At 44.7% G+C, this 288,358-nt stretch overlaps 3 protein-coding genes and 2 long non-coding RNA genes across 10 annotated transcripts; 3 read left to right on the top strand and 2 right to left on the bottom strand.

The window, feature by feature from the left end:
- Positions 1–43,883: 43,883 nt before the first annotated feature.
- Positions 43,884–83,817, top strand: GSPT1 (G1 to S phase transition 1). 6 transcript variants are annotated; one of them, XM_073647694.1, is made up of 15 exons: positions 43,884–43,957; positions 68,436–68,483; positions 69,096–69,137; positions 69,296–69,520; positions 69,642–69,675; positions 69,900–69,977; positions 70,075–70,255; positions 70,563–70,717; positions 72,086–72,226; positions 77,196–77,289; positions 77,718–77,798; positions 78,489–78,665; positions 78,756–78,845; positions 78,948–79,116; positions 81,618–83,817. In XM_073647694.1, the coding sequence occupies exons 3-15, from the start codon at positions 69,116–69,118 to the stop codon at positions 81,668–81,670; spliced, it is 1,500 nt and encodes a 499-aa protein (XP_073503795.1). In that variant the 5' UTR covers positions 43,884–43,957; positions 68,436–68,483; positions 69,096–69,115; the 3' UTR covers positions 81,671–83,817. The 6 variants fall into 6 exon arrangements, with proteins under 6 accessions (XP_073503795.1, XP_073503793.1, XP_073503794.1 ...); XM_073647692.1 differs by having other exon boundaries at positions 43,888–43,957; positions 69,293–69,520; XM_073647693.1 differs by lacking the exon at positions 43,884–43,957 and adding an exon at positions 52,693–52,840.
- A 3,875-nt stretch (positions 83,818–87,692) lies between these two features.
- On the top strand, positions 87,693–100,064 carry RSL1D1 (ribosomal L1 domain containing 1). The gene is made up of 9 exons (XM_073645728.1): positions 87,693–87,880; positions 92,134–92,273; positions 94,868–95,006; positions 95,472–95,620; positions 97,012–97,113; positions 97,196–97,289; positions 97,543–97,647; positions 98,277–98,459; positions 99,655–100,064. Exons 1-9 carry the CDS (start codon positions 87,842–87,844, stop codon positions 99,997–99,999), a joined length of 1,296 nt encoding a protein of 431 aa, XP_073501829.1. The 5' UTR covers positions 87,693–87,841; the 3' UTR covers positions 100,000–100,064.
- A 7,541-nt stretch (positions 100,065–107,605) lies between these two features.
- On the bottom strand, positions 107,606–162,343 carry LOC141162040 (uromodulin-like). Its single transcript, XM_073647687.1, has 17 exons — positions 162,175–162,343; positions 160,144–160,182; positions 158,698–158,859; positions 156,347–156,585; positions 154,156–154,278; positions 144,809–144,986; positions 135,744–135,881; positions 131,860–131,874; positions 129,003–129,788; positions 128,814–128,918; positions 124,808–125,016; positions 122,855–123,012; positions 118,971–119,216; positions 117,201–117,363; positions 115,599–115,680; positions 110,741–110,770; positions 107,606–107,893 (listed from the first exon to the last, which is right to left on the bottom strand). The coding sequence occupies exons 1-17, from the start codon at positions 162,236–162,238 to the stop codon at positions 107,826–107,828; spliced, it is 2,805 nt and encodes a 934-aa protein (XP_073503788.1). The 5' UTR covers positions 162,239–162,343; the 3' UTR covers positions 107,606–107,825.
- Positions 158,187–189,580, top strand: LOC141162041 (uncharacterized). Its single transcript, XR_012250734.1, has 3 exons — positions 158,187–158,269; positions 176,477–176,568; positions 189,115–189,580. It is a non-coding gene; the product is annotated as an uncharacterized lncRNA (long non-coding RNA).
- A 15,391-nt stretch (positions 189,581–204,971) lies between these two features.
- Positions 204,972–244,431, bottom strand: LOC141160928 (uncharacterized). The gene is made up of 3 exons (XR_012250577.1): positions 244,295–244,431; positions 219,890–219,974; positions 204,972–205,468 (listed from the first exon to the last, which is right to left on the bottom strand). It is a non-coding gene; the product is annotated as an uncharacterized lncRNA (long non-coding RNA).
- Between the last annotated feature and the right edge of the window lie 43,927 nt (positions 244,432–288,358).

The raw sequence follows: 288,358 nt of genomic DNA, 5'->3' as shown, positions 1-288,358 counted from the left end.
AGATGTACAAAAAAAGTAGTTTTTGACATGCTCACTTTGTGAGTTACACAGTTGCAGTTAAATTTCTGGATGCCGGGGAATTTCCTTTTAAATTTAGAAAACAAACAAACAATTATTTCCCCCCTTTACAAAAAGGATTGCACAAGAAATACAATAACACAGTACAGTTGCTTGTGACAAGCAAGCACATAGTCTGACACTGATTTCAGATTATTTATTCCTCTGGCTTGCTGCATTCCCTGTCTCAGCTTTTATACAGACTGTTATAATCCCTCCTCATTGGCTGCGTTATATCATTTGATGTGTTGCCTTATGGTGATGACTTTGCAAAGTCCAGATATATCACATCTGCCGCATGACCAACATCCAGATTTGGAATTATCTCCTCATAGAAACCCGACATGTTGGTTAGACACGACTTGTAGTTCATAAAACCATGCTGGCTGTCAGTTATTAAATTGTTCCCTGCAATATACTTTTGAAGGTCATCTCTTATAATGCCTACAAAAAATTTGCACAAAACCTTACCCTTCTTCAATATTGGTTCCACATCAGCCCATCTGCAATCTCGTGGCACTGATATTGATAGAAGAGAGTCTAAAAAGGTAAAATACAGCGTTCTATCAATTACCGAGCTCAACTCCCTTAGAATCCATGGATGAATATTATCTGATCTAAGATAGTGATATTGAATGGTGAATCTTGATTGCCATGCTGTTGAATGATACCTAGCACAGGCAGTTCATTGGTGAACACAGCTGAAAAGTACATGTTTAATATCTCAGCCTTTCCTTCATCCTCTGCCATTATATATTCCCATAGTCGTCTTTTAACCCCTTCATGACCTTTTCCGTACATTTACATCAAAGGTCTTGTCTCTGCCTTTGATGCGGGCTCAAACGCCAAGCTCACATCTTTCCCCACACATGATGACTAATTTAATCAGCCATCATGTGCCTTCAACAGCTGCGGTTCACTGACAGCAGGATTTAACACGCACCAGCCAGAAGTGCATCATTCATCTCACTCATCGGCACCCCCGTCAAGTGATCTCGGGGCATTCATATGAGAGTGTGATTTCTGCTATACGTACAATAGCAGTGCTGAAGAATTGCTATGTACAGCACAAGCGATCGCAGCTTAAAGTCCCCTAAGACCACTATTTATTACAGTAAAAAGTGAGAAAAAAAAAAGTTTATAAAAATATGAAAAAAATAAAAAAAACACAAAAGTTGAGATCACTCCCCTTTTGCACCATTAAAAATAAAATTTAAAAAAACATACACATATTTGGTATCACTGTTCGTAAAAATACAATCAAAATATAAACTAAAATAATTCAATCTCTAAATTGTGTAATGAGAATAAAATCAAAATGCCAGAATTTTCGAGCCGCCAAAACATTGCAATAAAATGGAATTAGAGGCAATTAAAACATTGTGTATACCCCAAAATGGTATCAATAAAAACGTCAGTTCATGGAGCAAAAAATAAGCCCTCAACCAGCCCCAGATCCCCAAAAAATTAAAATGTTACTGATCTCAGAAAATATCGACAGAACCAACATTTTTTTTTTCTTACAAATTTCCGAATTTGTTTTCACCACTTAAAAAAAAAAAAACTATACATGTTTGGTATCTGCGTACTCATACTGACCCGGAGAGTCATATTGCCATGTCACATTTACAATGTGGTGAACATGGTAAATAAAAAAAACAGCAAGCAATTGTGGAATTGCACTTTTTTTGACATGTCACCGCAATTGGTTTTTTGTTCCCCGCTTTCCACTACACTATTTGGTAAAATCAATGGTGTCATTCAAAAGTACAACTTGTCCTACAAAAAACAAGCCCTCATGCTGCTGCTATGGGGACAGAAACATAAAAAAGTTATGGCTCTTCGAATAAGGGGAGGAAAAAACAAAAGCCCAAAAAAATGGAAAATTGCAAGGTCATGAAGGGGTTGACGGGCAAATAGCATAATTTTTTTTTGCGTTAATATACTTGGAAAACTTTCTTTGGATTGCTTGATTTCATTTTTACATTTCCCGTGGAGATCTTTATAGTCCTGGAAGGCTATTTCTGACCACTGAGCCTTCAAAATTCTGTTTGCTCCTTCGACAGGTGATCGACAACCTGTTTACACTGCACAATTTTCAGGTAAAAATCTTTCCTTGGAGTTCTCTTTCCCGATAATCCTACAGTGTAAATACACCTTTGGTCAATTGAATTCAGCTTTTCAAAAGTTTTAGGTTTTTATATTTTCCCTTTGTAATGTTCTCCTTGTTGAATATTACTTTGAAACCATATTATGGTATTATGGTCACTGCTGCCTGAGTGCTCATGGACCTGCAGTCCTGAAATTATACCTTGTCTGTTTGACAGGACCAGATCCAAGTGCTGATTATAGAGCAGTTCGAGAAGCGAGTATAGTTTATTTTTTTCCCTTCTTAGGGTTACTAAAGAGGAGAGGACCTTTCAACAAATTTTACATATTAAATTGGACACACAATGTAATCGTGGCTGCAGAGTGTAATATATATATTTTTGTGTTGCGGAGATATTATCAATCAAAGTATTTGTCAAGTAATGCGTTAACTTTGGTTAAGTCCAAGTGGGTGTTATCAGATAGCTTTCATTTGGGGCAAGAACTTCTTCTCCCTTTATAAATTGCTATCTGATAACTAACAAATATACTTTGATTGATAATATCTCTGTAACGGAGAGACTAAATTAAAATTAAAAAAAAAAAAAAAAATTAAATTCTGCTCTGCAGCTACTATTACATCATGTGTCCAATTCAAGTGGAAAAGTTTGGTGAAAGGTCCTTTTTAATAAGAGGTTCTCCAGTAGTTAATAACCTCTTCAATTAGCTTTCTATGCCTGGGTGTCTAAAATAGAGAAAATAAACCTAAACGGTCATGTATTAGCTGGAAGTGCAAAACATAACAAACCTACAAAAAATACTTCCATGCGAGAACTTGTTTAAATAGTAAATCTTTATTTATATACATAGAAGATAAAAACAAATAAAAAGGATATACTGCAGAATGAAAACAGCCGGTATACAAAACCTACGTGTGTCACATGCATAGAATAACTCCAGATTTTATAACGTATAAATATGTTCACTTGTATGCAGAGAGACATATCTACACACACATGCCCACTAGAAAAATACAAGTAAATATAAATAAGCCACTATAAGTAAAACATCAATAGAGAAAGACCATGTATATTGATGGAAGTTAGAACTCCGTTATGCAGGGAAAACGTCACTTGAAAACATTGCCTAGGCATTTAACTTAATAAAAAATGCAAGTGCATATATCAGTAAACTCTAAGGCAACCATAAGTACTCCTTAATAAGACAGATAAATATATATACATGTGAGAAGGTCCACACCATAGTTACCAGACATAGCCCTCTAATGTACGTTTTGCGTGTCTTGCTTCCTCAGAAAGGGCGTATAAACTAGTTGTGGATCAGGTGGATTATATCCAGACTGCGCATACCAGTCAAGCAGCTGTGTGTTTCCCATCCCATTCAGCGCTATCACGGGATAATCAGCCAATATGGCGTCCAGGTCACGTGAAAACACGCCCACTCTCACCGTGAGGGAACACGGTACCCAGAGAATGGGCAGTGCCAGCACGCAACCAGGAGGACAAAATATCCCAAATGCCAGAGTTGTGTGGAAAAAGGGCCCAGCAGACCGGGTGTAGCAAGCAGGCTAGATAAATATTCAGCCGAAGGGACGCGTTCCCATGGCTACACCCGGATCATGTGACGCCGCGCCCAGCTGACCGGAAGTGGTCATTGGTGGAGGCACTTATTTAAGTATACGGCCAAACAGGGACATGACTGCACCCAAGTGGTGTAATAATGGGAGCTTTGATGCAGATCACTCCATCACCAAGAAAGAACCCATATACCTAGAACTGGATATAAATAGGCGATTTAAAGTATGTATAGGGGTACATATATGATCTTTTACCCAAGATAACCATAGAGACCAAAGAGACCTTAGTCACCCAATAGGACACATATACAGCAGAATAAGATGAAGATCAACATTAAATATTTATACATAATTAGATCAAACATACAAAAACAGAATCCATCAATTAATCATATCCCAGACAAATGTGACCAAACCCATCATTAGTCATATCCAAAAGCAATTAAATGGCAATATCATTAAAAGTCTTTATAATAAAGGCATGACTTAAGTGCAATGGAAAAGCTTTATCTATGAAAAAATAATATAAAAAATAAAATTGATAGTGGCCACTCCCAAAAAAGTTTTTGAAATAAAATACAAAAGTGTGCGTAGTGAACAAAGAAAAAATACATATAGAGGAACAAAGTAATATAAATAGAGCCTATATAGGACATATTAAATAAATCTATATACTGTATATGTATATCATGATTGATAAATACCATAAGATCTAATTGTAGATTGTAAATAATTATATTGGACATAACAGTCATCCATACATTTGTCCCTACAGCACACAAACACATATATACCAAATTACTTTTTTCTTTTACAGATCAAAGAGGCGAAACCAGAAAAAGGATGTGAATAAACCAAGGTAAGACCCCGTACTATTCAGGGATAAGTGAGAATAATCGTGAAGTGTAAACCAAAACAATATGTGAAATGTGCAACAAAAAGGTGAAAGGTGACACATAAAAGGAATCATTAAAATAATTTTTTTTTTTTTAATTTAAATTTTTTTTTCGATTTAATAAAAACATTATTTTTTACGTGAACAATATACTTTATTAAGAACATATACGTTATTTTTTATGTGATCAATATACTGCATTAAAGTGTTAGCCATAATATATGACCAAGAGCCTCACGTGCAGGAAAATATATGTATACTTCATTTATCATTTAAAAAAAATATATATATAATATATAAAGAGTTGCATGGGTAATATACATGCAACTGCAACAAAATTGTGCAACAGTGCAGAAAGTGACGAGTGATAATACTTTACCAGTCAAGAACCACAGGTACACAGAGAAATCCTATGATATATAATAATAAAGACAAAAGAACAAAAAAATAATAAAGAACATAATATCTGGAGACATGACTCTATATCTCTCTCTCAACAAACAAACTATGCAAAAAAGCCTATTCTTGGTTCCATATCCATGTCCATGTTGTTGTTCCTCCCGGTCAAGATCATTCATCCTCATCCAAGGCTGCAATACCCAGACCGACTGGAAAATGTGGGAAAAATAAATTAAAAAAACGTAAAACCTAACCCACTAAAAAATATATACATATCTATAAGAAAGGGGCAAAGCTTAGAATCTCATTGCGACCATCAGGACGCAATTTCTTCATTCGCCAATGTAGCATCGGCATCTCTGCATCTTGCGAGGCAGAGACGCCGTCCCCCTTACCGCCGCGCTCCTGCTCCGGAATCTTCCGGCCTCTCTGCTGCTGCTGGTGCACGCAAATTCTCGGGCACTGTGCTTAGGGCGCGCGCGCCTCCCCCCCTCTTAAAGGTGCCGCGCACGCCGTCCTAAAAAGTCCCCGGCCAATGGCCGGAGGACTTTCCCTATTTAAAGCACCTCCTCCAATATGGAGGTGCCCGTGCAAGGTTGTTGCTCTGTTACTCTTACTTTGCTTCAGCCCTCAGGTCCTCTGCAAGTCAGTCCTGTCTGCAGTCTGTTCTTCAGTCCAGTCTGCCAGTCTGACTACTTTCCAGCCCGCTTGCCTGGAAGCACCTGCCAGTCACCAGCCCGACAGTCTGCCTACAGCTCAGTCCGCCAGTCTGTCTATGGGCTCTGCCCGCCTGCTTACCTGGAAGCACCTGCCTGTTACCTGCCGTGCCCACTAGCCTGCTTGCCTGGAAGCACCTGCCTGTTACCTGTTGTGCCTGCCAGCTTGCCTACCTGGAGCTCCTGTCCGGCTACCAGCCGAATCAGCCTGCCTGCCTACCTGGACCACCCATCAGCCTGCCTGCCGTGCTCTTCCGTTGTACCGGTCTGCTCCTGCCTTCAGACCCGTGGGAGTCACCTGCTCTCATACAAGGTCGATCCCAGAGTGGCACCTGGTCCCTCTGCTCGGTCCCTCCCTTGTTCATGGAGTTGACTGAGCCACCGTGCGACCTTGGTCAGGCCGAGTAGATACTTAGTCACGCTCCTCTGGTCCCTCCTTGCACCGCAGCACAGAGGTTCCACCACCCGGATCCGTAACAGTTTGCACGGGCCATGGAACCCGGTGGCCCCCAGGCTCCTTTGCTCTCTGACCTGTACCAGGAGGTCTCACGTCAGAGGTCCCAACAGGAGACTATTTTGTACTACCTGCGGATTGTCAACTTCTGCCCACACGCTGTCCACCCGTCTGTATCCGTCTCCAGCTGAGCGGCACCCGCTCCGGCGGCACCTCAACCTACTGGTGCTATGGCACCCGGTCCTGGACCCCGGCTCTCTGCGCCCCCACGATGGATCACGAGAAGGTTTCTGCCGTCTTAAAATGGCCCCGGCCAAAGACCTTGAAGGCGATTCAGCGATTCCTGGGCTTCGCAAATTATTACCGCCTCTTCATCCCTCATTTCTCCTCCCGGACTGCACCCATCTCTGCGCTCACCCGTAAGGGAGCAAATCCCAAGGAGTGGACTTCCAGAACGGAGGCCTTTGTCTCCCTAAAACAAACCTTCTCCTCCGCCCCTGTGCTGCACCATCCGGATTGCAACAAGCAGTTCTTCCTGGAGGTTGATGCTTCCTCCTCCGGAGCCGGAGCGGTGCTCACCCAGAAATCCCCGTCCGGAAGAATGGTAACCTGCGGCTTCTTCTCTAAGCTCTTCTCCTCATCCGAGCACAACTACTCCATAGGACATCGTGAGTAGCTGGCCATCAAATTGGCGCTGGAGGAGTGGCGCTACCTGCTGGAAGGGGCTCTGCACCCGGTAGTCATCTACACAGACCATAAAAACCTGGCCTATTTACAAAATGCCCAGAGACTCAATCCACGTCAGGCCCGGTGTAGCATCGACGTCTCTGCCTCCTGCCCGGCAGAGACGCCGTCCCCCTTACCGCCGCGGTCCTGCCCCGGCGTCTTCTGGCCTCCCTGCAGCAGCTACACGCAGTTTCCCTGGCCCTGTGCTTAGGGCAAGCTCGCGCTCCCGCCCTCTTAAAGGGGCCACGCGCGCCATCCTAAGAAGTCCCCGGCCAATGGCCGGAGGACTTCCCCTATAAAAGGCACCTCCTCCAATATGGAGGTGCCCGTGCAAGGTTGTTGCTCTGTATGCTAAACTCTGCTTCAGCCCCCAGGTCCCGCTGCCTGTCTGACTACCAGTCTAGTCCGTCTGACTATCAGTCCAGTCGGCCAGCCTGATTACCAGTCCAGCCCGACAGTCTGCTTACAGCCCAGTCTGCTAGTCTGTCTATGGGCTTGGCCAGTCCGCTTATCCAGAGCCTCCACCTGCTACCTGTCTCAGCCTGCCAAGGACACTCTCCAGCCCGACGGTCTGCCTCCGGTCAAACCCGCCAGTCTGTCTATGGGCTAGGCTAGCCTACCTACTTGGAGAACTTGCCTGTTACCTGGAGGCTCCTGCCTGCACCTGCCATGTATACCTGACAGCCTACCTAGAGGCTCCTGCCTGCACCTGCCATGTATACCTGACAGCCTACCTAGAGGCTCCTTCCTGTCACTTGCCGTGACCACCTGACAGCCTACCTAGAGGCTCCTGCCAGTCACTTGCCGTGACCACCTGACAGCCTACCTAGAGGCTCCTGCCTGTCACTTGCCGTGACCACCAGACAGCCTACCTAGAGGCTCCTGCTAGTTACCTACCGTGCCTGCCAGCCTGTCTGCCCGGATCTCCCGTCAGCCTGCCTGCCATGCTCATCTGCTGTACCGGTCATTATCTGCCTTCTGACCCGTGGGAGTCACCTGCTCTCATACAAGGTCGGTCCCCAGAGTAGCACCTGGTCCCTCTGCTCGGTCCTTCCCTGGTCATGGAGTCGATTGAGCCGCCGTACGGCCTTGGTCGGTCCGAGTTGATACCTAGTTACACCCCTCTGGTCCCTCCTTGTACCGCAGCACAGAGGTTCCACCACCCGGATCCGTAACACTTTGTACAAACACCTGTTTGAGCTAAGCATTTCATCTATATAGCTTCCCATGCGCAGGTGTCTGAACAATTGGACCCCGATCCTGTTCTGCCCCCATCTATATTGAGGTCGAAGGACACAAGGTGAGGTTTTAATGCTAGATTCGGACCGTCCCGATTGGGTCACCTTGTCGTGGTCTGATGGTCTTTAAGTTTTTTTCTGATCAAAATAGTGTTAACTAAGTACCCTATGTTATCTACATGTACTTTTACTATTCACTTACTACAGGGTATATGTTAATTTTGTTTTTATCTTAGGTTTTGGATGATATCAAGTTAGTAGCATCGACCTTCTCTATACCGTACTATTTATGAAATGAGTTGTTTAAAAATAAAATAGCATTATGAAGTTTCCGCATACAAGGTTTTCCTACCGTTAAAAATTATCTTATCACAATAAAGTTGTTTTCGTCCAGATAAATATCATCTGTGTCCTCATGCTTGGAAAGAATGTGACTATGTCACTGACAGATTATCTAAATGAATAGTTATATTAATGCAGCGTGACAGGCTTTCATATTCTGCCAGCGTCTGTACAGATAGTAAAATAGATTAGTCTAAATGTTTCATCTGATCCAATTACAAGATTCACAGCGTGATACAAATGATAAACACATTAATGGACACTTTTTACTTGATTTACTTACGCCTCTTTTTATGCAGGTATAAATCATTTATCCAAACAGTTAGCATCCTCAGGAGAGATTGGGCTTGTAAAAGTAAGAAAATAGAATTAAGGAGAGTAAGGCCATGTTCACATCACGTTTTTGTTTACGTTTATGGTATATGAATAAGATCTCGATGTGATGTATGCACTAAAAGGAGACTGATGGAAACCAACCTCTCACGATATATGCAAGATATATACGGACTCCACAGATGTATACAAACTACACGAAAAAGTAAAGAGAAGATCAAATCTATTATAGCCCCATTAGTCTGTGAACCATTGGCCTTTTGATACGTAAAGAATAGCTATCGTTTTAATTTTTATTCCATTAATCAGTAGTACACATGAAAAGAAGTCACTTTGTAACATATCTTAATCAGAGAAATCTGCTTGTTTCTCCTCCTGGGATTCATCTTAGATTCTCAATTCATGGGTACATTTTGTATTCAGGGAAAACAGATTTCCCCATTACTAAGAAAGGAGATGAGAGTTGGTGCTTATAAGATTCTATGGAAAGGGGAAGGAAGATGAGGAGGAGGGAGGAGCTAGACAATGACAAGCTCTATATAACATTATAAGCACCAACTGTCATCTTCTATCTCAAATCTGTATTCACTGAAGACAGATTTTACCCATGAATTGAGAATTTTGAGAATGGATGATCAGTCCAGGTGTTATGCTCACCAGGAGAGGTGGATCCTCTAACCCTCATGTCTGTTTGGGCGCACAGACCCCTTGCGTTCATTCACCATGCAGGAAGGCAAGTGGGATGCGAGGACTTGACACACTCAGGAATCTCAGGAGCAGTAGGACAGATGAAGTGCAACCCAGCTGGTATGTAAGCAAGTTAAAACACAGTATGCACAGAAAGTGGAGCACACCAAACATAGAAGTCTAGAGTGTCAATCTCAAGACACAGGTATATGACTTAATTGGCCTTAAAGAGGCCTAGAGAGTTGATGCAATAGAATCATAGAATGTTAGAGTTGGAAGAGACCTCCTGGGTCATCGTTTCACTAAACCATCTTAGCCTCTGTTTGAAGACTTCCATTGAAGGAGAACTGACCACCTCTCATGGCAGCTTGTTCAACTCATTGATCACCCTCACTGTCAAAAAGTTTTTTCTAATATCTAATCTGTATCTTCACCCATTCAGTTTCTTCCCATTGCTGAGTGTGAGAAGACCTGTGCCGGGCAACATGCAAAACCCAACGAGGAGCACAACAGAGGGCAGCGGACCCAGGGTAAGGAAACAGAGTCCAGGATACCTGGGCCAGGTGTGTAACACCAGGACACTGCTGATCTAGCGGCATGTGGCCAGCACTAAGTATGGTGCACTGTGACCAGGGCCGCCATTAGGGCATTACTGCCCTTACTAGTGTATGGGGCCCGGTGAACTGAAGCAAAAAGGGGGGGCCCGAACACGCCGGCAGCCTGGGGCCCCCTCTCTTTGCTTCCCTCATTGGGCCCCAGAGGCAACAGTTCAGGGCCGCCACAGCGCCGCAAGCCAGGTGCATAACAGCACTGTATAGTTAAATCACCTAAGGTGATTTAAAGATACAGCTATAGTGTTGTTAATGCACTCGGTGGCAGGAATTGGGAGATGTACCTTTAAGCCGCACCCGGGCCCGGGAGCATCATGGTCCTGTCGTAGCATGCTCATGTGACACCCGCGTGACGCCCATCTTGAATCCTGAGCAGCATTGGAGACAGGCATAAATGGAGGCTGCGGCAGCAGCGGGCAGGCAGACTGAGGTGAGCAGTGTGAGGAAGATGTAGGTGGGCTGGCCATGTGGGGAGGTTGGTGGACAATGTGAGGAAGCGACGTGTGGGGTGGTTGTGGAGGCTGCTAGACAGTGTGGGGAGGCTGCTTGACAGTGTGGGAGGCTGCTGAGGAGGGGAGGTTGCTGGACAGTGTGGGGAGGTTGCTGAGGGGAGGCTGCTCGGCAGTGTGGGAAAGCTGCTGGACAGTGTGGGGAGGATACTGGACAGTGTGGGGAGGCAGCTGAGGTGGGGAGGCTGCTGGACATTGTGGGGAGGCTGCTGAGGGCAGGCTGAGGAAGGAAGGCTGCTGGACAGTGTGAGGAGGCTGCTGAGGGGAGGCTCCTGGACATTGAGGAGAGGCTGCTGAGGGCAGGCTGAGGAGGGGAGGCTGCTGGACAGTGTGGGGAGGCTGTGGGACAGTGTGGGGAGGCCGCTGGACAGTGTGGGGAGGCTGCTGGGGGCAGGCTGCTGGACAGTGTGGGGACGCTGAGGAGGGGAGGCTGTTGAAGGCAGGCTGCTGGACAGTGTGGGGAGGCTGCTGAGGGCAGGCTGCTGGACAGTGTGGGGAGGCTGAGGAGGGGAGGCTGTTGAGGGCAGGCTGCTGGACAGTGTGGGGAGGCTGCTGAGAGCAGGCTGCTGGACAGTGTGGGGAGGCTGAGGAGGGGAGGCTTCTGAGTGCAGGCTGCTGAACAGTGTGGAGAGGCTGCTGAGAGGAGGCTGCTGGACAGTGTGGTGAGGTTGCTGAGTAGAGGCTGCTGGACAGTGTGGGAAAGCTGCTAACGGTAGGCTGAGGAGGGGAGGCTGATGGACAGTGTGATGAGGCTGCTGAGAGGAGGCTTTTGGACAGTATTTGTTCCTTGTATGTGGTATTATTCGGTCACTATGTGGTGGTAATATGTGGTCCAGCCATGGTGTGATGGTATTTCACTCTTGTATGTGATATTATTGGTCATTTTAAAAAATGGATGTGACACATTCCCTTAAAGAGACAAAAATAAAAATATACTTAAAGAGTATTGGGTATTATAAGAAATGTTTAATAGGTTTGAGAAGAGTAGGGCTCAGCCAGAAGAGTCTCCTTGTCCTGGTGGCGGCTTAAAAAATCTTTTGGTCAAAACAAAAGGTGCTGGCTATGTGTGTGATATGGTGTTCATTGGGAACTGTTAGGCCACATTCACACATTCAGTATTTTGTCAGTATTTTAGCTCAGTATCTGTAAGCCAAAACCAGGAGTGGGTGATAAATACAGAAGTGGTGACATGTTTCTATTATACTTTTCCTCTGATTGTTCCACTTCCACGGCCTTAATATGTGATTGGTGAGGACGTGGTGCAGAAGTGGAGTTTTTCCAAGAGTGGGTGGTGGGACTGTGGAAGGTTCGATGAGTGGGGGGGAGCTTGGGTAGAGCCTGGGCGGGGTCTCAAGGGGGCCAAAATTTTTGCCAGTATGGGGCCCTGAAATCCCTGGTGGCAGCCCTGACTGTGACATGCAATTTGTATGTTGATGTGTGTGGCTTGGCACTACATTATAGATTCCAAAAGCTTTTGCTGTTTGAGGTGCTGTTATTGTCACTTTTTTACTCTCAAGATTGCATTGTTAATGGTTTCATCCCTATTAATGCTTTATAAATATATACGGGAGATGGCTAATACTTTATTTACTTGGAGAGTTGTTCGGCAGTCAGGTTTCTGACTCCCTCCTAAGCAGATAGCCAAAAAAGTAGTATTACATGGAGATCAATCAGACTAATGGTCATCCAAGCATGTAATACATAGACAGCTTGGGTCTACCAGATAGACTACTCGTGGAAATTAAAGGTACATTTAAGCACAGAAAGAGAATTGTAAGGAACACCGTAACCAAGAATATAGATGTGGATAGCGTAGATAAGTGATTAGACTAAGAATGCTCGCTTACATTAGATGTATGCTAAGCCGAACGTGCATGTGTATGAGGGAGTCTGGGGGATAGATGATAGACAGAGTCATAGAGCAAGAGGAGAAAGAAGAACTATAGAAGAGCTGTAGAAATAAGGCTGAATTCAGAAGTCTACGAATCACGGTTTAAGTGCAGACCTCGATTTCCTATGGCTGTTAACTTTAGGTCAGAAAACCTGCGGCTGGTCCATAAATCATGGTCCGTATTTGCATCGTTATAAGTTGCTCTCTATATTCATCTCAAGGCCACATTCACAGGTCCGTGTGACACGTCCTAGTGCTTTCCTTTGTATTCTCAGACAGCGCCTGGTCCATGAGACTCAGACCATGTCCTATTCTCATCCCTTAAAATTTATGGAGATTCGTGAGAAATGGATGAATCTAGCAAGACAGATTTTGTACTTCAGAATTCCATCCAAGTTACATCTGTTTTTAATTGATACATTGTTAAGAATTAATTAATAACAAACATTCAGTCTGACTACTTCAGTAAAATAAAACAGATGTGAATTTTTTTTAAAAAAATAGGATGCAACTAGTATGACACCTGAGGAAAAAAATGGTCCATTTCTCTTGGGTGGTAGCACTCACATGGATGTGTGGCTATAGCCTAAATAGTAGAACAATCATAAAAAGATCAGGGTGGTAAATAAAAGTGCAGCAAAGATTTTGTTCATCTTCTGACACTGATACATTTTAGGCTTTTTTATTTTTATACGTGATTTCTGGTTAAAAAAAACATATGTGGACATAATGCAACAATTATGTTCGTGACAACAATTAACCGAATTTTAGAAAGTTGTGCAACTTTTCTGTAACTGACCAGACATTTTTCAAGCAACATAAATCCGATACTGTAAAAAAGAGGAACTGCAACTATAGCTTGTTTCTTTATATAGACTCAGATGTCCTATTTCTTACATCTCACCTCAATATACCTAATACTCAAACTGCACAAATCATACATTTTTATACAGTGTAATGTAGTATAAGTCCTTTAGACGATTTCTGTAAAGGCTTCAGTTGTAGGTATTGTGCTATTAATCTATTCTTGCTTGATTAAAGCACTGCTCTCTATTCGGTGGCCTTATGTAGTCTAATGTCCATCGCCTAAAATTCTTTAAACTGTATCTTAATATTCAAATGTCAAAGATTTATGATATTTTCCCACCAGATTGCTTCCAGTACTGGACTTTAAAATGTTATTCTCCACTTGTCCTTTGAGCAACTCACAGCTTTTCTGCCTCTTTCATTTCCTAGTTTCTGACAGGGCTGGCACTCCTCCTTGCATGACAGTTATGTGAGAAGCAGTATTAGTAGAACTATAAAGCTCAGCACAAGTCCTCTAGTAAAGCATTCAGATATCAGTGGTTTGTTCTGAGTCTACACTATCACTTTATATAGATATAGTGATAAGAATGCATTTGAACAAGCATACAGCTCTGAACAGTGAGAGCCGTTATTAGGAGACTTGCTCTGCAATCTGCGGATGGTGGGGGCTGGTGATTTAGTAAGACTTATAACAGCAGCTTGTCAAGAGTTAAGAGGGAGGGGGAGGGACGTGAAGCAGTTAACTGTTGTATATAAATCAATGGTCGGGAAAGAGGTAGCTGGTATGTTAGGAGTTAACCCTTCTCCTGGAATGTAACTACTGCATACACTCAGCCAGGGTGTGGGCAAGTGCTAGTGTCATGGCTTGGTTTCAGAATTTGATTCGGTGATCTTTTGCTGTGTGGTAGATTTCCCTCTCTGCTGGGCTTCTGTCCTTTTCGTTTTTGTCCAAATGCTGTTGGTTTCTTTTGTCTTAGTTTTCCTTTCTTGGTTGTCTTTTCTCCATGTGTTTTCCATTTTCCCTTTTGGCTCTGTGCTATCACATTTTGGGATGGTCTTTATAGGTTCAACTTTCACTTACCTCACTTGCTGGCTATACTTCCATATAGATTGGTGTTTGGAGTTCCAGCTCCTCAGCTAGGGGTTTATCTTGTCTGGAAAGCCCCAGTTGTTTTTCCTGCTGCAATTCTGTGAGCTTTCCTCCCCAGCACCTTTCCCTTCTTTTCCACGTTTGGGGGTCTAGGAGGTTTCACTTATTCTCTTTATTTTTTGGCTCTCCTTATATATACCTGTCTATCCTTTGTGAACGTGTTTAGTTTCTTACACGCTGCACGCTTTCCTCTACCTTTGTTGGATTTGTTGGATTTCTAGTTCCTCAAGAGGTACGAGAAACCCCTCCACAGCCTTTTAGGGAGCCAGACCCAAGGCGGTGTTTCTAGTCGTGCAGCTAGGGCCTTTGCTAGTCTGTACAGGGACCAGTTGGGTACAGGTGCGGATTCTCTCTTTGGTAGTTCTTTCAAGTGTGACTACGATCATAACATTATAGCCAGCCCATTTACTGTGTGCTGGGATGTCAGCATGGAGTAAGTTAGCGTCTTGGCTGCACAACTACAGGCGTTTTCCTTTGAGGTTGCGGACATCAAGTATTAGCAGCACAGACCTTTTGCTGCCACAAATGACTCAGGCCATCAGAGCGTCACAGTGGAGCCCAAGGTAAAATTGCCGGATTGCTTTGACGGGGGCAGAAGTAAGTTTTCTATCTTTTCTGCCTTGTGTAAGTTATATTTTCTCATATCTTAGGTATCGTCTGGGTCCATGAGTCAGCAAGTAGGCATTGTTTTGTCTTTACTTCGTGGAGATTCACAGGCTTGGGCATTTACTTTGCTTGAAGATTCCCCGGCGTTGTCTTCTGTTGAGGCATTTTTCTCGGCTCTTGGCCTCATTTATGACGACCCTGACAAAGTCATGGTGGCTGAAACCAAGATCTGTCTATTGGTTCAATGAAGTCATAGAGCTGACGACTACTGCTCTGAGTTTAGACACTGGGCAGTAAAGCCTCCTGGAATGACCCCACTCTTTGGAGTCAGTTCTGCCAGGGACTTTTGGAACAAATTAAAAACATGATGACTTACAGTTCCTGTCCACAGTCCCTAAAAGAAGCTATGGCACTCGCTGTTCATTTACACAGATGCCTGAGAGATAAATACACATTTAAAGGTGTTTCAGTGGCATCTTCCCGGTTACTTGAAACTGGTGAACCTATGCAAATTAGTGCTTGCAGAAATCCCAGAGACTGCAAAGACCTTGGAGAATCAGCTCTTTTTTGTTTATATCATGGTCGTTCTGGTCATGTAATAGTTTAATGTTTCAATACTGAATTTCTAAAGAAAAAACAGTAGGAGACTCTAAAGTGTAAAGATTCAGGTTCCAAGAGTTTGAGATTGTCTCTTGTACAGTATGGTAAAGCGACTTGCTCGGCTGGGTGTGGGGATAGAAAAGGAACACTGTTTCTTTAAATTTCAGGTTGATTTATGTAGCGTCGGCGTCTCTGCCTCCTGCCGGGCAGAGACGTCATTCCCCTCACCGCCGCGGTCCCGATCCGGCGTCCTCCAGCTCCCCTGCTCCTGCCGCTGCTGTTGCGCGCAGCTTCCCGGGCACTGTGCTTAGGGCGCGCTCCCTCCCTCTTAAAGGGGCTGCGTGCACCGTCCTAAAGAGTCCCCGGCCAATGGCCGGAGGACCACTCCTATATAAAGCACCTCTTCCAAAATGGAGGTGCCTGTGCAAGATTGTTGTTTGTGTGCTAACACTCTCCTCAGCCCTCAGGTTCCAGTGCCCGCCAGCCTGTCTATCAGCCGTGCCCGCCAGCCTGTCTGTCAGCCGTGCCGGCCAACCTGTGTCAGCCGTGCCCGCCTGCCTGTCTACCTGGATTACCTGTCAGGCCACCTGCCGTGTCCACCTGCTTGCCCACCCGGAGCACCCGTCTGGCTACCTGCCGTGCCCACTTGCTTGCCAACCTGGATCACCTGTCAGGCTACCTGCCGTGCTCTCCCACTGTACCTGTCAGCTTCAGCCATCTGACCCGTGGGAGTCGCCTGCTCTCACACAAGGTCGGTCCCAGAGTGGCACCTGGTCCACCTTCCCGGTCCCTCCTTGGTTCACGGAGTGGACTAAGCTTCCATGCCAGGGTCGGTCCGAGTATGCACTTAGTTACGCCCATCTGGTCCCTTCTTGCATCCCAGCACAGAGGTTCCACCACCCGGATCCGTAACAATTTATTAAACGTCATAAATCAACCTGGAGTCCATAAAGTAAACACGGCTCATTTGACATAACGGCAAAACAAAATACAAAGATGCAACACAGTCCATATCTCGGCCAAGTTCTGGCCATTCAGGGTTAGGCACACACGGTTCAGCACAATACGTGCAAGCTCCTCTCTGGAGCAGGTTTCCCCAGACACTGAACACACCTGAGTGTAAAGGCTGGCTATTTAAAGCCCAGGCCACTCACATGAGTGGAGATATGGTGGATGGTTTCCCGCCCTGCACTTAGCCATCCATGTAAAAACATGCCCTTGTAAACCTGGCTCATTAACCCTCTCTGCACTTAATATGCAGGAGCAGCTTCCATGTTTCACATCACTGAGGCTAACAGCCTCAGTGAAACATATCTCCCCACTGAGACTCTGCCAGTGACTTTGTCACAACAGGCTTACGTTTTTTTTCTTACAGGGATCCCTGGAAACTAACTCAGGTTTTATTTTTCCACCTGCATTTGTGAATTCAGGTTGAATCTAATTGATCATGATTTCACTGTGAACTGTGGTTATGATATCTCTACTCTCGGCCTTCCCATTTAAGTTTCTGCTATTGACAATTCTCCTTTTTCACAAAGTCATGATCCTTTGAAGGTTGACAATGTATGTATGAAGGAAGGAGTGTTACACACTGAGTCCATTTCATTCATGGTTTTTCCTTCTCTACCTGAAAAGTTAGTATTGGGCCTACCATGGTTAATTAAGTACAAACCTGTTATCAATTGGGAGACTCAAGAGATTAGGTCTTGAAGTGACTCTTATTTTTCTGGATGTCTGTCGAGATCCTTGGCTTCTGCAAAGTCTCACCTTCCAGAATTCATTCAGGACTTCGGTGAGGTTGAGTGTGATGTTCTGCCACCGCATAGGTCATATGATTGTGCTATCGACTCCATAACAGGAGCTAAAATGCCTAAATCTAATTTTTTTACCTTTCTCTTCCAGATAAAGAGGCCATGAAAGAATATATTCAAAAGAGTCTGGCTAAGGGTCACAAACGGCCATTTATGTCTCCAGTTGCTGTGGGATTTTTTTTTGTTAAAAAAAAGATGGAGGGTTGCGTTGGATTTTAGAGAGATTAATAAGATCAAGATTCGCAATCCCTATCCTTTACCCCTCATACCTAACCTGTTTAACCAATTGTTTGGAGCTAAATGGCTTTACAAACTTGACTTGAGAGGGGCATATAACCTCATACGCGATCAGCAGTGTGTCAAATGGAAGACCGTTTTCAATACTAACAAGTGACACACCGCTGGAATCAGGGTCTTTGTCCATACAGCATGCTGCCATCAGATAACATAGCAAAAAACTGGTGACAGGCTCCTTTAAAGGGAATCTGTCAGTAGGATCAACCTCCTAAGCCTTCTATATGGGTATGTAGGTCATTGAAAGTTGAATAAAATTACTTTGATATCTGCAATCCAATGTCTCATGCCAGAGAAATTTATGTTTTCTTAATATGTAAATGAGCTGTTAGAATTTATGAGCTGGTCATAGATTTCTCTAATAGAATGACTAAGACCTAACGAGTCGAAACGCGTTGATCTGGAACGCCATGAAGGGTGCATGGTGTAACATCCCTGGCGGCGTGCTGGCATGGCTTACCACCTCCCACCATGCAAGACCGCCATCTTACCTATCAGTCTAGGCTGCACACTTTGCTCCAGTACCTGCTGTGTGCATGTCTCTTGTCTGATTGCTTACGGCGGCGCGGTTACTGCCTGATTCTTATAGTTACTGTGTGTGCACTCCTAATGCGTCCCCAGCTTATTGCTGTGAGTCACTGGATACTTAAACCCCCTCCACCCAGTAGGGGGTGCCTGAGCAACACTTTCTTTCAGTGTGTTCTGTGCAACTGAGTTGCCAGGTCCTGTCCTCTATCTTGTCTGTTCCGCCACCCTGAGGGCTGTATACCCAGGCCCGTTACCTGTATCTGTGACTTCTAGTCTGTTTCCTCCACCCTGGGGGCTGAGTTCCCAGGCTCGTTCCTGTATCTTGTTCCAGGTTCAGTTCCTGTCTGAACTGTTCCCTAGCCCGTTACCTGTTTGTCTCTATGTCCGTACCTTCCATTTTCCTGCAGTGTCTGAACCTGCACCTAACTCCAACTCGTTGTCTCTGTACTTCGGTTTATGAGTTTTGTGTCCACTCGCTACTTCATTGTAAGTACCTTGTGTGTATCTGGTTCTGCTTGTCCCGTTTCCCTGCCTCCGTATCTACCTCCTGTGTTCTAACTATCTTCCTGTATTTTCCAGTCTGTTCCATGTGAACAGAGCCCTGTCCTGTCTGCGTGCACCTTCTGCTCTGTTCTGCTTGTCCACCGCACCTGCGGTTTTGCTCTGCTCTGCTTGTCCACTGCATCTGCGGTTTTGCTCTGCTCTGCTTGTCCTACGCATCTGCGGTTTCGCTCTGCTCTGCTTGTTCACCGCACCTGCGGTTTTGCTCTGCTCTGCTTGTTTATCGCACCTGCGGTTTCGCTCTGCTCTGCTTGTTCACCGCACCTGCGGTTTCGCTCTGCTCTGCTTGTTCACCGCACCTGCGGTTTCGCTCTGCTCTGCTTGTTCACCGCACCTGCGGTTTCGCTCTGATCTGCTTGTTCACCACACCTGCGGTTTTTCTTCCTCTGCTTGTTCACCGCACCTGCGGTTTCGCTCCGCTCTGCTTGTCCACCCCACCTGCGGTTTCGCTCCGCTCTGCTTGTTCACCGCATCTGCGGTTTCGCTCTGCTCGGCTTGTTCACCGCATCTGCGGTTTTGCTCTGCTCTGCTTGTCCACCGCACCTGCGGTTTCACTCTGCTCTGCCCCGTTTGTCCTCAGCGCCTGCGGTTCTGCTCTGCTAGTCCACCGCACCTGCGGCTCTGTTCCTGTATCCCAGTCTGTACTGGTCCCTATCCAGCCTGCGTTCATACCTGCCAGTATCTGCCTGTCTGCATACCAACCGTGCCAGCCAGTACCCGCCTGTCTGCTTACCAGCTGTGCCTGCCAGTACCGGCCTGTCTGCATACCAGCCGTGCCTGCCAGTACCCACCTGTCTGCATACCAGCCATGCCTGCCAGTACCCACCTGTCTGCATACCAGCTGTACCTGCCTGTTCCTGCATTCCCCGGTGTGGGTCAACAGCTGTGACTGGGGTCTGACCTGGAGCAGCACCTGGTCCCTCTGCTCGGTTCCTCCCTGGTTCACGGAGTCGACTGAGCCGCCGTGCGACCTTGGTCGGACCGAGTTGATACTTAGTCACGCCCCTCCTGGCACTCCTCGGTTCATGGTCCAGTGGGATCACTAACCACGCTCACGCCAGTCAGTCCGGGCGTGAGCGTAACACATGGTAGTTGCTTTTGACTGTATCCACTGGATTATCTTTTAAATTTTACTCAATAAAGAGAAATTTATTTTTATTAACAATATCATCGCTGGATAAATCTTCTTTTCCTCTCTAAGAATCTACCTCTAGAGATAATTTTAAAGGAAAGGGGGCATTACCAGTGTGAAACATATAGATCAGGAGAGCAGACTATTAGTCATTACATGTCTCACACTGGTAACGCCTCCTTTCATTTATAATAAGCTCTGGAGGCAGATTCTCAGGGAGATCTGTGTCCGGCCCAGAGATCTTAGCAGCTCATTTACATATAATAAAAACATAAATTTCTCTGTAATAAGACATTAGATCGCATATATTAAGGCATCACTTTATTCAGCATCCTATGACCTACATGCCCATATAGATGGCTTAGGAGGGTAGATCCTACAGACAGATTCCCTTTAAATAAATTAAATCTTTTTTTGTTATTTTCTCCTCAGTGCTAAATATCAGAGTATCAAGTTGAGTACAAAAGGTCCCAGGATCATCATAATGTACATCAGGGTTATTTCATGTAACTTTCAATTTTCTGGAAGTGGCTCTAAGATTGAGTGCGACTGAATAGTTTTGGTGCACAGCGATTTCTAGAAGGATAATTCACTACCATTCCAAGCATGAATAGATTGCAGAAGGCAGAGCAGAACATTTTTAAGTTACCATACTGTAATTTCTGCTTTGCACAAATTTAACCTTTTCTTGATAGTTCCTTTAGAAAGTAGGAACAGATTTAGATAGAAAGGCTGACATCTAGTGGGGGAAGTGGAATTAAGGTTTGACAAAGAAAGTGTTTCTAGGTAAACACAGATGATATAACAGTACATAGGTATATAATAGGCTCTGACTTCTTAAAACATTTCTGAAACACAGATTCTATGATTTATTGCAAAGAAATCCACTCTATGGACAAAAGTACAAGTTCACGTTACACCCACACAAGCTTTTATGCCATCCCTTCCTAGATCCATAGGCATTAAATGAGTTTTAGCAATGGGTAATATTGAAAAGTGCTTGTAAAAACAAGAAGCTTTGCAATTTACTTCATGTTAAAAATCCTCTCAAGAACAGAAGGATTTTTTATTCTAAAGTGTACAGCTTATTGTCTAGGTCACCGGCCAAACTCCAATCCTTGAAAGGCCTGATAACTGGGCAAGAAGTGAGATCTATGCTTTACAGACTGCTTGCGCTGCTCTGAAGCTGACCGGATTGCTGGATTTGACCAGTCTCTGTCCCCTGCGCTTCTCCCAAGATTAATGTTGTGAAAACCTCTTTAACCCCTTTACCCCCGAAGGTTGTTTGCATGTTAATGACCAGGTCAATTTTTACAATTCTGACCAGTGTCAGTTTATGAAGTAATAACTGTGGAATGATTCAACGGATCCCATTGATTCTGAGATTGTTTTTTTCGTGACATATTGTACTTCATCATAGTGGTAAAATATATTTGATGTGACTGGTGTTTGAACCCTCAAGTGTTTCACAAAAGTTTATAACGTAGAGCTGTGAAAATAAAATAATCACTTTTTTTCCACAAAAATTATCTTTTAGCTCTAATTTTTTTATTTTCACAAGGGTAACAGGAGAAATTGGACCCCAAAAGTTTTTGTGCAATTCCTCCTGAGTACGCTGATACCCCATATGTGGGAGAAAACTACTGTCTGGGCGCACAGCAGGGCTCGGAAGAGAAGGAGTGATGTTTTGGAATGCAAACTTTGATGGAATTGTCTGCTGGCATCATGTCGCGTTTGCAGAGCCCCTGATGTGCCTAAACAGTGGAAATGCCCAACAAGTGTCCCCTTTTTGGAAACTAGACCTCCCAATGAATTTATCTAGATGTGTGGTGAGCACATTGGTGCTTCACAGAAAATTATAACGTTGACTTAATAAAAGAAAATCACATTCTTTCCACAAAAATGTTATTTTAGCCCAAAAAATATATTTTCACAAGGGTAAAAGGAGAAATTAGACCCCAAAATTTGTTGTGCAATTTCTTCTGAGCATGCAGATCCCCAATATGTGGTTGAAAGCTACTTTTGAGGCACAGTGCAAAGCTCAGAATAGAAGAAGCGCCATATTGGATGGAGTTCATATTTTGCTGGGCTGGTTTGAAGGTGCCATGTCCTATTGGCAGAGCCCCTAATGTGCCAAAACAGCAGAACCCCCCATAATAGACCCCATTTTACAAACTACACCTCTCAAAGAATTCATCTAGGGATGAAATGAGCATGTTGACACCACATGTGCCTCACAGAATTTTACACCATTGGGCTGTGAAGAAAGAATAATTACATTTTTCCACCAAAGTTTTGTTTTAGCCCCAGATTTTATATTTTCACACTGGGAAATGGGTAAAAATGGCACCAAAATTTGTCACAGTACAGTACTGCTTAGCCACACGGCGAGACTCAGGAGGGACAGAGTGCTATCTGCTTCCTGGAGCGCAGATTTTCCTAGAATAGTATGCAGACTCCATATACACAGCTCCTACGTAATTCAGATAAAACCCCCAAGGGATCCATTCACTATAGTGAGGCAGCAGAGTTAGGCCTCTTTCACATGTCAGTGTGTCCGGTACGTTTGGTGACAGTTTTTATTTGAGGTGACTGGCATTTATTTGTGAAAAAAATCAGTAATCTGGTGAAAATTTCAGATTTTCAAACTTTGAATTTTCATGCCCTTAAATCAGAGATATGTCACACAAAATAGTTAATAAATAACATTTCCCACATGTCTGCTTTACCTCAGCACAATTTTGGAAACATATTTTTTTTTGTTAGGTAGTTATAAGGGTTAAAAGTTGACCAGCGATTTCTCATTTTTCCAACAAAATTTACAAACACATTTTTTTTTGTGCAATTTCTCCTGAGTAAGCTGATACCCCGTATGTGGGGGAAAACCACTGTTGGGCACATGGCAGGGCTCGGAAGGGAAGTAGCGCCATTTGACTTTTTGAATGTAAAATTTGCTTGAATAATTAGCGGACGCGATGTCGCGTTCGGGGAGCCCCTGATGTAACTAAACAGTGACCCCCCACAAGTGACCCCATTTTGGAAATTAGACCCCTTAAGGAACTTATCTAGATATGTGGTGAGCACTTTGAATCCCCATGTGTTTCACAAAAGTTTATAACGTAGAGCCGTGAAAATAAAATAATCACTTTTTTTCCACAAAACTTATCTTTTAGCCCCAATTTTTTTATTTTCACAAGGGTAACAGGAGAAATTGGACCTCAAAAGTTATTGTGCAATTTCTCCTGAGTACGCTGATACCCCATATGTGGGAGAAAACTACTGTTTGGGCCACATCAGGACTCGGAAGGGAAGGAGTGACGTTTTGGAATGCAGACTGATGGAATGGTCTGCAGGTGTCATGTCGCGTTTGCAGAGCCCCTGATGTGCCTAAACAGTGGAAATGCCCAACAAGTGCCCCCTTTTTGGAAACTAGACCCCCCAATGAATTTATCTAGATGTGTGGTGAGCACATAGAACCCCCAGTTGCTTCACAGAAAATTATAACGTTGACTTAATAATAAAAAAATCTAATTTTTTCCACAAAAATGTTATTTTAACCACAAGGGTAACAGGAGAAATTAGGCCTCAAAATTTGTTGTGCAATTTCTGCTGACCTCGCAGATCCCCCATATGTGGTCAAAAACTACTTTTGAGGCACAGTGCAAAGCTCAGAAGGGAAGAAGCGCTATATTGGAGTTCATATTTTGCTGGGCTGGTTTGACGGTGCCATGTCCCATTGGCAGAGCCCCTAAGGTGCCAAAACAGCAGAACCCCCCATAAGAGACCCCATTTTACAAATTACACCTCTCAATGAATTAATCTAGGGGTGCAGTGAGCATGTTGACACCACATGTGCCTCACAGAATTTTACACCAATGGGCGGTGAAGAAAGAATAATTACATTTTTACCACCAAAGTTTTGTTTTAGCCCCAGATTTTATATTTTTGTGGAGGTTTCACCAATTTAAGAAACACTGGGTAACTGCTCTCCTCCAAATTAAATATGTCCGAGTGCATGCAAAGAAGCTAATTAGCCAAATTTGCTAATCTGGTTGAAAAACTTCACTCAGAGACGGAACCACGCAAAATGACATACTTTATTATGTAGACATGGGGTTATATAGTATTCTACTTCTAGGTGGGATTAGTAAAATTCATTGCTCCTTCTGATAACTTGGCACACTGCAATTTGCTCATCCATGTATCTCCTGGCCTCAGTAACGCCTTAGGAATTCTGATGGGAAGGGTGAAGTCGTCTCTCAGCGCCATCTTTGCCAACTCTACATGAATCTCTCTGTTATCAGCCATGCACATGCATACGTCATTCCCAGGAAATCATTTAGTTGTTCATGTCTACAATAAGAACAGAAACTGTTAGTTATATATTCATTAACTATTAACATAATCCATGTGCATATACACATTTGCATACATACATACACATAGATTATTTCATCATCTCTATATTAATACACACTGATTAGGTAATCTATTAAAAGAAACTAATTGATTTTCTATAATATATTTTACCTTGACAGAACCCCCTAAAATCAATTATTTGCTTTTAATATCCATATGCTAAAAATCAGCGGGGGAGAAGGAATTGACTCTATGTTAAGGCTATTCTGGAACCCTACGATGTGGCGGGCGCCCCGTCCCTTTTAGACGGACCCACCGACGTTTCCTAAATCTAACTCAAACGAAGACCTACAGGAAAGGGATGGAGACCCTAAAAGATCTAGTGACTGGGTAATCGAGGGCCACCCCTAACACAGAAATACGGATATTAACTTTACAAACCCATTTACTTTCGGTAATCTCTTTAGTACAACACCTTTGTTCTAAGGGGAACTGTTTGTTCATAGGCCTCTTCATTAGATTCTTCAGACAAGAAGCTGACAGGTACTGCTGCATCTACTGTTTTGGCAATTAACCTCTTGACACAGGGAATCACACAGATTAGCAATACACTAATTAGAATTATCACACTTAGTAAAATAATTCCCCCCTTGGATTAATCAACTCTTCCAATCTCTCATCCAAGAAAAATATTTATCCCAGGGATCAATCACACCTGAATTCCATTACAGTTCTTCACTTAAATCTGTCAATTTTTTGAGAGCCTTAGTAACTTTCCCCATGGGGCCGGTATTGTCTGGGATATAAGTACAACAATGCTCAAGTATCATTTTGCATACCCCTCCTTTTTCTGCAAGTAACATATCCAGAGCTATTCTGTTTTGGAAGGCCATGGTAGATGTGGGTGCTAGTTGGTCAGCTATCCCTTGTAAGGCATCTTTGGTGTAATTGACAAATCTTTGTTGGTTATAATATATGTAATTTATCCAATCTACGTTCTTGTTAACGGTTATTATGGGTATTATGGTATCAAATCTCGCCTTCACTTGGTCTCGGGTCTTGAATTCGTCTGGCACCCCCCTAGGCACTTCGAGAACATCAATATATACAGTACAGACCAAAAGTTTGGACACACCTTCTCATTTAAAGATTTTTCTGTATTTTCATGACTATGAAAATTGTACAGTACAGACCAAAAGTTTGGACACACCTTCTCATTTAAAGATTTTTCTGTATTTTCAGGACTTTGAAAATTGTACGTTCACACTGAAGGCATCAAAACTATGAATTAACACATGTGGAATTATATACTTAACAAAAAAAGTGTGAAACAACTGAAAATATGTTTTATATTATAGGTTCTTCAAAGTAGCCAACTTTTGCTTTGATGACTGCTTTGCACACTCTTGGCATTCTCTTGATGAGCTTCAAGAGGTAGTCACCGGAAATGGTTTTCACTTCACAGGTGTGCCCTGTCAGGTTTAATAAGTGGGATTTCTTGCCTAATAAATAGGGTTGGGACCATCAGTTGTGTTGTGCAGAAGTCAGGTGGATACACAGCTGATAGTCCTACTGAATAGACTGTTAGAATTTGTATTATGGCAAGAAAAAAGCAGCTAAGTAAAGAAAAACGAGTGGCCATCATTACTTTAAGAAATGAAGGTCAGTCAGTCCGAAAAATTGAGAAAACTTTGAAAGTGTCCCCAAGCGCAGTTGCAAAAACCATCAAGCGCTACAAAGAAACTGTCTCACATGAGGACCGCCCCAGGAAAGGAAGACCAAAAGTCACCTCTGCTTCTGAGGATAAGTTTATCCGAGTCACCAGCCTCAGAAATCGCAGCTTAACAGCAGCTCAGATTAGAGACCAGGTCAATGCCACACAGAGTTCTAGCAGCAGACACATGTCTACAACAACTGTTAAGAGGAGACTTTGTGCAGCAGGCCTTCATGGTAAAATAGCTGCTAGGAAACCACTGCTAAGGACAGGCAACAAGCAGAAGAGACTTGTTTGGGCTAAAGAACACAAGGAATGGACATTAGACCAGTGGAAATCTGTGCTTTGGTCTGATGAGTCCAAATTTGAGATCTTTGGTTCCAACCACGTGTCTTTGTGCGACGCAGAACAGGTAAACGGATGGACTCTACATGCCTGGTTCCCATCGTGAAGCATGGAGGAGGAAGTGTGATGGTGTGGGGGTGCTTTGCAGGTGACACTGTTGGGGATTTATTAAAAATTGAAGGCATACTGAACCAGCATGGCTACCACAGCATCTTGCAGCGGCATGCTATTCCATTCGGTTTGCGTTTAGTTGGACCATCATTTATTTTTCAACAGATCAATGACCCCAAACACACCTCCAGGCTGTGTAAGGGCTATTTGACCAAGGAGGAGAGTGATGGGGTGCTACGCCAGATGACCTGGCCTCCACAATCACCAGACCTGAACCCAATTGAGATGGTTTGGGGTGAGCTGGACCGCAGAGTGAAGGCAAAAGGGCCAACAAGTGCTAAGCATCTCTGGGAACTCCTTCAAGATTGTTGGAAGACCATTTCCGGTGACTACCTCTTGAAGCTCATCAAGAGAATGCCAAGAGTGTGCAAAGCAGTCATCAAAGCAAAAGGTGGCTACTTTGAAGAACCTAGAATATAAGACATATTTTCAGTTGTTTCACACTTTTTTGTTAAGTATATAATTCCATATGTGTTAATTCATAGTTTTGATGCCTTCAGTGTGAATGTACAATTTTCAAAGTCATGAAAATACAGAAAAATGTTTAAATGAGGTGTGTCCAAACTTTTGGTCTGTACTGTACGTTCACACTGAAGGCATCAAAACTATGAATTAACACATGTGGAATTATATACTTTACAAAAAAGTGTGAAACAACTGAAAATATGTCTTACATTCTAGGTTCTCCAAAGTAGCCACCTTTTGCTTTGATGACTGTTTTGCACACTCTTGGCATTCTCTTGATGAGTGGAGCTCCACTGGCTGTCTTGTAGCCCCTCAGGGCCCATATCAGGCCCAAGTTGTGGGCAATCCCGAATCCGTACCTCGAGTCCGTGTAGATATTGGCCACTCGACTCTCTGCGCACTTGCAGGCTTCGGTCAGAGCATACAGTTCGGCCTCTTGAGCTGACATATAAGATGGCAGTGGTCCAACAGGAAAAAACGTTGGTGGGGACACCACTGCATATCCGGTATGGTAAGTTCCATATTCATCTGCGTATCTGGACCCGTCAGAGTACAGTATCAGATCCGCTTCAGGCAGTGGCTGTTCAGAGACAGTAGGTAGGTGAGAGGTTTCTGCCTTCATGACCTCAAGGCAATCATGGTCACTCGAATCAGGGTATTCATGGTCTTCTGAGGTCCCCCCTAAGTCTTCAGAGCAGTCCCCCCTTGACAGAGGAAGCAGAGTGAAGGGGTTCAAGACAGTACATCGCCGAAGAGCTATATTTTCTGGTAAAAGGAGCTCACATTGGATTCTGACACAACGTTGCATAGATAGATGGTTGTGCTGGGTTTGTGCAAGGATAGCTTTCAAATAATGAGGGGCCAGTATAGTTGCAGGATGGCCAAGTACAACATCTGCTGTTCTGTGGAGGAGTTCTGTAGCTGCCAGCACTGCTTTGAGACATGTTGGAGCTGTTTGCGCCACTGGATCCAAGTTACTGGAATAATATCCGATGGGTCTCATGTGGCCTTCATGTTTTTGTGCCAGAACTCCCGATGCATGGCCACATGCTTCAGAGACAAATAGAAAGAATGGAAATTTATAGTTGGGAATCCCCAGTGCAGGGGCTGAAATGATGAGTTCTTTCAACTGGTCCATTGCATCCACAGCTTCTTGGTCAAACTGCATGTCAAGCTCAGAAGAGTGGACCCGATCATATAGAGGTTGCATGAGAACTGATGCGTTAGGGATCCACTGCCTGCAGTATGTGACCATTCCCAGGAAAGCTTGGAGTTGTTTGACAGTTCTCGGGTATGGGATGTCAGGGATAGCAGTTTTCCACTCTTCAGTGAGATGCTTGGTACCTTGGGATATGCAATGACCCAAAAACACAACTTTGGTACAACACCATTGTAGCTTTCGCAGAGTAACTTTGCATCCGATGGTGGCCAGAAATTGGAGCAAAGAATAGCTGAACCTGTGGCAAGTTTGGTCATCGGGACATCAGAAGAGTAGATCATCAACATATTGTATCAATGTGACTTCAGGGTTCTCACTCTTCCAGGGTTGGAGACAGGTAGTTAAGGCCAGTGTGAAGTGATGAGGAGAGTTCTGAGCTCCTTGAGGCATAACGGTCCAGGTGTACTGTACTCCTCTGTGTGTAAAAGCAAAAAGATACTGACAGTCTGGATGCAGAGGCACACTGAAGAAGGCGTTTGCCAAGTCGATTACTGTAAAATGCGTTGCCTCAGGGGGAATTTCACGGAGTAATGTATGTGGATTTGGCACCACTCGGGTCTCCAGGATTGTAACTGCATTCACAGCTCTCAGATCTTGCACCATCCTAAATTTATCCGGGTCTCCTCTTGCAGTTTTCTTCTTCACTGGAAACAATGGAGTATTAGCAGGAGAAACACAGGGAATTAATGCTCCTTTCTTGAGTAATTCTTGGATCTGGGCATCTAATGACGCTTCTTGGGCGGCTTTCAGTGGGTACTGTGTGAGTCTGGGAATCCGTGCACCTTCTTTCAGGAAAACTTGGACTGGCGGGACAGGCAGCCGGCCTATGTCATCAGGACTTTGAGACCAGAGTTCAGATGGTATGCAGTCAAGATAATGCTGTGATATGGCGGTTGTTGCAAATTGGATGTCACACAATGGGAGGGCATGTACCTTTCTTTGTTCCTCTAATGATAACGGAGTAGAGACATCTAGATGCATTTCATTCTCATCATATGATATCTGAGCATTTAACTTCTGCCCAACAAATTAAGTGGGCAGGTGTCTGAAACGAGCAATCTGGCCAGCAGCTTCTGTTCTTTCCCAATAGGCAATGGAAATGTTAGTCGGGATGAGTGTGGTTTTCCATCCACTCCCACACATGAAAGGAAATCATCAGAAATAAGCAATTCATAGGGTAAATCTCTTGAGCGGGTGCTGGAGCAGGCTCTGGAGCAGGCCTTGGTACAGCATTCAATTGTTTCTGTATAGCTTTAGCAATAAGGAGTACCTTCTGCGAGGACATATCCACGTATTCTGGCCTGGAGTCTGTAAGCTTCGCTGAGATTTCCTCTCTGAGTCCCCTAATAAATGAAGTGACTAGCAGATTCTGTTGGATCCTCTGTCCTTCATAGAACCCTTGATCCTTGAACAGAGTATAGATTCTGGTGTAAAATTTTTCGACATTCTCCCCTGATTCTTGAGTACAGTCCAATACACTGGTAGATGAGTCTGTGAGCCGGTCCTTGGCCCACTGCTGAAGTTGTTGACAAAAGGCTCCTCCTGATTGGTAAGTCTCCTTGTCTGTAACTTGGCTGTCATTCAGAGCTACTTGAATTATTGGCCAAAAGGCATCTCCCGCTTTAATGCTAGTGATTTCATGAAGATCTTTCCAAGTGGCTGAATAAGTTTGTTGAATTTGTCTGATTCTTCTATAGAACGCCATAGGGTGTCTGTCTGGGTCAGGTAGTTGACTAATCACTTGATTAACTTGTGAGGGTGTGAATGCCACATATCTATTATGGTGATCTGGCACTGGAGATTCTGACTGAGAAGATGTTGAGGGAGATACCGGCAACACAGCAACAGGAGTTGGGCTTGTTTGTCTAGGAAATAGTTCATTTGGGTTATCTTCTGAGGTCATCTGGCGGCTGAGTGAATCTGATCTAGCTGTGGCACTTTCCACAGCTCGGGTGAGAATTTGAGATTTATGGTAGTCATTGCTGATTATTCTTATCTCCTCCAATGTAGTTAGTCCTCTATACTCCCGTATAGCTTGGACTATTGCTTGGGCACAGGCTTGCATAGGAAATCTATACATTCCAGAATTTATAGCAGGAAGAGCAATAGAAGTAAGGTTCCTTGTTCCAGCATAGTTCAGAATATTGTTGATTGTAGCTCTATGCTGTGACACACACTGATCATGATGATCTTCATCATACACTGGACCTACTGCATGAATGATGAGCCTGCAAGGTAATCTCCCTGGTCTGGTGGCTACCAGGTCTGTTGCCTCGACCGGTCCTGAAAAATGTACAATGCTGTTACAGTCTTCCTGAATAGCATTACCTCCGGCTTGCACAATAGTCTTAGCCACTCCTCCCCTATGTTGTAATCTAGGGTTTGCTGCATTAACTATAGCATCCACCCGCTGTGTTACCAGATCCCCCAGACCTGCTGTTAGTACCGTTAATGACTTCCAAATCATTCTTTCTGTCCATGGTTTCCACACCTGTGGGTATTCTTCATCTGAAAGGGTGGCACGGGAATCCTCCCGATCTGGAGAGAATTCTGATATTGGTGTACGAAATGTCACACGAGCCGGTTTACCTTCTGGATCGCTTATAGGTGTGGACACTGATGGTGGTGGTGGCGGTGCTGCTGCCTCTTCATGCCACGGCTCCTCCGGTTCAATAGTATTTCTCCTTCGGTTAAGGGCCTGCCGGAACTCTGGACTATTACCGTATTTTTCGGACTATAAGACGCACTTTTTCCTCCAAAACTTTGGAGGAAAATGGGGGGTGCATCTTATAGTCCGAATGTTGGGGGGGTGTATATATATGTGGGGTGTGGGGGGAGCGGTATCGGTGGAGGAGCGGGGCACAGGAAGCAGCAGCCACCCGCTGCAGCCTACACTGTCCCCGCTGCTAAAGAAAATGAATATTCACTGCTCCCCACGCCCATGGGGCGTGGGGAGCACTGAATATTCATGCTACTTAATAGTAGCACACACGTGTAGCCGCGCTGCGGCTCCTGCTGCTGCCGGGATCGCCTGTGCCCGCTGTTAAAGGGCATGAATATTCACCCCTTTCCATGCCCATTGGCGTGGGGAGGAGGTGAATATTCATGCCCTTTAATAAGCGGGCACACGAGGTAGCCGGCAGCAGCAGGAACCGCAGCACGGCTACGCTGTGTGCCGGCTATGAAGGAGAGTGAAGTCACTGCTCCCCGCACACACAGTCCCGGAGTGGGGAGCAGTGACTTCCGGCAGCTGATCTCTCCTTGTGAGCCGCGCATGGCAGTGACACCATGCGCGGCTCACATGGAGAGATCAGTGTGGGCAGACAGGACGCAGCGCTGGAGGAGAGAAGAAAGGTGAGTAGGAGTGTTTATTTTTTTTATGTGCAGCATGTTGGGGATTAGGGGGACCATGCATACTAGGCTAAGGATGAGGGGGCCATACATACCAGGGTAAGGATGAGGGGTGCCATGCATACCAGAATAGGGATTAGGGGTGCCATGCATACCAGGATAGGGATTAGGGGTGCCATGCATACCAAGATAGGGATTAGGGGTGCCATCCATACCAAGATAGAGATTAGTGGTGCCATGCATACCAGGATAGGGATTAGGGGTGCCATGCATACCAGGATGGGGATTAGGCATGCCATGCATACCAGGATGGGGATTAGGGGTGAATGCATACCAGGACAGGGATGAGGGGTGCCATGCATACCAGGATGGGGATGAGGGGTGCCATGCATACCAGGATGGGGATTGCTGTGCCATGCATACCATGATGAGGATTGCTGTACCATGCATACCCGGATAGGGATTAGGGGTGCCATGCATACCAGGATAAGGATGAGGGGCCATGCATACCAGGACAGGGATGAGGGGTGCCATGCATACCAGGATAGGGATGAGGGGTGCCATGCATACCAGGACAGGGATGAGGGAGCCATGCATACCAGGATAAGGATGAGGGAGCCATGCATACCAGGATGGAGGGGTTCCATGCATACCAGGATGGGGATGGGGACCACGTATAAAAGGAAGGGGGGGGCATATATACCAGGATGGGGGATATTGGCAGAATTGGGGGACATTACCCCTATACCAGTGTCAGCAGAAGACCCCCTCCCCCTTAAAAGTGCATCATGAACACATTTTTGGCTTAAAATTTTTTTTTTATTTTCCTCCTCTAAAACCTATGTGCGTCTTATGGTCCGGTGCATCTTATAGTCCGAAAAATACGGTAAATAGAGTTTTGGCACTAGGCAAATGAGGATAGAGAGGGACATAGTCTTTTGGGACATAGGACGCACCATCCGGAGTGACAAAAGGACACACTGGTATAGTAGTAAATGTTGTGGTTGATGTTCCGGGTGTAGTGTGTATTGTGGCGTGCATTCCGGGTGCGCCAAGATGGCCGCCACCGGAAGGAAGCACGCTACAAGAAGGGTGTGTGCCACTGGGAAGGAGCACACCCACTGACATCTGGTCAGAGGCCGGAGGTGATGCAATGGGTGTAGCAACATGGCCGCTGCAGGAAGGGTTGGAACTTTGGGCGAGCATAGGTATAACGGATGAGGATGGGGCACTAGGAGTGGCTTGGGTAGTAGCGAGGGATGGGCCTCCTGGACAGGGCGCGTGACATGCAACACAATAATCTGCTGATAATGGATTCTGCTGGCCACAATTAGAACACACCCAACAATTCATTGCGCCGCCATTATAGGGCGGTGGCGGAGGCATCGCTCTAACATAGAAATAACCAGTTATGTTCCCTTTGTTATCCCTCTCCTCAATTTCCACAATCCCTTCTTTCAATAAACTCAGCGCAACCTTTTTCCACATGTATACACTTTGCAACAACCCATTATCTTCCAGTTGTCCCCTGTTTTCACAAATTGCTGCATTCAACATCTCGTACTGTAATCTACCCCCCAACACAACCCACACAATGACAATACTTTTTTAGTTTTCTCTACATATTTCCTTCCTTCTCTTCTAGCAACTATATCTTTGGGGTCCAGTCGCTCCTGATCGAGCGACCCCTGCGACACAAACAATGTCTTTAGTTTTTCCATGATTTTGGCTCCAGGTGTCCCATCCCCTTAGATCAGACCACGCAGCTGATTCACAAGTAGAATTGTAATAGGTCCCTATACTCCCTACCAAGCACTGAATTGATTCTTTTACGACTTAATGAAGCCCTGAACACCCTGCGCACCCGCGTCCTAGTGACGTCTTAATATATGGCTTAACGATGCAGTTGGCTCCCCGCGTATTCCACGTCTTAATAGAGGATTGGTTGACCCCGCGTGCCAGCGTCCTAATGGCGTCTTAATACACGACTTATCAGTAACTTCACTCTTCGCGTGTCCCACGACTTAATACACGACTTAATAGAGGATTGGTTGGCCCCCCGCGCCCTAATGGCGTCTTAATACACGACTTATCAGCAACAACGTCACTCCCTGCGTGCCTGCGTTATAAACAAAGACATTTTCCTAAATTCTCAAGTGTATACTTGTACGCTGCTGCGTACAAAGATCGTTGTAATGGGACGGAACACCTCAGAAACCACAGAACAGCAGTTAGCAAGGAGCAACTACACACCAGAGTTCTTGAAATCACACAGCGAGGACCCGCCCAGTCGCACGGGCTGTCCCTAAGGGCCAATGTAGACACCACAAACTCACCAGAGACCGCTCAAAATACGAATAAGCACTACGAATTCATTAAATCTGCATACTTACCGTATTCAGTGATGAGAGTTGATCAGGCTCTCGCTTTGAGCAGTCCCGGCTTGTCCGTAGGTGGTCCGGTGATGGGCACCCCAAGACCTAGAGTCCCCTCGAGTGTGATCCGAGTCACGGCACCATTTGTGGAGGTTTCACCAATTTAAGATACACCAGGTAACTGCTCTCCTCAAAATTAAAGATGTCAGAGTGCACGAAAAGAAGCTAATTAACCAAATTTGCTAATTTGGTTGAAAAACTTCACTCAGAGACTGAACCACGCAAAATGACATACTTTATTACGTAGACAAGGGGTTATATAGTTTTCTCCTTCTATGTGGGATTAGTAAAATTCATTGCTCCTTCTGATAACTTGGCACACTGCAATTTGCTCATCCATGTATCTCCTGGCCTCAGTAACGCCTTAGGAATTCTGGTGGGAGGGGTGAAGTCGTCTCTCAGCGCCATCTTTGCCAACTCGACATGAATCTCTCTGTTATCAGCCATGCACAAGCATACGTCATTCCCAGGAAATCATTTAGTTGTTCATGTCTACAATAAGAACAGAAACTGTTAGTTATATATTCATTAACTATTAACATAATCCATGTGCATATACACATCTGCATACATACATACACATAGATTATTTCATCATCTCTATATTAATTCACACTGATTAGGTAATCTATTAAAAGAATCTAATTGATTTTCTATAATATATACAGGGTGGTCCAAAAGTAGGTGGACAGAAAATAATATTTATTTTGATTTATGTATAAAATTATATTTACTAACACAAGCATAACATTGACAATTAAATTTTATTCTGAACAATAAGGGTATGTGCACACGATGCAGAAATGCTCAGGATTTTTTCCTGAGCGTTTCTGCATCTCTCTGGCAGGAAAAAACGCATGCGGATTGTACATGCGGTTTCCTGCCAGGGACATGCGGAAATGAAGCGGTCTTTCACTTTCATTTCCGCATGCGGGTTGACAAGCGCTTCCCAAGCGATTTTAGCATCACTTGGAAAGTGCTTGTCAACTTCACACTATATAAATCCATGCAGCCGGCATGGATTTATATAGTGTGTGATGTCAAAAAATAAAAAATAAATCTATACGTTACCATCTGATGGCCCCCGGTGTCCTGCTTCATCGGTCCCGGCTGCCGGCAGTGAAGACTGTAGGACCTTCCGACGTCAGCGTCACGTGACCCGTCACATGACTCTGACGTCAGCGAAGGTCCTTCATTCAACCGCGAAGTGCGCGGGAAGCCGGCAGGACGCAGCGCGGGCCGTCAGAAGGTGAGAATATATATATTTTTTATTTTATTCTTTTTTTTTTAATGGTACCTGGGTCTGGATGAGAGTCCTCTCATCCACACACGGGTACCATCCGCACATTAGACCGCATGAAAAGCGCATCAACATATACAGTGATGCGGATTCCATGCGGTCTAATGCAAGTCAATGGCGGCAAAAGAGCAGCGTTTCCGCAAAATTAATTGACATGCTGCGGATTTTTGACCGCAGCGTTTACGCTGCGGAAAAATCCGCATCATGGGCACAGCACATGCGGATTTCCATTGGGGAACATTGCTGCCCTTCTACCATGCGTTTTTCATGCGTTTCCGCGGTGTTTACGCAACTGCAAAAACGCCGCGGAAACGCATGAAAAACGCATCGTGTGAACTCAGCCTAATACAAAAGCCCTTAAATTTTATCAACGCAGGTGCTCAAACTATTTTCCATTACAAGTTGTACAGCTTTGAAGTCTGCCTCTTACGCTTCGACAAACTTTTTTGCACAAGTCTCTTTGGGTATTAATTTCTTGAAATGCATCTCTTATGTAATTTTTCAAATCACTGAGACTTTTTGGTTTTCGACTATAAACTTTGTCCTTGAGTACTCCCCAAAAGAAAAAATCCATTGGGGTCAAGTCTGGTGAACGTGAAGGCCAATCAAGTGGGCCTCTTCGGCCAATCCATTTATAAGGAAATGTTTCATCAAGATACTCGCGGACTACTCTTGAATAATGTGGAGGGGCCCCATCTTGTTGGAAATAAAGGTCACTTGAATTAGGCTGTTGCTGTAACTGGGGAACAACTTGATTCATTAGAATTTCGAGATACTTATCTCCTGTGACTGTTCCATAACCTTCATAGCCTTATTACACTTTCTGTCCACCTACTTTTGGACCACCCTGTATATTTTACCTTGACAATTTCACACTGGAAAATGTGTAAAAATGGCAGCATAATTTGTTACTGTATAGTACTGCTTAGCCACACGGCGAGACTCAGGTGGGACAGAGTGCTATCTGCCTCCTGGAGCGCAGAGTTTCCTAGAATAATATGCAGACTCCATATACACAGGTCCTACATCATTTAGATGAAACCCCCAAGGGATCCATTCACTATAGTGAGGCAGCAGAGTTAGGCCTCTTTCACACGTCAGTGTGTCCAGTACGTGTGGTGACAGTTTCCACACGTACCGGAGACACATACACACGCAGACTCATTGAAATGAATGGGTCTGTGCACATGTCAGTGTGTTTCCACGGACTGTGTATCCATGGGCAAAACACGTTGACATGTCTGTTTTTTGCGCTGCATGGGCCGCACAACGTCCCACACTGATGATACGCGGATGACATCCGTGTGTCATAAGTGTGACACATACAGGCACCTGGGAATCAGTGTACAGTTAGCGCTGTTCCCAAGAGCCGGGTGCTGAACGCTGCCCTCATCATGGTCCCCTGCTTGCGCTGCGATCAGTGTGAGCAAGGGACAATGATTAGAGTAGTATTCTGCTTCTGCTGTGTCCTGGTGTAAAAATAAGAATAAAATAAAAAAATCCTTATACTCACCTGTCCAAAGATGTCCTCCGCTGTAATCCACCTGACCGGTCACGAAGAGGAGTTGGGAACAATGGCTCTTTAGTGAACACGGTAAAAAAATAAAATAAAAAACGAAGCAAAAAACAATGCTTTATCATCATACCGCCAAACAAAAAATGAAATAACAAGCAATCAAAAAGACGAATATAAATAAAAATGGTACCGCTGAAAACGTCATCTTGTCCCGCAAAAAACAAGCCGCCATATAGCTCCATCAGCTGAAAAATAAAAAAGTTATAGCTCTAAGAATAAAGCGATGCAAAAAAATATTTTTTTCTATAAAATAGCTTTTATTGTGTAAAAGCGCCAAAACATAGAAAAACTATATAAATGTGGTACCGCTGTAAACGTACTGACCCAAAGAATAACGCTGCCTTATCAATTTTACCACACGCGGAAGAGCATAAAAAAAAAACCATAAAAAAATTCTGGAATTGCTGTTTTTTGTTTATTCTGCCTCCGAAAAGTCGGAATAGAAAGCGATCAAAAAATGTCAAGTGCCTGAAAATAGCACCAATAAAAACGTCAAGTCATCCCGCAAAAAAACAACGACTCTGTCGGCCAAAATCTGGAAAAATTATAACTCTCAAAATATGGCGATGCAAAAACTAGATTTTGCAAAAAAATGCGTCTTTTAGTGTGTGACAGCTGTCAATCATAAAAACCTGATATGATTCTGGTATCGCTGTAATCGCACCAACCAGAAGAATAAAGTTGTCTAATCTCTTATACCGCACGAGGAACGGCGTAAAAAATAAACGCTAAGGCTGGGGTTGGGGTTGTTTTAGGGTTAGGGTTGTGTTAGGGTTAGGGTTGGGCTAGGGTTAGGGTTGGGCTAGGGATTTTTTTCAAAAGTAAAAAAAAAAAGATGACGATATGGCGACTAGTGCTGAGAGCAAGTGCTCGCTAATTCAGTTTGCATCGGGTGCTCAGTAATGCACTGAGTATCGCGGGTGCTCAAGTGACATGCTCGAGTCTCTGCCCCATATGCTTCAAGGCCAAAAAAACCTCACGGGGATTGCCTGCCATGCACGAGTGATCCCCGCATGTTTTTTTTGGGGTGTCTAATAACCATGAAACACGCGAGCGGGGACTCGAGCATGTCACTCGAGCACCTGTGATACATGGTGCATACCTGTGTACCTGATGCAAACTCAAGTAGCGAGCACTTGCGCTCAAGACGAATGACAACTTATTCAATATGATGACCTAATGTTATCAAATTCTGTGTCGTACCTCTGGATTCAAAATGTTCACTATACCCCTTGATAAAATCCTTGAGGGGTGTTGTTTCCAAAATGGGGTCACTTGTGGGGGGTTTCCACTATTTAGGCACATCAGGGGCTCTCCAAACGCGACATGGCGTCCGCTCTCAATTCCAGCCAATTTTGCGTTCAAAAAGTCACACAATGCTCCTTCCCTTCTGAACTCTGCCGTGCGCCCAAACACTGTATTTTCCCCACATATGGGGTATTGGCGTACTCAGGAGAAATTGCACAACAGTTTTTGGGGTCCATTTTCTCCTCTTACTCTTGTGAAAATAAAAAAATTGGGGCTAAAACATTATTTTTGTGGAAAAAGTTTGATTTTTTTATTTTCACGGCTCCAGGTTATAAACTTCTGCAAAGCACTTGGGGGTTCAGGGTAATCACCACACATCTAGATAAGTTCCCTGAGGGGTCTACTTTCCAAAATGGTGTCACTTGTGGGGTTTTTCCACTATTTAGGCACATCAGGGGCACATCCGCTAATTATTCAAGCAAATTTTACATTCAAAAAGTCAAATGGTGCTCCTTCCCTTCCGAACCCTGCCGTGCGCCCAAACAGTGTTTTTCCCCCACATACGGGGTATCTGCTTACTCAGGAGAAATTGCACAACAAACTGCATGGTGCAATTTTTTCTGTTACCCTTATGAAAATGCAAAATTGGGGGCTGAAAAACATTTTTGTGGGAAAAATGTGAAAATTTTATTTTTACGGCTCAATATTCTAAATTTCTGTGAAGCACCTGGGGGTTCAAGGTGCTCACCACACATCTAGATAAGTTCCCTGAGGGGTCTAGTTTCCAAAATGGTGTCACTTGTGGGGGATTCCACTGTTTGGGCACATCAGGGGCTCTCCAAATGCAACATAGCATCCGCTAATTATTCAAGCAAATTTTACATTCAAAAGTCAAATGGCGCTCCTTCTCTTCTGAGCTCTGCCGTGCGCCCAAACAGTGGTTTTCCCCCACATATGGGGTATCTGCTTACTCAGGAGAAATTGCACAACAAACTTCATGGTGCAATTTCTCCTGTTGCCCTTATGAAAATGCAAAATTGGGGGCTGAAAAACATTTTTGTGGGAAAAATGTGAAAATTTTATTTTTACGGCTCAATGTTCTAAACTTCTGTGAAGCACCTGAGGGTTCAAGGTGCTCACCACACATCTAGATAAGTTCCCTGAAGGGTCTCATTTCCAAAATGGTGTCACTTGTGGGGGGTTTCCACTGTTTAGGCACATCAGGGGCTCTCCAAATGCAACATGACGTTCGCTAATTATTCAAGCAAATTTTACATTCAAAAAGTCAAATGGCGCTCCTTCTCTTCCGAGCTGTGCCGTGTGCCCAAACAGTGTTTTTTCCCCACGTATGGGGTATCTGCGTGCTCAGGAAATTGCACAACAAATTTTGGGGTCCATTTTTTCCTGTTACCCCTGCGAAAATAAAAAAAAAATGGGTCTAAAGTAACATTTTTGTGAAAAAAGTTAAATGTTAATTTTTTTCTTCCACATTCCAAAAATTCCTGTGAAGCACCTGAAGGGTTAATAAAGTTCTTGAATGTGGTTTTGAGCACCTTGAGGGGTGCAGTTTTTAGAATGGTGTAACTTTTGGGTATTTTCTGTCATAAAGACCCCTCAAAGTGACTTCAAATGTGATGTGGTCCCTAAAAAATGGTTTTGTAAATTTTGTTGGAGAAATGAGAAATCGCTGGTCATCTTTTAACCCTTATAGCTCCCTAATAAAAAAAAAGGGCATAAAAATTCAAATTTATAAAAATTGCAAAATTTTCAAAATTTTTGCCAAATTTCCGTTTTTTTCACAAATAAACGCAAGTGATATCAGAGAAATTTTACCACAATCATGAAGTACAATATGTCACGAAAAAACAATCTCAGGATCAGGGGGATCCGTTGAAGCGTTCCAGAGTAATTACCTCATAAAGTGACAGTGGTCAGAATTGTAAAAATTGGCCCGGTCATTAACGTGCAAACCACCCTCGGAGGTAAAGGGGTTAACTAGTGGGACCGTTTTATAGGTCAGGTCGTTCCAGACGCGGCAATACTAAATATGTGTACTTTTATTGCTTTTTTGTTTTGTTTTTCATAATAATATTTATTTATGGGTACAATATATGTATATATATTTTTTTATTATTTTTTAATTTTTAAAAAAATATTTTTAAAACTTTTTACTTTTTTACTTAGTCCCAATATGGGACTTTCACTTTCTGCAGGCTGATCGTAATTATAAGGTATAGCAGTGCAGGATCACTGCTATACCTTGTAACTTGTCAGCCCTGCACTGCGCATGATCAAACGAGCTAGCTAGTGCCTGGTGACCCGGATGTCTTCATGACGTCATCGGGTCACCATGCCAATGATCGGGACCCCACAATGACAAGGGGCTGGGTGCCGGGTGCCGCTCCTGGCACTGAGTGTGGGTTGTCAGCTGTCAGAATTAGCTGACACCCGGCGGCGATTGTGCTCGCTCTGCTTTGCCGTAATAATAAGTACATTTTCCATAAAGTCCAGGGCACAGGGACGTATTATTACGTAGCATGTCAGAAAGGGGTTAATATGAAGTGTGTACCCCTTTTGCAGGTGTAACAGCTTTTACTGTTTTGGGTATTTTTTCTGTGAGGTATAATAGTGTGCATGTGGGAGTTTTTGCTCATTTATCCAAAAGGGCATTTGTAAGGTCAGACGGTGATGTTATAGGAGAGGGCTGGGCTTAGAATCTCCATTCTAGTTCATCCCAAGGCCATGTTCACACGTTCAGTATTTGGTCAGTATTTTACATCAGTATTTGTAAACCAAAATCAGGAGAGGAACAATCAGGGGAAAAGTATAATAAAAATACGTCACCACTTCTGTATTTTTCACCCACTCCTGGTTTTGGGTTCTAAATACTGATGTAAAATATTGACCAAATACTGAACGTGTGAACGAGGCCTAAAAGTATTGGAAGGGGTTGAGGACAGTTCTCTGTGCAGCAGTCATGTTCTTCCCCACCCATGCCTTTATGGATCTTGCTTTGTGCACTGTGGTCAGTTATAGGTAACAGAAAAGAGCTTTCCCCAAACTGTTCCCACAGGCATACAATTGTAGAAAATGTTTTTGTATGCTGAAGCATTAGGCTGTGTGCCCACGATGCGTTTTTTAAGCATTTCCGCAGCGGCAAAAACGCTGCAGAAATGCTTAAAAAATGCAGTGCACATGCTGCGGAAATTCCCGCTGCGGGTTATCATTGCGGAAAAATGCGCAGCACTACCAATTATTTTGTGGAAGCGTGGCATTTTCGCCGCCATTGACTTTCATTGGAACGCATGGAATCCGCATCACTGGATCTGTACATGCGGAATCCAAACGTTTCAATGTGCGGATGGTACCCGGGTGTGGAGAGGAGGAGACTCTCCTAAGGACCCGGGTACCATAGAACCTGTAAAAAAAAAGAATAAAATAAAAAATAAATATTATATTTACCTTCTGATGGCCCCGGTCTCCTTGTCTTCGCTTGCCGGCAGAGCACAGTGGACTGAAGGACCTGCGCTGACGTCAGTCATGTGACAGCAGGTCCTTCAGTGTAGTGTACCGCGAGCTGCCGGCAAGCCAGGACAGAGCAAAGCAAGACTGCGGGGGCCATCGGAAGGTAAGTATATATTTATTTTTTTACATTCTCTCGGGTCACACTATATAAATCCATGCTGTTTGCATGGATTTATATAGTGTGACCAAGTTGACAAGCACTTTCCAAGTGATGCTAAAATTGCTTGGAAAGCGTTTGTCAAACCGCATGCGGAAATGAAAGTGAAGAACGCTTCACATCCGCATGTCCCTGGCAGGAAAAACGCATGTACAATCCGCATGTACAATCCGCATGTACAATCCGCATACGTTTTTTTCTGCCAGGGATATGCAGAAACGCTCAGGAAAAAATCCTGAGCATTTCTGCATCGTGGGCACATCGCCTTAAAGGGATTGTCCACTACTAGGACAACCCCTTCATAATCTGAATGTTTGCTCTGGTTAAAATAAAAATAGTTGTACTCACCTCTGGTGACGGTGCTGTTCCAGCGGTGACGGTGCTGTTCCAGCTGTGTTTGCGCTGTTCCAGCAGTGTCGGCACTCGCGTTCCTGGGGCTCATGTGAGGTTGTTACGTCACGTAAGCCCTGTGCCCAATCAGCGCTGGCGTCACTGTCCCCGCCTTCGGACATATAAGTAATCAAGGGAAAGTCAGAGCTGTGGCTGGCGCTCGGACTTCCATTAAAGGAGCATTGTCATTTCAGATTTCATGGCATATCCACATAATATGCTTTAAATATGTTTCTAGCAGGTCCCACCTTCTGTGTATATGTAAGAAAAGTCTGAGATTGCAATATCCCTTTAAGTGCATCAGCCACAATGACAGTCTTATACATTCTTTAATGAATTAATTCAATCTCATTAAAAGTTTAAAAATGTATGAAATGCTGATAATTGTACTTCAGTAACCATAGAAACATCAGCCTAAAAAATCTAAAAAAAACTAAGGCAACAAATCACGTGAAAACCAATATTTGTGTCATTCTCAAAACTTATGGTCACGACTGTATACAGCAGGGGTCTCAAACACGTGGCCCGCGGGCCGTATGTGGCCCTTTAGGCTGCTTCATGCGGCCCGCAGGCATCATAGACCCCGATCGCGGCCCGGTCCAGGAGCTGCCGGCAGCTGCGCTTCAGTTCAGTGTATTGCCGGTCTCTGCGCGGCAATACACTGAACTGAAGCGCAGCTGCCGGCAGCTCCTGGACCGGGCCGCGATCGGGGTCTATGGTGCCTGCGGGCCACAGGTGCATAAAGGACGCTGAGGGAATGGAGGACAGGTGAGAAGAATCTTTTTTTTTTCTCTTGTATGTGTAGAACCGCACAAAGGACAGTCCTCCAAGATGGGGACCAGGCTGGGGACAGTCCTAAAAGCTGGGGACAGTCCTAAAACATGGGGACCAGGCTGGGGACAGTCCTAAAACATGGGGACCAGGCTGGGGACAGTCCTAAAACATGGGGACAAGGCTGGGGACATTACTACAAGAGGGGGACCAGGATGGGGACATTCCTAGAAGATGGGGACATTACAACAAGATGGGGACCAGGATGGGGCATTACTACAAGATGAGGACATATCTACAATATGGGGACCGGTATGTGACATTATGACAATATGGGACCCAGGATGGAATATTACTACAAGATGGGGGACATTACAAGATGCAGACCAGGGTGGGGCACATTACTACAAGATTTTGGCAGAAAAACTTCAAAATAAAGTATGAAAAAATATTTTGCCACGAAACATGCTGCTTTATATCTAAACTAAAGTAAACAAAAAAAGTGCATGTTTTATTATCGCCACATCCATAATGACCCAAGCTACAAAAATAAAACAGCAAAAATGTTCAAAAGGTGTATAAAAAAAATGGTATCACTAAAAATGTCACTTTGTCCTGCAAAGAATGCGGCCCCCCAAATGAAATTTTTTTCCGTGTGCAGCCCATATACCCAGCCGAGTTTGAGACCCCTGGTATACAGCATCACATTCTGGAAAAAGGTTTGAGGGATTTTTATGGGGAGGATCTAAAAAGTATTAAACAGGCGTGGTAGGACATTCATCTTTGAAATTGCACACTTAACATTCCAATTGAATACACAAGTGAACCAGCGTGACAAGTCAAGACGGATCTTCTGCAGAAGTGTGCAGTTGTGCTTAAACAAGCTGGAAAGAATTGGGGTAAGACACCTAGATATTGTAATCAAGTGATGGACCTTTTAAAAGGGAAGTCCTGCACTTCTTGTCTCTTAAAAGCCTTTGATTTTGAAGCATTAATTTTAAAATTTGAGAGGGGAGCATCCACGAAATTCCTCCAAAAAGGGAGAAGACAGCCATTTATCTTAACGGCCATAGAGGGTCTCAAATGGAGCGCATTGATCCAGCCAAGAATGGTGGGGCTACACGCACAAGTTTCATGGATACATACCAAGCCAACTTGAGCTAAGGTTTTTCCACATCGATGGATAAAAACATAAGTAGAAGCTTAGACAAACGTACTTGGTAGATTGGATTAACTGCACAAGTTGTTTGGTCCCGAGTTTTGCGAGTTGGAATTAATGCAACTTGGTCCTCATGGATCAATTTGTCTAGTTAAGGTGGAAGTCTGGGAACCAATACTTTGGCAAATAATTTCATATCAATATTAAGGAGAGATAATGGGCGGTAGCTCCCACAGAATGATCTTTACCTTCTTTGGGTTATATTGAAATATGTGCCATTCATTTAGTCCACTCGAAAAGAATGGCCATTGGGAAATGAGTTCATGAAGGTAACAAAATGTGGAAGTATGGTATCTGCAAAGTTGGAAGGGGCCCAGAGGTTTGCCCAACTGAGTAGTCTTGATAGCTTGTCTTAACCCCAGGTTCTCGAGGACCTCCTTGGGCAGTGAGGGAAGGCCAGAATCAGTAAGGTATTGTCAGAGGACATCATGGTGTATAGAGTTGGAATCATACCCAGTGGACTGTTGTAAATTACAGAAATGGGAGTAAAACTCATTTAATACCTCTGATTTTTATCAGGAAGGAGATAGTATACCCCCAGATTGGGATGTCATTTCAGGAATTCAGGAGCGAGCTTGTGGCAATCTCAAAGCTCTGGCCAGAAATTGACTTGGTTTGTTTCTGTGTTCATAGAATTGCTGCCTACATTTTACCAGATTAAAAAAAAGGGGGTAACCAAAGGCGCTGCTGATTTATGAAGTGAAGAAAGGCAGAAATGGAAGAAGCAGATTATCTTTTCGCACTGGACCAGTGCCTTCCTCAGGCCATAGTCCTGTTGACAATCATCAGGAATTTATATACGCAATAAGACAGAAAAAGAAAATTACATCATAGGGTTGGATTAAAGATCATGAGGCCACAGAAAAATAAATAAATATAAAAAAAAACAACTTTAAGTTGGATTAGAACCCAGGCTTACAACCTTAGGAAGATCACGCTATTACTCACAGTGCCACTATGCCAGATCCTACAATTGTGCTTTGCTTATTGCTAATGAACGTAATAACAGTAAGACAAGTAGTGAAAGCAATCAATCCCTTTGTATGTATGTATTTAAAGAAACAAATTACATTTGTAAGATTTGGCTTAGTGGCACTACCTTCTTAAGGTAGTATCCTGGGTTCTAATCCAACCTAAGGTGTTTTAAAAATAATTATTCATTTTTCCGTAGCATCATGACTTTTGACCCATCCCTATGATGTTATTTCCTTTTCCTGTCATGTATATAAACTCCTGAGGAAGCCGTTAGGTCAGTGGTGAAACGTGTAGTTGGTTTTTTATCCTGATTCACCTGTTACTTCCATTTCTGCCAATCTTCATAAAGTAGCAGCGTCATTTATCGGAGAGCAGAGGGAAAAGGTAAGAATTGCCCCTTGATACATCCCAAAGTAGGCAAAGGCTATGTTAAAAGGGCTGTCATTTCAGTATTTATTTAACTGAAGCTGCTCTGGTGATCAATTAATTGATTTTTTTTTTATTTTTTTATTATCCCTGGTAATTAGCTGTTATCTTTGGGGAAATGTCAGGCACTAGCTCACTTTCCCAGGCAATATTACATGGCTCTCATTCAAATGAATAGGGAAGGATGTAACATAACTTTTGGCGTCTTCACACGAGAACATTGCTGGTCTTGATGTGTGTTTTTTGTTGGGGTTTTTTTTTTTTTTTCTTTTTTGGAAGCGGGTCTGCTCAAACCCCCCCCCCCCCCCCCCAAAAAAAAAAAAACCCACAAGACTGAAAAATTACTCAAGAACAGCATGACTCATGGTTGCCAACTTGACGTTTTATTTTTCTCGGGCAGCTTATCAAAAAAAATCAATATTTTTTACGGACACAATGGAAAACTATAAACAATCATTGTGATTATAAGTGATACATATCTACAGCCCAGAATTCTGATCTGTAAACATCAGCTGCATTCATTTTAAACTCTAAAATTATAATTGCAAAAAAAATGTTCTGTAAGTTTCTTCAGCTTCAAAAAAAATCATGGATGCCTTCAAATTTTATTTTTGTTTTATGCATAGGGTTAAAAAGTGTTTTTTTTTTTTTTTTTTTTTGTTTTTCTGGACAGCTGGCAACCCTGGCTTAACTCTTCCTAATTTTTATTGAAAAATGACTTAATGTTCAGTCTTTGCAGAGTTTTTATTTGGCTTCTGGTATCCAAAAACGCCAAGTGGCTATGTGCACACGATATCTTTTTAACCTCAGGCTAACCTGACGAGCTTTTCAAGTAGATGTTTCTGAAAATTCTGGAGCTTGTTTTCCTGAAGTGTCTTTTGATTTGTTTTTTGAGCATTTTTCCAACAGTTTTGGCCAACAGCGATTGAGGGTTTTTGTGAAGTTTTTTTTTTTTTTCACTTCACTCCATTGAATAACCTTTGAAGCCAGTAGCATTTTTTTAAAGCAAAAAACTATGGCAAAATGTCTGATCGCCATCCGGATGTCTTTTAATATTTTCCATTGACTTGTACTGTAAAGTGCAGAGCGTCTTCTGAAGAATAAGAATGAATGTCACTTTTTTTTTTTTTTAACCGGTTGGCGGTTTTAAAAGATGTTTAAAAGCATGAACATATACACAAGGGTATAAATTGAAAAAGGAAAAAAAAAGGTCTTCAGGCAGTTTTCGAGTCAAAATCCGCCTGGAAAAGGCGTCTTGTGCATATACCCGAATGTTCAAAAATAGAGACCAGACCATTCTTTAGGCCTTTTCAACCATGAGGCCGCTCCATACTTTACTATAGAAGTCCATGGGAAGGCTTCAAAGTTGCCACAAAGACGCCTGAACATATTTTGAGACTGTTTTGTGGCATTTTCTGACATTAGTGTTTTATTCACTGCTCAATGGACTTAAAAATGAGGAAATAGCCTACTTAAAAAAAATAAATAAAAAAACACTCCAGGAAAAATGTCAACAAAACGATTCAGTAAATGTTACGTGTATGTTCACATTGAGTTTTTGGGGCAGAAACTCTCCAAATCCGCTTTACAAACTCCGCTAAAAGACTCAGTGTTAGGCTGGAGTCACATGATCGTATAAAAAAATCACTCCGATTTTCAGCCCTGAGAGATGTCCGAGTGAAATTAGTTTTTTATTGTGTGTGTGTGTGTGTGTGTGTAATGAGTGCAAGCCGAGTATTTTTTATTTTTCTTCTCATGTATGCCATCTGTATGCAATGCGTTTTTAACATGATCTTTTCCATACTATGTGAAATTAAGCAATTTAGCCAAAAAATTAAAGCAAGCTTATATAAAGATATTGATATAAAAATGATTAGCTAGCTAAATAAATAGAATGATCTGACATTACAAAGCTGACATCAACTATTACCCCGATTGCCAACGCACCAGGGCAATCGGGAAGTGCCAGAAGCTGCGAGCTTGTATTTTTAGGCTGGGAAGGAGCCAATAACCAGGGAACTTCCCAGCCTGATAATACAAGCGCGCCGCTGTCTGCTTTACCTTGGCTGGTTATTAAAAATAGAGGGGACCCCACGTAATTTTTTTTTTTTTTTTAATGATTTATTTAATAAGGCTAAACATTCTTTAGTGCCACATGAAAGGCACTGAAAGATGCAAGTTTATTATATGTATGGGGCTTATGAAATATTGATCTATTTATTCTATTCATGTATTGTCACGGTTCTAGCTGTGAATTTACTGTACTCGGCTGATGACATGTCGGGTTTCCTTTGAGATGTGGGTGTAAAAATAGGACGGCACAAGCATGGTCCGTGTGCCGTGCGATTTTTATTTTTCTCACACCCATTGACTGGCATTGGCGAGTGCGATCCGATTCTCGGATACAGCTGTATTATAACATAAAAGTTACTGATCCGATTCTCATATCCACTCGCAGCATGCTGCGATTTTTTTTTTTTTTTTTTCCCCTGAGTCCGATTTAGAGCTGAGGAAAAACTCACAGATGAGCACCTCCTCATTTACTAACATTGATCAGAGAGCAATGTGATGTTTCCTCGCATTATACTCGTCCGGTTTATACGTTCGTGTGAGCGAGCCCTAAACCAAATAGACATTTCAAAACACTAACAATAGTGCAGGCCCAAAAAAAAGCCTGGAAAATACCAGAGTTTCTTGAAGAGGTTTCCGCATGAAAAACTAGTTTTTTGACTGCTTCTAAAAAGTTGTGTGCACATACTTTTGGAAGGGTGTGTTTTTTTTTTTTTTTTTTTCTTTCTATGTGGGTTTTGGAGAAGATTTGCTTCAAAATATACCTCCAAAAAACGCCATGTGAACATAATGCATAAGAATGTCACTTTTTTATGAAAGCACACAGCACCTAAAACTCATAGTGGGAACTTGGCCTAAGGCAACATACACACCTTCAGTGTTTGATCAGTTTTTTACCTCAGTATTTGTAAGCCAAAATCAGGAGTGGAACAATCAGAGGAAAAATATAATAGAAACACGTCACCACTTCTGTATTTGTCACCCACTCCTGGTTTTGACTTAGAAATACTGAGGTAAAAAATTTAAATACTTAAAGTGTGAACGTGGCCATGGAATCTGACCGAAAAAAACCACGGCAAAAAATAAATATAATTCACAGCAATGTAAAAACATCATGACGTGCACATGTTCAGTCCTCTAATTCCCTTAACCGTTTCAGGGTTTGGAAACTGAAGCGGTTAATAGAAGTAACATATTCATTCTTTGGGGGGCTTGGTCTGGAATCTGCCTGCTCTTCAGGCCATGTGCACACCTTCAGTATTTGAGTTTTTTACCTCAGTATTTGTGAGCTAAAACCAGGAGTGGGGGGAAAAATGCAGAAGTGGTGAGTGACGTGTTTCTATCAGGACTGTGGAGTCGGTAAGCCAAACTACCGTCTCCAAGTCCTCTATTTCCCTGACTTCCAACTCCTCAGCACGGCCTCACTACTGAGCGTGTACATAAAGTGCAGCACAGATTCATCTCACTGCCTCACTACTGAGCATGTACATAAAGTGCAGCACAGATTCATCTCACTACTGAGCGTGTACATAAAGTGCAGCACAGATTCATCTCACTACTGAGCATGTACATAAAGTGCAGCACAGATTCATCTCACTGCCTCACTACTGAGCATGTACATAAAGTGCAGCACAGATTCATCTCACTACTGAGCATGTACATAAAGTGCAGCACAGATTCATCTCACTGCCTCACTACTGAGCATGTACATAAAGTGCAGCACAGATTCATCTCACTGCCTCACTACTGAGCGTGTACATAAAGTGCAGCACAGATTCATCTCACTGCCTCACTACTGAGCATGTACATAAAGTGCAGCACAGATTCATCTCACTACTGAGCATGTACATAAAGTGCAGCACAGATTCATCTCACTACTGAGCATGTACATAAAGTGCAGCACAGATTCATCTCACTGCCTCACTACTGAGCATGTACATAAAGTGCAGCACAGATTCATCTCACTACTGAGCGTGTACATAAAGTGCAGCACAGATTCATCTCACTACTGAGCGTGTACATAAAGTGCAGCACAGATTCATCTCACTGACTCACTACTGAGCGTGTACATAAGTGCAGCACAGATTCATCTCACTACTGAGCGTGTACATAAAGTGCAGCACAGATTCATCTCACTACTGAGCATGTACATAAAGTGCAGCACAGATTCATCTCACTGCCTCACTACTGAGCATGTACATAAAGTGCAGCACAGATTCATCTCACTACTGAGCGTGTACATAAAGTGCAGCACAGATTCATCTAACTACTGAGCGTGTACATAAAGTGCAGCACAGATTCATCTCACTGACTCACTACTGAGCATGTACATAAAGTGCAGCACAGATTCATCTCACTACTGAGCGTGTACATAAAGTGCAGCACAGATTCATCTCACTACTGAGCGTGTACATAAAGTGCAGCACAGATTCATCTCACTGACTCACTACTGAGCGTGTACATAAGTGCAGCACAGATTCATCTCACTACTGAGCATGTACATAAAGTGCAGCACAGATTCATCTCCCTGACTCACTACTGAGCGTGTACATAAGTGCAGCACAGATTCATCTCACTGCCTCACTACTGAGCGTGTACATAAGTGCAGCACAGATTCATCTCACTGCCTCACTACTGAGCGTGTACATAAGTGCAGCACAGATTCATCTCACTGCCTCACTACTGAGCGTGTACATAAGTGCAGCACAGATTCATCTCACTGCCTCACTACTGAGCGTGTAAAGTGCAGCACAGATTCATTTCACTGCCTCACTACTGAGCGTGTACATAAAGTGCAGCACAGATTCATCTCACTACTGAGCGTGTACATAAAGTGCAGCACAGATTCATCTCACTACTGAGCATGTACATAAAGTGCAGCACAGATTCATCTCACTGACTCGCTACTGAGCGTGTACATAAGTGCAGCACAGATTCATCTCACTGCCTCACTACTGAGCGTGTACATAAGTGCAGCACAGATTCATCTCACTACTGAGCGTGTACATAAAGTGCAGCACAGATTCATCTCACTACTGAGCGTGTACATAAAGTGCAGCACAGATTCATCTCACTGACTCACTACTGAGCGTGTACATAAGTGCAGCACAGATTCATCTCACTACTGAGCGTGTACATAAAGTGCAGCACAGATTCATCTCACTACTGAGCATGTACATAAAGTGCAGCACAGATTCATCTCACTGCCTCACTACTGAGCGTGTACATAAGTGCAGCACAGATTCATCTCACTGCCTCACTACTGAGCGTGTACATAAGTGCAGCACAGATTCATCTCACTGCCTCACTACTGAGCGTGTACATAAGTGCAGCACAGATTCATCTCACTGCCTCACTACTGAGCGTGTAAAGTGCAGCACAGATTCATTTCACTGCCTCACTACTGAGCGTGTACATAAAGTGCAGCACAGATTCATCTCACTACTGAGCGTGTACATAAAGTGCAGCACAGATTCATCTCACTACTGAGCATGTACATAAAGTGCAGCACAGATTCATCTCACTGACTCGCTACTGAGCGTGTACATAAGTGCAGCACAGATTCATCTCACTGCCTCACTACTGAGCGTGTACATAAGTGCAGCACAGATTCATCTCACTGACTCACTACTGAGCGTGTACATAAGTGCAGCAGATTCATCTCACTGCCTCACTACTGAGCGTGTACATAAAGTGCAGCACAGATTCATCTCACTGCCTCACTACTGAGCATGTACATAAAGTGCAGCACAGATTCATCTCACTGCCTCACTACTGAGCATGTATATAAGTGCAGCACAGATTCATCTCACTGCCTCACTACTGAGCATGTACATAAAGTGCAGCACAGATTCATCTCACTGCCTCACTACTGAGCGTGTACATAAAGTGCAGCACAGATTCATCTCAACTAAAAGCCGAGATCCTTAGATCAGGAACAGAACAGACATTTATAGGACATTCTGCATTGTACTAGTGAACCCAATTTATTATATAGTTAAGGAGTCAGTCCATTTTATACCCACTCCACCAAAATGGACACAGACTCCATGACTCCGACTCCACAGCCCCGGTTCCTATTATACTTTGTTTGCTCCACTCCTGGTTTTTGGCTTACAAATACAGAGGTAAAACACTGACCAGATGCTCAATGTGTGTACGTGGTCTCATGGTTGAAAGAATAGAGGAAACAAAACCGTTAGCGTCTGAAATGGCCTTTGGCGTTGCGCGCATATGCACATATGAGTTTTTGCTCCAAAAAAACTTATCAAAAAAAATTTAGCGTAAACCAACCCAGAGTCTTTTTGCTCTGCTTTTGGAGTGGAAACTAGAAGTAAACTCCGAGGTCTTGATTCATCAAAGCGATTTTAGTCAGAATTTTGGCATAAATTTTATTTAAAAGTCTCAAAATGTTTGCAAAACTCACATTTGCGCAAAACTTGTGACATGTAGTATTTTTGCGCCAGTTGTGGTGTTATGCCAGAAATCTTACTCCAGTCTGAGGCGCGCTTCGCTCCTCATAAGCCCCCGATTCGTTAGGTGACAGCACATCTTCATGAATCGAGTGCGTCTGACTCCAACATGAGCCCCCATCCTGACCTGCAAGAAAATTGTCAACCATGATGACTCGGGGGCACGAGTTTTCAAATTTTTTTTTTAAGTTTTCAGTTACACAAACAAAAAAAAAATCTCAGTGTGCACATACTCTTAGGAGAAAAAAAAAGCACAAACTAAAATGAGCAGCAAAGTTGATTTTACATTGAGATGAAAGCCTTTCTCTGGGTATTTCGGAGCGGGGCACCGTAGTGAACCCACAGTGACACGCAGGGACATAGCTATTCAATGCTTGCGGTCACACTGTGAACTACATTTCCCGTCATACCATTGCGACTGCGTGTCCTAAAGCACGCACGCAGGTAGGTGGTGTTCCGCTTCCAAGAACGCTAGGCATTGTGGGACTCGTAGTTCGTGAGCGGCATGTAGGAGATAGAGCCATAGAGCAGCCCGAACTACAGCGGTGGCGCCTACTGCGTCGCGTTCCGTGCGCCGGCTTACGTCAGTGACGTCGCGGCAACACACGAGGAGCCGTTGAGTGAGTGCTGAGTCGGGTTATCACCGCCGCCGCCACCAGCGGATTCAGCCGGGTCTCCTCCTACCTCCTAGCCGCCGCCTGTGCACCCCCAGCGGGACGTTGGTAGAGCGCATCCCCCGGCCCGCTGTCTTTATACCGCCCCCTCGTCAGCACACACACCCGGAAATCATGGACCCCAGCGACTCGGCGCCGGATTCCTGGGAACAGGCGGACATTGACGGCCCAGAGGCCCAGCTCAACTCATCCCTGGCCCAGCTCAACGTCAACGCCAAGCCGTTCGTCCCCAACGTCCACGCCGCCGAGTTCGTGCCTTCCTTCCTACTGAAGAGCGGCAGCGCGACTGCAGACGGCCTGGAGGAGGGTAAGGACCGGGCAGGCGGCCTTGTGGGGCCCAGGCCTGGAGCTGCCCGCCGCCGCCCAGCGCTGCTGCTGCTGCTGCTGGAATACATGGACCATACCACTCACCCGCAGGGGGGACCTGCCCACTGATACAGTGCAGTGTGCTGTGGCCTGACCGGGGATTCCCCCTCCTAATAGTAATAGGCAGCAGGTTTGATCCTTCGCAGTCATCACCTAATGTAACATTGTATCATACTTATGTCGTCGCAGGGGTCCGAGGGGGATTTGCAGCATCATCATTACATGTTATGGGACTGCATTCATCCGAAAAAGGTCTTTATACATAGTCTTGGTGGGTGAGCTGATCTGATTCAGACGTCCAGTGCCTGGACCGCCCCAATTCGGTCGGAGATCTGCAAGGGGTCCACACACTGATGTCTGAATTAGATCCCCCATCATTCATATGCATGCTCTACTCGGCTGAGCATGCACATGCAGGAAGAGGGGAATAAGCCTTTTCTATACACTTCGGGCCACAGCTTAGAGTCAGGAGGCCCCCATACTCATTGGGGCCTGGCCAAAGCAATGGCTTCAGATGATATTAAAGGGGATTTTCTGTCTGATGTGGGTTTAAGAAAAAGAGAAAACATTGCAATCATGGATGTTTTTTGCAAGCAATAGAGGCATATTCACTCCCTGTTACTCCCGTGGGACCGGATCAGTTCTCCCCTCACCTGACTGTGTAGGCCTTAGGTGACAGCTGTCAGTAATTGGGATGGATGTTTCTGATTATGCTGAGAACAGGCAACTATGCCTCAGTGTGTTTTAAAGACATCCCTGTGGTTTGGAAAAGTTATTTTTTAAACATGTCGGAGAATCACATTAAAGGGACTGTCAGCACAGAATGACTGTTAAAACCAAGTACAGGCGCTCGGTGCACCATGGCAGTGCCAGTCATGTGTATATACACCTTCCCCTCTGCTTGTTTTCCCTCTATTTCCATCTCTCTCTTATTTGATCGCTCTGGCTGTCTAGGGCCAGAGAAGGGAGGACATGGATGGAAAGCAAGCAGGTGGAAGGTGTATATAAATGACTGGCTCTGGTATGATACAGCAAGCACCTGTACTTGGTGTTTTAACAGTCATTCTGTGCTGACAGTCCCTTTATTCTCATCTAGGGGCAACTTTATATTGTGACTTCTGCTGTACAAGAATATGCCTTACCGCAGTCTGAGATCACAAGTGTTCCCTGGTAATATTGAGCTAGATGACACAATAATACGATGTTGGAATGACTAGCCCTTGTGTTAAAAACCTATAATTTTTTTTTTTAACGGTAAAAAAACTCGCCTGCCATATTAAGGTGCTTTCACATGGTGTTTAGAGACACGCTCAGTGGTCCCGTCGGGGCATCTGTCCGAACCCCCTGCAAAACGAGATTCGGACATATGTGCCAATGGGATCATAATGGTGCCGACAGAGCAAGCGTGCTCTTGTGCATCGTTTTCGGGGGTGTACGCCTACAGGAGGCTGCCACCCAGACACACGCTACTCTGTCTGAGTGTGCCTGCAGTAGGCATACACCCCCGAAAATGATGTACATCAGAGTGCACGTTGGCTCTTCCGGAACCATTAGTCTATGGCTCTCGTCAGAGCATGTCCGTATCCCATTTTGCAGCGGTGTTTTGGACATATGCTCTTATGGGCGCGTGTTCCTAAACGCATTGTAAAAGCACGCTTACAGGATTATTCTTCCCTGGAAGCATTGCTGCTATAAGTGGGTACAGCGATGTATAGCGGCACAGTGTTACAGATGTGTAATGCTTTACAGGGTTAGTGCTGGAGGTTGTCGCCCCACACCAAGCCTGCAGATATATTTTGATAAAAGATGTTTTCCTATTGAATAGAACTGTAGCAAAAATTCCCACCATATGGAAGATCAATACACAAATGATGGGGCATTACACATCAAAGCACGCAGGCCAAACCTGAGAAATATGTTGGGGGCAGCAGACTAATATGAATGGCGATGCAGGAGTTGGCATGTATAGTGTCAATATTTATGGCATCACCAACTATGTGCGACGACCACTTATCTCCCTGTGCCTCTAAAGCCAAACCTTTGGCTGCATGTACACTGGCTGATTATTGTGACCGAGGTTCTTGGGAAGGATTATTTGCTGATCTTGTAAACAAAATACTCGTTCGTAGGGTGAGATGATTTTTAACCTTGCTCGTTTTGGCAGCTTGTCTTCCTATGTATACAGGACCTGTGCTTCCAAGAACTGAGATTACTGATTGTTCAACCGCACTTCCAATGTGCCCAAGTCTGTCCAAACAGGCTATGAAGCGACTGCAAATTGGCGGTTGTTTAATGGGCCCCTATCAGTCAGTGTAAGCGAACCTCTATACTTAAGAGTGATTTTTTTATTTATTTATTTTTTTTCTATTCAAGTGACACACACTAATAGAGGCCATTAAGAACTACTCCAGCAAGGCCAAGTGATAGCATATTGCTAGGATATGCTGTCATTTGGTACCTCTGTATCCAGTCTACACTAGTCCATACATGGCCAAACGGACTATCTTCAGCCGATCTAATGGTAATACTAAATATACAGCTGTGTATAGTCAGGACAGTGAGCTGTCAATCAGAACAGTTGGGGCTGGGTGAGGCTTAGAGCCAAGGAGGCAGAGATCTGGTAAGTGCTTTGACACTCCCAGAGCACTTAATCCTCATTTGCGTATGAGTTGGAACAGTGGTTTTTCAGGCTGGGAGCAGCGAATTGCATAAGCAAAGGCTATACAAATCGGTCTGAGCATGGACTAGCCATCGCCTTCCCGACACGAGCGTCAGTCTCTTAAAGATATAAGGCTGTGATGGTCAGCTCTGGAGATATGTGGCCAGTCTGTGCTCGGACGGATTTGCACAGACGTCTGAAGCGGCCTTTATGCTGTAGGCTTTAACTGCGCAAACCCTGTGCTGCTGCGGCTTTTCCACTGTTTCCTTGCACAATTTTAGAGTGCTGATTTTGCTGTAAAATATATAGACGTGACAAGCGACACGTGACTGTCATTGAAGTCTATGGCAAATGAGTCGCTGGCATCAGAAAATCCAACTCATTTGGAAACGTGCGACAGTCACAGGATGTCACCGATCGCAGTGCACAGGAAATGATTAATGCAATGTGACACTGATTTCAGTGTAGTGTGACAAATGATGCCATGTCTGATCAAGGTGTATCTGGCATCTTTCCTCCATAGGCTGTGGGTGGATTGTCTTGAAAGATTTCCCCTGCAAAAATTATTTTTTTTCGTGATTGATTAGGTCTTTTTTTTTTTTTTTTTTTTTTTTTTTTTTCATTTCCAGTATTTGGGCTCTTCTAAAAATTTGTCTTTTACAGTGTCAACAATGAGTTTTTTCTTAACTTAACCCCCCACCTCATAGCATCTTAGTGAGGTTGCTAAAATATGGGTAAGGTCGCTTCATACACTTGTATTGAGCCGAGGTTGCCCCCCAACTAGTGACGTGGCGTGGGCGTGGCTGGCTAGAGGGCATGGCCTCGCTCCATACAAGTGTATGGAACGAGGCCACGCCCACTGGCCAGGAGTACCCATAACTCATACATACCCTCCAGTTCCGGGTCAGAAACCGGCGAATCCCTGCAGCGCACACTGCGTGTGCTAGGGGGATTCACATCTGCAGTCACACATTCTTAAAATAGATAAAAACGCTGAAAGAATTTGCATGCTGCAGATTTGAAAACATGCCCAACAGCTCCAAAAATGCACCCAAAAAAAGAAAAAAAACGCTGCAAAAACGCCATGTGTGAACATGCCCTAAGAAAAGATTTGTGCCCTGGTAATTGGAACGATTCCATTCAGTGACTGAGCAAAAATCTTCAAAACCTTTTGGTCCAGCATTCAGGTCCCTGGTACCTGGCGGCTAGTTGGGAGGCCAGCAAATATCTTAGCTTCCGGTATCCCGAGCACGGCAATTGATTTGTCAGGGCTGGTGCGATGTCTTCTGTGTGACGTACGGATGATGTCATTCCCACCTTGGCTACTCAAAAGCCGCGCCGGGGAATCTGAAAGGTAAATTTGCTGGCCTCCCATCTAGCCGCCACAAATCAATCCGCTCATCGGTAAAAACTAGTAATTATATTCCAAAACTATAAAGGGAATGTGTACACAGAAAATTTCCAATAGTTGTGTAACTTCTTCTTTTTTTCTTTTTTTTTTTTTTCAATAGGAAATAAGTATATAGATGAGATGACTCGCTCATTCAAGTCTATGGGTGCGAGAAACCAATTAAATGCTACAGTATGGCATCTGATTTTTACGCGTTTAATTCTGTAACATGGGAAACTGTAAATCGTCATGTAAATGATTAATAGCTGCTGCTGTAAAAGACGTATTTTACACGGATGACAAGTGCGAAAAAATCCGTTCCACTTTTCTGGATGAAAATCAGAATAACTTTTTTTATACTGTCATGTGAACCTAGCCTAACAATGACTGATGGCGCAGGTTCCACCATTCACAATAGGTGAGGTTACAGCTCACCACTTCTCCCTCCCTTCACAATGATTTGTGCTCAGATTAGAGCAGGGGTCTCGAACTCTGTATATGGGCCGCACATAGAAAAAATGTGAATTTGAAGGGCTGCCGTATTCTTTGCAGGATGATATGAAATTTTTAAAGCTACCATATTGTTTTTTCTATATACCTTTTGGATCATTTTTTGAATATTTTTGGCTTTATTTTATTCTTTTAAATGGCATTGTAGTAATGTGCCTATCCTGGTCCCCATCTTGTAGTAATGGCGCATGCTGGCCCCTAACTTGTAGAACATTCAACTGAAAAGAATCGCTGACTTCAGTGGCCCTCAGGACCAGGCTTCAATCATTATGGGGGCTCTGGTGCCTGCGGGCCGCATTAAGCAAGCTCAGGGGCCGCATGCGGCCCTCGGGACGCATGTTTGAGACCCCTGGATTAGAGCATGCCTAGATAACTCCTCTATACAAGTAGGGTCTGTCAGTCTATTCTATTTCATGTGCACAACAAGTAGGAGTCAAATATTGGCCTTAGTGGCCAATGTTAAAATTGCAAGACTTTACACTTTGTATTATATACTTTTATTTTTTCATATCCCTTTCTCATTAAGTACTTTTAACATGAAAGACCTGATCTACACAATAGATCTTTTTCTGATAAGTCATTCCTTTAAAGAAGTTGTCCAGTACTTTATATTATTCCCCCAATGTATCCCCCTGGCGCCCCTAATCCTTTTTGTAATTACCTTACGTTGCTGATAGCGCCGCTCGCAGGCATTATCGGTGGCCTCTCACAGGCGTCACGTGACCCTGCGCTGACGTCACGACAAGTGAGGCGTGACTCAGCGCTGGGGTCCCCGCTGTGGTTGCCGGGTTGTGGACAAGGTTACCCCACCGCGTCACACCCAGCATCCACCGCACGCTTTCCCAATGAATGGGAAGAGGCAGAGCGTGCGGTGGATGCCGGGTGTGACACGGGGGGTGGGGGGGGGTAACCCCACCTACAGCCTGGCATCCACCGAGGAACGCGGAAGACAGAGACCCCCGGTTGCTGCCAGCACTTGTTGTGACATCAGCGAATGTCAGAGCCGGCTGCAGCCGGGGGTCATGTGATGCCTGTGAGCGGCCAGTGATAGCGCCACTCACAGGCAGTATCTGCAATGGAAGGTATTTACTAAAAGTCTTAAAGGCCCCTGGGGGATATATTGGGAGGGGGGGGGGGGTCTAAAGTAGTGGACTACCCCTTTAACGATCCCAACAAGCAAAGTATATTCACACTAAGTGGCTTTTTTTTTATCAGTGATCTCATGCACACACCTTGGTTTGTCATCAGTATTTTGCGCTCTGCATGTTTTTTGCACAATAGTCACTTCACTTCTTCATTTTTCATTAAAAGTAATGGGTGGTGAAAAAAATGCAGGTATCAGGTTTTGCAGCGTTTTTTCTGCCAAAACCTCATGAAGTTGAATAGGTAACTTCTTTTTTTTTTTTTTTTTTTTTTTATCACAACTTTATCAGCATGCATTAAGAGACAAATGGACAATGACAAAAATGCAGCGAACTAACGAACACCAAGTAACATTTGCTTTTTTGAGGCACAAACTTTACTGCCAAGAGATCAGGTTTTGCTGCAGAAAAAAAAATGCCTTGTGTGAACATAGCTTAAGTGTTCTTGTGGCTCTACTTCCTAATGACAGATTCCCCATCTCCTAGTGGTATGTGTGTAGTGATTATGCCCCGCTTGTCTGCAGAGGAGCAGTGACAGGCCCGTGCTGTCCTTGCTGCAGCTAATCTGCTGTCTTTCTGCTGACAGGACACTGCCTGCGGGAGTGATTACAATAAGGCAGGGTGGCGCTCAGTAAAGCTTGCCCAGATAACTAAACTTTCCTGATTGTAATCTGGCTCCTACACTTTTGGTGGATATACTGGAGTATTCTAGATTGTGAGCAAGTCCAGAATGCGACTCGTTTCTATATACCCTCCTGCCATCTATGAAACATCGGGAAAATGTGTCTTGTAAAATGCAGAAAATACAGCCGTTAAATCCCTTCAGGCCCATCTGATTTTATTAATCTTTGCTTTATCACCATTGTATTTCAAGAGCCATGCTACTATGACAAGTCCTGTGGAGCCTGCTTATTTATTTTTGGTACTAAAAACCAGGGCTGTGGAGTCGGTATAAAATGGACCAACTTTGACTCCTAAAATATATAATAAATTGGGTACAGTAGTTCAATGCAGTTTGTGGGGAATATTTTTTTTTATAAGAATTTGGGAAAGTTATGAAATGTCCTATTCCTGATTTAAGGGTCTAGACTTTTAGCTGAGATGAATCTGCGCTACAATAAATTTATCACTTAAACATGAGCCATGTATGAGGGAGTCGGAGGTTTGGCTTACCAACTCCACAGCCCTGATTGTCCCATGAATTAAGTACATTTTTAATAGATCTTGTAATAAGTTCCACAATTTATGTGTTACAATAAAATGTTTCTGTGCTGAGATAATCTTATAAATGTTCCCCTGCTGTGTACTGTGTAATGGCTGTGTCTGACCGTGCAGGAACATGGTCTGATCATACCACAGCTCCTGGGCAGGGGAAGAGGCAAAAGAGTATACAGACAGGACAGCATTGGATTGCAGCTGATTCTTTCTGTGAGGTAAAACTTTCTCTGCATTTTGAAAAAACATGTTTAACTTCACAGACAGCAGCATCTGCGATCCAATGCTGTAATGTCTGTATATTCTTTCCAGGACATCCCTCCTGACAGCACCACCAGGAGGTAGCCCTCCTTATCCTAGATAGGGACAGGAGCACATGAGAGGTTAAATAGCCCCTCCCACCACCAGTGTTTTTCCTGTCCTTATCAGGGACAGATGCATGAGAGGAGCTCTTTGTGCGTGAAGACTTAACATCCGACAGACTCGGTAGGATCGCAGGGGTTCGTGGTTTTTTTTCTCCTGTTGTAGGATCCGTGGCCGACAGCTCTCTGGTTAGAGGTCCCTCAGCCTTCCGAGTTGAGCCATGTGCTCCTGGTGCAGCTGCTTCCCTCTCTGGAGGGCTCTTGGCTTCCTGCAGCCTAAACCACCGTGCATGCGCCGGCAAGGAGGCTCTGCCTATGAAGGACCCAGCGTGCCTTCCAGGATGACACATTTCCGGCTCCAAAAGCTGAACTGCGACCTCGTGTCTGATGTGTGTTCCAGGGTGGAATGCGCTTCTGGTTCCGTGGGACAGACGCTGAAATCCACTGCCGGTGTACGTTTCAGCGTGGACTGCAATGAAAGCTGGGGCACTATTGGGTGGAGACAGCTCTAACTGGAAATGGTCTGCAGATGGATCAATCATGTTCTGTCCAATCAGATGATGGAAGCCAGGTGAGATTAACCTATTTATTTCAGATCCTGAGGCCGACCTTACCAGTGCAGCTTTTGCCTGCAATGGAGGGACAAAATCCTGGTGGTTCTGACATTCCTGCAGAACCGTCTCTTGGTCAAGTGAGTGAAGTCAGGGGGGAGAGATCACCTTCAGATACCTATATAGTAGTTCACTGTTTTTCATAGGACAAGGAGATCTTTTAACTACTTCAGCTGCAAAGAACAGGGTTAAGAGATGTGCCACATGTAGCATTAAATTGCTAGAAGCCTACAGAAAACCGCTATGTGCTGAGTGTATTTCCAAGATGATTAAGGAAGAGCGATCCTCCTTCATGGCTGATATGAGGACAATAATGAGGGGAGAAGTCCAAAACACTGTTTCTGGCCTTGTCTCGCCTCAATCTCCCCAGTCTACTCCTCATCATAAGAGACCGAGATGGTACATGGACTCAAGCTCAGAGGAAGAAGAGTTATAACATTCTGACCATGAACTAGATGAAGGCGAAAATGTTACCCCCATTATTACCTGAGGAAAATAAATATTATTTTTTATCAAGCTTTAAGAAGCATTATGAATCCATGTTGATGCAAGATGAGATGTTTGGGGGTTTTCCTAGTTAATAAGAACATCAAAGCAAGAATTCTCGAGGAATGGGAAGACGTGGAAAAAAAGGCTTGTTATCCCAAGTGATTTTAAAGCTCTCCTTCCCTTTGAACCTGATTATGCCAAGATAAGGGAGGAGGTCCCAAATATTGATATTCCTGTGGCCAGAGTAGCAGAAACCTCAATCCAGTTCGAAGATTTCTCGAGCCTCAAAGATCCTATTGATAGGAAATCGAATGGCCTGCTTAAGAGAGCCTGGGAAACCTCTTCAACCATTATCAGAGCCATCATAGCAGCCACCTCAGTAGCTAGATCAATACACTTATGGATAGATGAATTAGATAACCACTTAAGGAAGAAACTCCACTCGAAGAGAGGATATATCGGAATCTCTGCCCTTACTGAAAATGGCAACAGCCTTCATGGCAGATGCTTCAGTTCGCTGCAAGGAATGGCGCCCTTTCTAATGCCTTGCTTGCTATATGGCTCAAAACATGGTTGGAGGATAACTTATTCTTTGAATGGCTATGTTCTATTCCCTTTTCAGGTATTTGGCCCTGATTTAGATGATATCCTGGAGAAGGCATCTGACACTAAAAGAGGATTTCCAGAAGAGAAGCCAAAGAGATTCTCTTGCTTTCGTAGAACCCGTTCTCACCAGAGACGAGAATATAAAGGGAAGATGCGCAGATGGAGCTACCCGAAGGTGGTAGAGGACGAGGTTCCATATTTCATCATGGCACAGGTGTAGGGGGAGACTGTGTTTTTTCTCCAAAGCTTGGCAGGATGTATCTCAGAATCAGTCCATCCTTCAGACAGTATCTCAGGGTTATAAAATAGTTTACTCAGATTCCTTCAGAAAGATTCCAATTAACGCCTGCATAATCTCCAGTAGTCTATCAGAGACTTCTAGAAGATGTAAAAGATTTATTGAGCTCAGAAGTAGTGGTGCCTGTTCTGCAGTCAGTGGTATCAGGGCCACTATTCAAGTCTGTTCTCATTAAAGAAGCCCGGAGGCAACTTTCAGACCATTTTAAATCTAAAACCTTTAAATCATTGGATAATGTACAAAAGATTCAAGAAGACATCCGTAAAGTCAATAGTACCCTTAATATGGAAAAATACAGTGATGTGTACACTGGACCTGAAAAATGCCTACTACCATGTAGCCATTCATCCTTTTTGCAAGAGGTACCTGAGATTTGCAGTGAAAGAACTTGATGAGATCCAACACTTCCAGTTCCAGTGTCTTCCCTTTGGCCTGTCCCCCGCCCCTCGTGTTTTTACAAAGCTGGTCGCAGAAGGTATGGCCTTCCTAAGAAAGATGTTTTGATCATCCCGTGTCTGGATGACTTTCTCTTAGTAGCAGACTCTTCACAATAGCTAAAGGTACACCTAGCTACAACTATCTCTGTATTAGAGGGCCTGGGATGGATTATAAATTGGGAAAAAATTAGACTTCAGGCATGAGTAAAGGAAGATCTTTCTTGGGGTCCTTCTGGACTCGCGACAATGATCATCTTTTCTAATTTGAACCGTGCACCGCAGGTCAGTTAATGCTGCGTAAAAAAACAACCAAAAACACTAACAAACTGTGGGCATGAGATTTCTATAATCCCATCCACTTTGATGGAACTGTAAGATGCTGTGTTTTTAACGCAACGAAAATATCCAGCGTCAAAAACATAGTGGGCACACAGCCATAGAGAACAAAATGCTCAGTGGTCTAAAATCAGAGATACCAGATCCTTATCTTCTCTATTATATGTCCGGGGAGCTCCATACACTTAAGACAGTTGGTTGAAACCATTGATACTGAGGTGGCATTGGTCTGAGGTGGCTGTTTTCCTTAGTATAGAGTCGATCAGAATGTGCAACTTCAACCAAAAAGTATCATTTTAACCGACTGATGGCGCTATTTAATACTTGTCTCATGGTCACCCGTCCACGAATGTAGATTTCACAAAACATCCTAAGCGGGATTGTTGGCTCTTTGATCATTGATCATTTATGACCAATTTGAACGACTGACAATATGGATGTGAAGATTGATACGCCGATGCCATTTATATGTAGTTCAACCATCAAAATGTATAAAGTGTCTACTGCAACCTTTGGATCCGGGGCACACAACCTGAGGCAAAGGGGCCACAATTCATGTGCAATGCTCTTTTGTTTGGCCTCCATCCATATGGTGAGACATGCAGCTTTTTGGATAGGTCATTGTTATCAAACTCCATTAGCTATGAGACCTGCATCCCTCATCTCTACCGTTTTGGAGAAGATGAGCCCTTATTTTCCAGAAAGATGGATGTACTGGAAGCAGAACGTGCATCTATCAGACCTTTGTGACTTATAATTGCTATAAATGTTTCTGATGGTAATATTTTAAGTTTGATTTCAGCTTTCAGGGCTGTAACATTCTGAAAATCTTACCCTTGGACCAGAAAAGGTTGTGCCCTGAGATCTTACTCATTGGACCAATATAAGAAGTGCGGCTTCAACCTTTCTTATTTTTAAATTTCCCATGGAGTGGGCATATTGGAGCCTCACACCTTCCTAATTTATCTGTATGTACAGTTCAGCAGGATTTGTGTGTTTCATGGTAATCACAATAAAAGGGGAGACAACAGACAGAAGAGTCAGTAGACATGGGGTGAGTCTATACTGGCTGATGTGGGCCATTAAACAGTTGATCAACTACCCTTACTGATCAAAAGTAATTTAATAGCCTCTTTAGACAGGCCAACCGCACTTCTCTTGCGCACAAAACTATTAGTATGGTATTGGTCTGTGTGCATAGACTGTTCTTAAACTGGAAATGTGCTGCCGAGAATAAACAGGGCGATGTGCTGCTGAGTTTTTTTTTTTTCATAAAGCTAAACTACCTTCGCTGACCAGAGCTCTGTTTACACTGCCAGATTATTGGGAAACGAGCTTTCCTTGCAACAGTTGTTTATAATAATCTGCCAGGTATATGCAATTAGAGGCTGATTCGTCAATGCTGGTGACAGTTTACCCCAGTCTTGAAGAAAAGTCTGTTGTAGTAAGATTTGCCAAACTCCTAAAAGGAGTTTTTCCAGGACTACCATTTGACCTATGCTTTAGGATAGGTCATCTTTCTTAGATCAGTTGATGCTTGCTCCGGCTGGCTGTAGCCTGTGTACGGAGTGGAGCAGCCTCTCTGTAGTGTTCCCAGGTACAGCAGATCAGCCCGTGGGAATCTTTATGGGTATCTATAACCTTATCTGTCTGTATAGTATAAGGCTGTGTGCCCACAATGCGTTTTTTAAGCTTTTCCGCAGTGGCAAAAACACTGCAGAAACGCTTAAACGCATGGTAGAAGGTCTGCCATGTTCCCCAATGATAATCCGCATGTGCTGTGCACATGCTGCGGAAATTTCCGCTGCGGATTATCATTGCGGAAAAAAACGCAGCACTACCAATTATTTTGCAGAAGTGTTTTCGCCGCCATTGACTTGCATTGAATGGCACTGGATCTGTACATGCGAAATCCAAGCGTTTCAATGTGCGGATGGTACCTGGGTGTGGAGGACAGGAGACTCTCCTCCGGACTCTGGTACCATAGAACCTGTAAATATATATATTTACCTTCGATGGCCCGCTGTGGACTGAAGGACCTGCGCTGACTTCATTTAGTCATGTGACGGCAGGTCCTTCAGTGTAGTGTTACTGCGAGCTGCTGGCAAGCCAGGACGGAGCGAATAAAGACTCCAGGGGCCATCGGAAAGTAAGTATAGATTTATTTTTTACCATTCTTTAAGGTCACACTATATAAATAAATCCATGCCGTCTGATGCTAAAATCACTTGGAAAGTGCTTGACAACCCGCATGCGGAAATGCATGTGAAGAACACTTCACATCTTCATGTCCCTGGCAGGAAAAACGCATGTACAATCCGCATGTCTTTTCTGCCCTAGCCACTGATCTCCCGATGGTAGCCGCATGGAGGTCAGCAACGCCGCCGGTCGGGGTAGTTCTGCTGCGGGAGATGAGCTGCTAACGGTTGCCATCTTTTTCTGAAATTCTGCGTCGCTGACTGGCCGCGGCCGGACCAATCAGTGACGCAGGATTTCCTGGACAGACAGACGGGATAAGACAATTTTTTATATATAGATAGATTTTCTCCAGTAAGGCTATGTGCCCACGTTGCGGACCTGAAGCATATTTTTTACGCTTCTCCCTGGCGGGAAAATCGCATGCGGATATTACATGCGGTTTTCCCGCCAGGTAGAAGCGTTTGTGAGGCGTCTTTGCATGCATTTCCGCATGCGGGTTATCAAGCACTTCTCCAAGCATCACTTGGAAAAGTGCTTGACAACTTGTTCAGAATGGTAAAAAATAAAAAAATAAACTTTATACTCACCTTCTGATGCATTCTCTGCCCCGTCCGGAGTCTTGAGCGGCTCACGCTGTTGTGTGCAGGACCTGCGGTGACGTCATTGAGTCATGTGGTGGGTCACATGACTCAATGACGTGGCAGGTCCTTCAGACAACAGCGTGACGGAGGGAAAACATCAGAAGATAAGTATAAACTTTATTTTATTCTTTTTTTTACAGGTTCTTTGGTACCCAGGTCTGGATGAGAGTCTCCTCTCCTCCAGACTTGGGTACCATCCGCACATTGATTCCGCAGCGCTTCCGCAAAATTAATGAACATGCTGCGGATTTTTGACTGCAGCATATACGCTGCGGAAAAATCCGCAGCATGGGCATTGACATTGCGGAATGCCATTGGGGACCATGGGGTGCGGATCTACATGCGTTTTTCAAGCGTTTACGCTGCGGAAATTCCGCAGCATATACGCTTGAAAAACGCTACGTGGGCACACAGCCTAAGGCAGCTACCCAGGATCTCGACACTACTTGCAGTTTACTATTATATCTTCAGATAAATATTTTTGGAGGTGACAGATTCCCTATAAAGTGTTTACAAAAAAGCCAGACAAAAGTCTTGACATTCTTGGCAGTTTTTCTGTGATAGCCCCAGTCTGCCTTTTTTTTTTTTTTTTTATTTATATAATTAGTCCTATGTGAAGTTATTAGATCCTCTCCCCCCTGTTTTTTTTAAAAGGTTGTTTTAATCTTTTTTTTCTGTGCATAAAAACAGCCAGCTGTACTTTAACCGCTGCCTCTGGGCCTTGATGTGTCAGCAGCCAGTCACTAGGGTCAGTAGTCATGGGTGTGTGCTTAGTATGAAAACGTGAACGTCTGAGTATTTCCTACTTGCTATTAGTATTACTATTTTCTTAGGCTGTATCTCTTCTCTGTATAATTCTAATGACACACTTCATTCGTGTTGTCCCTTATGTACTACATATGTGACTTGTGTGGAATCACATTTAGATCAGAGCACTACTTTTAAAAAATAAATAACTAAAAATATCCATACAGAGAGAACCTTGAGAATTACTTTCTTTGCCATCACATGTAAGACGGGGTCATGTGCATTTCCCTGTGCCAAGGCTTTTTTTTTTTTTTTTTTTTTTGTCGACATTGAAGCAAAGGTTTTTTTTTTTGTTTTTGATTCTTCGGAAGTCTTGGCACAGGGAAATGCACATGACCCCGTCTTACATGTGATGGCAAAGAAAGTAATTCTCAAGGTTCTCTCTGTATGGAGGGAGCTGTGGCCATGTGAGGTCAGGTCATTGCCAGCTGTTTGTAAGGTGTTGAACTTTTCTAACATGGCAATCCTTTTAGAAATTTTTCAAGCCCATTGTATAAAGGTGCCCCTGTAATTTTTCATTTGATATCAATTTTTAAGATGTGGATGTATCTATATGCTATATGATGGATGTAAATGTATGGCATTGCATTACTGCTAACTAGACTATTTATAGGTTCTTAGCTCAAATTTTGATCAAACTGTGTGCCAATCTGCCACTTGTCCAGCTTTTTGTACTGACCCATGCTAACGATCCCCGTTTCTTAGGTCTACGCTATCAAAATTAACTCAGGCCAAGTAGAACTCCACTATATCTACACTAATTACTTGATATGAAAAATGTTCGCATACCTAGTCCAGCTCCTTAAAAAAATGATATGAACATGTAAATAATGAAGCTGCTGCTGCACTAGCATGAATGCAAATCAATACAAAATAACGTATGTATGTTCCATAGTTGTACTAACCTGCAGAAACGGGTAACAGGTCTACTGTACAAGGAATACTGTAAAAACCATCCCTCCCTCCAGCTATGTGCGCCACTGCTGCTTGTCTCCACACGCCAATGATCTAAAGGAGCTGCGTGACTTTGGTTCCCCTTAGAATACTGTATGTTACTAGTAAATGTTTGCACTGATCGGTAACTGGATTTGTAGTACTGGCCATAGGAATGTATTTGCCCTACAAAGAGGCTTCTTTTGCAAAGATATCAGTGGGGCATGTTGGCAAAGCTTAGCTTGGCACTAATTGCTATAACACTGCTACATCTCACTGTAATGTAAGTGAATGGGGGCGCATTGTGACCAATAAGATACTGTGACAAGCAAGTTGCAAACAATCAGACCAGATTGGATTTTTGCATGACTTGTCTCGTTCCCCTATTGACTTTCATTGCAACACAATGTAGAAGCGATCTTGGCTTCTCGACTTGTATGGCTACCAAAGTCTCTAGCCTCAGCCTTATATTGTCTCTCTAAATTGCGGTCACCTAACTTTTTTTTTTTTTTTTTTTTTTTTCTTCTTTTCCCCTACTAGATACAACAGATAATTCGGCGCAAGAAGAAAAGTCCCAGTCTTCAGAAGGTATTTGTCATAGTGAAAAATGTAGTCTTAGATTTTCTTTTTGTACCAGTCATGGTATTGCTTTGCTTTTGTAGTCCATTCGTACATATGTGTAAATTTTGTCCACTTCTCATTTGATGCACCGATTTGTTCGGAATAATCTTACGGCTACATTCAGAAAACATCCAAATCCAAAGACTATCATTAGAAATAAATGCCAACTAGAGTAGGCATCCCCCTCTCCCATTCCACTATATACATTCAGGGGCCCAGATTGTGAATAAAGAGGTGGCCGCAATTCTTTCATTTCACTTTGAGGGTTCAAAAAAAAAAAAAGCATGCATGCTCCCCATATAAGACACTGGAGATGGCTGTGGCCACTTCTCCATTCTCAGCAGACACAAGACAGGACCCTGTTCCTCAGACATTCAGGTCCCATACTTGGGATCAGCATCCACTGACATTTGTGCTGTATTCTGTGGATATACCATAAGTGTGAGCATTTTCCTTTAGGGATGGTATGGCTATGTGCACACTGTATGGTGGTTGTGTTTACGTACCCTAATTATTCACAACCTTGTGGCATTCTTGTAGAATTATTGTGCCGATTCACTTTTGTTTTTTAATATGCAGGTTCCAATGCTGTTGTGGGCATGGAGATTTCTGAGCCAGTTGGTAAGTGCCACTTATTACATGGTAGACAGCAGGTCTTTGTACTGTGGACTCATACAGACAGAGTACAGCTAAAGAGCAGCCATACCTGATCATATTGCAGCTATACTGGCAGTCATCATCCTTTACTTTAATCCTCTTCACTGGTGTCTTTATAGTAGAAAATGGAGAGACTGAGATGTCTCCTGAAGAGTCCTGGGACCACAAAGATGAGCCGAGCGAAGCAGAGCCAGGAGGCGGCTTCTCGGGAGATGGGGGCTCCTCTGAAGAAGTTACCCAAGAAATGATGGAGGAAGAAGAGGAAATTCCAAAACCTAAAACTGCTGTCGCACCACCTGATGCGCCCAAAAAAGAGCACGTTAATGTAGTGTTCATCGGACACGTAGGTATGTAGACTTAGCTTTAATAAAACCAATAAAATTATCTCCCGAGTCTGAGGAAACCTCATAATGAAACTTTACTAGTTATTGTAACATCTATAGTCATATATATATTTTTCTTATCTAGATGCTGGGAAATCAACGATTGGTGGGCAGATTATGTAAGTAAACTACTGAATGATGGAGTAAGAATACTGATTGGAAATTAATCTGTCAGGCATGGGTGTCCAGCTCAGACCGCAGCGTTCCACAAGCCGTGACAGATGCAAGTATTCAACTGTTGTTGGAAGTTGTAGTTCACCATCTGGCGACCCTGAGGTTACTGCTGCAGAGAGGCCTGGTTTGTCAGGTTTTACAGTCAATCATAGTTACTTTTATATTTTAGGTATTTAACTGGTATGGTGGACAAAAGAACACTTGAGAAATACGAAAGGGAAGCAAAAGAGAAGAACAGAGAAACCTGGTGAGTGGTGGCCGGATTACCGGTACAGTATACCAGTGTCTGCTTTGCACTTATTTGCTTAGTTTGAGCTGATTTAATATCTGCACTTTATATTCAGGTACCTCTCATGGGCTTTAGACACTAACCAGGAGGAACGAGACAAGGGTAAAACTGTAGAAGTCGGTCGTGCCTACTTTGAAACTGAGAAGAAACACTTCACCATCCTTGATGCCCCTGGCCACAAGAGCTTTGTGCCCAATATGATTGGGGGAGCCTCACAAGCAGATTTGGCTGTGCTGGTATGCTATATATTCTACTCTTTACACACAGGCACATGGCCCAAAATATCCTGGTGCTGTGTGGACTGAGGTCTGGTAAACATGCTTATCTTTAATTGTGACTCTGTCCCCTGTGTAGTTTAAACATAGTCAAGGCTCTCTCCATTCCCAAAACTTTGGAAATGTAATCTAGGACTATGTCCGGTCAGATCTCGTGTTCATTAAAATATTTTATTTTCTGTTTTGTGACAACCTTATGTAATTCTGTACTGAATAAATGGGACCTAACTTTTTTTTTGATATTCACTTATTTTTTTTTTATCCACAGGTAATCTCTGCTCGAAAAGGAGAATTTGAAACCGGATTCGAAAAAGGAGGACAGACGAGAGAGCATGCCATGTTGGCAAAAACGGCTGGCGTAAAGCATCTGATAGTTCTTATTAATAAAATGGATGATCCAACAGTAAACTGGAGCAATGACAGGTACATAAAACTATACCTAATGTAGATATTATTCAAAAAGAGATTTTAGTTTTTAATTTTTTTTTTTTGCCTCAAAATAACTGGGAACTGCTTTTTTTGGGCCCTGAGGACATTGGGTTTTTTTTTTTTTTAAATCCGTTTCAAAAGCCAAACCTGTTCTAATCCCTTCACTACCTATGACATATAGGTATATCATAAGTTGTGTCCCTCTCTTTGATGCAGGCTGCGGCAATGAGCCCGCATCTTTCCAGACACATGACAGCTGATCTGATCAGCTGACATGTGCCTCTAATAGCGGGTGAAATTGCGATCCACCCACGGCTGTTAACATGTTAAATGCCTGTGTCAATCTGACAGCAGCATTTAACCTTCGCAAACCAGATGTGCGTCACAAACTCCGCCCATTGGTGCCCCGTCACATGATCGTGGGGTGACAATGGGTTTGCATGACAATCGTGGATCTGATGAAGACTCCCATACTTATTTCAGATCTCCTATGAACGCTGGCGTTCGTAGGAGATGATGATTTCTGCTACCCATAGCCGGGCTGAAGCTCTGCATGTGTAGCACAGGCGATCAGATGATCGCAGCTTCAAGTCTCCTAAGACTGTCTCCAGTATACACTTTATGGTAAAATCATTGTGTTGTTCAAAAGTTCAACTCGTACCCCCCAAAAAAAGCCCTCACATTACCATATTGACGGAAAAATAAGAGCAAAAAACGAAAACTGAAAATCTCAAGGTCTTTAAGGGGTTAACTTTTCAGTCAATATAGCCGTCTGAGGAATTGTACTCTTTAAATTGTACCATTTGGGGTACGTGTGCTGTAAAACTTTTATCTGGCAGGAATGTATTAAAAAAAAAAAAATACACCAACATCTACACAACCCACTGAGCCAGGGGGTGACTGCTATTGAAACAAGCAAATTAGCTAGCCCCCATTAAACAGAACCCTGGTCGTGTGCTGATTGATCTTTTTTTTTACTTTAAGAATGTGCGAGAATGTGTTTTAAAGTTATAGGGGTGAAATAATCCACTTTCTATGGCTAACTTTACATGGTCAGCGTTGTGTGCCTTATTGATATATACTGTACAGTTCCACTCAGAGTTGAGTATCTAATGGGCGACACGAGCCCGTGACAGATGTTTACGTAAACAACACGGACGCTATTTTATGGGAACTTTTTTATTTCTCAATCTATCACTTCGTACGTTAACGTCATGGTATTGGCTTGTGCCGTATAACTATAACAAGAATAGCAGCACATTCTAGGGCAACGTAGAGGCTGATCCTATGTCTTTTGTATTAATGCTCTCATTGTTTCCTTATAAACTGCAGTTTTAAAACTTTTTTTTTTTTTCTTTACAGATATGAAGAATGTAAAGAGAAACTTGTACCCTTCCTGAAGAAAGTTGGTTTCAACCCTAAAAAAGATATTCACTTTATGCCATGTTCTGGTCTGACTGGTGCCAACTTGAAGGAACCAGTGGAGTCCTGCACATGGTACATGTAAGTGTTAAAACTAAAATATGTAGCCTGGATTGATGCACACATGCTCATCACAACCTCTGATGTGCACAGGGCTGTTGAACAGCAGGCACATCACTTTATGGGGTGCTATTGAACTTGCATATACCACCATTTCCATAAGGATGGTTTATTTTTATATGGTATAGGGTAGAACAGTCATATTCTAGCAAGATTTCTACGTGGTTTTTAACCCATTGCTGCTGTTTTTGTTTTTCTTGTTTTTTGGCTCTGTTTTAAAGTGTTCAAAGCTATCTATTCCACTGTTTTATGGCCCTGTGTTGTATATTGGTTTGTTTACCCTGCATAGCATTGCCTTCTCTGGCCTTGTGCTAATTGGCTAATTACTCAGTTTGGCCAACGGGTGCTGCAGGTTAGCAGACATTTCAATTCATATGTATTCAGCTCTGGCTTGGGATAGCACACGTGCTGGGTCATGAGTGCAAAAGACTAAGTGCAATAGCTTAAAGTGATTTCAATAGGCAGTTATACAATGGCAGTTGGGCAGGAGACAGGGTAAGGTGCATTAGATATTCATACAAACATGCTGCTTCTTGGTCAGTTGTATTTCATTATGCATTGGTCATAGCAATATGCTTCTTACTTGTTTTAACATCTGCTTACTCACAACTCGCCTGCCCTTTAACACATTCTGTGCACTCTCTCTATATCCACCCCTCCTTTCTCCCCTCTCCCATGTATAACTCTGAGGTTCTGCTGACATTTCTCCCCTACTCCAACCATCCACTACCTCCATACAGCACTCAAACGTTCATACAAATTATTGCACCACCTGCTTTCTCTTTTTTTCCTCCTTCTACTACTCGCAGGTGACATCTCCCCCAACCCTGAGCTTCCCTCCACTAGCATACACTACTCTCCTCCAACTGCATATAGAAACCCTGCTAATCTTATTAACATTCAGTGCATGCCCTCTTTTCCATTGTGCTCTCTGGAACGCAAAGTCTGTGTGTAACAAACTAACTTACATTCACGATTTTTTCCTTTCTAATTCCCTTAACCTTATGGCTATTACAGAAACTTGGATCCAGTATTCAGACACCACCACCACCGCAGCTGCTGCTCTCGTTTGGTGGGCTGAAATTTTCACATACCGCCAGACCCGAGAAATACAGAGTGGAGGTGTTGGTTTGCTCCTTTCACCACAATGTGCTTTCCACATCAACCACTCTCTTCAGATAGCTTTCCCTCCTCATTTAAACATGCCATAATAACCCCTTTACTTAAAAAGCCATCCCTGGACCAGAACTGCACTGCTAACTACAGACCGGTCTCTAATCTTCCTTTCATCTCTAAACTCCTGGAACGCTTGGTCCACTCCCGTCTAATCCGCTATCTCTCAGATAACTCTTCTCGACCCTCTACCATCTGGTTTCCACTGTTTACACTCCACTGAAACTGTCCTCACTAAAGTCTCTAATGATCTACTAACAGCTAAATCCAAAGGTCACTGCTCCCTGCTGATTCTCCTGGATTTCTCTGCCGCCTTTGACATAGTGGATCACCAGCTCCTCCTCATTATGCTCCGCTCTATCGGCCTCAAGGGAACTGTTCTCCTCCTACCTCTCTGACCGTTCCTTCACTGTATCTTTTGCCGGCTCCTCTTCCCCTCCTCATCCCCTTACTATCGGGGTTCCTCAGGGCTCAGTCCTAGGCCCCCTCCTCTTCTCTATATACACTGCCCCTATTGGACAAACAATCAGCAGATTTGGGTTCCAGTATCCTCTCTATGCTGATGTCAGGTGAAGAGGCGTATAGTTGGGTGTCATCACCCCTACCCTAATACAAAATACCAAGGATTGTTTGTCTGCTGTCTCTAACATCATGTCCTCCCTCGATCTTAAACTGAATCTCTCCAAAACTGAACAACTTGTGTTTCTCCCCTCTACTAACCCAACTCTACCTAACATTGAAATTACCTTGTAGGGTTCAACCATAACTCCCAAGCAGCACGCCTGCTGCCTTGGGGTCATATTCGACACTAACCTTTCCTTTACTCCCTATATCCGATCACTCACCGCTCTAGTCACCTGCATTTTAAAAAGATCTCCAGAATCCGATCTTTTTTCACCTTTGAAACTGCTAAAACTCTTACTGTCGCTTTTATTCACTCTCGTCTAGGCTACTGCAACTCTTTTCTGATCGGTCTCCCTCTTGCCAAACTTTCTCTTCTTCAATCCGTCCTGAATGCGGCTGCCAGAGTCGTATTTCTGTCCAGGCGTTTCACCGATGCCTCCATCTTGTGCCAGTCATTACACTGGTTGCCCATTCGCTACAGGGTCCAATATAAACTCATCGTTATCGCCCACAAAGCTCTCCACAGTTCTGCACCGCCTTATCTCTTCTCTGTCTATCGCCCTACACGTGCCCTCCGTTCTACAAATGACCCAAGACTAACATCCCCCATAATCCGAACCTCGCAGCTCCGTCTCCAAGACTTCTCTCGTGCTGCACCAGTTCTCTGGAATGCTCTACCCCAAGCGATCCGACTGATGCTTAGCCCCCACGTCTTCAAGCGCGCTTTAAAAAACCATCTCTTTAAACAAGCCTACCATCTCAACTACTCGGTGAACTAACTTTCCCCTGTCCCCTCCTTCTAAATATTATTCAGAATCTGCACCGTACTATTCATCTGTCTCCACACCCTCCATGCACACGATAACTGCTTTCGATACTTGATTATTGCACTTAAACATACTGGCTGATGACCGGATCATGCAACTTTATATGGAAATCCCTATTTATTATAATTGCCAGACCTGAAAGAACAAGCACTTTTCACCTATTGTCCCCGCCATTTCCTTGTAGATTGTAAGCTTGCGAGCAGGGACCTCACTCCTAATGTAACTGTTTAAACTGTCTCACCTTGTATTGAATTTGTCTGTACATGTCCCAGCTTAATTGTAAAGTGCTGCTGAATATGTTGGTGCTATATAAATAAAAATTATTACTATATGCAAGTACTGTGAAGTTGGCACACTGAGTGCATGTGGCTCATTACTCCAAGCTGTAGGAATTGGTATTGTTAGACTGTATGTAATAGAAAAAGTCAACTACAAACTTATCTACAGTCTTCCTCCTGCTATGAGAGCTTTTGTATTGTATAGCTCAAGGAGATTGACCACTAGAGCCAGTTGGAATTTGCACAGTATCTACTGAGTTAACTCCTGAGATACCAGTCAGCCCTCTACAGCCCATTGATTTCTATACTGCAGTTAGCTGCTCACGTCCTCCTCCCAGTCAGCTTCAAATCACAAGCCTTCAACCCCCACCTGTAACTTCTTCCAGGGCTGCTCTCCTGATCTCTGCTCTTTCCTACACTGTGTGCTTGTTCAAAGCCTATATTATTTTTATATGTAAATATAGTGCAAGCAGTGTAGATGTAAGAACAAGCACTGACTGACCTGAATGTGTCAGAGTAGCACACTAAAGCTCAGAAGAAGGATAAAACTATTGAACCAGAACTATCAATCAAAAAGGAGTCCTCGGCCCCCAGCAGCAATATTTTTTATTTTTATTGCGCCAACATATTCTGTAGCACTTAACATTTTAGAGGGGTTTTGTACAGACAATAAAAAACATTACAGAATAATGACATAAATTAACAGATGCCAGGAGGAGAGGGGGTCCTGCTCGCAAGCTTATTATCTGAGGAAATAGGGGAGACACGAAAGGTGGATAACAATTGCTTGTATTGTACGGTCAACCATCAGCCTAATAAAAAAGGGTAATCACTTAATGCTAAATGAACCAGTAAGTGAACAAGTACAGACACAGAGGTCTATTAGGGGGGTGTGTGAATAGATGATACGAGGGTCCTGATTTGGAATGAAATTTTGTATGGGAAAATCGGGGATAGTTAAGTCAGGTGATAGGCCAGTCTAAGGAAATGCGTTTTTAGGGCACACTTAAAACTGGGTATTAAGGATTAATTGAAGTGTCCTGGGTAGTCCATTCCAAACAATTGGTGCAGGATGCAAGAAGTCTTGGAGACTGGAATAAGAGGTTTGGATGATTGAGGATGTTAATCTTGGGTCATTAGCAGAACGGAGGGCATGGGTAGGTTGGTAAACTGAGACAAGGGAGGAGGTGTAAGGCAGTGCTGAAGCATGGAGTGCTTAGTGGGTGAGGGTGATGAGTTTATGAGGGAAATTAGAGCATCTGCGATTTCGGGGCATCCAGGGCCAACTACCCCAACCAGTAGCGCCCTTCTTTTGGTGGGCACCCAAAGAGAAGGTAGCTGCAAGCTTAGGAAGCTGTCCAAGTACAGCGAGGTATATAGCCAGGTGACCTGATTGTCCCAACCTGGGTTCTCCAAACATCTTCATGGGTACAGTGATGGGCAGTGGAGCAGATCTGTATTCCACCAGTTAATGCCATGATTCCTCGGCTGATGTCCTGTAGAGTCTTGCTTGGGAGGGGAGAGAGGTCCCTTTTTATACCCACAGCTGTCATTCAGGGCATTCTCCCACAGGATTGGGGAAAGGTGGGGGGAGGTAATACCTCATTGTTCAATTAACCTGCATATTTGTTCTCCAAGTTGTGTAGACTAGTAAACTGCATGGGCTGATACAATATGTAATCAGCAGGTATTCAACAAATTAACAATCATCAATAGTTCAATTAATCTGTTTTTGTTTTCCAAGGTCTGTAGACTAGCAAATCGCAGGGGGACTGATACAATACGTACTCAGCAGGTATTCCACAGATTAGCCAACAGCAAGAGTCAACGTACAGGCTCATATGAACAATGGCTCATGTCCTTTGACCTACTGAACAATATGTCTGGCATAATTAAGAATAAACTGTGTCGTCACAGATGGGTTACTACTTTATATCAGAATATGCTTTTAAGACATGTTCCCTGATAGGTCCACTTTATTTTAGTGATGCATGTGGTAATACAATATGTATTTTTTTTTTCTTTCAGAGGGTTACCGTTTATTCCATATCTTGATCAGTTGCCAAACTTCAACAGATCATATGATGGACCTGTCCGACTTCCGATTGTGGATAAATACAAGGTGACTCCAATTCTTAATTTTCACTATAATGGCCATTAGTAACTGGTCTCATGGTTTCTAGTGGATCAAATAGAACTTTTTGTCAACTCCTTTTATTTATTGTTCAAAAAATTTACAAATTTGGTATTGCCATAGCCATACTGACCTAGATAATCCTATTTCCAGGTGAACTTTACCGTAAAATGAGCATCGTAAAGAAAACTCCAAAAAAACTGGTGGATTTGCATTCGTTTCACCATTTTTGCACTGCTAGAAATTTTTACTTTTTTTTTTTTTTTCCCAGCACATTGGTAAAATATAACTTAAGCAGTTAAGTGGTGGTAACTGCTGGCTGATCACATAGACCATCAAGCACTTACACTTATTGTGGTCTTATTTGCTAGACCAGGAATAGTCTTATATATATATATATTTTTTTTTTTTACTAGGACATGGGGACAGTGGTTCTAGGAAAACTAGAATCCGGCTCAATATGCAAAGGACAACAGCTTGTCATGATGCCAAACAAGGTAACTTGATGTCTGGATCTATTCTGTGCTTTTAGAAACCAGGTGTACAAAGACTATTAATTGGCAGCTTTTTGACCATGAATAAATATTCTATGTTTAGTCCTCAAAAAGAATAAGGGATTTTTGCAATACGATGTATGATGAAGAGAAAAATAAATCCTTTTGCCAACGATTTCTGAACAGCGCTTCTTTGCACAATTGCTTGGTTTTTATGTAACTCCCTAAGAACAGAATGAAAAGATCTGTGTTCCCCCGGCCACTTCTCCTTTCTTGTAGTTGCACAAAAGTGTTGCAACTTTTTGCCGTTTGCATGCCAGGTTTTCCCAGGTCTGGCTGGGCTCATCTAATTCATCTGTGGTGTTCCTTACGCCAGAAATATTACTCTAGTCATGGACTGGAGTAAGATTTGTGGTGAAGGACACGCCACTCGTCAGACCCTCATTAAGAGTCATGAATCAAAAGCGTCCGACTCCAGCACGCCCCCTCATCATGACCAGCGAGAAGATTGCAGGTCTTGATGAATCTGGGGTCTAAGTTGTCAGAAATTGGTGGGAAAAATTATTTAATTTTTTTTTTCTCTTGTCCTTGATAATACATTTAGTGCCACAACAGTTCTAAATGTCTTATGTGACAATGATAGACTGGATATGTGTGTTTAACACTACTGCGTTGCTTTTTTGTACTCTCCAGAAGCACAATGTTGAAGTTCTAAGCTTGCTCTCCGATGAAGTAGAGACTGAGCTGGTAGCACCTGGAGAAAATCTGAAGCTCCGACTGAAAGGAATAGAAGAGGAGGAAATTCTACCAGGATTTATTCTCTGCGACCCAAACAACCTTTGTCATTCTGGACGCACCTTTGATGCCCAGGTACGGCGGTACGGCTTCCTTGTGTTTGCAGGCACTTTACTCTTTCTAACACTCCTAAAATAAATCTGCATCTTGTCTAAATTCTTTCAGATTGTGATTATCGAGCACAAATCAATCATCTGTCCTGGTTACAATGCAGTGCTGCATATTCATACATGTATTGAAGAAGTTGAAATTATCGTAAGTAATTCTTTTCTCCTCTGCATCCACAAACTGTACCCCATCCCCAGAAACTTGTACATGAATTAACAAGGGTGTATTTTCTTGGTCTTCCCTCCAAAGGCCTTAATCTGCTTGGTAGACAAAAAATCAGGGGAAAAAAGCAAGACACGACCCCGCTTTGTCAAACAAGATCAAGTATGCATTGCCCGCTTAAGGACAGCGGGAACTATCTGCCTTGAAACATTTAAAGATTTCCCTCAAATGGGCCGATTTACCTTGCGAGACGAAGGTGAGATTTTCTGTGCTTGACTGTACATTCAGATGTGGAGATGGCCAGAACAGATTACCACACCCTCCCCCCCCCCCCCCCCCCCCTAAATGTCACTATTAGGCATGATAATATCATTTTAAAATACCTTCAAAATGGCATATGTCCATTCAGAGTTCATCAACCCAAGTGTGATAAGCCAGTGGGTTGACAAGCCTGGGATCTTCTGAAGGGCTCCATGCTGGTCATGGTTTTACTACTGTGAAGTTCAGCCTGTTTCATAGACTAATATTATACCATAGACTGCAATACTGTAATATTGGTGTATTTTATAGGTGATCAAGAGATTGCAGGCCTGTCGAGTCTGTAAGCCAAACCACCGACTCAGATTCCTCAATTTCTCTGACTTCCGACTCCACAGCACGGCCTCACTACTGAGCATGTACATAAAGTGCAGCACAGATTCATCTCAACTAAAAGCCGAGATCCTTCGATCAGGAACAGAACAGACATTTATAGAACATTTCATAACTTTCCCAAATTCTTATAAAAACATATACAGCACATACTGCATTGTACTAAGGAATCCAATTTCTTATATATTTTAGGAGTTTGTCTGTTTTATACTGACTCGAACTCCACCAAAATGGACACCAACTACATGACTCCGACTCCACAGCATTAACAAATATTAAAGGAGTTGTCCACTACTCGGACACCATTCTCGATTACAATATTCACCCACGTAGAATAAAAACACCATATATTCACCTGTTGCTGTGGCTTGTGTGGCAGTCTACAAGGCTCTCGCGGCATAACAATCAACGGCCAGTTCACTCAGTCTTCGGAGGAAGTCTGAGAGCAGCCGCCGCCCTCGCTGCCTCCAGATGTCGATCTCGTCTGAAGGAAATGAGTGAAGTGGCCACTGATCAGCTGCAGGCCTCGCACAGCATAACAATCTCGCGTGATTCCCCCAGCACCAAAGGCAATTATAAGGTCTGTCTTGTATGTGGGGGGGATATTATAATTAAGAAGGGGTTGTCTGAGTAGTGGACAACTTTTTCTTAAAGAACAAATATACAATTTATTTTATGACTGTCAGGGCCAAGATGTAAACCCCATCCAGGCAATGTATGGTACTAGTTTTGTTTAAAGGACCATCTATCTGGTCACCTGAAAGCTCTTCATGCGCTAGGGGTTAGGGTCCTGCCACGCAGACCGGAGACGAGACAGATTCCACACTGTTATCTCACTCGCAACCGAGATAAGAGTGACACATTCCACTTGGTTTCCCTCAATGAAGGATCTGAAAGAAAAAGGGGAAAAGCTTGCTAAAAAGAACATAGATTCTACGTTATAGACTGGTCTGGGAACAGCCCCGTGTCTGCCACCTACTGACACTAAGCTAAAGCTGATTAGCTTCGTGCCAGTTGGTGGGTATATACTGTTGGGCAGGAGATTGCCTTTTTTTTTTTTTTTTTTTGGCCTAGTGGATGCAACATACACCCATGGTCTCCTGTGTCCCCCAGTGAAGCGATAAAGTACTTGTCCAGTCTGATTAAAAACCAGCAAACAAACTCAAGGAAAAACTTGTAGATTTAAAATGTTAACCCGTTGTGGTTTACATGTCACTTTAGCTGTAATTGATTAATTCTCCCTAGATATCATAAATACAGTGATGGGGGGGGTTCACTTTGCCCTAAAACATTTCTGAAGTCCTATTGCACTGGTTGGAGATTAGCAGGCACTTATGTATAAAATAACCGACTGCTTCAGGGAGTAAGAACTACAGACAACGACACTCTTGTCTATAGGCAGTGTATGGTTTTGCAGCACTTCCCTGTTCAAGCAAGTGTTACTGAGCTGCAGTACCAGCCATAGCCTATAGGAGTTATTTAAGGGGTTGTCCAGCTCCCCTCATTTGCACATCTGGAGGTAAGAGCTGCTTTTGTGGCATTCAACATCTTCTCTCCTGGTCTCGTACATGGCTGGCAGATGTTGTGCCCTTGCCCTTTTAAATTGGTGTGTATGCAGAATATTGGACAGGCAGTCAAGTCAACACCAAGACTCTTTAGGTAATGCTTTTTTTTTTTTGTGTGGCTTTTTTGACTTGCATTTCCAATTTGTTTCTCAACTCCATTCAACAGTGAAGAAATCGCTGGTTATTTCTCAAGTAAAAAGAACTCTAGCAAACCGTTCATTAAGACGCCCATGTTTCTCCTGGGCCTTCCCATTGACTTCTACAATAAAGTATTTTCAGAGCAGAAAACACGTGACATCAGATCACTTCTTTTAACCGCTTGACGTCTTTAGAAACCTGAAGCGGTTAAAGGACGCTAGAAAGACTGCACTTATGAACAGAAAGTTACTTTTACATAGTAGAAACGCGTATGTTCATTCTGTTGACCGTTTAGCGCTTTTTCTGGCGGTTTCTGGAGCGAAATCTGTTTTAATTAGCATACTCTTGAGATTTGCCCTGATTTTTTTGTTAACTTTTCTCTCTCGCTTGGTGTGATTTCTAGGTAAGACCATTGCAATTGGAAAGGTCTTGAAACTGGTTCCAGAAAAGGATTAAGCTTTCCTCTTGACCGTGCACAATACTGTGAGGATATTGACTCTACGGAAGCCTACTTCACATCGCCTTCTTATTTTCAGCCCATTGACAAACTCTTTTCCCTTTTAATCAGAAAATAAAGCAGAAAACGACAAGTCCACATAGACAGCTTTCTCATATTGAGAGCTCTGCTATGCCACTGTTGAATTCCCTTCCTCGACATATTTTTATTTTATTCCCTTTTCAAATTCTGCGACCTTTTTGGAAAAAGATTTGGCAATAGCTTCATAAGTTATGTGGACAAAATTGCCTATGGTAACAAAAACCTAAATATATATTTTTTTTCTTTTTTTTTTTTTTTTGTTATTAAACATGCAATACTACCCTGTCATGTCCAGTACATAAACACGTAGTTCTAAGCAAACCGCTCAGTGTGTAAGCACATGTTACAACGAAAGATACCGTGTTAATAAAAATATCAGCTAAAAACCCTTTTTTTTTCTTTTTTTTTTTTTTTCAGTATTGAATTGCTTTTGAATGCTTTCATATTTTTTTTTTACCTGAATGTAACACTGCTGCATTAACTTCTTTTTTTTTTTTTTTTAAATAATTTCCAAGTATTTTATTAGCCCGTTGGCTTTTATTTTAACTTTTTTTTTCTTCTTCCCTGACGTCAGAGGTCCATTTATATAAAAGATATGCAAAAACTTCTTATACCACCCAGTTTCAAAGAAACAAAACTGCCTTTATGTGAAAGAGGCAAAAATTTAAAGGGAACTTGTGACCAGAAAAAAAAAAAAAAAACACTATTAAACTGCAGATATGGGGTTAATCTTGCAGGTTAATAGTTGCTACCTGCCTGGCGCCTGCACTTAGCCGAACACTGCTGGGAGAAAATGAACTTTATTTCCCTTGCAGCGTTCCTGCTTCAGTCATGGAGGTGGCGTTGGTTCACCTCTCGGCTGCTGTTACTGCGCCCCGACTGACAGCCGACCCTAATGCAGAGCCAGTGTCAGTCGAGGATGTGGTTACACTGCCGCTCTGTATACTCAGCCGTGATTGAAGCTGGAACACTGGGGGGGGGTTTAATTGTCTCCCGGCAATGTTGGGCTAAATGCAGGCCCCGGGCAAGTTAGTAATACTGTTAACCTGCAGATTAACACCATATCTGTAGATTAGTAGCGTTTTTTTCAGGTGACAGGTTACCTTTAAAGAAGCTTGATACAATTAAAGTGGTAATGGTCTTGATGGCAGACGATCCAACTGGAATTGTGTTCTACATGTATAAAAGCAAAAATCTAAAGAAATTGCTGAAGGCCATCAATCAATAGTGCATCCAAAATAAGGCAGTGTGAATGGTTGTTTAATAAGATTTACGACAAAGACCTAGGTAGATCCAAACCCCACTCCCCCACCCCAAAGAGCTACGTTCTAATTACTACCTGGGAAGGGTTAATTTGGCGGTCATAGTTCAGTCTTTGTGTAAAGGCTTGAATGCTTCTCCTTGCTGCTTAAAGTGTCTGAGATGAGCTGAGGACTCACTGCTGAGCTCATACAAGTTTGCACATATTGTACCTTTTTTTGAGGGATTTGGAAGATAGGTAGAGTCCTGCCACCTGTAAACTTTGCATATCAAGAGTTCAGCCTGTCTAAGAACTGAAAGTTAGAGACTTCTCTGGTAAATTACGAAGTGACACATTAGAAATTTATTTCATTTATTCCAACCATCCTCAGGTTATGAAGAGCAATAGCCTAGCTATTTCAAGCTCCGAGAGTCTTACGAGGGGCCAAAAAATAAATTTAAGAAAGTGGTAATATGTTTTTTTTTTTTTTTTTTGCTTCATTTGACATTTTGTTTTCCTTTAAGAATTTTAGTTTTTTTTTTACTTCAGATTATGTTTTGACGTAACTGTGAAATCTATTCAGATTTAACAATTCGATCTCCAAGAATCCTCTGCAGTCGACACATGGCTGCTAATTTGGAAGGAAAAAAAAAATTGTTTAACCCCCGTTTGTTTCTTTGTATCTGTGGATATTTTTTTCATTCATTTCACAAATGAGGCTACATTGTACGACCAGAGAAAGCTATTGTCCTTCAGTTTCAAATGATTACTCTTGTAGCTGCCATAATGCATGAAAATGGAAATAAATTTTATTATGTCAGCAAAGATGTGGAGTCGCTTTTTCCTTCAGATTAATGGTAATGTGACACGTGCATAGATAGGGATGTTTCCACAGCCCCATTGAGCTTTATCAATTTGAAGAGCTTTGTGATATTGCAGAATAGAAAGGGAAACAAAGATAGTCACCCCCAGTACTTCATGGACGGGGCTTCTTCTCTATGATCTGATACCATTTACCTTTTGAATATGTCAATTTTACAGCTAGAATTTTTTTTTTTTTTTTTTCCATCTGAAGCGTTGCATTTCTAGGGAAGACCTGCACAAAAGTACACACAGCTCAGCAAGTGAAAAAACAAGCCATCTAACAACTCCATGGATGGGGGGGTAGGTGGGGAATAATGAGTCTCAGATTAATGAAAACCAATTTTTTTTTTTTTTTTTTATCTGTATTTGTATCACAAAAAAAGTTTGATACAACTGTACTAACCTGAAGAATGCCAGGTCATTTTTACGTGCTATTGATGTAAGAAAGAAGAACCCGCAAAGAATAAAACTGATTTTGTCCCTTCACCCCACTTAGAATAATTCCTCTTCTCAGTACATTATATGACCAAATAAAGTGTTCATGGCAAAGCAAAGCTTATTTTTTTTTCTCCTTTCAAGAGCCATAAAAGCACAAAGAAAGTCTGGGGACATCTATAATGGTTAAAGCATATCAGTGGCTGCAGTGCCAAAAGGAGGGCTGGAATAGTCAAGGACAAGCCTCCTGCCTGGACGCAGTTGGGGCTTTTTTTCTCCTCCCTTTAGCTCCATGTTGACAGAGTGTGTGTGTGACACCAGCTCGACATGGGCTCTAGAGGTCACTGAATGAAGAGCTGACATTCAGTACAGGATGGAAAGAATGATTTATAATGCAGATTAATTAACAGTGTGGAAAAGATTAGCAGGAATTGCTGCACATATATTGAACAGGGAGCTTAGAGAATCACTTTACTACAGTGAATTTGCACAATCATGACAAGCTGGTCATCATGACATCCTTCACTATATTCTGCTGCTGTAAGAGTGGTGGTCCTGTCGCTCTGTACATTGTATATGAACAGTGGCCTTCACCTCTCTTGCTAGGGAGAGCCCACATACAGCTCTGATTTTGCGCTCTTGTTCCCAGCTATGAATGTAGGTGAATTTGACCAAATCCATATTCTCCAGAATGCATATTGTTTGCAATTTGCATCGCGTAAATTTGGCAAGATTGCAGATGTTGGCTGTCTTTGAGCTGAACCATATGGGGCTGGCACAATCATAAAAAATTCAATTCTCTCAGTCGCTGCATGCTCTTCTCTGTACAGTCTTCGCTGCCTTTTCTTACTGCCACTGCGAGCTGAAAACCAGAGCCTCCTCACGCTAGGCCGGGACTTCTGGTTCTCTGTGCATGTGCCACAACCTGAAGATGGCACTCTAGGCCAGGACTTCTGGTTCTCTGTGCATGTGCCACTATCTGAAGACAGACACTCTAGGCCAGGACTTCTGGTTCTCTGTGCATGTGCCACGACCTGAAGACAGACACTCTAGGCCAGGACTTGTTCTTGGTGCATGTCCCATGACCTGAAGACGGACACTCTAGGCCAGGACTTCTGGTTCTCTGTGCATGTGCCACGACCTGAAGATGGCACTCTAGGCCAGGACTTCTGGTTCTCTGTGCGTGTGCCACGACCTGAAGATTGCACTCTAGGCCAGGACTTCTGGTTCTCTGTGCGTGTGCCACAACCTGAAGATGACACTCTAGGCCAGGACTTCAGGTTCTCTGTGCATGTGCCACGACCTGAAGACACACTCTAGGCCAGGACTTCTGGTTCTCTCTGCATGTGCCACGACCTGAAGATGGCACTCTAGGCCAGGACTTCTGGTTCTCTGTGCATGTGCCACGACCTGAAGATGGCACTGTAAGCCAGGACTTCTGGTTCTCTGTGCATGTGCCACGACCTGAAGACAGACACTCTAGGCTGGGACTTCTTGTTCTTGGTGCATGTCCCATGACCTGAAGACGGACACTCTAGGCCAGGACTTCTGGTTCTTGGTGCATGTGCCACGACCTGAAGACGGACACTCTGGGCCAGGACTTCTGGTTCTCTGTGCATGTGCCACGACCTGAAGATGGCACTCTAGGCCAGGACTTCTGGTTCTCTGTGCGTGTGCCACGACCTGAAGATTGCACTCTAGGCCAGGACTTCTGGTTCTCTGTGCATGTGCCACGACCTGAAGACAGACACTCTAGGCTGGGACTTCTTGTTCTTGGTGCATGTCCCATGACCTGAAGACGGACACTCTAGGCCAGGACTTCTGGTTCTTGGTGCATGTGCCATGACCTGAAGACGGACACTCTAGGCTGGGACTTCTGGTTCTTGGTGCATGTACCATGACCTGAAGATGGACACTCTAGGCCAGGCCTTCTGGTTCTCTGTGCGTGTGCCACGACCTGAAGATTGCACTCTAGGCCAGGACTTCTGGTTCTCTGTGCGTGTGCCACAACCTGAAGATGACACTCTAGGCCAGGACTTCAGGTTCTCTGTGCATGTGCCACGACCTGAAGACACACTCTAGGCCAGGACTTCTGGTTCTCTCTGCATGTGCCACGACCTGAAGATGGCACTCTAGGCCAGGACTTCTGGTTCTCTGTGCATGTGCCACGACCTGAAGATGGCACTGTAAGCCAGGACTTCTGGTTCTCTGTGCATGTGCCACGACCTGAAGACAGACACTCTAGGCTGGGACTTCTTGTTCTTGGTGCATGTCCCATGACCTGAAGACGGACACTCTAGGCCAGGACTTCTGGTTCTTGGTGCATGTGCCACGACCTGAAGACGGACACTCTGGGCCAGGACTTCTGGTTCTCTGTGCATGTGCCACGACCTGAAGATGGCACTCTAGGCCAGGACTTCTGGTTCTCTGTGCGTGTGCCACGACCTGAAGATTGCACTCTAGGCCAGGACTTCTGGTTCTCTGTGCATGTGCCACGACCTGAAGACAGACACTCTAGGCTGGGACTTCTTGTTCTTGGTGCATGTCCCATGACCTGAAGACGGACACTCTAGGCCAGGACTTCTGGTTCTTGGTGCATGTGCCATGACCTGAAGACGGACACTCTAGGCTGGGACTTCTGGTTCTTGGTGCATGTACCATGACCTGAAGATGGACACTCTAGGCCAGGCCTTCTGGTTCTCTGTGCATGTGACGCGACCTGCAGATACCACTCTAACATGTGAAAATGTCTAAGAATTCAGTGCAAGAAGCGGCAGAGGATACTAGCGTTTTTTTTCCCCTCCATCCTTATTTTATCTTTGTTTATTGTCTGGAGACTCCTCCCAGCACCCCAGATACTAAGCGACATTCAATTTGTGAAGAAAAAAATTGCTGTGAAATGAATTTCCAAGTAACATACGTAATTTTCCCACATTCAAATCTGATCAGACGGGCTCTTCTCTAATGGCTCTGTTACTGGACTGGGCGGGATGGATCAGCACCGATCACCTATGGGCTTTGCAGGCTAGTAATGTACATTGGCCGCACAAAGTAAAAGGCCCCTTTAGGACCGCTGTCTGACTAGTGTGGATTACGGGATCTTACTATGGTAAAAAATAATGGATGACGGGAGAAATGATCTGACGGTGAGGTAATGGCGGCCTCTGATGCATTAGGCTATGGGTGGAGGGGGAACCTGGGGCGACATGTGCTGCTGAACAGAGGCGCCAATGGCAGATACAGACTTCCTCTCTCACTTCCGCTCTAGTCAGCTGTAAAGACAGTCACGTGATAGTGTCCTGTGCGTCATTTCCGCTTTAGGGGAGTCAGTCACGTGACATTCATCGCGTCACTTCCTTACTCGTAGAGTCTGTCAGGTGGCACGTTCAATCTGGCGTCACTTCCGCCCTGGTTGAGTTCATCACGTGACATTCTCCTTCGCTTCACCAAGCCTGCGACGCTGTAAAGGCTAAAGCCTAACTAATAAAGTTTGGCGGTTGCAGGATTCGCATGCGCACTACTCTATGCAGTAACACGTGTGGAGTCAAAGATGGCTGAAACGGTGCAGCATGGAGTGGACGGCGAGCAGGTGAGAATGGTGTTTATATATATATATATATATATATATATATATCTGTAGTCAGTCCGCGGCTTTTCATGAGTTAGCACGAGCACTGGTGCTATCACACCTCCGAGCAGAGTTATCCTGTGTCCTCTCTGTTACCTGCTTGATTGGACTCTGGAGCGCCCTATGGACATAACATTACTGGGGTTCTCCATCCTCTATGATCAGTGCTGCTCTTATTACTTCCAGTGCTGATGGGGTAGCAGAGCTGGGAGAGGTCGCAGCGCAGACAGTAGAGCTGGGAGAGGTCGCAGTGCAGACAGTGGTGGGGTAGCAGAGCTGGGAGAGGTCGCAGCGCAGACAGTGGTGGGGTAGCAGAGCTGGGACAGGTCGCAGCGCAGACAGTGGTGGGGTTGCAGCGCTGACTTACTCCTGCTCTTTTTTTTACCACCTTTCCTTTTCACATCTGCTCTTTTTCATCTAGCTTAGCCTGTAATGTGTATTAATAATGAACTGACCTTTACTCACCCTCCCCAGGTCCAGCACTGTCTCTCCTCAACTGCCCTGGGCTTTCCAAATTGGCTGCAGCCGTGACCTCACATTGATGGTAGACTTAGCATGGTTTGATTTGCAGGACATTGGTTACATTAGCAATGGCTGCAGGAGAGTACCCCTGCTGTGAACCACTTCTTACCCAACAGCATCCGCTGCTTTTCTTTAGATTTGCCGGCCTGACGTGACATTACATGTGCGTCACACCACAGCAATGTCACCGTGCCATAGCGGCTTATCAAAGAAGAGCCACAGGTGCTGTCAGGTGTGAGGTGATGTGTAAGAGGGCTCCTGTCAGGCAGGCAGAGATTACCAGCTGGAGGCTGCTTTAACGGGACTTATGAATCAGTTCATAGCATCTCTAGGCGACAGAGCTGCAGCCAATCACTGATCTCAGTGCCCCTGCCCCCTTCATCTTCCGTTAGCCTGTCTCAGATGAGAATCGAAGCAATAGAGTTGTCTTGTCGCTGAAGAGTTACAGCTTTCTGTGCTCTTTTTGGGGCGGGGACACTGACCATGTCTGCCATACTTCTTTGGCAGCACATCCCTTTTATGTAAATAATCCTTCCCTCATTTGAGCACAAATGTAATAGAGAAACTGCTCATAATGCAGTTGTCTAAGGCTTAATGGGTTCTTTTCAGTATTGATCATCAGGAGCACTCTGCTCTCCTGCCTGCCGCTTTCCTGATTGACAGCTCAGACCAGCGGCATGGTTTCATTGCGAGCCTGAACTTTGAGTTATGAAATGCTGCAAGCAGAAGCAGCTTTGTCTCTGCCACATCAAAGAAGCGCAGGATCACTGAAACGTAATCCAGGCCCAGTGATCTGGCCAGTTTCAGAGCAGCACTTACAGTTTCTATAGCAAAAAGCTTGTAAGCATTGCCTATGAGACTGTCCCCCTCTGGGTATACTGCAGACGTGGTCTGGAATCTAGACAATGAGGAGGAAGAAAGGAGGCTTGATGCTACATTTGATAGGTGACACTTCTTTCATCTGGATAAGGGCTGATTTGCATTTTTGCTATTTATTGCCCTTTTAAAGCACCATGCCAGTATTTTTTTTTATTTTACCGCTGGAGTGGTGTCACTAATCTAAGTTCCCTGCCCCTAGTCATATACCCACCAGCCGCTGTCTTCATCTATTATTCGCGGTGCTTCGGTCGGTCTCCAGCAGTTTGTGATCTGCCGGATCGCTCCAGTGTTTGCTGGAACAAGCTGGAGGTCACTTTTCAACGTAAGTTGAGAGACAGAATGAGACTCATAGACTTACACTGAGCGCTTGTGACCTTTACCTCTGACTTCCGGTCAGTCACAAGTTGGTGGCGCCGCTAACAGCTGGAGACTGTTTGGTGAGCATGGTACTAGGGTCTGGACCTTACATTAGTGGCATCACTCCTGTGTTGAAATAAGAAACTGCTGGAGTGGTGCTTTACAATACAATAGTGCCTGATCTGTACCATCCCATGATGCAGATAATGCTTAGTTAATAGTAGTAATAATGATGCCTCCTTTTTGGCTGCTTTTGCTATGGCTTGACACAGAATTCTATGGGCACTTTTGACATGGAAAAAATTGATTTTTACATGGTAGTTGATACTGAGAGATAATAAAATTGCACAAAGTTTCAGTTTGTAATCTCCATTCATTTTCATACACCCCTCTTCCTCCATGATAGGCAGTCTGCAGTGCGATCCCAGGTTCAGATCCTTCTCTTGAGGGACTAATAAAAGCTGAATGTGATGTCTGTGTGTATCCCTGAGTACCACTGCCTCTTGTATCTGTTGTTTCCTGCACGTATTTTGTCTTCATGTGATTTCTTCCTTGTCTATAGCTTGTTTTCTCTGCTGTCCATAAGGCTTTAGATAATTTATCCCCTCTACACTGCAGAGCTATATAGAACCCCTTCCCTCTTGGCATTTCTTATTACCGAGAAGAAGGGATTTGTAACATTTTTGCACAGCAGTCAGCTAGGTAAAGGACTTGGAGGCAGTCAGCTAAATCATACAGCATTTTAATGAAGACTATTTGTAAAGTGGCTTTATTTTCACATTAACAATAAAAAAAAAAAAAAAAAAAAAAAAAAAAAAAAAGTGGAGCTATACAGTCATGGCCAAAAGTTTTGAGAATGACACCAAAATTATATTTTCACATGATCAGCTGGCCTCTGGTTTTTATTAGTGTTTGTCTGATGTTTATATCACATACAGAAATATAATTGCAATCATATTATGAGTACCAATAGGTTATATTGACAGTTAGAATGAGTTAATGCAGCAAGTCAATATTTGCAGTGTTGCCCCTTCTTCTTCAAGACCTCTGTAATTCTCCCTGGCATGCTCTCAATCAACTTTTGGACCAAATCCTGACTGATAGCAGTCCATTCTTGCATAATCAATGCTTGCATTTTGCCAGAATTTGTTGGTTTTTGTTTGTCCACCCGTCTCTTGATGATTGACCACAAGTTCTCAATGGGATTAAGATCTGGGGAGTTTCCAGGCCATGGACCCAAAATCTCTATGTTTTGTTCCATGAGCCATTTAGTTATCACCTTTGCTTTATGGCAAGGTGCTCCATCATGCTGGAAAAGGCATTGTTGGGCGCCAAACTGCTCTTGGACGGTTGGGAGAAGTTGCTCTTGGAGGACATTCTGGTACCATTCTTTATTCATGGCTGTGTTTTTAGGCAAGACTGTGAGTGAGCCGATTCCCTTGGCTGAGAAGCAACCCCACACATGAATGGTTTCAGGATGCTTTACAGTTGGCATGAGACAAGACTGGTGGTAGCGCTCACCTCTTCTTCTCCGAATAAGGTGTTTTCCAGATGTCCCAAACAATCGAAAAGGGGATTCATCAGAGAAAATGACTTTGCCCCAGTCCTCAGCAGTCCACTCCCTGTACCTTTTGCAGAATATTAGTCGGTCCCTGATGTTTTTTCTGGAGAGAAGTGGCTTCTTTGCTGCCCTCCTTGAAACCAGCCCTTGCTCAAAGAGTCTCCGCCTCACAGTGCATGCAGAAGCACTCACACCAGCCTGCTGCCATTCCTGAGCAAGCTCGGCACTGCTGGTAGTCCGATCCCGCAGCTGAAACAGTTTTAAGATACGGTCCTGGCGCTTGCTGGTCTTTCTTGGGCGCCCTGGAGCCTTTTTGACAACAATGGAAGCTCTCTCCTTGATGTTCTTGATGATGCGATAGATTGTTGACTGAGGTGCAATCTTTGTAGCTGCGATACTCTTCCCTGTTAGGCCATTTTTGTGCAGTGCAATGATGGCTGCACGGGTTTCTTTAGAGATAACCATGGTTAACTGAAGAGAAACAATGATACCAAGAACCAGCCTCATTTTAAAGTGTCCAGTGATGTCATTCTTACTTAATCATGACTGATTGATCGCCAGCCCTGTCCTCATCAACACCCACACCTGTGTTAATGGATCAATCACTAAAACGATGTTAGCTGCTCCTTTTAAGGCAGGACTGCAATGATGTTGAAATGTGTTTTGGGGGTTAAAGTTCATTTTCTGGGCAAATATTGACTTTGCAAGTACAGTAATTGCTGTTAAGCTGATCACTCTTTGACATTCAGGAGTATATGCAAATTGCCATTACAAAAAATGAAGCAGTAAACTTTGGAAAAATTACTATTTGTCTCATTCTCAATACTTTTGGCCATGACTGTACATGGTCTTTAACTTAACATTACTTAACTTTTTTTTTCTTTGCTACTTTTAGGTTAAGAAGGCAGCCAAAGCCCTACTCGCTTACCATAAAACCAAGGGCAGCGGCAATTTATTACTGTTGAATGAACATGACTTTATATCTATGATGCTCACCGTATGGAAGATCCCGGATCAGGCACAAGCAATTAGAATGTAAGCTCACGTGGATCGCTCACATGCCAAGCGTTTTATGTTCTGTATTCAGATATCTCCACATTGTTATATAAATGAGTCTCTGGGACAAATCTCGGGGTCTCCAATATAGAGCAAAGGCTCCATTTGTCACAGTCGACTCTATCCAGAAGTGGTTTAGTCACCCTGTCAACCACTTTACCTGCTGCTATGCACAGGCAGACATCAGTTTTGTTTTTTATTGGCTATCTATATTCGGACTTGTTTTTCATAGTGGTCAGGAAGTTACTGTACATGCTCCTATCTGCAAATTGATGGTGCAAAATAATATTAAAAAAAAGTTGTTTTGGCGACGACTGTTTGTATGATTTCACACACATTTTTATGACAAATATATTCTGTATCGCTGCATCCATAAAGTCTAATCTATCAAAATATAGGATTGTTTAACTTGTACGGGAAATGTAAAGAAAAAAAAATCATTATGACAAAATTGTCATTATTTGGGTCACCACTCACAAACATGCTATAAAAAGTGATCAAAATGTATTATGTACCCCCCAAAAAAATCAGTTTTTGCACAAAAAAAACCAACCCTTTTATAGGTAAATAGGCAGAAAAAAAAGTGATATGCCTTGGCACAAACTATCAATTTTTTTTTTTACAAAGTTAAAGGGTTTATCTAGGACTATTTTATTTTCTTATGGGCCTAAGAACTAACAGGCAGGTAGTTGCTTAGCACCTGTCAGTTGTACCACAGCTCAGAGCAATCATTGATCGCTCCTGCTGGTGATTCAGCTGCTCCATGTCAACAGAGAAGCTCTTCTTCTTCCGGGCTGCAATGGGGCGTGACTGCCGACATCATGCTGAATGACAGATGGCTTCCTGCAGTTAGGCAGCGGGGAGCCGGCTATTAATTAGTATGGCATTGGCAGTGACGTCCGCAGGAGCCGTCTGTGCCGGCAGAGATCTGCGCTGAGCAGAACAGGCCTGTTAGTTCTTAGGCCTATAAGAAAAAAATAAAGTCCCTGACAACCCCTTTTAAACATATATTAAGCCAATATTGGTAAAAAAAATCCCCAAAACTATAGGGCCGAATCATTAAGACTAGCGTTGTACATTAAAGATGAGCCGAAAATGTCTGCTGTACACGCCATTCTTAATGACGGGTGTGGTGTAGCAGGAGGCGCCAAATTCATTAAGTGTCAAACACCGCTAAGTGAATTCAGGGCATCTTGTAAGTGTTGTGCTCCTCACCAGAAAAGCTACTCCAGCCTTGGACTGGAGTAACATTACTGGCGTGAAGTGGCACCTCAACAAAGCTTCCATTAAAGTCGATGGGTGGGCACTGCCCATGCTGCATTTTCTTTTGCGGAGTTGGCATGAAACTGCCAAAGTTTACTAAACTTTGGGAAACTTCACATTGCAACCTTTCAAAGTCTTTTATGTTCGAAAACCGGCATAAACTTTGATGAATCAGCACTTACATATGTTTGGTGTTGTCGCAATCGAACTGACCTGGAAAATCATGTTTCCAGGTCATTTTTACCGCACAATTAACTTCTTTAAAATGAAACCCCAAAAAAACAATGTTGAGATTGTGTTTTTGTCACTATTTCACATCACTTTGATTTTTTTTTTCTGTTTCCATTATATGATAAAACTGAATGGTGTCAATGAAAACTAACAACTTGTTCTGTTGACATGAAAATAAAATGGTTGTGGCTCTTTCAAGAAGGCGAGGGAAAAAAACAAAAGCTCAAAAAATGAAATTGGCTCTGTCCTTAAAGGGAATCTGTCACCCCCCTGGGAGATATCAGACCTCTACTATGGCCATACAGGTGATAGAAATGTAAATCTATACTTGCCTGTATGGCCCATAGTAGAGGTCTGATTGCAGAGAAATGTGTTTTTATAAACTCTGTTGTGCACAGGCTTGGTGTCCCCCGAATGCCAAGAAATCCCCGCCTATCTGTTTATTATTCCCCCTACATCCCCGCCTATATTCTTAATTACCATATGCCCCCTTCCCCTCACATCACAGGGCCCTGTGACGTGCACTGTGTTCCCTGACTTCCCGGGCAGAGAGACAGGGCCGGGATGAAGCAAAGCGCGCTCTATGTGGGCGGAGCTTTGCGCATGCCCAGGAAGTCGGAGCACAGTGCACGTCACAGGGCCCTGTGACGTGCAGGGGAGGGGGGCATATGGTAATTAAGCATATAGGCGGGGATTAATAAATACATAGGTGGGGATTTCTTGGCATCTGGGAGGCGCCAAGCCTGTGCAGAAAAGAGTTTATAAAAACACTTTTCTCTGCAATCAGACCTCTGCTATGGGCCATACAGGTAAGTATAGATTTACTTTTCTATAACCTGTATGGCCATAGTAGAGATCTAATATATCTCAGGGGGGTGACCGATTCCCTTTAAAGAAAAACTCCTGACAACCGTAGTAGATAAAAGATCAGTGGTCTTGCCTGTGGTGGTCCACTGTGTTTGTGTTCTCCCAGCATCAGATTTGTCACCATTTTCTGCCCTCTGATCGCCATTGTTTTTGTTGCCGTTCTTTTAATCCAAAAAACAATTAAATGTAAGTATATTCTTTTCATCTTTCAGTCCTCTCCCTCATGGGATCCGACCATCTACGTGTGAAGTTTGTCTCTTCACTAAAGATGAGCCAAACATGTCTGTCGAACAGACGGAAAAGTTCTACAAAAAACTCCTCAGTCAGCATGGAGTCAAACAGATCACAGAGGTAAAGTAGGAAAGTGTACAATGAGATTGATGTGTTGTTGTTTTTTGCGACTATTTCCTGTAGTGGGCGCTATTGAAAATAGTTGGGTGTTTGTGTTTTTTTTTTTTTTCTTCAATCTGTTCTACCACTGGGATCTTTGTTGTGCTGTTAAAGATCTAACATATAAAGGGGTTGGGCAGCACCTCTCTTCAGCCCAATCTGAGATCAGTCATGGAGAGACATTGTCGCATGCTGAGCTGGACAGTTGTTCTGATGACTGACAACACCCAGCAGGAATTGTGCATATGTCTTATTCTAATTGATAGGATGTTTGCACCACACTTCCTGGTCATTGTGCAGTTTTCTGTGCAGCTCTCCCGCCGGGGGGGCCGCCGTCGCGCAGCCCTCCCGCCCTGAGGACGCCGCCTATAATCCTTCTATGTATTACATTTCCCTCTTCATTTCTTCTAATGTGTTTGTTGACAGGTCATCCCTTTAAAAAAAATGAAAAAAGAATACAAACCGTATGAAGCGAAGCGCCGTTTGCTGGGCAGTTACGATCTTTTCCTTGCCGATTCTAGAATCCGACGACTCCTGCCGTCCCACATTGGAAAACATTTCTATAAAGAGAAGAGGTGAGTAGTTATTGCAGTCTCAGCTTCTCTACAGGGAACGTGATCACCTGCTGGATCGCTTCACCAAGGTGCCAATGACAGCGGGGCAACCTCTAATATTCGGCTGGGATTTTCTCGCAGTACACAGTAAAGTCTCACTAGGTCATGCCATTAAAGATGTCTGTAGGCAATTTACTGAGCGATAACTTTCCTGAAACTCATACAGAACTTCAGCGCAGCTTATTCCCTTATCTCCACAGCCAATTTTTCTTTTCTTTACTTTTTCTTTTTGCTCTGACATAAACACATGGTGGCTTGATTTAGTTTAGTTTTCAAAACCCAATTCATTTTACCATAAAGAGTAAGGAAAAATGGCCCAAAAATTACAAGTGCGGTGAAAAAAACCTACAATTCCACCATTGTTTTTTGTGTTTTATCTTTATGGCTTTCATTGTACAGTAAAAAAATGACTTGGAAACATGACTCCCCAGGTCATTTCGATTATGGAGATACCAAACAGATTTTTTTTTTTAGTTTTTGACTATTTTGTTGGCCTAAAAACCTCAAGATTTTGTTAAACAAAAAAAAATTGTTTTGTCATGATTTTCCGAGACTCGTGACATTTTTATATTACCATCAATGGAGCTGTGTTGAAGTTTGTTTTTTGCATCACGTGCTGGTGTTTTTATTTATATAATTTTTGGGTGCATGCTAATGGTTTGATCTCTTATTGCATTTTTTAGTGTTATTGTGGGAGCCAAAAAAACCTGCAATTCTGTTTTGATTGTTTTCTCGCTATTGCGGTTACCGATCAGCTTAATTTTATAGTCTGATAGAATGGACTTTTCTGGACACAGTGATTCCAAATAGGTGTAATTTTTTTTTTCCTTTACATTTCTTTATTTTTTTCTATATTTGTTTAACTTTTTTTTTTTTTACATAGTTATTCACATTAGGAGACTTGAACCTGCGATCATCTGATCGCTTGTACTGTATACAGTAATACCATATTATTGCTGTATATAGTAAAAATGACTGACTGTCACCGAACAGATCACATGACATGCACAGGGTCATACAGCCAAACCCTGGCTGTCATAGCTAGGGTGGGGAGGATGGGGTGATGGGCTCTTGAACGAACATCTAGGGCGAAGAGCTGCATTTAAATGGCTCTGTCAGTGATTGACAGTGGATCGCTGCTGTTAGAGGCAGATGTTAACTATATAATATAGCCGGCATTGCTCTCTGTGGTGCGGGCTCTACATCTGAGCCTGCTCCAAAGTCCCTGACATGCTCCATGATGTATTGGCACGTCATAGAGCATTAAGGTTATTAAAGCCATGATATAAAGTACATAATAAGTAATGTATACAAAGCGTAATATGAACTATTTTCTGTGCCTTGTTATACAGAGAGCCGCTGTCTGTAAATCTAAAGCACAAGTATCTCGCTGCTGAATTGAACCGCTTTATCCAGGGGACACAGCTTCATATCACCAACAGAGGCTGCTGCTAGTAAGTGCGGATAGTGAGTCTTCATCGCCAATTAAGAGGAGTATTAAAGCAATTAATCCTTTTTTTTCTTGTTCTCTTGCAGTTCAATACGTGTGGGTCACACCGGTATGAAGGTGGAAGATATTTCTGAAAACATACTTGCAGTTTCTCAGGTTCTAGCTGAGAAGTTGCCAATGGTAGGTGTTCACCGTGCCTCACCAAAGCGTTGTATTATGTAGGACTATCCCCAAATCGTCAGGCCAGTTAGAGACGTCGGTCACTCTTACTTGTGCCAGTAAGGTATATCCAGATTGCTGGTAATTTTACTTTTTACTTTTTACTGTATGTCATAGCGAACAAACTCATGGTAACTTAGAGGTCCATAAACATTTAAAAAATGTATAGTTTCCATATTCTGACAGATCTTAACCTTTTGTCTTTCTTTTTCAGAAATGGAAAAATGTCAAAGTTCTTCACCTGAAAAGCCAGTCATCGGTGGCTCTCCCCATCTACACCTCCTCTTTAGACAGCCTGAATAGCTTGGGCTTGGTGAAGGTAGGAATGCATGTTGTGAATGGTTTTCTAGTGTCTCTCACTACCTGTACCAGCGTGTATAAGTAGTCAATGACCTGATGAAGCAAAGCAAAATATATTTTTGATCCTTGCTTTATCTAGCCTATTTCCCCAGTGATTCATCAGCAGTGAACTTTTCATGAATATCCTTGGCCAGTGGTTTCATGGCCGAATGCCGATATCACTGCACAGTAGACATACCGTATGTCCACTGTACTATAATGAACATGCTTGCCACAACTCCCCTCTTTTTTTCTTATTCTCTCCATTTGGCTCTACGTTTAGTATTATGTGAAAATCGATTTAGCAGGACTCAGTCCAATGGTCAGGTCTGTGGCTGCTGGACACTTTTAACGTGATAGTATTCCCGGTTCTTTTTTGATTAGTTGGCCTAGTGCAAAGTCATTTGTGTGTCATACCAGCATGATGACATTGCGCCACGCCGGCTAATCAAAATAGGTGCCCGTGATGGTTCTTAGGGCTCCCATACAGCGACCACTGACCTGGCCACCGGACTGACTCTTGCAAATCAATTCGCACCAACTCTACTTGTAGTATATAAAGTGTAAAACAATGAATTATTTTGTTTTTTTTTTATTTTATATAAAAAGACAGCACCAACTAAGAAGAAGAAGCAGCCTGCTAAAAATACCAAAACCACTAATAAAGTAGCATATAAGAAGACGAAGGCCAAAGCTAACAAAGAGCAGAATGAACCAGATGGTGGGGAGGAGGAAATCCCATTGCTGGTTCCTATTCAGGAGCCCATCAGTGCAAAGAAAAGCAAGAAAAAGGTAAGTGTCCTGTGCTCTCTAGATGCACAATTTCTCACTTACTTGTCCGTGCTTCACTTATAGCATACCTAGTGTCGATTTTCCCACATGACCTGACAATCTGTAATGGTGAGATGCTTCTAGAGAGTATTGTGCATTGGTCCAATTCTTATGATTTGAACTGGGGCGCAATACTCGGAGTATGATATGGCAACCCACCACGCCAGATGGTCAGATATGGGATGAAAATCAAGAGTAGACTTTAAGACACTGTCTCATACCCTGCAACAGCAATTACTCAAAATAAAACATCCCTGATGAGCTCGTATATGTCCAGTGCCACATCCCAGATTCTCAGTTCTTCTTGGCTCCAGTCGTTGCACCGCCTATACCCCAATCACTGGCCTCTCTTGTACTTTGTATAATACATCTGAAGCCAGTGATGGGCTCCAGGGGGTCACATGAGGGATACAAAATGTTGCCCCTGCTGTGCAGGCAAGGTAAATAGGGGGTCAGCGAGGAGGACCGGACATGTGTCGCTTGATCAGCGGTTATGATTGTGTATATTATTTATTTTAGCTGTATTCCTGTCTGTGTATAGCTTTTGCATTAATGTGGACAACACCTATAATATTGTTATCTAATTGGCTCAATTGGATAATCAGTTGACAAGGAAAAAATGAAAATACTAATTGAGTTTCTTAGGTGGCTTTCTCCGGACAAGCTGTGTCCCATTGCGCCTTGTAGATATTATAGAGGTGGAGGAGGTCGTCTGCTTGGTATAAACCTCGTCCCCCTCCATGCCATCTACTAAGTAAGAGAATGGCTGAATACAGGAGTCACTCACCATTTTGGATAGGTGCCTCTGACACTTTGGATGCAGTGTTTCTGGCACTTGATACAAAAATAATTATAAATGCAAAAAATATCAGAACAGTTTTAATTCTTTTAGCAGTAAGTATAATCTGTTATAATATAATTTTCTTACCAGTGTGGTCCTCTTTGTGCTTGAGGTAATTTTTGACAAGTTGCGGGACATCGCCCAAAGATCTCTGCCCGTTTGTTTTCTCCAAAAACTTCATACATTGCAGATCTCACAACTTTTAAGTTCAGTTGCAAATAATTTCAACAGATCTGGTAATTCAGCTTCTTTGAGATACTTGGTTGTTGGCGATGGCGTACATTTATTTATAACGTGCATATATTCTTTTTATAGAAATCGGATATTCAGAAAGTATCCACAGTGAAAAAAGAAAGCAAGGGCTCTACGGAAAATATACAAGGGTCATCCACTAAAAAGCCTACGCCTAAAAAACGCAAGATGACTGACAGTGAAGAAGTGAACAAGACCCCAAGCAAGCAAAAAAATAAGCTGGCATGTGAAGAAAAGAACCAAAAACCCGAAGCGCTGGAGACTCCACCAAAACGCAGCATCCTTAAAAAGACTCCTAAAAAAACACCAGGCAAATCTGCAGTAAAACTCACTAAATCTGCCAGAAAAGCCCCTCAGACACCAAAACTGAAGCAGAAAAGGAAAATGAAGACCCCGCAGTCTGTTTAATGCTGGTTGTATTAAATGCTTAGGTTCATTCTAATATTAAACATTTCCAGACCTTTCTTAATGAACATTGTTTCTACAAGTTTATTAATTTTCTATGTAAATTAATTATTTAATGGGAAGTGGCTAACCCTTATTTTTTTTATTCCAGCACCATAACTTTTCTCATCCATATGTAGTAGTAGCTTACTGTCCAAATAATTATCAAATTTGTATATTCAGTGAGTTCTCCTTTTGTCTACTTACTCATCTTTTATGCATTGGTCATTCTTGACAATTTGGTTCTACAAAGGGGGCGTAAATGGGAACGTAAATCTTCTCTGGGGTCGTTAAGTTTCTCAGGGAATGGTCCAGACCAGCGCTGCTCTCTGGACGTCAGTCACTGGGAGTTGTGGCTACAAGACCAGTTTGCCTCGCTGAGATAGTGACATTGCATGAATGGGTAGGGCAGGAAAGACCATGTGAGCATATTAATGTTTATTGGGAATTGATTTATGCAGATCAGAGCTCTGAGACGGGTATGGGGGCAACACATACAGGAGCTTAGAGGGGCGGTAAGAATGCTCCCTGTACTGCAAGCAGTGTTAAATATCAAACTTAGTTTTCACTAGCGGTCAAGAAATACTGAATGTTAACAAACCAGGCACGTGGCAATGACTTAGTGGGATCAAAAGGGTATGGAATACCCACCTTTAAGGCATGTGGGTGGCTTTGTAGGCACATTACTAAACAAGCCCTATGATCTTTCATATTGAAAATGCCCTTGGAAAACCCTTTTAATCAAGGCTAGTGATGAGCGAGTATGTTCTGTTAACCCTTTCGGCGAGCATGCTCATGTGCTCGCCGAGTATTTTCAGCGTGCTCGGGTGTTATGTTTTAGTCGCACTGTGTGCATGATTTGCAACTATTTGACAGGTTTAATACAACCCCTGGCAAAAATTATGGAATCGCCTGGCTCGGAGGATGTTCATTCAGTTGTTTTAATGTTGCTGAAAAAAAGCAGATCACTGACATGGCACAAAACTAAAGTCATTTAAAATAGCAACTTTATGGCTCTAAGAAACACTAAAAGAAATCAAGGAAAAAAAATGTTGTACTCAGTAAGGGTAATTTTTTTCAGACCAAGCAGAGGGAAAAAATTATGGAATCACTCAATTCTGAGTAAAAAATTATGGAATCATGAAAAACAAACACACAAAAGAACACTCCAATACATCACTAGTATTTTGTTGCACCACCTCTGGCTTTAATAACAACTTGCCGTCTCTGAGGCATGGACTTAATGAGTGACAAACAGTACTCTTCATCAATCTGGCTCCAACTTTCTCTGATTGCTGTTGCCAGATCAGCTTTGCAGGTTGGAGCCTTGTCATGCACCATTTTCTTCAACTTCCACCAAAGATTTTCAATTGGATTGAGATCAGGACTATTTGCAGGCCATGACATTGACCTTATGTGTCTTCTTTCAAGGAATGTTTTCACAGTTTTTGCTCTATTGCAGGATGCATTATCATCTTGATAAGAAAACTGTCCAAAATATCAATGTAAACTTGGGCATTTATTAAAGATGTAATGACAGCCATCTCCACAGTGCCTTTACCTGACATGCAACCCCATATCATCAATGACTGTGGAAATTTGCATGTTCTCTTCATGCAATCATCTTTATAAATCTTATTGGAACGGCACCAAACAAAAGTTCCAGCATCATCACCTTGCCCAATGTTGATTCGCGATTCATCACTGAATATGACTTTCATCCAGTCATCCACAGTCCACGATTGCTTTTCCTTAGCCCATTGTAACCTTGTTTTTTTTCTTAGGTGTTATTTATGGCATTTGTTTAGCTTTTCTGTATGTAAATCCCATTTCCTTTATGCGGTTTCTTACAGTTCGGTCACAGACATTGACTCCAGTTTCCTCCCATTCGTTCCTCATTCGTTTTGTTGTGCATTTCCTGTTTTGGAGACATACTGCTTTAAGTTTCCGGTCTTGACGCTTTGATGTCTTCCTTGGTCTACCAGTATGTTTGCCTTTAACAACCTTCCCATGTTTGTATTTTGGTCCAGATTTTAGACACCGCTGACTGTGAACAACCAACATCTTTTGCAACATTGCGTGATGATTTACCTTCTTTTAAGAGTTTGATAATCCTCTCCTTTGTTTCAATTGACATCTCTTGTGTTTGAGCCATGATTCATGTCAGTCTACTTGGTGCAACAGCTCTCCAAGGTGTGATCACTCCTTTTTAGATGCAGACTAACAAGCTGATTTAATTTGATGCAGGTGTTAGTTTTGGAAATGAAAATTTACAGGGTGATTCCATAATTTTTTCCCTCTTCTTGGTCTGAAAAAAATTACCCTTACTGAGCACCACATTTTTTTCCATTGATTTCTTTTAGTGTTTCTTAAAGCCCTAAAGTTGCCATTTGAAATGACTTTAGTTTTGTGCCATGTCTGTGATCTGCTTTTTTTTCAACAACATTAAAACAACTGAATGAACATCCTCCGAGCCTGGTGATTCCATAATTTTTGCCAGGGGTTGTACATGTGAGGAATGCCTAAGAAACAGGCATTCCTCACATGTATTAAAGCTGTCAAACAGTCGCAAATAATGCACACAGCGATACTAAAACATAACACCCGAGCACGCTGAAGATACTCGGGAAGCACCCGAGTATGCTCGTAAATCTCGAGTAACAAGCATGCTTGCTCATCACTAATCAAGACCACAAACAAACTTCTACATAAATTCAGACAAACCTGTACTTTGAGACCCCAGTACAGAACTATAACTAAAGTTTAACCCTAGATAGAACCCGATAACCCAGGAATAGAGATTCTACACCAAACCCTTGAAATAAATGCATACCCCAGAACCCCTAAATTATTATTGTGCCCAGTCTAGACCCTCTAATTCACACATCTCAATCTCTGGCCCACGGGCCAAATCTGTCCTGCAATGCCGGCACCGCCCCCCATTATACGGTTTGGAGGGCTGTTAATAGATATCTAGGTTGGCCCACGACTTTGTCCCAAGTTTTACAGAGAGGGACAAAATTTAAGTTTAACATCCCTGCTCTAATTGAATAGACACTCCAGAATAGATTCCTGATAGAAACCCTAAATAAATTCAGACTGCCCTACAATAATTCAGACCCTTTATTACAACCCCATACAAAACCCATAACACTCCTACATTAGGGGTGTTGTCCCAGCTTTACATGCTATCTCTAATCTACTTTGTTGAAAACTCCAGAAGCGCATAATGATTTGTCTTAGTACTTGGCCGTGTGTCCCCCCTACTTCGCCATAAACACCCCTTGAAATCTCAGCCTTCAGCTACGTCTACTACGCATTGTGCAAACAGGTTTGGTGTAGACACTGGGAAACGGAGTGTATGCAAAGGCTAAGAATTTAGGTCAGAGGATCCAGTTTTTTAGCGAGTCCAGGTATTCCCTTTATTGGATCAAGTTACTCTTTAGCGCTTGTTATGTGGGAACAACATCCTCCCTGCTTACCCCTCATCATGTGGAAGCTAAAAGAGTGCAAACAGATAACCCACAATCATGAAAAAACATAGGAAAGACCAAAGCTTTTTTTTATCCTGACAGTCTCTTTATTCTACTTACAAGAGGTATTCTAAAAGTCAGTGTGAATACATGTCTAGTATGTCAAATCCAACTCAAGTTTCGCCATCACTAGCTTCTTCTGGAGCATGGCTAGTGAAACCTAACACCTTATTTATTTTGATTATCACTATCCTAAATACTCTAGTATAAGAGGTATAGATACAGTTTATATATAAAAAATGACATTAAATAATTTAAACATTCATACTCCACCTGAACAAACTTTTCTCAGGGTAAGGTTTTTATTCTTTTCTATCTTATGAATAATAATAAAACTTAAAATGACCCTCCGCCCTGTGACTAAAAAGTGACTATACATTTCACATGTACAGTCATGGCCAAAAGTATTGAGAATGAGACAAATAGTAATTTTTCCAGAGTTTACTGCTTCATTTTTTGTAATGGCAATTTGCATATACTCCTGAATGTCAAGAGTGATCAGCTTAACAGCAATTACTGTACTTGCAGAGTCAATATTTGCCCAGAAAATGAACTTTAACCCCCAAAACACATTTCAACATCATTGCAGTCCTGCCTTAAAAGGAGCAGCTAACATCATTTTAGTGATTGATCCATTAACACAGGTGTGGGTGTTGATGAGGACAGGGCTGGCGATCAATCAGTCATGATTAAGTAAGAATGACATCACTGGACACTTTAAAAGGAGGCTGGTTCTTGGTATCATTGTTTCTCTTCAGTTAACCATGGTTATCTCTAAAGAAACATGTGCAGGCATCATTGCACTGCACAAAAATGGCCTAACAGGGAAGAGTATCGCAGCTACAAAGATTGCACCTCAGTCAACAATCTATCGCATCATCAAGAACTTCAAGGAGAGAGCTTCCATTGTTGTCAAAAAGGCTCCAGGGCGCCCAAGAAAGACCAGCAAGCGCCAGGACCGTATCTTAAAACTGTTTCAGCTGCGGGATCGGACTACCAGCAGTGCCGAGCTTGCTCAGGAATGGCAGCAGGCTGGTGTGAGTGCTTCTGCACGCACTGTGAGGCGGAGACTCTTTGAGCAAGGGCTGGTTTCAAGGAGGGCAGCAAAGAAGCCACTTCTCTCCAGAAAAAACATCAGGGACCGACTGATATTCTGCAAAAGGTACAGGGAGTGGACTGCTGAGGACTGGGGCAAAGTCATTTTCTCTGATGAATCCCCTTTTCGATTGTTTGGGACATCTGGAAAACAGCTTATTCGGAGAAGAAGAGGTGAGCGCTACCACCAGTCTTGTCTCATGCCAACTGTAAAGCATCCTGAAACCATTCATGTGTGGGGTTGCTTCTCAGCCAAGGGAATCGGCTCACTCACAGTCTTGCCTAAAAACACAGCCATGAATAAAGAATGGTACCAGAATGTCCTCCAAGAGTAACTTCTCCCAACCGTCCAAGAGCAGTTTGGCGCCCAAAAATGCCTTTTCCAGCATAATGGAGTAACTTGCCATAAAACAAAGGTGATAACAAAATGGCTCATGGAACAAAACATAGAGATTTTGGGTCCATGGCCTGGAAACTCCCCAGATCTTAATCCCATTGAGAACTTGTGGTCAATCATCAAGAGACGGGTGGACAAACAAAAACTAACAAATTCTGGCAAAATGCAAGCATTGATTATGCAAGAATGGACTGCTATCAGTCAGGATTTGGTCCAAAAGTTGATTGAGAGCATGCCAGGGAGAATTATAGAGGTCTTGAAGAAGAAGGGGCAACACTGCAAATATTGACTTGCTGCTTTAACTCATTCTAACTGTCAATATAACCTATTGGTACTCATAATATGATTGCAATTATATTTCTGTATGTGATATAAACATCAGACAAACACTAATAAAAACCAGAGGCCAGCAGATCATGTGAAAATATAATTTTGGTGTCATTCTCAAAACTTTTGGCCATGACTGTATATAGTCGCCCTACCTTCTCTTCTAAAATCAGCGTTCTGTTCTGTTGCTATTCTTTGACAACAAACATTTACATTAGTGTGTACCACTGATTATAACTAATGAAGGAGTAAAGTGGGAAAGGATATGCTTGTGCAAAAAGTTAAAATATAACTTTTATTGTATTAATTTTGTGCCTATGCTAAAATTGGATAGTGTAGGGAGAGAAATTCCTAAACTGGGGTCCCATAATAAATGAAACCCAGTTTAAATCGGAAGTTCTTGTTAGGATGTCTATTCAATTAGGAGAAGGGCCAAATGTCTACTCAACCGTTCTCTGCGGCTATCACAATTCACATAGTCCAATTTAAGGCAAGTGAGACTCTGCTTTACTTGTTATAATTTGAAAACACTCAATTCCGACACTGCATATCATTGTTCGGTTTGGAATACATATATTCAGGGTTCCATGATGATTCACCATTCCATGTGTGTGGATTTATTTTTTAGCATGTTTTAATAATCGTCTTTAATTTCCATCACTTAGTAAACCTTTTTTTTTTTTTTTTTATCTACGGTATTTATTTTGGTCATATTCATTTCCATTTACTTATACGTTTTTTTTTATTGGTTTTTCGTTAGACTATTATTGTGTCTGAACACTGTTAAGGTGGTGAATGCTTGTTTGAATTCGTTATGCCTTCCACATGGTACAGGTTTCCAATGCCGGATGAAGCTAAGCAGCCCCAGAGCATCACCAAGCCACCGTCATGCTTCATTGTGGGCATGGTGTTATTTTCAGTATAATGCTTCATTTTTCCGCCTACAGACATGGTGCTGATCCCATAGGTCTGAAAAATGGCAGTTTTGTTTCATCCCTCCACAGAACAGAATGCCAAAACTTCAGTGGCTTATTTATATAGTTTTGAGCATATGTTTTTAGGTCTGTAGAGTGTCTTAGAGTTTGGGCATGGAGATCTTCAGTGTCTAGCATGCACTTTACTGTGCAGAATGAAACCTCAGTGCCTGCTGGCACTTTATCCTGCTGCAGGTCTTTTACTGCAATTCGAGGGCTTTTCACCACCTTCCTCCTCCTCAATCTGGTGGCTGACGGTGACAGCTCCCTCTTTCTGCTACATCCAGGTAGTGTAGCCAGTGTTTTTGAACTTGTGAATTCTACATTTATCTGTATCTCTGGGAACATTCTTTATCTCTATCTTTTTGTATCCTTTTCCTTGTTTACAGAGGTTAGAGAAACAGTATTTATACTCTAATATAGGCCTGGGCTAAGTGCGCCTGTGGGCCACATCCGGCCCTGTGGCTGTCCCCGTCCGGCCTGCGAACCGAGAGCCTTGGGCTGAAAACAGTGGCCCACTGGCTGAACCGTGCCCTCCCCCGCCTGTCCACCGCCACCCACTGTTGGACCCATTGGTGGAAGATGGCGCCACCGGCTCCTTCTTCCACCAATCAGCGAGTGAGACAGCTGACATGACATGTCATCGCGTCAGCTCAGCTGAGTTGCGCATCGGAGACAGGAACAGAGGCACAGTGTCTGGGCAACAGGAACGGGAGCGAGGTGAGTATGTGGTGTTTTTTTTTTTCATGGCTATGGGGGTCAGTTCCTGGACATGGGGAGGCCATGGGGTCAGTTATTGGGTCAGTTGCTGAACATGGGGAGGCTATGGAGGTCAGTTGTTGTGTCAGTTGCTGGACGTGGGGAGGCTATGGGGGTCAGTTGCAGGATGTGGGGAGGCTATGGGGGTCAGTTGCAGGATGTGGGGAGGCTATGTGGAGGCTCTTACGGTATTATTTGGGGCTTTGTGTGTGCGCAAATGGTATATAGGGGGGGGTGTCTGTATACTTAATACTGCTCAATATTAAGTGATACAATTAATATTAATATAAAGTAATTACAATTAATATGTTAATATTAATATTGAGTGGAGTTAATTTCAGCCTATTGGTTCAGCCTCCACAACTGTCACGGTCTCTCATGTGACCCCTCTGGAAAATGAATTGCCCACCCCTGCTCTAATACATTCAGCACACATAATAATGTCTTAAAGTATTACATTTGATTGATAAACATGTCACCAACAATTAAAACAATGTTTGCAATATTTTATTGAGTTTGCAAACAAGTAAACGACTGCACCCAATGAAAAGGAATACGAGTAAAAGGTTTAATTTTAATAAAAAGCTGGAAATACAAGTGAACAAATGCATCATACAGCAACAAATAGTGAATGAGCACGCAGGACTATGGATAGGAGGAGAAATGGAGACCAAATAGGTTGCACCTGATCACATGAACATTTCACTACAAATTGGAGAAGGTTTTGAGACACAGCAGAATAAGTATTAGCGTTGTCCAAGGCACATGTATCCCTGTAAAAAAAAAAAAAAGTAAAAAATAGTGAGAAGAGGAACAGCACGCATAAGTATTATTTCCTTAAAACCTGTATATTGGTGCAAGCCTCGTACAAACAGTCAGTGCTATCCTTGTGCACAACTGACAGCACCCTGACCATTATTAACCTATGTGAAAGTGCAAATGATTGATTTTTCCATGCAAAATGACGGTCAATGTGAAAAATTTTGCAGAATTTGACCCAGAATAATGCATGAAACAGCAGGTAGCTCTCGCACCTACAGTGGTGGCCAAAAGTATTGGCACCCCTGCAATTCTATCAGATAATACTCAGTTTCTTCCTGAAAATGATTGCAATCACAAATTCTTTGGTATTATTATCTTCATTTAATTTGCTTGCAAGGAAAAAACACAAAAGAGAATGAAGCAAAAATCAAATCATTGATCATTTCACACAAAACTCCAAAAATGGGCCAGACAAAAGTATTGGCACCCTCAGCCTAATACTTGGTTGCACAACCTTTAGCTAAAATAACTGCGAACAACCGCTTCCGGTAACCATCAATGAGTTTCTTACAATGCTCTGCTGGAATTGTAGACCATTCTTCTTTGGCAAACTGCTCCAGGTCCCTGATATTTCAAGGGTGCCTTCTCCAAACTGCCATTTTGAGATCTCTCCACGGGTGTTCTATGGGATTCAGGTCTGGACTCATTGCTGGCCACCTTAGAAGTCTCCAGTGCTTTCTCTCAAACCATTTTATAGTGCTTTTGGAAGTGTGTTTTGGGTCATTGTCCTGCTGGAAGACCCATGACCTCTGAGGGAGACCCAGCTTTCTCACACTGGGCCCTACATTATGCTGCAAAATTTGTTGGTAGTCTTCAGACTTCATAATGCCATGCACACGGTCAAGCAGTCCAGTGCCAGAGGCAGCAAAGCAACCCCAAAACATCAGGGAACCTCCGCCATGTTTGACTGTAGGGACCGTGTTCTTTTCTTTGAATGCCTCTTTTTTTTCCTGTACACTCTATGTTGATGCTTTTGCCAAAAAGCTCTACTTTTGTCTCATCTGACCAGAGAACATTCTTCCAAAACGTTTTAGGCTTTCTCAGGTAAGTTTTGGCAAACTCCAGCCTGGCTTTTTTATGTCTCGGGGTAAGAAGTGGGGTCTTCCTGGGTATCCTACCATACAGTCCCTTTTCATTCAGACGCCGACGGATAGTACGGGTTGACACTGTTGTACCCTCGGACTGCAGGGCAGCTTGAACTTGTTTGGATGTTAGTCGAGGTTCTTTATCCACCATCCGCACAATCTTGTGTTGAAATCTCTCGTCAATTTTTCTTTTCCGTCCACATCTATGGAGGTTAGCCACAGTGCCATGGTCTTTAAACTTCTTGATGACACTGCGCACGGAAGACACAGGAACATTCAGGTCTTTGGAGATGGACTTGTAGCCTTAAGATTGCTCATGCTTCCTCACAATTTGGTTTCTCAAGTCCTCAGACAGTTCTTTGGTCTTCTTTCTTTTCTCCATGCTCAATGTGGTACACACAAGGACACAGGACAGAGGTTGAGTCAACTTTAATCCATGTTAACTGGCTGCAAGTGTGATTTAGTTATTGCCAACACCTGTTAGGTGCCACAGGTAAGTTACAGGTGCTGTTAATTACACGAATTAGAGAAGCATCACATGATTTTTCAAACAGTGCCAATACTTTTATCCACCCCCTTTTTTAGGTTTGGTGTGGAATTGTATCCAATTTGGCTTTAGGACAATTCTTTTTGTGTTTTTTCATTGAAGACAAATTAAATGAAGATAATAATACCAAAGAATTTGTGATTGCAATCATTTTCAGGAAGAAACTGAGTATAATCTGACAGAATTGCAGGGGTGCCAATACTTTTGGCCACCACTGTATGTGTGTTGCACATGTGCAATCTGCCAACATGACTGACACTGTGCTCAGCTTTCTCCAGCCGGCCCATAGACAATGAATGGATCAGAAGTCGAGCATTATAGGGTTCAAGGGCCCCAGGATCAGTGGGGTTCTCAGCGTTTAATAACTTATTCTCCATCTGGCAGATAGGAGATAAATTAATATCTTGGGAATAACACTTTAATGATGTGTTCACGAATCGGGGTAGAGGATGAAATGGTTTATAATTCTTCAATAAATCAGATTTGACTTTTAGAACTTTGACAAAGTTCTAAAATTTGTATTTTGGATTTACTCAAAGTTTATAGAAACAACAGTGAGCATTTAAGGTGGCAATTAGACTTGGTGCAAATTAATTTGCAGGACCTGGTCAGTAATTTGTGGCCTCTAGACGGGAGCTCTGAGAACCGCCTCCAACCTTCTCGCATCCATGGCTCTTCTTTTGATTGGCCGACGTGGCGTGATGTCATCATTGCAGCGTGACACACATGTGACATCACGCCAGGCTGGCTAATCAAAAGAAGAGCCATGGTAGGATAGGAGGCGGTTCTCAGGCCTGCGGACATTGATTGCTGATGTGGCAACTGGACCTGATCCTGCAAATTGATTTGCACCATCTCTAGTGCTCTTTTAAAATGAAAATAATGGAGAATCTTTAGATGGGTCAGGATCAGTCCCAGCGCCACCGACAAGTGAAAGAGATCCAGCATTACATATAGTTTAAATGTTCAAACTGGTGACATCAATATATGGATATCTTGTTACGTATTTTTTTATTTCTATAGGGTTAATACAGGCATGTATCTTACTGGTATATCGTGATGGGGGGAAAAGGATGTTTCTTTGTTGTTATTGTATTATAAAATGCAAAATCATTTTAATAAAAAACATATGATTTAAAAAAAAGTGAAGTCAAATGAGAACTTACCAGCAGCAGCATCTGAGGTCGGTTCATCATCTGAAAATTAAATGAAAAATATAATAATTATAATCCTGCTATAATATAAAACAAATATTGAAACAATTAAAAATGCTGAAAAATATCATCTTAGGGCACATTCACACAGCCATATTACGACTCTGTACAATTTTACTCTAGGCTTCCAAATGAAAAAATTGCAGCATGTTCTGATGCTCTATCACATAGATTCACCCCTAGAATCAATTTATAACTTTTAGAATACATAGATAGGCCAAGTGCTGCTGTATAGTCTCCATGCACATGGCACTACCATAGGGTCTATTCACACATTCAATATTTCCAAAATCTTTAGCAAATCCATGAATATTCCACATCCAATGTGAGTGAAGGAAATATTACATACCATATTCCCATGCACATGAAAAAAAAATCTGCAAATTAGCTCCATGTGGATTGGGACAATTTGTACCTCTATAGCAGAAATACTGCTAATGACGGATTAGCCACAGGCAATTCCATGAAGTGCGAGCATACCCTTAAAGCAGTGGTTCGCAACTCCAGCCCTCAAGACCCACGAACAGATCATGTTTTCAGGATTTCCATAGTATTGCACAGGTGATGGAATTATATCACCTGTGCAATACTAAGGAAATCCTGAAAACATGATCTGTTGGTGGGTCTTGAGGACTGGAGTTGAGAACCACTGCCTTAAAGGGTACTGAAGCTGAGCTGCAGTACCCAAGAATGGCCACTACATGGTGTATGGAGCTGTAGCGATCTGGCTTCATACACTGTGTACTTCCGCCAGCCACGGGACCTTCTTACAGCTAATTCTGGACCTACCGACTGTCAACAGATTCCTATCAATTTCATATTGATGACTTGTCCTAGGGGTAGGTTATAAATATTGTAGTTTTGGATAACCTCATTGCACTAAATAACAGTCCTAAATTTTTCAATATCAAAACAACATTTATTGTGTGACGTCATTCTACAACTTTTACCCATAGACTATAGCTTTGTAGACATAGGCTGTGTTCACACGTTGTGAAAAATCTCCGTTGTGGAAAACCTCCTCTGCGGATTTGGTTACAAATCTGCAGCAAAATCCTCAAGTAAAATGAAAATCCGCGAAGTATGAGCTTGGTCTTATTGACCACAGCATAGACTGATTAAAGGGAGTTAACTCCAACCCTCCTAGACAACATCATATTAATCAAAATCTAACACACCAAAATAAATTGCAGAACTATCTTTTTATCCAATATCATAGCACACAAGAATAAACAGTTTATATTTCCATCCATATTTCCATCTCTAGGGCCCTTATATGCCTTAATAATTGTTGTAGGGCCAAAATATTACTTAAGCTTGTACAAGAGGAGACGTGTCTGTATTTTGTCCCAGAGCTTGAATTTTATATCAGTGGTGACAGTTTATTTAAAAAAACATTGTTTAAAGCATTATTTTTTTAAAAGAATTATATCATTTTTGGGATTTTTGGGGGGACATTGTACACTTTCCACATCCTCGTAAATGTGACAGATCGTTTTATTCTTTACCATCAATGGCATTTATTTTATTACACAAATTAGGAATTTAATATAAAATGAATGCAAATAAATTTCAACATTTTTAAACTTTCTCCATGTTCAATTGTGGAGAAATATTTCTTTCCAAGTACCCGACATTGGTCTCCTTACCTTGTCCATAAGCTTTATTCTACCTCACTATGGTGTCTTAAATGAAACCATTCTTCATTGTTCTGTGGGGAATAGCGGAGTAGGAGAAGGAGTTTTGGAATATACAAAGGGAAGTGAAAAAAGTAGCAAAAAATTATATTTTAAATGTGTTAAGTATCTTTGTTTTGTTTTTCCGGAAACACAATGTAGATAAATATGATAAATTTATTTGCCGATTTATTTTTAATAGAAAGTTAAAATTGTATGTGCCCAATAAGGGAATGTGCAAGTTTAGTGAATTAATACACTAATAAATAGATTCATTAATTAAATGGGTATTACCATCTCTGAAATCCTATCCCAATATGTAGTATATGTAGTAATAATAATAGCAAATACTTCAAATTAGAAATATAGTATAGTTCTGATTAGTTAAGTCTCTAACCCATTGTGTAGGGCAGGGGTCCTCAAACTACGGCCCGCGGGCCACATGCGGCCCGCGGAGGACTTTTATCCAGCCCGCCGGGCTATTGGCGGAGGAGAGGACTGCGGTGTCAGCGCCCGCCCTTCTCCCCCGCTTGCCCAGGGCCCCGGCAGGCGGATACTTACCTCTCCCCGTGCCTCTGCAGATCCGCTGTCTTCCTGATCTGCGCTTCCTGTGACGTCTCAGGTCAGAGGGTGCGATGACGTCTTTACACCACGCCCTCCCGAGTGCCGTCACAGGCAGCCCAGAGCGGGACGATGACGCCGCGACGCTGGAGTCCAGACCAGAGTAGAGCAGCGGCAGCAAGTGAGAAGTGAGGTGAGTATTGGATTTTTTTTTTTAATGTATGGAGGCATAGGTCATTATATGGGGGGGTGACATCCTGCAAGGGGTATAATATGGGGGGGTGACATCCTACATGGGGCATTATATGGGGGGTGACATGCATGTGGCATATGGGGGGGTGACATGCTGCATGTGGCATTATATGGGGGGGTGACATGCTGCATGGGGCATTATATGGGGGGTGACATGCTGCATGGGGCATTATATGGGGGGGTGACATGCTGCATGGGGCATTATAAAGACAGGGGAGTGATATCCTGCATGGGACATTATATGGGGGGGTGACATCCTGTATGGGGCATTATATTGGGGGGTGACATCCTGCATGGGGCATTATATGGGGGGTGACATCCTGCATGGGGCATTATATGGGGGGTGACATCCTGCATGGGGCATTATATGGGGGGGGGGAATCCTGCATGGGGCATTATATGGGGGGAAAGGGACATCCTGCATGGGGCATAATATGGGGGGGTGATATGCCGCATGGGGCATAATATGGGGGGGGTGACATGCTGCATGGGGCATTATATGGGGGGGTGACATGCTGCATGGGGCATTATATGGGGGTGGCATCCAGCATGGGGCATTATAAGGGGGGAACAGCCTGCATGGGGCATTATAAGGGGGAAACAGCCTGCCTATTGGGAACATTTACCTGCCCATTGAGGACCTATGCTGCCTATTGGGGATATTTACCTGCCTATTGGGGATATTTACCTGCCTATTGGGGACATTTACCTGCCTATTGGGGACCTATGCTGCCTATTGGGTACATTTACCTGCCTATTGGGGATATTTACCTGCCTATTGGGGACCTATGCTGCCTATTGGGTACATTTACCTGCCTATTGGGGACCTATGCTGCCTATTGGGTACATTTACCTGCCTATTGGGGACCTATGCTGCCTATTGGGAACATTTACCTGCCCATTGAGGACCTATGCTGCCTATTGGGGATATTTACCTGCCTATTGGGGATATTTACCTGCCTATTGGGGACATTTACCTGCCTATTGGGGACCTATGCTGCCTATTGGGTACATTTACCTGCCTATTGGGGATATTTACCTGCCTATTGGGGACCTATGCTGCCTATTGGGTACATTTACCTGCCTATTGGGGACCTATGCTGCCTATTGGGTACATTTACCTGCCTATTGGGGACCTATGCTGCCTATTGGGTACATTTACCTGCCTATTGGGGACCTATGCTGCCTATTGGGTACATTTACCTGCCTATTGGGGACCTATGCTGCCTATTGGGTACATTTACCTGCCTATTGGGGACCTATGCTGCCTATTAGGGACATTTACCTGCCTATTGGGGACCTATGCTGCCTATTGGGGACCTATGCTGCCTATTGGGGACATTTACCTGCCTATTGAGGACCGATGCTGCCTATTGGGGACATTTACCTGCCTATTGAGGACCTATGCTGCCTATTGGGGACATTTACCTGCCTATTGGGGACCTATGCAGCCTACTGGGTACAGTTACATACCTATTGAAATACCGGTTGATTTAACTTTACTTGTTCTTCATTTTAAATATTGTATTTGTTCCTGTATTGTTTTTTTTACTACAAAATAAGATATGTGCAGTGTGCATAGTAATTTGTTCATAGTTTTTTTAAAAAACTATATTCCGGCCCTCCAATGGTCTGAGGGACCGTGAACTGGCCACCTGTTTAAAAAGTTTGAGGACCCCTGGTGTAGGGCATTGCAGAAGCTTATGTATCCATGGTTATGACTAATCATATAGTGAGAGTTACTGAGATACCTAAGCTACTGCAATGCCCTGCACATGGGGTAAGTGACATAGCTAATCAGAAGAACTATACTACATTTCTAATTGGAGGTATTTGCTAATATTATTATTATTATTATTATTACACCTACTACATATTGGGATAGGATCTTGGAGATGTGAATACCCTTTTAATTAATCATATTAAAAACAAAGATTATATTTTATTTGCAAGACCTATAAATTGCACATAGGTGTCATTAATCTATTTTGTCATGAAGAAAGTGATACGTACATAGAAATAGCAATTTAATTAATGAATAAACCTACTTTATTTGTATTGACAGTTTATTATATATATATTAATTTGTTGCACAATGACGTTAATTCTTCCGGTTTTTAGACCAAACTCAAATGTTAGAATTATTGTTAGAAATGAATGATGAATTAGAGTTATGTACGTCTTTCACACTCAGTTTTGTGATTTTTATGAAATTTTTGTATATTATTTTTATACTTTTGAATTTCATTACAAGACTCAACATATTTTTTATATTTTTTGGTGAGACAGCATTTTCTGTTAAATTTTGTTTCAATACTCACCTGATGCCACTATGGGACCATAAGCTAAAACAAACCCATTATCATCACTCTGAGGAAAATTTGAGCGGAGACCAGAACATGACTGCAAAAAATAAAAAAAAATAAAGCATGTCATATTTACTTGTTAATTCAGTTATATAAATGAACAAATATCATAGTGAGCCCTGTAAAATGATTATTTTAGTGATATTATTCTTATATTCCATTAGTTCAAGATTGACAACTTCTATGGGTGCATTTAGTGAGAGGGAGCAGATATTGTAATATTCCTTTTATCACCACTAGGGGGAGCTCATTGCATATGAATTTATTGCTGAATTCAATGGCAGCTGTAGAAATCTATGCAGTGAGCTCCCCCTAGTGGGAGCTGCAGGCAGATAAAAAATGTTAATGTTAAAAAAAAGCAAAACATGATTTGGAGTTCAGTGCCAGAAAACTAGAGATCCAATCACTAAATAGAATTAGGGAGTTAACGTTAAATTATTGGTATACTCTCTTTCCCCAAACCAGCGTCATTAACCCCTTCTTCATCCCAAACAAAGTGATAATCCCCACATTTAGTATTTATATTATATAATATTAAGTGTTACATTTTAATCCACCCTAGATCTCCAAGGATATTAAATATTAACCTATAACCTGCTTGACCACCATGTATAATGTATATTAATTTTAACACCCCCTTGTTGCCTTAGATCAAATATATAAAGGTAAATAATGACAGAGGGGTTACAAGATATTTGGGAGTAACATATTAGATTGCTGTTATCTGAACACTTTCTTAGCCAATAGCTAAGAGTTGCAGCCCTCCTCCATTCCCTATATACATGTATGCTCAGTGGAGCCCTCATGTGTTACTGTTCATAGTTACATAGGTTGAAAAAAGACTCGGGTCCATCAAGTTCAACCTTTCTCCACCGATTATACATTTTTTGTCACTAAATTATCTATATCTCACAATGTTATGTGTACTGAGGAAATCATCCAGCCCTTGTATAAAAGCTGTTATAGTGTCGGCCATCACTACCTCTGTGGTCGGCATTTCACAGTCTGACTGCTTTGACTGTAAAGAACCCTTTCCTGTTTAGGTGCCGGAATCGCCTTTCTTCCTCCCGTAATGAGTGCCCCCTGGTCCTTAGTATGGTCTTTGGAAGGAATAAGTCATGTGCTAGTCCTTTGTACTGACCACATATATATTTATACATATAAATGAGATCCCCTCTGAGGCGTAATTTTTCTAAACTAAACAAGCCCAACTTTTCCAACTTCTCATCATATGAGAGACCTTCAATCTCAGGTAATAATTGTAAGAGAAGAGTAAAGTACCAAAAAAGGCCTGGCTTTGGCTTATCTCTCCTAGAATAAAATGATTAGGCTGATGAACATCCATCAGCCCGATCCTTATCTTTCCTGACAGAGAGTTGGAAAGCCCCATACACATTAGTCACCTTGTCTTGTTGAAATGATCAGGAATGAGGAAATTTATAACTAATGTGAATGGCCAGTTTAGGACTCCAGGAAGGGCAATACGTCCTAAAATCAGCAGGATGGCTTACAAGGTTTACTGAAACAATAAAACATTATAACTATACAATTACTCACGGGTTTACATCTGTCTCTGGTGGTATCACAGATGTTTGCTTCGCAGTGCAGAAATACTGACTCGTAATCACCAACAAATTTGAACATCTGAACAGAGAAGCGACCTTCTGTGGAGACCCCGTTGTCCTTGATGTGAACGGTTCCATCCCTTCTGTTGGGGCATCTGTTTAAAAGATACTAATCAGATGGATGACGAGCAACCCAAGCACTCTCAGAACTTACACATTACTAAGATTTCCCAATTTTTAAAGGTGGATTAGGATTTTATTGTCATTATTAATACGGGCACGCACTTTAATGCCTCAATCCAATGCTCAGTACATTCATACACACATATGAGATAAGTCAGCGGAGTCATAGTCAACGTACTCAGATCAGATCCTCATTAAAGTGTCAGTTGATAGATCTAATTACAGTGCAGTCAGTGCCCCAAAACGCCAGCAGCCACCACGTCCATATCGAAGTACAAATCACAGTGCCCTTTTAACATGGTCTCTGATAAAGGACCAGCAACAAAGCCACCATATAGTGCCATCTGCAGAATCACTCGGTATGCAAAGTGTTTTAGCAGCAATATATTGTCAGTCCTAAGATCCCCATACCTTGTCAGACACAAAACCCATCCAGTGGCAGTCACAAATAACCTATTTAGTGACCACCATTGAGCTTGGATAGAGTGTCAACCACACAGCCCTATATTGTGCCACCCAGAATGCCCAATATAGCACCAGCCACATCATAACCATAATTATGCCAGCTACAAAACCCATACAGTGCAAGTCACAGAGAACCTATTCAGTGGCAGGGACAGAGCCTCAATACAGTATAGATCCAGATATAGTGCCAGCTACACCATTCCCATATTGTGCCAGCAATGATACCCCATATAGTGCCAGTCTCAGAGCATCTATGCAGTGGCAGGCACAGAGCCTCAAAATAGTTCCAGCTAATTAGTCAATCTAAAGTGCCAATGATAGAGAAACCATAAGCAATGTCATAAAACCAATTCAATGAGAACCATAGAGCTCCCATGCAGTGCCAAACACTAAGTCCCAATAAACTGGCACCAACAAGGATCCTATATGGTTACCATACCAGGGGCGGACACACTATTGGTGCAACCTGTCCAGCCGCACAGGTGCCCAAGAGGTAAGGAGGCCACTACCACCTTGAAAGCAGCAAGGAGCTTCTGTCATAGATGCATAAAGGGCTGCATTATGATGAGCTATTTTACTGCAGAGGGCCCATAGACTGTTCTTGTGCAGGAGCATCTTCTGTCTGTGTCTCTGAACCATACAATACAATAGATAAATCTGGAATCACACTGGTGACAGTTATAGAACATACCATAGTTTATTTCATAATCTTCTTTAGCTACGTAATATTGGGGTTCACTCCTTGAGAAAGCCAAGGGAGAAACGTACGTCGGAGTCCTGGGGTCCTCCATCATATGCTATTTTTCTCTTCTATGGCATGTTATCTTTGTAATATTTATATGCAGTGTATCTATTTATCCACTTAAGTATTTATACAATTATTGATTTATTATAAGCTGTATTTCAATTTCCATGTTAAATAATGTAATGAGAACAAGCATATATACGTTTATCATGAACTTTCAATTTCTTCTGTGTATTGCTTCCCACCATTTTAATATATATTTTAACGTATTAATAAAATCTATCCCTCTTAATATATTTTTGTCTGTGGTCATTCACACTTTTGTGTAGTTGTAATATTTGGGTTCTATCTACATTTTCTTAGACCTACCCATTTTTTATTATATAATATTTCACCGGATCATAGAAATTCCTTGTCGGAGTCGCAAAGCAGTTCTTCATCACCACCACATACTGATCTGTGTTTTCGCCTTCAAGAGTGACGGCAACATACAGCCTGGCTTTGGTTGACAGCGTAACCTCATGATCTTTATAAGGGTATTGGTAATTCTCATTTTTATACAGGACCATTTGTGCCTTGAAGTTTCCAGTTCCTTCAATGTGCAGAGTCAGCGAACTGTATTAAAAAATACATATATACGAGTGACTGAGCCTGAAAATCACTGAACTAATCAAAAACTAATCATCGAGTGATACAAAGACGTATCCAAGTCCTGGAACCCAACGGAAGGAGTCAGTTCAGCACCGAGGACTGTTATATGCGCTATAAGAAATAAAGATGATAATTAAAACTATATAATAACTAAGGTTAATTCAGAAAATCGGTGGAACCTTTGCAATGTACTTCTTCTTGTGCAAAGAACATTGGGGGACATCGATATAAAATGTGCAGGGTCGGACTGGCAACCTATGTTCAGTCTAGTCGTTGACGCACAGGTCCAGCAGATAACTCCATTTTTTGGTGTGGCGCTGAATTTGGAGCCACTAGGGTTCGCACATACAGTATAACCTTTTAGACCTTTTTGACTACATGTCTATGTGACGCGCCCCCTGGGCCTGTGCTGCTGCTGCTGCTGTGCAGGGGGAATACCCGGAGCCGGATCGCTGGGGGTTGTAGTTCTCCGTGGCGGTGACCCGGTCCGTGCCCAGGGTGGTCAAACCAGTGGCAGTCTATTTGTATTGTAATAAGTGTCCGACTACGCCACCCGTGGATTGCGGTCAGTGGGGACCGCCGCTGCACTGCAGACCGCTGAGGCTGATGTTGTTTGTGCAGCTGAGTATGGGATGACTCCCCACGGGAGGATTATTGCCCCAGGGCAGCTAGTGTGGATAATGATGGGAGTGATGGTGCGAGTGTCCCAGTACTGATGGTGCTGGTGCGGCGATGAAACACAGAGACTTGTGGTGCAGTTTCCAAAGCTTTACTCACTGTTGTTGTTCAGATCACTTCGGCCAGCAGTGACCGCCCGAGCCGTGCTGCGTCCACCAGGTGAGGGACTCGGTCAACTCCCAGGCAATTCCAGAGCGTGGTTCAGAGCTCCCCTCTCTTCCTTTCTACTGGCCGTCCCCACCAGTGACCCACCTTTGTCCAGCTTCCTCGGGCCTTCTGTTGGCGAAACCTCTCCCGGTTTCCCTGACCCTATGCGGTATGCCTTTCTGGTGGATGTAGTGAGGGGTCGCACCAAGATGTGGTCACAACCTCCGGTTTTGGCTGAGGATTAGTCGCCTCCACCAATTTGGGTTCCGGTACCCTATTCTGCCAACCCTTCACCCAGTATCTCCTCTGGGAATATGGGGTTCCTTCTGCCTTCGTGTCTCTGGGCCTTTCTCTGTGTTCTTTGCTTCCTTTCTCCTCTGTTCCAGTTCCTTTCTTACTTTCCTTCCTGTTCCTCCTCCTCTCTCTTTCTGCTGTCTCAGGCCTCCACTCCAGGCTTGCCTCTGGAGCTGGGCCCAGACTGAGCCACAGCTCCCTGTCAGCCCTCTCTGGCTGAGCTCCTCTCCTCTTCTCCTCCTGCCTGAACTGAACCGGACTGAACCCTGATCTAAGATGGTGCCCACCTTATATACCTCCCTCTATGTGTGAGCCCAGGTGACTAGCAACCAATGGGCTCCTACCTATGCCCAGAGACCCACCCCTATCTGCTCCTACACCACTGGGTTTTCCTCCCCCTCCCCACTCCAGCCAGGAACAGAAGCTGTCGTGCCTGCACTCTGTCTAGTGGGAGCACCGTTGGTCTGTTCCTCGGAAATGGGGTGTGTGTGGTGCATGCAGCTTACTGAGCCCCGGTCCACACTCCATCCTTACCCGGGAGTGGAATATCACACCTCTGGTTCGAGGTGCAATACCCCTGTAGCAGCCGTGCTACATATGCAGTGATAAAGTGGATCATATGAATTTTCTCTGGTAGGTCCAAGGAATGAGTTCCAAAATGGGAACCCCATCAATTAGCTAATACCTGGTGGCGAGACCGCCGATAGTACACAGAATAGAGTTGGAAGACCAAAGCTCTATACATGGTGTAGTGTCTGTTTTGGGTTACTCCAGCTCAACTGCAGTTACAGTACTTGGTCAGTACACTGTGTACAGAGCCGCCTTGCCACCATGCCACCATGAATCAGCTGTTTAGAGTGAGCATCGCACCCGTCCCCCACCGATGTGATATTGATGACAAGTTCTAAAGACAAAAAGTGGTATTTTTATGCAAAAACTTAGTATGAATAGTAACACAACTATGACATGTATGCTATGGATGTTCTAAATCAGTGTTTCCCAAACTCCAGTCATCAGGGCCTCCAACACGACATGTTTTCAGGATTTTCTTAGTATTGCACAAGTGATGGATTTATTCTAAAGACATCAGAAACTACCAGAGGTTTCCCCACCTGTGCACTACTAGGGAAGTCCTGAAAACATGATGTGTTGGGGGTCTGTGAAGACGCGGTTTGAGAAACACTATTCTAAATCAGGATGCAGCAAACCCACTTAATAAAGATGGAGGCAGCACAGGTGCAAAATACTGATTGGACCACTACTCACAACCTACCAACGTGTTAATTCTTGAATTTTGGGGGTAATTTTAATTACTCTTTCTGCTTTGATTTAATTTTAGTGTAGGGACTCGCAAGTATGCGGACTGTTGACGTGGTTTGTTAAATTGCTTTATTTGGCCAAAATATCGGTCAATACCTCAAGTGTATTATATATATATTTTTTGCACTTTATATTTTTATCCAGGGAGCAACCGTGCCCCCATCAATGTTGGCCTTGTAAGCTTGGGTGTCTGTCCTCATGGGGTGCACTTAGATAGTGCTGGGCAGCCCCCTATACAAGCCTTTTTTGTGTGTAATGTTAATGTTAAACAATCACCCCCTCCATGAAATGGTAGGTTGTGAGTGGTTGTCCCATCAGTATTTTGCACCTGTGCTGCCGCCATCTTTATTATATGGGTTTGCTGAATCCTGGTAGTGCATTAGTTCTGAGACCTGGGCAGGTAAACACTGATGCCCTTTTTTGCTGTGCTAATTCTTGAATTTTGGGGGGGAATTTTAATTCCTCTTTCTGTGGCTTTGCTTTTAATTTTGGATGTTCCAAATGGTAGAAGTTACTGTGGTCTACCAAACTTTTTACACGAATCTCTGAAACCTGTAAAAAAATTCACAACAGATATGGCAAGCTATGTATTTGAAAATCCACACAGATGCTCTTGCAAATAGTTTTCTCTTGCATGTGCATGAATTTTGTTATACAAATACATGTGAATTGAGCGAGTCAGTGCACGTCTAGTCGGAATGTGGCCGGGAAAATGCATATTGCATGCTTACGGTCACATGACCACCCACTCCCGGGACCAGAGAATCCTGACAGTCTGCGCTATGCGAGATGTGAGGATTCACAAGTCTGCAGTCACATAGAATCACTATTGGTCCCGTGATTACCATAAGTCCACGACTTTTCCTTCTTGCTGTTGAAATTTAAACATTGAGGAGTGTAATAGAAAGAATAAAATAAAATATGTGATCTTCATTAAAAAAAAAAAAAGAATGAATATGTGACTCCAATCTGTAGGAAGCACTTGGAAAATCTCAAATGGCACAATAATATTCATTAAAATACAGATCTACAGTCCATCTGTGATCACAAATGTAGCATATTGGCGTAGTATTTTTTTTGGTACTATTATTGTTTAAATGCTGAATATTAAAACAAAATCAAATAAAATTTGTAACAAAATAATAACTCCAGAATGCCATTACCTCACAACTGGTTTCAGTGTGTTCTGCAGAGTCAGCTGTAAATCCAGAGGATAAGTACATGAAAATCCCAGCTGAACTTCATAATTTCTTACAATGATCTGGTCTGTCTTCATTTGCACAAACATTGTATTTTTGTAAGTTGCATGTGTTCCATTAGTCTAAAAAAAAAAAAATGAAGCAAAGTTAAATGCGAACTGTACTTTCAACCAACTTTGCATAAATCAATACACAGGTGAACGTAAGAAACGTATCCAGTACTTTATATTGTTGACCTAAACTTGGGATAAGTCATCAATATTAGATTGGTGGGCTTGCGACACCCGGTACCCCCGCCGATCACTTGTTCTCGGTGTAAGCAATGGTAGACACAGAAAAATATTATTGAGCTTTCTAATATGTTTTTTATCTCACGCCAGATATGGATTCACATTTACACTGCTTAATACGGCTGTATTATTTCCTCCAAGCAGTTACTACTTCTGTCTGAGTTAACTAAGGAAAGAAGAGAGGGAATACCCTCTGTGTGCTGTGTATGGGAGACATGATAGCAGTTGGATACAAGTCATCAACTATCGGAAAAGTTACTTCAATAGATACCCTTTAAATTAAAGTGTAACTCAATTCCAACCAGAAGTATTTATCACTGCTCTATTGGATAGGTAATAAATGCCAGATCAGTGGGGTTCTGACTGTTTATTATTCTCCCATATTAAGAGGAGAAACTCATACTCCCAGATATGAGTAAGCAAAGTTCTCTGTACAATGGCAATTTGCTTGCCGATGAAAGCAAAAAGTAGAGGACATTCCCAATAGTGGCAGAACTTAGTTAAAACCCGTGAAGAATCAAGGAAAATCCAGTGAAAATGGTCTTTTATATATGATTTATATATGATGTAATAAAGTCTCGTTTTACAGAGGACCTGTCACTTGCTCCAAAAAAAAAATTCATTGTAAAAATACCTGAGCTCTCCTGATTCTGCTGCTCTTTTCCATCTTTTACATTGCATAATTTTATTGCAGAGATATTCATATTTTTTTGTTTTTGGAACGCAGTATGTGAAATCTCTGCTTGCGGTCCAACTGGGCATTTCTTCAGAGTTTTCTAAGGGGGGCATGTTCTTTTACCTCTTTCTTTCAAAATGCTGCCAATCACAGCTCAGTATGATCAGACTGATAGTTTTCTAGATCAGATGCACAGCTGTGATTGGCCGTATCTGGGAGGGGTGAAAGCGCACGTTCTGGGAAACGCCCAGTTCAACTACAAGCAGAGATTTCACATACTGAGTTGCAGAAAAAAAAATTGTGAATATCTCTGCAATGGGGGGCGCAGCACAAAATGGAAAAGAGCGTCAGAATCAGGGGACCTCAGGAATTTTTCCAAGGTATTTACCTTAAGTTTTCTGAGCAGATAAGAGGTCCTCTTTAAATCCTCATTGCACTGCTTAGAGATGTATGTTAATGAATGTCTGACACAACATTGTAAGCAAAGAACCATTCATATTTGTGGATGTGAGCTCGAAAAGTTGTGTCAGGTTCTCAGGAACAGCAATGCCAATGGGGTAAAAAAGTTTCATAAAGTCAATGATTTATTCTTAAAATGAGTGGTGAGTATTGTCAGAAGCTTTAGAGATACAATCTTTTCTCATGCACAGACAAGTCAAGTTCATTTGGTGCTCAAAAAAAACATGGCACAATGATCCTTCCCATTCTTTACGATGCATCATATTATTGGTCACAGTGCCCCAATGACAATATTGGCCAAAGTTTTCTAATTGGTGCCAAATTGGGTTCATCCATTAGTAAGAGCTAAAATATCCACAGCAGAATTACCTACAAAGAGGCCCTTCACCCAAAATTTGATGTCTGCTGTTGAGTGATTTATCAGAAGGATGTGGTTGTCATTTGGCTGCAATTTTTTTATGATTGGCAAGGTCATTGTATGAGTGTACTTACTATCACACGGTTCCCACACGCTCCATCTTGCAGAGAAGAAGTAGTGGAAATAACTCCAGTGTTGTTCCCCTCTGCAAAGCCAACACAGTTGCCATCCAGGAGGTGGATATGGGTGACATTAAGGTGAAGACTTCTCAGCTGACAAGTGTGAAAAGAAGCTGTGATTTCCTGTGTACCACACACTAGATCAAGGCCCAGGTCATCAATATCTATACAAAGACATATGGAATAATATGCATTTGTAAAAAATATTTTTAAAATACGAAATTTCCATACTATTTTCTTACCATAGACCAGGGGTGAGGAATCTTTTTTCTGCCAAGGGTCATTTGGATATTTTTATCATCCTTCGGGGGCCGTACAAATTGCACGCTAACTCTGCCCACAAAGAAGGTCCTGATGCTGGCACTGGTGTCAGGATGTAATCTTTTATTGCACGCGCCTTGGCGTTTAGTAGTGAACACTGCATGCGCGTATTTGCAGAGCAATAAGAAATTAATGGGCTGGCGGCTGTCAAAATACAGCTGCCGGCTCAAGCACTGCGGTCCCCGGGAATCTGTTCAGAGGCCGGATAAAAGGACATCGCGGGCCGTAAGTGGCCCATGGGCCTGAGGTTCCCCGCCCCTGCCATAGGCAAGCAGATTCTGACATGATCTCCCCCAATCACTTGTAAGGTCATAGTGGTCACAGCTTTCACTGAACTCTGTCGCAGAGATCAAAATCACCACCTCAACTTTAGTGAGATGAGAAGCAACTTGCCCATACAGATACTGATCATAATTAGACATTTATCCGGATATTGAACGTGTTTTTAGGAATTCTTCTATACTGTCAAACGCAGCTGCTTTTTGCTTTTGTTTTTTTTAAAAAAACACTCCAGGATCTGTATTGCCCATATACTGTAGGGCAGAAGATTATTGAAAAATACATGGCTTCGCCAAAAGAACGGTCGAAACGCCCAGACACTCTCTCAGTCACTACCTTCTTCAAGCAAGTATATTTTTTTAAGAAATTTTACAGGATTAAATTAAAAACATGTGCCATGCAGGGAGCATGAGTTACTTTATCTAAACACAGTGCAACCAGAATGTTTTGCGCGCTGTTGCTTATTACTATGCAGTGTTGCAGTTAATGGGGATCCATCCAATGTAAGATTTGCTGCTTGATGCAGAGTAGCAACTTGTCCACTGTATGGCTTTTCTCACCCTTGCTCACTAGCAGTAAAACAACTTGGCAGCTCTTAAAGGGGCTGTCCACTACTAGGACAACCCCTTCTTGATCAAAATGTTTGGCTGTGATAAAATAATAACGTCTATACTTCCCTCCCGTGCTGGCGCCGTTCCAGCGGTGTTGGCACTCGCGGTCCAGGGGCTCCCATGCTGTTGATGTGCCACGTGACGCCGGAGCTCAATCAGCGCTGATGTAGCACCCTGGGGGTTCGGTTGCTACAGAGGTATTGCATCTCATCCAGATGTGCGATATCTCACTCTCAGGTAAGGATGGAGTGTGGACCAGGACCCCGACACCTGCATGCATTACACCACATGTCCGGGGGGCAGGGCGACCGATATGCTCCAAGTAGAGCATCACAGTCCCTGTCCCTGGCTAGAGTGGGGGGAGGGAACACCTAGTAAAGGGGGAACCCTGTAGTGCAGGAGCAGGGAGGAAGCAGTTCCTGGGTGCACCTAGAGGGAGGTACAAAAGGTGGGCACCATCTTAGATCAGAGTTCAGTCGGTTCAGTGTTCAGTCTGAGGGAAGATGTGACAGAGCAGGACTCTGTGGAGCTCTGCTCCAGACGCGGGTCTAGCCTGTGAGGCCCAGTCAGCACTGAAAGGAGAGAGAAAGAGTTGGGAAGAAGAGATGAAGAAGAGCAGAGGAGGCTCCAGGAACACAGAGGAAAGAAGGGACCCCAGGGGTGTGGACCAGCTGGTAGCCACCATACGCCCGCATCTACCTGAGTAGTGGGGTCAGGCCAAGGGGGAGACCGGTCCCCGAAACTAGTGGAAGCGGGGAACTACCCTCAACTAGAAACCGGAGGCTGTGACATTTTATATGGTGCAGCCCCTCGCTATACCCGCTAGGAAGGCACCACATAGGGTCAGGGAAACTGGCGCCGAAGTTTACCCAGAGAAGGCCCGAGGCAGCCGGACAGAAGCGTGGTCACTGGTGGGGTATGAGAGGCCAGAGGAAGGACACAAGAAGGGGGTCCTGCGAAGTGCTCCAAAATTATCTGAGAGTTAGCCGAGCCCCCTCACCTGGTGAACATGGTGCGACGCGGGAAGTTACAGCCGGCCGGAGTAACGTGGAGTAATGAACTGTGAGTAAAGATCCTGGACTGCATTACAGAGACTCTGAGTTATTATTCCCGCGCACTATCACCCCCATCATTCACCTACATTGCCCTGGGGCTACACTCTTCCCGTGGGGAGTTATACCATCCCTGTGCTGCTCACCAACACCAGCCCCAGCGGTCTGTCCTGCAGCGGCGGTTCATCCTGACCGCAATCCACGGGTGGCGTAGTCGGACAATAATGAAAACGATATCAATTGACTGCCACTGGTTTGACCACCCTGAGCCACGGGACCGGGTCATCGCCAAGGTGACTACAACCCCCAGCATCCCACCAAAGGCCCGGTTCCGGGTTCCCCACGCGGCCCAGGGGGCGAGTCACTGACGTCACTGTCTCCACCTTCTGTCGAATTGAACATTAGGAGGAAGTCCAGGCTGCAGCTGGTCTCTGACTTCCTCGTCATGTTCAATTCGTACAAAGGCGCAGACAGTGACGCCAGCGCTGATTGGGCACCGGGCTCACGTGTCACAACACCGCACCAAAGCTCCGGGACCACTAGTGTCAACACTGCGGGAACGCCACCGGCATGGGAGGTGAATATAGGCTTTTTTATTTTATCAGGGTCAAGCAAGGGGTACGACAAGGAGTTCTTTATCCTTACAAGAACAAAAAAACAGAAGGCACGGATTGATATAATGCTGTGCCCTGTTGCACTTGGGGATGGGGTCATGTTCTTTGTGGAGAAGATGAATAACTGCTACCTGGTGGTGGAATCAGATCTAGCGTCCAATCATGGAGGCTTCACTATCTGTGATGTTTGCGGTGGTGCATTGCTACTGCTCAAAATATTCACCAAGTGGGCCGTGAAAGACATTTACAGTCTCCAAACCCAGCTGCTGCTCCAGGAGCAGTGTAGTGCCTACTAATACAGGTATAACTTAAACGGGTTGTACACAATATATTTATTTTAACAAATGTTTGGATTATGGTGAAAACGGACAGCACACAGATGGCATCCGATTGCCGTCTGATTTTTTTTCACTGATCTATAGATGTGCATTGACGATTTTAATACAACACTTGAATCAAAATCAGACATGGCTCCACGATTTTGTTCCACAAAACGAAAAATCACGGACATGTGAATGGCCCTATTCACTATCATAGGTACGAGTTCTATCCATGAAGAACAGGGATATGCTAAGGAAGCAATTAGAAGCGCAATAGGGTTTTATCTGGTTTAAATTCAATTCAGTGAATAAGAGGTTATACTAACCTGATTAGATCACACAACAATAGAAAAGCATGTAATCCCAGCTGCAGCAGGTCCACGGGTCCAGAGACCAAGTTACATAGTGTAGTGGGAAAAAATGTGCAGAATCCGCGCTGCTGGTGAATGAAGACAATTCAGATTCACATTAAAAGATTCTGCAGTTTTTTTTGTCTACACGTTTTAATGTGAATCTGAATTGCCTTCATTCACCAGCAGCGCGGATTCTGCACATTTTTTCCCTCTACACTATCCATGGATAGCACTCGTATTCAAAAACCGGATGTGTGATTGAGTCTTAATACTTATATAATATTAAGTGCCACAAAATCATGTCGCCAACACATTTGTTAGAATAAAGATAAAATGGTCAACCCCTTTAATGTACGTAAATGTAATTTGTGTTATATGCTCAAGCAAACCCTACATATCAGTTTTACGTACCGTCCACTTCACGTCCATTTTTACAGGCACATGTGTACTTCCCATCCATCATTTTGCATTTTTCATCCTCTGTACAGGGACAAGCGTCTTTCACAGTAGAAGGGTCTAAGATATAGTAAAATGAAATCAATTAAAAAAGTATATATAAAAAAAAAAAAATCAGTGTGTATCACTATGAAGATACTGTACCTGTGCAATAAGCCATGGTGCAGAACGGAACTGCAGGTATGTTATACACGTGGTATCCCCCTGGGCAAGCCTTGACTTGGAGCGTAGTTGATGAGTAACAGCAGTCACCTCCCCAGTGACTACAGGCAGTACGATTAACAATGCCTTCTCGCTCTAAGGGATGGGATCCATTTATCCACATTGGGGCTTCGGTATGGCACTGCCATTCAGGAACGCAGGTTTCTGGCATCCGAATGCCTCCAGCGCCTATAAATCTGTACCATCCGGATAAGCCGGTATCGCAGTTATACCCGTACCCACTGTTGATGCTTCTCCAAGGTTGATCAAGCGTAGTATAATTAGTACAGGGGTCAAAACAATTAAAATATCCCTTAGACTTCGCGCAGGCCATGTCTTGACTACAAACACCTCTCATACATTCATTCAGTTCACAATCGTTGCCATTCCCGTAGTAGCCGTATGGACATGAACATGTGTAGCCGCCATCATAGTTTGTGCAGTTTGCTAGTGGATGACAAGAACTGAGATTTCGATTAGAACATTCATCAATGTCCACACAGATATTGAAAGAGTTTCTGGTTAACCCCCTTGGACATTCGCATCTGTAGGAGCCGTACGTGTTTACACAGCGACCAGAGCAGTTGTTGGACCAAGAATAGGCGCATTCATCAATGTCCGAGCATTGAAATCCATCGCCGATTAACCCGTTATTACAATGGCACTCTTTCCTGCCCGAGAGCACTTCACATGTGGCATTAGGGTGACATTCAGAGCAGTCAGTGGTAGCTAAGAAAAGAAAGGAATACATGCAACTTAATATTGTCCAGGGGTAAGTTACTGTAATACATATTGTAGGATGATAGGTGCTAATCTCTAGGGAAGTGGTAGGGCTAAGACTTTTAGGCCTCGTTGACACGTTCCATATTTGGTCAGTATTTTCCATCAGTATTTGTAAGCCAAAACCAGGAGTGGGTGAAAAATGCAGAAGTGGTGACGTGTTTCTATTAGGCCACGGCCCCACTATCAGTGTGTGGTCAGTATTTTTTCTCTGGAGTGGGAGCCAAAACCAGGAGTGGGTGATAAATCCAGAATTGGTGACTTGTTTCTATTATACCTTTTCTCTGATTGTTCCTCACCTGGTTTTGGCTCCCACTCCTGAGAAAAAATACTGACCGAATACTGATAGTGGGGCCGTGGCCTTATACTTTTCCTCTGATTGTTCCTGGTTTTGGCTTATAAATACTGATGTAAAAAAATGACCAAATACTGAGCGTGTGAACGTGCTTTTAAATAAAGAATAGACCATCAATATATGAAAATCCTTGGTTGTCTAAAACTAATGGTATTTAGAGTATTTGCTAAATGTTGAGTTATTAAAAAAATAAATAAAATTTGGCAAAGTTAAAGGAATTATCCAGGACTGATCTAAGATAAGACACAATTATCATATTGGTGTGTGCCTGACACCCAGCACCATCATAGATGAGCTGGAACAGCACATCTCTGTACACTTTGTAGTGGCCGTTCCTGGCTATTGTTTTTCAGCTACTATTGAAGTTGAGCTGCAGTACTTGGGAACAGCCACTACACAGTGTACAGAGCTGTGCTGTTCCAGCTCCATACACTGGTTACATCTGTCTGCTGTTGGAAGTTGTTAACAGCTGATTAAAGCAGGTTCCAGGTGTCAGATGCCTACTAATCTGATATTGATGATCTATTTAATGGATAGGTCATCAATATGTAAGTCATGAAAAAACCCTTAAATTTTGTTTCCTTTTTTTTGGAAGCATAATTATAGACTTTGATTGCATTGCATTTCAACACTTGCAATAGGCTTCATAGAATTTTATGCTGTGTTCAGGAAATCTGCAGTGAGTACTACCGTACAGGCACACAATGACATATGTCACTAAGGGCTCATTCAGATGTCAGTGTTTTTCTCCTATGACAAAATCAGTCCGAATTTCACCAATGATTTTTTTCAGAGTTTAACCAGAGTTTGGTCAGGGTCAGTTATTATCATCAGAGGTTTGGTCTGAGATTTATCAGTTTTTCCCAGATGAGAAACAAACAAAAAAAAGGTTTCTCTATATTTTCCTATCTAGCAGTCGTGAAAAACCGATAACAGATGGATGGAAGTGGTGTCCGATTTTTTTTCACATTCCTATAGACTTGCAATGGCGTTTTGAATGGACACTCAGATCAATATCGAACACATATTGGAAATTTTGCGTGGACCACTTGATTTACGAAAAATCACAGACATATAAATGGCCCCATTCGCTATAGGTACGAGTGCTATACTTGAAAAACACAAATAGCACTTGTACCCCAAAAAATGGACATATGAATGAGCCCAAATATTCCTATTGAAAAAAAAGTTATGTAGTGTTTTTTTTTCTTTGCTTTACTCCCGCTTGAAATATTATAGGCTACTATGTTATCCGATACAGAAAATGAGAAGGTATATTCTCTTGGCATATGGTGAGTGCAACGCAATGCTTGGACTGGCCGGCAGTTCTCCCGACCAAACATGACGGCTACATAGAAATACATGCTGTCACGCTCGGTTCAGGAGAGCTGCTGGCCATTCTGAGCATTGCGTTGCGATTAGTGTTGAGCGAATTTGTTCGGCATTTCAAATTCGTGTTCGGGGTTCCGGCTGGTTCGCTGCGTGACAATGTGGCATATTAGGGATGTTCGTGGACGGAGCTGATTTTTTGGTGTGAACAAGCCGGAACCCTGAAACCCGAATTTGAAACGCCGAACAAATTCGCTCATCACTAGTTGCGATCCTCATCCAAGTTATACGGCCGTCTGACTCTTCCCTTTAACTGAGAATATGATAGTTACTCACCTGAGATGTTTGTTTCTGAAAAGGAAGTGAGATGAAAAAAAATTATATATATATATATATACTATTATTACTTTGATATTAAACATATAAGTATCTATATAACTTTAAAATAGAATGTGCTTTAATAAAATAAAAAAGAAAGTGTGATGGACCTGTACAGCTGAACGACATTAGGACTCTAGAATCACGGCTCATATCTACAATGGACTTATGATGGCTGTGATGGATCTTTTTTTACTACTGAATCCAAATGGATCTTAGATGACCCTTAGGGTATGTGCATATGTTGTCTTTTTCAGGTGGTTCTGCTCTGCAACCCGCCTGAAAAAGCTCTAAAAAAACCACCAAAATGAATGACTATATGCACTGCAATGTAAAAATGACTTGCTGTTCACGTGTTCAGTCTTTTGATCATCTTTTAATCACTTCACATTTGTAAAGGCGTGAAGTGGTTAAAAAAAAAGTGACTGGACCGTTCTTCAAGCTGCTTTCAATCATGTGTTGATTGAAGCCTAAAAAACAGGCTACTAAAAACGACTGAAAAGATACACTCCAGAAGAAGCACTAAAGGCCGCAGTGTGCACTTACCCTAACGAATTTATTTGGGGCTTTTTGAATTTCAGTATTTTTCACATCAAAGTTGTCCCTACCAAATACAGTCACAGTAGGGAAAAGTGTGAATTTAAACTAATATAACCCGGTGATAAGATTGTTTGCATTCCTTCACAACAGAAAGAAGAGTTAGACCTCGTTCACATGTTCAGTATTTGGTCAGTATTTTACATCAGTATTTGTAAGCCAAAACCAGGAGTGGGTGATAAATACAGAAGTGGTGACGTGTTTCTATTATACTTTTCCTCTAATTGTTCCTCTCCTGGTTTTGGCTTACAAATACTGATGTAAAATACTGAATGAATACTGAACATGTGAATGTGGCCTTAGGCTGTATTCACACATCCGTGTGCATTTTCTTTTTACTCGGCTACATAAAGTTTCATTGACCTCACAGACTTATAGAGTTACTGGGAGCCATACATGCATCTGTTTTAAAAACCTCCGACCTTGAGACTTAGGAGATGTCCTATTCTCATCCATTTTGCAAATCAGACTCGGCCATTAAAGTCTATAAGGATCCGTTAAAAACAGATGAAAAATGGGAGGCAACATTTGTACTTCAGAGTGCCATCCAAGATTCATCTGTTTTTAACTGATTCAATGCTAAGAGTCAATGGATAAATAAAAGATCTGAGTCTACCTGCTTCAGTTTTTAAAAACGGATGTGAAAAAAACAAGAAAACGCACAATGTGTAAATGTAGTCTTAGGCTATGTTTACACAGAGTTTTTGGAGGAGAAACTGAGCAGAAACTCAGTGGAAACTGTCCAAATCCTCCTTCAAATCTCAAAACTCCTCAAAAATGTCTTCTTCAAAAATTCAGCAAAAAGACTCAATGTTCACCTAGCCTTGAGTTTTTGGAGCAGAATCTGAACAAAAAACCCAACAAAGTCTCTTCAAAAACTGAAAACTCCTCAAAAACTTGGAGTTTCAACTCAGTGGTTATGTGCACATTGAGTCTTTTCGCTGAGTCTTCAGAACAGAAACTAAGTGGAAACTCAAGGTTTTTGAGGCGTATCGAGATTTGGAGAACTTGAAGAGTTTCCTCTCAGTTCCTGCTGAGTTTCTGGTCCAAAAATTCATAGATAAGCTCTGTGTATAAATAGCCAGTGTCCACTCCAAAAACAGCAAAAAGACTCAGTGTGCACATAACCAAAGACGTAAAACCTTGAAAAATGGTTTGCAATAACTGCTTTATTTTATGGGGAGTTGATAACAAGGAGTTGGTGACATATATTGTTATATGGAAGATGGATGCTACTGTCCACATGTATATTATAGTGGTATTTATTTATAGTGCTTTGCATTTTTTACACTTTAGTTCTGATTTTAAATGTATTATTATGGCTCTATGATTTATTTCTTATTACCATGAAGTATATACGTACAGAGGCCCACACTGAATGATGAAGCTGTAGTTGGCGAAACTCAAGTTGGGTCATTTTGCTCTCCATTTTTATTTGGTATTTTTGCTTTTTTATCAGGAATCTCCAGTGAGAGTGAAATAAACGGTGGCTCAGTGGTTAGCATTGCAGCCTTGCAGCACTGAGGTCCTGGGTTCATATCCCACCCAGGACAACATCTGCAAGGAGTTTGTATGTTCTCCCCATGTTTGTGTGAGTTTCCTCCATATCTCCGGTTTCCTCCCAGAATCCAAAAGACATACTGATAGGGAATATAGATTGTGAGCACCAATGGGGACAGTGCCCATAATGTCTGAATTGTAAAGCGCTGTGGAATATGTTGGCGCTATATAAATAAAAAGATTATTATTATTAATAATAAACCCTGGCTTTAAAAAGTTGGTGGCTATTAGAATCCTCTGCACCTTTGTGGTGTAAGGTCAAGTTTTTGTGGAATTCACCAATATAACAACTATAACATGTTCTGGTCATCAAGACTTGGATAGTTTAGGGATATTACAGAAAAACATTAAAGGGGTTGCCTGGTGAAAACAATGTATAGTAGGTGTAATAATTATAATAATAGCAAATACCTCCAATTAGAAATGTAGAATAGTTTTTCCGATTCTCTACGTCTCTTACCTCATGTGCAGGTAATACAGGCCCTTACGTATCCATGGTTACGACCACTAGCAACTAGCTAACTGTGACTTTATCAGTGGACGTAACCATGGATACCTAAGGTCCTGCGATGCCTGCACATGAGGAAAGAGATCGCGAATCAGAAAAAATATACTACATTTCTAATTTGAGATATTTGCTAATATTACTATTATTACACCTACTACATATTGGGATAGGATCTTGGAGATGGGAATACCCCTTTAACACCTATTCATATGAATAGTGTGTCTTGGGCGCAGTGACTGACATCTCAGTCGTCCAATCTAATGCAGGGCTGTGCTGAGCTGTCGGTAGTTTGATAGACAGCTCAGCCGTCCAATCTGAGTCTGGGAGGTGCTGAGTTTCCTTCAGTTGTTCTCTGTTCTAAGTGATTACCTAGCTACCTAGCTAAGCTGTCAGTCACAGATTTCTGCCAGTTGTAGCTTTCAGCTCAGTGTGGTGTGTTTTCTGTCCTTTGAATTCAGACATTCTGGATTTGCCTATTGACTACCCGATTGTATTACCCCTTTTGCCTTGATGCACTCTGACCTTGGAATTCTGACTCTGGACTGTGACCTGACTACACCTTTGTCTCTTCCCTCTGTTTATGATGTACATTCCTTGCTCTTGACCTTGACTATCCTCACTCACGGCTTGTCCATGAGAAGTGACTCAGCGTAACAATATGTTTTTTGATTGGTGAGGGTCCGACCGCTGGGACCAGCACAGATCAGTAGAACGGGCACTTTTACCCCTTTTACAAAAAGGAGCAGCAGGCCAGATGCCCGACTGCCACTCCATTTATACTTGATAGGGCTACTGGAACCACCTGAGCACATTCATTCGCCATAAGGAATGAAAGGTACGACAGTCAAGCGTGTGCATTGCTGCTCTATTGTAACGGGGATCAACGTTTCGCATTCTGCCGATAAGTGAGGGCCCCAGGGGTACTACCCCCATGATCAATAAGTTATAACCTACCCTCTGGATAAGTGATAGCTTGTTTTCACCAGACAACCCCTTGAAGTCCTTGTTTTGCAGCAATTTAATTATTTTATATCGCAAATCAGCTATTTGCTGGGCTCCATAGAGTGATTGTCATAAGAAGGGTAGTTTTCTATAGTGAGACAACCCTTTTACTTGTCGGCTATATATTATAAATGCCATAATAAGGGTATATGATCAGAAATGGTCTGGTTTATACCTTTTACTCCTTCCACAGTCACAGAGTACGGTCCATTTCCATCAGAATTAATTGACCATGTTCCATTTCCAGGGTTGTTCACAACATACACGGATCCCCACGTTTCAGACACAATTGTTTCCATTGAAACAAAACGATCTGGAAATGAAAAATAATTCTACTTAAAACATAAATTGTAGGTTTTTTTTGTTGCAAAAAAATGGATTTATAAAATAGTTAGTGTAAATTAGAACATTAATGGTCTCCACAACAACTAATTGGGAGGCGTCTGTTATTTTCCTGTGTCGGGTTAGGAAAGAAATGTAACAACCTAATTAGTTTCTACAAGCAACTCTTCCGTCTACCTGTTCTTTAAGGCATTAGACATGTGAGAATCAGATACAAAAGATATCAGATTGTATCCTCTATCTAGTATTGCTCATTGTACAGTTAGAACGTTTTCTGCTGTGAAAAAATGATAAATTCACACTGACAGCACAGAGTTAATACGTAGAGGTAAGAGAACTTTCTGCAAGGTCGAGCTTGACGAAGGACCATGTAGGTCTGAAACATGTTGCCTTGGAGCGCAGTTCACATTTATCTTCTGTGTTTTTAATTTTTGTGTTCAACCATTTTTTGTGTCTTTTTATACTACTGGATCAATTCTTTTAAGAAGATGTGAGTGCCGGTTATCGTTTGGACTGTTGCTATTAGTAAGAATAACAGGTACCTCCCGTTCCAGTGACATTGGTGATGGGTCTACCAAGGCTATTTTGATATAATTATGCCACATGAGCACTGCAGCCAATCAAGCTGCTGCACTCTTCCTTCAGAAGAACCTTGGTCGTCTGGGAGAGGTGTGAAAACAGCAGCCCGTTGGCGACTGCTGATTGGCTGCAGTGCTCGTGTGACACCCCAGGGGTCTGGTTGTCACAGTGATAGAGATATTACGTCTGAGAGCAGGTGGGAGGTCCTTTGGTCAGGGATCCTGTGCATGCCACACCTCCTGCCCAGCCTTGGGAGGGGAAGAACTTCCCCTGTATAAACCCGGGGCTGAGGCAGGGTTAGTGAGTCCAGGAAGAGTAGAGACAAGAGCAGCATAGGAAGCAGCAGAGTCACAAGGAGTCAGGGGCTGGCAGCTAAAGAGCTCGCCCTGACTAAGAAGATTCTTTACCGGACCCGGAGTCCGAGGCTGTGGGGACTAACTTCTACCCAGCAGCAGAATCCGTCAGGCAGGGGATTTCAGGTCCCCTGGCCCAGAAGCCCGAAGGCCCGGTCACACGCGTGGGACCAGCACCGCCATCGTGGAGCGGAAGCCATTAGAAGGCCCCGAGTCACCGGCCATACGGGTGAGCACCACACGGTACACTCAGGGACGTGGGCTACTTACATCAGCTTCTAGCAAGGTAGCCAGAAGAGTACAGTCAGCTTGGGAGGCCTACAACTACGCCTGGCCAGGGGAGATCCCATCTGCTCAAGGACTGACCAGGCCCCGTTCGCTAGCAAGTACTCCGGGAGGGTCTATCGTTGTTACCAGTAAAGACCCTGAACGCTACCATACCGTCTCTGAGTGGTTCCTGCTACCCCCATCATCCACGTCGGCTGCCCTGAGGCCATACCCCTCCCGTTGGGGGTTATACTATCACGCTGCACCATCCTTCCACCGGCCTCAGCGGTCTGCCCTGCAGCAGCAGCCCCCTGGCTGCATTCAACGGGTGGCGTAGTCATCAACCATTTTCTACCGCTAACAGACTGCCGTCCAGTTTGACTCCCTGGGCACGGACCGGGTCACCGCCACGAGACTACAACCCTAAACAGATCCGGCTCCGGGTAAGCTCCCGCGTGCGCAACGCAGCGCGACACAGGCCCAGGGGCGCGTCAACTTTGGCGTAGTCGGCAGGATTTTGTGCCCGCAACCACCGGGTACTGCGTGCCTGAAAAGCAAAGACTGTTCAAACTTACCAGTGGTGAAGGTTTCCCGCCATCCGGCGCCATCTTCTACCTTCTTCCCGCCATCCGCGAAGTTTTCCCGCCATCCGGCGCCATCTTCGACCTTCTTCCCGCCATCCGTGGAGTTTTCCCGCCATTGGACGCCATCTTGAGGACGCCGCGCGGGAAGAAGAGGGGCGTGGACTCCGAAAGCGCGCGAGAACTGAAGCCCCGCCTCACGTCCGGACGTTGCGTAAGGTCCTGGAAGGAGCCCAGCAGACGCCGACGTCACAGGAGCGCGACGGAGGGTCCTCAACCCTGACGATCCACTGCGGAGCCGCGGCCTACGGAACAGGATCATCGCAAGGTAGGCCACGGTCCACTAGGGGGGAGGAAGATGTCGGATACGGAGGAGAGCTCCACTGCCTCAACCCCCGCCAGCGCTACCGCTGTTGCAGTTATGCCCTTCACCATGCCCTATATCCCGGGAGCAGCTTGGCTACCCCAGTACTCAGGGGAGTCACATACCCTGCATGACTTTAGAGAAAAGCTGGATAGCCTCTTCCAGGTGTACCCCCTCACAGAAGAGCAAAAAGTGAGCATCCTGGTGGCCCAACTAACTGGGGCAGCCAAAAGGGAAGTAAAATCCTGGCCACCTGGGAGGAAGACTGTCGCAGGGATACTAACCCGGCTGAAGGACACCTTTGATACCCGCACCTCAGCCGAGATTAAACTTAGATTCTACGGGTGCAAGCAGCGAGCGCATGAGAGTATAAGGGACTATGCACTCAACCTACAAGAGGCCCTGAGGGCCATTAAGCAGACCGACCCTAATGGAGTGGGAAACGAGGACAGGCTGTTGACCGAACAATTTATAGAGGGTTTATATTGCAATGCCCACCGCACCCAGTTGCGGGCAATGGCCTTACAGGACCCTCATCTAGAATTTGCACAGTTCAAGGACAGAGCCATCCGGGTGCTCCGAGAACCGGCACCAGGTGGCGTTGTGACCCACAGACGCCCCACTACCACTTACTACCAGGAGGCGGCGCCCTTGTCAGCAGGGCCTGTGGGAGCTGATGCGCAGGCTTTGGACAATGACCCGGCTCCAGACCTACACCATCAGGTCCAAGAGCTAGCTAAAAGCGTTGCTGCGCTAACCCGAACTGTGCAGTCTTTACAGGTTTCCACTCCAGGGAAGATCCAGCTGGCATCCGGATCGGAGGACATCCCGTGGCGTCGACCAAGGAGGACCCCACCGGCCAGAGGAAGACCCAGTGACCGATACAGCGAGGACGGACGACCCATCTGCCGCCGCTGCAATCAACCCGGACATATGGAAAGGTACTGTTCTTTAAACGGGCACAACCTGGGGTAGAGGGCCAACCCCCAGGAAAAAGATCACCAGGCCCATCGAACTGGCGCGACAGATATGTGGGAGGACGTCCAGTCTTGCCTGTGGTACTGGATGGCATTCCCATGAGTGCCCTACTGGACACCGGGTCACAGGTCACCACCATCCCGTACGTGCTCTTCAAGCAGTACTGGAATGACTCGGATATTACCCGCTACCCTGACGACGACTTGAGTATCATCGCCAGCAATGGTCAGCCCGTGCCACAGATCGGATTTAAAGAGGTGACCATCAAAATTGGTAGAGTCGAACTGGCCGCACAGGGACTGATCATTGTAGATATTGACAAACATGAGAGTCACCCAAAAATAACTCTAGGAACTAATGTAATTGAAAATTGTCTTGCAGAGGTGATTTTCCTTTTACAGCAGGTTGCCAAGAATGCCAGCTCCGGCGAGCAGCGGGTGCTCCAGAAAGAGATCCGGGCACTGATGCAACGGCAACAAGTGGAACTCTCCGGCGGTGAGATTGGTAGCGTAAGAATGTGTGACCCTTTTCCTATTGCCATGCCCCCAAAAAGTGAAATGATGATTTGGTGCCGGGCAGCTATTGGTCTGAGAGGTAGAGATTACCAGGCAATGGTAGAACCAGTTTACTCAGACAGTAGGCCCACCATTTTGACAGCACGGGGGGTGGTCAATGTACGCCATGGGAGGGTGCCCGTTCGCATAATAAATATCGGGGAGAGGGAAGTGTACCTGCCCCGGTATGCCACGCTAGCCAAATTATATACCACTAATCAAAATTCTATACAATCTGTGGAACCCTTGCCTCCATCTCACCCGGAGGAAGGTAACGGCTCTAAGAAAGACATGGAGGACTGGTGTCAGCAACTACATCTGGGTACTGACTCCACTCCCTCACACCAGAAACAAGGAGTCTATCGGGTGGTTCAAGAGTATGAGAGAGTGTTTAGTAAACACCCGTTAGACTTCGGGCGAGTCAAGGGGGTAGAACACCGCATCCCCACGGGAGATCATCCTCCCATAAAAGAGAGGTATCGACCCGTACCCCCTGCACATTACCAACACGCCAAGGGGATGCTTAGAGACATGAAGGAGGCTGGGGTAATCCGGGATAGCTGTAGCCCCTGGGCAGCCCCACTAGTTTTAGTCAAAAAGAAAGACAACACCATGAGGATGTGTGTAGATTACTGGAAAATCAACCGTATCACACACAAGGATGCGTACCCCTTACCAAGGATAGAGGAGTCATTGGCTGCTTTAAGATCTGCTAACTTCTTCTCTACCTTGGATCTCACTAGCGGGTACTGGCAGGTTCCTGTAGCAGAGGCGGACCGGGAGAAGACCGCATTCACCACCCCGATGGGACTTAGCGAGTTCACCTGCATGCCGTTCGGACTCTGCAACGCCCCAGGAACCTTCCAACGATTAATGGAGTGCTGTCTGGGCCACAGAAACTTCGAGACGGTCCTATTGTACCTGGACGATGTCATCGTATACTCCAAAACTTATGAGGACCACCTGAAACACCTGGCGGAGGTGTTCGAAGCTCTGGCGAGTTACGGCCTAAAGGTGAAACCCTCCAAGTGTCACCTCCTGAAACCAAAGGTGCAATACCTGGGACACGTGGTGAGCGCTGACGGAGTGGCTCCCGACCCCGATAAGATCACCGCAATCAAAGGATGGCCAAGCCCTTCCAGCGTAAAAGAAGTGCGGCAGTTCCTAGGGTTGGTAGGCTACTACCGAAGGTTTATTCCCGGTTTCACCAAAAAGGCGGCGCCTATGCAGGACCTCCTGATAGGCCAGTCCCGGAAGGCCAAGAACCAGAAGCCGCCCTTCAAATGGGAAGAGCTAGAGGAAGAGTCCTTCCGCCAGCTGAAGATGGCCCTCACGGGGGATGAAATCTTGGCGTATCCGGACTATAGCCAGCCCTTCATCCTCTACACCGACGCCAGTAACGTCGGGCTAGGAGCCGTACTGTCCCAGATTCAGCAGGGGAAAGAGCGAGTAATCGCCTATGCCAGCCGAAAACTGCGACCCACCGAAAGGAATCCCGAGAATTATAGCTCATTCAAGCTAGAGTTCCTGGCCGTGGTATGGGCAGTCACCGAGCGCTTTAAGCATTACCTCGCTTCTTCCCGGTTCACCGTATACACGGATAACAACCCGCTGACACACCTGGACACGGCAAGACTCGGTGCCCTGGAGCAGAGGTGGATGGCCCGTCTGTCCAACTACGAGTTCACAATTAAATACCGGGCAGGGCGCTCCAATACCAACGCGGACGCCCTGTCCAGGATGCCCAACCTGCCGGACGGAGGAGAAGATCTGGAGGGACTGGAAGAAGTTGAACTCCCTGCGTTCCACCGTCATGGGACTATCCAGTATTCCCACCGGGTAAGGAGTAAGCAGGCTGCTACGTTGAACCCCTTACCTCACTACAACTGGGCGGAAACGCAAGACAGCGACCCTGCCGTCCGACTGGTGAAGGAGATGCTGACTCGCCCGGAGGCTAGCCTGGAATCAGACGCTCCAGAGGAAGCCAAACAACTATGGGCAGAGAAGAGTCGACTGTTCCTTTACAAGGGGAAGTTGTGCCGCAGAATGGTTAACTCCAGGACGCATGAACTACTCTGGCAAGTAGTGGTGCCACGAAGAGACGCAGCCATGGTGATGGAGGCATACCACGACGGAGCTGGACACTTCGGGTGGAAAAAGCTGGAGTTCCTGCTGCGCGAGCGGTTCCACTGGGTAGGCATGAGGGGAACCATCGAGAAGTGGTGCAGAGACTGTGGCCCGTGCAATCTGAGAAGGAAGGACCGGGCCAGCCAGAAGACTCCCCTGCAGTCCATCGTCACCCGGCAACCGTTGGAACTGGTAGCCTTGGATCATGTAAAACTGACCCCCAGCAGAAGTGGCTACGTCTACGCGTTAACCATCGTGGATCATTACTCCCGGTTTCTGGTTGTCGTCCCCGTCAAGGACTTAACGGCTCGAACAGCAGCTAGAGCCTTCCAGCAGCACTTTTGCCGTCCACACGGGTACCCGGACCAAGTGCTGACGGACCAGGGACCTGCCTTTGAAGCGGAGGTCTTCCAGGAATTCTGCAATCTGTATGGCTGCCGGAAGATAAGGACGACACCCTACCATCCGCAAACTAATGGACTTTGTGAGAAAATGAACCAGGTGGTAATGGATCTTCTAAAAACGTTGCCCCTGGAAGAACGCAGTCTGTGGCCTGAGAAGTTGCCCGATCTGGTGGACCTATACAACCACATCCCGGTAGGTTCCACCAACTGTACCCCGGCTTACCTAATGAGGGCAAGACCTGGTAAGTTACCTGTTGACCTGGAAATGGGAGTCCTGACGCCCGAGGACACTTCACCAGAAACAGACTGGGACACAGAGAGGCAGCAGCAGTACCGGAAAGTACAGGAGAGCGTGGAGCGAAGTCTCTGTCAGGCTAGGGAAAGACAAGAGAAGACTTACAACCAGTATGCTCCCGCTGTTCCCCTGGTACCCGGAGAGCAGGTCTTGAAGAGGAAGAGACGGCTCCACAAGTTGGACGACCAGTGGGAGAAGGACCCGTACACCGTACTGCCCTCAAGCCACGAGAACCCAAAGGTCTGTACCATCAGTAAAGACGGAGGGGAAACCACAGCCATTGTATCCCGGGACCACCTGAAGAAGTGCCCCGAACAACTGAGGAACCCTGAGGAGGAACAGGAAGACCATCGACCCGTGGAAGAAAGGGAAGATATGGTTAGTACCGTGCTCGGGGACTTCCCTCGGTCTTGGACTCAAGTCAATGGTGCAGTTGTGGTACCCGTACTCACCTTCCTCCAACCATCATCCCAAGAACCTACGGAGCAACGGGTAGAGCTGGAAGAGCAGCCGGTCCAGGAGGCAGAAGACTCCACCCAAGCGGAACAGGAGAATCCACCCTCTGCTTATAGTGAGCCTGCCGTACCCCTAGTGAGACAAAGAGCCGGTAGACAGCTGCCCAGTTTACCCTTGACAGCTCCTACACCCTGTAGTTCAGGGCCAGACAGTCAGCTCCGTAGGTCCACTAGGGCCACTAGAGGCCAGTTACCCGCACGTTGGAGGATCTAAATGTTTAAGTTGTTTTACAATGTTTACCTGTTTATTGTTGCTTGTGTGTAATTTTGTGTTTCTAGTTGTTTTTAGGAGTCTTCGGTGGATTTGCCGGGAATCCTTTGTATATAGTTGGAGCGTAACCCAGGATGGACTAGAGACTGTTAAGGACTCGGGGTAGGACAGACCCCTACCTGGTTACGTCTCCCTGTGTTGGTGAAATGGACACCTTTGCTTTTCTTCAAAGACTGCACCCGGTTGCGGACATCCGTGACCATCTTATTGTGTTTCCTTATTGTATTTTATTGTTCTTTGATATACCTTGTTATATTTTTCTAAAAAGTGTTTAGTCCCGGAGTACTAAATTTCACTAGGGGGGAGTGTGACACCCCAGGGGTCTGGTTGTCACAGTGATAGAGATATTACGTCTGAGAGCAGGTGGGAGGTCCTTTGGTCAGGGATCCTGTGCATGCCACACCTCCTGCCCAGCCTTGGGAGGGGAAGAACTTCCCCTGTATAAACCCGGGGCTGAGGCAGGGTTAGTGAGTCCAGGAAGAGTAGAGACAAGAGCAGCATAGGAAGCAGCAGAGTCACAAGGAGTCAGGGGCTGGCAGCTAAAGAGCTCGCCCTGACTAAGAAGATTCTTTACCGGACCCGGAGTCCGAGGCTGTGGGGACTAACTTCTACCCAGCAGCAGAATCCGTCAGGCAGGGGATTTCAGGTCCCCTGGCCCAGAAGCCCGAAGGCCCGGTCACACGCGTGGGACCAGCACCGCCATCGTGGAGCGGAAGCCATTAGAAGGCCCCGAGTCACCGGCCATACGGGTGAGCACCACACGGTACACTCAGGGACGTGGGCTACTTACATCAGCTTCTAGCAAGGTAGCCAGAAGAGTACAGTCAGCTTGGGAGGCCTACAACTACGCCTGGCCAGGGGAGATCCCATCTGCTCAAGGACTGACCAGGCCCCGTTCGCTAGCAAGTACTCCGGGAGGGTCTATCGTTGTTACCAGTAAAGACCCTGAACGCTACCATACCGTCTCTGAGTGGTTCCTGCTACCCCCATCATCCACGTCGGCTGCCCTGAGGCCATACCCCTCCCGTTGGGGGTTATACTATCACGCTGCACCATCCTTCCACCGGCCTCAGCGGTCTGCCCTGCAGCAGCAGCCCCCTGGCTGCATTCAACGGGTGGCGTAGTCATCAACCATTTTCTACCGCTAACAGACTGCCGTCCAGTTTGACTCCCTGGGCACGGACCGGGTCACCGCCACGAGACTACAACCCTAAACAGATCCGGCTCCGGGTAAGCTCCCGCGTGCGCAACGCAGCGCGACACAGGCCCAGGGGCGCGTCACTCGCATGGCATAACAATGTCACAAGAGCCTCGGTAGACCCGGCGTTGATATTACTGGAATGGCACTGATGCGGAAGGGGAGTGTAAGTTATTTAAATTTTTACATTGGAAAATATAGCACTTAAGATAGAAGGGGTTGTCTGAGTACTGGACAACCTCCTTAAAGGAGTATTTCTGTCTACTGGATTTGCCATAAATGTCTAATAGGTTCAGGTCCTTGATGTCCTGCTTTAAATTTAAGACTTTAAATATAGACTTTAAATTTGGAGATACTGAAATGTTGGTGTAGTGGATATGTTAGTCTGGATATATCTGTAAATAGTACTCACCATCTTGATCAATTATGGATATTGTGGTGAGTATTCCATCAGTCATTACTATGACTTTACTGAATACCAAAGCAATAATGAAATGGTCAGAATGATTGCCACCTTGGTACTGTACAGAGAGGAGTCGTGTAGATGTATTTACTGGTCTTGAAAGGGTGAAATCCAAATAATAAAATACCTGTGAACAACAGGAAATAAGAAAGTGAATTCTTATGGTTAGGACGTTTCAACAGTCAATTATCTCAGCTATATAATATATATACAGTAGCTGGCTGGGAAAAGTTATTTAGGTGCAGATGGCAGGGATATACAGGTGCCCTCATGCCATTCTTGGACAGTTCAGCATTATAGCTGTTAAGCTGGTCTGAACAGTCAATCAAGCAGGAGCGCACCCGCACCCCTTGCAAGCAGGAAGCCAGGAGGCTGGGGAGCGGTGTGCTCCTGCAGACAGAAGATCATGAGAGAAACCCTTTAAAGCGTTTTCCACACTAAATACATTTATTACCCATTCACAGGATAAAAAATTATGTATGATCCCTAATGGTCACACCACTAGGACCTCAACTAGGCACAAGAACAGGGTTCAGGTGTTCGAAAGTCTCCTTTGTCAATTTAGTGGAAGTTCACATAAATTACCATCGCTCCATTGACTTTCATAAGGCTGACAGACATAGCTGCTTTGTCAGTACTACAGAGGTTAATGGAATTTTGGTAACGCATGGCCCCATATTTCCGAGGTTCAAGTGGTCTGGCAATCATACATACACTCTTCAACATTGAAATTGCAACCCCAAAAAGGAAAAGTATTATGGAAATCACAGGATGGGTAGACAATCATGTTAGTGATATGCAAATTATGAAAATAAAATTTTTCAAAACATCTCGATTTATTCAGTATCGAGTAGGAGCGTCAAAGTCGTCCTCGCACTTATACACTTTGGCTGCTATCAATGAGGATATTAATGGTTGTCTGAGGAATGTTCTGCCATGCTGAATGCACGTTGGAAAATCATCAATATCCGCTGCTGGCAACTTCCTGTGCAATTGCTGACCAATGACATCTCAGATGTGGTCAATGGGAGACAAGCATGGAGACGCTGCAGGCTTTGGTAGCACATTTAGAAATGGAGGTTGGTACAAAAAATGTCCTATTTTGACTCATCAAATCACAGTACCGTTCTACTGCAGTCTGCTGCACTATTTTATACTGATATCCAGTAAAAAAATCATATAACTAGAGATGAATGAATCGATCCATAACAAATCAAATTTGTCACATGGGGCAATGCTCTTCATGACCACATGAGGTCAATCACTGCTCTCAGCTCCAGAATGGTGCACTGAAGACCTACACAGAGGAGTGAGAAGCTGCAGCCACAGCAGATGTGGTGCGCAGAAAGGTGAGGGGCTAGGACAGTAAAGTATAATGTTTTTTTTATTCTTTTTAACCCCTTACATCCATTCCACTTATTATGATTTGGGGTCTGGAAAGATCTCCGAGCATAAAAGACATCTATTCATGGTAATTGGGACACTTTCGATATGGACCAATTTTATTTAGCCCATATCAACCGAAATGAATTTCAGGAGATTCACTCATCGCTACATATAACCACAGTGATATATGGCAATTTGTTAGCTTTATTTATTTATTTTTGAGAGGTGTGGGGAGATATTATTACTGAATGGTGAACATTATTATATATGGAGCCATATAGGGGGACATAATTACAATATGGGGGCCACATAGGAAACCATTATTAATGTATGGAGGCCACATAGGTGAACATTATTAAAGTATGTGGCAACATCGGGAGACAGTATCAATGCATGGATAGACATTATTAATGTATGAGGGACACATAGAGGGGCATTATTATTGTATGCGGATCTCATAGGGGGACATACATATATGGGCCACATAGGGGTACATTATTAATTTATGGGGGCCACATAGAAGGATATTATTAATGTATGGGGCCACATAGGGTGACGGTAATACATAGGGGCCATAAAGTGGAATAACAGTACTATATCAGAAGGAAACAAATAGGGATGTTACAGCAGTATGGGGGCATAATAACTGGACAATACTATTATATGGGTGCCATAGTGAGGGCAGTTCTACTGTCTTTGGACATAAAAGGGACATAAGCATGGCTACTGTATGGGGGACACAAGGGAGCACCACTACTGTATTGTATTTTGTTTTTGGGGATACAGTTACTTCAGGAAAAAAGGGAGAGACTATTATTGTAGAATTGGGGAAAAATGGAAAGGGTGATCTAGAACCAATCATGGGGCCAGGACCAGGTACATAGGCCAGGACCAGGGACATATGACCAGGGACAGGGGGCCAGATATATAGGGGCCAGCACCAGGGACATGGGGGCTAGAGCCAGGGACATGGGGGCCAACACAAGAGACATAGGATCCCAGGATGAGGGACATTATTAATTAAAGGGGCCAGGATGAGGGACTTAATTACTGTATGGAGGCCAAAATGAGGAACATACATTATTAGTTAATGGTGGCAAGTATGGGACATAATTACTGTAGGGGCTAATTAGGGGGCATTATTGCTGCTGTAATACAATTTACTTTTTACAATACTGTTTTCCATGGGGGGAACAAAAAGGAGGTTGTGTTACTGTGCAGGGCTGCACAATGTTGCTTTTTTTCTTCATCTGGCGTAGTGTATAAGTTAGGGAATGTGTTCTAGAAGCGATTAACTGTTGATAACTGTGTGTTATTTTCTGCAAAGACTAGTCCCGGCTGGAAGAAGTGATGGCAGTCTGTGCCAGATGAAGAACTTCACCTAGAAACGTCACTGGTAAGTAGGTGTGTTACCTATACACTTACACTATACACTATATACAGAGCTTCTGCGCATAATGTCACTGGAGATCCCTGTATTACTTGTACACTAACACTATATACAGAGCTCCTGTGTATAATGTCACTGGTGATCCCTATATTACCTGTACACTAACACTATATACAGAGCTCCTGTGTATAATGTCACTGGTGATCCCTGTATTACCTGTACACTAACACTATATACAGAGCTCCTGTGTGTAATGTCACTGGTGATACCTGTATTACCTGTACACTGACATTATATACAGAGCTCCTGTGTATATGGTCATTGGTGAGTCACTGTACACTTGTACTATACACTGTATACTATATACAGAGCTACTGTGTATAATGTAACTGGTGGTAATAACAGTGTTAGTATTTTGGTTTTTATTGATGATCAGTATTGTAATATTCAGTCACTATGTCGTAATATGTGGTCTGTTCATGGTGGGGTGGTATTTATCCCTGTATGTGTTATTATTTAGTCACTATGTGGTGGTAATATGTGGTCCAGTCATGGTGTGGCAGTATTTATCTCTGTATGTGGTATTATTCAGTCACTGTGTGGTCTGGTCACAGTGTGGCGGATTTTCTCCCTTGTATGTGGAATTATTCGGTCACTATGTGGTGGTAATATGTGGTCTGGTCCCGGTGTGGCGGTATTACTCCCTTGTATGTGGTATTATTGGTGTTGGTATAGTGGATTCTTTTGTGTATGTTGTTCTCTGATATTAATTAGGAGAAGATCCTTTATTTTCATTAGTGATTAAATACTTGGAACAAGATGCACTTACAGGTGTTCTCCGGTAAAAACAAGTAATCACCTCTCCACTGGAAAAGTGATAAGTTATTGATTGGTGGGGATCTGACTGCTGGGACCTGCACTGATCTGCAATATGTGGAGCTTTTATCCCCATTAGACTGGAGCTCATTTGCGACTTAACCACTGATCGATCCATTCATTCCCTCAGTGGCTGCGAGCTCTGTTCTTGTTTTTTTCTGGAAGCCCCAAAGAGAATGAATAGAGCTGCCGACATCCCACCTGCAGCTACATTTTAAAATAAAGATAAAAGTGTCCTGTCAAGGATAAAAGTTCCCCATTCTTCCGATCGATGCGGTTTCCAATGGTCGTACCCAAACGATTGATAAGACCTATCCTTTGGAGCCCATGGATTGGTGTGTTTTAACCAAAGAACCCTTTTAATGCAAAGTACCGTAATTGTACATCAGTTATGGTGTGCGCACAGTAGATGTGCAGGAGCCGCCTGTGTTTTACAGTCAATGCTCCACTATAACGGGGATAACAGCTAACAGATATTTGCATATAGCTGTAAAGTGAGCCCCTAGGGTCAGTTCCTCCTGTGGGCCGCAGACACCCCAGTCTGACACTGCCTTCCACTATATGGTATTATAAAGTGATAATATTAGTGTTACCACAGTGATTTTTATTAACTAGTGTGTCGGTATTATTCAGTAACTATTCAGTGGTAATATATGGTCATGGTGGGGGGTATTATTAGTATATTGATCTTTGTCGAGTGGACTTTGCTTAGCAACTGTATATGGATAATATTTGTTATTTGATAACTATGACTGTGTTATTTAGAAGTATTACCTAGAAGATTATCTTATAGCTGTGTGTTTGTGTCAGATTTCTTTATGATATTTTTATTATTTTTTTATGGGAGGTTTAGCACATAATCTATCAACGCTACTAGAGCCCATGTATCTGAGAGCCCAGGTCCAAATTTAGCATTGGAGCCCATATGACTCTAGTTACGCCACTTTTGATGCCTGTGGGTAAAGACAAAGTTTCCCACGACAGAGATAGTGAAGAGACTGATACATGGTAACTGAGTGAGAAGCCTGCAACAGTGCACAAGAATGCCAGACACACTTAAAACATCAACTAAGACAAAGGTGAAATTATCACTGAGTACGGTGCTGTATTCAGAATGACACATAGAGAGCACAAAGACAATTACCATCAGCATTTAACATGAAATGAATCATAAACCCTCAAAAACCTTTTTCTGTATACATCTATAGCACGCTCTACGCAATGTGTACTGTTAAATACACAAGGAATGCCATCAAATATACAAGGATGGACAGATAGCATGTCTAAATGACAGACATCTGTCCATAAGCATGCTGAAGAAACATATATGAAGGAGGAGAACAACTCGGCATATATTGCAAAAATTTAATTTATTAGTGAAATACAAAAATTAAAGATGTAGGTAGAAAAAGAAGAAACCATGAAGTGACTAGATGGTAGCTTTCAAGCCAGGCACATTGGTAGCAGTGAGGTCATAATAGACCCATGGATCAACAAAATTGCACATTTGCCCAAAGTAATAATAATAAAGATTATAAATATTCAATGCAATAGATAGCTATGGACAAAGACACAAAACCAGCCCAAATGCATATAATCCCACTAGATGCTGGCTAAGCAAGGGCGAGAGAGGCACCAGTGCTATGTCATGGGAGAATATGTGTCAGGATCTGAGTGCTAAAACAGTGTCATTCCATGAACTAATTACCTGGCAGGAAAGCACAGCCCAAGAGGAGGGGGGAGAAGGATGGTCAGAAGAGCCCAACGCGCGTTTCGCGGTGTATCCAAACCGCTTTCTCAAGGGCAGGTGATGTCATTATAATGCCCAATGATGCGTGTTATATATGCATCATACATCCAGTAAATTGGCCATAACGGCGCATGCGTGCGGGTCAGAGAGCTGTGGAAGTTCCCTTAAAATCCATCCTTCTTTGGAGAGCAGTGAGACCTGAAATTACTATGGGACTTTTTTCTGATGGGAGTGACGATCCACCTGGACCTATGATCATGATCGACCATATTGTTGAGGCTATTTTATATGTATATATTTAATTATGTTATCATATGATCATTTGTCCTTTTTGTTATATACAATTGTTGCTCCTGTTTCATACTCATTTTCCCTGTCTTATCTGCTCCCCACCTGGCCCTTTAAATTTCAGCGGTGCTGGTGACTTACGTGGTGTGCGCGTGCTGGTGCGGAGGGGATCGCGTCGCGCGCGCGCCTGGCCGTCTAGATGCCGCCCTGCGCGGGATCCTCGGGGTCCGCGCATGCGCAGTGGCCGCTTGACGGCTGGGGTGCGCGCGGCGCGCTCTCTGACCCGCACGCATGCGCCGTTATGGCACTGGCCCCACGTCATGTGACCGGCGGGGCACGCCCCCGGCATAGCTGGCCACTTCCGGGTGCGTGCCCCGCTCTGCAGCTGCTGACACTCGGGGACAATTTACTGGATGTATGATGCATATATAACACGCATCATTGGGCATTATAATGACATCATCTGCCCTTGAGAAAGCGGTTTGGATACACCGCGAAACGCGCGTTGGGCTCTTCTGACCATCCTTCTCCCCCCTCCTCTTGGGCTGTGCTTTCCTACCAGGTAATTAGTTCATGGAATGACACTGTTTTAGCACTCAGACCCTGACACAGATTCTCCCATGATATAGCACTGGTGCCTCTCTCGCCCTTGCTTAGCCAGCATCTAGTGGGATTATATGCATTTGGGCTGGTTTTGTGTCTTTGTCCATAGCTATCTATTGCATTGAATATTTATAATCTTTATTATTATTACTTTGGGCAAATGTGCAATTTTGTTGATCCATGGGTCTATTATGACCTCACTGCTACCAATGTGCCTGGCTTGATAGCTACCATCTAGTCACCTCATGGTTTCTTCTTTTTCTACCTACATCTTTAATTTTTGTATTTCACTAATAAATTAAATTTTTGCAATGTGTACTGTGTATGACCTCATGATAAAAGTAAGTGTGTTCCTCATGAAACTCAATCAAACCAAGAATTTGTTATAGTAAATTATAGTATTATATGACAAAGAAGAATTGGTTGGAAATGTGTCATTATAATGACTGTTTGGGTATATTACTAACTAATTCTTTTCATTGTTCTGGACACACAAATTCACTATGATGTAATGAGTTTAATGAATAAATAACACCAGGGATCATTTCTCCGGTCTCTTTTTTTATCACATATGATGCAAAAACGTAATTAAGCAATTATAGATGAATATGATGTCAAAATATTATGAGTTCTATATAAAAATCAATCCGTCATAGCAATCATGGCTCTGACATTAATGTATTTTTAATTTCCTGTTATAAATAGTGAACACATTGTGAAGGTTAGTATAGAGAATATCATTCACATTAATAATATACTGCTTTCCCGTGTATGTAATGATCCATTGCTTGCTTTGGCTAACAAAAAGTCTAAGCCTAATGTAAGGCTCTGTTAGCCCCAGCGTTCAGTAACTTTGTTTTGTTTTAGGAACACACAAAAAGAGTTCAGTTCCATAACGGATGCAAGAATTGGAAGTAGAGGAGCCTAATTAATCATTATGGGGTCCATCTTTGTTCCGTTATGTGTCAATGTTTAGATTGGATAAAAAGGGCAGCATGCAGAGCTTGTTTTTTTCCATTGTAAAAACTGGCTAATAACGGAACCCATACAGACCCCATAATAATTAATAGTGTCCTTCTGCTTCAATTTTCATCGATTATAAAACAAATCCGTTTTGGTCATGAATTCCATTTGTCTGTTCCTAACAACAGATGAGACAAACGAATTCCTGAACACAGGTGTGAACACTGCCTCACAATGTTCAAACAGTGCAGTTTTGGATGTTTTTTATTCATTCGCTAATGTGTGCAATGAATCTTCAAATAAGAAATATTCATGTGTAAGTTATAATTTTATTGTCTTTAGTATCCACTTCCATTATTGGATAAAAAGAAATCCATTGATAGGCAAATAAGTTAACCGAGTAATAATGTATTAATAAATGCCAAGATATATCAAGGGCGCTTCCACCAGTTAAAAACACACAATGAAAAATAGAACCAAGAAGTTCAAATATGAAAATTGGAAACTTTATTAATTAGTGAAGGCAATGACAAACATAATAAAAATGGTGTCACAAAACATTATGCAATACAGAGATCCCTTCTACCTAGTGATCAGGTAAACAAATGGTTTGGAAATATATCAGTAACAATGTATATAGGTTTGTATAAATATACTGTATATACAAGCGATTTGGGTGCCTAGTGCCTATTCACATACATGAGCATATACAAATGACTAATCAAATATCAAATGGCACCAAACAGTGGCAAAAGTAGTAGACAAAAGTACATTACAATAGCTAGCCCCAATGCGAGTTTCGCGTTAGCTTCTTCAGGGGGCACACCCCCTGGAAGAAGCCAAAGTGAAACACGAGTTGAAGTTTTGGTCCTTACCTTTCCAGGTTTCTCAAGTCTTTATTATTTATCTGTTTGATTAGTTGTTTGTATATAGTTATGTATGTGGATAAGCACTTGGCCAGTTGGCCCTTTTATCTCTTCTATATACATACACACACCTATATGAGGGTACATTGTTCTTGAAATGTTTCTAATCCATTTGTTTACCTGTTTCCTGGGTAGGAGCGATCTCTGTGTCCCATACTCTTTTTATGACACCATTTTTATTATGTTCGTCATTGTCTTGATTAATTAATAAAGATGCAATTTTCATATTTAGGCTTCTTGCTTCCATTTTTCATTGGATGTTTTTTTAATGTATTAATAAGCAGAGAAGTGAACGTTATTATAATGCACTTATTTGCAGAGGAGTGTAATAAGCTAATAATAATTAAAATGCAGCACGGATGGGAATCTTATTAACTGATTATAATGCGCTGATAAACAGGGATGGGATTTTGTTTATAATGAACTCATGAATAGAGACGTCAATGCCATTACAATGTACTAATAAGCAGGAATAGGAACTATTTATGATGCATTGATATGTAGGGATGGGAGCCTTCTAATTAACTAATAATCATAGATGTGCACCTAATTATAATGCACTGATAAGCAGTGGAGAAAAATGGAAAGGGCCTAGGATGGGGACATTATACCAGAATGGGGGACATTATACCAGAATGGGGAACATTATATCAGAATTGGGACATTATTTTAGGGTGGGGACATTATACCAGGACTGGGGCCAGGATGGGGGAAAATGTTATAGCATGGGGCCAAGGATGGGGTGCATTAATACTGGATGGGTCCCAGGATTTGGAAAAATGTTATAGTTTGGGCCCCAGGATTGGGGGCCTTATTACTGAAAGGGGCCCAGGATGGGGGAGATTATTACAAGAAGGAAACAGGACGTGGGACATTACTACATGGTGGGGCAAACACGTATGTCTTTATAGGATCTAGAACGCTACAAGGGCCCATACATCTGACCAACATGCAGGTGGGGGCCCAGGTCCAAATGGTTTTATAACTTTTGTTTCAATAGTTTGAACAGACAAAACAGAGAATCATTTAATATTTATGCGTAAAACAGCAAGCTAATTAATTATAATAATTTACATACTATAGAGATATTAATAAAATTCGTGCTCTGATTTACCTGGCTTATTTGTGAAAGGTTGATTTGAAACACATGGCCAAAGCTCTTATAGGCAATATCTCTGTAGATCAAAAATTGTGGGTCATCTAAGCCATTGCACAGACCAGTGATCAAAAAGAAAACCTATAAATAAGAGATAGTGTTTGGCAAAAATAAATAAATTTACTTCACAATGTGACAAATATATATATATAAATCGACAGATAAGAGAAAAAAACACATTTTCCATCCTGATTTTTCAAGCTTAAAATTCACTGCTTTTTACAGTAAGAACATTGTGCAAGAAATGTTTCAAAATCGCATTAATTCGCTGTGGAGAACTTGGAATCTGCATGATGTTATGGAGGATTTCACCCTTTGCGATGCTAAAGTTGAAAGTACACAGCTAAAACTGCACCATTTTCCCAATGACACACAAGCTGGTATTTATGGATTGATGCATTTCGCTGCTGGAAGTTGGCTGCAGAAATGACCAGTGGGAACAAGCTCTAAAGACTGACCAGGTGAAAAAAATTCCACCAGGGCACAAATATCTCATTAACCACCTATAATTTCTTGGTATAAACCCACGAGAAGGTTTAATCCATAAGGTGCAAATGCTATATTTTTTGTGCTCAAATCTGCTACATTTAAAAGGGTTGTCCGGTCATCAATATCAGATTCTTTGGGTTCTGACACCCAAACCCCCATAGATCAGCTATTATTTCCTCAGTTAGCCGCCGGATGTAAACACATAGAATTGTCTTTCCGGATGCAGAAACACAGCTCCTATTCTTTGAATCTGAGCTGTTCTGCAGTACCCAGCAGCGGCGGCTACACATTGAATGGGGCTGCACTATGCAGCTCTATTTAAAGTATCTACATCTGGAGACTGCTCAGTTGACAGCTTGGGTCGCACCACAGTATTTCCTGTCACCAGAGAGAATCAGGCCAATTATGCTAATCCCTCTCTGATCAGAGTGTGATCAGTGTGATCAGAGTGTAATCAGAGTGTGATCAGAGTGTGATCAGAGTGTAAATAGAGTGTGATCAGAGTGTGATCAGATTTTCTTGGATAGGAAGACAGAAAAAAAAAATTCTCCCATCTTCTTCATTCGGTCAGTCCATGAATATCAGATGTCATCTGAGTGCAGTCTGATTTTTTCCATGGACTCAGTCACTTGTATAAATGCAATCTGATATACAGATGCAAATTATGAATGCTGTGATTTTTTTTTCCTCTGTCCAAGAAAATAAACTGACCCTAAGGGCTCGTGCAGACTTGCATATAAATAAGACACATGCTATTTGATTTTTATTCGGAAGCACACTGACCCATGTTATTCTATAGTGCCGTTCAGATTAATGATTTTTTTTTCTCGGTCCGAGTGTCCGTGAGCAAAAAAATTGCAGCATGCACTACTTTCATCTGAGTCTCGGATGAGACTCACACATTCAAGTTTACGGGTGCGAGAAAAAAATTGGATCCCACACAGACCATCAGAGTGGCATCTGATTTTTACAGATAGATTTGTATTATAAACCTAGGAAACTGCATGTGATTTTAATGTAGTTGTATGAAAACGGATCACACATGGACGTAAGAAACCAACACACGGATGGCGCATGGAAGAAAAACTGATGAAAATTAGAAAAAAATTGTCCAAGTTTTCTAGATGAATTGCGGATAATTTTTCAAACGCTCATCTGCAGGGGCTCTGAATTGACCAGCACTGCTCATGTGAAATCTGCAGCATGTCAGTTCACTCTCTGGATGTTACTCTGGCTTTCACTCTTTTGCAATGCAAAGGATGAATTGTCTGGCGTCATCTATGTCATGAGATTTCACTGCAGCATTTCTACATGAATACATCTATACATGCTTTATAGGGAACATTCAAGCTGACATTTTTTAAATGCCTAAGATTAGGTTTACACAGATTTTGTCACAAACTTGTTCATTTAGAGCTTGTGTCATCAGACTATTTCTGAATAAATTATCAAATGCATGATAGATAAATAGATAGATAATGGATAGATAGATATATGGATGGATAAAAGAATAGATATATCAATAGATAGATGGATAGATAAATAGATAAATAATAGATAGATAGATAGATAATAGATGGATGAATGGATAGATAATAGATGGATGAATGGATAGATAATAGATGGATAGATATATAAATAGATATATATATCTTATTACCTGTGAGTTCTTTGATGATATAAGTGAATATATGTTACTTATTAGAGTTGTATTGTTGTAATCTTTCGCAGAGGCATCAGTTAGGACCATGATTACCGAGTTGTCAGGTGAATTTTCCAGGCCCATTTCAAGTCCCCCCATAGCCAATTCAGGACAATCACCACCTCCAGTTGCATACAGATTATCAAAGAAATATCCAAACACCTTCTTTGAATTAGTAACTCTGGTTGGCCCAATGGCTAAAAGAAAGAAATGCAACTTGTAACAGTTCTGCATGGAGTTAGACCCTATTCACACGTCTATATTTTTGGACAGTATTTCATCAGTGTTTGTAAATCAAAACTAGGATGGTTCCAAAAACACAGAATATTTGTAAATCTTTGAATCATAGTTTCTCTGTATGTTTCTTTCCTAATTTTGGCTTACAAATAATAATGCCAAATACTGGCGTGTAAATAAGACCACAATGGCACTGACTCACCTATGAGAGGAATGGACGAGATATTTGTATCACTTGTGCTGTGACCTCCGTTGTTGTCCTTCTGTGCTGCACTTGGTTTCCCTGTGCTCTCTCTCTCTGAACTTTATACATATCTGTGCCCCAAAACCTTTTGGGCTTTCTTTTAAAGGGAAAGAGCCTGTAGGACATAAACCAGAGAACTTGTACCTGCATCTTTAACCCTGAGTCTGATTTTGTTCCCATATCCTGGAATCCAAATCCATATCCTCTACCTTGTAGCCTATAACTTTAACCAGAGGTCCAAATATGAGTCCTCTGAGATCCAGCTCATCTTTTTTGTGTGTTTTAGTGACTTGCCAACTCAGCTCCATTGTCTTCCCTATATATTTCAAACTCTGTGTCCTTGTAACTGGAGGATGAGAATACTGAGACCTTACTTTTAGCTGCCAACCAATATCCTGCATCATGATCCCTGAAACCAAATATGAAACCAATATCCTGGATCTGTAAGAAACCCATCTGTAATCATTAACCCACAAGGTTCACAGCTCTGTAATCGGCGTCCCACATAGTTAGCTGGCTCATCGCTCGCTCCACCAGAGAGCTCATTGAGCGCACTTATGCCCGTGTATGTTTGAGGTTAGATGTCTCGATGTGCCATTCAATAAACACATCAACACCCGGGAATAAAGTTCAGCTACGTCATCATATTAACATTGGTGGCAGTGTATGGACACAACTCCATGTCTGTCCCTGCTCATACTCAACCCGACACACGTTTCACTGATTTACTGGCTTCTTCTGGGGCATAGTCGGCAGCACATGCTGCCTATTTATGAGTGGAACCTTGATTGACATCAGTCTTATCCAATACATTGCTAAGTGAATAAAAACAATGTTGCAGTTTGCTCTAACTGCAAAGTGTAGGGATAAAGTAGTAATTCTGACAGATTGTATTAACATAGTAGATGCAGGATTCAGAAAAGTGGACATAGGGGAATGAATGTAACTAATGAGAGGGGATGATTGGAGGCTAGCAGTGAGCTTTTTATACAGTATATAACTGGGAATACTGAAACAGTTATACAGGTCCTTTCATTTGATTTTTTTTTAATTTAAACTGACTTCACACTCCAATTGACGCTGTTCCACTGACTCTAGGACAGCTTTTCTTTTTCTTCTGCGCCCCTCCGTTCCAAAGTTATGTCCCCTGGTAATAATATGCAAATTTTCCCTTCAACCATCTTAGCGTATATCACAGATCTTTTCTGCGGGTGCTTCTCCTCTGAGTCTGGCCAATCAGAACACGGCCACGCCCATAGAGAAGTTCTGTTGTATACGCCCCATTCATTGAAGGGAAAACTTGCACCATTATTATGTGGGGGTATAACTTTGGAATGAAGGGACACAGAAGAAAAAGAAAAACTGCTCCGGAATCAGTGCAGCAGCGACAATTGGAGAAGGTACTTAGTTAAAGTTTATAAAATCCAATGAAAATCTCCCTTTAAGCCTTTAATATGAATATCATTGCTTCCTGAGAGTAAAGAGAAACTATTTTGTTCCTATTGCTATTACATATTGAAGCCTTAAATTACACTTTTTGATATGAATAGACAATCCCTATCCTCAGATTAGGGGGTCCAATCTATTGTATCAAATGCCGTAATATGGTAGGTGGTCTACAGTAGACAAAACCTGCAAGTATTTTAGCCCACACATCATTGTAAGGAAGTCAGTGCTGTAAAACAGGCATTATTTTATGGCTTTGCCATCTTGATTCTTCATCTGTAAATACTTCTATACATGGTATGTCAGGACATATTTTAATTTACAGATTTTCATTTCCCTATAGTAATGTATAGGACACAAAATAACAGTTAAAATATATTACTTGGATCATTGAACTCCACCATTGTGTACTGGCGAACGCCACATGGAAATCGCGCTGAAACTCTGTCAAGAAGCCAACCATTCACCAGTTTTAGCTGATTTAGATCATCGCTCATAGAACCGCTTACGTCCACCACATATGTCAGAGAAGAGGACATGGTATCTGTGATTAAAGAATAAAGAAGCATAAATTCAATATTCCCTTTTAATTGGATCCTGCAGTCATACTTTCTTCTATCAACTCTTTCTAACCTACTGAACAGAAGTTATCAAATAAAATAAGACAGAACTTTGCTCTTAGTCTGCTAAATTCTGTAGAACAACACAGAAAAAAAGTTCCTAACAATAAATTATAAGCCTAGCGCTGCGATTGACATAAAACTCCTAAACATTAAAGAGGTTCTGCAGCAGTTGATTTGTGGATTAGAAGAAATAGGTTGTGAACCCATGACTTTAAAGTGAAAGTTCAGAATTGGGTGTAGGTTTATGTATCCTATACAATACACTACTTTTTGGATTAGATTCTGTTTGACATATAACCTACTGCAATAATAAATCAGACAATGAACTGGCATAGACATTGCTACTGCTGGGGTATAACCTTCTCACCCAAAGAATCTGTTTTATTAATTAAATGGGTTGTCCAAGAATTTTTTTTATGACCTATCCTTAGAAAATGGTCAACAATAACAGATTAGTGGTGGTCCAGCCAGGGCCGGCTCAAGGTTTATGTAGGCCACTTCCCTTTGGATTTTTTTCTTGCTTTCCAAGAGCTCTAACTTTTTTGTTAGTTTTTTTACTTGATACTTTGATACTGTTGTATGAGGGCTTGTTGTTTTATTTTTGCTGTATGAATTTTAGCTTTTATTGTACCATTTTAAGATCTATACTACTTTCTGACCTCATTATTCCATTTTTTTGGGGAGGATAAGTAATCAAAAAACAGCAATTCTGCCATTTTATTTATTTTTTTAATTTTAGCATTCTCCATATGGAATACATATTAGAATATTTTATTAGCCCTACACCCCAGGCGATCATTTGTACAATACACAGCAATATTATAATATTGCCATATTGTAAAATTAATGCTCACCTTCAGTAGGCCCCTGGCTGCCATGACAATATCGTTGGCACATAATTTCCGACATCTTACATGTTGCTGTAACAGTAAATCTGAGTGCAGAATTTACACTTGGATGCTGGCTGTACAACACAGCCTGCTGCAAATAGGGCCAAATTGGCCCACAAGTGCAGTAGACCCCGGCACTTGTTTGGGTTCAGCAGGGGCTGACCTTGGGCCTCACACCCATCTTGATCAGCTGTTTGTAGGACAACCCCCTCAGATTAAGCGATACCCAGATACTTCAAGAGAGTGACAAAACATTAAAATGGCCACAACAGCCATAGCTGTCAGTAGCTCATCTATCTACTTATATATTCCTACCTGATTGGGATATGCATTTCTCATTAAAAGTGGTTGGACCTGTAGAAACAAGACATGATATATGTCAATACTTATTTTACAAAGTACATTTTACAACTTTACATATATGACTTAGGTTCTGTAAAGACTAATGCATAGTCTTTGAGCCTCAACTAGGAATGATTTAACATTTGCAAGTATTTAAGTATTTAGTAAGTGATTTACAAGATGCTAAGTTCAGGTGCTTTTTAGCTGATCAGTTAAGCACTTTCTAGATCCACACAATACAATTAAAACCTGAAAGTTTTGGGACTTTACAAAATTTGTGCACTGGGGAAAACACTTGGTACTTCATGAAAGCCCGAAATATCTGGTGAGTAGGATTGTTCCCTTCTCTTTCGTAATCTATAGAGTCAGAAAAGTGCTGTAGATGTAGCCACGGTAGCTGCCAAGGGGCTCATAGAGACATAGTGGGACCCAGGCTTGGACTGGCCCACGGAAGAACAGGAGAATCCTCTGGTGGGCCCCCATGAAGAGTGGGCTACCACCCTCTTTTTTGAGTAGTACTTGGCGCAATATACATGAATCACTATGTACAGACAAAGGCAACATATTGTTCACTTAACAATCTACCCAGTTCAAGTTCATTGTTATATAAATTTGTGATTGAGGATAAAGTCATATTTGTATGTAGCTGAAAAGTGGGGCCATGGAGTTGGTTACTGGTGGGCCCTTGGCATCCCAGTCAGACACTGGTGGGACCCCTCCCTATGCGTAGTTTACATACACCTCAAAGTCATCAAATAATTGGAAATTGCACCGATGGTCATTGTGACCTTGTTAGCATAAATTACACATACTTTGCCCGTCATAGATATTAATGGCTCAGAGAAGTTTAAAACCAATTTCCAAACAAAAACATCAATACATGTTGAGAAGTTTATGGTCTGTACCTTCCTGCTTTGGAAACCCTTCCAGAATAGATTGTCTGACCAGAGTATTAAACAATGATATGGTGGGCCCAGACTTTGACACAATAACGGGGCCCCATTTTAACAAGTCCCAAAGTTTTATTAGAAAACTACTGTCTTTGAAGCTGACTTTGGAGCTAAGCATGTGCCACTGGCCCACTGGGAAGCAGGTGAATCCTCCGGTGGGCCCCCCTACATAAGCAGTGCTAATACATTTGATCCACTATTTACAGACAAAGAAATTAATCATTCACTAAACAAACTAGAAGTTTATTATAATATAGAAGCATAAGTACATGTATGTATTAGAGTCAGGTTATTTTTTCATGTAGCTGAACAGTGGGCCATTCGCACCAAAGTCTGACACTGGCCACCAGCACCTACGTCTTATGACATGATTTACAAGCAACTTAGACCATATCAATGATATTTCTTATGTCCTATGTGGACATGCACAGACTTCAAATAGGCAGAAAGTGAGCTTAAGGAACTTCAGTCTGATGCCTGCTGTCAGTTCATCAGAAGTCCAATTTTTCTAATTTCAAGGAGTAAGGGTAAAACCAGGCTTGGACTGGCCAACAGGAGAATCCTCCGGTGGGCCACCACGCTTTTATATGAGCAGTACTTGGCATAATATACTGGAATCACTATGTACAGACAAAGGCAGCATCTTATTCATGTAATAATCTACCCAGTTCATTGCTATATACATTTGTGATTGAGGATAATGTCACATTTGCATGTAGCTGAAAAGTAGGGCCCTGGAGTTGGTTACTGGTGGGCCCTTAGCACCCCAGTCCAACACTGGGTAGGACTATCTAAAAGTAATATTCTGATGGAAAAAAACTACATGTGCTTGGTCCAGGTCTTAGACTAATCATAGCATCGCGGCTGATTCCCCTGCACTTGGACACACAAGATATATTAAAAAAAACTGTCTAAAAAGGGCAATACAGACGGTTTTTTTTTTTTAAATATTTTTTAAATATTGTGATAAATCTTGCCCAATATTAGCCATTGGAGAATGAGTTATCACAGCATTGATCAAATTAAGGCATCTATGTATTTTATTGATACTTACTCGTAGTCATTGCAGTAAAGCTGCGATCGCAAAAGAGAAAAATGATCAAACACTGAAGAATCATGGCGAAAAGTCTTGATAGCGGCTCCACAATGATTTTCAGAAAGTTAATGCATGAAAGTATCTGTCTTCTGTTTCTGCAAGAACGAAGTCACATTCCAGAACCCTCCTTATATAGAGAGAAAAAATTCATATAAGGAAATATTGACGCTGAAAATGTTACCAATTGGAGCGTACAATTTGGCTCACATCTGAATACACTTCCTTGTCCCATTGTTTCTAAGTACATAATTTGCCAAACAATTATTGGTAAAATACAATACACCTTATTTATGGCTCCTTTATTAATCATATAACAGCTCAGAGGAGTGTCCTATAAGATAATGTTTATTACCCCTTACATACTAAAGTATCTTCAAATTGATGAGTAAATTGAGAAGTAAAATTACCTCTAAGCTTCAAACACCTTATACGCCTCCATTAAAACATTTTTTACCTCTGAAACAGATGCAGCGAATCTGAATGGATTAGGTGCGAGAAAAGTTTCTTTTGTCAAATAAATCCTAGGGTCAGTTTGAAGCTTGAAAGCAAAGTATCTGTATGGATTCAACTGGAAATAATATTTAAAGACTTATTAGGGGAGAAAAGTCAGGCCAACTAATATTTAATCAGTTATTCTCAACATTGTAAATAGTTAAAAGTGAAAAGTTCTTGTGAAAATAAGCAACTTTGCAATTATAATATTTTGTATTATTTTTTAGAATAAAATATTTTTTTTATATTTTTTATATATTAAATTATAACTTTGCAATTCACTTGTTATTAAAAAAAATCCTCTTCATTATGAAGAATTTAAAATTTTATAGTTTACGGCTTGTTTCCTAGGTTATTGGCCATCGATGCAGTCTATAAACGCTGGCCAGTGTCCTAGTTCAGGAGAGTGGCGCTTACAAGCTGTTTGCGTACACAGCTTGAAAGCGCTGCTCTGAAGTTGATCGGATATTCAGTACCATTGGGCTTCTCTGATGCTACAGTGGCAAAAGTGGAGGACACACTGGAAGACACAGATAGAGATGGGCCCCTGTCCAATATCAATACGTGGACCCTTTGCAGCCCAAGAGCTCATTAGAATGCACAACTCCACCTGCTTTGGAGGTAGAAATGGGACCCCTTACCCCTTGGGGCCCTGTGAGGCCGCACAGGTTGCACCAATAATATATCCACCACAGGGAGGACACATAGTTGGACATGTACAGCTCAACCATGTCCTAGTTGTAACATACCTGGCGGCGTCCTTGCATGGTGGTCCATCTCCCACTGTGCAAGAGCGCGCACTTGGTCTCCAGTCCAGACTGTCTCTCTGGCTTCCCTCCATGCTGTCTGTTTGTGTCTGTTTCTGCTGCTTAAGGGCGGCGCCCGATCACTTCCTGCTTTTTGTACCTGCTGTGGGTCACACCCCTTGTGCGTCCTCAGCCTATTGCTGTCTGTCACCTGGTATATAGCTCAGCTGCTCCCATCTATCCCTGCCTGAGCATAGTGTTTCATTCAGTGTGTGCTTGCACTCTGAAGGTGCCAGGTCCCGTTCTTTGTCTCCTGCCTTGCGGTATCAGTTCCCGTGTCTGAACTGAGTCCTGTCTTTGTCTCCTGCCTTGCGGTATTGGTTCCCGTGTCTGAACTGAGTCCTGTCTATGTCTCCTGCCTTGCGGTATCAGTTCCCGTGTCTGAACTGAGTCCTGTCTGTGTACTCTTGCCTGCTGCCTCTCCTGGAGGCTGTATTTCCAGGCCTGTCTGAACACGCTCCTAGCCTGTTCCTCCCGCCTTCTAGGGGCCGATTACCTAGACCCGCTCCTGTATCTTGTCTGTCCTGTCTGAACACGCTCCTTGCCTGTTCGTTCCGCCTCTCTGGGGGCCGTATTCCCAGACCCGCTCCTGTATCCCGCTGCAGTGTCGGTCTCCTCCGTACACTCAGTTCTAGTCTGAACTCTCTCCTATCCTTTACCTGTTTTGCCTCTATGTCCGTTCCCTTCCTTTTTCTGCAGAGTCTGAACTCGTACCTAACTCCTGCTTGTTGTCTCTGTACTCCCGTTTGTGAGTTTGTGGTCCACTCGCTACTTCACTGCAAGTACCCTGTGGGTATCTGGCTCTGCCTTTCTCTTCCTGTCTGTTCCGTGTGAACAGAGCCCTGTCCCCCCTGCTCTGCCTTGCTTGCCGCTCCGGCGGTTTCCGCTCTGCTCCTGCCTTGTTTGCCGCTCTGCGGTTTCCGCTCGGCTCCTGCCTTGTTTGCCGCTCTGCGGTTTCCGCTCGGCTCCTGCCTTGTTTGCCGCTCTGCGGTTTCCGCTCTGCTCCTGCCTTGTTTGCCGCTCTGCGGTTTCCGCTCTGCTCCTGCCTTGTTTGCCGCTCTGCGGTTTCCGCTCTGCTCCTGCCTTCTTAGCCGCTCTGCAGTTTCCGCTCTGCTCCTGCCTTGTTTACCGCTCTTGCGGTTTCTGCTCTGCTCTTGCCTTGCTTGCCGCTCCTGCGGTTTCTGCTCTGCTCCTGCCTTGTTTGCCGCTCTGCGGTTTCCGCTCTGCTCCTGCCTTGTTTGCCGCTCTGCGGTTTCCACTCTGCTCCTGCCTTGTTTGCCGCTCTGCGGTTTCCGCTCTGCTCCTGCCTTGTTTGCCGCTCTGCGGTTTCCTCTCTGCTCCTGCCTTGTTTCCCGCTCTGCGGTTTCCGCTCTGCTCCTGCCTTGTTTACCGCTCTGCGGTTTCCGCTCTGCTCCTGCTTAGCTTGCCGCTCTTGCGGTTTCCACTCTGCTCTTGCCTTGCTTGCCGCTCCTGCGGTTTCTGCTCTGCATCTGCTCGCTGCTCCGGCAGCCCCGTCCTGCTCTGCATCTGCTCGCTGCTCCGGCAGCCCCGTCCTGCTCTGCATCTGCTCGCTGCTCCGGCAGCCCCGTCCTGCTCTGCATCTGCTCGCTGCTCTGGCAGTCCTGTCCTGCTCTGCTTGTGCTCGCTGCTCCGGCAGTCCCGTCCTGCTCTGCTCTTGCCCACCGCTTCGGGCGTTCCCTCGCTGCTGTGTTTGGCTACCGCATCTGCGGTTCTGTTTCTGTGACCCAGTCTGTACTGGGTCTTGTCCTCTCTGTGCTCCAGCCCGTCCTTTCGGCCAGTACCTCCCCGCCTGCATACTCGCCTGTATCCACCTGTCTGCATACCTGCCGTGTTCGCTTATATCCACCAGTCTGTGCCAGCCTAACCTGCCTGTTCCAGTAATCCCTGTGTGGGTCAACCCCCGTGTCCGGAGTTTGACCTGGAGTAGCACCTGGTCCCTCTGCCCGGTTTCTCCCTGGTGCACTGGCGTCGTATGCCGTCGTGCCACCTTGGTCGGATCGGCCAGATACTTAGTCACGCCCCTCCAGGCACTCTCCGGTTCATGATCCAGTGGAACCACTACTCCCGCACACGCCAGCCAGTCCGGGCGTGTGCATAACAGCATGCTCAGGCCATGGTTCCCGTTGAGCCCCACGGCCTTCGCTCTCTGAGAAGTTTTCCAGCGAATACATGCATTAAAAATAAATAAATAATTTTTTTTTTTCTCAGCTGAGTTCCAGGCGAATTACGCACCCGTCCAGATGAATCTATCTGCTCTCGTTCCTGCGGATCCGCCACGTTACTATGGGGATCCAAGACAAAGTCGTGCATTTGTGGAACAATGCATGCTACACTTCAAGTTCTACCCTCTATGTTTTCCCACCGATCGGGTTAAGGTGGCTTTCATTATGTCTTACCTGGCGGGTGATGCCTTGGAATGGATCAACCCCCTATATGAAACACAGGATCCGATCCTCCTGGACCTAATGGCCTTCCTGGTGGCCTTTCTAATTGTCTTCGATGATCCTAACCCGGAGGCTCCTGCTGAAGCTTCACCTCTCAATATCCCGGAGCAGCCCCGATGGGTAATGTGTGTGGGTAGCGCAATAGTCCTCCAGCCCAATGAGACTACTGCCCACCCAGAATCCTCACAGGGTGACTACGCTTTCCGGAATACTTCTCCCAACCTCAAGAGGCAGTCCAGACGTGCTAGACGTAGAGGCAAGCCGTCACGCCAGGGTCTGTCCTCCCTGAGACCTCCTGACCCCAACCTTGAAGTCCCTACTGAAGCTTCATCTCCCTGTATCCCGGAGAAGCCCCAACGGGTAATGTGCGTGGGTAGTGCACCGGTTCTCCTGCCCGAAGAGACTTCTGCCCATCCAGACTCCACACAGGAGAACTTCCTGCACCCGGCATCAGATGCTTCACCCACTTTAACCGGTGTGCATGTCCAAGGATGCTCCAAAGCTGTGGTTACCTCTGAGTCTGTGCACCTCTACTACCTGGCGGAGGACCCCCTGTTGCCTCCTGAATCCTCCGGGATACCACTCGATGACAAATGGAGAGAGACTTCTCTACACTCGGTACTCAATACTTTGTCCGCTTCATCCTGTGAGCCTGACAATGGGTAACCCAAAGTGGTAGTTAACCCCGAGTCTCTACATCCCTCCGACCAGGCGGAGGACCTCCAGTTGTCTCCAGAACCCTTCGGGGTGCTACCTGGTAGCGAAAGGACAGAGACTCTCCTATACTCTGTACCTGATACCTCGCTCGCTTCGTCCAGTGAGTCCAACCTAGTGTACTCCGAAGCAGAGGTTACTCCTGAGTCTTTACACCCCTCCGACCAGGTGGAGGACCTCCAGTTGTCTCCAGAGCCCTTCGGGGTGCCACCTGGTGGTGAATGGACAGAGACTTTCCTATATCCTGGATCTGGTACCTCGCTTGCTTCGTTCAGTGAGTTCGACCTAGTGTACTCTGAAGCAGAGGATACCCATGAGTCTCCACACCCCTCTGACCAGGCGGAGGACCTCCAGTTGTCTCCAGAACTCTTCGGGGTGCCACCTGGTGGTGAATGGACAGAGACTTTCCTATATCCTGGATCTGATACCTCGCTTGCTTCGTTCAGTGAGTTCGACCTTGTGTACTCTGAAGCAGAGGATACCCATGAGTCTCTACACTCCTCTGACCAGGCGGAGGACCTTCAGTTGTCTCCAGAACCCTTTGGGGTGCCACCTGGTGGTGAATGGACAGAGACTTTCCTATACTCGGTACCCGATACCTCGCCTGCTTCCTCCAGTGAGTCCGACCTAGTGTACTCTGAAGCAGATGTTTTCTCTGAGCCTCTGCACTCTTCTGACCCAGCGGAGGACCTCCAGTTGTTTCCTGAATTCTCCGGGGTACCACCAGATCACAAAGAGACAGTGACTTTTTCTCATTATGTACCTGATAACCCGTCTATTTCTTCCTGTGAGCTTGACAAGATGGACCTCGAAGCAGAGATTACCCCCAAGTCTCTGTCCCCTTCCAACCCGGTGAAGGACTTCCAGTTGTCTCCTGTACCCTCTGGGGTGCCACCTGAAAATATGTGGAGAGAGACTTCCTTGTGTGCTGTTCCTGGTACTCCACCCGTTTCGTCTGTTGCTGAGGATGGCTGGATAGGAGGTAGCATCCTAGCTAACCAGATGGGATCAATTTTTCCTGTGAACAGTGGAAGTGATCTCCTTGAAGTGAACGACTGGTCCTCGAATTCCCTGCGGAAGATTCTGGCAGGCCTGAAGAAGAGGGGGCGTAAGGGGGGGGGTACTGTAACATACCTGGCGGCGTCCTTGCATGGTGGTCCATCTCCCACTGTGCAAGAGCGCGCACTTGGTCTCCAGTCCAGAATGTCTCTCTGGCTTCCCTCCATGCTGTCTGTTTGTGTCTGTTTCTGCTGCTTAAGGGCGGCGCCCGATCACTTCCTGCTTTTTGTACCTGCTGTGGGTCACACCCCTTGTGCGTCCTCAGCCTATTGCTGTCTGTCACCTGGTATATAGCTCAGCTGCTCCCATCTATCCCTGCCTGAGCATAGTGTTTCATTCAGTGTGTGCTTGCACTCTGAAGGTGCCAGGTCCCGTTCTTTGTCTCCTGCCTTGCGGTATCAGTTCCCGTGTCTGAACTGAGTCCTGTCTTTGTCTCCTGCCTTGCGGTATTGGTTCCCGTGTCTGAACTGAGTCCTGTCTATGTCTCCTGCCTTGCGGTATCAGTTCCCGTGTCTGAACTGAGTCCTGTCTGTGTACTCTTGCCTGCTGCCTCTCCTGGAGGCTGTATTTCCAGGCCTGTCTGAACACGCTCCTAGCCTGTTCCTCCCGCCTTCTAGGGGCCGATTACCTAGACCCGCTCCTGTATCTTGTCTGTCCTGTCTGAACACGCTCCTTGCCTGTTCATTCCGCCTCTCTGGGGGCCGTATTCCCAGACCCGCTCCTGTATCCCGCTGCAGTGTCGGTCTCCTCCGTACACTCAGTTCCAGTCTGAACTCTCTCCTATCCTTTACCTGTTTTGCCTCTATGTCCGTTCCCTTCCTTTTTCTGCAGAGTCTGAACTCGTACCTAACTCTTGCTTGTTGTCTCTGTACTCCCGTTTGTGAGTTTGTGGTCCACTCGCTACTTCACTGCAAGTACCCTGTGGGTATCTGGCTCTGCCTTTCTCTTCCTGTCTGTTCCGTGTGAACAGAGCCCTGTCCCCTCTGCTCCTGCCTTGTTTGCCGCTCCGGCGGTTTCCGCTCTGCTCCTGCCTTGTTTGCCGCTACGGCGGTTTCCGCTCTGCTCCTGCCTTGTTTGCCGCTCTGCGGTTTCCGCTCTGCTCCTGCCTTGTTTGCCGCTCTGCGGTTTCCGCTCGGCTCCTGCCTTGTTTGCCGCTCTGCGGTTTCCGCTCGGCTCCTGCCTTGTTTGCCGCTCTGCGGTTTCCGCTCGGCTCCTGCCTTGTTTGCCGCTCTGCGGTTTCCGCTCGGCTCCTGCCTTGTTTGCCGCTCTGCGGTTTCCGCTCTGCTCCTGCCTTCTTAGCCGCTCTGCGGTTTCCGCTCTGCTCCTGCCTTGTTTACCGCTCTGTGGTTTCCGCTCTTCTCCTGCTTAGCTTGCCGCTCTTGCGGTTTCTGCTCTGCTCTTGCCTTGCTTGCCGCTCCTGCGGTTTCCGCTCTGCTCCTGCCTTGTTTGCCGCTCTGCGGTTTCCGCTCTGCTCCTGCCTTGTTTGCCGCTCTGCGGTTTCCGCTCTGCTCCTGCCTTGTTTGCCGCTCTGCGGTTTCCGCTCTGCTCCTGCCTTCTTAGCCGCTCTGCGGTTTCCGCTCTGCTCCTGCCTTGTTTACCGCTCTGCGGTTTCCGCTCTGCTCCTGCCTTGTTTACCGCTCTGCGGTTTCCGCTCTGCTCCTGCCTTGTTTACCGCTCTGCGGTTTCCGCCCTGCTCCTGCCTTGTTTACCGCTCTGCGGTTTCCGCTCTGCTCCTGCTTAGCTTGCCGCTCTTGCGGTTTCCACTCTGCTCTTGCCTTGCTTGCCGCTCCTGCGGTTTCTGCTCTGCATCTGCCCGCTGCTCCGGCAGCCCCGTCCTGCTCTGCATCTGCTCGCTGCTCCGGCAGCCCCGTCCTGCTCTGCATCTGCTCGCTGCTCCGGCAGTCCTGTCCTGCTCTGCTTGTGCTCGCTGCTCCGGCAGTCCCGTCCTGCTCTGCTTGTGCTCGCTGCTCCGGCAGTCCCGTCCTGCTCTGCTTGTGCTCGCTGCTCCGGCAGTCCCGTCCTGCTCTGCTCTTGCCCACCGCTTCGGGCGTTCCCTCGCTGCTGTGTTTGGCTACCGCATCTGCGGTTCTGTTTCTGTGACCCAGTCTGTACTGGGTCTTGTCCTCTCTGTGCTCCAGCCCGTCCTTTCGGCCAGTACCTCCCCGCCTGCATACTCGCCTGTATCCACCCGTCTGCATACCTGCCGTGTTCGCTTATATCCACCAGTCTGTGCCAGCCTAACCTGCCAGTTCCAGTAATCCCTGTGTGGGTCAACCCCCGTGTCCGGAGTTTGACCTGGAGTAGCACCTGGTCCCTCTGCCCGGTTTCTCCCTGGTGCACTGGCGTCGTATGCCGTTGTGCCACCTTGGTCGGATCGGCCAGATACTTAGTCACGCCCCTCCAGGCACTCTCCGGTTCATGGTCCAGTGGAACCACTACTCCCGCACACGCCAGCCAGTCCGGGCGTGTGCATAACACTAGTTAAGGAGTACAGTGCTTACAAGCTATTTGCTAGACAGCTTGCAAGCACTGCTCTTGAATCTTGCCATCTTCGGTACCTGATACTACAGTGGTAAAGCTGCCTCTGCTTGCAGTATTGAAGGACACAGTTCTGCCCAGCGGCTAAATCCTGTTCTGAACTGTCAATCAGCCTGAAAAACAATGAGAAAAACACAAGCACAGTGTGCCCCAACATGTGGCCCTTCAGTTGTTGCAAAACTACCTGTAAGAGCATGCTGAGAACTGTAGTTTTGAAACAGTCAGAGAGACAAGGGTTGGAAATACTGCTATGCCATATATTTTTATGTGGATTTTTTGGCTAAAAAAAAATCGACAATAAAAAACACTTAAAGGTTTTGATGCATTTTTTATATGCTTTTTTTACACTGCTTTTGATTATGGGAAGTTCTTTTTCTGCTTTAAATGACTTAAGTAGTCATATGTGAAGCATTTTTTCAAGCAAAAATGCTTCAAGAAATATGTTACCACATGGAAAAAATAACTCCATAGGCATGCTTACCCATTGTGATGAATGGGAAGCTTTTTCAAATAGTATTTTAAGAGGATGTTCATGCTGTAAAATCCACATCAAAAAGCTTTCCTTGATTGTACCTCAACAGGATCATGGTTATTAAAAAATGTATTAAGAGCTGTGCCCTACTTGGGCAACAATTTGCAAGTTCTTTTTTAATTTCTGCCACTCTCTACTATAAATCTGCCTAATTCTGAGAAGGATTTGAGCAGGAGTTACTTAGCAAGGCATAATGTACATTGTTACTTTCTTTATGTTTCTTATCCTTGCATGCTTTGTAGCAAATAGAAGATTGTGAAAAATCTGTTGATTGATGGCACTTTTTACATCATCAAATGACTGTAATGTATAATAAGCCTTTACACACTGAGGTCGGTCAATCTTTGGTGAAGAAATAAGGGAAGTAAGTGGCGTGCCAAGTTCATGTATGCAGGAGGCTCATCTCTAATTCTATGTTAACTGTTGCTTAAAGGGGATAACCATGACTTTCTGAAAAACGAAAAATGTGCCTAAGCACTAACAGACAGGTAGTTGGTACTTGCCGTTCAGTTGTGCCCGCCACCGTTCTTCCCCGGCACAGAGCGGTCACAGACCGCTCCTGCCCGGGATCCAGCTGCCTCTACGGTCGTCACATAAACAGAGCGACTGCTTCTTTTCCGCTCTGCTCTGTTGACAGAGCCTGACTTCCAACATCATTCTGATTGACAGCTCCCTCAGTTAGGTAGCGGGAATTCCGGCCACTCAGAAGCTGCTCTTACAAGATGACCGGAGAGGTGCCAAAAAACGGTGGGTGAGTATATGACCAGGGGACTTACGCTTAAAGAGCCACTTCACCGGTGAAAAAAAACAAAAATGCTGGAGTGGTGCTTTAATATAATCTTTCTACTTGTCTTCTTTACTTTCCATCATTTATCACCATTATTGTGCAATTGTTTACTGTGCTCTGCTGTCACGTAACACAGAGGCAGACTCTAGGGAAAGGGGGGAAGTGGAGACCTCCTAGGTTGATCTAGCGTCACCCTGTCTTCCCTAACGTCCCTGTATTAGCTCTTCACCAATCGCTGCATGCGTGCCTCACCCTGTCTTTCCATGGCATATGGCTAAGGCTAGGGAAGGGATGAGATGAGCGCTAGTCGATCCCCACTAAACACTATAGACAACAAGGGTACACAAACAGGGGGAAATTGCTTAACTTAGACGACTTCAGACAAATGCGCACATGGCCTCAAGCTCCAGAGAGGATGAAGTACTTCTCTTGCTAAAGCCTCACAAGTAGTAATGAATATCGCCGTCACCTCCTTCTGAAACAAAGCAGGTATTTATAGACCCAGGCAGGGTGTTAATTAGCCAGAGTAAGGTAGCCGCTGGGTCCTAGAGACAGCCTCCAAGAAGATGTCTGTAATGCCAAATGTAGAGATCTCCTGCAACAAACTGCAGGGCGACTATCTGTTGCAGCCATACAATCACATTCATTAATTACCACTCATAGTTTATACCCAACCACTTAGAAGGTCATGCCTGTGATACTAAATGGGCAGTACTGACCAAAAGGCACTTGTCAACGAGGATCAACACAAAGAGCTCCACTATCCACAACAAATACACATAAACCAATTAAGTAATAAAAAATACATACCGGTAAATTCTTTTTTGTAGACAAATTAACTGTTCATCAAGATTCTAAAAATCATATACGAAACATGACTAAAGCAGAGGCATATGCAGAAGCAGAGGATCAGGGAGGAAAGAGTAGATAAGTATTTCATAGAATAAATAAATCAATAAATATGCAATAAACTGAAAAAAGTAATTAATTGCATAATATGGCTTAATAGTTAATACAAATATATAGAAGAAAATAATATGATAGGGAGATAAAAAGCAATTGCAAAATGAGATGACCAAAGCAAGTACTAAAGGGATAAGGACTCATGTTGGTTCATAATAACCATATTGCTACTCTGTCTCATACCCCAGCATGTGTTTCGCATCTGCTTCTTCAGGGAGCAATTTGTGTAGTTTTTGCAGGTAGAGGGGCTTTTTGTTTGTGTTTAATCATATCTAGGGTGATCAACTATCCTAGATTGCATTATAGCCCAGGTATTTCCTTCTTTCCTTCTACTATATTGGTCTTATGATCATTTATAGGTGAGTGCCTAGTGTCACAGGAGCTAAGGGGTACACTTTAACTTATTTTTCTTTTATTATTATTGTTATTATTTTCTTGTGGTCTTTTTTCTATGATGGTCTGTTTAATGTATGAATGAAAAAGCTTGGGCTTTTTTATCTAGTGCAGAATATATTTTTAGCAGGATCCACTCTCATTTAAAAGTGTAGTCGACCAAGGTATTCAGTATAGTAGAAAAAAAAGTGCATCAACCTAAACCAGTCAAATGTATGCAAATTGCAAATAAATACTTTTTAGGTATACATATGGCTGTATATATTGGGAAGTGTTCCTGACATACTATATATACCAAACGCACATCACAAAAGGGATGTAAACGAAGCCTTAAGCTTCACCTAAACAGGTGACAAGAAGTCCTTTAGAAGTTGTTTGTGACTTTTATTATTCCTGTTGGTGAATAACTTAACACAAATAGCATGTTAACGTGCAACTGTTGCAGAACTTTTCAACATGGATGGCAATTCTTAGGACAGTTGCAAATCATATGGTAATTTTCACTCATAGAACTGAGCTAGGTTCTGGTACTGTATCTATGCAGTAAGTTTGGTTTTATTACCATACCTATGTAGTAAATTTGGTTCAATTACTATATCTATGTAGTATGCTTGATTCTGTTACTTTATCCATGTAGTAAGCTTGGCTTTATTACCATACCTGTCAGGAATTCTGTTGCCTTCTACAGTTTGACCACTAGTGGCCGCTATTGTTCACTTTAATAATTGTACTGCAGTTCCAATCTTACCACTCGAGGCTGCAGTTGTGTTCTACAATTGCTCTTTTCCAAGATGACGGATTCTGAATCTTTCAAATCCATACTGTTTCCTGTTTGGGCCTACTTAAAGCTGCAAGGATCTCTCACTCATTGCTTGAGTATTGTGTCTAGCTGTTAGCTTAACTTCAGTCTCCAGCTCCTGAACATTCTTAACCAGACAGCTCTAATTTATTTACGGATTGTTTTCCTACAACTCCTTGCTATCGCCAAGAACTTCTACTACCTCTTGCTATCGCCAAGAACTTCTACTACCGCTTGCTGTTCCTGCTTGTGTTCCTTCGGCCACTGGTTTCCATCAAGTACTACGCCAGTATTGTAACATACCAATGTAGTAAATTTAGTTCAGTAATCTTATTTATGTAGTAAACTTGGTTCTGTTCTCGTGTCTATGTAGTAAGCTTGGTTCTGTTACTTTATCTATGTAGTAATCTTGGTTCTAGATCTGTGCCTATGAAGTAAACTTAGTTCTGGTGTTGTATCTATATAGTAGGCTTAGTTTTGTTAACAGACCTATGTAATAAGACTGGCTCTATTACCATACCATGTATTAAGCTTGTTTTATTACATTTTACAGTACAGACCAAAAGTTTGGACATACCTTCTCATTTAAAGATTTTTCTGTATTTTCATGACTATGAAAATGGTACATTCACACTGAAGGCAGCAAAACTATGAAATAACACATGTGGAATTATATACTTAACAAAAAAGTGTGAAACAACTGACAATATGTCATATTCTAGGTTCTTCAAAGTAGCCACCTTTTGCTTTGATGACTGCTTTGCACACTCTTGACATTCTCTTGATGAGCTTCAAGAGGTAGTCACTGGAAATGGTTTTCACTTCACAGGTGTGCCCTGTCAGGTTTAATAAGTGGGATTTCTTGCCTTATAAATGGGGTTGGGACCATCAGTTGTGTTGTGCAGAAGTCTGGTGGATACACAGCTGATAGTCCTACTGAATAGACTGTTAGAATTTGTATTATGGCAAGAAAAAAGCAGCTAAGTAAAGAAAAACGAGTGTCCATCATTACTTTAAGAAATGAAGGTCAGTCAGTGCGAAAAATTGGGAAAACTTTGAAAGTGTCCCCAAGTGCAGTTGCAAAAACCATCAAGTGCTACAAAGAAATTGGCTCACATGAGGAAAGCCCCAGGAAAGGAAGACCAAGAGTCACCTCTGCTTCTGAGGATAAGTTTATCCGAGTCACCAGCCTCAGAAATTGCAGGTTAACAGCAGCTCAGATTAGAGACCAGGTCAATGCCACACAGAGTTCTAGCAGCAGACACATCTCTTCAACAACTGTTAAGAGGAGACTTTGTGCAGCAGGCCTTCATGGTAAAATAGCTGCTAGGAAATCACTGCTAAGGACAGGCAACAAGCATAAGAGACTTGTTTGGGCTAAAGAACACAAGGAATGGACATTAGACCAGTGGAAATCTGTGCTTTGGTCTGATGAGTCCAAATTTGAGATCTTTGGTTCTAACCACCGTGTCTTTGTGCGACGCAGAAAAGGTGAACGGATGGACTCTACATGCCTGGTTCCCACCGTGAAGCATGGAGGAGGAGGTGTGATGGTGTGGGGGTGCTTTGCTGGTGACACTGTTGGGGATTTATTCAAAATTGAAGGCATACTGAACTAGCATGGCTACCACAGCATCTTGCAGCGGCATGCTATTCCATCCGGTTTGCGTTTAGTTGGACCATCATTTATTTTTCAACAGGACAGTGACCCCAAACACACCTCCAGGCTGTGTAAGGGCTATTTGACCAAGAAGGAGAGTGATGGGGTGCTACGCCAGATGACCTGGCCTCCACAGTCACCAGACCTGAACCCAATCGAGATGGTTTGGGGTGAGCTGGACCGCAGAGTGAAGGCAAAAGGGCCAACAAGTGCTAAGCATCTCTGGGAACTCCTTCAAGATTGTTGGAAGACCATTTCCGGTGACTACCTCTTGAAGCTCATCAAGAGAATGCCAAGAGTGTGCAAAGCAGTCATCAAAGCAAAAGGTAGCTACTTTGAAGAACCTAGAATATAAGACATATTTTCCGTTGTTTCACACTTTTTTGTTAAGTATATAATTCCACATGTGTTAATTCATAGTTTTGATGCCTTCAGCGTGAATATACAATTTTCATAGTCATGAAAATACAGAAAAATCTTTAAATGAGGAGGTGTGTCCAAACTTTTGGTCTGTACTGTATATGTAGTAAGCTTAGTTTGTTATTGTATCTATGCTATATATTAGATTTTATTACCTTACCACCAAATTAATGTGTGCAATTCTCTTCCAGTAAAAAGAACATGTGAATAACTTTTCTCATGTTTGGAGCTTTGGATAAGAGAAGTCATTATTGTACAAACAGAAGCGAGATGAAACATTTACATAACACAAGAACTTTCTAATAATATAAAACAACAAAATCCGAAAATTGCTCCTATTACAATTATCTACTTATTGTCCTATGGCTGTTTTATTTTAAGAATTAAAAGGTTGCAATGATGAATTCAGACACTCTCTTGTTAGGAATTTTTGCAGAATCCTATTGGATTGTATTACAAATATTTTTCATGAGGTGTCATATACAAACTATTATCAGTGGCTGCAGTGATGATTCTGTGTTAGTTATTTATTTTTTTGGTTAAGGAATAACTATGAATCACAGCTAATTAATATTACTATTGATAAGCATATGTAAAAAAAATGTTCACGTTATTAGATCTGTGTCTTATAGTTTGCTGGGCCCTGAGAATCTATGTAATTATATAACAGCTGATCTAATGCGTGGATCTCATCGGTGTCTCAAAACAACAGCTCATAAATACGGTAAGTATTTTATTGTATGTATCAGTCATTATAAATAATGTCGCATGTTATTGGAAAAAAAAAATTGTGCAACAATGTTCAAATTTTTTTCTTAGCACCAAATTATGATTGTGTGGCTACATTGCATGAGAAGAAGGAAAATAAAATCTATAATTCAACATTTCTCATCAAGGGTTCATTGTGCTGTTCGTACACGTGTGAACAGGTACGCGGATGTAACAGCGCAGACAATGAGGAGACAGTGGTACTTAAACAACTATTTATTTAGCTTACACGAAAAATATGTAGGCACGGTGTCAACGGTAACAGTGAACAATCACAGTACAGTAAAGTATGGCACAATTAGCACACGGCAGTACAACCAAACAGGATATCTATACAACGATATACATATATATATGCACACACACACACTATCAGTTATGTTTACGGTTAAGGAACAGTTATCGTTAGTTATGTCTAGTCCTATTGCCCCAACCTAATGGCCGTCACTCTCACTACTGAACATGTCACCAATGTATTTCTCTAAATGGCTCAAAACATCACACAGGCCCTAACGAGGGTCGACGCTACTACCCGCTAGGCTGCAAGTCCCAGATTGGTGAGTTACTCAGTACACACATCACACTGGCCGCCTTCGTTCCCTGAAGCATGGCCTCAGTCCCCACTCTGCTGTACCATACTGTATGTCTACTCTGAAAGTAACAGTTCACACAAACGTCCTCCTCTGCGGCCAGGTCTCTCTCTTAGCCCTGGCTCGGCTCAGATCTCTTGGATCCAGTCTCTCATCTCTGACCCTGGCTCAGCCCACTCGGCTGGGTATCCTGGATCTGGTCTCTTGTCTCTCGCCCTTGCTTGACTCCCTATCGACTCAGGTCTCCAGGATCAGGTCCTTTATCTCTGGCCCTGATCACCCGGATTTAGTCTCTCAGTTCTTCACTCCCATCGGGGCGGCTCTTCACTCTCACCTGAACTCTCATAATCACGGCTATAAGCCAGCTCTCTGTACTGCACATCTGTCCTGCTACAAGTTTGGGCTCCAAATCCGCCCCTTCTTACCCTTCCCGGGCTCTATTCTTCCCCAGATTCAACTTTTTGTGACATATAGGCCGGATGCCTTGTCCCGTTGCTTTCCTGGGAATGGAGACAATTGTGAACCGGTACCTATACTACAGAAAAGAGTAATTATTGCTGCTATAAGTTCTAGATTTGAAAAAGAGGTTATAGAGGCTCAAGGAGACACCCTGGCTGCCTATCCTTTAGGTAAACTGTTCGTACCTGTGAATCTACGTCTTAAAGTTATAAATGATCATCATGATTCGGTCTCAGCCAGACATCCTTGAAGTAAAGCTACGAGGAACGTTAATTAAAGATTTCCCCTGACCCACTTTTATTTATCACAGGATGCTGAAAATTCACATGTGTAATGATATAAATCTCTATAGGTTACATGCCAATTTGCAACTCAGAACTGTTAACGATCTTGATTTTACAGGTGCTGAAGTGGTGTGAGGTTTGATAATGGATCCAGTGGAATACAGAGCAGTCATCAAGTTCCTTTACTTGAAAGGCCGCACACCAAAGGAGACGTTCGATGAGATGTAAGAGGTTTATGGTGATGATTCACCATCATATGTTGTAGCCAAGAACTGGCATCGTCAATTGAAATGTGGTCGGACTTCGGTGCAAACGGTGCAATTCCAGGGCGACCTCTCTCTGCTATTGATGAACATACCATCCAGCAAGTGGAGGTAGCCATTTTGGAAAATCTCCACGTAACCATTCACCACCGAGTCCAAAATGTCAAGATTAGTGTGGGGGCCGTGGAAAAAATCATACAAGACCATCTTCACATGCATAAGGTATCCGCTCGCTGGGTTCCCTGGCTGCTCACACCTTTCCAGAAGCAGGAACGAGTCGAATGCTCTCAGACGCTATTGACGATGTGTAACGGAACCAGGAGGACTTTTTCAACAGACTGATCACACAGGATGAAAGCTGTGTCCATCGCTAGGATCCTAAGACTAAAATCCAGTTGATGCAATGGAAGCATCATGACTCACCGCCTCCATACAAGGCACGTGCCCAACCCTTGGCAGGCAAGGTCATGCTCACAGTATTTTGGGACCAGCATGGAGTAGTATTGATGGATTTCATAGCAAAGGGTACCATGATCACTGGGGCATACTATACTTCACTGCTGCGGAAATTGCGGGAGGCCATCAAAACTAAGAGATGTGGCATGCTCACCAAAGGTGTCCGCCTTCTGCAAGACAATGCACCAATTCACAACTCACATGTTGCCCAAATGAAAGCATACTCCTGTGGCTTTGAAATTCTACCGTATCTCCCTTATTCACCCGACCTCACACCATCGGGCTTCCACCTCTTTCCAAAAATGAAGTTAATTTTGAAGGGCAAGCATTTTACAGATGATGAGACTATGATTTCCGAAGTCACAACATGACTTTTGGAGCAACCTGTCAACATCTACAACCCCTGGCAAAAATTATGGAATCACGGGCTCGGAGGATGTTCATTCTGTTGTTTAATGTTGTTGAAAAAAAGCAGATCACAGACATGGCACAAAACTAAAGTCATTTCAAATGGCAACTTTATGGCTTTAAGAAACACTAAAAGAAATCAAGATTAAAAATGTGGTACTCAGTAAGGGTAATTTTTTCAGACCAAGCAGAGGGAAAAAATTATGGAATCACTCAATTCTGAGGAAAAAATTAAGGCATCACCCTGTAAATTTTCATTTCCAAAACTAACACCTGCATCAAATTAGATCTGCTCGTTAGTCTGCATCTAAAAAGGAGTGATCACACCTTGGAGAGCTCTTGCACCAAGTGGACTGACATGAATCATGGCTCCAACATGAGAGATGTCAATTGAAACAAAGGAGAGGATTATCAAACTCTTAAAAGAAGGTAAATCATCACGCAATGTTGCAAAAGATGTTGGTTGTTCACAGTCAGCTGTGTCTAAAATCTGGACCAAATACAAACAACATGGGAAGGTTGTTAAAGGCAAACATACTGGTAGACCAAGGAAGACAACAAAGTGTCAAGACAGGAAACTTAAAGCAATATGTCTCCAAAACAGGAAATGCACAACAAAAGAAATGAGGAACGAATGGGAGGAAACTGGAGTCAATGTCTGTGACCGAACTGTAAGAAACCGCCTAAAGGAAATGGGATTTACATACAGAAAAGCTAAACATAAGCCTTCATTAACACCTACACAGAAAAAAACAAGGTTACAATGGGCTAAGGAAATGCAATCGCGGACTGTGGATGACTGGATAAAAGTCATATTCAGAGATGAATCGCGAATCTGCATTGGGCAAGATGAGGTTGTTGGAACTTTTGTTTGCTGCCGTTCCAATGAGATTTATAAAGATGACTGCATGAAGAGAACATGCAAATTTCCACTGTCATTGATGATATGGGGCTGCATGTCAGGTAAAGGCACTGGGGAGATGGCTGTCATTACATCTTCAATAAATGCCCAAGTTTACATTGATATTATGGACAGTTTTCTTATCCCATCAATTGAAAGGATGTTTGGGGATGATGACATCATTTTTCAAGATGATAATGCATCCTGCCATAGAGCTAAAACTGTGAAGACATTTCTTGAAAGAAGACACATAAGGTCAATGTCATGGCCTGCAAATAGTCGGGATCTCAATCCAATTGAAAATCTTTGGTGGAAGTTGAAGAAAATGGTTCATGACAGGGCTCCAACCTGCAAAGCTGATCTGGCAACAGCAATTAGAGAAAGTAGGAGCCAGATTGATGAAGAGTACTGTTTGTCACTCATTAAGTCCATGGCTCAGAGACTGCAAGCTGTTATTAAAGCCAGAGGTGGTGCAACAAAATACTAGTGATGTATTGGAGTGTTCTTTTGTGTGTTTGTTTTTCATGATTCCATATTTTTTTCCTCAGAATTGAGTGATTCCATAATTTTTTCCCTCTGCTTGGTCTGAAAAAAAATTACCCTTACTGATTACCACATTTTTTATCTTGATTTCTTTTAGTGTTTCTTAAAGCCCTAAAGTTGCCATTTGAAATGACTTTAGTTTTGTGCCATGTCTGTAATCTGCTTTTTTCAACAACATTAAATAACTGAATGAACATCTTCCAAGCCCGGTGATTCCATAATTTTTGCCAGGGGTTGTACAAGAAAGGTGTTTACAGTTGCTTAAAGAGATGGGAGAAGTGTGTGTCCCTAGGTGGCACCTATGTAGAGAAGGACTAATAACTGTGCCAAGTTTCATTGTTCTCAGTCCACAGGAAGTCGGTCACAGGAAATCTTTAATGAACGCCCCTCATGCCTCAGATCTCGTATCTTCACAGCATAGAAAATTGCCTTCAGATGACCCCAAAGATAAAAGTCTAAGGGGGTCAGATCGGGAGACCTTGGTGGCCATTCAACTGGCCCACGATGACCAATCCACTTTCCAGGAAACTCTTCATGTAGGAATGCTTGGACCTGACACCCATAATGTGGTTGTGCACCATCTTGTTGGAAAAACTCAGGGAAAGTGCCATCTTCAGTGCATAAAGAGGGCAACACATCATCATGTAGCAATTTCAGATATTCAGTGGCATTGAGGTTTCCATTGATGAAGAATGGCCCCACTATCTTTATACCCTATATATCACACCATACCATCAAGATACGAGATGTGCAGCATCTGAAAGAACGGATACTGGAAGCCTGTGCTAGCCTTTCTTCTGCAGTGTTGCTATGAGTGTGCCAAGAGTGGGAGGAGAGGGCTGCATTGACAATCCAACATAATGGGCAGCACTTTGAACACATTTTATAAGTGGTCATAAACTTGTAAAAAACTCATGAAAGAATAAAGTTACGTTAAAACCAAGCACACCATTGTTTTTCTTATGAAATTCTCAATAAGTTTGATGTGTCACATGACCCTCTTCCCATTGAAAAAAATAAAGTTGGATCCAAAATGGCCGACATCAAAATGACCGCCATGGTCACCACCCATCTGGAAAAATTTTCCCCCTCCCATATACTAATGTGCCACAAACTAACTAACCATTCCCATTTAATTTAGGTGTATCTATATAAATGGCCCACCCTGTATATCAAATATCAATCAGTAACCAAGCTGTCTTATAATGAATTACATAAATCAATTAGATGCAGTAATTACTAAAGTGCAAGTGCCTGAAAAGAGTGTCAAACTGCCATTATAAGCAATATAAACATGTTTGCATGTTAGTGTCAATAGATGAGCTATATAAGATAGTGGCAAGTTTATATGGACACAGTATGTACCAAAAGACCACCAAAATGTGTGGTAAGCAGGCAGCTCACTGCTGCATGTTAGGGACAAGTAATCATATTACAGTGTAGCACAAATACCAAAGAGCCCAAATAGACAGCCAGAACATTACTGTGTATAGCACATAACAAATACTCATGTCCACTATGGATACTGTCGCACTCCTCAATGGCGCACACCCCGATGCGCTTTTCGGAACAGCTGCTTTCCCCTTTTTTGAATGTACTGATTGGAGATGTGTAGTGGGTCTGGACCTGTGTGTTGGTGACTTAGTGTGGTTGTCCACAAGGAACATTAACTTGAAGGTTCCCTATTGGAAACTGGGTCCCAGGTTCATCAGTCCTTACAAAATTATGGCCATCGTCAATTCTGTGGCATTTCTCCTTGCTTTGCCACCTACTTTTAGGATTCATAATGTGTTTCACTGGTCTTTGCTCAAAAAATTTGTTGCATCCTCTGAACCATGACCACTACATCCGTCTTCCGTCATGCTTGATGAGAATTTGGAGTTTCAGAAAGCTAAGATCATGGATTCACGCTTGGTTCATCAGAGTTACGGTTCTGAAGAGAGGATGTGGGTACCATCATCTGAAGGACATGCGGTTAGGTTGGTCTGGTCCTTTCATTCGACATATCCTGATAAACCCAGCCCTGAGTTTCCAAAGGTCCCTCTTAGATCGGGGAGTACTGTCACAGGTTTACTGTGACAGAGAGGAGCCAGAAGACCGCAGCATCTGAGTCCACGTACTCCTGTATTGAATAGAAGCACTTCTCCCTCTTATTATATGATGCTGGCTTCTTTCAGCAGTGCAGGAGTTAAACTGCTCAGTTTTGAGTCTCTATAGCTTCCTTCTTGGAAGTTCTCAGCTGTGCAGTATCAGTCACTCTCCTCTGCTATATAGTCTCTGCTCTGGCAATCTGGATTGCCAGTGTTAAAAGTCTTGTGCTGCCTGTTGAGGAGTGGAGGATTCGGTGTTCGATAGAAGATTTTAAGGAGAGTTGTTTGGTTGGCTGTTGCTTGGTGTTTTGGCTGTGTGCATAGTCCCTTCCTCTTTTATTTTTGTTTACCTTCCTTCGCTGTTTTCCTTCTGTTGTCAGTGAGTGCATATTTTGTATGTTTGGTATTTTCATTTATCCCTGTACGTCCTTCCCTTGTTTGTCTGGTTTGTGTATTTACATACACTATTCCTCCCCACTTCCCTGGGTGGGGGAGGGGACAAATAAGCTAGAATTCAGAAGAACAGCAAGGTACATGGCCCCAGCATCTTCACCAAGATGAAAAAGACCTGGGTGTATTGGTGGACGACAAGGTCACGTTTGGTGGCCAGTGTCAGGCAGCTGCTGCAAAGGCAAATAAAATAATAGGATGCATTAAAAGAGGCATAGATGCTCATGAGGAGAACATAATTTTACCTCTATACAAGTCACTAGTGCGACCACACTTAGAATACCGTGTACAGTTCTGGTCTCCGGTGTATAAGAAAGACATAGCTGAACTAGAGCGGGTGCAGAGAAGAGCGACCAAGGTTATTAGAGGACTTGGGGGTCTGCAATACCAAGACAGGTTATTACACTTGGGGTTATTTAGTTTGGAAAAACGAAGACTTAGGGGTGATCTTATTACTATGTACAAGTATATGAGGGGACAGTACAAAGACCTTTCTACTGATCTTTTTACTCTGAGGCCAGAGACGGGGACAAGGGGGCATCTTCTACGTCTGGAGGAAAGAAGGTTTAATCATAATCACAGACGGGGATTCTTTACTGTAAGAGCAGTGAGACTATGGAACTCTGCCGCATGATGTTGTAATGAGTGATTCACTACTAAATTTTAAGAAGGGCATGGATGCCTTTCTTGAAAATTAATTATTACAGGTTGTATATACTAGATTCCTCGATAGGGCGTTGATCCAGGGAACTAGTCTGATTGTCGTATGGAGTCAGGAAGGAATTTTTTTCCCCAATGTGGAGCTTAGTGTTTGCCACATGGTTTTTTTTGCCTTCCTCTGGATCAACATGTTAGGCTATGGATTCACCTAGATGGACTTAGTCTTCCTTCAACCTTAAAAACTATGTTACTATGTTACCATCAGAAGTAACCCGGGGAGCTGGGATAGCTAGGGCGCCCCTAGGATTAGGGACAGGATAGGAACCCCTGGTCCCAGGTTATGAGACAACAGTATCGTGACAGTCCGTCTTTTTAAGCGTGCGTAAAAGCGTTATTGGACACAGTTTTGTGCACCTCTGAAAAGAAGGACATCGCTGAACAGAGGCCAGATGGTCATTCGGAGAAATAGATGGAAACCCCAATGTAAGTGCTCAGCGTAGAGCACAAAATAAACGTGACGCAAAATATAATTTAAAATGTTCCCAACAAAAGCTTCAACTCAATCCACAAAAAAAGTCCCCACTCAGGTATGTCCTCTGTTAACGGAAATATAGGAGGCTTCCATGGCACTAGTAGCACAAAGGCTCTGAAAAAGCGCTATTGCTCCTTGCCACAGGGAATTCTGCACTACCAAATCCTTATGCCCTTCTCACTTCTGAGCCCCACAGTGTGCCTGAACCACATTTAGCGTCCACATATTTGCCATTTCTGTAGCAATGAGAGCCCGCATGTCTCCAGATACACGAGCTGGGCACAATATATGGGGAAAAAAATGGAGATCCAGTTTCACAGAACTTCACAAACTTGTTCTTTATTCAATGTGGCAATGGTACAAATCTAGTGCAGCTGATTTAAAATATCATGATACAGATGTGGAATAAAATCAACGCGTTTCAGGTAGTTAAACCCTTAGTCATGATGTCATATATGTGAAGGAGACAAGGTTTATATATATCTAGAATGTCCAATCTGGATACAGAATTCCAGAGTGTATATGCAGGGTTAACACTTTGGCTTTGGAAGGTGTTAAATTATTAATTGATATAATTAAGCACCATGTGTGCAGACCGGATATTCTATAAATTATATAAACCTTGATTCCTTCACATAAATGACATAATGACTAAGGCTTTAACTACCTGAAACGCGTTGATTTTATTCCACATCAGTATCATGATATTTTAACTCACCTGTACTGGATTTGTTCCATTGCCACATTAGATAAAGAACAAGTTTGTGAAGTTCTGTAAAGATTGATCTCAATTATTATTCTACTAAATTGCCGTGTGTCTGAAGCACAGACTTTTTCCCTGCTCCGAACTATCACTGATTGAATGCGGGTGAGCTGAACTTCATAATTTCTTCAACAATATATGGGCGCTACAATGTACTGAGCACTACAGTGTACAGGAAATACAATAGCAGATTTGCAATTTTCACTCAGCAACATCCACTACTGCTTGTTTCTGGAAAACACATGGAGTTAAAATCACCACTACACCTGTAGATAATTTCACGGAGAGGTGTAATTTCCAAAATGGGGTCACTTGAGGGGGGATTCTGCTGTTCTGGCACTTGGCGGCTTTGTATAAGAGTCTGCAAACTATTCTACAATAATTTGTTCTCCAAGAGTCAAATAGCGCTCCTTCCCTCCCAAGTTTCGCCATGTGGCTAAGCAGTAATATACAGACACAAATGGTGTATTGCCACGTTCAGCAGAAATGTGACCAATTTAGTTGCCAGTTTTAAATGTTTCCCTGTGTGAAAATGTAAAATCTGGGTCTGCACCCCTAGATGAATTCATTGAGAGGTGTAGTTTGTAAAATGGGGTCCCTTATGGAAGGGTTCTGCTACCTCAGGGTCTCTCCCAAACCATTCCAGTAAAATCTGAATTCCAATATGGTGCTCCTTCCCTTCTGAGCTTTCCACTGTGCCTCAAAAGTCGTTTTTAACCATATATGGGGTAACGGTATACATAGAAGAAATTGCGTAATAAATTTTACAGTCCAATTTCTACTGTTATCCCTTTTGAAAATTAAAAGCTTGGGGTCAAAGCATCATTTTAGTGGAAAAAATGGTAATTTTCCATTGACTCAGCCCAATGTTATACATTTCTGTGAATCACCTGAGGGTTAAAAATGCTCACTACATCCCTAGATGAATTCCTCGAGAGGTGTTGTTTCCAAAATGGGGTCACTTGTGGGGGTTTCTACTGTTTTGGCATGTCAGGGGCTTTACAAATGTGACATGGCGTCCGCAATCTATTCCCGCCAAAATTGTGCTCCAAAATTCAATTGGTGCTTCTTCCCTTCCGAGCCCTGCCGTGTACTCAAACAGTAGTTTTCCATCACATACAATATATCAGTGTACTCAGGAGAAATTGCACAACATATTTTGGGGTTCATTTTCTTCTGTTATTCTTGTGAAAATAAAAAATCTAGGGCTAAATCAACTTTTTTTTTGGGGGGGGAATGTATATTTTAATTTTCATGGCTCAATGTTATGAAAAATTCTGTGAAGCACATATGGATTCAAGGTGCTAACTACACCTCTAGATAAGTTACTAGAGGGGTGTAGTTCCCAAAATGGGGTCACTTGTGGGGGGGGGGGTTTCCACTGTTAAGGCACATCAGGGGCTCTGCAAATGCAACATGGTGTCTGCTATCTATTCCAGCCAATTTTGACCTTCAAAAGTCAAATGGTGCTCCTTCACTTCCAAGCCCTGCCGTGTACCCAAACAGTAGTTTTCCACCATATATGGGGTATCGGTGAACTCAAGAGAAATTGTACTACAAATTGTATGGTACATTTTCTCCTGTTACCCTTGTGAAAATGCAAAATTTGGGGCTAAATCAATATTTTGGTGGGAAAAAGTAAAATGTTAATTTTTTCCTTCCACATTGCTTTAATTCTGGCGAAGCCCCTAAAGGGTTAATAAACTTCTTGAATGTGGTTTTGAGCATTTTGGGGGGTTCAGTTTTTAAAATGGTCACTTTTGGGTATTTTCTGTCGTATAGGCCCTTCAAATGTGATGCGATCCCTAAAAAATTTATTTTGTAAATTTTGTTGGAAAAATGAGAAATTGCTGATAAACTTTTAAACCTTCTAACTTCTTAACAAAAGAAATTATACTAAAAAAAGAAAGGTGATGTTGTAAAGTCGACAAGTGGTAAATGTTATTTATTATTTATTTTGTGTGACATAACTCTTTTATGGTTTAAGGGCATAAAAATTCAAAGCTTGAAAATTGCAAAATTTTTAATTTTTTGTCAAATTTTCGATAAATAAATACAAATCATATCGACCCAAATTTACCACTAAGATGCAGCACTACGTGTCACGAAAAAACAATCTCAGAATCACTGCGATACGTTGAATAGTTCCAGAGTTGTTACCACATAAAGTGACACTGGTCAGAATTGAAAAAATTGACCTTCTCATAAAGGTAAAAACAGGCTGGGGGGTGAAGGGTTTAAGCTTTGTCAGTGTTGTTGTGTAACCACTAAGCGCAATGCCTTTATCTAGTGTGTAACCAATAAGTTTGTACATTTTTTTTACAGGCTATAACTGCTACTCTGAATTGCCTTTTTTTTAAGTAAATTTGCTTCAACCCTGCCATGTCTGAGTCCAACACTGCACCAACCTCTGGTGAAGAGTTATCTTTTGGGTCAAGGGCCACACATAAAACCTTGATTGACCAGCTCACCACAGGTAGTGCCCGAACTCACAGATTTGCTTTCATCAATGTCAATTTAAGGTGCCCAAGGTGTTTATAGAGTCTGGCAATACCCTGATAAGAGTGTGATGGGTTATCGTGCTTCATTTATCATTCAGATACAGGTTTGTTGGCATTTGATCAAGAAAAATATTTTACCGGCAAGAGAATAACAACTCTAATAAAGTATGGATTAAAATATATACACCATAATCCACACTGGTGACATTGATTTCTAGCTAACAGATACCTTATTTATAAATCTTATCTTTGGTAGTTTTGTGCAAAGTTATGAACAGTTTCCAAATACCATTGTCTGCATTGAGCTCCAAGTATCTATAACTGAGTGATTGCTAGTCCATTTGAACCCGGAAGCAGAACTAATTAAATTATGTGATTAATATATAGAAACAAACATTAGAAATATGACAATGGATGTTTATTATTCTTTATAATAAACCAAGAAATATGTCCCCAGATTAAAGGGGAGTGGTAGATTGTACCAAATCTTTAACACTAGAGAGAAATATGTGCTGAGACAGTGGAGATGGGTATCATGGGTAAGTAACACACATTCAACCCATCTCCTCTGTCCCACTCTGTGGTTATGGTCCTAGATTTGTGAGTTACTTGGTGTACAATATACTTATCAAACTGGTCATCTTCGTTCCCTGAAGCATGGCCCTGGCAGACACTCTGTACCATATGTCTACGCTGTAACTAATGGCCCACATGAATGTCCCTCTCTGTGGCCTGGTTTTCTCCCCCTTGGAGTTGACCCCACTCACTCGGCACTGTTCTTAAAACTCCAGCCCCTCGTCTCCGGGACTTTACTCTTGGAGTGCCTCTCGCAATGACGGCTATAAGCCAGCTCCACTGCTCACACATCCATCCGGCTACAGGTCTGGGTGCTAACTCCTCACCTTCCTTTCTTTTCCGGGCTTTTTATAATTAATACAAAACCTACACAGTCTAATTGGATCAGAAAAAAATAGTCAGAAATGAGTTCACAAATAATAAACAAGTTTTATTAGAGACACCACATAACAATTAAAATACACGTAAAGACATAATAAAAATAAAAATGTGTGTGATAATATGGGGGGGGGGGGGTACTTAGGGGCATCTACAGCAACATGATTTTATGATTAATACCTGTGCTACAGCTATCACCTGACCTGGTGTCTTCTCCAATCTCTTCCCCGGGGAAAAAATGTACTTCACTCTTGGGTTCCTACTACTGTAATCCTTTTTCTTTCACTTTCTCTATAGCCTTTCACCAGCAGATGGTGGTATTCGCTTGTAGCTACTCTGTTAGGCATTAACTGTGCTCCTCTTCTCACTTGTCTATCTCTGAACACTACTATTTGTGTCTTTTAATTTAGTGTGGTTGAACCAAAACATGTTTTCTGGCATATTTCTAATAGATTGTTAACACTTTGTGTGACATAGTTGCACAGTTCAGAAATAAAGTGGATCTGTAGCTATAAATATATATTTTCCCCAATTTCCCTGCTTCCTTTAAAGGGTTTGTCCACTACTTGGACAACCCCTTCTCAATCTGTATTTTTCTTCTTAAAATAACAACACTTATACTCACCTCCGATGCCGTTGTCATTCCAGCTCTGTCAGCACGGTGTCTCCTGGGATCGTGTAACAGTGTAACGTCATGCAAACCCTGCGGCCAATCAGCATCCACTTCAATCTCCACGGATTGGGATTCTGTTAAAGAAGTCATGAAGAAATTTCTATGTAACAGCAATGATCCAAAATGTAAGCCCATTGTGGAGGACATGTTGAAACGTTTCAAAGCATTGGGTTGTCTGATGAATTTGAAGTTACATTTTTTACACTCCAATTTGGACCATTTTCCTGAAAACCTTGGTGTTGTTAGCGAAGAGCAAGGAGAAAGATTTCATCAGGATATAAAGGAGATGAAGCGACAATACCAAGGTAGATGGAACATGAACATGATGGGGCACTACTGCTGGATGCTTCTTAGAAGATCTGCAGGCCTTCTATAAGAGAAAAGGTATCAAGAGAAGCTTTGAAGAGAAAAGGAAAGGGTGCAAGAATTAATTTCCAATAAAGTTGCAGAATGAATGTTCAATAATTTTTTATATATAATATTGTGTGCATTTTTGCCTGCAATAAATATTATTCTTGTTCATCTCGCTTGTATGTCATTTCACATGACTTCTCTGCAAAATCCATGCTTGATGGTAAAACATAAGTGTTTTTTTTAAATCAGTGCATAAAAAAAAAATTTTGAAACAATTTTCATAAACCCAAATTTTGCATTCCTGTGCAGTTAATGAAGGGCATGATCAAACATGAGCCCTGTTCTCATGATCTCAGTGCTTCAACCCCCAGTGGTCCAAGAGGCCAAACCTCCAGAGAACAGTAAGTTATTCCTTATCAATTTTGGGGGGAATAGATCCCTTTAAGTCTGAATCCCCTTCCACCACAGACTTCATGGCAGTAATGTGAGCTGCCCCAATGGAGTGAAAGATACACCACATCCTTTAGACTGACTGTGATAGGGTCTGATATATGTGTGATTCAGCCCAAAAGTACATCTTGTAATTATTAAATTTAAGCACTCAGCCATGCAATATTCATCGGCATACTCTGGTGGTAGTAGTAGTAGCATGAATCATACTTAAGAGCTCAGTGACTTTAATTTTAGCTCTAAGGATACAGACACAGTTGAATTAACCAGTAGAGCAAAGCACCATCAGATCACTAGTCCAAACTTCAGTCTATGTAGAATTATAGATCATGGGACAGTCTCAGGTCACATGACCTCATCAGTGATGAGGGGGATATCATACTGTGTGTGCAGGACTCAGAGTAATTATATCATGTGGGGATATCATACTGTGTGGGGGGAGCTGTGGCGCATCATATTGTGTGTGTGGGATGTGGGGGTAATCATACTGTATGTGTGAGGCATCATTCTATAGAGGAGCAGTATTGGGGCTGTGGGCCAACATACAGTATGGGGACCATCATATTGTGTGGAGAAGATGTGGGGCATCATACTATGAGGGGCTTGTGGGGCATCATGCTGTGTGTGGGGTGGCATAATACGGTGTGTGCAGGGCTATCATACTTTGTAGGGATGCTGTGGGGGCATCATAGTATGAAAATGAGTCTGTATGGGGCATTCTACTGTGTGGAGACTGTGAGGACATCATATTGTGTGGGAGGCTGTGGAGGCAACTATACTGTGAGAGAGGCTGTGGGGGCATCATATTGTGTGTGTGAGGCATCATACTGTAGAGGACCTGTAGGGGAGCTGTGAGCCATTATACAGGATGGAGGCCATCATTAAGTGGAGGTAGATGTCGGACATCATATTATTAGGGTGTTATGAGGGCATCATACTGTGTGTGTGTAGCACCCCGAGGGCTCGGCTGCTACAGGGGTATTGCACCTCGAACCAGAGGTGTGGTATTCCACTCCAGGGTAAGGATGGAGTGTGGACCGGGGCTCGGTAAGCTGCATGCACCACACACACCCCATTTCCGAGGGACAGCTCAACGGTGCTCCCACTAGACAGAAGTGCAGGCACGACAGCATCTGTCCCTGGCTGGAGTGGGGCGGGGGTGGAATACCCAGTGGTGTAGGAGCAGATAGGGGTGGGTCTCTGGGCATAGGTAGGAGCCCATTGGTTGCAAGTCACCTGGGCTCACACATAGAGGGAGGTATATAAGGTGGGCACCATCTTAGAACAGGAGCCAGTTCAGGGAGGAGGAGAAGAAGACAGGAGCTCAGCCAAGAGGGCTGACAGGGAGCTGTGGCTCAGTCTGGGCACAGCTCCAGAGGCAGGCCTGGAGTGGAGGCCAGAAACAGCAGAAAGAGAGAGGAAAAGGAACGGAAAGGAAAGTAAGAAAGGAACTGGAACAGAGGAGAAAGGAAGCAAGGAACACAGAGAAAGGCCCAGAGACACGAGGACAGAAGGAACCCCATATGCCCAGAGGAGATACAGGGTGAAGGGTTGGCAGAGCAGGGTACCGGAACCCAAATTGGTGGAGGCAACAGATTCCTCAGCCAAAGACCGGAGGTTGTGACCACATCTTGGTGCGACCCCTCACTACATCCACCAGAAAGGCATACGTATAGGGTCAGGGAAACCGGGAGAGGTTTCGCCAACAGAAGGCCCGAGGAAGCTGGACAAAGGTGGGTCACTGGTGGGGACGGCCAGAGAAAGGTAGAGAAGGGAGCTCTGAACCACACTCTGGAATTGCCTGGGAGTTGACCGAGTCCCTCACCTGGTGGACGCAGAACGGCTCGGGCAGTCATCGCCTGCAGCATTGACATGAACAACAACTGTGAGTAAAGCATTGAAAACTGCAACTGCACGTCTCTGTGGTCCCTTGCCGCACCAGCACCATTAGCACTGGGACGCTCGCACCATCACTCCCATCATCCTCTCTCACATTAGCTGCCCTGAGGCAATACTTCTCCCGTGGGGAGTTATTCCATACTCAGCTGCGCAAACAACATCAGCCTCAGCGGTCTGCAGCGCAGCGGCGGTCCCCACTGACCGCAATCCACGGGTGGCGTAGTCGGACACTTGTTACAACATTAAGACTGCCACTGGTTTGACCACCCTGGGCACGGACCGGGTCACCGCCACACGGAGACTACAACCCCCAGCGATCCGGCTCTGGGTATCCCCCTGCACAGCACAGGCCCAGGGGGCGCGTCATGTGTGTGACTATCATATTTTGTAGAGATGCTGCGGGGACATCATACTATGAAAGGGGTTCTGAATGGGGCAGTCTACTGTGTGGGGGAACTATGGGGGCATCATATAGTGTGTGGGGGAGGCTGTGGGGGTAACCATACTGATTGAGGAGCTAAGGGGCTTCATACTGTGTGTGAAGCAGCTTTGTGGGCATTACACAGTATGTGAGGGGGCTGTGAGGGCATCATACTGTGTGGGGTATCATACGGTGATGAGGTGCTGTGAGGGCATTATACTGTGTTTAAGGCTGTAGGTGCATCACTCTGTGTGTGGGGGGCTGTGGTGACATCATACTCTGAGGGAATTCGTAGGGGCATCACACTGTGTTCATGGCTGTGGGGACATCATACTATGTTTCATACATGAAGAAAGCGAGATGGCACACCGATGTAATAAAATCTTCTTTTATTCCATTTCCATTAAAAATGCAGGGAAGCGGCGCCTTTTGCGGACGACGGCCGTTTCGCGTGTCTATCCCGCTTCTACAGGTCTAGGCATATGGTCATGGGGGTGTGCAGGAGTTAAAATACTCCTGACCCCACCCCCTAGACCAAACAGCCATACAAAATGTTGCAACAACAAATACAAAATTAAAAACAATTGTTTAAAAAAAAAAAAAAATTGTATACAAAATATTCATGGAACCATCATAAAAATACTGCCATGTCTAGCTTGTCGTTTAAGCCGAGGGGTCCCTGGGCATTAGTTCGGAGGATCCATTTTGCCTCCCTCTGTAAGAGGATCCTATTGTGGTTTCCTCCCTTGCGTGGCAATTCCACTTTTTCTAATCCTATGAAGCGCATGACCTCAGGATTACCCCTATGCTCAGTGCGAATATGCTCTACTAATCTTTTAGAGCCCTTCTCTGATGAGTTCGAGCTTCTGGAGTCTCTGCACAAGGACTGAGTCGCTGCAGTGCTGGTTGCCTGTGCATTTGTACATCATACTATGTGTTTGGGGGACAGTGGAGGCAAAACACTGTGTGGGAAGCAATATGTTTAGAGTATTGTACAATGTGTGGGTGTGGATATGGGGGCACAATATTTCATGTGTGTTTGAGCTCTGGGGCATCCTACTGTGTGCAGTGGAATGTATTGTGGGAGAATCATGCTGATTATGGTAGTTGCCTCTTCAAAAAAAAGAGGACTAGTACTCTATAGCGCCACCTATTGGAACTAGCAATCCTACAAGTCTCAATCAACCCTTTAACGAGTCGTGCAATATGACTTAGGATAAATGCCAAATCAGAATCTCAATTTGCAGACACAGTGTTTCGGGTTGTTGGCCCTCATCAGTGCAAAGTATGAGAACTGATTTGGCTAGGTGAGAGGCTCTGGACTGAGGTCTAAGGGGTAGAGTTTCTCCTTATGGAGAGTGACACACCAGCTCTGGCACGTCAAGGTAAGGAGACTTATTCGCCATGCAATGCTCCTCTGGGAAATTTAATATGCAAATTGCCTCTTCAAAGAAAAATAGGACTTGTACTCTATAGCGCCACCTATTGGAAGTAGCAATCCTACAAGTCACAATCAAGCCATTAATGCTGCTGCTTTGTTACGAGTGAAGGAGGGTGATGAATGGAAAACTGCTTTTAACACTCCGGTAGGTCATTTTGAGAATCTGGTGATGCCTTTTGGTCTTACCAATGCACCTGCATTTTTTCAGAACCTTATTAATGACATCCTGAGACCTTTGATTGTTAAGAATGTGGTTGTGTATTTGGATGACATTTTGATTTATTCACCAGATCTAGAGTCCCATTGGCAGAGTGTACGAAAAGTTTTGCAGTTATGGAGTGATAATTCACTCTTTCCTAAGCTGGAGAAATGTGAGTTCGTTGTGCAGAAAATTAGTTTTTTGGACTACATTGTCTCCAGCGAGGGCTTTGAGATGGACCCTGTGAAGGTTCAGGCTGTGCAGGAATGGCCTAGGCCTATTGGTTTGAAATCTATACGGAGATTTTTGGGTTTTGCCAATTATTACAGGAAATTGATTAAGAATTTTTCTGTAATTGTGGCGCCCCTGAGGGTTCAGTCGCCACAGAGGTACTGCACCTCACCCAGAGGTGTGGTGTCTCTCTTCTCTCAGGTAAGGAGGGAGTGCTGACCAGAACCCCAACACCTGCATCCAACACTACACTGCTCCAGGCCGGTTGGAAGGGCAAGATGCAATGTGTTTTCTGCTGAGCCCTGTCCCTGGCTGGAGTGGGGGGAACCCAAAGGAAAGGGGGAACCAGTAGTGGGTGTGGGTGGAGGAAGCAGTTTAGGGGAGCACCATAGTAGGAGATATATAAAGGGAAGCCATCTTAGAATAGGGAGTAGAGTACAGACAGTCAGTGAGTGAAGACCGTCTGGGAGCAGAGTCTCTTTAGGAGCTCTGCTCCACAAGTGGGGCCTAGTGCTAGAGGCCCAGGAGGGGAGCAGAGGAGTAGGCTCCGATCTACAGAACGGATCCTAGGGGGTACGGCGAGTGCGAGACGGCACCCGTACGCCCCGAATCTGTCATAAGACAAAAGGATCGTAGGCCGCAAGAAGGGGACCGGCCCCTGGCCCAGTCGTGTAACTTCAAGTCTCGGCTGGAAAAACCGGAGGCTTCTGGCTTCTATAGCCAGTTGCCGAAGCCCCATTCTACTCCCAGTGAGGGTCAAGCAGGTCCGGGAACTCCAGTGAGACAGGAGGGACTTCAGAGCACCTGAGCAGGATCCGGAGTGGGGAAGCGCAGGGCAAGAGGGAGAAAGACCCAGCGTGAAGAAGGTCTAGTGAGGAACACAAGAGAGCGGGGTTTCGTCAGGCATTCCTAAATCACCTGGGGAAGAGCTGGACCCCTCACTGAGTAAAGGCAGCGAGACGAGGGCAGTTACATGGATCCCTGTAATCTGGACTGCAACAACTGTGAGTAAAGACTCGGATGACTGCATCGCACTGCCTCCGTCTATTCTTCCACTGCGCCATCTTTTCCCCCTGCACTAAAACGCCCAGCGCAACCACCATCATCCACGCTGCCCTGAGGGCCGCTCCGCCTGTGGGGAGCCATTCCATCATAAGCTGCCTTAACATCTGCCTCAGAGGACTGCCCCGCAGCGGCGGCTCCCCCTAGCCGCAATCCACAGGTGGTGTCACAAACTCTTATAATCCCCTGTAAACATCCCCCCCTTTTTATTGACCGCCCTGGGTCACGGACCGGGCCAGCCACCGTGATATCCTCCCCCGCCAGCATCCATAGGCCCGGCTGCTGAGTGCCCCACGGCCCAGGGGGCGCGGCATAATTGTTAAACCTCTAACCGATCTCACCAGGAAAGGTGCGAATACGGCCCAGTGGACTACTGAAGCCATTGAAGCTTTTGAGTATCTCAAAGAGAGGTTCAGTTCTGCCCCTATCCTTATGCTGCCTGATGAGACCAAGCCTTTTTAGGTCGAGGTCGATGCTTCATCAGTGGGGGTCGGAGCAGTTTTGTCTCAGGAGAACAAGGGTGGAGTACATCCTTGTGCCTTCTTTTCGGAAACCGAACTGAATTATGATGTTGGAAATTGGGAGTTGCTGGCTATTAAACTTGCGTTTGAACATTGGCATCATTTTTTGGAAGGCGCTAGATTACCTATTCAGGTTTTCACAGATCATAAGAATTTAATCTATCTGGATGCTGCCAAGCGCTTGAATGCCCGTCAAGCTAGGTGGGCACTTTTTTTTTCTCGGTTTCATTTTTCTGTTACCTATATCCCTGGTACTAAGAATGTTAAAGCCGATGCTTTATCTCGCAGCTTCTCTCCTACAGTCGGTGCCGAGGAGGAGGAGAGCATTTTACAGGAAGGAATTGTGGTGGCGGCTTTGGACTCCGTTTTGGAGAATGGGAATCTGAAAGCTCAAGATGATGCTCTATCTAACACTCCCCATGGGAGGTTGTTCGTGCCTAGAGCCTTTAGGAGAGATTTGTTTGTGGAGTGTCATGAGTCTCGGTTGGCAGGTCATCCAGGAATTTCAGAGACTGAGACACTTATCAGTCGCAGATTTTGGTGGCCTGGATGGCAGAAGGAAATCATCAAGTGGGTGCGTCAGTGTACTGTGTGTGCTAGGTCAAAGGCTTCACATACTCCTGCTGCGGGGTTGCTTTGCCCTCTGGAGGTTCCTAGTGTGCCTTGGACGCATCTCACAATGGATTTTATTACTGATCTTCCTGTGTCCGAGGGTTTTACTGTCATCTGGGTGGTCGTGGACCGTTTTAGTAAGATGTGTCATTTGGTTCCATTCATTAAGTTGCCCTGTGCCACGACACTCGCTAAGGCGTTTGTTAAGGAGATTGTCAGCTCCATGGCGTTCCCACGGATATTGTTTCTGATAGAGGACCTCAGTTTGTGGCTCGCTTTTGGGGTGCTTTTTGTGACCGGTTGGGAGTCCATTTGTCATTTTCGTCTGGTTATCATCCTGAGTCTAATGGACAGACTGAAAGAAAGAACCAGGATGTTGAACAGTTTTTGCGTTGTTTTGTGGCGGACAATCAAGAGGTGTGGTCTGAATTTCTGCCTCTCGCAGAATTTGCTCTTAACAACCATACATCCTCCTCTGCTGGGTGTTCTCCTTTTTTTAGTTGTACTGGGAGACATCGGTCTTTTGGTTCGTTCTCCAAATTGGGGTCGGCGGCGCCGGAGGAGAAGAATTTTTCTGGTGATTTGGAGAGAGTTTGGACTAATGTACGTTGCAACCTTCAAGAGGCTAACAAGAAGTCCAAGAAGTATTTTGACAGGAAACGTAAAGAGGTTTTGTTTACTGTGGGTCACATGGTTTGGTTGTCCTCAAAGAACCTGCGGTTGAGGATTCCCTATAAAAAACTGGGTCCTAAGTTTGTGGGTCCATTTAAAGTGCTTCAGGTTGTTAACCCGTCTGCTGTTAGGTTGGATGTCCCTACTTCCTGGAAGATTAATCCTGTGTTTCATGTTTCCTTGTTGAAACAGGCTGACGTATCTGATAGAGACGCCACTGTCACAGTTCCTCCTGTGGTGGAAGACGGCGAATATGAAATTTCTCGTATCTTGAATTCTAGATGGCATAGAGGGAGATTACAGTATCTTGTCTCCTGGAAGGGTTTCGGTCCCGAAGACAACTCCTGGGTAAGGACAGATGATGTCTCTGCTCCTAGGCTTGTTAAAGCTTTCCACAGGAGGTTTCCGGATAGGCCTGGGCCTGGAGGATCCGGAGGATCCGCATAAAAGGGGGGGTACTGTTAGAACCCTCCTGTTTGTTTTTTCTATCTTGTGTTTTGCGGTCACGTGACCATCTGCCTTTATATTCCAGCTCCGCCCTTCTGGCTGGACTTCAGTGTTTGACTGTTTCTCTAGCCTGGTGCTTCAGTGTCTTTCTCTGTCAAGTTCGCTTGGTTCTCTGGGATCTCTAGTACATTTTTGTCAGGTTTTTTTTTGTGTTCTGCAACGACTTCTCTGTTTAGGAGGTGTCCCATTTTTGTCCCAGTCCTTAGTTCTTTTAGGGAACCTTCCCTTAATTCTATAGGTCTTCGTTCAGACTAGCCGAGGACTAAGGCGGATCTGTTCACTAGGAACAGGCAGCCCGCTACATCGTAGAGATTCAGCTTAGTCTTACTGTAGGGACAGCTTTCCCCTATCTTTCCTTAGTACATGTTGCAGATCATAACACTCGGTCCTGACTTCCGTCCGTGCTGCCTGCCGGGTGCTGTCTGTTTAGACTGCTGGAGACTCTGCGCTGTCTCTCAGGTTTCTTCTCTCCTCTCCCCTTTCTGGGGTGGTCCCATGGCTGCTTGCTGTCGGCCACACCCGGAGGCGGCTTCCCCAGACTGATGGACAGATCCAGGTATATGGCCACAGTTGCAGGGGCGGATTGCGCTTTTGGCGCCATTCTGGGACCCGGGCCACAGTGGGAGGTTTCTTTTTGTCCTTGATAACTCACATAATGGCGCACGTTCTTCCGGGGCAGGCGCCACATTCAGTATAGAACACAGTCTCTAGGCGCACAATACCCGGTGGTAACGGGTGGGTTCATATCCTGTTCGTGATGCCAAATATGCACCTGGGCCGTGGGGTACTCGGTAGCCGGGCCGGTCATTGCTAGGGGAGATGTCACTGTGGCGGTGACCCGGTCTGTTGACCCAGGGCGGTCAACAAAAGGGGATCTTTACAGGGAAATTAAAGTTCTTATGTAGTTTGTGACGCCACCTGTGGTATGCGGCTAAAGGGAGCCGCCGCTGCGGAGCAGGTCCTTTGGAGCTGGTGTGAATGCAGCAGAGTTGGTTCAGCTCTTCACAGGCAGAGCTTAGCTCCAGGGCAGTGTAGATGTTGCTGTTATGGAAGTAGCACTCATGGTGCAGTGTAGTGCAGGGGGTGATGGCGCAGCAGCAATAATTGACAGAGACAGTGGGGTGCAGTCTTCTGGATTTACTCAGAGTTCTCGCTTTTCTCCTTGTTACAACTGCAGATCACAACTCCCCACGTCATGCTGCGTTCACCGGGCAGGGGCTCAGCCAACCCTCAGGTACCTCCGGAGTACATAACGGGACCCCTTTCTGTGTGTTCCTTCTGGCCATCTTCCTGCACCTCACACTTAGTGTCCCAATCCAGTGACCGCGGACCTTGCCGGGCGACGTCTTCTCTGTCCCCTGGGTCCTCTATGGCCACCTTCTTTGTGAGATAGATGTGGCTTGCGGCTGCAGTACCTGAAATACTGCAGCCTCCGGTTTCCTAGTTGAGGCTTAAAGAACTCTGCTAGTTTAGGGACCGGTTCCCCCTGTGCGACCTGACCCCTCCACCTCCTGGCAGATGCGGGCGTACGGGTGGCCTCCAGCACTACCCGTACCGCTGGGGTCCCTTTCACGTTCCTGGAGCCTCTCTCCTGCTCCTCTCTCTCTTCAGTCTTGGGCCTCTCTGGCTAGGCCCTCCTCCTGAGCAGAGCTCCTACAGAGCTCCTGCTCCTCTCACCGAACTCCCACAGCCAAGATGGCTTCCCTCTTTATACTATTCCTAACAAGTGCTCCCCTGATTTACTTCCTCCACCCACACCCACTACATGGTTCCCCCTACTTTGGTTCCCCCCACTCCAGCCAGGGACAGGGCTCAGCAGAGAAGCGACGCATCTTGCCCCTCCTGGTGGTCTGGAGTAGTGTAGTGTTGGATGCAGGTGTTAGGGTCCCGGGCAGTACTCCTTCCTTACCTTAGAGTGAGATACCACACCTCTGGGTGAGATGCAGTACCTCTGTGGCGACTGAACCCACAGGGGCACCACACTAGTACATGATCATATTAAAGAGATTGTTCACTACGTTTACATGAGTGGCCTATCGTTATGATAGGTCATCATTGTCTGATCAGTGGGGGTGCGACACCCTGCACTCCCGCCGATCAGTTGTTCTCATTGTCAGCAGCTGCCAGAACTGCATAGCACAGCTCCATCCACAGAATAGTGGCCGCTGTCGTGTACTCCACATTGATTTGAATAGGGGCGGATGTGCAGTACCGGCCGTGGCCACTTTACATACAGTAGTTGGAGCTGGGCTGAGCAGAGCCATTATTGTGCTGTTCCTGCCGCCGCCATCACTGTGCTCACTAAAGTCTCTAATGATCTACTAACAGCTAAATCTAATGGTCACTACTCCCTGCTGATTCTCCTGGATCTCTCTGCAGCATTCGACACTGTGGATCACCAGTTCCTCCTCACTATGCTCCGCTCTATAGGCCTCAAAGACACTGTTCTCTCCTGGTTCTCCTCCTACCTCTCTGACCGCTCCTTCACTGTATCTTTTGCCGGCTCCTCTTCCTCTCCTCGTCCCCTTACTATCAGGGTTCCGCAGGGCTCAGTCCTAGGCCCCCTCCTTTCTCTCTATACACTGCCCCTATTGTACACACAATCAGAAGATTTGGGTTCCAGTACCATCTCTATGCTGACGACACCCAATTATATACTTCTTCTCTGACATCACCCCTACCCTAATACAAAATACCAAGGATTGTCTGCCTGCTGTCTCTAACATCATGTCCTCCCTCGATCTTAAACTGAATCTCTCCAAAACTGAACTTCTTGTGTTTCTCCCCTCTACTAACCTAACTCTACCTAACATTGAAATTACCTTGGAGGGTTCAACCATAACTCCCAAGCTGCATGCCCGCTGCCTTGGGGTTATATTCGACACTAAACTTTCCTTTACTACCTATATCTGATCACTCATTCGCTCTTGTCACCTGCATCTTAAAACATCTCCAGAATCCGACCTTTTCTCATCTTTGAAACTGCTAAAACTCTTACTGTGGCTCTTATTCACTCTCGTCTGGACTACTGCAACACTCTTCTGATTGGTTTCCCTCTTACCAAACTTTCTCCTCTCCATTCTGTCCTGAATGCGGCAGCCAGGGTTGTATTTCTGTCCAGCCTCTTCACCAATGCCTCCATCTTGTGCCAGTCATTACAGTGGATATCCATTCGCTACAGGGTCCAATATAAACTCATGGCTCTCTCCCACAAAGCTCTCCACAGTTCTGCACCGGCTTATATCTCCTCTCTCATCTCTGTCTATTGCCCTATACGTGCCCTCCGTACTACAAATGACCTAAGACTAACATCCCCCATAATCCGAACCATGCACCTCCGTCTCCAAGTCTTCTCTCGTGCTGCGCCAGTTCTCTGGAATGCTCTACCCCAGATGACCTGACTGATCCCTAGCCCCGACATCTTCAAGCGTGCTTTAAAAACCCATCTCTTTAAACAAGCCTACCACCTCAACTCAGTAAACTAACTTTCTCCTATTCCCTCCCTCTAAATATTATTCAGAATCTGTTCCCTACTAGTCATCTGTCTCCACATCCTCCATGCACACGATAACTGCACTCGATACTTGAGTATTGCACTTAAACTGATGATCGGATCATGCAGCCTTATATGAAAATCCCTATTTATTATAATTGCTAGACCTGAAATAACAAGCACTTTTCACCTATTGTGTCCCCCCAATTTCCTTTTAGATTGTAAGCTTGTGAGCAGGGACCTCACTCCTAATGTAACTGTTTAAACTGTCTTACCTTGTATTTAATTTATTGTCTGTACATGTCCCCGCTTAATTGTAAAATGCTGCGGAAAATGTTGATGCTATATAAATAAAAAATTATTAATATAAATTATTATAAACTCTGAACTTTTATTGCATGTGTGTTCATGGAACTGATTTCCTCAATCTTGAGAATTCAACTCATGCCCAGTGGCGTACCGCCAATGGCGGCAGACCACGCGACTGCTATGGGGCCCGTGAGCCAGGGGGGCCCCATAGCAGTCCAGGGGTGGACGTACCGCTGCCGGTGCAGCTGCGCCTGGTCTCCATCATGCAGCTGCATCAAGGGGCCCGCAAGGTGCAGCTGCTCCCTGCACATTGCGGTCAGTGAGCGATCCCTGCAACTCCACTGCTGTCAGGAGGAGAATAGCAGCGGAGCTGGAGGGTTCGTCCTCTGCTTCCTCCCTGATCCAGGCGCGCGCAGCTTGATGACGTCATCATTCAGCGTGCGCCTGTGTCAGGAAGAAAGCTGCCGGCAACCAGGAGGATGCTGCAGGGAAGCGAGCTGAGGTAAGTTGTTTTTTTTTTTTTTTTTTTTTGCTGAAACGCTGGGGAGGGGAGGTGAGGGGAGAGCAATGGTGGGATGGTGGGGCTGGGGGGAGCAATAATGGGGCTGATGGGGCTGGGGAGAGGAATGATGGGGCTGGGAAGAGCAATAATGGGGCTGATGGGGTTGGGGAGAGGAGTGGTGGGGCTGGGAAGAACAATAATGGGGCTGATGGGGCAGGGGAGAGGAATGATGGGGCTGGGAAGAGCAATAATGGGGCTGATGGGGCTGGGGAGAGGAATGTTGGGGCTGGGAAGAGGACTGATGGGGCTGGGGAGAGGACTGATGGGGCTGGGGAGAGGAATAATGGGGCTGGGGAGAGCAATAATGGGACTGGGAAGAGCAATAATGGGGCTGGGAAGTGCAATAATGGGGCTGGGAAGAGCAATAATGGGGCTGGGGAGAGCAATAATGGGGCTGGGGAGAGGAACGATGGGGTTGATGGGGCTGGGGAGAGGAATAATGGGATGGTGGGGCTGGGGAGAGCAATGATGGGGCTGGGGAGAGGAATGACGGGGGCTGGGGAGAGCAATGATGGAGATGGTGGGGCTGGGGAGAGCAATGATGGGATGTTGGGGCTGGGGTGAGCAATAATGGGGCTGGGGAGAGGAATAATGGAATTGATGGGGTAGGGAGAGGAATGATGGGATGATGGGGCTGGGTAGAGGAATAATGGGGCTGGGGAGAGGAATTATGGGGCTGAGGAGAGCAATAATGGGGCTGAGGGGGCCAGGGAGAGGAATGATGGGGCTGATAGGGCCGGGAAGAGGAATGATGGGGCTGATGGGGCCAGAAGAGCAATAAAGCAATAACGGGGCTGAAGAGAGGAATAATGGGATGGTAGGGCTGGGGAGAGCAATAATGGGGCTGGGGAGAGCAATGATGGGGCTGGGGCGAGCAATAATGGGGCTGATGGGGCTGGGGAGAGGAATGATGGGGCTGGGGAGAGCAATGATGGGGCTGACGGGGCCGGGGAGAGGAATCATGGGGCTGATAGGGCCGGGAAGAGGAATGATGGGGTGGATGGGGCCGGGGAGAGCAATAATGGGGCTGATGGGGCTGGGGAGAGCAATAATGGGGCTGATGGGGCTGAGAAGAGCAATAATGGGGTTGATGGGTCTGGGAAGAGCAAGGGGGCTGGTGAGAGGAATGATGAGGCTGGTAAGAGCAATGATGGGGCTGGGAAGAGCGATAATGAGGCTGGTAAGAGCAATGATGGGGGTGCTGGGAGAGAGCAATGATGGAGGTACTGGGAGAGAGCAATGATGGAGGTACTGGGAGAGAGCAATGATGGCGGTGCTGGGACAGAGCAATGATGGGGGGCTGAGAGAGCAATGATGGAGGTGCTGGGACAGAGCAATGATGGGGTGCTGAGAGAGAGCAATGGTGGGGGTGCTGGGACAGAGCAATGATGGGGGTGCTGGGACAGAGCAATGACGGGGGTGCTGGGGCGGAGCAATGACTGGGGTGCTGGGACAGAGCAATGACGGGGGTGCTGGAACAGAGCAATGACGGGGGTGCTGGGATAGAGCAATGACGGGGGTGCTGGGACAGAGCAATGACGGGGGTGCTGGGACAGAGCAATGACGGGGGTGCTGGGACAGAGCAATGATGGAGGTGGTGGGAGAGAGCAATGATGGGGGTGCGGGGAGAGAGCAATTATGGGGGTTTCACTTTGCTTGTACTGTGAAGCCTTGTATGTTTTCCGTGTGCACATAGCCTTACAGTTAATTGGGGAGAGTCACAGAGACTGAATAATTTATATTATCGGCTGGTGGAGATTATAGTTAATGGGGGGCACAGTGCTGCTTATCACTTTATATTTTGATTACTAAGTGTCTAATAGTATATTAATGGGGGGTTACATATTTGTATTCAGGGGCGCAGTGCGGGAGAGACACATGTATACATACAATATGTGACCTTGTTATTTTCTAGGTTGGAGATCATCGTGACAAGACGAGTCGTGGCTGGGAGATGTCGACATGAAGGTCTGACCGGATGGAGAAGAAGCAGCAGAAACCGACTCTGATCAGATGAGACGTCAGCGGTAAGTGCCTGGATGTAAATATTATTCTGTATCTGCACTGTGTGACTTGGAGTGATAATGTTATCTGTAAAATCCCTTAGGCTGCATTCTAACATTTGTGTGAAATGTCCGTGTGCTGCCAGATTTTTTTATAGGATGGTCTACGGACTCGTACAGTTTTATAGATCCATTCACACATCCATGAAAATCACGGATCTGAGAATGAGATCTAAGAGGGTCAGAGAATGTCCTGTTCTGATCCGATTTTGAGGATTAGAATAGGACATGCTCAATGCGTTGGAAAAACAGGGCAGCACACCGACACTGCACACAGATGCAGGAATGTAGCCGTATTATGTATAGCACAGTCTCTTAGTATATAGTGTACTCACTTATTATGTATAGCGCCGTCCTTAGTTATATAGTTTCCGCTTTTATTATGTATAACACCCTCCCTTATTATGTACCATCCTCTCTAGCTCTAGGGGCTCACAGTTGGGGGATCATACTGTGTTGGGGTCAGCACACTTTGCCCTGGGAGTTGAGGTGGGGTATAGTAGGGTCATTATACTGCGTATGTGAAGGAATTCACCATGGGGGTATCATACTGTGTTTGGGGGGCCCTTTTATTGGCATCACACTTTATGGGGCAATGAAAGAGAGATCTAGGACTTCAGCAGGAGGAAAATTACTATGTAAAGGATGGAAAGTTGTGAGATCTGATCTTTGGTGACCCGACTATTATTTACATTTTCTTTTTTGGGGGGGCCCAATTAGAGCTTCTGCTATGGGGCCCCATGATTCCTATGTACGCCCCTGCTCATGCCACTTTATTAAACAAGGAATTCTACTTATGACAATGGTCAGAGTACCCTGATCTACTCCACAAAGGGTCACTTCTCCTGTTCAGTAGGTATGACCAAACAGCACACAGACAAGAAACAAATCACAGAATCACGGTTTATTAATATCAAGCAGTTCAAATAATTCAAATCTTCGGCATATTTACAAAGTGATAGACACACTCAATTAGCAAGAATCAATGTTTATCAGATAATCAAAAAGTCACGGTCTCTTGGAGTACTGTCAACTTATCTGCCATCACGTCAGCACATCCTCGTGTGAATCTATGCAAAACATATTTCATTAAGCATTACAGATTAGTAGAATAATCAGTAAATATATACTGATCGGGGGTCGTTTAATATCCTTATTTATACAAACAGAGAAATGCTTAACCATCCGCCCTGAACAATGTGTAATAAATTGATCAGAGCACAGAGGCTGCAATTATTCCGGGCAGCGCGAGTTCTGTTTACACAGGATGATGCGCTGCTGAGAACAAAAGATCATTTCATCTGACAAACGAGCATTTTGGTAGTTTATCGGCATCCTGTTTAGACTGTAAGATTATTGCGAAAAGAGCTTTCCTATGAATGCTTGTTCATGATACTCTTTCAGTGTAAATGTGCCTTAACACGGGTAATATTAGAGTAAATATTTTATTTAACATAAGTAATGTTGTTGGCTGCTTCCATGGATAACTACATTATTCTGTGTATGATGATCCTGATCGCTGGGGTTACACATCTGTAAAGAGAGATTTAATGGTCAGCATGAGACAGTTGTGAAATAGAAAGTGTTTTTACAAATATTCATTCCTACACCATTTATTTATTTATGCATGGTGTACTTCTTGTAGACTGAATTAGGACTAGGACACCACTTTATATTTATCAGTACCTTCATTGTCTATGTGCCTATATTGATTGTCCTTTCTGGACAACCCCTTTTTAAATGAGATACAGTGTGATCTGCTGGTCAATACAGCTGCACAAGCCTAAATGGTTATTTCCATCTCAGCCATTAAGGTGGGAATATTGTTTCCAAGCACAGACCACCAAGGTACGGCTGCCTAGACAGCGGAATGTAGCTGAGCTATGCAGTTTCCAAAACTCCCATAGAAGTGAATGGGAGTTATGAAAACAGAGTAACAAAGGGAGCTGCAATATTTCAGTAGTCCCAAGTTACAGAAACAGCATTGCTCACTATATTGCACTGTTTCTCTAACTTCCATTCACTTCAGATGCACTTGACCATTTCCTCAGCCCCACACCCTTTTAGCGGAACATATGACTTTTTGCACTAAAAGAATGCAAAGCAGGTTAAGGACAATAATGTAGAGCATTTTTTATTGTGAGCAAAATTCATGAACCACGTGTGCCATTCTAATGAATTTGCAGCAAAAATGTCTGCAAATACCAGAGACAAAAAAAAGAAAGGTGACTACATATGGGAATAACCACTTACAGTGCCTTGAAAAAGTATTCATACACCATGAAACGTTCCACATTTTTTTTCACGTTAAACCCACAAACTTAAATGTATTTTATTGGGATTTTATGTGATATACCAAAACAAAGTAGCAAGTATCTGTGAAGTATAAAGGAAATGATACACGGTTTTCTAAATATTTAAAAAATATAAATCTGAAAATTGTGACATGCATTTGTATTCAGTCCCCCTGTGTCTATACTTTGTAGGACCACCTTTCTTTGAAATTACTGTTGCAAGTCTTTTGGGGTCTGTCTCTATCAGCTTTGCACATCTAGAGGCTGAAATTTTTGCCCATTCTTCTTTGCAAGCTCGCTCTAGCTCAGTGAGATTAGATGGAGGCGTCTGTGAACAGCAATTTTCAAGTCTTGCCACAGATTCACAATGGGATTTAGGTCTGGACTTTGATTGGGCCATTCACACCATGAATATACTTAGATCTAAGTTCACATGTTAAAATCTGGCCCATAGGATTAGTATATTTGGCCTTTGATCCTGGATGTGTGTCACCCCAGCCCAGGATGCCACAAATAATAAAGGCTGTGTCTGAGAGCAGGAGGGAGGTTCCCTGGTTAGGGACAATTAGCATACAGCACCTCCTGTCCCAGGCCAGTAGGGGGAGCTGGCTGCCCCTATAAAAGCTGGAACTGGGGGCAGGGTTAGAGAGAACTGGACGACCTAGCTCAGGAGTGAGACTAGTCCCAGAGAAGGAGGGACAGTTCAGCTGTAGCTGAGGAGGTAGTGAGGCAGTGGAGAAGCCACGAACCAGGGACGTACGGCGCCAAGAGCCTGTCCTGGCCGAGAGGAACCACCTAACCGGACATTGGCGTCCGAGGCTGTAAAGACTCTAAGTCCAGCAGCAAAGAACCAATCCGCGAGGGATTTCATGTCCCTTGGCCTAAGAAGCACGGAGGCTCCGCCACAACGGAAGGGACTAGCAAAGCCAAGAGAGGCCAGAGGTAAAAGGAGCCCAAGTTGCAAGTCATACGGGCGAGGATACAAGGCACGCTCAGGGACGTGGGCTATTATACCACGAAGAGGGGAATAGTCAGAAAGAGCATAGAGAGCACGGTAGGCCTACACACTCACCCTGACCAGAGGGGCTTCCCGAGTGTTCTCAGACATCCAAGCCCCCTTATAGCCGGTACTGTTGTTGGGTCATCGCCATCTGTTACAATAAAGACCCTGAACTGTTTAAGCGGACTCTGCATCCTGACTATCGCGGCCGGAACTAGCACCCCCAACATCCACCTACACAATGCGGGGGCATTTATGCATATAGCATTTATGCATACTTTATCAAAGTGCCATAATTTAGCAAAGTGCCCTGGCAGTTAGAAAATGGCATTGCTAATATTCATCTTTCTTCTCTTCTTACAGGTATATATTTTTCACTGCTTGTGTGATCTGTCCTGAAAACTGCATTATATCTCCATGCAATGCTCTGCAGCCTATCAATTTCTGGTATATATTTTTCACTGCTTGTGTGATCTGTCCTGAAAACTGCATTATATCTCCATGCAATGCTCTGCAGCCTATCAATTTCTGGTATATATTTTTCACTGCTTGTGTGATCTGTCCTGAAAACTGCATTATATCTCCATGCAATGCTCTGCAGCCTATCAATTTCTGGTATATATTTTTCACTGCTTGTGTGATCTGTCCTGAAAACTGCATTATATCTCCATGCAATGCTCTGCAGCCTATCAATTTCTGGTATATATTTTTCACTGCTTGTGTGATCTGTCCTGAAAACTGCATTATATCTCCATGCAATGCTCTGCAGCCTATCAATTTCTGGTATATATTTTTTCACTCCTCTAGCTTTTTTATTCCATGATACTTAAAGGTCATCACACTTACTTTAAGAGTTTATGATCCATGCCGAGTTTACTAGTCTGTTTTTTTTTTTTTTTTCCCTGCACTTTATGGTCTCCTGTTGTCTTTTAAGCTAGTGATTGATTGTTAATGAGTTAAATCTGTGCAGATCTAAGCAGATACGTCCCTATATATTGAGACTTAGTTAAGGGGCAGCATTTATGCGGGGGCATTTATGCATACTTTATCGAAGTGCCATAATTTAGCAAAGTGCCCTGGCAGTTAGAAAATGGCATTGCTAATATTCATCTTTCTTCTCTTCTTACAGGTATATATTTTTCACTGCTTGTGTGATCTGTCCTGAAAACTGCATTATATCTCCATGCAATGCTCTGCAGCCTATCAATTTCTGGTATATATTTTTCACTGCTTGTGTGATCTGTCCTGAAAACTGCATTATATCTCCATGCAATGCTCTGCAGCCTATCAATTTCTGGTATATATTTTTCACTGCTTGTGTGATCTGTCCTGAAAACTGCATTATATCTCCATGCAATGCTCTGCAGCCTATCAATTTCTGGTATATATTTTTCACTGCTTGTGTGATCTGTCCTGAAAACTGCATTATATCTCCATGCAATGCTCTGCAGCCTATCAATTTCTGGTATATATTTTTCACTGCTTGTGTGATCTGTCCTGAAAACTGCATTATATCTCCATGCAATGCTCTGCAGCCTATCAATTTCTGGTATATATTTTTTCACTCCTCTAGCTTTTTTATTCCATGATACTTAAAGGTCATCACACTTACTTTAAGAGTTTATGATCCATGCCGAGTTTACTAGTCTGTTTTTTTTTTTTTTCCCTGCACTTTATGGTCTCCTGTTGTCTTTTAAGCTAGTGATTGATTGTTAATGAGTTAAATCTGTGCAGATCTAAGCAGATACGTCCCTATATATTGAGACTTAGTTAAGGGGCAGCATTTATGCGGGGGCATTTATGCATATAGCATTTATGCATACTTTATCGAAGTGCCATAATTTAGCAAAGTGCCCTGGCAGTTAGAAAATGGCATTGCTAATATTCATCTTTCTTCTCTTCTTACAGGTATATATTTTTCACTGCTTGTGTGATCTGTCCTGAAAACTGCATTATATCTCCATGCAATGCTCTGCAGCCTATCAATTTCTGGTATATATTTTTCACTGCTTGTGTGATCTGTCCTGAAAACTGCATTATATCTCCATGCAATGCTCTGCAGCCTATCAATTTCTGGTATATATTTTTTCACTCCTCTAGCTTTTTTATTCCATGATACTTAAAGGTCATCACACTTACTTTAAGAGTTTATGATCCATGCCGAGTTTACTAGTCTGTTTTTTTTTTTTTTCCCTGCACTTTATGGTCTCCTGTTGTCTTTTAAGCTAGTGATTGATTGTTAATGAGTTAAATCTGTGCAGATCTAAGCAGATACGTCCCTATATATTGAGACTTAGTTAAGGGGCAGCATTTATGCGGGGGCATTTATGCATATAGCATTTATGCATACTTTATCGAAGTGCCATAATTTAGCAAAGTGCCCTGGCAGTTAGAAAATGGCATTGCTAATATTCATCTTTCTTCTCTTCTTACAGGTATATATTTTTCACTGCTTGTGTGATCTGTCCTGAAAACTGCATTATATCTCCATGCAATGCTCTGCAGCCTATCAATTTCTGGTATATATTTTTCACTGCTTGTGTGATCTGTCCTGAAAACTGCATTATATCTCCATGCAATGCTCTGCAGCCTATCAATTTCTGGTATATATTTTTTCACTCCTCTAGCTTTTTTATTCCATGATACTTAAAGGTCATCACACTTACTTTAAGAGTTTATGATCCATGCCGAGTTTACTAGTCTGTTTTTTTTTTTTTTCCCTGCACTTTATGGTCTCCTGTTGTCTTTTAAGCTAGTGATTGATTGTTAATGAGTTAAATCTGTGCAGATCTAAGCAGATACGTCCCTATATATTGAGACTTAGTTAAGGGGCAGCATTTATGCGGGGGCATTTATGCATATAGCATTTATGCATACTTTATCGAAGTGCCATAATTTAGCAAAGTGCCCTGGCAGTTAGAAAATGGCATTGCTAATATTCATCTTTCTTCTCTTCTTACAGGTATATATTTTTCACTGCTTGTGTGATCTGTCCTGAAAACTGCATTATATCTCCATGCAATGCTCTGCAGCCTATCAATTTCTGGTATATATTTTTCACTGCTTGTGTGATCTGTCCTGAAAACTGCATTATATCTCCATGCAATGCTCTGCAGCCTATCAATTTCTGGTATATATTTTTTCACTCCTCTAGCTTTTTTATTCCATGATACTTAAAGGTCATCACACTTACTTTAAGAGTTTATGATCCATGCCGAGTTTACTAGTCTGTTTTTTTTTTTTTTCCCTGCACTTTATGGTCTCCTGTTGTCTTTTAAGCTAGTGATTGATTGTTAATGAGTTAAATCTGTGCAGATCTAAGCAGATACGTCCCTATATATTGAGACTTAGTTAAGGGGCAGCATTTATGCGGGGGCATTTATGCATATAGCATTTATGCATACTTTATCGAAGTGCCATAATTTAGCAAAGTGCCCTGGCAGTTAGAAAATGGCATTGCTAATATTCATCTTTCTTCTCTTCTTACAGGTATATATTTTTCACTGCTTGTGTGATCTGTCCTGAAAACTGCATTATATCTCCATGCAATGCTCTGCAGCCTATCAATTTCTGGTATATATTTTTCACTGCTTGTGTGATCTGTCCTGAAAACTGCATTATATCTCCATGCAATGCTCTGCAGCCTATCAATTTCTGGTATATATTTTTCACTGCTTGTGTGATCTGTCCTGAAAACTGCATTATATCTCCATGCAATGCTCTGCAGCCTATCAATTTCTGGTATATATTTTTCACTGCTTGTGTGATCTGTCCTGAAAACTGCATTATATCTCCATGCAATGCTCTGCAGCCTATCAATTTCTGGTATATATTTTTCACTGCTTGTGTGATCTGTCCTGAAAACTGCATTATATCTCCATGCAATGCTCTGCAGCCTATCAATTTCTGGTATATATTTTTTCACTCCTCTAGCTTTTTTATTCCATGATACTTAAAGGTCATCACACTTACTTTAAGAGTTTATGATCCATGCCGAGTTTACTAGTCTGTTTTTTTTTTTTTTCCCTGCACTTTATGGTCTCCTGTTGTCTTTTAAGCTAGTGATTGATTGTTAATGAGTTAAATCTGTGCAGATCTAAGCAGATACGTCCCTATATATTGAGACTTAGTTAAGGGGCAGCATTTATGCGGGGGCATTTATGCATATAGCATTTATGCATACTTTATCGAAGTGCCATAATTTAGCAAAGTGCCCTGGCAGTTAGAAAATGGCATTGCTAATATTCATCTTTCTTCTCTTCTTACAGGTATATATTTTTCACTGCTTGTGTGATCTGTCCTGAAAACTGCATTATATCTCCATGCAATGCTCTGCAGCCTATCAATTTCTGGTATATATTTTTCACTGCTTGTGTGATCTGTCCTGAAAACTGCATTATATCTCCATGCAATGCTCTGCAGCCTATCAATTTCTGGTATATATTTTTTCACTCCTCTAGCTTTTTTATTCCATGATACTTAAAGGTCATCACACTTACTTTAAGAGTTTATGATCCATGCCGAGTTTACTAGTCTGTTTTTTTTTTTTTTCCCTGCACTTTATGGTCTCCTGTTGTCTTTTAAGCTAGTGATTGATTGTTAATGAGTTAAATCTGTGCAGATCTAAGCAGATACGTCCCTATATATTGAGACTTAGTTAAGGGGCAGCATTTATGCGGGGGCATTTATGCATATAGCATTTATGCATACTTTATCGAAGTGCCATAATTTAGCAAAGTGCCCTGGCAGTTAGAAAATGGCATTGCTAATATTCATCTTTCTTCTCTTCTTACAGGTATATATTTTTCACTGCTTGTGTGATCTGTCCTGAAAACTGCATTATATCTCCATGCAATGCTCTGCAGCCTATCAATTTCTGGTATATATTTTTCACTGCTTGTGTGATCTGTCCTGAAAACTGCATTATATCTCCATGCAATGCTCTGCAGCCTATCAATTTCTGGTATATATTTTTTCACTCCTCTAGCTTTTTTATTCCATGATACTTAAAGGTCATCACACTTACTTTAAGAGTTTATGATCCATGCCGAGTTTACTAGTCTGTTTTTTTTTTTTTTCCCTGCACTTTATGGTCTCCTGTTGTCTTTTAAGCTAGTGATTGATTGTTAATGAGTTAAATCTGTGCAGATCTAAGCAGATACGTCCCTATATATTGAGACTTAGTTAAGGGGCAGCATTTATGCGGGGGCATTTATGCATATAGCATTTATGCATACTTTATCGAAGTGCCATAATTTAGCAAAGTGCCCTGGCAGTTAGAAAATGGCATTGCTAATATTCATCTTTCTTCTCTTCTTACAGGTATATATTTTTCACTGCTTGTGTGATCTGTCCTGAAAACTGCATTATATCTCCATGCAATGCTCTGCAGCCTATCAATTTCTGGTATATATTTTTCACTGCTTGTGTGATCTGTCCTGAAAACTGCATTATATCTCCATGCAATGCTCTGCAGCCTATCAATTTCTGGTATATATTTTTTCACTCCTCTAGCTTTTTTATTCCATGATACTTAAAGGTCATCACACTTACTTTAAGAGTTTATGATCCATGCCGAGTTTACTAGTCTGTTTTTTTTTTTTTTCCCTGCACTTTATGGTCTCCTGTTGTCTTTTAAGCTAGTGATTGATTGTTAATGAGTTAAATCTGTGCAGATCTAAGCAGATACGTCCCTATATATTGAGACTTAGTTAAGGGGCAGCATTTATGCGGGGGCATTTATGCATATAGCATTTATGCATACTTTATCGAAGTGCCATAATTTAGCAAAGTGCCCTGGCAGTTAGAAAATGGCATTGCTAATATTCATCTTTCTTCTCTTCTTACAGGTATATATTTTTCACTGCTTGTGTGATCTGTCCTGAAAACTGCATTATATCTCCATGCAATGCTCTGCAGCCTATCAATTTCTGGTATATATTTTTCACTGCTTGTGTGATCTGTCCTGAAAACTGCATTATATCTCCATGCAATGCTCTGCAGCCTATCAATTTCTGGTATATATTTTTTCACTCCTCTAGCTTTTTTATTCCATGATACTTAAAGGTCATCACACTTACTTTAAGAGTTTATGATCCATGCCGAGTTTACTAGTCTGTTTTTTTTTTTTTTCCCTGCACTTTATGGTCTCCTGTTGTCTTTTAAGCTAGTGATTGATTGTTAATGAGTTAAATCTGTGCAGATCTAAGCAGATACGTCCCTATATATTGAGACTTAGTTAAGGGGCAGCATTTATGCGGGGGCATTTATGCATATAGCATTTATGCATACTTTATCGAAGTGCCATAATTTAGCAAAGTGCCCTGGCAGTTAGAAAATGGCATTGCTAATATTCATCTTTCTTCTCTTCTTACAGGTATATATTTTTCACTGCTTGTGTGATCTGTCCTGAAAACTGCATTATATCTCCATGCAATGCTCTGCAGCCTATCAATTTCTGGTATATATTTTTCACTGCTTGTGTGATCTGTCCTGAAAACTGCATTATATCTCCATGCAATGCTCTGCAGCCTATCAATTTCTGGTATATATTTTTTCACTCCTCTAGCTTTTTTATTCCATGATACTTAAAGGTCATCACACTTACTTTAAGAGTTTATGATCCATGCCGAGTTTACTAGTCTGTTTTTTTTTTTTTTCCCTGCACTTTATGGTCTCCTGTTGTCTTTTAAGCTAGTGATTGATTGTTAATGAGTTAAATCTGTGCAGATCTAAGCAGATACGTCCCTATATATTGAGACTTAGTTAAGGGGCAGCATTTATGCAGGGGCATTTATGCATATAGCATTTATGCATACTTTATCGAAGTGCCATAATTTAGGAAAGTGCCCTGGCAGTTAGAAAATGGCAGTTGGACAGGGCAGGAGACAGGTAAGACATGCAAGACAAACCAACAAACTTGCTTACAGGTCATCTTTTTGGCAAACAGTATTCACCATTTGTATCTGTGCCATTTATTTTCTGGTTGCTACAATCATCCACATTCACCGTTCTCCCACATATGCGGCACACTTAATCCATATTAATCCCTCACTCCTCTCTTCTCCTATGTACAGTTGTCATGCTCTCTTCACAATGTTATACCACGCAGATCCATTCATTCCCACCATACAACGCAGGAAACGCTCTCACAAATCACTCAATCATCTGCTCACTCTCTGTATCTTCCTTCTATTAGTCGCAGGTGATATTTCTCCCAACCCAGGACCCTCCAGTAATAATAACACTAACTCTTTCCCTGTTGCATTCAGAAACCCTGCTAATCTTATTAATATTCCCTGCATATCTTCTGTCTCATTCAACTGTGCCCTTTGGAATGCACGCTCAGCTTGTAATAAACTCTCTTACATCCATGACTTTTTCCTCTCTAATTCCCTCAACCTTCTGGCTCTCACTGAAACCTGGATCCAGCAGTCGGACACCACCGCCGCTGCAGCTCTCTCCTATGGTGGCCTACATTTCTCTCATACCCCGCGACCTGACAACAGATCAGGTGGAGGTGTTGGTCTGCTTCTTTCAACAAAATGTACTTTTCAGGTTATCCCCCCTGTACCCTCCCTTATCTTCCCGTCCTTTGAGGCCCACACAGTCAGACTCTACCGGCCCTTCTCCCTGCGAGTGGCGGTTGTCTATCGCCCCCCAGGTCCCCCCCGTTAATTCCTGGATCACTTTGCTGCCTGGCTTACAAATTTTCTATCCTGCGACATCCCCACGATAATCATGGGAGACTTTAACATCCCAATTGGCGATCCTCTTTCCCCATCTGCCACGCATCTTTTATCATTAACCTCCTCCTTCGGCCTTTCACAGCTTGCTAATTCTCCTACACATGAGGACGGGAACACATTGGACCTGATCTTCTCCCGGCTTTGCTCAGTACATGACTTTACTAACTCTCCCCTTCCACTCTCTGACCATAATCTTCTTTCATTCTCTGTCAAGAACTGTGACTCTACTCAAGACACTCCCACCGTCCACACTTATAGAAATTTATGCGCCATTAACACCCAGAAATTTATAAAAAGGTTGCAATCATCATTGGCCCCAATCTCCTCCCTCTCATGTCCCGACTCTGCATTGAAGCATTATAACAAAATAATGCTATGCGCCCTGGATGAAGCCGCACCTCCTACACAAAGAACAATTCGGCATAGACTGCGACAACCCTGGCACACGCCTCAAACACGTCTTCTCCAGAAGTACTCCAGGTGCGCTGAACGGCTGTGGAGAAAATCAAATCTGCCCAAAGATTTCCTCCACTATAAATTTATGCTGAAAACATATAACTCTGCCCTTCACCTCTCCAAACAAACCTACTTTAACAACCTCATCATCTCACTTTCCAATAATCCTAAACGACTCTTTGACACGTTTCATTCTCTCCTCAATCAAACAGCACAGGCCCCGACCACCGACCTCAGCGCTGACGATCTGGCTAACTATTTCAAAGAAAATATTGACCATATCCGACAGGAAATTTTCTCCCAATCAACAAATGTTATGCATGCTCCCCCCCGCCACATTGTATCTTGCTCATTTTCTGACTTCGAACCAGTCACGGAAGATGAAGTGATCAGGCTCCTTGCATCTTCTCGCCCTACCACCTGCACCAGCGACCCTATTCCCTCACATCTCCTTCAGTCCCTTGCTCCAGCTGTCACCTCTCACCTAACTAAAATTTTCAACCTTTCCCTCTCATCTGGTATCTTTCCCTCTTCTTTTAAACACGCCAGCATACAACCATTACTTAAAAAACCATCCCTCGACCAGAACTGCACGGCCAACTACAGACCTGTTTCCAATCTTCCCTTTATCTCTAAACTCCTGGAACGCCTGGTCCACTCCCGTCTAATCCGCTATCTCTCAGACAACTCTCTTCTTGACCCTTTACAATCTGGTTTCCGCTCTTTACATTCTACTGAAACTGCCCTCAGTAAAGTCTCTAATGATCTACTAACAGCTAAATCTAATGGTCACTACTGCCTGCTGATTCTCCTGGATCTCTCTGCAGCATTCGACACTGTGGATCATCAGCTCCTCCTCACTATGCTCCGCACTATTGGCCTCAAGGACACGGTTCTCTCCTGGTTCTCCTCTTATCTCTCTGACCGCTCCTTCTCTGTGTCTTTTGCCGGCTCCTCCTCCTCCCTACTTCCTCTTACTGTCGGGGTTCCTCAAGGATCAGTCCTAGGCCCCCTTCTTTTCTCCTTATACACCGCTCCTATTGGACAAACAATCAGTAGATTCGGTTTTCAGTACCATCTCTATGCTGATGACACCCAATTATACACCTCTGCTCTGGACATCACCCCTGCATTACTACAAAAGACCAGTGATTGTCTTTCTGCTGTGTCTAACATTATGTCCTCCCTCTACCTAAAACTGAATCTGTCAAAAACTGAACTACTCGTCTTTCCTCCCTCCATTAATCTACCTGTGCCCGATATTGCCATCTCCGTTTGTGGCTCAACCATTACTCCCCAGCTACAAGCCCGCTGTCTTGGGGTCATTTTTGATTCAGATCTTTCTTTCACTCCTCACATCAAATCACTCGCTCGTTCATGTCATCTACACCTCAAAAACATCTCAAGAATCAGGACTTTTCTCACCTTTGACTCGGCAAAAACTCTTACTGTCGCTCTTATTCATTCTCGTCTTGACTATTGCAATGCTCTACTAATCGGTCTCCCTCTTACTAAACTCTCCCCTCTCCAATCCGTCCTGAACGCAGCAGCCAGGATCATATTCCTCGCCAACCGCTACTCAGATGCCTCTTCCCTGTGCCAGTCATTGCATTGGTTGCCCATCCAATATAGAGTTCGTTTTAAACTTATCACGCTTACCCACAAAGCGCTCCATGCTTCAGTACCCCCCTACATCTCCTCCCTTGTCTCAGTCTACCACCCTACACGTGCCCTCCGTTCTGCAAATGACTTGAAACTAAAATCCTCCATAATCCGAACTTCCCATTCCCGTCTCCAAGATTTCTCGCGTGCTGCGCCAATTCTCTGGAATGCACTACCCAGGACAGTTCGATTAATTCCCAATACCCACAGTTTCAAGCGAACCCTAAAAACACATTTCTTTAGACTGGCGTATCACCTAAACACACTCTGTCCATCCCAGCTTTCCCCCATATTAAAATCTTCTTCAACTTCGGGTTCAAACCAACCATGCACATAAAAGCCTCTGTCAGGACTGCACACATACTGGCTGGCGACCAGTCCATGTATTATTATTTATCCTATTCAGTATATCAAGGCTGCATTATACAATATATGTACTTTTTACCTTTTGTGTCTCCCCCACTTCCTCATAGACTGTAAGCTCGCGAGCAGGGCCCTCACTCCGTTCGATTTGAGATATGCTTATTCTGTATTGTCTGTATAAGTCCCCCCTAAAATTTGTAAAGTGCTGCGGAATATGTTGGCGCTATAAAAATAAACTATTATTATTATTATTACACTGCCTTGGGGCTACACTCCTCCCGTGGGGAGTTGTACTACTCTGTGCTGCACACCCACATCTGCCCCAGCGGTCTGCCTTGCAGCGGCGGTTATCCCTGACCGCAATCCACGGGTGGCGTAGTCGGACATTTAAAGCACTGATTGATAGACTGCCACAACTTGGTCTGACCACCCTGAGCCACGGGATCGGGTTGCCACTACTACCCCCAGCATCGTACAGGGGGCGAGTCAAATGCTGATACAGTTTAAAGAAATGATGAAAAAGGGAGCCGACGTCAGTTGATACTCCCTTCACCATCATTCCCCCTTTGTGTCAGTGCAGCGGGTGCTATGATATTATTTAGCACCTGCTGTGCCGAGCAGTGAAGCGCTTCAGAATGCTCGCTACCGAGACAGGAGCAGCAGGGAATCGGGGAGGGGGAGTATTTTTATTTATTTATTTTTTTAATGTAGGAGCCATTACTCTGTATGGAGGACTATGGGGGCCTATTACACTGAATAGAGGACTACGTGGGGCCATTATACTATATGGAAGGCAATGCAGGGCCCAGTATACTGTATGAAGGACAGATTCTCAATGGGATTTAGGTCTAGACTTTGACTGGGCCATTCAAACCATAAATAGGTTTTGATCTTAACCCTAGAACGCATGACCATAAAAATCTACATTTTCACATACCTGGGGCCTTTTAGGCCCGTGTGCAAATAATAAATAAATGACCAACTAGAAATGACAAACAACTATATACCTGAGGAATACCTAGAGTTTCAAAATTCTAACTAAAGTAATCTTGCAGAAAATAGAAAACAATTAACAGGGCGGGCCTGCGAGGCCCCAGGTATGCGTTCTAGGGTTAACCAATCCATAGTAGTTCTGGCAGTATGTTTAGGGTCATTGTCCTGCTTGAAGGTGAACCTGTAAGGTCTCAAGTTTTGCCACCTTTAACAGGTTTTCCTCCAGGAATGCCCTTTATTTAGCTCAATCCATCTTTCCATGAACTCTGACCAGCTTCCCTGCCCCTCTTGAAGAAAAGCATCCCCACAGCATGGTGCAACCACCACCATGTTTGACAGTGAGGATGGTGTTTTCAGGGTGTTGTGCAGTGTTAGTTTTAAGCCACACATAGCTTTTTGCATTTAGCCCAAAAAGTTCTACTTTGGTCTAACCTGACCAGAACACCTTCTTCTACATGCCATGTAGGGGACACAGCTAGTATAGGGAAGAATATGCTCTCCTCGGATGAGACCAAAGTAGAACTTTTTGGGCTAAATGCAAAACCCTATGTTTGGTGAAAAAATAACACTGCATATCACCCTGAAAAAAACATCCCCATCATCAAACATGGTGGTAACAGTATCATGTTGTGGAGATGCTTTTCTTCAGCAGGGACATGGAAGCTGGTCAGAGTTGAGGGGAAGATGGATGTAGCTAAATACAGGACAATCCTGGAGGAAAACCTGTTGGAGGCTGAAAAAGACTTGATGCTGGGGCGTAAGTTCACCTTCCAGCAGAACAACCCTATACATACTGCTAGAGCTACAATGGATGGTTTAGAACAAACCATATTCATGTGTTTGAATGGCTCAGTCACTGTCCCAAATCTGTGGCAAGTCTAAAAAATTGCTGTTCACTGGCGCCTCCATCCAATATCACTGACCTAGAGAAAGTTAGCAAAGAATAGTGGGCAAAAATTTCAGCATTTAGATGTGCAAAGCTCGTAGAGACATATCCCAAATGTCTTTCAGCAGTAGTTGAATACAAATGCACGTCACAATTTTCAGATTTATATTTTTAAGATAATATTTAGAATACCATGTATCATTTCCTTTACACTTTACAAATACTTGCTACTTTAAAATAAAATCCCAATAAAATACATTTAAATTTATGGTTGTAACGTGAAACTAAAACATAATACTTGATATGGTGCCCTTTTATATGCATATGTCTTATTATCTAATACATAGTAGCATCTTCAGCGCAGGAGCCGCTCTTTAACATAAAAACAGGGGATGCGCCCGTCTCCATCACATTAATTTTCTCTAACAAGATATTTGGATAGAGGTTGAAAAAAGGTCAACCTCTTTGATGACGGATATAATAAAACAATAGCTTGTACATAATATTTAATTCAATTCTATATTTCTACAATATGATATAGGAATAACATACCTTATTATCGGGCTATTGGGCCGCACTTTACAACTAAATGTTTTTCTTCAGAGATACTTTCATGGGTCTTGACACCAGAACAAGACTAGAAAGTAATATAACATTGTTTCAGGACAGTCAATTACAAAAACACAACTACAAAATTTACTACTGAATTATTTAGCATTCATATACTCGAATATCAGCATATTCTTTATAAGTCAGACCTTATATATTCTGTCATATTATAGATCTGTGTTGTATCGCTCTGTTATATGGCCCTCATAGCTTTTAACCCCTTTCCAACGTGGTAAGTAATAGTACGCAGCACGTCGTAACCCCAGGTTCACCGCGGGCTCCGGCTGTGAGCCCCCACTGAACGGGGGACATGTCAGCTGACATGTGCCCGCAACAGCTGCGGGTGGAATTGCAATCCACCCGCGGCTGTTAACTAGTTAAATGCCCTGTCAATCTCTGACAGCGGCATTTAACAGCGCCGCGCCGGAAGCGCGTCACTTACCCCGCCCATCGGTGACCCCATCACGTAATCGCGGGTCACTGATGGGTGGGCATGACAACCCTGGGTCTGCAGCAGACCCCAGTGGTTGTCATGTACTGATCGCTATGAGTGCCGCCCAGTGGTCAGCATTCATAGCAAGTGAGCAAATCTGCTACATACAGGCAATCTTGCTCATCTTGCTCATCGCCTGTATGTAGCAGAGCCGATGAGGCAAGTGCTGTTTCTAGTCTCCCATGAAGACTATTGAAGCAAGCAGAAAGTAAAAAAAAATGTTAAAAAATATAAAAGTTTAAATCACCTCCCTTTCGCCCCATTCAAAATAAACCAATAAAAAAAAAACCACATACACATATATGGTATAGTCGCGTTCAGAATTGCCTGATCTATCAATATAAAAAGAGAATTAATTAGATTGGTAAATGGTGTAACGAGAAAAAAATTAAAAACTCCAGAATTACGTTTTTTTTGGTCGCCACAACATTGCAATAAAATGCAATAACAGGCGATCAAAACATCGGATCTACCCCAAAATGGTATCAATAAAAACGTCAGCTCAGTGCGCAAAAAATAAGCTTTCATCCAGCCCCAGATCCTGAAAAATGGAGATGCTACGGGTCTCGAAAATGGCTCCATTTTTTTTTTTTTTTTTTTTAGCAAAAATGCTCATCTACTATGAGCGCCGGCCATCAGGCGGCGCTCATAGTAGATCAGCAATGACAACCACAGGGGTTTCCTGCAGACCCCGGGTTGTCATGCCAACACATCTCGCCCTGCAATCATGTGACAGGGGCGCCGATGGGCGGGTCTAATGACGCGCTTCCAGTGTGTGCATGTTAAATGCCGCTGTCAGAGATTGACAGTGGCATTTAACATATTAACAGCCGTGGGTGGATCGCGATTCCATCCGTGAAGGGCATATGATAGCTGCCAAGTTCCTGAAAAGGTGCAGGCTCAGCGCCGGAGCTCGCACCAAAGAGCGGGAGGCGACCTATGACGTACCTATACATCATAGGTCGTAAAGGGTTTAATGCATGCTATTATTCATCTAGCCTTGGCAGCAGCTGCCTGATACTGGTCATTAAAGTTTAGTTTGTTGTCCATCCCTACACCCAAGTCTTTTTCAGCAACAGTTTTACCTGGTGCTTTACAATTTAGTACATAATTAAACATTTTATTTCTCTGCCCAAGTGAATAACCTTACATCTATCTATATTAAACTTCATTTCTCAGCCCAAGCCTCCAGCTTACATAAATCCTTCTGCAATATTAAATTATCATCCTCTGTGTTGATTACCCTGCAGAGTTTAGCATCACCTGCAAATATTAATCTTCTACTCTGTATGCCCCCTACAAGGTCACTAATAAATATATTAAAAGGAATAGGGCCCACTACTGACTCATGTGGCAGTCCATTGATAACTGAGACCCAATCCGAGTGTGTTCCATTAATAATTACCCATTGTTTCCTATAACTGAGCCAGTTGTTAACCAAGTTACACATATATTCCCCTAGTCCCATTATTCTCATTTTATGTACTAGCCTTTTGTGTGGCACCGTATCAAATGCTTTTGAAAAGTTTATATAGACAATATCCACTGCGTTTCCCTGGTTCAGTATGGAACTTAACTCTTCATAAAAGCTTAGAGGTGTAGCTGGGTTTCAGCTCAAGGGGGGCAAAACATCTGAGTGAGCCCCCCCTTGAGGTAACCTAATCATAGGTATAGGGGAACCTCAGCAGATGACTATGCTGTTGCTTAAAATGTCCATACAAAGATTAACACTGATATTATCGCTGTATAGTGACCATATAGTGGTTGATACCAGTTCTGCATAACATCTAAGAGATTACAGTACAGGTATTGATGGTGACTAGTGATGAGCGAGCACTAAAATGCTCGGGTACTCGTTGCTCGGGTCGAGCAAATTGGAATACTCGGGTGCTCGACCCGAGCAACGAGCCCAATGTAAGTCTATGGGAAACTCAAGCATTTTTCAGGCTGCTCCCCCCGGTGGTCTGCAGAGGGCCTAAAAATTGCTCAAATCGATGGGAACAGTGCTCAAATGACATGGGAACAGCATGGGGAAGAACCCTGGAAGCATTTCTGACTGCCAGGTCACTGCTGTTAACAACGTTGTCAGAGTATTACGCCACTTTTACGGACTCACAATAAAACATACAAAAACGAAACCAAAATGGATTTTCCTGGGAAATATATTAAGGAACATCCTTTCCAGGGTAATGACTTGTATAGACGGCAAAACAAATAACCAAAACCAAAAATACTCCTCCACACCTTGGGCTATGTTCACATGTTGCGTTTTTGATGCGTTTTTGCAATTTTGCATTGCTTTCAACCAAGACAAATGCATTCACCAGGAAATGTAATTTTAACATTTTACAACCTTATCTGGCCATGTGGTGTGTGACACATCATCAGACACATGCATACAGTGCTGAAAAGACATGGGAACAGCCGGCAAAGACCTCTGGAAGCATCTCTGACTTCCAGGTCACTGCCTAAAAGTGTGCCCATCATAAGTGATCCTTGGCGCATGCGAAGATGCCTCCCGCCATGCACCTGTCGTTGCAGACTTGCAACAATCACCGTCCACGTCCTTGTCCCACTGCAGCGTTCAGTTGTCCCTACCCCATTCCTTGCAATGCAAGCGCAAGCATGCAGGCTGCCAGCCACCCACAGGCTGCAATACTATACTGCCAAATTTTTGACAGCTGCTTGTGTAGCGCCCCGAGGGCTCGGTTGCTACAGGGGTATTGCACCTCACCCAGAGGTGTGATATTCCACTCCCAGGTAAGGATGGAGTGTGGACCAGGGCTCAGTTAGCTGCACACACACAAACACCCCATTTCCGGAGGACGGCTCGACGGTGCTCCCAGATGCGGGCACAACTGACCATGTCCCTGGCTGGAGTGGGGAGGGGGGAAGAGAACCCAGTGGTGTTGGAGCAGAAAGGGGTCGGTTTCTGGAGCACAGGAAGGAGCTCATTGGGTGCAGGTCACCTGAGCTCAGACACAGAAAAACATATAAAAGGTTCACCCTGGATGTGGACTGTTGCCTGTATGTCGTGTGAATAACCAGCTGAGGACTGGGAGCAGCCAACTTAGTGAACTATCTGGCCGAGGACTGGGAGCGGTCAATTCTGTAAATAGTTGCACTTCCTAAAGTGCCCCCTACTGGTTTTATAAGAAACTACAACAACTGACCTCAGAACAAAAACCCGTTAGAGGTGGCCGAAGACAAGGTCCAGCAGCTGGATCGGCTATGCCCTGCAGCCACCCCAGGGCCTTTGTTGAGGGTTTACGAGTGGGTCCCTCATGTTTGTGTTTACAAGTTTGCATTTTATAGAAAGTTGGACACCTGGTCGCAAAGCGCACTGTGACCAGTTAACAAAAGTTTTACATGAAGAATGTTTATAAGAAAAATGTTTTGTATGTGACAGATGTGGTTATAAAAGTGAAAAGAGTTTTATAATGTTTTATATATGTGAAGAAAGTCTTAAAATATTGCTGAAAGAGAAAATGTGCCAGTAACGTTAAAAGAGAAAAATTGCCTCCCATAAAGGGATGAGTAATAATGGTTTATAATTTTATATATGAATGCATTCTAAAAACTTGCATGTTTTTGAATTGTCTTTTGCTCTGTTCCAGCCCGAGGATGTGCTGTGGTTTACCAGGGGGGAATGTAGCGCCCCGAGGGCTCGGTTGCTCCACGGGTATTGCACCTCACCCAGAGGTGTGATATTCCACTCCCAGGTAAGGATGGAGTGTGGACCAGGGCTCAGTTAGCTGCACACACACAAACACCCCATTTCCGGGGGACAGCTCGACGGTGCTCCCAGATGTGGGCACAACTGACTATGTCCCTGGCTGGAGTGGGGAGGGGGGAAGAGAACCCAGTGGTGTAGGAGCAGAAAGGGGTCGGTTTCTGGAGCACAGGAAGGAGCTCATTGGGTGCAGGTCACCTGAGCTCAGACACCGAAAAACATATAAAAGGTGGGGTCCATCTTAGTGAGGGAGTTCTGGGAGAGGGATCCAGTCAGAGCAGAAGGAAGAGAGAGCTGACCGGGAGCAGCGGCTCAGGCTGAGCTCAGCTCCACTAGGCAGGCCTAGAGAAAAGGCCGGGGCCAGCGAGAAGAAGGAGAAGGAAGGAGAAGAGACAGAGGAGTGGAAGGGCTCCAGAAACAAGAAGGCAGAAGGGACCCTAAGAGTGCAGAACGGCCAGCAACCGTTGCATACCCCATTATATCGGGTGGAAGGGTCAGGCTGTGGAAAGGTACCGGATCCCTAAGTTGGTGGAGGCGAATCTACCTTCAGCCAAGAACCGGAAGTTGCGACCATTTTTTGGTGCGACCCCCCACTAAACCAGCTAGGAAAGCACCATATAGGATAGCGGGAAGTGAAGGCCAACGCTTACCCGACACGGTCCGTGGTAGCCGGACAGAAGTCAGGACACTGGTGGGGCACGAGAGGCCATATAAAGGACAGAAGGGAGTACTGTGCCATACTCCTGAATTGCCTGAGGGTTGACCGAGCTCCTCACCTGGTGGACGCAGCGCGGCTCGGGCAGTCCTTGCTGACAGAAGTGACTGGGATAACAACTGTGAGTAAAAGACCCTGGACTGCATCATTGGACTCTGTGTGATTTCTGCTGCGCCTGCACCATCACCCCCATCCTCCCTATACACTGCCCTGAGGCTACACTCTTCCCGTGGGGAGTTATCCTACCCCTGTGCTGCACACCAACACCAGCCTCAGCGGTCTGCCTCACAGCGGCGGTTATCCCTGACCGCAATCCACGGGTGGCGTAGTCGGACATTTAAAGCACTGATTGATAGACTGCCACAACTTGGTCTGACCACCCTGAGCCACGGGATCGGGTTGCCACTACTACCCCCAGCATCGTACAGAAGGCCCGGTTCCGGGTGCCCCACGGCCCAGGGGGCGAGTCACTTGCACTTGAAATGTGGCCTATTAAGCTCGTGAAGGCGGAAGCTTTTCACAACCTCATGCCGGCGGCGGCTGGGTGTCCATACTCGGTCCCCAGCCGCCACTATATTTCCCGGTATCTCCTCCGCCTTCCACAAGCACGGGTCCCACAACATTACCCGTGCCCTCCCCAGTGCACTTACTGCCAAGGACAGCCTAACCACAAACACGTGGACAGGTGAATGTGGCCAGGGACAGTACGGAGCCAGTCCACAACTTTTTTTGCTGACAGTTGTATTTAGCTCGGTGAAAGGACTGGCATAGAGGGAAACCCTATCTACCCTGCATGTCATTTCTCACAGGAAGTCCTGTAATGCAGCTTGTTGCAGAAGCAATGGCAGTCCGTCCAACATCAACTCGCCCTTGTCGGTGGTGCTTTGACACACACACACATCTTTCTTTGCACATTTAATTTCTTGAATATAGAGTTGGACAATGGCCTGATCTGTAATGCGGTTTGAGAAATACGGGCCCACCAGAGAACCAGAGACTCCTCCAGCGGGCCCTGGCTTCTCCTTCAGGAGAGTTCATAATGCCGAAGAGAGGCCATGATGATGATAGAGGCCACCATCTGCTTAGTTTTCTGTTACTTGGAATGAAAGTGCAAGTATGCAGCCAGCCACCCACCCATCCACAGGCCGCAACACTAAACTGCCAGATTTCTGGGCAGCTTTTTGCACTTGAAATATGGCCTTTTAAGCTCGTGGAGGCGGAAGCTTTTCACAACCTCATGCCGGCGGCGGCCGGGTGTCCATACTCGGTCCCCAGCCGCCACTATATTTCCCGGTATCGCCTCCGCCTTCCACAAGCACGGGTCCCACAACATTACCCGTGCCCCCCCCCAGTGCACTTACTGGGAAGGACCGCCTACCCACAAACACGTGGACAGGTGAATGTGGCCAGGGACGGTACGGAGCCAGTCCACAACTTTTTTTTGCTGACAGTTGTATGCAGCTTATTGCAGAAGCAATGGCAGCCCGTCCAACATCAACTCGCCCTTGTCGGTGGTTGACACACACACATCTTTCTTTGCGCATTTAATTTCTTGAATACAGAGTTGGACAATGGCCTGATCTGTAATGCAGTTTGAGAAATAACATGCATAAGCATGGCTGATCCACATTAAAAAAGCAGCCATAGAGTGTCCGGGAACCTTTCCACACACTTTTCTTAGCCAGGACTGCTTCTCGGCAGGGTTGGATGGTCCCACCAGAGAATCCTCTGGTGTGCCTTGGCTTCTACCGCAGGAAAGTTCATGATAGCGCTAACTTTGCAGCTGCTATGGGGCTCTTGAGCGGGGGAGAAAGGTTAGCCCTCAGAATCAAATCCTCTGCTGGGCACAATGTTTTTCAATCTGAAACAGCTTCTCAGTGGGAGTTGTATTTCACCACAGCCATATTCTTTAGCTCGGTGAAAGGACTGGCATAGAGGGAAACCGTATCTACCCCGTCTATTGTTTTGTTTTTTTTAAACGTTTTTTTTTTAAGACAAATGCATTCACCGGGCCGGGAAATGTCATTTTAACATTTTACAACCTTATCTGGCAATGTGGTGTGTGACACATCATCAGACACTTCCTGTTTTATTTATGATGGAGGGACTCTAGAGGGACTCTGGAGGGAGGGACTCTGAAAGTCATAAAGCCTATTTTTATAGGGACATCAGACGGCCCTTACTATTCTTAAAAGGCCAGCAGTCAGCCCTAGCTATTGTTAGAGAGCCATCAGCCGGCTATGCTTTGTTGTTCCCATTATTAACAAGTGGGTGTCCTATACTGTTATTGCACATCCAGTGACTGCAAGGGCTGCCAAAAATTGGACGCAACCCAATACCCCTTTGAAGAGACATAGAGGAGGGTCTCAGTAAAAAAAATGTTCCCATTATAAAGGAGCCAGTCTCCTATAAGTGCTAATGCCCATTCTGTGACTGCAAGGGCTGCCAAAATTTGGGAAAAACCCCACTAAGAATTTAAAGACACACAGAGCAGGGCCACAGTAACAAGGTACGACATGTTCCCATTAGAAAGGAGAGAGTCTGCTATACAGTTATAGGGTATGCAGTGAGTCCAACGGCTGACAATTTTAGGAAAAACCCCACTAAGAATTTAAAGACACATAGAACAGGGCCACAGTAACAACAAATTCCCATTAGAAAGGAGAGAGTCTCCCATAGTGTTGTCCTATGCAGTGAATGCAAGGGCTGACAAAAATTTGGAGGCACTTCAATGCCCCTTGGAAGAGACGTGGAGGAGGGCCTCATAAAAAAATGTTCCCATTAGAAAGGAGCGGGCCTCCTATACTTGTATTGCCTATTTACCCCTGGGGGGTATACATGAACATACTGTATCAAAAAATGTTTTTACGGGCATCATAAACACCCTTTAAAAAAATTAGGTGGGTGTTGCATCACGGACCACGGTCACCCTGGTGATATGGTGGTGGAGGATGAGGAGAAGGAGGAGGACAAGAGCAAATAGCCAAAATCAGGAAGCGTATACCAATGTGTGGATGTGAAAAGGTGCATGGGAATACACCTCTCAAGAAAAGACACTGGATTGGAGTTTATGTTACGCTGCTATCATTCGGTGGTGTTGAGAAGTCTGGCCTAATCCAGCCCTTGTTCATTTTTATAAGAGTCAGCCTGTCAGCATTTTCAGTTGACATGCGGATGCGCTTATTAGTTATAATTCCACCAGCGGCACTAAAAACCCGCTCTGATAAAATGCTGGCGGCAGGGCAGGCCAGGACCTCCAAGGCATAGAGAGCCAGTTCATTCCACGTATCCAGCCTGGATACCCAATAATTATAAGGCACAGAGGAATCACGGAGGACGTTGGTATGGTCGGCAAGGTACTCCCTCAGCATCTTCCCAAACTTTGCACTCCTTGTGAGAGTACCCCGCGCCTCAGGGCCTGTCCGATGGGAGGGTCTGAGAAAACTTTCCCAGAACTTTGACAATGTTCACCTGCCTCTGCTGGATTGAAGTTGTGTCTCTCTTGCCTGTACTCCTTGGTTGTCCAACGAAGTGTGCCCTCTGCCGCCAGTGTTTTCAGATGGGAATTTTTTTAATAGTTCCACAACAAGGGCCTTCTGGTACAGCCCCATTTTTGTAGACCTGTCCGCCTCAGGAATAAGAGATATAAAGTGCTCCTTGTAGCGTGGGTCTAGAAGTGTCACCAACCAGTAATGGCTGTCACCCAAAATTTTGAGAACGCGAGGATCATGGGAAAGGCAGCGTGACAAACTCAGCCATGCATGCCAGACTACTAACAGGCAAGACTTCCGTGTCCTCACCAAGAGGATGACTGACCATGCTCTCCTCCTCCTCCTCTCTGTCCTCTGGCCATCCACGCTGAACAGACGGTATGACAGCTGTGCAGATAGTACCGTCTATAGTGAATGAAACTACCTCCTGTCCTTCCTCCTCCTCCTCTTCCTCATTGTCACCCAATCCACGTTTGGATGAGATGAGGCTTGGCTGTGTGTAATCACCCTGTATGGTTCCTTGCTCCATCTCATCGTGCTCCGCCTGCAATGCATCCTCTTTGATTGTGAGCAGAGAGCGTTTCAGAAGACAGAGAAGCGGGATGGTGATGCTAATTATGGCGCCGCTCACCATCTTGGTGGAGTCCTCAAAGTTTTGGAGGATGGTACATATGTCTGACATCCATGTCCACTCCTGAGGTCTTATGTGTGGAGTCTGATCTGAATACCGACGGCCTTGTTGATGCTGGTACTCAACAACTGCCCTCTTCTGCTCACAAATCCTTCCTAACATCTGCAGTGTAGAGTTCCAACGCGTGGGGACATCACACACCAGTCTGTGAGCCGGAAGCGGCAAACGCTGCTGAAACACTGCAAGGGTGGCGGAAGCTGTAGCTGACTTTCTAAAATGGGCACACAGGCGGCGTACTTTAACAAGCAGATCCGGCAGCTCCGGGTAGGATTTGAGAAACCGCTGAACCACGAGGTTAAGCACATGGGCCAGGCATGGTACGTGTGTGAGCTCGCCTCGCCTCAGAGCCGCCACCAGGTTCTGGCTATTGTCACACATGACCATGCCAGGCTGTAGGTTCAGCGGTGTGAGCCACAGATCTGCCTGCTCTTTCAGAGCTGTCCACAACTCTTCAGCATTGTGCGTTTTTTCACCTAAGTGTGGTGCCCCTGAGCATCCGGTCGCCACAAGGTGGGATACTGCAGCCTGTCAGCAGGTGTAGTGTCTCCTCACCCAGGTAAGGACGGTGCACTGGTCAGGACCCTGAATCTACATTTAACACTACACACTCCTGACCTATGGGAGGCAAGTATGCACCATAGTGCTGCCTCAGCAGGATCACAAGTGAGGGAAACCAAAAGTTAGGGGAACCATGTAGTGGGAGTGGGTGTAGAACACAGTTTTAGTTTACACACATAATTTGATAAATAATAGCCAGCCATCTTGAGCACAAGGTTCTTGATTCTTAGTTCCTATTCATGGAGTGTGATCTTCACAGCTGGCAGCAGCCAAGTGTTGGAGCTTGCAGCATGCTGAAGATGCACGGTCCTTGTGCTCTGACCTTTACACGAGGAGCGGGTATGAGTTAACAGTGTCTCTACCCCGGTCAAGTTCCCTTGCTTAAGAAGGTCGGGAGCTATAGTGACAGCTCCACAAGCAAAAGGATCCCAGGGAGCACGGATGGAGCGGCGTACGCCACCTGTACTCTCCATTCTGGCCCAGCCAGAGGGACTCCAGCTGCAAGAGGGGTACCGGCCCCCGATATCCGACTTTGCCACTTCATGTCTCGGTCAGAGAAGCCCGGAAGGCTACAATGGATCCCGTCGCGGGACAGACGGAACAGCAATTGCCGCCGTGCCCCAAATCTGTGCATAGTCCAGAGGGAGACCCAGCCTTTGCACGCACGCGGACAGGAGAGGTCGAAAGGGACAGTTTAGGAACACTCAGAGGGTCCTGATCGAAGTGCCTGGATATCCTGGGTGCGCTGAGCCCTCGTCTCTGGTGACCGCAGTAATCCTTGAGGAGCAGGGAGAAGCCTTGCTGCTGCTTACAATAACGTGAGTAAAAGACCTGGAAGACTACCCCTAAGGCCTCCAGACTCTTTATTTCTGCACTGCACCACACGGCACCAGAGTATTCCTATAACTACTCCCTCCATCCTCCTGCTCCCCTGCCCTGAGGCCCTGCTCCACCTGTGGGGAGTTATAGCACCTCAAGCTGCCATAACATCCAGCCTCAGAGGACTGCTAGCAGCGCTGGTGGTGCATCACCAGACACCGCAGGTGGCGTAGTCTCAATTCCACCACTCGTCCTCACCAACACTGAAAGCCCATTACCCTTTTTAATGTGACGGCCCTGGGCACGGAACGGGTCCAGGCCACGACTACTTCCTCAACACCTGACCCGGCTCAGAGTACCCCATTTCCTAGGGAGAGCTGTGAGCGTCACATAACTGGCGTAGTCGGCAGGATTGCGTGCCCAAAGCAACGGAAGAAGATTGCCCATTGCTACCGGGTACTGCGCACCTTTTTCAATAGACTGTCGTTTTCCACTTAAAATGGAGCCCGCCCAAGAAGAACGGACGCCATAATGTGCAGAAAGGACAGCGTCTTAGCACCTCCCATTGTGGGCCTGGCTCCACAATGGCGCCAAAAGAGCAGACCGCCCCTTCCATTAGAGACTGTCCACGGGGTAGTGTCCATCACCCCGGAGGGGACGTCCGGGGGAGTGCCAGTCGGCCTGCCACCCTGGAGCCGCCCCAAAAAGAGGTGGAGAAGAGGAAAACAACAAGGTGCATCCATTACAGTCCCAGCATTGCCACCACTGGAAGCAGTCATGGACACCACGGAGGGAACTCAGCAAGAGCCTTCTGCGGCTGGCCCGGCTGCCAGCACCGGTAGAGACAGAGCCAGTTTTCACCCAAATCCGGGAGTTCCTTTGATTCCCAGCTCCGGACCGGGAAACCTGGCCCGGAGGTGTATGGAGGCGGCTGCGCGGCTTCAGGAGGAGCAACTGCGGGAGAGTGAAACCCTCCGCCAAGGAGCAGCAGGCCAGGAAGAGGAGTTCCCGGAGGGCACCTGCGGCCTAGGGCCGGGTGAGTTAGAAATCCTTACCCCGGCCACTGAGCAAACCGTACCCCTCTTGGACTTGTGGTCCGAGTACCTGCTGCCCGGCGCAGTGACCTGGGAGCAAGCCCTGGCCCCGGAGCTCCAAGCTGCCGCCATGTCCTGAGACCTCCGTGGTCTCCCACCTCCCGTTCCGGAAAAACCCGGGCCTGCATTGGCATCTACGGGCCCCAACCCGGAATGGTCCGCGCACTCGGGCCTGCCGCAGCACCCCCTAACGCCGCTTCCGGCCCCCACCGTTACCTGCCCGGCGGCAGAAGAGTGGGCCTGGGACAACCAGGGGGGCGACCTGATAGGCTTCCCCCGGGAGACCCGGGCTGAAGAGAGGAGAAGGGAGCAGTGCCTCCAACAGATCCTCCAACTCGACCGGGAGCAGCAACAACAGGAGGTTCGATGTGAGCAGCTCCGAGTGCGGGCCAAAGCTGCCAAGTCTAGAGCCCGCCAGAGGGAGGCGTCCCACCCGAGCCCCCGTGAAGAAGGGCAGGTGGTCCGCTTCCACCGGGAGGCGGGATGGGGCTTCATCAGGAGTCCCCAGCATGAGGATGACGTCTTTGTCAGCCGGCGGGACGTCGAAACCAGGCTCAAAAAGGGACACCCTGGCCGGAACCTCAACCCGGGCGATCTTGTGTCCTTCACCCGCCACAGTGGAGTGCGGGGGTGGTACGCCCTGGATGTGCGTAAAATGTCCAGGAGTGATGCCCCAGTGCACTCACCTGTGGAGGGCCGGTCAGCCTCCGTTGGGAGGAATGAGCCCTTTCCCCGGCGGGAATATATGGACTAGGCAGCCCCCGGCTGCTGTTATAGTCAAAGTTGACTTGTTTTATATTTTGTGTTCTTTTTCTACCGTTTTCCAGAGACATTAGTCCCTGCGGACAATGGCAGCAGACAAACTTCCTTGTATATAGTTATGCATCTATTTAGGTGCTTCCTATTGGTTTTATGCAAAGCCGTGTCTTTTCTTCTACCTCTGACCTCAGAAGCAAAACCTGTCTGGAGTGGCTCTCTTGGAGGCCCAACACAGGATCTTCATGCCCTGTAGCCACCCCTGGGCTTACGTTGAGGGTTTAGGACAGGTCCCTCTTGCTACTGAACTGACTCCTTCTACCGCACTTTAAACAGTCTGCTGCCATATTGAACGTCTCTTATCTTATATTTTATACTTTTATATTTTTGTAATTTTGCACTTTTATATTATTTATGCAACGTTTAAGCAAAGTACCTCCCATAAAGAGAAGATTGTTTTGTTTGTTACAAAAATGTTATAAAAGGTCTTTACCTGGCTTTACTCTTTTTGCAGCCCGCGGACGTACTGTGTTTTACCAGGGGGGAATGTGGCGCCCCTGAGGGTTCGGTCGCCACAAGGGGGGATACTGCAGCCTGTCAGCAGGTGTAGTGTCTACTCACCCAGGTAAGGACGGTGCACTGGTCAGGACCCTGAATCTACATTCAACACTACACACTCCTGACCTATGGGAGGCAAGTATGCACCATAGTGCTGCTTCAGCAGGATCACAAGTGAGGGAAACCAAAAGTTAGGGGAACCATGTAGTGGGAGTGGATGTAGAACACAGTTTTAGTTTACACACATAATTTGATAAATAATAGCCAGCCATCTTGAGCACAAGGTTCTTGATTCTTAGTTCCTATTCATGGAGTGTGATCTTCACAGCTGGCAGCGGCCATGTGTTGGAGCCTGCAGCATGCTGAAGATGCACGGTCCTCGTGCTCTGACCTTGACACGAGGAGCAGGTATGAGTTAACAGTGTCTCTACCCCGGTCAAGTTCCCTTGCTTAAAAAGGTCGGGAGCTATAGTGACAGCTCCACAAGCAAAAGGATCCCAGGGAGCACGGATGGAGCGGCGTACGCCACCTGTACTCTCCATTCTGGCCCAGCCAGAGGGACTCCAGCTGCAAGAGGGGTACCGGCCCCCGATATCTGACTTTGCCACTTCATGTCTCGGTCAGAGAAGCCCGGAAGGCTACAGTGGATCCCGTCGCGGGATGGACGGAACAGCAATTGCCGCCGTGCCCCAAATCTGTGCATAGTCCAGAGGGAGACCCAGCCTTTGCACGCACGCAGACAGGAGAGGTTGAAAGGGACAGTTTAGGAACACTCAGAGGGTCCTGATCGAAGTGCCTGAATATCCTGGGTGCGCTGAGCCCTCGTCTCTGGTGACCGCAGTAATCCTTGAGGAGCAGGGAGAAGCCTTGCTGCTGCTTACAATAACGTGAGTAAAAGACCTGGAAGACTACCCCTAAGGCCTCCAGACTCTTTATTTCTGCACCGCACCACACGGCACCAGAGTATTCCTATAACTACTCCCTCCATCCTCCTACTCGCCTGCCCTGAGGCCCTGCTCCGCCTGTGGGGAGTTATAACACCTCAAGCTGCCATAACATCCAGCCTCAGAGGACTGCTAGCAGCGCTGGTGGCGCATCACCAGACACCGCAGGTGGCGTAGTCTCAATTCCACCACTCGTCCTCACCAACACTGAAAGCCCATTACCCTTTTTAATGTGACGGCCCTGGGCACGGAACGGGTCCAGGCCACGACTACTTCCTCAACACCTGACCCGGCTCCGAGTACCCCATTTCCCAGGGAGGTCTGTGAGCGTCACATAAGCATATTAGCTTCAGCACAGCCTGTTGCCGCTTGGCCGAGGCAGTGCTGCAGTGCTTCCAGCTTGTGACTGATGTGATCATTTCGGAGATGAAGGCTGAAGAGGAGGAGGCTGAGGAGAATGAGTTGCAGGAGCTGTAGACCATGGGGGCAACCCTGATTGACCTAGGGCCCGCAAACCTTGGGGTCGGGAGGACGCATTTCGTCCCAAGGTCTGACTGGGTCCCAGCTTCCACTATGTTAACCCAGTGTGCCATCAGCGAGATGTACCATTCCTGCCCACAAGCACTTGTCCACGTGTCCGTGGTTAGGTGGACTTTACCGGTAACTGCGTTGTTGAGAGCACGGCTAATGTTTTGGGACACGTGCTTGGACGGCACACTGGAAGAAATAGTGGCGGCTGGGGACCGAGTACCAAGGGACGGCCGCCGCCATCAGGTTGCGGAATGCTTCCGTCTCCGCGAGCCTAAAAGGCCACATTTCGAGCGCAAGCAGTCGTGAAATGTGAAAATTTAGTAGTGTGGCCTGTGGGGCATTGGCTGCATATTTGCGCTTGAGTTCCAAGGACTGGGGTATGGACAATTTAACGCTGCGCTGGGACAAGGACATGGACGTACTTCCTGATGCTGCTACTTGAGAGTGTGCAACGACAGGTGCAGGGCAGGAGGCATCTTCGCATGCACCATCGACAGGGGATTGGCTTGCATCCACAACAGCGGAAGAAGCAATGGTGCCACCTGCAAACACGCAGACACTGTTCGTGGACCCCGGGGTTCGGCCCACAAAGTCTGGTGCTTTGCTGCCATGTGCCTGATCATGCTGGTGGTGGTCAGGCTGGTCGTTTTGCCACCCCTGCTGATGATGGCCTGGCAGGTGGTGCAAATGGCCTTTTTGGGGTTATCGGCAGAGTATTTAAAAAGCAACCAGACTCGGGAAGACCTAACAGTTGTACTGGCAACTTCCTTCATGTTGGTGTTACGGGGAACAGTTGCCTGCCTTCTGTCTGCGGCCACCACACTGTTTCTCCCTGCCTGTTGGGGTGCTCTGCCTCCCTCCCCCTGTGTGCTGCTGTCCTCGCTCTGCATGTCCTCCTGCCAGGTTGGGTCAGTTACTATATCGTCCACCACCTCGTCTTCCACTTCCGCACCCTGGTCCTCCTCCTGACTTTCTGGCAATTGTGTCTCATCATCGTCCACCTCTTGTGACACTTTCCCACCGTCGCCTTCGTGTAACCGTGGCTGCTCAAATATTTGGGCATCGCTACACGCGATCTCCTCTTGCTCCGCTTCAAGTGGATCGGGCGAGGGGCCCGAATCTATAAATGGAAAAGTGAACAGCTCTTCAGAGTGTCCAAGTGTGGGATCAGTTGTCTCTGGGTACTTGGCATAATGGGAGGAAGGAGGATCAGGGTGAGGAATATGCGGTCCAGACTCACGGCTACTGAGACTTGACCGTGTGGAAGACAGGGTGGTGGTGGTGGTGGCTAAGTGACTGGAAGCATTATCCGCTATCCAACCAACAACCTTTTGACACTGCTCTGGGCTCATTAGTGGTGTGCTGCGGTACCCTAGAAATTGGGACAGGAAGGTCAGGCGAGAAGATGTGGGTGTTTGTTGTGGCACAATTTCGGCTTGCCCACGGCCTTGTCTTCGGCCTCTGCATGCACCATTACCATCACGTTCAGTTCCCCGTCCCTTGCCACGTGCCTTGCCCATTTTAAATGGAGGACAGTATCTTCCACGCTCACTACAAATGACTTAGTTTGGAGCGAACTTATACGTGAGCCGTTTGACGGAGAAAACACAGTTTTAAATACCTGGCCTGTAGGTAACTATTTTGAACAGCAATCTGGTGTAAATTGCTTCACTGACACACTGAAAAATTGTTTTCATGGAGGCCAGAAATGGCAGTATTTTGTGAAAACGTATATGTAATCCGTGTGACGGAGAAAACACAGTTTTCAATACCTGACACAGCAAACCAGTGTGAAAAACTTTGCTGACACACTGAAAGAAATTTTTAATGGAGGCAAGAAATGGCAGTATTTTCTGACAACGTATATGTGATCCGTGTGACGGAGAAAACAGAGTTTTAAATACCTGGCCTGTAGGTAAGTAGTTTGAACAGCAAACAGCTGTGAATTGCTTCACTGACACACTGAAAGAAATCTTTAATGGAGGCCAGAAATGGCAGTATTTTCTGACAATGTATACGTGAGCCGTGTGACGGAGAAAACACAGTTTTAAATAGCTGGATTTTTAGCGCTGTAATATGGAAAGGACCTGGCTGTATTCTGCAGTGCCAACAAGCAAATGGAACAGAAAAAACACGTTCTCTGGATTGCTTTTTAAGCAAATTATGAGGATTAAGATGCAAAAACAATTATTCCTGGCCCCTGAGTCCTGGGCCTATTTCTAGAAATATAACAGCAGCAGAAGGCAGAACTGGAATGGAGCCTCTTGTCCTATGTGCACTGCAGTCTGTTATATGCCCTGCCTGCCAGCCTATATACACTGCCTGCCTGATATCTCTGCAGATGGATTAGTTAGTCCTCAAAACTACTGTTTGTTAAGATGGATATGTGTAATGTACGGTTTTTCTCCCTACACTACCTAATACACGATTAAATCTCTCCCTGACACAGCAGCACCTCTCCCTACACTGTCTGATCCGGAGTGACTGATGAGCATGGCGGCTCCAGGTCTTATATAGACCTGATGACGCTGTGCGGCCAGCCAATCACTGTTATGCCCACAACCAACATGGCTACGGCATTACAGTGCATGGCAGGCAATCCCTGCATGTTCATTGGCTCTCTAAAGAGCGCCAAACATGCAGGGAGGGGACCCGAGTTCCCGCCCGAGCAACCCGGAAATACTCGCTGAGCTTGTCGAGCACCATGATGCTCGGGCAAGTACCGAGTAGTGGCGAGTGCGTTCACTCATCACTAGTGTTGAGCGATACCTTCCGATATCAGGAAATATCAGATCGGATTGGATCGGGCCGATACTCAAGAAGTATTGGATATCGCCGATTCCGATACCGGAAACCAATGCAAGTCAATGGGACACAAATATCGGAATGAAAATGAACCCTTTCTTTCCTTGTAGGTTAATTCTACATGAAGGAAAACAACTAACAATAATGTAGAATGTATTGGGGGAGGTGGTTGCCCAAATCGATGGGAACAGTGCTCACAGTGAAAGATGAAAAGCCGGCAATTCAGCAGCGGCATACACCGGTACCCGACAATTTAGAACAGAAAGAATAGAGCTTCACACATAGATTAGATAGATAGAAACATGTCAGTCACAAATATAATAAGTACAGTGACAGTGTTGCTTACTGTACTTGTCATTTAGTGTAAAGGATTTATTTAAAAAAATAATAGTGTTTTCATGCACCGTCTCTTTAAAAAAGCCGGCCGGCAATTCAGCAGCGGTACCCGACAATTTAGATCAGAAAGATAGAGCATCACACATAGATTAGATAGATAGAAACATGTCAGTCACATATATAATAAGTACAGTGACAGTGTTGGTTACTGTACTTGTCATTTAGTGTTAAAATAAAGGATTTATTAAAAAAAAAAATTGGCGCGAGGTTCCCCGTAATTTTAGTCTCTAGCGGAGGTTAAGCAGACGGCTGGGGCAGATGTTTGAAGTCTGGGAAGGGGGTAATACCCACGGAGCTTCCCAGGCTACTAATATCAGCCCCCAGCTGAATTCCGAGCCTTTACTAGCTATTAAAATGGGGGACCCCCCAAAAAAATGAATATTGGCCCCCTCTCAGGCTAGAAACACCAGCCATCAGCCGCCCCAGAAATGGCGCATCCATAGGTTGCGCCAATTCTGGCACTTAGCCTCGCTCTTCCCACTGCCCTGTAGTGGTGGCAGTGGGGTAATAGGGCTGGGGTTGATGTCAGCTTATAATGCCAGCTGACATCAAGCCCAGGTTAGTAATGGAGAGGCGTCTATAAGACACCCCCATTACTAACCCCATAGTCAAAGTTACAAAAAAACACAAACACCCAGAATAAAGTCCTTTAAATGAAATAAACACGCAATTCTTTATTGTTCTAAATTAAACCATACTTACCATCACGCCCATTCCAGCTTAAGCAGAAAGCTGCCATCCAGCCTGTCATCCCGCAGACACTGAGAAGCGCAGGCATGCTTGCGCTCCTCAGTGTCTGGCTGTGACGGCATAAAGATGAGCCGAGGTCATGTCCAATGAACTCAGCTCACCTCATGCACGTCACTGACAGCGTGGGAGAATTCTCCTGCACTCACCGCATGCGCAGGAGAATTTTCCCACGCTGTCAGTGACGTGCATGAGGTGAGCAGAGTTCATTGGACATGAGCTCACCCCATGCACGTCACTGACAGCGTGGGAAAATTCTCCTGCACTCACCGCATGCGCAGGAGAATTTTCCCACGCTGTCAGTGACGTGCATGAGGTGAGCAGAGTTCATTGGACATGAACTCGGCACATCTGGATGCTGTCACAGCCAGACACTGAGGAGCGCAAGCATGCCTGCGCTTCTCAGTGTGTGCGTCATGGCAAGCTGGATGGCAGCTTTCTGCAGCGATCCAGCCTGTCATGTGAATGTAGCAGAGCTGAAGCTGTCGTGGGAACCATGGAAAGGTAAGGATGATGTTGCTTTATTATTTTACTTTTATTGCAGGAGATCATTGGCTTCAGCTGGAATGGGCGTGATGGTAAGTATGGTTTAATTTTGAACAATAAAGAATTGTGTCTTTATTTCAATTAAGGGACTTTATTCTGGGTGTTTGTGTTTTTTTTTAACTTTGACTATGGGGTTAGTAATGGGGGTGTCTTATAGACGCCTCTCCATTACTAACCTGGGCTTGATGTCAGCTGGCATTATAAGCTAACATCAACCCCAGCCCTATTACCCCACTGCCACCGCTACAGGGCAGTGGGAAGAGCGAGGCTAAGTGCCAGAATTGGCGCATCCTATGGATGCGCCATTTCTGGGGCGGCTGACGGCTGGTGTTTCTAGCCTGGGAGGGGCCCAATATTCATGGCACCCTTCCTGAGCTATTAATATCAGCCCCCAGCTGTCTGCCTAGCCTTTGCTAGCTATTAAAATAGGGGGGACCCCACGTCATTTTTTTGGGGGGGGGTCCCCCATTTTAATAGCTAGTAAAGGCTAGGTATTCAGCTGGGGGCTGATATCAGTTGCCTGGGAAGCTCCATGGGTATTACCCCCTTCCCAGGCTTAAAACATCTGCCCCAGCTGTCTGCTTAACCTCTGCTAGAGACTAAAATTATGGGGAACCACACGCCAATTTTTTTTAAAATAAATCCTTTATTTTAACACTAAATGACAAGTACAGTAAGTAACACTGTCACTGTACTTCTTATATATGTGACTGACATGTTTCTATCTATCTAATCTATGTGTGATGCTCTATTCTTTCTGTTGTAAATTGTCGGGTACCGCTGCTGAATTGCCGGCCGGCTTTTTTAAAGAGACGGTGCATGAAAACACTATTATTTTTCTTAAATAAATCCTTTACACTAAATGACAAGTACAGTAAGCAACACTGTCACTGTACTTCATATATATGTGACTGACATGTTTTTATCTATCTAATCTATGTGTTATACTCTATTCTTTCTATTCTAAATTGTCGGGTACCGCTACTGAATTTCCGGCCGGCTTTTTTTAAGAGACGGTGCATGAAAACACTATTATTTTTTTTAATAAATCCTTTACACTAAATGAAAAGTACAGTAAGCTGAGCGCAGCCATCCAGCTTGTCATCCTTCAGAGACACTGCAGAGCGCAGGCATTATGGGAACTTCCGATTCCGGTATTCGATATTGTAAAAGTATCGGAACTCAGTATCGGAACTCCGATACCGCGAATATCGGTCGATACCCGATATTTCAGTATCGGAATGCTCAACACTACTCATCACTAATGGTGACTTACAAGTGATGTTCTTTCTAATGGAGTCGTTCACTTTTACTGTCTTTTCCATCTGTCCCAGACCGGCTTGACAACTTCTTCCTGCCACGACTCGTCTACAGAGTTTACAACAAAGATGCATTTGACTTCTCACATTTCCAACACTGTCCCCATCTATTCCTAAACTGTACAAACAGATCATCCTGCTGATACCCCAATGCTGATCAGTTGCTGCTTCATGTGTCTCTATTACTGATCTTCTTAGTACCCCACATAATGCCCACCACTGTGCCCCTTACAGAGTAAAATTCCTCCTTTGTGCCCCCCAGATGGTAACATTGAGCCCTAGAAAATATTATTTTCATATGCAAATGCCCTTGCAAACAGTGCCCACATTTCGCCCCTAGAAAATAATAAAGCCCCCCAGTGTGCCCATTCGACAGTCACAATATTGAGTACTCTTATAACAATTATGTTTCTTAAGTGCTCACTTACAGTGAATCTGTCAGCAGGTTTTCACTACCTCATCTGATAGCAGCATGATATAGAGGTAGAGACCCTGGATTCAGCGATGTATCACTTAGTTTGCTGGGAGCAGTGATTCTGACACAATCAGAGTTTTTAGATGTAGCAATGAAGCAGAGCTCAGTAAGCTAGCCCTGCCCTCACCAGGCTCTCTGTGTACACAGTCTATAGACACTGAGCTACTTATCCCAGAAGGGGCGGAGTCAGACTAGCATGCACGTGCTGCTGTGTTCCAGCAATGATAAGCTCAAGCTCCTGGTGCTAAAACAATCATTACAGATGAACAAAACCACATAGCTTGATAAGAGATGCATCGCTGCAATCTGTGTTTTAACCCCTACAGCATGTTGTCTTCAGATTACATAGAAAAAACCTGGCAACAGATTCCCTTTAACATTTAAGAATGTCCCTTGAGTTCGCCCATTTACAGTTTCTCTCTACATAGCATGATGCCCCCCACAGCTCCCAGATACACAGCATGATTGACCCACAGTTCCCTATGCACTGCATGATAGGCCTCACAGTAGCCCTCAATGGCCCCCCTCTGTATGATGACCCCTATCAGCCCCCCAATGTACAATGCCCCCTAGTAGCTCTACTGACGCTATCTGATGGCCCTTAGTAGCCTCCCCCCACACTATATGATGGATCTTAGTATCCCCACAACACTGTATGATGGCCCCCAGTATCGACACAAAGCTGTATGATGGCCCCCAGGTATCCCTACAACACTGTGTGATGGCCCACAGTATCCCTACAACACTGTATGATGGCCCATGGTATCCCCACCACACTGTATTATGGCTGCCGGTATTCCCCCCACACTGTATTATGACCCCCAGTATTTCCCCTACACTGTATGATGGCCCCTAGTATCTCCTCACACTGTATGATGGCCCCCAATATTCCCCCTACACTATATGATGGCCTCCAGTATCACCCCACAGTGTATGATGATCATTTATAAGAAATTCCATGCCCACTGTGCTTGTTTTTGACGCTGCATAAACTCACCCGCAGCATGTCAATTTCTGTAGTGGAAACGTCAGTCTCTGCTGCAGATTCTGACTGATTGAAATGTCATTACATGCTGTGGATCCATATGTACTGACAAATCAAGTGCAGCATTAGAATGCAACGTTTTGGACGCAGCGAAAATACATTGCGTCCAAAGCTCTGCTGGTTGCTGATCATGGGGATGTAGCCTAAAGGCTAACCAAACAGCTGTGAGATGTTATTAATAGCCAGGGAACATGTTGGCGTAATGGCCTCTTCCTAGGCTAAAATTAGCAGCCTTCAGCTGCCCCAGATATTACACTTCATATTTAATTGGGATTAGGAGTAATGGGATTAGGGGTAATGGGATTTGGTGTCGCTGACGCCAAGCCCTAGGTTTAGTGATAAAGAAGTGTCAACCAGACACCCTAATTACTAAACCTGTAAGTAAAGAGTTCAATAAACACACACACCAAGAATAAAACACTTTATTTGAAATACAACAGACACATTCTTTAATCATTTAAATTAACCAATATACTCACCCCAGGTCCGACTGTAATCCAAGGGTTAAAGTGATAGCCCTCAATATACAGTATAAGTGTATACGTGGGACATGTGGGGGCTCATACTGTACATTGGGTCTGTGGGGGCTCATACTGTATATTTTGGGCTATGTGGGGGTTCATAATGTATATAGTGGTCTGTGTGTGGGCTCATATGGTATATAGGGTGGCTGTGTGTGGTCTCATATGGTATATAGGGGGATATCAGCATACTTAATTTTGCTCAATATTAAGTGATACAATTAATATTAATATAAAATAATCATTTTAATTAATATGTTATTATTTAGAAGAATTAATTTCATCCTATTGGTTTGGCCCTCCATAACAGTCATGCTCTCTCTTGTGGCCATTGGAAACTTGCGTTCCTGAAGTTTAGTGTCCTTTTAGCCCCATACAGCTTATTAAAGCACACATGAAAACATATTATTTTGTGATCACTATGGATTATAGATAATTTAGTGACAAAAATGTATCATTAGTGGAGAAAGGTTGAACTTGATGGACCTAGGTCTTTTTTCAACCTATGTAACTATTACTTAAATGCCCCCAAACCGTATTCTTAATATGCGGTCCGGCCTATTGGTCACTATCAGGTCTAGCAGTTTCATTGTTGTCAAAACCAGTTTCCATTGCTGGACCTACAGGTTTCTGCTCTCTAATTTATATCAGGTTAGTTGAAATCCTCCATGATAATGACTTCTCCATGATTTGCTTTATGAGGATATATTTCTGCCGCTTCCAATATATTTGTAGTTTTATAGCAAACTCCTATCAGTATTTTATTAATCTTTCTCCCTCCACTTATCTAGACCCACAGGGACTCTACATTTTCATTCGCCTCACACATATCATCAAATACAATGGGTTTTAGGGACGATTTTACATATAGACAAACCCAGGGAAGGGGGGCGCTTATTTGTGTCTTCATTCCTGAACAGAGTATAGCCCTGTAACTTTTACAGCTCAGTCATAGCTCTCATCCATCCCTGTCTCCATTATCCTCATCATATCATAATTTTCTTCCAGCAATATTAATTCTAACTCTTCCATTTTCTGGAATTAGTGTTTATGCACTTTATGTATTTCTCTATACATCTATTCCTACTTAACATATTGACTGTCTTAACCCCTCCCGCCATGCCACCCCCCAATTTCATTACTTATGCTCAGGTCACTATCTACACTATCTTCCCCAGCTGTACAAAAATTTCCTTCCCCCAGTCCCTAGTTTAAACGCTACTCCAACCTTCTAGAGATGTTCCCCCCAGCACAGCTGCACCCTCCCCATTCAGGTGCAGCCCACCTCTAGCATAGAGCCTGTAGCCAACAATGAAGTTGGCCAGGTTCAGTTCTCCAGAAACCTAAAACCCTCCTTCCTACCTACACCAATTTCTGAGCCATTTATTCATCTCCCTAATCTCCCACTGAAATAATAAGACAAGTACAATAATACATATTAAATATACTGTGTAAAAACAAGTAGTTGTGCCTTATGTGCTTAAAGGAGTATACTCATGTTATTAAATTGAAATAGAGCATTAAAGTAAGCAAGTTTCCAATTGACTTGCTTTTTCTATCTGCTGTCGTTCTCCTGCTATATGAGTTTCTAGCTTGCATAATGTACAGCTGATTTGCCAAGAGCTCTGCCATCAGAGTATGCACAGTAGCTACATATCCGTTACATTTAAAAATGAGGAGTTAACTCCTAACATTCTATTCAGCTCTCTCAAGCACAAATATTTCTATACAGCAGCCATCTGCTCACCTCCTTCTCAAGTTCTGATAGGGCTCGTATCAATACTGTAGAATAATAATCTCCAGGCACCCAACATCAGCAGTTTCCATAGCAGTTTTTTCTAATCATGGCTCTCACTTTCCTCAGCCATGTGCTTGTCCATAACATGTTGTAGCAGAATGAGGCTACTCACCAGAACTGTCACTCAAGAAGGATCACCTGCCCCCCAAGCATTAAGGAAGTAAGGAGATTGTAAGGAGACTGTAAACAGATTGTAGAGCTATGAGCTGCTCAAGAGTCAACTTAAGAATACCCGACATCTAAAATTCTGTGGATGCAAACTAAAATATTTCTGTAGTTAGCGTATTTAAGATGCATTGTTGACAATACTTACAGGTTTGCACGGTCCATTACTTGTGTTGCAAATGCTAACTTCACAGTGCAAATATACTAGATTTTCATTACCGATGAACTTGAACATATGAACAGAAAATCGCCCTTCTGTGGAGACTCCATTTTGTATCACTCTGATACTTGGGTCTTTCTTGTTTGGACATCTAGAAGGAAAAAAGCAGACTGAAACCACCCTTAAACCAAGCGATATATACACTGCACATCACCAATCAGTGATTTATGATTTAGACTGGTCTGTCCTACACATTTTAGTAAAAGGACAGTAAGGAAGAAGGAATGGAAAGGTATTGATAACTGTGATCTATGATGTTGGTGAAAAAAAATTGGAGCAAATTGTGAATATTAAGAAAAGATTTCTTTAACAAAGTTAAATAAGACCTACTTTAGAAGGAAATGCCAAAAATACGCTAAATATAAATGTCACAAATGCTAAAATGAAATATGAGCACCAAAAGAAGTATTCGATAATGGCAAAAAAATAATAACCAAGAAATGATTAATGTAAACATAAATACATTAAAAATTGAAACTTTATTGGCTACTATAAAAGTCATATATCACATAACATAAATACAATGCATTGTGAAAGTATTTGGCCCCCTTGAACTTTTCAACCTTTTGCCACATTTCTGGCTTCAAACATAAAGATATAAAATTCTAATTTTTTGGGGAAGAATCAACAACAAGTGGGACATAATTGTGAAGTGGAACAAAATTTATTGGATATTTTAAACTTTTTTAACAAATTAAAAACTGAAAAGTGGGGCGTGCAATATTATTCGGCCCCTTTACTTTCAGTGCAGAAAACTCACTCCAGAAGTTCAGTGAGGATCTCTGAATGATCCAATGTTGTCCTAAATGACTGGTAATGATAAATAGAATCCACCTGTATGTAATCAAGTCTCCGTATAAATGCACCTGCTCTGTGATAGTCTCAGGGTTCTGTTTCAAGTACAGAGAGCATCATGAAGACCAAGGAACACACCAGGCAGGTCCGAGATACTGTTGTGGCGAAGTTTAAAGCCGGATTTGGATACAAAAAGATTTCCCAAGTTTTAAACATCTCAAGGAGCACTGTGCAAGTGATCATATTGAAATGGAAGGAGTATCAGACCACTGCAAATCTACCAAGACCCGGCCGTCCCTCTAAACTTTCATCTCGAACAAGGAGAAGACTGATCAGAGATGCAGCCAAAAGGCCCATGATCACTCTGGATGAACTGCAGAGATCTACAGCTGAGGTGGGAGAGTCTGTCCATAGGACAACAATCAGTCGTACACTCCACAAATCTAGCCTTTATGGAAGAGTGGCAAGAAGAAAGTCATTTCTCAAAGATATCCATAAAAAGTCTCGTTTGAAGTTTGCCACAAGCCACCTGGGAGACAAACCAAACATGTGGAATAAGGTGCTCTGGTCAGATGAAACCAAAATCAAACTTTTTGTCCACAATGCAAAACAATATGTTTGGCATAAAAGCAACACAGCTCATCACTCTCAAAACACCAACCCCACTGTCAAACATGGTGGTGGTAGCATCATGGTTTGAGCCTGCTTTTCTTCAGCAGGGACAGGGAAGATGGTTAAAATTGATGGGAAGATGGACGGAGCCAAATACAGGACCATTCTGGAAGAAAACCTGTTGGAGTCTGCAAAAGACTGGGACGGAGACAATGATCCCAAACATAAAGCAAAATCTACAATGGAATGGTTCAAAAATAAACGTATCCAGGTGTTAGAATGGCCAAGTCAAAGTCCAGACCTGAATCCAATCGAGAATCTGTGGAAAGAGCTGAAAACTGCTGTTCACAAACGCCCTCCATCCAACCTCAATGAGCTCGAGCTGTTTTGCAAGGAAGAATGGGCAAGAATTTCAGCCTCTCGATGTGCAAAACTGATAGAGACATACCCCAAGCGATTTGCAGCTGTAATCGCAGCAAAAGGTGGCACTACAAAGTATTAACTCAAGGGGGCCGAATAATATTGCATGCCCCACTTTTCAGTTTTTTATTTGTTAAAAAAGTTTAAAATATCCAATAAATTTCGTTCCACTTCACGATTGTGTCCCACTTGCTGTTGATTCTTCCCCAAAAAATTAGAATTTTATATCTTTATTAGTGTTGAGCGAGCAGTAAAATGCTCAGGTGCTCGAAGCTCGGGCCGAGCTCACCGCGATACTCTGGTGGTCGACCGGAGCAACGAGCCCAATGTTAGTCTATGAGTCTCCCTCACCATCTTTTGAAACTTTCCACTCATTGTGAGAGTACCTCGCGCCTCAGGGCCTGTAAGCTGGGCGGGTCTCAGAAAACTGTCCCAGAATGTTGACAGTGTTCCCCTGCTTCTGTTGGATTGGAGTTGCGTCTCTCTCGCCTGTACGCCTTGGTTGGTCAAAGTACTGTGACCTCTGCCACTAGAGTGTTCAGATGGGAATTTTTTTAAGAGTTCTGCTGCAAGGGCCTTCGGTACTGCCCCATTTTTGTAGACCTCTCCACCTCAGGAATAAGAGAGTGAAAGTTCTCCTTGTAGAGGGGGTCTACAAGTGTCACCAACCAGTAATGACTGTCACCCAACATTTTGACAACGCGAGGGTCACGGTTAAGGCAGCGTAACATAAAATCAGCCATGCATTCCAGACTGGTAATGGGCAAGACTTCCGTGTCCTCACCAAGATGACGACTGACCATGCTCTCCTCCTCCTCCTCCCCCCTGTCCTCAGGCCACCCACGCTGAACCGACTGTATGACAGTTGTACAGGTACTACCGTCTACAGCGCATGATACCAGCTCCTGTTTTTCCTCCTCCTCCTCCTCTCCCTCATTGTCCACCAATGCACGTTGAGATGCGATGAGGCTGGGCTGTGTGTAATCGCCCATTATGGGTTCTTGATCCATGTCATCATACTCTGGCTGCAATGCCTCCTCTTTAATTCTCTGCAGAGAGCGTTGCAAAAGACAGACAAGTGGGATGCTGACGCTAATGATGGCAACATCGCCACTCACCATCTTGGTGGACTCCTCAAAGTTTGTCAGAATGGTACATATGTCAGACATCCAGGTCCACTCCTGAGGTCTTATGTGTGGAGTGTGACCTGAATATCGATGGCCTTGTTGCAGCTGGTACTCCACAACTGCTCTCTTCTCCTCACAAATCCTTTGCAACATGTGGAGGGTAGAGTTCCAACGTATGGGGACATCACACACCAGTCGGTGTGCCGGAAGCTGCAAACGCTGCAGCAACACAGCAAGGGCGGCGGAAGCTGTAGCCGACTTGCAAAAATGAGCTGACAGGCGACGTACTTTGACGAGCAGATCTGGCAACTCGGGGCACGATTTAAGAAACCGCTGAACCACGAGGTTAAGCACATGAGCCAGGCATGGCATGTGTGTGATCTCGCCTCGCCTCAGAGCCGCCACCAGGTTACGGCCATTGTCACACACAACCATGCCTGGATGTAGATTCAGCGGTCTCAGCTACAGATCTGCCTGCTCTTTCACAGCTGTCCACAACTCACAAGCAGTGTGAGGTTTATCACCTAAGCTTATGAGTTTTAGCACAGCCTGTTGCCGCTTGGCTGAGGCAGTACTGCAGTGCTTGCAGCTTGTAACTGATGTGGTGATTAGTGCTGAGCCACCCCCGTAGTGTTCGAGTTCGGTTTGGTTCGTCAAACACCCGTATGTACGTTGAACACCTTCGAACACCGTTCCGCTCCTGCCTGTGCGACCTCCGTGTCGCCGTGTTTGTGCCAGAGCTGCGGTGGACCCTGAAGGCCAGCCCCCCTCTCCCAATACTGGTGCCTGTCCGCTGGTGGTTCGAGCGAGCCCCCCTGCGGTGGAGGCAGGTCTGAGCTTTTTAATTTAAATTGTCTCTCTAATTTGAATGAGTACACTTTAAATCCTTTTACAAGGATCTATTGGAGGGCAAGTCTGATGCCAGCAGCTGCGGGAATTCCAGCTCCAGTAGCGTCCACTAAAGCTGCTGCAGTTAAAAAGCTTTTATAAGGATCGAGCTTGGCGGTCCACCGCAAGGCATCCTACCGCCAGTCCCAGCCCCTGTGCCTTGGGGTACCTCCCAATGCTCTTCACTGAGTGTCCCGGGGGCCCGAAGCATTTCCTTTGAAAAAATTAAGTGTCCAAACTACAGGTGGTGTAGCTTGCTTAGCAGCTGGGATAATCCACTGACTAGCAGACACTGCTACTAGGCACAAAGTATTTCCTGGGCTAGATGCAGTTAAAATTTTGTAATTAGATACTCTCGTTGGATGCTGAGAAAGCATTCCATAGAGTCTCCTGGCACGCCATATATTATTCTCTTAAAAAGCTTGGGGTAGGGGTCTAGGGGACCCTTTTATAGCCAAAATCACGGCCCTGTATCGCAATACGTCACCTAGGCTGAAGATAAATGGAACATTTTCATCACCTTTCATAATCACCAATGGGACAAGGCAGGGATGTCCTCTGTCCCCTCTCTTATACATCCTAGTGACGGACCACCTGCTCTCATCAATTCGTCATAACCCCAATATTAGGTGGATTGAGGTGGGAGGCACCGAGTACAAGTGCTCTGCATTTGCTGATGATGTCCTAGTATATATCACTCAATCACATATATCCATCCCTGCTGTTATGGCTGAAATAGATCACTTTGTTACATGGTCAAATTTTAAAATCAATGCAGCAAAGTCTGAGGCCCTCGATGTTTCCCTCCCCAAATCCATACAGGATTCCATCCAGCCCAACTTTCCCTTTGCCTGGTCCTCACAGGGTATCAAATACTTAGGAATTCGTATTCATAGAGACCTCTCCCGTCTATGTTATCTTAATTTTGGGCCCTTTATTGAACAACTCCATACAGACCACGGTTGGCAAGTTAGAACTGTAAGATTCACTACGTGAACCACTGCTGTTTTGTGGAAAAGCACATGTACACTGTGTTCCAAATTATTATGCAAAAAGTGTTTAGGAGTGATAAGTAGTGTTGATCGAGCACTAAAATGCTCGGGTGCTCGAAGCTCGGGCCGAGCTCGCCGTGATACTCGGGTGCTCGACCCGAGCAACGAGCCCAATGTTAGTCTATGGGAGACCCGAGCATTTTTGCGGTGGCACCCCCGGCAGTCTTTTAAAAGCCTAACAAGTGCCCAAAACGATAGTGACAGTGCTCAAATGACATGGGGACAGCATGGGGATCGCCCCAGGAAGCATTTCTGACCCCCTGGTCACTGCTGTCAACAACATGGTCAGAGGTATTAAGCCACTTTTACGGGCTCACAATAAAACGTTCAAAAACTAAACTGAAACTTTTTTCCTGTGAAATATGTTAAGGAATTTCTTTTCCAGGGTAAAGACTTGTGTATAAGGTAAAATAAATAACCAAAAACAAAAATACTCCTCCACACCTTGGGCTATGTTCACAAGTAGCATTTTTTATGCGTTTTTGCACTTTTGTATTGCTTTCAACTGTGACAAATGCATTCACCGGGAAATGTAATTTTAACATTTTACAACCTTATCTGGCCATGTGCTGTGTGACACATGCATAAAGTGCTGAAAAGACATGGGAACAGCATGGGGAAGACCCCTGGAAGCATCTGTGACACCCAGGTCACTGTCTAAAAGTGTGCCCATCATAAGTGATCCTTGCCGCATCAGAAGATGCAGACTTGCAACTTTCCCCGTGCAAGTTCTAGTCCCAGGGCAGTGTTCAATTGTACCTCCCCCATTCCTTGCAATACAAGCACAAGTATGCAGCCTGCCATCCACCCACCCCCAGGCTGCAATACTATACTGCTTGCTTGCACTTGAAATTGGGCCTTTTAGGCATGTGGAGGCGGAATCTGGCCACCACGTCATGGCTGCGTTGGCGACCTGGAATCCATACTCAGTCCCCAGCCGCCCGGCGGCCGGGTGTCCATGCTCGGTCCCCAGCCGCCCCGTGGCCGGGTGTCCACACACGGTTCCCAGCCGCCTGGGGGCAGCCGGGTGTCCATAAACGGTCCCCAGCCGCCCCTATTTCTCCTTGAAACATCCCCCCACACACTTTTCTTAGCCCGGCCTGCTTTAGGGCAGCATTGGACGAGCCCACCAGAGAACCAGACTCCTCCGGTGGGCCCTGGCTTCTCCATCAGGGGAGTTGAGAGTGCCAAGGTGAGGAGCATGATGATCATGACAGAAGTTAGCATCTGCTTTGTTTTCTTTTAATGCAAGTGTAAGTGTGCAGCCTGCCACCCACCCACCCCCAGACTGCAATGCCATACTGCTAGCTTGCACTTGAAATGGGGCCTTTTAGTTTGGATGAGGCCGAAGCTGGCCACTACCTCATGGCTGCTTTCGCAGCGAGGTATCCATACTCAGTCCCCAGCCGCCCCTATTTGTCCTGGTGTGCCTTATACATAAGATTAAGCGCGTATACCAAAACATTACCTGTGTCCTCCCCAGTGCATTTAGTGGGAAGGAGAGCCTATTCCGCTGTAGTGTGTGCATGCCAAACCCCTGTTCATGGTACATGCGAAGATGCCTCCCACCCTGCACCTGTCGTTGCAGACTTGCAACTATCCCCGTTCAAGTCCTTGTCCCAGGGCAGTGTTCAATTGTACCTCTCCCATTCCTTGCAATGCAAGCGCAAGTATGCAGCCTGCCACCCACCCACCCCCAGGAAGCAATACCATACTGCTTGCTTGCTTGCACTGTAAATTGGGCCTTTTAGGCATGTGGAGGCGGAATCTGGCCACCACGCCATGGCTGCATCGGCGGCCTGGTATCCATACTCAGTCCCCAGCCGCCCGGTGGCCGGATGTCCCCGCTTGCTCCCCAGCCTCCAGGGGGCGGCCGGGTGTACATACTCGGTCCCCAGCCACCCCTATTTGTCCTGGTAACCTTTCCCACACTTTTCTTAGCCTGGCCTGCTTTAGGGCAGCATTGGCCAAGCCCACCAGACAACCAGACTCCTCCGGTGGGCCCTGGCTTCTCCATCAGGGGAGTTGAGAGTGCCAAGGTGAGGAGCATGATGAGGATGATAGAAGTTAGCATCTGCTTTGTTTTGTTGGAATGCAAGCGCATGTATGTAGTAGCGGCTAGGCCTGAGGTGGTCAGCGTTTTGGTGCATATCCTACCTCCTCCGAGGATTGCTGGATGTTTTTCTGCTACTATCCAAGTTCTATGACTCCCGTTAAAACAAAGCTTCAGGTGATAAATGATGGATGAGGTAGTGGCAAAGGAGAAAGAGCAGGAGGAACAGGGACCATTCACATCAATATCAGGCCAGTCAACCAGATATGTCTTGTAGGATATGTTTCTGTAAAAAAAGGAGCGGTTCGGCTACACAGTTATAGGGCATACAGTGAGTGCAATGCCTACCAAAAATTTCGAGGCACTCCAATGCCCCTTGGAAATGACATGGAGGTCAGAGGGCCTTAACTAAACCTTTTTTTCCATTTATAGCAACTGGGTCTCCTGTGCACTGTTGGCCTAAGCAGTGAATGGAAGGCTTTCCAAAAATTATGAGGAACTGCAATGCCCCTTACAAGAGCCATGCAGTACAGCATATTACAAACATAAGTCCCATTTTTGGGGAGTGGGTCTCCCATAGGATTTGCTTATGCCTTCCAAGCAAAAGCTCCCAAAAATTAGGACGGAGCAACTTGCAATGCCCCTTACAAGAGCCATGCAGTACAGCATATTACAAACAGAAGTCCCATTATTGGGGAGTGGGTCTCCCATAGGATTTGCTTATGCCTTCCAAGCAAAAGCTTCCAAAAATTAGGACGGAGCAACTTGCAATGCCCCTTACAAGAGCCATGCAGTACAGCATATTACAAACATAAGTCCCATTATTGGGGAGTGGGTCTCCCATAGGATTTGCTTATGCCTTCCAAGCAAAAGCTTCCAAAAATGAGGACGGAGCAACTTGCAATGCCCCTTACAAGAGCCATGCAGTACAGCATATTAGAAACATAAGTCCCATTATTGGGGAGTGGGTCTCCCATAGGATTTGCTTATGCCTTCCAAGCAAAAGCTTCCAAAAATTAGGACGGAGCAACTTGCAATGCCCCTTACAAGAGCCATGCAGTACAGCATATTACAAACATAAGTCCCATTATTGGGGAGTGGGTCTCCCATAGGATTTGCTTATGCCTTCCAAGCAAAAGCTTCCAAAAATTAGGACGGAGCAACTTGCAATGCCCCTTACAAGAGCCATGCAGTACAGCATATTACAAACATAAGTCCCATTATTGGGGAGTGGGTCTCCCATAGGATTTGCTTATGCCTTCCAAGCAAAAGCTTCCAAAAATTAGGAAGGAGCAACTTGCAATGCCCCTTACAAGAGCCATGCAGTACAGCATATTACAAACATAAGTCCCATTATTGGTGAGTGGGTCTCCCATAGGATTTGCTTATGCCTTCCAAGCAAAAGCTTCCAAAAATTAGGACGGAGCAACTTGCAATGCCCCTTACAAGAGCCATGCAGTACAGCATATTACAAATATAAGTCCCATTATTGGGGAGTGGGTCTCCCATAGGATTTCCTTATGCCTTCCAAGCAAAAGCTTCCAAAAATTAGGACGGAGCGACTTGCAATGCCCCTTACAAGAGACATGCAGTACAGCATATTACAAACATAAGTCCCATTTTTGGGGAGTGGGTCTCCCATAGGATTTGCTTATGCCTTCCAAGCAAAAGCTTCCAAAAATTAGGACGAAGCAACTTGCAATGCCTCTTACAAGAGCCATGCAGTACAGCATATTACAAACATAAGTCCCATTATTGGGGAGTGGGTCTCCCATAGGATTTGCTTATGCCTTCCAAGCAAAAGCTTCCAAAAATTAGGAAGGAGCAACTTGCAATGTCCCTTATAAGAGCCATGCAGTACAGCATATTACAAACATAAGTCCCATTATTGGGGAGTGGGTCTCCCATAGGATTTGCTTATGCCTTCCAAGCAAAAGCTTCCAAAAATTAGGACGGAGCAACTTGCAATGCCCCTTACAAGAGCCATGCAGTACAGCATATTACAAACATAAGTCCCATTATTGGGGAGTGGGTCTCCCATAGGATTTGCTTATGCCTTCCAAGCAAAAGCTTCCAAAAATTAGGACGGAGCGACTTGCAATGCCCCTTACAAGAGCCATGTGACGCGCCCCCTGGGCCAGTGTTGTTGGGGATACCCGGAGCCGGATCAGATGGGGGTTGTAGTCTCCGAGTGGCTGTGACCCGGTCCGTGCCCAGGGTGTCAAGCTCAGTGTGTGGCAGTCCTTACTGATGTTACTAAAGTTCTTTATGTCGACTACGCCACCCGTTGAATTGCGGTCACTACGGCCGCCGCTGCAGCAGGGTCCGCTGAGGCTGATGGTGTTTGTGCAGCTTAGGTGGTATAACCCCCAACGGGAAGGGTATAGCCTCAGGGGGTCAGGTGCAGAGGATGGTGGTTGTGGAAGTGCAGGGAAGATGGTAATGAGAGTCAGAGTCGGGTTGTGCAGTTCAGGGTTCTTTACTTACTGCTGTTCTTGTACCGGTCACTCCGGCCTTGAGTGACCACCCGAGCCGTGCTGCGTCCACCAGGTCCTGGACTCGGCCAACCCCCAAGTAGTTCTGGAGCGTGGTTCTGAGCTCCCTTTCTGTCCTGTCCTCGTCTCTGGCCTTCCCCACCAGGGATCCACCTATGTCCGGCTCCCTCGGGCCTCTTGTTGGCGAACCCTTGCCTCTGGGTTCCCTGACCCTATGCGTGGTCTGCCTTCCGGGTGGATTTGGTGGGTGGCCGTGGCAGATGCTGCCCACGGCCTCCGGTCTCTGGCTGAGGTATGCTGTAGCCCCCACCAGTTTGGGATCCGGTACCCTGTTGCCAACTCTTCACCCTGTGGTTGTATTTGGGCTCTCAGAGTTCCTTCTTTCTCCCCCTCTGGGTCTTTCTTGCTCTCCTCTCTCACTCTGGGCCTGGGGCTGCTCTGCTCCTCTGCTTTCTTCCACTGCTCTGCAAAGTCTTACTTCTCACAGACTGACTGACTGACTGTGGCTGACTGACTGACTGACCCTGATCTTAGATGGTGCCCACCTTATATACTCCCTCTATGTGTGAGCTCAGGTGACCAGCACCCAATGAGCTCCTACCTTTACCCAGGCTGCTCCCCCTATCTGCCCCTACACTACTGGGATGGTCCACCCCCCTCCCACTCCAGCCAAGGACAGACTCGGTCGTACCTGCACATTTCTAAGTGGGAGTACCATTGGTCTGCCCTCCGGAAATGGGATGTGTGTAGTGCATGCAGCCTTCTGAGCTCAGCTCCACACTCCATCCTTACCCGGGAGTGGAATACCACACCTCTGGCTGAGGTGCAATACCCCTGTAGCAGCCGAATCCTCAGGGTGCTACATTCCCCCCTGGTAAATCACAGCACGTCCTCTGGCTGTAAGATATAAACACCAAAACATACAATTTTCTTTTTATATACATAAACATATAAAACATATAAACATTATCAGCAGCATAAACTTTTCATATAAACTTTTCATAAAAACATTCTTGTCTTCTGGTTCCTCCGGTCACTGTGCAACTTGTGACCGGGTAAAGTGCGACAGTCTCTTGCAGTAAAAACAACAGTTTCCTATAAAACCGGTAGGGGGCGCTTTAGGAAGCGCAACTATATACAAGGGGATATGGCCGCTCTCAGTCCTCGGCCAGGTATTAGGGGGGAATGACCGTTCTCAGTCCTCGGTCAGTGGGAATAGGGACACACGGGTTAACAGTTCAGTTCTCTGGTCCCAACGGGGACTATATTAGCAGCAACGGTTCACTGTGCCCCGACGGGCAACTATATACAGTCTCTATACTACCGTACTCAACGACGGCGTCCTCCTGCTCTTTCTTTGTGATTGGTTCCAGGTTCTGGTTCAGACCCGTCCGGGTCCTCTTGCTCCTCCTCACACCGCAGCTCCTCCTCCGTCAGGCGATGCACATGGAGAGCGTAGGGTCCTTTGGCACACTTGTGCCGGGTGAAGGTGACCTCGTCCCCTAAATACAGGTCACGTCCTCTGTGTCCCTCCGGTAGGTAGGACTCAACGTCTCTTCTTGTCACGAAGACGTCGCCTGGGGTGCGGTGATCCCTGATGAAACCCCACCCATGCTGCAGATTAAATTTTATTACAGTCCCGATGGTTCGGGGACCATGCGCTGCACGGGGGTCTCTCCTGGTCCGGCTCTTCTGCTCCGCGCTCCTGACTTGGGCTTGCTGTTCCCGGACCCGCCTCTCTCTCCGCTCCCTCTCAAAGACCTCAAGCTGCTGCCGGCAGCACTCTGCACGCTCCGCTGCGGCTGCCCGAGTCTCCTGAGTGAACCCCATGAGGTCTTCTCCGGTGGGGTCCCACTCAAACTGGGTCTCTTCTAGCGGGGGCGAGATCCTCTTTATGGGCTTTGGAGCCGGGATCAGGGGTTCGTCTAGGGGTCTCTCTTTCCGGAGTCGAGGATGGTGAAACTCCGGTGGCCATATGAAGGGCTGCCCATCCGGGCACGTATGCTGGGCGAACAGGTCTTCACCCAGGTGCGGCACTCTTGATGTTACGGGCGCTGTGATGGTAGCGGCGCCCGGGTTGCCCAAGCCTTGCGACCAGGCTTGGGGCACTTTGAAAGTAAAGGGCACCGTAAGGACGGCGGCGCCCTGTGTTACTTGGCCCTGCGACCAGGCCGGTGGCTCCGCGGAGGTAGGGGGCGCTGTTGGTATTGCGGCGCCCGGGGGTACTAGGCCTTGCGACCAGGCCGATGGTACTTCCTGCTTGGTCACGCTCGGGGTCGAGGCGTGTGACGTCACAGGGGTCGCGGCTCCCGTTTGAGGCCTAGTCTGCGGCGGTGACGTTGCAGCGATGGGCACGGCAGGGGATACTTCGGGCTCTGCGACGGGGAGCTGGGGCAGGTACGCGGTTTCCCGGTTTGGGGTAGAGACGTCCCCTTTACCTGCCTCCTTTCGTTCGGCTCCCTTCTCGGCGCCGTCTCCGGCCTTCAGTCCTCCTGCGCCATCCTCAGAGGCGGTCTGTCTCCTCGTCTCGGGTGGCGTGCTCCGCTGACGGGTTCTTGTCTGCTGGGCCATCTCACGGCTCCATTCTGCTAACGTCTCTCGCTGCACCCGGGCCATCCTCCGTGCGAGGCCCTCCAGCGCAGTCTGTGCACACTCCCGATCTCGGGGGAGCTGTGCCAAGACCTCCACTAAGCCTAGTGGAGTCGTTGCTTCTAGCAGGCTCCTGACCAACGGGTCGGTGCTGCTCTGCTCTCCTCCCGTTGTCTCCAGCCGGCCTTCTGGAATGGCGACCGGCAACAGGCTCCTGACCACTGGGTCAGTGCTGCCTGGAGTGGCGGCCCGCATCAGGCTCCTGACCACTGGGTCGGTGCTGCCTGGCTCTCCATCCATCTCCGGGTATGCTCTCTCTGGACTCTCTTCCAGACGTCTTGTCTCCGGGTGCGCTCTCTCCAGACTGCTCCAGGCGACACCCATCTTTGTTCTCTTCTTCTGTCTCCGCCCACATTGAAGGTGGTCCCGGGGCAACTTAGTGATTGTCAGTTCCAGGGGCAGTTCTCTCACGCTGATGGACACTTCCAGCATCACAGTCTCTGTTGGTGGGCGCGGTTTCCGCTTTTGGCGCCATTCTTCGACCTGGCCCACGATGGGAGGTGGCCTTTTGCCACCCTCTGGCACGCCCATAATGGCGTCCGCTCCCCCAAGGCGGGAAATCCTTGGAAATGGCGGGAATCGTCTCCCAGTGGCGGGAAACTCCATGGATGGCGGGAAAAGGCTGCAAATGGCGGACAACCGGCGGGAAACGACCTGTGATGGGGCCCGATGGCGGGGACCCTCCGGAACCGGCAGGAGACTTCTTTTTAAGGTAATGGTGAACTTCTCTTCAGGCACGCAGTACCCGGTTGTTGCGGGCACGTTATCCTGCCGACTACGCCAAAGTTGACGCGCCCCCTGGGCCAGTGTTGTTGGGGATACCCGGAGCCGGATCAGATGGGGGTTGTAGTCTCCGAGTGGCTGTGACCCGGTCCGTGCCCAGGGTGTCAAGCTCAGTGTGTGGCAGTCCTTACTGATGTTACTAAAGTTCTTTATGTCGACTACGCCACCCGTTGAATTGCGGTCACTACGGCCGCCGCTGCAGCAGGGTCCGCTGAGGCTGATGGTGTTTGTGCAGCTTAGGTGGTATAACCCCCAACGGGAAGGGTATAGCCTCAGGGGGTCAGGTGCAGAGGATGGTGGTTGTGGAAGTGCAGGGAAGATGGTAATGAGAGTCAGAGTCGGGTTGTGCAGTTCAGGGTTCTTTACTTACTGCTGTTCTTGTACCGGTCACTCCGGCCTTGAGTGACCACCCGAGCCGTGCTGCGTCCACCAGGTCCTGGACTCGGCCAACCCCCAAGTAGTTCTGGAGCGTGGTTCTGAGCTCCCTTTCTGTCCTGTCCTCGTCTCTGGCCTTCCCCACCAGGGATCCACCTATGTCCGGCTCCCTCGGGCCTCTTGTTGGCGAACCCTTGCCTCTGGGTTCCCTGACCCTATGCGTGGTCTGCCTTCCGGGTGGATTTGGTGGGTGGCCGTGGCAGATGCTGCCCACGGCCTCCGGTCTCTGGCTGAGGTATGCTGTAGCCCCCACCAGTTTGGGATCCGGTACCCTGTTGCCAACTCTTCACCCTGTGGTTGTATTTGGGCTCTCAGAGTTCCTTCTTTCTCCCCCTCTGGGTCTTTCTTGCTCTCCTCTCTCACTCTGGGCCTGGGGCTGCTCTGCTCCTCTGCTTTCTTCCACTGCTCTGCAAAGTCTTACTTCTCACAGACTGACTGACTGACTGTGGCTGACTGACTGACTGACCCTGATCTTAGATGGTGCCCACCTTATATACTCCCTCTATGTGTGAGCTCAGGTGACCAGCACCCAATGAGCTCCTACCTTTACCCAGGCTGCTCCCCCTATCTGCCCCTACACTACTGGGATGGTCCACCCCCCTCCCACTCCAGCCAAGGACAGACTCGGTCGTACCTGCACATTTCTAAGTGGGAGTACCATTGGTCTGCCCTCCGGAAATTGGATGTGTGTAGTGCATGCAGCCTTCTGAGCTCAGCTCCACACTCCATCCTTACCCGGGAGTGGAATACCACACCTCTGGCTGAGGTGCAATACCCCTGTAGCAGCCGAATCCTCAGGGTGCTACACATGCAGTACAGCATATTACAAACATAAGTCCCATTATTGGGGAGTGGGTCTCCCATAGGATTTGCTTATGCCTTCCAAGCAAAAGCTTCCAAAAATTAGGATGGAGCAACTTGCAATGCCCCTTACAAGAGCCATGCAGTACAGCATATTACAAACATAAGTCCCATTATTGGGGAGTGGGTCTCCCATAGGATTTGCTTATGCCTTCCAAGCAAAAGCTTCCAAAAATTAGGACGAAGCAACTTGCAATGCCCGTTACAAGAGCCATGCAGTACAGCATATTACAAACATAAGTCCCATTATTGGGGAGTGGGTCTCCCATAGGATTTGCTTATGCCTTCCAAGTAAAAGCTTCCAAAAATTAGGAAGGAGCAACTTGCAATGTCCCTTATAAGAGCCATGCAGTACAGCATATTACAAACATAAGTCCCATTATTGGGGAGTGGGTCTCCCACAGGATTTGCTTATGCCTTCCAAGCAAAAGCTTCCAAAAATTAGGACGGAGCAACTTGCAATGCCCCTTACAAGAGCCATGCAGTACAGCATATTACAAACATAAGTCCCATTATTGGGGAGTGGGTCTCCCATAGGATTTGCTTATGCCTTCCAAGCAAAAGCTTCCAAAAATGAGGACGGAGCAACTTGCAATGTCCCTTACAAGAGCCATGCAGTACAGCATATTACAAACATAAGTCCCATTATTGGGGAGTGGGTCTCCCATAGGATTTGCTTATGCCTTCCAAGCAAAGGCTTCCAAAAATTGGGACAGAGCAACTTGCAATGCCCCTTACAAGAGCCATGCAGTACAGCATATTACAAACATAAGTCCCATTATTGGGGAGTGGGTCTCCCATAGGATTTGCTTATGCCTTCCAAGCAAAAGCTTCCAAAAATTAGGATGGAGCAACTTGCAATGCCCCTTACAAGAGCCATGCAGTACAGCATATTACAAACATAAGTCCCATTATTGGGGAGTGGGTCTCCCATAGGATTTGCTTATGCCTTGCAAGCAAAAGCTTCCAAAAATTAGGACGGAGCAACTTGCAATGCCCCTTACAAGAGCCATGCAGTACAGCATATTACAAACATAAGTCCCATTATTGGGGAGTGGGTCTCCCACAGTCTTTGCTTATGCCTTCCAAGCAAAACCTGACAAAAATAAGGATGGAGGAACTTGCAATGCTGGCACCCTGGTGGTATAGTGGTGGTGGAGGCTGAGGATAAGGAGAAGAACATAAAACAGCCGAAATGAGGAAGCGTATACCCATGTGGGGTGTGAAGCGGTGCATGTGAATACACCTCCCGAAATAACACAGTGGATTTGACTTTATGTTACTCTGCTGTGATTTGGTGTTGATGATAAGTCTGGCCCAATCCAGCCCTTGTTCATTTTGATAAGGGTCAGCTTGTCAGCATTGTCAGTTGACAGGCGAGTGCGCTTATCAGTTATAATTCCCCCAGCGACACTATAAACACGCTCCGATAACACGCTAGCGGCAGGCCAGGCCAGGACCTCCAAGGCGTACAGAGCGAGTTCATTCCAAGTGTCCAGCTTGGATACCCAATAATTAAAAGGCACAGAGGAATCACGGAGGACACTGGTACCGTCGGCAAGGTACTCCCTCACCATCTTTTGAAACTTTCCACTCCTTGTGAGAGTACCCCGCGCCTCAGGGCCTGTAAGCTGGGCGGGTGTCAGAAAACTGTCCCAGAACGTTGAGTGTTCCCCTGCCTCTGCTGGATTGGACTTGCATCTCTCTCGCCTGTACGCCTTGGTTAGGCAACGAACTGTGACCTCTGCCGCTAGCGTGTTCAGATGGGAATTTTTTTAAGAGTTCTGCAGCAGGGGCCTTTTGGTACTGCCCCATTTTTGTAGACCTCTCCACCTCAGGAATAAGAGAGTGAAAGTTTTCCTTGTAGCGGGGGTCTAAAAGTGTCACCAACCAGTAATGACTGTCACCCAACATTTTGACAACGCGAGGGTCACGGTTAAGGCAGCGTAACATAAAGTCAGCCATGCGTGCCAGACTGGTAACGGGCAAGATTTCCGTGTCCTCACCAAGATGACGACTGATCAAGCTCTCCTCCTCCTCCTCCTCCCCCCTGTCCTCAGGCCACCCACGTTGAACCGACAGTATGACACTTGTACAGATACTACCGTCTACAGCGCATGATAGCAGCTCCTGTTCTTCCTCCTCCTCTCCCTCATTGTCCCCCAATGCACGTTAGGATGAGATGAGGCTGGGCTGTGTGTAATCGCCCACTACGGCTTCTTGATCCATCTCATCATACTCTGGCTGCAATGCCTCCTCTTTAATTCTCTGCAGAGAGGGTTGCAAAAGACAGACAAGTGGGATGCTGACACTAATGATGTCGTCATCGCCACTCACCATCTTGGTGGCCTCCTCAAAGTTTTTCAGGATGGTACATATGTCAGACATCCAGGTCCACTCCTGAGGTCTTATGTGTGGAGTCTGACTTGAATATTGATGGCCTTGTTGCATCTGGTACTCCACAACTGCTCTCTTCTGCTCACAAATCCTTTGCAACATGTGGAGGGTAGAGTTCCAACGTGTGGGAACATCACACACCAGTCGGTGTGCTGGAAGCTGCAAACGCTGCTGCAACACAGCAAGGGCGGCGGAAGCTGTAGCAGACTTGCGAAAATGAGTTGACAGGCGGCGTACTTTCACGAGCAGATCTGGCAACTCGGGGTACGATTTAAGAAACCGCTGAACCACGAGGTTAAGCACATGAGCCAGGCATGGTACGTGTGTGATCTCACCTCGCCTCAGAGCCGCAACCAGGTTACGGCCATTGTCACACACGACCATGCCGGGATGTAAGTTCAGCGTTCTCAGCCACAGATCTGCCTGCTCTTTCACAGCTGTCCACAACTCACAAGCAGTGTGAGGTTTATGACCTAAGCTTATGAATTTCAGCACAGCCTGTTGCCGCTTGGCGGAGGCAATACTGCAGTGCTTCCAGCTTGTAACTGATGTGGTGATATCTGAGATAGAGGCTGAACATGAGGAGGAGGAGGATGATGCGCAGGAGCTATACACTGTGGGGGCAACTATGACTGACATAGGGCCCGCAATCCTCGGTGTGGGGAGGACGTGTTCCGTCCCAAGGTCCGACTTGGTCCCGGGTCCCACTATGTTTACCCAGTGTGCCGTCAGAGAGATGTATCGTCCCTGGCCACAAGCACTTGTCCACGTGTCCGTTGTCAGGTGGACTCTCCCAGTAACTGCGTTGTTGAGGGCACGGCAGATGCTTTGGGACACGTTCTTGTGTAGTGCAGGGATGTCACACCGGGCAAAATAGTGTCAGCTGGGGACCGAGTACCGAGGGACGGCCACCGCCATAAGATTGCGGAAGGATTCCGTCTCCACCAGCCTAAAAGGCAGCATTTCCAATGCAAGCAGTCGTGAAATGTGCGAATTTAGGACTGTGGATTGTGGGGCGTTAGCTGCGAACTTCCGCTTTCGTTCAAAGGTCTGGGATATGGACAATTGAACGCTGCGGTGGGACGTGGACGTTGATGCTGTTTCTTGAGAAACTGCCATAACAAGTGAAGACTGAGAGGAGGGGGCATCTTTACAAGCAGTATGGACAGGGGATTGCCTTGCACACACAACAGGGGGTTCTATTGCACGCACAACAGTGGAAGAAGCAGTGGTGACACCCGCTGACACTGGTCGTGGACCCTGGGTTTCGCCCCACAAAGTCGGGTGCTTTGCTGACATGTGCCTGATCATGCTGGTGGTGGTCAGGCTGGTAGTTTTGTCACCCCTGCTGATGCTGGCATGGCAGGTGGAACATATGGCCTTTTTGGGGTTATCAGCAAAGTCTTTAAAAAAATTCCAGACTCTGGAAGACCTACCGCTTGTACTGGCAACGTCCTTCGTGTTGGTGTTACGGGGAACGGTTGCCCGCCTTCTGTCTACGGCCACCACACTGCTTCTTCCTGCCTGTTGGGGTACTCTGCCTCCCTCCCCCTGTGTGCTGCTGGCCTCACTCTGCATGTCCTCCTGCCACGTTGGGTCAGTTACTAGATCATCCACCACCTCCTCCTCTTCCACTTGCGCACCACGATGCTCCTCCTCACTTCCTGGCAATTGTGTCTCGTCATCGTCCACCTCTTGTGACAAATTGCCAGCGTCGACTTCCTGTGGCCGTGGCTGTTCAAATATTTGGGCATCGCTACATGGGATCTCCTCTTCCACCACTTCAAGCGTATCAGGCGAGGGGCACAAATATGGAAATGGACCAGTGAACAGCTCTTCAGAGTGTCCAAGTGTGGGATCAATTGCTGTCTGACGACACTCGGCATGGTGGGGGGAAGGAGCATCAGGGTGAGGAGGAGTATGCGGTCGAGACTCACGGCTACTAAGAGTTGACCGTGTGGAAGACAGACCGGAGGTGGTGGTGCCCAGGTAACTGGAAGTATTATCTGCTATCCAATTAATAACCTGTTCACACTGATCAGTTCTCAATACTGGTGTTGTTCTGTGCTTCCCTAGTAATTCGGTCAGGAAGTGGGAGCGAGAAGATGTGGCTGTTGGTTGTGGCACATTTTCACCTTGGCCACGGCCCCGTCCTCTGCACGAACCATCACCAGAACGTTCACTTCCACGTCCCTTGCCACGTGCCTTGCCCATTGTAAATTAAGTAAAATAGCTTACACTTGCACTATCAATGGAAAAAGGGTAATATAAAGTAGATTAGAACCGTGGAAGAGGAAAACCACAGTTCTATTTCTCTGGCCTACACCCGCCTCTTTTAAACAATCTGAACAATCAGGGAGAAACTATTACTGTTTTTCTTTACGTAAAAAATACCAAAACCTGAATAATAGAGATTTTTTTACCGTGGGATGGCAAAACCACAGTTATTGTTTACTGGGGTATACCAGACTTTTTTAAATATATAGATTTGCGGCTGAACAGTGAGCGACACACTCAAACTGTGCTTTTTTAGATACCAAAGGCCAAAAACTGGATAATACAGAGATTTGACCCGTGGAACTGCAAAACCACACTGGGATTTGTCGGGCCTACACCAGACTATTTTCAACAGATATATATTTTTGTGTCACAACAGTCAGGAGACACTACTGATTTTCTTTACGGAAAATATATCAAAACCTGAATAATAGAGATTTTTTACCGTGGGATGGCAAAACCACAGTTATTGTTTACTGGGGTATACCAGACTTTTTTAAATAGATATATTTGCCGCTGAACAGTGAGCGACACACTCAAACTGTTTTTTTTTTTAGATACAAATGGCCCAAAAGTGGATAATACAGAGGTTTCAACCGTGGAAGTGCAAAACAACACTTCTGTTTCTCTAGCCTACACCTGACTATTTTCAACAGATATATTTGAGTCTGAAAAATCAGAGACACGCTTTTTTTTTGGGGGGGGGCACACCAAAAGGTTAATAAGATGGGTATTTGTACAGTGTGAAGGAGGAAAAAAAAAGAGGATTTAGATGAAAAAAAAAGGATTTTTCCTGTTCCCTGAGACCTGGAGCTAAGTCCAGCAATTTCAGCAACAGGAGCAGCACACAGGACAGTAATGCAGCGTTTGCTGGTATAACCACTGCGTCTCCTATACAGCCTGCCTGCCTAATATCTGGGATGGATAATAGTCCTGAGAAGGACTGTTTGTTTGATCTGGCAGCCTTTACAGACCCTACACTAACTATTTCGCAGTTTATATCTCTCCCTAAATCAGCAGCGCTGTCCCTACACAGTCTGATCTGGAGCGACTGTGTCCAAGATGGCGGCGCCCGTTTTTAAATACTCGAAGTGACGCTGTGCAGCCAGCCAATCACTGTAATGCCCACAACCAACATGGCTGCTGCATTACAGTGACTGGCTGGCAATCCCTGCATGTTCATTGGCTCTGTAAAGAGCGCCAAACATGCAGGGCGGAGACCCGAGCTCCCGCCCGAGTAACCCGGAAATGCTCGGTGCTCGCCGAACATCCCGAGAAGCGTGATGCTCGGGCGAGTACCGAGCAGTGTCGAGCATGTTCGCTCAACACTAGTGATAAGGTAAGAATTTTTTTGTTTGCAGTTAAACTCATTGATGGTGATGTGTGTCAGGGCTCTTTATATCACTGTAAGCAATTGCAGACACCTGTGCTAATTAGTTTGGCAGGTGTGTCCAATGAAAGGCAAGACTACTTAAGAAGGCTGTCCCACATTATTAAGCAGCCTACATTTTCTGCCAAAATGGGAAAGAAAAAGGATGTGTCGGCTGCTGAGAAGCAACAAATTGTGGAGTGTTTAGGTCAAGGCATGACTACAATCAACATTGCTAAGACACTTCATCCTGATCATCGCACAATGAAGAAGTATGTAGCTGATTCACAGTACACACGTGTGCGTGCTGATAAGGGAAAATTGAGGACTCTTTGCTACAGGCAATTACGTCAGGTTAAAAGAGCAGTGGCAAAAAAGCCTTGTCATAGCAGCAGACAAGTTTTTGAAGCTGCTGGTGCCTTAAACGTCCCCCGAACAACAAAATGCAGGGTCCTTCAGAGGTTTGCAGCTGTGCGTAAGCCATCCTGTCGACCTCCTCTATCCACTGTACACAAGCAGAAACGGCTCCAGTGGGCCAAACAATACATGAAGACTGACTTCAAAACTGTTTTGTTCACCGATGAGTGCCGTGCAACGCTCGATGGTCCAGATGGATGGAGTGGAGGATGGCTGGTTGATGGACACCCCATGCAAGCACGGCTACGGCGCCAACAAGGAGGAGGTGGAGTAATGTTTTGGGTTGGAATCATGGGGAGAGAGATTGTCGGCCCCTTTAGGATCCCTGAAGGGGTAAAGATGAACGCCATAATGTATGTGGAGTTTCTCAAACAGCACTTCCTGCCATAGTTCAAGAAGAAGAACCGTGTATTCCGCAGCAAGATCATTTTCATGCATGATAATGCACCGTCTCATGCTGCACATAACACATCTGCATCTCTGGCTGATATGGGCATAAAAGGGGACAAACTTATGGTGTGACCCCCATGCTCCCCTGACCTCAACCCCATTCAGAACCTCTGGAGCATCATCAAAAGGAGTGTCTATGATGGCGGTAGGCAGTTCACATCTAAGCAACAGCTCTGGGAAGGTATTCTGTCCTCATGCAAAACAATTGAAGCAGTAACCATCCAAAACCTAACAAATTCAATGGACGAGAGAGTTCAGAAGCTCCTTTCGAACAAGGGGTCCTATGTGCAAATGTAACATCACCTAGAATAAAGTTTTGAGTTGAAAACTGTTTGATTTCAGTTTCTAATAACCTGCTAATGCTTATAATTTCAAAAATGACCATTTTTTGTTCTTTATTAAAATGAAAAGGTTGATCGAAGAGTGTGGGGGATCTAAGAGTGTGGCAACCCAGTAGTCAGGATTATTTTGAATTCTGACAATCTGAGGGTCATGTTGCAGGTAGTGCAGCAAGAAGGCACTCATGTGTCTTGCGCATCTAGGAGCCCCAAAATTATTTTCCGGGCTAGATGCAGCTAAAAATTATTATTAATTTGAAAGCTGGTGGAGCTTAGCATAGATGGCCTAATAGAATCAGTACTGCAAACTGCTACAAGGCCCAAATTATTTTCCAGCCAAGATACAGATAAACATGATTAGTAATTTTAAATCTGGTGGAGTTTAGTATAGATGGCCTAATAGAATCAGTACTGCAGACTGCTACAAGGCCCAAATTATTTTCCAGCCAAGATACAGATAAACATAATTAGTAATTTGAAAGCTTAAAACGGTTGGTGAGGTGATTTTAACAAATCATCAAGCTTTTACTCTCCCCAGGATGACACAGGGGTAGAAAAGTCCTTTCGGATCCATGATTTGTTCATCTATATGAACGTGAGTCTGTCCACATTATCAGTGGAGAGCCGCGTGCGCTTATCTGTCAGCACACCACCAGCAGCGCTGAACACACGTTCAGACAGAACGCTGGCTGCGGGGCATGACAAGATTTCCAAAGCGTAAGTGGCGAGCTCCGGCCATTTATCCAGATTGGAAGCCCAAAAAGAGCAAGGGTCCAGTGACACAGTCATGGCTTCAATGTTTACTTGGGGATACTCCTGTACCATCGTCTCTAGGCGTTGACTATGTGTCAGACTTCTTGTCTCCTGTGGCCTTGCAAAGGATGGGCTAAAAAAGTGGTGAAATGATTCCGCAAAATTGCTGTTACCAGCAGATACTGTGTTTCTGTTACGGTTTGAGTGCTGAACACTCGACGGTCCCACGGTTGGCAAGTTGGAACTGTGAGATTCACTACGTGCACCACTGGTGTTTTGTGGAAAAGCACATGTAAGATTCTGCAACAGTCTCTGCTGATACTCCTGCATGCGTGCATCCCTTTCTATGGCAGGAATATTTTCTTCAAATTTACTTTTGTACCAGGGATCTAACAGTGTGGCAACCCAGTAGTCAGGATTATTTCTAATTCTCACAATTCGAGGGTCATGTTGCAGGTAGTGCAGCAAGAAGGCACTCATGTGTGTTGCGCATCCAGAAGCACCAAGTCCCTGTTGTGTTGGTGGCGAGGTAACAATCATGCTTCCTTCCTCTGTCCTCTCCCCCCAACCTCGCACAACAGAAATGTGATCAAGGTCTCCCTCATCTGATGAGTCTTCCATCAGTTCGTCCTCCACTCCTTCCTGGGCTCCTGCACCTTCCTCACTAGTTTGGCTGCTACGATGCGCCCTGGTAAAACCATCTCCCCCACCCTCACATGCCTGCCGCCTTGGTGGTGCCGACCGTCTGGACCTTGCAGATGTTAGCCCTTCCGCATACAACTCCTCCTCCTCTACTTCCTCCACCTCCTCTTGTGCCACCACCTGACTCCGAATTCTGTTTAACATGTGCTCCAGCATGTAAATCACTGGAATAGTCATGCTGATAATGGCATCGTCAGCACTAAACATCTTCGTCGCCATTTCAAAACTGTGCAGAAGGGTGCATAGGTCCCTGATCTGAGACCACTCCTCCAGCGTGATTAGCCCCACCTCTGGATCTCGTTGGCCCAGGCTATACGTCAGAACATATTGCACCAGGGCTTGTCGGTGCTGCCACAGTCGCTGCAGCATGTGCAGAGTTGAATTCCACCGGGTAGGCACATCGCATTTTAGCCGGTGAAGTGGCAGGCCCAACGACTTCTGTAGAGATGTAAGTCGCTGAGCTGCGGGATGCGAACGGCGGAAGTGAGCACACAGCGACCGTGTCCTCTGCAGAAGGCCATCTAGTCCGGCATAGTGGACTAAAAATTGCTGGACAACCAGGTTCAACAAGTGAGCCATACAAGGCACGTGTGTGACATTGCCCCGGCGAAGGGCCGCAGCGAGGTTTGCAGCATTGTCGCACACGGCTTTCCCTGATTTCAGGTCCAGTGGAGACAACCATTCATGAAACTGGTTCTCCAGAGCTGACCACAACTCCTCAGCTGTGTGACTCACATTTCCCAGACATTTCAAAGTAAAAACCGCCTGATGACGTTGAGCCCTGCTGCCAGCATAGTAAGGAGGTGTGCAGGATCCCTTCTGCGTGTGGCATGACCAGACAGGCTTTGGGTGCAGGTGGAGGACCGAGAGGAGGTTGAGGAGGCAGAAGCAGTGGAGGAACTTCGAGATAAAGAGGATTGACGCACAACTCGTGGGGACGGCAAGACTTGGACAGTTGCCCCTTGTCCTGCTGTCACCATAGTTACCCAGTGCCCAGTCAGCGACATGTAACGCCCCTGTCCATGCCTACTCGTCCAAGTGTCTGTGGTGAAATGCACCCTGTCACACACAGAGTTTCTCAAAGAAGAGGTGATGTTGTGTGCGACATGCTGGTGGAGCGCAGGCACACCTTTCTTTGAGAAGTAGTGCCGACTGGGCATCTGGTACTGGGGCACTGCGACGGACATAAGGTCTCGAAAATCCTCTGTCTCCACCAGGCGGAAAGGCAGCATTTCTGTAGCCAAGAGCTTGCAGATGGTGAAATTCAACCTCTTAGCTTTCTCATGGCTAGGAGGAAATGGTCTTTTACTTGTCCACATCTGAGGGACCGAGGGCTGGCTGTTGTGCTTAGACGGGGTTGAGAAGGGTGTCCCCGGCAAACAGCCGGTCTGTGAGGAAGATGCAGGCGGACATGTTAGGTTGCCTTGATCCAAAGGTGGTGCTATCGATATCGGACAGCGCTGAACACCAGCTGGTGTTTCCACCTCCAAAGAAAATGATGACCTGCCAATCACGCTGGCTGTTGCGGGTAAAGAGGTGGCAGGTCTGCGTCCCAAAACAGGTGTGACTGCTGTCCCCCCAGTCACAGAGGATGAAGAGGCCGCAGATGCACAAGATGTGGCAGACGGTGGTTGGCCCGGCCGGCTAGGCCCCATTGTAGCACAGTGAGCTTCCCACTGGAACTTATGCTTCATATCCATGTGCCGGTTCATGCATGAAGTACTCAAACTATGTATTTTTTGGCCTCTACTTAGCTTTTGCTGACAAATGTTACAGATAACACGAGTTGGGTCATCCTTATCGATCTGAAAAAATGCCCAGGCTATGCAAGGCTTAGCACCCATGCGACCTGAAGAGCCACCACGACTTGTGGTCAGAGGCAGAGTATTGTTTGAGGATGCAGTTGTTGACGTGCTTCCAGTACTACGTCTCTGTCCAGGAAGCCGCAACCTGACCTCGTCGTCACTAGCATCCTCCTCCACCTCCTCTGCTGACCTCTTCGACTGGCTGACTGTGGGTTGACAGTAAGTGGGATCTCCAACCTCGTCATCACCACCCTGTGTGTTATCACACCCGTCGTCCTCAGAGCCAACCTCTTCCTGCCCTGACCGAAAACTCAAGTTGTCGCTCCAATCAGGTATTTGAGTCTCATCATCGTCTTCCTCATTGTCTCCACCAACAGGAGTTACAGTTTGGGAACGAGGGTCTACATTATGGTCAGAACCTTCTGTGTCTGTTCCTGGATCCGACTCATAAAGATTCTGGGCATCAGTGCAGATCATTTCCTCGTCTGGATTCACAGAAGCTCTGGAGCCGACCTCTGATTCCCAGACTATAGTATGAGTAAACAGCTCTGCAGACTCAACCATCTGTTCTACCCCATACTCAGACAGGCAGCTGGAGACTTGGGAGCTGTGAGGAAGCAAGTGCGATTGGGGTGACACCTCTGAGGACTGGAGTATTTGTGATGTTGAAGTTGAGGTGGAGGAGAGCCCACTTAAAGGAGCACTTGATATCCGTTGAAGCACCTGCTGTTTTTATGCCTCATCTGGAATTTGTAGCGATGGGCGTGGCCGTAAGAAAGGGATCTTATCACGTTGTCCGCTAAAAGAAGTAGACATCTTAGTTTGGATGGAAGATGGTCTTTCTTCTGCAGATGTTACTGTTGATTTAACACCTACCCCACGAACACAACCTTTTTTTCCCTTCCCAACACGCCTATTCCCCTTTCCACCAGCAGCAGGCCTTTTGCCACTCATTTTGGTGGTTAACTAATTGACAACTCTGGAGTTGTTTGCACAAAAAACAATGGATGGGAACCGAGCAGAGCTGAGTGGCCAAACTGTGGTATTAGCCCAAAAGTATTGGCTGGGTTAGATGCAGTAAAACAATTTTATTACATACACAGGTGATGGAGGTTAGTATAGATGGACTAATATAACAAGTCCCACACACTGCTACAAGCCCAAATATTTTTTCAGAGCTAGATGCAGATAAAATTATTTTTAATTTGCAACCTGGTGGAGGTTAGTATAGATGGACTAATAGACCAAGTCCCACACACTGCTACAAGCCCAAATATTTTTTCAGAGCTAGATGCAGATAAAATTATTTTTAATTTGCAACCTGGTGGAGGTTAGTATAGATGGACTAATAGAACAAGTCCCACACACTGCTACAAGTCCAAATATTTTTTCAGAGCTAGATGCAGATAAAAATTATTTTTAATTTACAACCTGGTGGAGGTTAGTATAGATGGACTAATAGAACAAGTCCCACACACTGCTACAAGCCCAAATATTTTTTCAGAGCTAGATGCAGATAAAAATTATTTTTCATTTGCAACCTGGTGGAGGTTAGTATAGATGGACTAATAGAATGATGCTATGCCCAAAAGGTTTTAGTTGGCTAGGTGCAGTAAAAAAATTTGTATTCCATACACAGGTGGTGTAGCTTGCAACACAGATAGGCTACTCCACTGACTAACACACACTGCAAGAGGCCAAAAAGGATTTTCTTAGCTAGATTTAGCCAAATGCTGTGAAAAAAACTAGCACAGCACTGGCACAGACCTGCCTGGCAGAAAGTGATAGGAACTGATGTAACCTAGCCCTCAAAAGGACTGCAATTACAATTAGTCCCTACTCCCAACCTATCTATTTAAGAGCACAGACCTGCCTGATAAAAGTCGTAGGAAATGGTGTAACCTAGTCCTCAAAAGGACTGCAATCACAACTATTCCCTACTCCCAAGCTATCTGTAGATTTGTGCGAAAATTGGCTTGAAATTAACACTCAAAGTATAGCGCACACAGCAACAGCGGTGCCGTCTAACACGCAGCTGCAGCAGTGAGAAAATGGTGGCTACGTGGAAAATGGCTGGGTCTTATAGGGCAAGGGCATGTGACATACACTTCAAATGACACATGCGCTTGCTTGTGTGAAAAAAAGCAGTTCGTTCCGTGTGTGCGCTGCTTATAGGCTGACAGATTGCACCTCCCCACTGTAAATGTGGGAAAGAGAAAAAAAAATGTAGATCTTCATTATTTCTGCAGAGATCCATCCCCTGCCCCTCCCCCCGCCGTACACTCAAACTGCGTATTGTCGGGGTAAAAGAGAATATATATTTTTTGTAACTTTTATACTTTTGTAACTTTTATACGTTTTTTTGCTAATGTACTAACCACCATTTTGTGTCTTATAATAATAAACTTTCCTTGCTACGTATTACTTAAATCGAAACTTAAACTAAGACAGTTCCAGTGTTGCCAAGACTTATTTCAGAGAAACGAAACAAGATTATAAGCTGTCGGCTGCAATATCTGCCCAGAGACTGAGATAAGGAGATGTGGACCAATCAGGAGTGGCCAGACACTGGACTTTCATGGCTTACCCCGCCCCGGACAACCCCTTTCCCCTCCCCATTATGTAGTGTATTTAGGTTTGTGTATGTAGGAATAAACACAGAACATTGCTGAGAACGTTGTCTGTAGTAGTCTTTTGAGCGTGCTCTGAGTTTGAACCAGCTTGTTGTCTGACTCATTCTTTGAATGGTTGACCCATGCTCATAGCCTTAATTTGGAGTGACTGGAGGACGAGTGGAATGTCATCACGACCCTCACAAATGGCGCCCAACGTGGGGCGTGGCTAGCGGTACGCCGCCCTCCCGGACCCATATCGCTGATTTCCCTGGTGGTGACCGCGGTGGCTGAATTTGAGGCCTGATCAACCTCCATCGAACACAGTAAGTTGAGATGTATTTTATATGTCTCACTTGCCTGTGTGTCAGCCGCAGCGGTTCCTGTTGGGTTGTCAGGTTGGATCTGGGTGGGTGATCGGTCGAGTGGTGAGACCTCAGGCGTCCCGCACCACGTCCTGAACCAGCAAGTGTTAAAACGAGGGACGTCGCATGCCTGCGCGTGCTCATGTGAACACCATCTCCTCCTCCTCCGGTCACTGAACTCTCTTTAGATAGCTGCCTCCCGTAACTGATAGTCGAGGTTTCAAAGCATTCCTGAATTGTAGTGTAAGGGAGAAAGAATCTGTGACGAATTGAGGTGTACTCTTCGTCTTATACAGAGAAACCTCATAAGGAGGTGTTGTGCTGTCAGAATCTGTGACGAATTGAGGTGTACTCTTCGTCTTATACAGAGAAACCTCATAAGGAGGTGGTCTGCTGTCAGGGTCCATGACGGATTGAGGTGTACTCTTCGTCTTATACAGAGAAACCTCATAAGGAGGGGTTCTGCTGTCAGTCAGGGTGCCGTGGTGAGTCGTACTGTAAAGTCGCCATTCAAGGTTAGGAAAAAGGGATAGATGAGGGGTCTCTCTGTCTTATCAGTGTATTGAGGAGTACTCTACACTGACAGGTGGCGACCTGTGGACTGCACCAGTGATCTGAGTCGCGACAGATCATTGCATTCTATAAGAAAATGTTGCGTATATTCAAATTTGAAAGATCTCGTAAGTTGCGGAATGCTGCTGTGGGAGTTAAGCCAATTAGTGGAGTTACGGGAAGGCAAGAAGGCAAGAAGAATGTTAGGAATTTGTATAACATGATAAGCTTATCCAGTACAGGCAGGCTTTAGCCTTCAGTGTAGAAAGAATGTGTTACACAGAAATTGGGAAAGCTGGGTGAGGACTTCTGCACCAGGCTCAAGCACATCTTAGAGTAGCGAGTGATTTGAAGTCTGAAGGCTGGAAAGAAGTAGATGGTGTGGGGGAGACAGAGAATGCCGAGCCTTTGTTCGGATACATGAAAGCTGCAGACTGTGATTTGGTATGTGCCCCCAAAATGGCCGTTGCACCTTTGATGCCTGTCACTACACCGAGCCCTCAGCCACCGCCCTATAATGGTGCCAACAACAACCGGAGGGGTGGACGTGTCGGGTGTGTGGAGAGCAAAACCCACCTTGGGCGGAGTTCTCCTGTGTCTCTGGGGCGGGCCGCCCATGGCACGATGCCCAGCCTGCCTCCAAGAACAATCCCACTCCACCTCCTCCCTCCAACGGCCATCTTACTACACCTTTTCCTGCCTCCAAGAACAATCCCACTTCCACTCTAACTCCTCCCTCCCACGGCCATCTTGCTACACCTCTTACTTGTTGTGGGAGGCCCGGAAAGCCCCAATCCGGCCTATATCCTCTACTAGATCCGTCCGGTGCATATTACCAGCCACCAGCACAGGTGGAAAAGCCCGCAGTCCCAGAGCACCCATCTGAAGCTAATGTGACACCCTCTGCTCCAGTCCACGATGCTGAGACGCTTCCCCTGTTTCCTATGGGAGTCACCCACAACCCTGGGGATATCCTCCTCAACTCCCCAGAATTTCAGGCCAGACTGCTCTCCCTCCGCCAACATACTGTTACTCAAGACGATACGGAGCCAGATGAGGGATGGGCTCAAGATACTCCAGCCCCCCCTCCTTTACCCCATACGTCTCCTATGGCATCCTCCACCCCACATCCATTACCCGTACTCCGGCCCTTGCTCCAACCAACTGCTGAAAGAACACCACCCCCCAGCCTCTCAGAAGTTTGGGACCCCTGCCGCTCCCGTAATCTAGTAGACCCATCAGGACGCCCTGTCACTCTGTCAATAGGCTATGGTGACATCCTTACACATCGGGTGGGGGCCATAGTCAACCCTGCAAACACCTGTATGAGCCATGTTGGAGGATTGGCTCGCAAAATTTCCCTTGCTGCTGGTTCTACTCTGGCTGCAGAATGCCAGGCTCACTTAGCCGAAAACGGAGAGCTTTCACAAGGCCAGACCTTAGTCACCCGTGCGGGTAGACTGCCCGCTGATGTCATCATACATGCAGTGGGTCCTATTTATGATTCCCGGAACCCTGAAGAGTCACGTTCCACTCTCGCATCTACCATCCGTTCAGTACTCCTTCATGCAGGAAAATTGAGTCATCAGGATATGCCCAGACGCACTTTAGCGATACCACTCATATCTTCTGGAATTTTCGGCTACCCACTCGGGCCGTGCATGGAGGAACACGTACTGGCCCTCAAGGAAGGCATAGAGACCCTCCCTCATGGATTGGACTCGATACGCATTGTCTGTGTCCGTAGTCCAGCAGTTCATGTTGCTATGCCTTTGGCCCTTGAGCTACTAGTGGCAACCTCCTCCCCGACACCGATTCCCAATGCGGTTCTGTTGCCTGAAGAATCCTCCCTAGCGGCCACCCCAAACACCACCAAGGAACAAGCGACGCTGCCCGGTCCTCAACAAGTTCCTGGACCTTTAGGGATGATTAAATATCAACCCTTTACCCCAGTACAAGTAGACACTCTGGTCTCAAAGCTTCCTGATCCCGACATTCCCCCCTGCAGTATGCTAGACGCTTGGACACAACCAGAGCCATTTATGGTGCAACCGGGGCTGATTTGGCAGGTATCACATCTGTGAAGGCCAAGGAATATTTCTTGCCTACTATCGAAAAGGCCATGGATTCCACAAAAGCAGGATCTCTTAGTACTTATGAATCCGGCCTACAATACATGAAACAGTTAAAGGCCTGGGCTCAGGATCGCTTGTCAGATCAAGCTGGGTCTGTACAAGATGTTCAACAAGACCCTGATGAATCTGTGGAAAGATATGCTGCAAGACTCAGCAATTTCACCTTTTTGTCTCGGAATCGGAAGGTCATGCCTCTGGAGTTCTAGCACAACGCTATGATCATAAGTATCGGCCTTTGGGCTACTACTCAGCCCGCCTGGACCCTGTCGCCCGAACTGCCCCCACGTGCCTTAAGGCGGTCCACGCTGCTCACATCCTCCTTGACAAGTCAGCTGATATCGTCCTTGGACATGATCTAGTTATACAGGCCGGCCATGATCTCTCAGCTGTTCTGCAACAAACATCTCCGAAACATCTAACCAACCAAAGACACCTGCGGCTGCAGTGTTCCCTATTGTTGCCCTCCAATATAACATTTACCAGATGTCTGACTATCAATCCTGCCACTTTGCTTCCACCTTCTAGGGGGGAAGGTGAAGAGGGTGAAGGTCCATTGGTGGAACCTCATGATTGTATAAAAATTTTGCAGGAAGAGACTTCTGCTCCAGAGAATATGGTGGCACATCCGCTCGCAGACCCTCAAGGGAAGTTCCACACGGGATATGCTGTCACAACGGACCTAACAGTCCTCAAGGCTGAAGCTCTACCACCATACATGTCTGCACAAGAAGCTGAACTTGTGGCTCTCACAGAGGCCTGCCACCTGGCAGCAGGAACAAAGGCGAATATGTATATACCGATTCCAGGTATGGACATGGAATTTGCAATGATTCTGGACTCTTGTGGAAGTCTAGAGGATTCATCACAGCTGCAGGTACACCAGTGAAACATGTCTCATGGATTAAGGCCCTAATGAAGGCCCTGGAACTACCCATTCAGGTTGCTGTTATCAAGGTCAAGGCTCATGGAAGACTAGAATCCAGAGAAGCCAGGGGCAACCACCTAGCTGACCAAGCAGCCAAGACTGCAGCAGTGGAGAATGTGTCATCAAAGTGGCAGGAAAAGGAAGAAGAGATGGGGGAGACCCTGCAAACCGTAGCTGTGGTGCTCACTAGAGCAAGAGCCAAAGAACAGCCGGTGGAAGACCATACAAGTCCAGCGGAGACACTAGTGGAATCCAGGGGGGTCAAGATGCCTGAAGAAAAATTGTGTGAGGAACAAAGGAAGACCCCCCACTGAAGAAGTCAAGCAATGGAAAGCGGCAGGAGCTGTGCTGGCAGGTCGCAAAGATTCAAAGGTCAACTCGACTCTTTACCAAGTGGATGGGAAGCCTTGCTTGCCTAGACGCATGTACTCAGCTGTGGCAGCATGGGCTCATGGGCCTACACACAGAGGAAAGAATCAAGCCTTGGCATGTATCAAGAAACTGTACTTTGCACCCGGAATCTCTTCCACTGTGACTGCGTACTCAAAATCCTGCTCTGTCTGCGCTACCTGCAACCCAACGTGTACGGCACGGGTCCCTCTCCAACACCTGGCTAAACCAGACTACCCTTGGCAGAGAATACAAGTCGACCATATCCAAATGCCTAAAGCAGGAAAATAGGAGTACGTTTTGGTAGCCGTGGATATGTTCTCAGCCTGGCCCGAGGCCTACCCGGTTGTCAACATGACTGCTAAAGTCACAGCCAAGAAACTGATCACCGAAATTGCCTGCAGATTTGGAGTTCCCCAAGTCATAGAATCGGATCGAGGACCAGCTTTCACAGCAAATATCTACGAAGAACTCTGGAACATGTTGGGAACAGATTTGGTCCTCCACACTCCATACCATCCTGCCAGTTCAGGCAAAGTGGAGAGAATGAATTCCACACTCAAGACCCAGCTCTTGAAAATGACCTAAGATCATCCCCTCCCCTGGCCCGACCTACTCCCCATAGTATTGTATCATATCACACACACTCCTCAGGCCAAACATGGGCTGACTCCCTATAAAATTTTGTTTGGGACCCCACCCAAGATAGGAGAGATTAGGCCCCAAGAGTTGTCTGAAACACATGATAGAGTGGTAAAATTTGTGATTGCCTTGTCTAGAGAATTGACTAACACCCGCTCTCCAGTATCTGCTTCTCTCCCAGAATCTACAGGTGATGCAGTACATGATTTCATCCCAGGCGATCTAGTGTATGTGAAGAAGTTTGTCCGGAAAGACTGCCTCCAGCCGCGGTTCGAGGGACCGTACACTGTGCTTCTCACCACCCCGACGGCTCTGAAGCTTGAGGGCAAGAGCACCTGGATTCACGCCTCCCACTGCAAGAGAGACAGAACGAGTCTATAAAAGATGACTACCTTCTTCTATATCCTTTCCATATGCTTACTGTCTGTCCCAGGGTGGACAGCTACCACACAGGGGTAGATACCTCCTTCTTCTCAGGTTGATTGGGAGGGCTCAAGCGATTCCTCCAACAAGTTTGTCTAGTAATGGGAGGTCTACTAGTATTGGGCCTGGTGGTCCTGTGCTGCATAGTCCCCTTATACAGGAAAGCTATAACCAATGCTGTCCCAACCTCCGGGACCTTTCTGAATCAAGAGAAGATATGGAGAAATACACTCCTTTGAACAAGCCTGACCAGCCCCCCCATGACAAAGTCCAATTGAGAGATTTAGTTTAGGGACAGTTGGGAGAACTCCATGTGTCACCCAGGATAGGGCTCGATTGTCTGGGGGCGTCCCATAAGGGGGCAGCTTCTAAGATGATTGGGTGAAGAAATCGACCTCCCCTCTCCCCACACATGGACAGTCTCAAAGGCCCCGAAGCAAGGGAAAGCTTAGTGTTTAGGGGGGAATGTCGGGGTAAAAGAGAATATATATTTTTTGTAACTTTTATACTTTTGTAACTTTTATACGTTTTTTTGCTAATGTACTAACCACCATTTTGTGTCTTATAACAATAAGCTTTCCTTGCTACGTATTACTTAAATCGAAACTTAAACTAAGACAGTTCCAGTGTTGCCAAGACTTATTTCAGAGAAACGAAACAAGATTATAAGCTGACGGCTGCAATATCTGCCCAGAGACTGAGATAAGGAGATGTGGACCAATCAGGAGTGGCCAGACACTGGACTTTCATGGCTTACCCCGCCCCGGACAACCCCTTTCCCCTCCCCATTATGTAGTGTATTTAGGTTTGTGTATGTAGGAATAAACACAGAACATTGCTGAGAACGTTGTCTGTAGTAGTCTTTTGAGCGTGCTCTGAGTTTGAACCAGCTTGTTGTCTGACTCATTCTTCGAATGGTTGAGCCATGCTCATAGCCTTAATTTGGAGTGACTGGAGGACGAGTGGAATGTCATCACGACCCTCACAGTTCCGTGTGTGCGCTGCTGATAGGCTGACAGATTGCACCTCCCCACTGTAAATGTGGGAAAGAGAAAAAAAAATGTAGATCTTCATTATTTCTGCAGAGATCCATCCCCTGCCCCTCCCCCCGCCGTACACTCAAACTGCGTATTAACATTAATTTTCAGCATTACTGAGAAAAAATCCAGTTATGATTTTGGTGCACGAACAGTTATCGAACATAACCTCGAACAGCCGAATTTTTTTCAAATCGTTCGTGTTCGCCGAACGCCGCCCAAAACAGCTCGAATTTGAGATTGGCGAACAGTTCGATTCGAACATCGCTCATCTCTAGTGGTGATATCTGAGATGGAGGCTGAACATGAGGAGGAGGAGGATGATGTGCAGGAGCTGTACACTGTGGGGGCAACTCTGACTGACATAGGGCCCGCAATCCTCGGTGTGGGGAGGATGTGTTCTGTCCCAAGGTCCAACTATGTTTACCCAGTGTGCCGTCAGGGAGATGTACCGTCCCTGGCCACAAGCACTTGTCCACGTGTCCGTTGTCAGGTGGACTCTCCCAGTAACTGCGTTGCTGAGGGAACGGCAGATGTTTTGGGACACGTGCATGTGTAGTGCGGGGATGGCACACCGGGCAAAATAGTGTCGGCTGGGGACCGAGTACCGAGGGACGGCCACCGCCATAAGGTTGCGGAAGGATTCCGTCTCCACCAGCCTAAAAGGCAACATTTCCAACGCAAGCAGTCGTGAAATGTGCGAATTTAGGACTGTGGCCTGTGGGGCGTTGGCTGCGAATTTGCCCTTTCGTTCAAAGCTCTGGGATATGGACAATTGAACGCTGCGGTGGGACATGGACGTTGATGCTGTTTCTTGAGAAACTGCCATAACAAGTGAAGACTGAGAGGAGGGGGCATCTTTGCATGCAGTATGGACAGGGGATTGCCTTGCACACACAACAGGGGGTTCTATTACACGCACAACAGCGGAAGAAGCAGTGGTGACACCCACTGACACTGGTCGTGGACCCTGGGGTTTGCCCCACAAAGTCGGGTGCTTTGCTGACATGTGCCTGATCATGCTGGTGGTGGTCAGGCTGGTAGTTTTGTCACCCCTGCTGATGCTGGCATGGCAGGTGGTACAAATGGCCTTTTTGGGGTTATCAGCAGAGTCTTTAAAAAAATTCCAGACTCTGGAAGACCTACTGGCAATGTACCTCGTGTTGGTGTTACGGGGAACTGTTGCCCGCCTTCTGTGTGCGGCCACCACACTGCTTCTTCCTGCCTGTTGGGGTACTCTGCCTCCCTCCCCCTGGGTGCTGCTGGCCTTGCTCTGCGTGTCCTCCTGCCACGTTGGGTCAGTTACTAGATCATCCACCACCTTCTTCTCTTCCACTTCCGCACCACGATCCTCCTCCTCACTTCGTGGCAATTGTGTCTTGTCATCGTCCACCTCTTGTGACAAATTGCCAGCGTCGACTTCCTCTGGCCGTGGCTGTTCAAATATTTGGGCATCGCTACATGGGATCTCCTCTTCCACCACTTCAAGCAGAGCAGGCGAGGAGCCCAAATATGGAAATGGACCAGTGAACAGCTCTTCAGAGTGTCCAAGTGTGGAATCAGTTGCTGTCAGACGACACTCGGCATGGTGGGAGGAAGGAGCATCAGGGTGAGGAGGAGTATGCGGTCGAGACTCACGGCTACTAAAACTTGACCGTGTGGAAGACAGACCGGAGGTGGTGGTGCCCAGGTAACTGGAAGTATTATCTGCTATCCAATTAATAACCTGTTCACACTTATCAGTTCGCAATACTGGTGTTGTAGTGTGCTTCCCTAGTAATTCGGTCAAGAAGTGGGAGCGAGAAGATGTGGCTGTTGGTTGTGGCACATTTTCACCTTGGCCACGGCCCGTCCTCTACACGCACCATCACCAGAACATCCAGTTCCACGTCCCTTGCCACGCGCCTTGCCCATTGTAAATGAAGTAAAATAGCTTACACTCGCACTATCAATGGAAAAAGGGTAACAAAAAGGAGATTAGAACCGTGGAAGAGGAAAACCACAGTTCTATTTGTCTGGCCTACACCAGACTCTTTTAAACAGATATATTGGTGTCTCACCAGTCAGGGAGACACTATTACTGTTTTTTTTTACGGCAAAAAATGCCAAAAGCAGGATAATACAGAGATTTGACATGTGGAACTGCAAAACCACAGTTCTAGTTATGTGGCCTACACCAGAATCTTTTAAACAGATATATTGGCGTCTGACCAGTCAGGGAGACACTATTACTGTTTTTTTTACGGCAAAAAATGCCAAAAGCAGGAGAATACAGAGATTTGACAGGTGGAACTGCAAAACCACATTTCTACTTCTCTGGCCTACACCAGACTCTTTTAAACAGATATATTGGTGTCTGACCAGTCAGGGAGACACTATTACAGTTTTTTTTTACGGCAAAAAATGCCAAAAGCAGGATAATACAGAGATTTGACCCGTGGAACTGCAAAACCACAGTTATAGTTATGTGGCCTACACCAGACTCTTTTAAACAGATATATTGGTGTCTGAACAGTCACACTCAATTTTTTTTTTTTTGGGGGGGGGGGGATACCAAAAGGTTAATAAGACGCGTATTTGTACAGTCTGACTGAGGGAAAAAAAAAAAAGGATTTAGATGAAAAAAAAGAGGATTTTTCCTGGCCCCTGAGACCGGGGGATAAGTCTAGCAATTTGACCAACAGGAGCACACAGGACTGTAATGCAGCGTTTGTTGGTATAACCACTGCGTCTCCTATACAGCCTGCCTGCCTGATATCTGGGTTGGATATTAGTCCTGAGAAGGACTGTTTGTTTGATTTGGCAGCCTTTAGAGACCCTACACTAACTATTTCAGAGTATAAATCTCTCCCTAGCTCAGCAGCACTGACCCTACACTGTCTGATCCGGAGCGACTGTGTCCAAGATGGCGGCGCCCGATTTTAAATACTCGAGATGACGCTGTGCGGCCAGCCAATCACTGTAATGCGCACAAACAACATGGCTGCGGAATTACAGTGACTGGCTGGCAATCCGTGCATGTTCATTGGCTCTGTAAAGAGCGCCAAACATGCAGGTCGGAGACCCGAGCTCCCACCCGAGTAACCCGGAAATGCTCGGTGCTCGCCGAACATCACGAGTAGTGAGATGCTCGGGCGAGTACCGAGCAGTGTCGAGCATACTTGCTCAACACTAATCTTTATGTTTGAAGCCAGAAATGTTGGAAAAGGTAGAAAAGTTCAAGGGGGCCAAATACTTTCACAATGCACTGTAAAAATAAGGTGACGGGGAACAGTTACACCATGATTAGTGGGACACAACACAAGAATTGATAAGTATAATGAAGAAAGTAGATCAATATCGTATGAAATAGTACAATGTTATGTCAGCCAAAAAAGAAATAACCAATATAGATGTTAGAGGTACGGTGACCAAATATAATATGAGTGATAAACAGCCTTGGGATCAATATAGGAATAACAGTATTGCACTGCCACCAGGTATAGGATGAATAAAGGGTCCTCAATAGATACAGTGCATAATGGAGTAGAAATAACTGCAATACTGCACTGACCCAAATGTAATAGTCAATAAGATGTAAATTTAAGTTTTAACTATCGTAAGGGCTAACAAAATCTAGTAGTCCGACTGGGCAGCATAGATGGTAAAGTGTTGTTCTCCCACCAATCACTCCAACACGTTTCACATAGGCTTCTTCAGGGAGTGTCTAAGATACAGTATGTCTTTCACATATATTTTCAAGGAAAATGTGGGAAAAGGCTGCTGTTGGTTTACACATACATGTCCATAGTGCTAAAAATATGCCAATACAGACTTATGCATTTATGGAAAAAGTAGCTTTATAAAGGAGATGTGTGCTGCCCTGCAGCTATTAGCATGGGTATAAATAATTCTAACCTCTTATGGTATTGACTGGAAAAGAATCTTGAAAACATTTCCCAAATTTAATATGTGCTTTTGACATCTATTACACCGTTGCTAAGTGATTTGTAAAATGTCAGCAGAAAAGGGTACAGTAAAAAATATACCAAGTGTATTACAGATGTGTCCTTCCTTACTATGTTAAAGGGAATCTATCATCAAGTTTTTGCTGATTAACCTGAGAACAGCATGATGTAGGGTCAAATACCCTGATTACAGCGATGTGTCACCTACTGGTCTGTTTGCTATAGTTTTTAAAAAATCATAGTTTCATCAGCAGGAGATCCTCAATAGAGGACTAGTAAACCTGCTGCTAGGTAATCAAGCATATTTATGAGCTCTATGTAACTTCATCCTCACCTCTGATTGGCAGCTTTCTTTGTAGACTGTACATAGACAGAAAGCAGCCAATCAGTGATGTGGGTGGGGTTATACAGAGCTCAGTATTCAGACAACTGCTAGATCTGCAGCAGAGAAAACAGGGATTTTATCAAAATGACAGCAACCTACATTGAATGTGACACATCACTGGAATCAGGATATTTGCCCCTAAATCGTGCTGCTCTCAGATGGGGTAGCAAAAACCTGGTGTCATATTCCCTTTAAACCAAACATATTTTGAGATGTATAACGTAAGGCTATGTGCCCACGATGCAGAAATGCTCAGGATTTTTTCCTGAGCGTTTCTGCATCTCCCTGGCAGAAAAAAAACGCATGCGGATTTTACATGCGGATTGTACATGCGGATTGTACATGCGGATTGTACATGCGTTTTCCTGCCAGGGACATGCGGATGTGAAGCGTTCTTCACATGCATTTCCACATGCGGGTTGTCAAGCACTTTCCAAGCGATTTTAGCATCACTCAGAAAGTGCTTGACAACTTGGTCACACTATATAAATCTGTGCAAACGGCATGGATTTACATAGTGTGACCCGAGAGAATGTCAAAAAATAAAAAAATAAATATATACTTACCCTCCGATGGCCCGCGCAGTCTTGCTTCACTGTCCCGGCTGCCGGCAGCGGTAGACCGAAGGACCTGCCGACGTCAGCGTCGCGTGACCCATCACATGACTCTGACGTCAGCGCAGGTCCTTCATTCAATCGCGAACTGTCGGGAACCAAGGAGGAGCGCATCGCGGGCCGCCAGAAGGTAAGTATATATTTATTTTTTATTTTATTCTTTTTTTACAGCTTTTTTAATGGTACCTGGGTGTGGAGAGTCTTCTCTTCTCTACACCCGGGTACCATCCGCACAATAGAACGCGCCAATTACGCAAGTACAGATGCAGTCTTGTGGAATTGGCACGTTCTAATGCAAGTCAATGGCGGCGAAAACGCCGCGCTTCGGCAAAAATAATGAACATGGTGCGGATTTTTGAGCGCAGCATTAACGCTGCGGAAAAATCCGCAGCATGGGCATTGAAAGTGCGGAATTGCATTGGAGACCATGGGGGAAGGTCTACCAAGCATTTCCCAAGCATTTACACTGCGGAAATTCCGCAGCATAAACGCTTGAAAAACGCATCGTGGGCACACAGCCTGAGATGTTAAACATATATGAAAAAAAACAAACACAACCGGCGGATGCCTCCACAAAGGCCATCTGCTGCCTTCCTCCACCAATAGAACTAAAAGTTTTGTATTACTATATGCATCTGACTTACCTGTTCTTAATGATGGGATATTTCACGGAGTCGTTGGCATGTCTGCTAGGAGTGGCATAACAGTTCTTCATCACTACAGCATACTGAGAATTTGTCTGACCCTCCAGTCTTACTCCCACGTACAGTCTTTTGGCTGTTGACAATGTAAGAGCTGTCTTGTTGTATGGAGATAGGAAGGTGCCATCCTCATAGAGCAACATCCGTGCTTTGAATTGCCCAAAACCCTGAATTTCATAACTTTGTGCACTGTAAATTAAGGAAAAACATCCGTATTTAAGACCACATTACATGATAATCTTAGAATTCTCTTAAACCATTTATCAAAGGAGTTTTCCCATGAATAAAAGTTCATTTTAATCAATAGATCTTGGAATAATAATAATTTCCACAATTGGATGTGTTTAAATAAAATGTTCCTGTGCTGAGATAATCTTATAAATGTGCCCCTGCTGTGTACTGTGTAATGGCTGTGTCTCACCGTGCAGGAACATGGTCTGATCATACCACAGCTCCTGGGCAGGGGAGGAAGCAAAAGAGTATACAGACATTACAGCAGGGGATCGCAGCTGCTACTTTCTGTGAGGTGAAACATTGCTTAAAAACAGGCAGGGAAATGTTTTACCTCACAAAAAGAGTCACCTTTGATCCCCTGCTATAATGTCTGTATACTCTTTTGCTTCCTCCCTGCCCAGGAGATGTGGTATCATGATCATACCATGTTCCTGCACTGTCAGACACAGCCATTACACAGTACACAGCAGGGGCACATTTATAAGATTATCTCAGCACAGGAACATTTTATTTAAACACATCCAATTGTAGAACTTATTATTATTCCAAGATCTATTGATTAAAATGAACTTTCGTTCATGGGAGCTTTTCTTGGCATATCCATTTGACGAAGTGCACAAAAGTTGTGTACAGGTAAGTTTCCCAACACTTTATAGCATAAATTTTATTTTAGAGCAAGGGTGGCTAGGTAATTACCCTGGAAAGCAATAATCAGCATAATTCCATGTGCAAATGATGTTCCAGTGTTGCCAAAGGCCATATTCTAGTACGCAGCACAATGATAATGCCAATAAACATTTGCCTATACCATTGTATACCATTGAAGTCAGAGTTGTGACTATTTCAGAAATAAAGGGAATGTCCTACTAAAACTTGGAAACTTGTGATGGTTAGGTTGCCTGCTCTGCCCTGAGGCCCTGCGCCGCCTGTGGGGAGTAGTACTACCGTCGGCTGCCACAACATCCAGCCTCAGAGGACTGCAGCAGCGCTGGTGGCGCATCACCAGACACCACAGGTGGCGTAGTTGTTTTCCACTCATAAATTGCCACTCATCAACTAGCCCGTATTTTTGGGATGTGAGCCCTGAGCACGGACCGGGCCAAGGCCGCGACTGCATCCCCTTCCACCACCGGCCCGCCGGCCGAGTACACCTTTTCCCAGAGAGGGCTAATCCCTTCTGAACACCGAGCAGTGGCGGGTCACAAAAGGTAGCTAGGAGTTGTTAGGAACATATGCATGGAACTCAATAAAAATTGTATTACTAGCCTCAAAAATGGCCATATATTACTAGATATTGTAAAAAAAGAAGCAACTCATACAAAGGAATACTTTAGTGAAAGTGCCCCACTCTCCTTATATCCTTTTCTGAACCACTAAATTGTATACAGCTTTGTGTCAGAAGTTATGGAGACCGATGCAATCCAGCAGCAATGACCGCACATGCGTGCCTCAGCCAGCTGCTTCTTCTATCCCGCCTGGTCGAGGGGCCCATACACATTAGTCTAAGGTCAGATGAACCCATTGATATCAATGGGTTTGGTAGAGCGAGCATTCCTGTGTTTGGGAGTGTCAGCTGAGATGGCTGTTGGCCGAACGATCTACTGAAGCATTGTGCAGCCAACAGCCATCTGTTATGTATGACCAACCAGCCACTCACAGTGGTTACAGCCACTCACATAGTGGCAGTTAGTTAGTTGTTATTGGTCGTAACAATAGATACCTAAGCTACTGCAATACCCTGCACATGAGGAAAGAGACATTGCGAATCAGAAGAACTATACTACATTTCTAATTGGAGGTATTTGCTAATATTATTATTATTATTATTGCACCTACTACATATTGGGATAGGATCTTGGCGATGGGAATACCCCTTTAAGCTATGTGACCATTTGGTATGTAAAAGCTTTGTTTCCTGAGTTACATACTTTATAACTGGTGTCAATGATGAATGAAGATCCAGGTTCACATCCAAAGGATAGGAGCAGGCAAAACTTCGTTCTGTGGAATTTTCTCTTATAATTAACTGCTCGGTTTCCAACTCCAGTTGCACATAAATAGTATTTTTATATGTTGCATGTGTGTCATTGATCTAGGAAGAGATGGCAAACAAATAATGTGTAGTTAGCACTAATCTGGAACAGTTCGCAGGGACATTTCCATATGGATAATGTTTTTTTTTTTTTTTTTATTACAAACACTTACAGTGGGGGAAATAATTATTTGATCCCTTGCTGTTTTTGTAAGTTTGTCCACTAACAAAGACATGTACAGTCTATAATTTTAAGGGTAGGTTAATTTTAACATTGAGAGATAGAATATCCAAAAAGAAATCAAGAAAATCACATTGAATAAATTAGATAAATTTATTTGCATTTTGCAGTGAGAAATAAGCATTTGATCCCTCTGCAAACTTAATACTTGGTGGCAAAACCCTTGTTGGCAAGCACAGCAGTCAGACGTTTTTTGTAGTTGATGATGAGGGTTGCGCACATGTCAGGAGGAATTTTGGTCCACTCCTCTTTGCAGATCATTTGTAAATCATTTAGATTTTGAGGCTGTCGCTTGGCAACTCAGAGCTGCAACTTGCTCCATAATTTTCTATGGGATTAAGGCTGGAGACTGGCTAGGCCACTCCATGACATTACTGTGCTTCTTTCTGAGACACTCCTTTGTTGCCTTGACTGTATGTTTTGGGTCATTGTTTTGCTGGAAAACCCAGCCACGACCCATCTTCAATGCTCTTACTGAGGGAAGGAGGTTGTTGGCCAAAATCTCGCGATACATGACCCCATTCATCTTCCCTTCAGTACGGTGCAGTCGTCATGTCCCCTTCACAGAAAAGCACCCCCAAAATATAATGTTTCCCCCCCATGCTTCACAGTTGGGATGATGTTCTTAGGGTTGTACTCATCCTTCTTCTTCTTCCAAAGTTAGCGAGTTGAGTTAATGCCAAAGAGCTCAATTTTTGTCTCATCTGACCACAGCACCTTCTCTCAATAACTCACAGAATCATCCAGGTGTTCATTGGCCATCTTCAAACGGGCCTACACATGTGCCTTCTTGAGCAGGGGGAACCTGTGGGCACTGCAGCATTTTAAACCTTTAAGGCGTAATTTGTTACCAATGGTTTTCTTGGTGACTGTGGTCCCTGCTGCCTTGAGATCATTAACAAGTCGCCCCCCCCCCGTGTACTTTTAGGCTGATCTCTCACCTTCCTCATGATCAAGGATACCCCACGAGGTGAGATTTTGCATGGTGCCCCAGATCGATGTCAATTGACAGTCATTTTGTATTTCTTCCATTTTCTTACTATTGCACCAACAGTTGTCTTCTTCTCATCCAGCGTCTTACTTATGGTTTTGTAGCCCATTCCAGCTTTGTGCAGGGTTATGATCTTGTCCCTGACATCCTTAGAAAGCTCTTTGGTCTTGCCCATGTTGTAGAGGTTAGAGTCTGATTGATTAATTGAGTCTGTGGACAGGAGTCTTTTATACAGGTGACATGTAAGACAGCAGTCTTTAAGGCAGGTGACAAGTTGATTAGGAGCATCTAACTGGTCTGTAGGAGCCAGAACTCATAATGGTTTGTAGGGGATCAAATACTTATTTCTCACTGCAAAATGCAAAAAAAATTATCTAATTTATGCAATATTATTTTCTTGATTTTTTTTGGGATATTCTATCTCTCAATGTTAAAATTAACCTACCCTTAAAATTATAGACTGTTCATGTCTTTGTCAGTGAGCAAACTTACAAAAATAGCAAGGGATCAAATACTTATTTCCCCCACTGTATGTATATTTATACCAACATTGCTTTATATTGTGTCGCATGTAATGAATATGTTAGTTAAGAATTAATGAAACCTTTGTTTTATTGAGGAATTAAGATTAAAAATTGTCTTTCTAACATCTCCCAGGCTGGATTCACAAAACCATATTTGTTGTCCATATGAGGGCCGCAATTTCCAACCTTACTGGGGATCTCACAACCCAAACTATTTGCATCATAGGGTTATATGATGTTGTTAGTTCGGGTAACCAGAGAAACTGGGGTCATAATACAGATGAGAAAATATAGCCGCTGTGTGAATTAGCCCTAATTCAAGTCGAGCAAAAAAAAATGTTGCAATGCATGTCCATCTTTGTTAAACACTTTCCTTTATCAAAAAGAGCTTTGGAAATTTATGGAGGTCTACCGGGAGATCTAAATATAATTATTTATAATATATTTTTTTTAACAACCCCTCGTGCTTATAAAAAACAAAAGAAATAATACTCGCATCAATCTCCATTCTGACACTCTTCCGGTCACACTGGTCTGTGCTTCTTAGTCCTATCTCCGACACAC

This window comes from Phyllobates terribilis, unplaced genomic scaffold (genome assembly GCF_046119375.1).
Source record: "Phyllobates terribilis strain yellow unplaced genomic scaffold, ASM4611937v1 Scaffold_9__5_contigs__length_417890890, whole genome shotgun sequence".
Lineage (NCBI taxonomy): Eukaryota > Metazoa > Chordata > Amphibia > Anura > Dendrobatidae > Phyllobates > Phyllobates terribilis.
The sequence above is the reverse complement of the archived record's forward strand: the minus strand, read 5'-3'. Positions and strand labels throughout refer to the sequence as shown.

What these genes read in the sequence shown, in the direction of transcription:
- GSPT1 (XM_073647688.1), top strand. Translation starts at nt 53,009, where the DNA reads ATGGACCCCAGCGACTCGGCGCCGGATTCCTGGGAACAGGCGGACATT. An exon ending in TGCAGACGGCCTGGAGGAGG is followed by an intron (nt 53,202 to 68,435) that starts GTAAGGACCGGG and finishes TTCCCCTACTAG; the next exon opens with ATACAACAGATAATTCGGCG. An exon ending in CGATTGTGGATAAATACAAG is followed by an intron (nt 77,290 to 77,717) that starts GTGACTCCAATT and finishes TTTTTTTACTAG; the next exon opens with GACATGGGGACAGTGGTTCT.
- LOC141162040 (XM_073647687.1), bottom strand. Translation starts at nt 162,238, where the DNA reads ATGATTCTTCAGTGTTTGATCATTTTTCTCTTTTGCGATCGCAGCTTT. An exon ending in CCAGAGACAGATGTAAACCC is followed by an intron (nt 115,681 to 117,200) that starts GTGAGTAATTGT and finishes TATTTTTTGCAG; the next exon opens with TCATGTTCTGGTCTCCGCTC. An exon ending in GACCTCAGATGCTGCTGCTG is followed by an intron (nt 107,894 to 110,740) that starts GTAAGTTCTCAT and finishes TTTTTTTTACAG; the next exon opens with GGATACATGTGCCTTGGACA.
- RSL1D1 (XM_073645728.1), top strand. Translation starts at nt 87,842, where the DNA reads ATGGCTGAAACGGTGCAGCATGGAGTGGACGGCGAGCAG. An exon ending in GAGTCAAACAGATCACAGAG is followed by an intron (nt 95,007 to 95,471) that starts GTAAAGTAGGAA and finishes GTTTGTTGACAG; the next exon opens with GTCATCCCTTTAAAAAAAAT. An exon ending in ATAGCTTGGGCTTGGTGAAG is followed by an intron (nt 97,648 to 98,276) that starts GTAGGAATGCAT and finishes TTATATAAAAAG; the next exon opens with ACAGCACCAACTAAGAAGAA.